This window comes from Talpa occidentalis, unplaced genomic scaffold, assembly GCF_014898055.3.
Source record: "Talpa occidentalis isolate TD23 unplaced genomic scaffold, MPIMG_talOcc4v2.1 talOcc4.9, whole genome shotgun sequence".
Classification (NCBI taxonomy): Eukaryota; Metazoa; Chordata; class Mammalia; order Eulipotyphla; family Talpidae; genus Talpa; species Talpa occidentalis.
Genome location: NW_023605305.1, coordinates 16,334,896 through 16,621,029, shown reverse-complemented (window position 1 = coordinate 16,621,029; position 286,134 = coordinate 16,334,896). Strand labels below are relative to the sequence as shown.

Here is a 286,134-nt window from a genome sequence, read left to right as displayed (position 1 = left end):
AACTCTTTAGTTTTTTATTTTTTTGAGCAAGTGAACAGCCTATGGCCACCAGGTGGGGCCTGAGTAATAGCCTTCTAACCTTCAAGCTAGGCACACGATTGTGCATTTTAAGAGTAAGCCATGCTTGACACTAATGACATCTTTGCCTGCTAGCGTGTAGCGCTAAATCCCACTTCCCAGCCCCTCCAGGGACCTAGCTCACCTATAAAGGTAAGGTTTGGCACAGCGATAGAGGTTTTTGCACAGGGGCAAACACAATGGCAGACACCATATTGAATCCATCGTCTAGCCTAAGAGGTAGCCTCGTCAGGGTCCCAGGAAAGCGTACAAAACAAGAGGATATTAAGAACACCCACAAAGGTTGCTGAGAGCTGGAGTACGCGGGGTCACAGAATGAATTCCAGTTAGCAGGGACAGAGATTTGCCCGACTGCAAGCCAGGTGCAAGCAGTGACCGGGTGGAGCTGGCAGGACCCCCTCCCTAAGCTCCCTGGCTTTGGGAACTAAAGCCAGTCCCAGAAACCTGGAAACCAAATCCTGGGACCTTCAGCGATTCACTTAATGTAACTGTCGATTCCGAGCCATGGCGGCTTTCCATGTGCAAACCCAGCAGCTGTAACAGGTATCAGTTTCAACGAAAAGGTTCTTGGTGGGGAGAGGTAAGGCATTTCACCAGAAACTACTATCTTAAGTAAATGGCATTATTTCCAAAGGGAGTTGGGGAGGAGGTAGGAAAGGGAACAGTAAACAGACCTTAAGGGATCTGAATACTATGGACATTTACTCTTATTTTCAGACGAGTCCTACTTTAATCACACACCATATTTCAAATTTTTCAAATAAAGGTCAAAATAAGTTGCAATATTCAAATGCTATTATTAGATCCATAATGCAAAACACAACACTTTAGTGTATGACCATTTATTTTCTCGCAGGTAGAAAAATTTGAGCCTCTTAGGTAAGTGAGGTAAACACCAGGACCTCCGACATTTGGGGTTTCTAGATACTAGGCATAAAGATAAAATTACAGAAGGGTGCAACCCAGCCCACACTCATTTGGACTCACACTAGGTGAAAGCTTTATGACAGGTGAAAGGATAACTAGAATATTCATATACAGTACTATGGAAAGGAAGAAGAAATGAAGTCATTAGGTGTTTGATGAGACTAAAACACCTACCTTGGTAAGAAACACTCTAACTTGATGCAATTTAAAAACTGCTTAAAAAAAAAAAAAATCAAAGGATGGTGGTTTCAAACATGCTCCCATAAAAGGAATCATCGTTCCTTGGAAATATGAGGTGGGGGCAGGGAAAATACAAACCAGCCTGGAACACCTTGCAGTCCAAGATAGCAAGGAAGAGTGCCAAAAAACATTGAAGGCTGTCAAAAAGACACAAGAGTCTACTGGGAGGAGCTCCCAATAGCCAAAGATGGAACAATATGAGCAACAAAATAAACGATAGCATTGACCCATGGAATAAGATATCCCTACGTCCATAACTGATACAACAAGCAAAATGTGGACAGGGACAACTGCTCCTTACAGATTTCTAATTAGAAGGAAGAGACAGTGAATTAACACTTGGCAAACACCAACCAATAACTTGCTGCAAACGTTAACTCAAAAATGTCAAAATTAGTGAACCCCGAATTGCTAGTTTTAAAGTTTACTCCTCCACCAGGTACTTGTTAACTACAAAGGGAAAATCATTACCTTTATAATGGAGAAATATGGGAAACACTACCTAAATTAACCAAGTGGTCAAAATTAGCATTAACAGTATTCAAGACGTATGGACATGATTATGTCCTGATAAAATAGACTGAGAAGGCCACATCACTTGTGGTCTTCTCGCCAAAAAATAACTTCCATCTGATAGAAAACATCAGACAAATTCAAGGGAGACTCTGTAACTGGCCAGTATAAACAAACTCATAAATGAAGAAGAATGAAACCTGTCACAGACTAGGACTGGAGACCGCTAAATGAAATGTGTACAAACCTGCGCTGGATACTGAGCCAGGAAGGGGAAAAAAAAAAAAACAAGAACTATTCACTGGATAACCTAACACAATCCTGTATGATACTGAGTAGTGATTTACTGGTTTTGGTAAGTGTGCTGTGGTTCTGTGAAGGTTAACATCTGGGAGAAGCGGAGTGAAGGGTGTGTAAGAATGCGCCATACTATTTTCACACCAGTCTAAAATTACCCAAAATAAGTTTTAAAACAGGAGCATGTTGGGGAAATACAGCCAATCAAATAGAACTAAAATTAACTTTGTGAAGTTTATACATTTTGCTTAAAAGTTTAAAATATTTTGAATGAATACTGACAGTGTGTGATAAGATTGTTCACGTTCCCTCATCTTCAACCAAGGAGAAAAGTAAACAAACATGGCTATTTAAAAGTCATTACTTTAACAAAATGACAGAACAAAAGCAGTGAGGGCTAATAGTCAAAGTCAACAACTCCATTGGCAGAGTTGTTATTAGCAAATAAGAGAACTAGTTTAGCTGCATTTTTGAGTCTTCACTAAAGAAACTTTTGGACCAAACTCTTAGGGCAAACATAATCTAATTTTTATACTACAGAAAGTTTCGCTCTCTCTCGCTATATATAACATATATATAATGTATTTTTTAATATATAAATCCAGTACCCTAACCTCAACAGTCAGGGAGAGCTAGGAAGGAAGCAGTCTTGACAGGGGCTCCAAATTCCTCTCAGTTTACCCTCAAAGCCCTTCAGGTATTTTCTGTATGATGTGAAAAGCATTGGCTCCAATGAATGAGGCATTAACATTTCAAACTGCAATAAAAGCATCTTGAATAATCTCATATCCAGAATACAAGGTAGGAAAAAACTAGCTAAAATCGCTTGACAAACAGGGGTATCTAGGGTACTGTACTGCGCCTTGGACAGTTAAGCATTCTCAACTGAAGTGTCTGATATAATGCTAATTATAAATAGGCACTGAATTTCACTGTACCCTTGACTTAGTCATTTGGACTGTGTAGAATAAGAAACAAGCCATTTTAGGGCAAAACACTATTCAACAGATATAGAACGCTTTTTTTTTTTTTTTTGGCGGGACCCTCGCCAGTGGCCGGGGATTGAACTGGAGCTGCAGAGGCTCAACCGCTGCGCCACCAGGGGAGGCCCTAGAACCCTTTTTTATTATAGAAATTTTCACCTTTAATTCAATTTGGGACATCTGAAGGGCTAAAATTCTTTAAGGCAGAGAAGCCCCAAACCTTAGAAAGTAATAGTGAACACCATTATTACGGCTATATGGTTCAAAGATGAAAAGCCCAATAGAATTTCTTATTTTGGATCCTGCATCCATAGTGAACCCTGTCTACATAAGCCACTGTTTCAGGTTATACATTTACATTCTTGATACTGGTCTCTGTATAGAAGAAATATGGTCTGGTTCTAACAGGGCTAGTACAGGGTCTAGCACCTAATAATACTCACAATTAAATACTTGTTGAATGATTTAAGCAGTGGTACTACCTTTTCTGGGAAATACTTGGAAATAAAGTACTATGAATGTTAGACAACCTTGCTTTACAGATTATAGTCATTATTCAGCCTTAGGTACAAAAGCAGCCTGAACTATTTCGTCTCAGCAAATTTTCAGAAAATAGTTGACATCTCAACCTCTTAAAAGCTCCTTATGCTCCAAATATTTAATAAAATATAGCAGATTCAAATAATACTAATAAAATGGTACTAGAAGTGATGCTCAACAGGATCTCACGTTTATTGAGAAGTGATTAATGGTAAAAAGAAAGGCAATGCCCTTTCCTCATTGGCTGAACAAGAAACTGAAGGAACATTCACCACAAGTTTTACAATATTTTTCTCTTCCAAAATGCATTTCTGTAAACAAGCTTTTACCACCATTCTTAACTTTGAAATCAAATTAATCCTGACTTAATCAATATAATGTACAAGAACAGAACATTTCTTAGGCAGGACTCCTAGTACTTTACTTTGAGTAACAAAGGGTCAGAGAAAATGAACCACCCTTAAAGACACAACCTTGGTAACACTGTTAAATTATCCAAGACAAATTCTTCATAAAAATGTTCTTCCAATTCGGAAGGGAAAAACCAAATTCCCACTTTCTGGGGTGGAGGCCCAAAACCTTCGAAACTCAAGTGTTCTCCAAGTGCAAATGTCAAAATGGGGGGAGGAAAGGGTTTAAAAATTAGAGAAAACTGTATGTACTTACGGACTTTAAAATCCGAAAAACATAGTAAAAAGACAAAAAAAACAAAGCATTATGCTCTGAAATCACAACCAAAGCCAAAATAAAAGGGACATTTTTCACCTAAGCTATCTAGAGGGATTTTTTGTTTAGTTTTTTCTTTTTCTTTTTTTTTTTCATTTTCCAGTTAAGTCCTATGTCTTTTGTGAAATTCCAATACTTAAACTGCGAAGTCTGCAATCGTCTCTGAAGTCAATGAAATTAAGAAAAAAGTCCTAATTCTCTCGAAGGTCATTTTTTTTTCCCCCGCTTAGGATATGCAGATAAGCAGATGCAACCGTTGCTGCAGTCTTTGCAGAACTGCCTTATTTCCCACGACCTTGACGTTCCTACAGAGGTTAAAAGAAAAAAAGTTGAAACAGTTAGTTATCTGTACATGCTTCCTTTAGTAAAACTGCATAGACTAACTCAACATAACTCAACAGATATTTAACTATTTGTGCTAGACAGAATGTTCCCCACAAATAAAAACTGATGCTTACTTTTCTTCTTAAACCAAAGTGGGAACACTCAAGCATCCCAATAGTTTTCTTCTGACTTTAAAATTCATTACATGATTCAATAGATTTCTTAATATTTCACTTAAGCTAATACTTGTCAGTTCCCTAAAATATGTGCCTAGTGGAAGTAACTCAAACATGTATCAATGACCTGAAGAAGTGAAGCGGCATATATAGCACACTAGGAAAAACCTACCAGGGCTGGCATCATCCCACACTAGCAGCCCCAAGACCTTACTCAGACACACTCATAAGCTTCAATTTCCTTTTTTGTAAAGTGAGAATGCTATCTCACAGGGCTGTGGGAGAATTAATACACTGATATATACAAAGCTCTTAGTCCACAGCAAGCAAGTAAAACATCCTCCTCTCAGGAGAGTTTAAAATCCATTTAGAGATGGAGTTTAAATATTTGTTTTCCCTGAAATAAATCTAGAAGCTCGTTTCTTATAATCACTCATTCTTTATACATATATATAAATTATATATATATAATTTATGCATATAAGAACTGGGGTACAGGCCAGAGGTGTGGGGGGTGAGAGGACTCACCAGAGACAGAGTGGGGAACAGAACAGGCAGATCTACTGAAATACACTGCTGAGGGGAGCAGCGGGTGAGAAAGGAGAGGTCTGCTATGCCATGTGGGCAGCTCCCTGGCCAGGGATGGAACTCGTGCTGCAGCAGCTGCCAATAGCTTGATAGTGCTGTCTTTAACCCCTGTGCCACCAGGCCCCTAAACACTCATTCTTTATAAGCCTTTCATAAATTTATCCTAAACAGCATTCCATTTCACACACCACATGTATCCGAATTCTTATAAATATGACCCAATCTACACGCCTTTTTTTTTTTTTTAAAGATTTATTTATTTATGCATGCAAGAACTGGGGTACAGGCCAGAGGTGTGGGGAGGTGAGAGGATTCACCAGAGACAAAGTAGGGAACAAAACAGGCAGACTGACTGAAATATACTGCTGAGGGGAGCAGTGGGCAAGTCAGGAGAGGTCTGCCATGCCATGTGGGTAGCTCCCTGGCCGGCCGGGTTGCGTCTTAACCCCTTGCGCCACCAGGAAGGCCCAACATGCCTTTTAAAAGCAGGAGGGTCTTCCTGGTGGCTCAAGAGGTTAAGTCTCAGCACTATGATGCTATCAACAGCCACTGCAACACAAGCTGACCCACATGGTGCAGAACTCTCCTGTCTTGCCCGCTGCTCCCCTCAGCACTATATTTCAGTAGATCTGCCTGTTCTGCTCCCCACTCTGTCTCTGGTGATTCCTCTCACCTCCACACCTCTGGCCTACACCCCAGCTCTTATATAAAAATAAATAAATCTTAAAAAAATAAATAAGAATTTTTTTTAAAAAAAGCATTAAGTAGTAGAAGCACAGATGCCTGAACTTACACTTGATTCAACAATCTAATGGAGCAGTCATTTACCCCTTCTTACCAGTACAGTAACTTCAAAAGCCATTAACTATGGTTCTGAATTGATTCCTACTAAAAAGAAGAGCAACTACCACTTATGGACTTCCATGTTACAGACACTGTACATTACTATAATCTTCATAATCACCCTGCAAAGACTATATTATTCCTGCTTTAGAGATAAGAAAACTAAACCTTGAAAAAAATTATTTGACCAAGATCACCAGCTATTTAAATAAGAACAAAGATTCAAACCTAATACTATAATGCCTTTTTTAAAAAAAAGATTTATTTATTTATGGATACAAGAGCTGGGGTACAGGCCAGAGGTGTGGAGGGTGAGAAGATTCACCAGAGACAAAGTGGGGAGCAGAACAGGCAGAATGACTGAAATACACTGCTGAGGGGAGCAGCGGGTAAGTCAGGAGAGGTCTGCTGCACCATGTGGGTAGCTCTCTGGCCAGGGATCGAACTTGAGCTGCAACAGCTGCAGACAGCTTCATAGGTCGCATCTTAACCCCTTGAGCCACCAGGGAGGCCCTATAATGCCTTTTTTAAAACATGTCATTACAAACTTAAGGTTTTATGATGAACTGTCTCCCCTACCACTAAAATAATCCATGACTATAAAAACAGTACATTATTCAGAAAGACCAGTTATCTTTTTGTGACATTCCACTTCATGTATCTGTAATTCAGGGAAAAACTCACAACCCACCAAGAGCTTGGATGTTATTTTTAAAATAACTCATTTTTGAAGTTTCAAAAGAATATCTCTAAAATTCAAAAGTCAATTCAAAAATAAGAAAAAGAAATCTGCCCAAGGGACCTCAAAAGTTTTGATGTTCCTGGTCTGTGGTACTGAAAACCCACTCCCCTTTTGTCCTTTCTATATATACTATCTCAAAGTTTTGATAATGGATATATCATTTTTAAGGAAAATCAGTTAAAAAATAAATCTCGAGTGAACCAAAGTCAAATTTTCAATAGCACCTTGCTTCTCACATCTATTTTAAATTTAATTACCTGGCTATGTCTTTCATAATGTGTATGGATACCATTTAACTAACCTATCATCTTTACTGATCAAAATTTACCTGTGGCTTCAGGAATTATAAACTCTTTGGTATCTGTCTTGACTGAATCTCATTCCTGTTTATATGATTCTTTAAGCCAAGAGAATGCCTGGTGTTCTGGCTTCAAGGTACAATTCCATATCCTTTCCATCTTAATCACTGCACCTTTCAATGTCCTTCTAAATCTATGTCCACAATTGAAAACTACATTTGTATTGTCTTGTTTCATATAAAATTGGTTCCTACTCAATCAACAGGGCTTAAAAAGGGGCCTCTCTGGTGGCGCAGCAGGTTGAGAGCAGCGCTGTGAAGCTATCCACAGCCTCTGCAGCATGGGTTCGATCCCCGGCCCGCCAGGGAGCAACCTACATGGTGCAGCAGACCTCTCCTTTCTCGCCTGCTGCTCCCCTCAGCAGTGTATTTCAGTCTGTCTGTTCTGTTTCCCACTCTTGTCTCTGCTGAATCCTCTCATACCCTCACCCCACATCTCTGGCCTGTACCCCAGCTGTTTTATGCATAAATAAATAAATCTCTAAAAAAAAGATCCCAAAAAGCAAGTAAAAGTAACAAGTCTCCAACTAATCTCATTCACAAACTATGAGTTTGGCAGTAGTTAGCAGGTTACAACTCACTTTTAAGTAAGATTCTGGTCCTTGTTACAAGGAAAGAAAAAAGGTTTGTGAAGGAGATGGTGTTAATTAAACTTACTGTGATTATCAATTCTCAATATATACATATATAAAGTTATTTCGGGGGCCTCCCCTGGTGGCACAGTGGTTGAGCACTGGGCTACAAAGCTGCCCATGGCCTCTACAGCACTGGTTCGATCCCCGGCCGCCTGCAAGGGTCCCACATGGCGCGCAGACCTCTCCTGCCGCTCCCGCTGCTCCCCTCAGCAGCGTACTTCGTTCCTTCTGCCTACTCTGCTCCCCGCTCTGGCTCTGGTGAATTCTCTCACCCTCCCGTGCTTCTGACTGTACCCAGTGCTCATATAAATAAATAAATTCCTTTAAAAAAAAAAAAAGCTATTTTTGGATTTAATAGTATTATATGTCATATCTCAATAAAACTGGGAAAAATTCCTATTATCTCCTATTTTAACATAACCCTTGTAATATACTTATGATCCCTAAATTATACCACTAAATTACAAAACCTAGATAGTGCCACGTTGATTTTACCCTAAGAAATGCACATATAAAATCATCAGCATGCTTAATAAAAGTTTAAAATGTTTAGTTAGCAAAAATTCACAAAGTATTGTGTAAGGTACATAAACAATTTCATCTCATTTTTAAACACATTTTTATGCAAACCCAAGTTTGTTCCTATTTATAGTAACACCAAGTCACAAATAACTTAAATGTTGCCTAAAACACACAATTATTCCTCAATCTTAACTATATAATGCTATCTATCAAGGCAAATAGAAGCTGTGTTCTAATGTAAAGCTATATGCCACGTTTATTTTAAATTATGCAAATTACATAAACCCACTAGCTGGCTTAATCTAATGAACACCAAAAAAAACCACATCAATATAATTCAGCAAGCTGACATTTCCAAATAGTCTTGGCGTATGCACAAAAAATAAGCTTATATATTTACAAATAAAGATGACATCCATCTTCTCAGGAATTAGATACAATAGCACTCATATCATACTATCTTAGAAAGTAAAATAAGACTAGCACCAATAAAAGATATTGAGTCACAAGATTTTAAATATCAGACTTTAAAATTTTTCATTACTTTAAAAAAAAAAAAGTACAGAGGAGGCCTCCCTGGTGGCGCAAGGGGTTAAGACGCAACCTATGAAGATATCCGCAGCCACTGCTGGACGAGTTCAATTCCCAGCCAGCCAGGAAGCAACCCACATGGCACAGCAGACCTCTCTTGTCTTGCCCACTGCTCCCCTCAGCAGTGTATTTCGTGGATCTGCCTGTTCTGTTTCCCACTCTGTCTCTGGTGAATCCTCTCACCCCCCACACCTCTAGCCTATACTCCAGTTCTTGTATGCATAAATAAATAAATCTTTAAAAAAAAAAAAAGTATGGATTGGAAACAAGCCCTGCTTGAATGGCTTCAAGTGCCCAAATCCGTTACAATTTGAGCATTATATAACATAACAAGTAAATAACTATCATAGTCATGTATCTGAGTTAGGCAAGAATTATCAATGGATGCTAAGGTTAAAGGGTGAAAGTTTGATACTCCTCAGTAATGTCAATGTCACATCATAAACAAAAGGAATAGAATATGGTTATGTATGTATAACCACTGCAGATTAAGAACCACATGAAAACTTCTCAAAGCCATTAAGGCAACTAGTAAATGCATATCTACAGATTAGGTAGTATTCTGTCAATGCTAAATTCCCAAATTTTGATAATTGCCCTGTGGTTTTAAAAACATATTCTTTGGCCTCCCTGGTGGTGCAGGGGGTTGAGTGCTGCACTGTGAAGCTGTGCGTAGCCTCTGCAGTGCGGGTTCGATCCTGGCAGGCCTCAGAGATACCTATATGGTGCAGCAGACCTCTCCTGTCTCGCCCAGCTGCTCCCCTCAGGAGTGTACTTCAGTCAATCTGCCTGTTCTGTTCCCCGCTGTCTCTGGTAAATCCTCTCACCCTCCCTCACATCTGGCCTGTACCCTGGTTCTTGTATGCATGAATAAATCAATCTTTAAAAGAAAAAATTAAAAAATTAAGTTGCTATTAAAGACTTTTCTTACAGCAAGTTTTCTTTCACTCTTGTGACTTTCCTATTTATCACTGAAACAATTCCACAAAAAGCTTTTGACAATTTATGGTCAAAGGGTTTCTTTCACTTTTACTTACAACTAACCAGTCTCACTCTGTATTATTGACACTTGTAATTAAACAGTCTTACTCTGGTAATTCATAAAAAAAAAAAAAAAAAAGCAAGAGGAGGGAACGGAAAACAGAGGAAAGATGGAGGCTATATAATAAAAGGGAAAGAGCAGGAAGAACACATATAAGTAAACTTGAACTTCCAGTGGTTTCAAGTCCCAATCAGAACTGCCATATGAACATTTGGGTCTTGTTGGACATTGCAGCTTTTATACATGAAGACACTCCTGACTCATCATAGCAGGGAAGAGATGTAGCAAGGTGATTTTCCCCATTTTTATCACAGAGAGTCTGCCTATCACTTTTTTAACCTACTGCTCCTAGAGTCATGTGCAGGGCAGCTACAAGATCTGTGGAAAAAGCAGGCTTGAGTGGTCAGTCCAGGTTAAGCTCTGGCTATATGGATCAACTATCCATCACAGGTACAAAGAAGTAAACAAAATCCTCAAAGCCCAAACACAGGACCTTCCTGGTGGCTCAAGGGGTTAAGACACGCAACCTATGAAGCTGTCTGCAGCTACAGCAGCACAAGTTCGATCCCCGGCCAGGGAAGTGACCCACAAGGTGCAGCAGACCTCTCCTGGCTCACCCGCTGCTCCCCTCAGCAGTGTGTTTCAGTCAGTCTGCCTGTTCTGTTCCCCACTCTGACTCTGGTGAATCCTCTCACCACACCCCCAACATCTCTGGCCTGTACGCTAGCTCTTGTAAGAATAAATATTTTAAAAAATTAAAAAAAAAAAAGTCCAAACACAAAACCATAAAATGCCAGTTAACCAGGAAAAAAAGTCCAAATGCTAAAGAGAAGAAAATGCTAAGGTTTGAGAATAGTCTAATGGTAAACAATGAAGAGTAGAGAATAACAGCAGAGCAGGATTTTACTGAATTCGCACTCCAGCCTCAAATTCCCACTAAGACTTTCATCCTGATCTTTAAATCAATGACAATCCCAGAAAATAATGAGAGGAAAGAAACTATCTTAAAAAGACAAACTTTAAAGACATTAACTACAAGGGCCTCCCTGGTCGCACAGGGGTTAAAGGTCTCAGGGCTATCAAGCTATCACCAGCCACTGCAGCATGAGCTTGATCCCCGGCCAGGGAGCTGACCCACATGTTTCAGCAGACCTCTCCTGTCAGACCCTCTGCTCCCTTCAGCAGTGTATTTCAGTAGATCGCCTGTTCTGCTACCCGCTCTGTCTCTGGTGAATTCTCTCACCCACCACACCTCTGACCTACACCTCAGTTCTGGTATGCATAAAAAAAAATAAATAAATCTTTAAAGACATTAACTACAAAAGACGACATTAATTTTCAGTATCTGGTCTGTCATGTACATAACTTGAAGTAATATCCACACACACTACTCATCCCATGCTCCTCTACCCCACTTACAACTTTGTATCTGATTATAAAATACAAAACTTTGTCTATAGAGAAAATATCCTAAAAACCACAAGGTGGCAATGTTACTTAAAAATCTACACTTGAAATCTCGCTGGCTTTTTCCCTCTATTTAGCTAACAGCCTTTCTCATTTCCATCACCACCCTTCTACACTTTTTAAAATTTATTTTTATTTATCTATGAATACAAGAGCTGGGGCATAGGCCAGTGCAGGGGGTGAGAGAAGTCACCAGAGACAGAGTGGGGAGCAAAGCAGGTTGATCTACTGAAATACACCGCTGAGGGGAGCAGCGGGGAAGACAGGAGAGGTCTGCTGCGCCTTATGGGTTAGCTCCCTGGCCAGACAGAACTCATGCCAGGGTGGCTGGCGATAGTATGACAGCACTGAGATGTTAACCCCAGAGCCACCAAAGGAGGGCCCCCTTCTACACTTTCAAGTGAACCATAAAACACAACTTAAGCAAATTCATTATCTCTGTGTTGGATATCGTATTTAACTTCAAAATCTGATATTAATCCACTCCCAAGTTAATTTTACATCTATAGCCCTCAACTAATTTTTCCAATGTCCCCATGGGCCTTGACAGAACATAAATTTCAGTGCTTTGGGCTGAAAGTGACAGAATGCTTAGATAAGCTAAAATGAGAAAAAAATGGAACTATACTAAGAACACTTTCATTGCTCTATATGGTTTATGGAATCAATCTTTATAGTTTGCAATTCTGTGAGTTAAATGAATCTGGGTCCTCCCTGGTGGCGCAAGGGGTTAAGACGCAACCTATGAAACTATCCACAGCCACTGCACTTCAAATCCTGGCCAGGGAGCAACCCACATGGCACAGCAGACCGCTTCCTGACTCGCCCACTGCTCCCCTCAGCAGTGTATTTCAGTCAATCCACCTGTTCTGTTTCCCACTCTGTCTCTGGTGAAGCCTCTTACCCCCCAACACCGCTGACCTGTACCCCGGTTCTTGTATGCATAAATAAACAAACCTTTAAAAAAAAATAGTTAAATGAATCTAATGGCAAAAGAATTCTAATATTCTGCCTTCCATAGGGAAGGGAACAAAAGTATTTTCCAACTTAAAGCAGGATTATAATACTGTATTAAAAATATCTTTGGGGGGGGCCTCCCCGGTGGCGCAGCGGTTGAGCGCTGGGTTGCAAAGCTGCCCGCGGCCTCTGCGGCACCAGTTCCATCCCCGGCTGCTCCCCGGCCACCGGAGGAGGGTCCCACATGGCGCGCAGAACTCTCCTGACACCCGCTGCTCCCCTCAGCAGTGTACTTCGGTCCTGCCTGCTCTGCTCCCTGCTCTGGCTCTGGTGAATTCTCTCACCCTCCCGCGCTTCTGACTGTACCCAGTGCTTGGATAAATAAATAAATAAATAAATAAATAAATAATAAATCTTTAAAAAATATATATATATCTTTGGGGGAAACAGGCAAATAAATAAAAATATCTTCTGTCCCCTTTTAAGAGTTTATCTAGGGTGCAGAATGGAAATTTTGATGAACTAAATTTCTGGGTACTAGGTACCAAAAAATGAAGTACATGCATTAACTAATCATATTTCCTACCATCAAATTCTTTCCAAGACTGCTAATAATTAGTAGCTGAACTCCAATATACATTTCACCAAAAAGGTCAGTCACTTCTGGGTGTCACTTCTTTGACCCAGAATGTATCTGACTAGTAACTTCTCAAGTAAGGACAAAGGGTAAGATAGCTACATTAATTTTTCAATGTAACAAAATAAAATTAGAAAACTACTAACTCTAAACAAAACATTTTTCCAGGCTTTATTATTCTCTGAATTACTCAACTCTCTTGTATAAACTACATTTGAACCAAAACTAATTTCAAAATAAAACCCATTTCTTAAGACATTTCAGAATACAGTGAAGGTTTTAATAGCTTGTCAAATCCCCCTATTCCAAACATAAGCATATCCCACTCTCTGACAAAGTTCAGAAAGAATGAAGCAATCATCAGTATATTCTTTCCAGCAATCTGATGCAAGACATTCTCCTCCAGCTCCACCTTCAAAAATATCAAAACCAGGGCCTCCCCTGGTGGCGCAGCAGTTGAGCACTGGGCTGCGAAGCTGTCGGCAGCCTCTGCAGTTCCGGTTCGATCCCTGGCCACCGGTGAGGGTCCCACATGGCACAACAGACCTCTCCTGATGCACCCGCTGCTCCCCTCAGCAGTGTATTTCATCAGTCTGCCTGTTCTGTTCCCCGCTCTGGCTCTGGTGAATTCTCTCACCCTCCCGCACTTCTGACTGTACCCAGTGCTTGTATAAATAAATAAACCTTTAAAAAAAAAATGAGTTAAGTCTTAAGTTAGGCCACAGCATTGTAAAGTACAGCCAAGCTTCTGAAACTCAGATGAATTCTAACATTGCTTCTAATGATGAATTTGGAGACTAGCTGGTAAAATAGACTTAAGGATTGGGGAGAAACTACAGAACCCATGAAGAAACTGCAGGAAAACCATGAGGAATTTCAGGAGGGAAAATGGGGAGGGGGGAGTATACAAAACATTACTAAGAGGGCCTCTCCGGTGGCGCAGCGGTTGAGCGCTGGGTTGCGAAGCTGCCCGTAGCCTCTGTAGCGCCAGTTTGATACCCGACCACTGGGTGAGGGTCCCACATGGCGCACAGACCTCTCTGCCGCCTGCTGCTCCCCTCAGCAGTGTACTTTGTCAGTCTGCCTGCTCTGCTCCCTGCTCTGGCTCTGGTGAATTCTCTCACCCTCCCGCACTTCTGACTGTAGCCAGTGCTTGTATAAATAAATACATAAAATCTTAAAAAAAAATAACTCTAATTTGGAAAAAAAAACATTACTAAGAGACATAATCCAGTTTTCAAACACTGAAACACAAGAGAATCATATAGAACACTGATAAAATGCAGATTCCAAACACACTCATTAAGAAGATGAGGGAGGACAAGAATCTGCACTGTTAAATACTCCCAGACGGTTAACTTCTACAAACAGAAACTTCTCTTCAGTCATTTTGAATTCTGTTATTCCTAGTGAGTTGACTAAATAAAAATTTCCAGTTTATTATGTGGGGCAGATTGTTTTAAATCATTACCATATATTTTTGAGTTTACATTCTGAACCTCTCACCCAAGTCTACCCTTCTAATCCCCCTTCCCACACCTCTGTAGGAAGACCAATACACTCCAAGTAACATTTGTCATAAATGAATATGAATTAGCCCAGAATATGCCTGGATTCCAGTTTTAGATTTATCAATAAAGTGAGGTAACCTTGCAATTTATAAACATGAGAGGATAGACTAAAACCTCCCCACTCAATTTTATAACCTTTCAGAGTGATTTATACAGAATCACATGCATCCCCTGCCCCCTTATTCCGAATGCCTATAATTAGGAGCAAGTTTCACAAAATATGGTGGAATGGATGCAACTCATCCCCATTTTGATGCTTGTGAAGATTACACCTGAGTACTTAAATTCAGGCGTAAGTTTCAATTAATTATGGTCTCCCAATATAGCCACAAAGAAGTAACTGGCTACAGAGATCAACAGGTAATATACAACATTGTTATTAGCAATTTTAAATGATAAATGTGAAAATGCAGCAAATCATTAAGGAATAAGCTTTGGGGCAGAATAATTCCAGTTCTTCTACTTCCTACCTAGTGATCTTGAGAAAGTTGTTCTTTTTGAATCTCAATTTCCTAACTATAAAATGAAGCTAATCTTCACTATTCTATAGGATAATTACAAGGATCAGAGATAAGAGATGAAAAGGGCTCTACAGATGTCAAAAATAGGACAAAACATGGGTTTATACCATAAGTGTTAAAGGGGAAAAAGATAAAGTAGATACCACATAAATTCTAAAACAAATTTGTAGGTAGGGGCCTCCCTGTTGGCACAAAGGGTTAAGTCTCAGACTATGAAGCTATTTTATTGGCAGCCACTACAGCACCAGTTTGATTCTGGCAAGAGTGCCAGCCCACTTGGGGCACCAGACCATTCGTCTTGCCTGCTGCTCCCCTCAGTAGTGTGTTTCAGTCAATCCTCTTGTTCTGCTTCCCACTCCGTCTCTGGTGAATACTCTCACCCCACCCCCCCCTCCACACAGACACACCTCTGACCTCCACCCCAGCTTTTGCATGCATATATAGATCTTTTAAAAAAAACAAACCAGCAAGCAAATTTGTAGGTAAACAAAAATGCCAAAATGATGACTCTTTTTGTCAGAGTAGCATGGGTAAATTTTCTTTCAATTCTCTAACTTTTTATAATGTGGTTATATTTTACAACAAATACAAAGGCAAAAATGTATAAATACAAATTTTTCACAATAGTGTTTTACATGCAGGCTTTAAAACTTCTTTATAATATGGGCCTCCCCTGGTGGCACAGGTGGTTGAGCGCCATGCTGTGAAGATGTCCGCAGCTTCTGCAGTGCTGGTTCGATCCCGGCCAGCCAGTGAGGGTCCCACATGGTGCAGCAGACCTCTCCTGTCTCGCCGCCTGCTCCCCTCAGCAGTGTATTTCGTCAGTCTACCTGTTCTGTTCCCTGCTCTGTCTCTGGTGAATCATCTCACCCTCCCGCGAATCTGGCCTGTACCCCAGCTCTTGTATAAAATAAATAAATCTTTAAAAAAAAAAATTTCTTTTTAATCTCCAGACCCTGATTACCCAAGAAGCACACAGGAAGTCTACCTTTTCTAAATGGTTTCATGTATTCCACAAATGATATGGACATAGTTTTAACTGTGACACAAGTATCTCCTAAGAGCCACCAAATACTACAAAAGCAGTACAGTGTAAATGCATTGGAAAGAAAATCAACTGCCTCTTCTTTTTCCCCTCCACACCCAACATAGCCATTTTCTTCCTTAATCTTTCCATTTTTTTTTTAAAAGATTTTTTTATTTACACAATAGCTGGGGTACAGGCCAGAGACGCGGGAGGGTGAGAGGATTCACCAGAGACAGCGCAGGGAGCAGAACAGGCAGACAGGCCGAAAGCACTGCTGAGGGGAGGAGTGGGCACAACAGGGGAGGTCTGCTGCACCATGTGGGTGGGAATCTCCCCAGCCAGCCAGGAATCAAAACAGTGCTGCAAAGGCTGTGGATGGCCTCACAGCACAGCACCCAACCAGCTTCGCCACCGGGGAGGCTCCATTATTTCTTTTCTTATCTATATGTCTAGTCCCACCTTGAAATCCAGTCTCCCATAAAACTGTCCTGATGACTTCAGTGCTAACTGTTCTTGCTATTGGCACTCCACAGTATGTATTATCCTATACTGTGTTCTTTGCTATTAGCACTTCACAATATATACTGTCTTATAGTGTGTTCTATATTATCTGATAATTATTTGGTATCTTCTCACTATGGCTAATCAGAGTTAAGTCAGTTCAATGAGGGGTTTAACTACTTATTCAGCAAGGGATGAAAAGCATTAAAGCACTATTTATTGAACTAGTCCCAGCTAGAATTCTTTTTTTTTTTTTTAATAGAGGCATGTTTTATTTATTTATTTGTTTGTTTTGTTTATACATGCACTGGGTACAGTCAGAAGCGCGGGAGGGTGAGAGAATTCACCAGAGCCAGAGCGGGGAGCAGAGCAGGCAGAAGGACCGAAGCACACTGCTGAGGGGAGCAGTGGGCGTGGCAGGAGAGGTCTGCGCGCCATGTGGGACCCTCCTCCGGTGGCCGGGAAGCAGCCGGGGATCGAACCGGCGCCGCAGAGGCCGCGGGCAGCTTTGCAACCCAGCGCTCAACCGCTGCGCCACCGGGGAGGCCCCCAGCTAGAATTCTTAATACCCAATTGTATTTCAGGCATTTTTACATGGTCTAATTTACCAAAACTGACCTACTAACTATAACTAAATAAAAGCTGGTCTTCACTCAATCTCTTCAAGGCTCAGAACAGACAGCTTGTAAAATTGTCTGGGGGTTGGGGAAGGTGAGGTGGGTGGGGAATTAGAACAATGTACAAACACAAATGCAGTCTGCTGGATGTGTGGAAACTAAAACCTTCACACAAACCCATAATAGCAAAGCACTCTCTGGTTATTTTTATTCAACAGATAGAAGTAGGCATTGGTAGTCATCTGTCACCTCTCTCTGCAGTTCCTGAATATGTGAATTATATCCACTGCCTGAAATTCTATTCAAGACATAGGTCTTGGGCCTCCCTGGTGGCGCAAGGGGTTAAGACGCAACCTATGAAGCTATCCACAGCCACTGCAGTTCGAGCCCCGGCCAGGGAGCAACCCACATGGTGCAACAGACCTCTCCTGACTCACCCACTGCTCCCCTCAGCAGTGTTTTCAGTCTGCCTGTTTTGTTCCCCACTCTGTCTCTAGTGAATCCTCTCACCCTCCGCATCTCTGGCCTGTACCCCAGTTCTGGTATGCATAAATAATTAAATCTTTAAAAAAAAAAAAAAAGAAAGAAAGAAAGAAAAAGGACCTAGGTCTTTCCACGTTGGTCCAAAAGTTCAGGCTATTCCCTCCCTCCATCTCTTTCACTTGTTATTTCTTTTCTTTTCTTTTCTTTTTTAAAGATTTATTTATTTATACAAGCACTGGGTACAGTCAGAAGCGCAGGAGGGTGAGAGAATTCACCAGAGCCAGAGTGGGGAACAGAACAAGCAGAGTGACGAAATACACAGCTGAGGGGAGCAGCAGGCGTGGCAGGAGAGGTCTGTCGCGCCATGTGGGACCCTCGCGGGCTGCCGGGGATTGAACCGGCACTGCAGAGGCTGCGGGCAGTTCGCAGCCAGCGCTTAACCGCTGCACCACCAGGAGAGGCCCTCACTTGCTCTTTCTAACCCATCCTTTAAATTTTGTTATTTCTCAATTATGTCTTTGGTCCTCTTCTCACACTATGTTAAGCTCTAAAACCACACTGCCTAAGTAGAACACCAAATCTGCTTTCTTAGCTACGTGACCTTGCAGAAGTTATTTACTCTTTTCTGTGCTTCCGAGTGTTCACATGCAAAACTGAAATAACTGTACCAACTTCACAACGATAGAACTAAATGAAACGACGTAAAAACGTACTCAGGACCACTAAGCACTAGACGCTACAGAGAGCTAAATAACTCAACCATCATTTTTATTGCTGCTATTCTGGAATAATCTTAAACTCTTCCATGCCTTTAACCTATACTGAGGGCTAAAAACCCCTGAATTCTAACAAAGTCAGTGTTCACTAAATATTTCCTTTCCATCCTCCAAACTGTCAATCCGTTTTAACTATCCTTACAATCTATTAACTAAAATGAAAGTACAAAATAAAAATCCAAAATCCCCCAAATACTGAGCACCCAGCCAACCTCTCCAGCTTTTCTTACCATTCCTTCCCACTCTAAAAATGTAAGACCAGGCTTTTGAACATACTGTGTCCTTCCCCCCTCTTTTCTACCTGGCAAACTCCATTTATCACACAGTGGTCCATGGGTTTTACAGGCCTAAGAGATTTACAGTGACTCTTTGGATGTAGTCCCAACATATTTTCATTTATTCACTAAGGCAAAAGTGAAATAACAAAGACATGTCAGGGCCTCCCTGGTGGTACAAGGGGTTAAGAACAGCACTGTGAAGCTACCCACAGCCTCTGTAGCATGAGTTCGATCCCAGGCCAGGGGCCTAATCCACATGGCACAGCAGACCTCTCCTGTCTCGCCCGCTGCTCCCCTCAACAGTGTATTTCAGTGGATCTCTCTGTTCTGCTCCCCCATTCTGTCTCTGGAGAATCTTCTCACCCCTTGCTCCTCTGGCCTACACACCCCAGTTCTTGGATGCATAAATAAATAAATCTTTTTTAAAAAAAAAAGTCAATACAAAGGATTTGGTTCAAAAAGTTCCAAATTCAGTGTCATATTTTCTTCTAGTCCAACATTAAAGAGGCTGCAGAAAGGCTTTTTATCTATGCGCAAAGCATAGAAGGTGATGATTAATACACACAGAATTCCCTCAATCTTTTTGGCAGACACAAGTTAACTTATCAGCAAGAGACACAGAAGGCCTTAGAATTTTACTTGAAGTTCGTCTTTATCATCCTGATTTAAACAGGATACCTACTCACTAGTTCTACAGAGGCAGTTTCAAGCAAATAGAAAAGAACAATACCCAAACAGAAAAGAACAATACCCCACTGGTTATTTCCTAAGGATTTAATAAGAAAACAATACATTTGGCTAAAGTGATGTTTTCTTTCTTTGACTTTTATATTGTAAAACTTGGATATAATTTTTTCTAAAGTTGAAAATGGAACCAAGGTGATTACTTCAAATTATTTCTTAACAAGAAGCTAAATGCCCACATTAAAGGGTTAAAAGAGAAAAGCTGTAAGGAAAATAAAATATTCTTAAAATAATTCTTTGGTATACATTTTAGGTAACCATTTCTCTTTGACATTAAGGCATAATACATATATATTTTTTTAAGATTTATTTATGCATACAAGAACTGGGGTGTAGGCTAGCGGTATAGGAGAGGTGAGAAAATTCACCAGAGACAGAGTTGGGGAGCAGAAAAGGCAGATCTACTGAAATACACTGCTGAGGGCAGCAGCTGGCAAAACAGAAGAGGTCTGCTGCACCATGTGGATTAGGGCCCTGGCCAGCGGGGGGACCATGCTGCAGTGGCTGCTGACAGACTGATAGCGCTGCCTTTTAAACCCTGTGCCACCAGGGAGGCCCCCCCCATATTTTTTAAAAAGCTACACATACACCTCATATGTACTAAGATTCACTGGAAATCCCCTTATTTTATCATTCATGTCCTTCCGCTTCAGTCCCTTTTTTTTTTGTATGTAATAAGCATTTAGATCAGAAATTGTAGAACAAAAGAGTAAAAAGACGTGTATGTAGTATCAATTCCTCTCCATGCACATCTGATGTTATCCTGCGCCAACTAACCCTACCTGATGCTTTGTTTCTCTGGTCTAGACTATCCCATAAGAATCCTCTCTATAATATATAATAAAAGTTCTGTTAGTCTCTTCTTGGAAACTCTCCTGTAACTAAGAACTCCATTTTTAGAAAGTTCTCCCTTTTGTTTACAAAAAATCTTTTCCCTATAACCACTGGCTGTAGTGCTATCTTTTGACAGAGAATAAACCTACTAGAATGATAAAAACACTTGATCATCATAAGTTATCATGTATTCTGCAAAGCCATCTATTCCCTTATCATACATGTCCCTCTGAAATCACCTCTTACAAACTAAATGTTTTACACCAAATATTGCACAGCATAAAATGAGTTTCACCTCTACATCTACAAGCAACCCACTGCTTTCCAAATACATACTACAGCAAGGAACTCCACCACCCTGATTCAAGTAAGACCTTACTCCTTGATCTTCTAAACACACACATTTTTTAAAGTCAACTCTATACCTGTCCCAACACTCCTATATCAAACTAATTGCATAAACATTACATTCAACTTCCTTTTCCTAATCTAATCACCAAATTTTCCTTTGAGGAAATCCAATCCACATATCAATTAGACCTATACAGGAAAATCCCTGTTTCAAGTTATTATCTATAAGGTACCACATTTACTCTTCCCAAAACACCTCTAGCTATCTTCTATGCATCTTTCAAGGTTCAGCTCAGCAATTACTTCTTCCATAGTTCTTCCATGATCAATCCACCCACACTGAAGGCTGGTTTAAGCAATCTTAAAGCTTCCAAATTGGCACCTTGTGCATACCTTGAAAAAACACTTCCTAGTTTGTACTGTTATCTGTCACTAATGTAAGGTTCCCTGAAAATATACTCCTGAGTTTCTTTGTAGGTTCTAGCACACAGTAAAGTTGCACAATGAAAATACAAGCAACTTCATCTTAGTTCTCAAAACAGTAATTCACCATTTTTTGGTTTTTCTTGAAAACAGGAATAATTCTAGAAGTATATAAGAAATTTTTTTTTTTAAAAGATTTTTTTATACAAGAACCAGGGTACAGGCCAGATTTGCGAGAAGGTGAGAGGATTCACCAGAGACAGAGAGGGGAACAGAACAGGCAGACTGATGAAATACACTGCTGAGGGGAGCAGCGGGCGCGACAGGAGAGGTCTGCCGCACCATGTGGAACCCTCACAGGCCGGCAGGGATCGAACCAGCACTGCAGAGGCTGCGGGACAGCTTCACAGCACAGTGCTCAACCACCTGCGCCACCAGGGGAGGCCCAGTATTTAAGAAATCTTGCCATTCTCAATAGCAAGGAAATTCTAAAGGATGTAAGCCTTAACTTAGTATTACTATAATCGTATCTTCTCTACATGCCCCTTACCCCACTCCCCATTAGCTTTCCAGTTACTCAGAAAAATAATTTACCCAAGTGCCTGATTAGAGTCTAACGATAGGCCAGACTCTTAAGAGAATTACACAGTCCTCAGTCCTCGCTACTCTTATTTTTACCTAGAGTTAAAGAACTAAAGATATAAGACAAAACTTAAATCATTTTGTGAGGCTTATTAACAAGTATCTTTCTGGGCCTCCCAGGTGGCGCAGGCAGTTGAGCACAGCGCTATGAAGCTGCCCATAGCCTCTGCAACGGGGGTTCCATCTGGGCCAGCCAGAGAGATACCCACATGGCATGGCAGACCTCTCCTGTCTCGCCTGCTGCTCCCCTCAGCAGTGTTCATGGGCAGTCTGCCTGTTCTGCTCCCCGCTCTGTCTCTGGTGAATCCCCTCACCCTCCCACACATCTGGCCTATACCCCGATTCTTGTATACATGAATAAATAAATCTTAAAAAAAAATTATCTTTCCTTATGCCAGACTACTCCAAAGTTGAGCCCAAAGGAAAAGTTAACTCACTTCTTCAGAATGGCTGACAGCTAAGTAATTTCAATCAAAAATTACTGGGGGGGGGGTGGTCTCCCTGGTGGCACAAGGGGTTGAGCACCACACTATGAAGCAATTCGCAGACTCTGAAGCATGAGTTCAATCCCCGGCCAGCCAGGGAGCAACCGACATGGTGCAGCAGACCTCTCCTGACTTGCCTGCTGCTCCCCTCAGCAGCGTACTTCGGTCAATCTGCCTGTTCTGCTCCCCACTCTGTCTCTGGTGAATTCTCTCACCCCCCACACTTCTGGCCTATACCCCAGCTCTTGTATGCATAAATAAATAAATCTTTAAAAAGAATTTACTAGGAAAAAAAAAAAGGTCATACGCAATTATACAGCATGGCGAAAATCTTATAAAACATGTAAAACATCCTTTGGTCCATTAATAAAGAAGTGAATCAATATATATTAAAAAATGTTCACTACCATATTACTTTACCTGAAAAAAAAAGTATTAAGCTGACATATTCAACAAATAAAGAGAATGGTAAATTATAATCTATGACAACACTATAAAGTCATCAAAAGTGATGTCACAGAAGATTGCATAATGATTAGGGAAAGCTTCTAAAATGCAGAAAGCCAATTACACAATAGTACTTGAGGTATAAAATGAAGTAAACCACACATGGATGATGTCACTAAATATGCTTTACGTTTCACAGGTTGAAGGTTCTAAGATAATAAATTGATCCTGTGGCAAACAAGTCAGTAAGAATACCAAGCAAAAATGGCTTGCGTTCTCCTTCAGTTTATTCTGCCAAGAAATGTACCCAATCACAAAACTTTAGAAGTTTTACAACATCATTTTCAGAATGAAGTTTAAGTATTCCTTCAATTTATTGAGTTACCATGCCAATTTGGCGTGAAGATTTTCTGCAATCTTGTAAATACAAAGCACACACCCAAACACCCCATCTAAGAGAATCTACTGCTCAGTGAGGTATCAGTCCCATTCTTCATGAAACTTGTTTTGTCTTGGAAGACTAATAAAGTCTGGAAAAACAATTTATAGTCAATTGTGTAAGGATGTTCAGAGTTAACAGTTGGCAACAGGAATAAGGCAATATTGACTGAAGCGGTAACTGGATTTAGAAGCAACCACAGGAACGTTCCTATAAACTTTAGCAGGTAAACTAAAAAGTAATGACAAGAATAATCGAAGCTTTTGTTTATTTTTGATGTTTATTTACTAGCCTGAGAATAACTGGGATACTCAACCATCAAGTCATTATGGAATGGTTTTACCAAAGAACCATTCACTAATCAAGACCTTAAAGCTTTATTATTACACTCACACTATGAAAACATCATAAGGGTAGTCAATCCCAACATATGACTCTTCCATCTATTCCAAAAGTTCACCAAGTGACTTGTGAATTTAATAGATACATACTTGATTAGAAGTTTACATAAATTAGCAGTCCTCAAATTCACTACCTCATTTTTAAATCCAAGTTTCCACACTGATTCTAACACATTCAAGTTCATCTTAGCATCTTATACTATACATTCCTAAAAATATTCCTATCTCTGCCTTTCTGCTTTTAATCATGAGATGTAAGAGAGCATTCTGCAGATGGAAGAAAGCAGATTCATAATATAGTGTAGTGATTAAGCATGTTTCAGTGGTTAAACCAAGGTGTCCCTCATGTAAGTTAATAATCTGCTATGCCACCATGTGATGCAAAAAGGTCAGGCTCCTTTTTGTTTCTCTAGAAACAGAAGCCTGTGACGATTTAGTCTTTCCGCTATCTAGCAAAAATAATCAGTAAACTACCTTCTTTCTACAAGATTTATGATAGATTTTTGTTACACTTTGGAGGGGTTTAAAAGACTAAATTTTGCTGTGTTTTGTCTGACAATCAACTTCTCAGTATTCTGGCTCTATATTCCCGATTATTTAACATCACTGGCAAGTATATCACTTTCTCATTCATCTGTACACTCTAGAAGATGGCAATCATTCTGCTTTAAACTGGGCACCTGATTTTGTGTTATGGAGGAAGAATCTACCAAAGAGCCCTCCTCACACCACTAAAAGAATGTTTTTATACTGAAAACCTAACAGGTGTCTCAGGTCCTAGAACAAATATAAAATCCCCATGAATTCATGACAAACTTAAGGAAAAGGCATTTATATAATTTATTTTATTTTATATTTGAGGCTAAGTACTCAGGTTTCTCTCAATCATTAATATGTAGATCTCTTAAAGAACATTTCTCCTTTCACTCTTACTTTTTCCGCCATACTACATTAAATAATGTCTGAGTCCTGGATAATATATGACAATCCACCCCAATTAGCATTTTCTTTCTCTTACAGTCCTAAATATTTACATTCTCTCAATAAGGATTACCAACTCTTTAAAATAAATTCAACTCTTTAGTATGAACCTATCCTCCATTGCTCTTCCCAAGATTCCCAACTGTTACAGAGAAAAGTCACTCCTCACAAATACAAAAATGTTAAAAGAGGTCACCCTTTTTCTGGTTATGTTGGATTTTTTTTTTTTTTTGACATTTTATATAATAAATACTGACTGTTCTACCAAGAAAAAGGTCTTGGAAAAAAGGCAAAACACCATGAAGGATAGGAGCTAGGAAAAAAGTTCTGAAAAACACCCTCTTAACACCACCAATTCTAAGAAGGCAGGCAGAAAACAGTTTCGGTGCTTGGTAACTCACCAGCTCTTGAAAATAACCACAGTACCCGACCTTCTTCTGTGCCCCATTACAGCTTTAACCTTTTCCATGGTTCTATCACTACATTCATCCCCTTTACATTTCTTTCAACTCATTCTTCGCATCTTTCGGCATCATGTAAATCCCCTTTCCTTACATAGTTTCTGCTTTCCTTTAAGCCACATTTCTTTCCTCCATTATCCTTCACACTAAGGTTCAAATAGTAAGACCAACTACACTTCCATAAAGGTTTGAACTAATAAGTGATACTTGAGTTATTCAGAGCTTTTATTTATGGTTCAGTATAATACCTCTCCTGTTCTCCCTAGTTCCTTCTCCTTCCCTGAAAGTCTTAAGAATGGTAATAAACTGGTTACCTTTTTAACACTTTCTTCTTCCTCTTGGCGTTTCTCATAGTGTGAGAAGTCATCAAAAATGGAAGTGGTGTGCTTGTAGCTGGCTATGATTTTCAACACCTGCTTAGCCTTTTCCAGAGGCACTTCCTGAGTGTCCCTGGAGTTGGTCACTGGTTTATTCTCGTTGTTCTCTAGGCGAATGTGTCGCAGTTGGCTATTGGGAACGTCCTTCACAAAAATCCACCTGACATCAAAACGACCCTTCCATTTGTCCTGGGACCACACACCTGCACATGTGTTGTAGTCCACAGCGGATTTCATTTCTGCAACGCCACAGAAGTGTCCACTGCCGTTGACACTGAAAAGTAAGTAAACGGGGCCTTTCCCGTTCATGGAGCGATAAGCAGCATCCAGTCTCTTGTTACCATGCTCTGTGCTGCACCAGATATTATACTTAATGGAACGGTGGATATCGTCCTCAGAGTAGCTCTTAATGATGAAAACCCGGCCATGTTTCAGATTCCAGTCAAAATCCTTGGGGTTATAGTTATTAATGGACCGCAGCTTCTCCAGCACTGGGTGAGGTTCTGAAGGAGTAGATCCAGATCCGGCCTGAGACTGTCCTACTCCATTACCATCCACCCCATTATGACCGAACCCACTGCCACGGTTCCGAGGTGCTACCCAGCGGGTTGGCTGAGCTGCCTGTTGCTGGACTGAGAGCTGGGTAGGCTGTGGAGGAGGTGGGGGCAATGGTTGTGTTTGTTGCCCTACGGATGCCTGAGCCACTGGTGGGCTGTTGTTAGCCTGCTGACCGACAGGCTGGGGAGACCCCTGGGTTGGCTGCTGACCTATATTCTGGACCAAAGCCTGTGAGGGTGCTTTTGCCACAGGACCCTTGTTATCCCAAGTTCCAATATCCATGTTATGCTTTATTGGGGGTGGCGGAAGACTTGACCCTGCAATCCCATTCTTGGTCTTCAACTTAGGTTGCTGTTTTGCAGGCTTGCTAGCAATATCAGCCCAAGATGCTGGTTTCGGAGGAGCAATGGTAGCAGGAGGCAAACTATTGGAAGCGACGATGTTACTAGTAATGGACCCACTACCAACAGCAGAGCCTACAACTTTTGGAACACTGCTTGCAACTTCAGTGCTACCCAACTTCAATGCTGCCATCCCTTGGTCTATAGTATTCATGCCAGGAGCCTTATTGAGAGTCTCACTGGCAAAAGCTGACTGTCCATCAATCATGGCTCCACCTAAGGAGCTAGGTGCATAAGCATAATTGCTACTATATCCAGAGCTCTGAGTAGACTGTCCCTGAGAACTGTTATTTCCCCAAGCAGAGAAGTCAATCCCACTGGGAAAGAAATTAAAACCATGCTGACCAAGAAATGGAGTGCTACCTAGGGCTCCTGGTTGTCCAAACATTGCATCTGGTAGAAAGTGAGGCTCTCCGTTGCTCAGCTGTCCATAAGAAGTTAGATAGGGCATGCCTGTGTCGCCTCCAGTAGACCAAGCAGCTTCACCCAGAGAATAGGAGAAGCCAATGGAGGGACTGTAGTAACTGGGTAAATAGGAATCTGACATGGCAGTATATGCATTATTCTGTGGAAGGAGAAAAAAAGCAAATAAATCAAGATTAAACACAAAAATAAACAAAGCAATCAGGACATTTCCTCTTCCACTTATTCACAACTTAAGTATTTCAGTCATTACCATAAAAAAGGAATGACTATTTCAGATGGTTTCTTCCCATAAACCTGCTGGTATTTTCATAATATAAGTTTTTTTATTTAATCACTGCAATGTTTAAAGTTAAACATATAATGAACGTGGGCCTTAACTTTAGCACTTCAATTCAGCAAAGGGCAAACCCAGTACTTCATCAACAGTTTAAGTCTTGCTCTATAGAAGTGTTCAGATGATATTTTTACTAAAGCCACCAACCATCTCTGTATTAAGGAGTAGGAATTTTGACATAACAGAGTTTCAAAGTGTTCAATAGTTTGAACAGTATTTAAAGGAATTTCCTATTAAAACCGTACTATAACAGAACGGGGGTATTTGAAATTCTATCCCAAAAATCTGTGCAGTCATCCCTCATCCATACACCAAAACATAGAACTCACTACATCTAGTTTACAGCTTTGGCCTCTTAGCAAATCACCTGAGAAGAAATAGATGCTACTATTAAAAAAAAAAAAAATCTAGAAAGTAAAGTGGTTTCCAGAGAATTTAAAACTAGAAAAAGATTGCTACCTGTTTTACTTGACCTATAAAGTGACTGCAAGGGAAACTCACACCTAACCTTTCCATTAAAAGCAGGAGTATGATTTTATATAATGTATACCTTTAAAAAAGGAATCATTGTAAAAAAAGAACCAGGAATATAAATTTAAATGCAAATAGTCTTCACATTAACCACTGCACACATTGAAGATTACAGTGCAAAAACCTCATTCTTGACCAACTTTAGTTTATGCAGAATATCACTTTAATACTTTTTATGAATCCTATCACTCACAAAATAATCCCTTAAATGTGGAGTCAGAAATACACAAATTGATCTCTAACTATAGATACACAGATCAAATGGAAATCAAGAATATTTTGCCCTAGCTCCAAAATAGCTCTGGCCTATACTGGTTAACTGTACAACCAATAAACAGTCAATAAGTAGTTTTGTTCTTAAGACACTTAGAAAACCATAAAGTATATTGTGCTTAAGTCTGTATTATCAAAGCAAATAGAGGTTCTCCCTAGTCACTACAACACATCGAAATTAAATATTTCAGTTAACATGGTTGAAAAAAATGCTGGTATTTTTATTTGCCAATTAAAATTTTTCCTTAGAAAAAAAGCTCAATCTTTTCACACATACCCTCAAGTTAAAGTCTATTTTTTAAAGAGTGTTAAGATATTAACAAACCAAAATCACTATGTGTAAAAATTCAGTCTATACTCAACTCAGAATAAGCCTATTTAAGGCAATACAGAACTGGTTTAAAAGCAAATGAAACAACGCGACTATAAACTACAGAGAACAAAGATTCTCAAGTTATTCCTCTATTCAACCAAGATTTGTTATTTTCCTCAAAATTTCTTAACTAGACATTTAAGCTTGAGCTTATTCAAGAAAGGAAAAAACAAACACATTTAATATCACAGGTTATACCATTATACAGCTGAATGCCTACACCTGAACTGGCAGGTTCCCACATGCCCCCGAGCTCAAAAATCTGAATTACACAATGTTTCACAAGAACTACCTAGAATTATGTTTCCAAATGCTCCCACTCTCCCTGTTATAATGATTATATAAGCAAACTACTTCAATAGCAGGAACCTATTAATAGTTCATTCCTCTACTTCCTTCCCTACTTTTCCTGATTAACTGGTTGTCTTCTGCAAAAACTTTTTTCCAATCACTTGCTTAAGTGGTTTCTATACTTACAATGCATAAAATTTTAAGTAACATAAAAGTTTTATGTGAGAATTAGGTTCAAATATGGGCATGTATTAACATGTCATTATTCAAGACTACAATACAAATAAGATAGCATATATTCATAATTTACATAGATGCCCCTTTCATAAGGTTCTTCCTCTTTTAGGATATCTTAGATGAGTTACTGTCCACTTTCCTTTTGGCTTATTAATCAAGGGAGAAACATTTATTAGTTACAACTCTGTCTTTGGAACCCAAGCTGTCAATACAAAAGAACTGCTGAAACAAGTTTTTACATACACTTATTATTTTATGAACCTTATATACAACTAATCTTCACATTAGAAGACAGGTTACACTGCCAAAACGTCATTCTTGCTCTTAAGCAGTATTTTCACCTCCTTTGAACCATTTTGTAAATCCTACAGCTCCTTTAAGTGAGAAGCCAGAAGTATATAAAGTTGGTCTCTATAGATACAGATCAAGCTCAACTCAAGAAAGATGTACCTAACTCCAATACAGTTCTCAGAATCTAAGAATCCACTAACTAGTGAGTGGAAGAAAGGAAGACACCCAGTTCTACAGCACTGAATAAAGTTCAGATTACTTTCTATTAGTTTTTCCATCACATATGAATCCAATTTCTAAAAGAAAAAATTGGGGGAGGTGAAAATTCAGATATTTAACACTAGAAAGTATTCTTAAACTTTACACCACTATATTTTTGGTAAGGAAGAACAATTATGCAAATAAATGTTATTGTTCCTACACTGTAAAACATCAACACAAGTCTAGAAATATAAGGTTGACAACAGACATGAAAATCTGAGTCCATAAACTTGTAATAACTGTTTTTATAACACATTGACCTGTATTAAGACAGTCGTCTCCTGAAAATGAGATTTATTGATAGGGCAGAGAAAGAATAATGGTATCCTACACCCTTTGATCAGGCATGTAAATGGTTAACTACTCACGGGCCTTGCCTGTGGGCTCAAGTATGGTTCAAAATCATCATCATTTAATCCATCCTTTTGATGCACAGATCCATTTTGTACTAAAGGGGAAAAAAAATATTCAAATTAGGAGTGTCTCAGTCCTACAGTCTCCCCCCACCCCAGCACCAATGAATCAAATAAATGTACCCTCAGCAGAGAAAAATTTTACCGAACAAAGTTTTCATTTCAAAAGAACAAAGCGTGAATGCTGAGCAACATTCGTCAGTGAAAATGTCTCCTTCCACTCAGAGCGAGTTGATCTAAAAAGGTCATTTTATTGGCTCCTCTAGATTTCTATTCCCTCCCGCTTCCCCTCCCCCATCACATGTGAGTACTTCCAGAGTGTGATCCACGAGGATGAAAAACAAAGGCCTTCTAAGACCTACAGGAAACTAAGGACCTGGGACATTTCAAAACCGAATCCACCCCCACCCTTAATGAATTACTCCTTGTTCACGAAAAAGCTGTCCGCCAGCTGCAAGAACACACTGAAAGGGTCAAACGCTTAAAGTGAGCACCACCTGCGAACTTAGCGGCTTCCGAAAGGTCCTCTCCCCGGGGCGCTTCCCGGAGACCCCGCCCCCACCGCTCGGCGCCCCACTCCCGACCCCGGGCCACCGGCGAAGCTGGGCTCACCTTTGTTTCCTTGACCTTTTGGTCTCTGCGGGCGGAGGAAACGTCGCCGGGCAGCAAGCATTCGGAGGAAGAAATGGAAAAGGACAAATTAAAGCCGGGCCCGGAGAGGGAAGAAAGGAGCGGCCTGAGGGGAGGCGTCAGGAATGGTGGTGAGGGGGAGGCTGAAAACGGGAGGCGGGGAAAAGCGCTAGGCCGGCGGGCCCGCGGGGGAAAAGCGGGGGACGCGCCTGAGGCAGCGCGAGGAGCCCAGGGCGTCAAGGAAGAGGAAGGAAACAAGGAAGGAAAACGAGGCAGGCGCGGCGCGGCCGGTGGGCGCCGAGGCCCGGGCAGAGCGGGCTGAGGGCGAGGTGCTGGGCGCGGCCGGCCCGAGAGGCCCGAAACCCGGCCCGCCAGAGGCGCCGCCTCAGCTCGGCCCGACCGGGGGCGGCGGGCCCGGGCCTAGTCGGGCTCCCTCTCGCCTCACACAATGGCCGAGGCATGCGGGCCGGGCCTGTACCTGCTCCAAGAGGCTGCTGGCCGACATGGCTCTCGGATCCTCGCGGGTGGCGGCGGAGGCGGTCTCCCCTCAGGGCGGAGGCGGCGGCGGATGAGCCTCGGCGGCGGGAGCAGGCGGCGCGGCGGCGGCGGCGGCTTTTGTCCCTGACACTCGGGGGCCTCGGCGGACGCAGCGGAGACTCAGCGCGCGGCTCGGGCTCCGGCTCCGACTCAGCGACGCTCTAGCCCCAGAGCTCAACGCCCGTCTCTATGCTTTTACGCGCGCGCCCGCCCCTCGCAGCCGAAATAAGGGAGCCGAGCGGCGGAGGCGAACGGCGCGCGCGGCGCGACGCTGACTCTCACATTCACTCACCCACGCGGAAGGGGCCTGGCGCGAAGCACCCCGGGAAGGAAGAGGCGGGGCCCCAGCGCCCTCTGGCGGGCTGGAGGAGCGGAAGCGGCGCGTGGGGCCTCCCCGCCCCCAACGCCTCGAGATTGGGGCCTAGGAGGGTGGGGGCGGCTAGGGTCGTACCTTTAGGTTTTGGGTGGCAGCTCGGGAGACTAGCCTTAGCTTGAGAAACCCCACCAAAAGCGATTTCTTCGATGAAGAGACCTTTGAAGCAGGAGAGATTAAAATAAACCTAATTTCAGCTGCAAATGGCACCCCACCAGTCTCTGGAAGGAAACCCCAAAGCAGGGTCGCAGGGAAACTTCGTGGGGCCGAGGTGGAGGGAGAGGGGGCTCCTATCTCGAGAACCTCCCGCCCCAGGGGCCTGGCCCTGTTAGCAGACTGCAAAAAAGAGTGCCCTGAGAACAAAAACATACACAAAATATCTGGTGCCCTGCTAAAGATTTATCCTTTAGCTTTTCAGGGAGAATGTGGACGAAAAATAGAGAATCTACAATTCTTTTTTTAGGGACTTCGCTTGTCCCTGTGATAATCCGTTAAACTGTGGACCTCATTTACAAGAAAAACACACCTCACGCCTTCATAAAATTTTACTTGTACCTTCCAGTAATCCAGAGACTCTATAAATCTATAGACCTCAAAAGGGAGTGTCCTTAACTGGAGAACGAAGGAAATTAAGACTATTTGAATACCTGCTGTGGGTTAAGCTTTGTTATTGATGCTTCCAAAAGCTAAAAGATTTTCAACATCTTCAAAATAGCTATCAGTCTCTCTGTTCCACATTAGGGAACACTGGTTAAATTATGTACCCGATGTCACAAAGATTAAATAGCCAGGTGTAGCTGACATTAACAGGAAGGAGCATAATGGTCACCTCCACCTCTAAAAGAGAAATTCTGTATACAGGAACCAGAATCCAGAGATTTAAAGAATGGGTAAAAGCAAACCCATCTCATGTGTTGGTATTTGATCCTAAGACAGCACATTTCCTAGAGCTTTCCTTGTTGTAAAGAGTAGCAAACAGATAAATAATGCACTATTAAGTGTCAACCTGATACTATCCACTCCCTCGATACAGGAGGCATCCGTGAACTCAGTAGTAAAATAAATGGTAACAGGGCATCTTGGATTTTACATCATGATTTTGCTCAAAGTGCTTATTCTTTTCTACCCATAATTACACTTACGGTTGGAAGGAATAAGTTCAGATACCAAAAGTGATGGGCTTCCAGCAGACAGTAAAAAGAAATTCAGTAATACTTTTTAAAAGATACTCAGCCAGACGCCTCTAAGTCATGGTGTGGAATCGTGCAGGTACAGATGGTTTAGAGGAGGATTGTGAGATAACCCTGAACCATCTCTGCATGAGTCAGACCTGCAGGGAGCCTGGAGAAGACTTTTTCTCAGTGCTGTTGTGAACGATGCACATGATGAAGCTCCTAGATGGGACTCAAACCTCTGGTGTCCAGAGCCAAAATTCTGCCTCTGCAACCTGGAGCATTAACCAAGAACCAGAGCAATTGCATGGAACAGCAGCCAATGGCAGCACCACGGTGGAACTAACTGGTAGCCTATAAGTGACTCCAGGAAACCTAAATCAGTGGTAGAGCTGGGGCACTGAGCCAGAGGCCCCAGGCCAAGGACACCTAACCAGTCACACTGTGCCATCTGCCCTTCAGGCTGCCAGCCAGGATGTGGAACAGGACTTCAAAGAAGCAGTCATGGGGACAGCACTCAGACCTCCGGCCCATGTCTTATCCATAGACTTGGCCACTTGACAATAATAAGCATCAAAGACACTATCATTTTATTTCAAAATTGTGAGCATGGAGGTTATGACTTTCAAGGGAGACCAAACAGCATAATATTTTAGAGATCAGAAATTTAACCTCGGGACCTCCCTGGTGACAAAGAGTTAAGCACAGCACTATGAAGGTATCCGCAGCCACTGCAGCACTAGTTTGATCCCCAACTGGCCAAAGAGCTACCCATATGGCATAGCAGACCTCTCCTGTCTCACCCGCTGTTCCTCTCAGCAATGGGATTTCAGTCAATCTGCTTGTTCTGCTCCCCACTCTGTCTCTGGTGAATCCTCTTACCCCTTACACCTCTGTCCTGTACCCCAGTTCTCATATGCATAAATAAATAAATCTTAAAAAAAAAAAAAGAATAGGGGGCCTCCCCGGTGGCCCAGCTGCCCGCGGCCCCTGCGGCACAGGTTCGATCCCCGGCTGCTCCCCGGCCACCAGAAGAGGGACCCACATGGCGCGCAGACCTCTCCTGCCGCCCGCTGCTCCCCTCAGCAGTGTACATCAGTCCTTCTGCCTGTTCTGCTCCCTGGTCTGCCTCTGGTGAATTCTCTCACCCTCCCATGCTTCTGACTGTACCCAGTGCATGTATAAACAAAACAAACAAACAAACAAATAAATAAATAAAACATGCCTCTATAAAAAAAAAATAAAGACATTAAAGCACAGGGTTAAAATCAGCGCTATGAAGCTATCGCCAGCAACTGCAGCATGAGTTCCATCCCCGGCCAGGGAGCTACCCACATGGCACAGCAGACCTCTCCTGCCTCACCCGCTTCTCCCCTCAGCAGTGTATTTCAGTGGATCCACTGTTCTGCTCCCCACTCTATCTCTGCTGAATCCTCTCACACACCCCCCACCCCCAGCACCTCTGGCCTACACCTCAGTTCTTGTATGCATAAATAAATAAAAATAAATCTTAAAAAATAAAGCAGGGCGGGCCTCCCCTGGTGGCGTAGCGGTTGAGCACTGGGCTGCGAAGCTGCCCGCAGCCTCTGCAGCGCTGATTCAATCCCCGGCTGCCGGCGAGGGTCCCACATGGCGTGACAGACCTCTCCTGCCGCCCGCTGCTCCCCTCAGCAGTGTATTTCATCCATCTGCCTATTCTGTCCCCGGCTCTGTCTCTGGTGAATCCTCTCACTCTCCCGCACTTCTGACTGTACCCAGTGCTTGTGTACATAAATAAATAAATCTTTAAAAAAATAAAATAAAAAATAAAGTAGGGCTAGTACATTAGAGGTTCTTTTCCTATAATCCCATTATGGATGATAGTAAAAACTACCTCCTTTCAAAATATCTTCTTAGTGCATGAAATTTTTATTAGTTCCTTTGGGATTATCTTCTGTCCTCCTGGAGATCCTGGTTAATATATAAATATCCGTGTTGGAAGAGTAATCTCTGAACCTGAACTAGCTCACTAGATTGACTTTAACAGGTCACTGAAGAAATAGAACATCCACGATTTATTTATTCACTGGGAAAGGAGAGAAGTCTGGAATGTGAAGTGCCATCTTCTGGGGAGAAACCCCTCACGGTTTGGAGAAAAGAATACTGTACTGGAAATGGTTTGGCTTCTACTTTCAGCTCTGGGTATATGAAAAAGCATTCAATCGCTCTTTGAAGTAGACTTTTTGAGGGCCAAACAGTGTGCTGGGGAAAAAGTCTTAGGAGTTCACCTCCTCCTGAATAGACAAGTCAGGGAAACTGACAATAAGCAACTAGTTATTCAAATAATTATTCAACTACAGCTGTGCAAAATGCAATGAGAAAGCACAGACTTAGTCAGGGGGCCAAGGAAATTTTTCCCTGAACTTCAGCTAAGACCTGAAGGATGGCCAGAAATTGACCAGACAAGAAAGGGAAGCCAGGGGACAATGCCTATAAAGACCCCAAGGGCAAAGGAGCTTGGCACTGGTGAGGAACTGAAAGGCCAGGATAACTGGCACATGAGAGGGTGGCACCAGATACGACCAAATAATTGGGTAGAAAGAAAAGTAGCACTATAAATGACAAGCACCAATAAAGGTTAATAGAAGCATAACATCCTCAGGTTTATGTGTTTTTTTTTTAAAGATTTATTTATTTATTTATTTTATGCAAGAACTGGGGTACAGGCCAGACGCACGGGAGGGTGAGAGGATTCACCAGAGACAGAGCGGGGAACAGAACAGGCAGAGTGACGAAATACACTGCTGAGGGGAGCAGAGGGCAAGACAGGAGAGGTCTGCCAAGACATGTGGGACACTCGCCGGCTGGCCGGGTTCGAACCGGTGCTGCAGAGGCTACAGACAGCTTCACAGCGCAGCGCTCAACCACCTGCGCCACCAGGGGAGGCCCAGGTTTATGTTTTAAGGAGTTTGTTCTGGTTGCAGTCTGGGAAGTAAATTTAGGGAGAAACGTGTATATTAGGAGTTAGAAGAATATGCAGAAAGTTCTGGCAAAAAGTTCTGGTCTAGGGCTGCCCTGGTGGCGCAGGCGTTAAAGACACAGAGCTGTCAAGCTATTGCCAGCCACTGTAGCATGAGTTCTGATCAGGTCGCTAATCCACATGGCACAGCAGACCTCTCCTGTCTCGCCCCCTGCTCCCCTCAAGCAGTGTATTTCAGTAGATCTGCCTGTTCTGGTCCCCACTCTGTTTCTGGTGAATCCTCTCACCCACCACACCTCTGGCTTACACCCCAGTTCTTGTATGCATAAATACATAAATATTTTTCTTTTAAAGATTTATTTATTTATTTATACAAGCACTGGGTACAGTCAGAAGTGTGGGAGGGTGAGAGAATTCACCAGAGCCAGAGTGGAGAGCAGAGCAGGCAAGAGGACTGAAGTACACTGCTGAGGGGAGCAGCGGGCGGCAGGAGAGGTCTGCGCGCCATGTGGGACCCTCGCTGGTGGCCGGGGAGCAGCCGGGGATTGAACCGGTGCTGCAGAGGCTGCGGGCACCTTCGCAACCCAGCGCTCAACCGCTGCGCCACCGGGGAGGCCCGATAAATATATTTTTTAAGATTTATTTATTTATTTATACCAGCACTGGGTACACTCAGAAGCGCAGAGGGGTGAGAGAATTCACCAGAGCCAGAGCGGGGAACGGAACAGGCAGACTGACGAAGAAATACACTGCTGAGGGAAGCAGCGGGCGGCAGGAGAGGTCTTTCTCTCCATGTGGGACCCTCGCCAGTGGCCAGGGATCAAACGAGCACTGCAGAAGCTGCGGGCAGCTTCGCAGCCCAGCGCTCAACCGCTGCGCCACCAGGGGAGGCCCTAAATAGATAAATCTTTAAAAAAATAAAGTAATGGTCTAATACAGTGGCAGTGAAGACAGTGAGAAATGGACAAAATGAGAAGTTTCTGTGATTGTGTAAATTGGGGGAAAGGGGCCTCCCCATTGGCACAACAGGTTGAGCACAGCAATGTGAAGCTGTCCACAGCCTCCACAGCGCCAGTTCGATTCCCGGCCAGCCAAGGAGAATCCCACATGATGAGGCAAACCTCTCCTGTCTCACGCACTGCTTTGGTCCATCTGTCTGTTCTGCTCCCCGCTCTGTCTCTGGTGAATCCTCTCACCCTCCCACGACTGTGGCCCGTACCCCAGCTCTTGTATAAATAAAAATAAATCTTTTTTTTTTTTTTCAAAGATTTTTATTTATTTATTCATACAAACACTGGGTATAGTCAGAAGCGCGGGAGGGTGAGAGAATTCACCAGAGCCAGAGCAGGGAGCAGAACAGGCAGACAGATGAAGTACACTGCTGAGGGGAGCAGCGGGCGGCAGGAGAGGTCTGCGCACCATGTGGGACCCTCCTCTGGTGGCCCAGGAGCAGCTGGGGATCGAACCGGCGCCGCGAAGGCTGCGGGCAGCTTCGCAACCCAGCGCTCAACAGCTGCGTCACCGGGGAGGCCCTAAAAATAAATCTTAAAAAAAAAAAATTGGGGAAAAGGCACTAAAAGACAAAGAGGTATCGGGCCTCCCCGGTGGCGCAGCGGTTGAGCGCTGGGTTGCGAAGCTGCCCGCAGCCTCTGCAGCGCCGGTTCGATTCCCGGCTGCTCCCCAGCCACCAGAGGAGGGTCCCACATGGTGCGCAGACCTCTCCTGCCGCCCGCTGCTCCCCTCAGCAGTGTACTTTGGTCCTTCTGCCTGCTCTGCTCCCTGCTCTGGCTCTGGTGAATTCTCTCACCCTCCCGCGCTTCTGACTGTACCCAGTGCATGTATAAACGAAACAAACGAACAAATAAATAAATAAATAAAAACATGCCTCTATAAAAAAAAAAAAAGTTAAAAAAAAAAAAAAAAAGACAAAGAGGTATCAAGGATGATACTCAATTTGAGCAACTGGGTGGATGAGAAGTTATTTTCTAATACAGATAATACTGGAATATGAGATTTACGGGGGTGGGGAAAAATCATATATATATCTTTGGACATACTGGACTTCAGAACATAAAATATCAGAAGTGTTCTGTAGACAATTAAATGGATGGCAAGAGAGGGGGAAAAAAAAAAGGACAGGGTAATCAGACAAAAGTTCAGATAAAGGGCCTCCCCTGGTGGCGCAGCGGTTGTGCGTTGGGCTGCGAAGCTGCCTGCAGCCTCTGCAGCACCGGTTCCATCCCCAGCCACCGGCGAGGGTTCCACATGGCGCGCAGACCTCTCCTGCCATGCCCGCTGCTCCCCTCAGCAGTGTACTTCGGTCCTTCTGCCTGCTCTGCTCCCTGCTCTGGCTCTGGTGAATTCTCTCACCCTCCCGCGCTTCTGACTGTACCCAGTGCTTGTAGAAATAAATAAATAAATAAATAAATCTTTAAAAAAAAAAAAAAAGTTCAGATAAAGCCAAACTCAAAAACTAGCCCTGGAAAGCAGACTATAAGACTGAGCCATTCAGAGGGGGAGGGAAGGAAGATGGGTGAGCACAAAGTGGAGAGGGAGGGCCTCCCTGGTGGCGCAAGGGGGTTGAGACACAACCTATGAGGCTATCTGCAGCCACTGCAGCATGAGTTCGATCCCCGGCCAGGGAGCTACCCAAATGGTGCAGCAGACCTCTCCTGTCTCACCCGCTGCTCCCCTCAGCAGTGTATTTCAGTCAATCTGCCTGTTCTGGTCCCCACTCTGTCTCTGGTGAATCCTCTCAACCCCCACACCTCTGGCTTGTACCCCAGTTCTTGTATGCATAAATAAATACTTTTTTAAAAATTAAAAAAAAATACAAATTAGCAGTCTCTGGTATAGGGATGTTAGTTAAAGCCAAAGAAGTCTGAAACTTCCTCAGAAGACAGGGAGATTTGCTCAGAAGAGATGTAAACTAATGTTACCTCAATTTTAAAAAATTTAAAAATATTTTAAAGGCTGAGAACACAAATTTTGCAGTCTTTGGTATAAGGATGTTAGATAAAGCCAAAGGAATCTGATTTTTTTCTCAGAAAAGAAGATAGCAAAAGGCCCAGCATCTAACCAGAGGGACTAAAAGAGAGACAAGTAGTAACATCAATGATTTCTTCACTGGGAGTCCATTCCAATACTGCAAAATGAGGAAGTGGGACCAAAATAACCTCTGAAGTCCTTTCTAGTTCCATCATTTCAGCCCTCTGGAAGGTGGAATTCAAAGAGATCCTTCTGGACATACGAAGGAGGGGTGAGAAAAACAGGACCAGAAATAGGAGAGGAAGACACTTGTGCATATTCTTCAGAATTTTGCCATAGGCTGAACTGGGTCCTAGAGCTCTAGTTTCAAGCTACCCAGCCTTCAGGCACAGTAGACCTCATTGCCCAAGTCACCCTCTTAGTAAGGCAGGAATAGAAAAGACCTGCCATGAGAAATGCTTATATACTTCATACAACTGAGAGTAAATATTTTATTTTTAAAGATTTCTGCTTATTTGTTGTAGTCCGCAAGATGTACAAAGTCTGCTTCTCTCTAACCCTTTATGTTTCTTGCCCTGCACTCCATGTTGGAGTCACACCAAACATCTTCCCATGTATACATCTGTTTTTCCGGAACCCATGATTTTGCATATGCATTTCTTTCTGCCTCAAATTCCCTCATCATCTCCCCCACTCAACTCCTGTCTCTCAAGATTCTGATCAACTTATTTCTTCCCCTTAAAAGAAAGAAGCTGCTTTATTCTTGGTTCACCATAATCTCATAATAATTTCTCATACTATTGGGCGTATTACCTTATGGTAACTTATTTCAGTGTAATAAAACTATTTACATCAAAATTTCTTTTGGAAATCTTGGATTTAGTTGAGAATCTAGTGAAGAAAAATGAATCTTCTCAGAAAAATGCCCATACATCCAAGTTTGTACCTACTATCTCATTAAACACCCCTAACCCCAAGCCCATCCCTCCCATGGACCCCAGATTAAGAAAACCAATCACGGGGGTCTCCCTGGTGGCGCAGCGGTTGAGCGCCGGGTTGCAAAGCTGCCTGCAGCCTCTGCAGCGCCGGTTCAATCCCTGGCTGCTCCCCGGCCACCCGAGGAGGGTCCCACATGGCGCGCAGACCTCTCCTGCCGCCCGCTGCTCCCCTCAGCAGTGTACTTCGGTCCTTCTGCCTGCTCTGCTCCCTGCTCTGGCTCTGGTGAATTCTCTCACCCTCCCGCGCTTCTGACTGTACCCAGTGCTTGTATAAATAAATAAATAAAAATAAATCTTTAAAAAAAAAGTAGTTAAAAAAAAAGAAAACCAATCACGGGCCTCCCCGGTGGCGCAGAAGTTGAGCACTGGGTTGCGAAGCTGCCCGCAGCCTCTGCAGTGCCGGTTCGATCTCCGGCTGCTCCCCGGCCACCGGAGGAGGGTCCCACATGGTGCGCAGACCCTTCCTGCTGCCCGCTGCTCCCCTCAGCAGTGTACTTCGGTCCTTCTGCCTGCTCTGCTCCCCGCTCTGGCTCTGGTGAATTCTCTCACCCTCCCGCGCTTCTGACTGTACCCAGTGCTTGTATTAAATAAATAAATAAATCTTTGGGGAAAAAAAAAAGAAGAAAAAAAAAAAGAAAACCAATCACTAGCTTGACTTTTGTCTCTCTAATAAATCTATGACTGTTTATAGGACAGTCTATATTATAATCTTCATAATCCAAAACTAAATTAATATTTGATTAATTTATCCTACTCATTTTCAAAATTCTCTCTTCTAATGTCAACACCCATTTTATTAATGAAACCTTGATAGGGCCAACATTTGTATTAAACTATTAGATGTGCAGACTTAACTAGCTTAATTGAATGATAAAGACATTGAAAATCCCAAGATAAATTGATAACTGGCTTTTAACAGGCAGGTGTGTTTTTTTAAATGGCTGAATGGAGGTATGAAAAGAGCAATGTGAGAAAGAGGTTCAAGGAAGAAAAGAACTTCAGCTGGGCCAGGTGGCTTTAGGACACTAGCAATTCACAGCTGTGTATATTCAAGAGCTGCTGTTAGAGACACAGTGCAGAACAGAACAAGAACCAAGAAGGAGCTGGCAGTAAATGAGCCTTCAAGATTCAACTGAGTTTAGAAGTGAAAGCAGACATTTTCACCAGTTCTCTAGGAAGTGAAAAAGGTAATGATAATGTAATGAGTTTTTCATAAAGCTAAACTTATTCAATATAGGAGATTGGTTATTCTGAGGTTATTTCTCACGTACCTTTTTTTTAAAAAAAAATTGATTTATTTATGCATACAAGAACGGGGTACAGGCCAGAGGTGTGAGGGGCGAGAGGATTCACCAGAGATAGAGTGGGGAGCAGAACAGGCAGATCTGCTGAAATCTACTGCTGAGGGGAGCAGTGGGCAAGTTAGGAGAGGTTTGCTGCACCATGAGGGTATCTCCCTGGCTGGGGATCGAACTCCTGCTGCAGTGGCTGCAGACAGCTTCATAGGTTGTGTCATAACCCCTCACGCCACCAGGGAAGCCCACTCTTGCTTACCTTTTTCATGTAAAAATGCCTTCTTTTCAAATGATTCCAATGAGTTGGCCACTTAAAAAAAAATCCTTATTTGGTAAAATATTATGTGGAGAACCCCAGGTTGTTTCTTTTCTTTCTTTTGATCTTCTTTATTGATACATGTATTCTAAAATTCTGTGAAGCACTGTGCTAGGGAAATGTTTAAGGTCTCAGGCTAAGACAATGGGCTGGAGAGAAAAAAAGAACACACAAAAAAATTTCTGGAAATAGTCTCAAGGGGAAAATGAAGAATATAACTGGAAAGACTAGTTTGATTTTAAATCTGTGCCAAGGAAAAATAGTTAAACCAATAAATGTGTGCCTAGGCTATTTGTGGTCCTTAAGCTGACCTTAGTCAATACAAGTATTAACTTGGCATTTTTCTGAATCATAGAAGTTCCATTTTTGTTTCTGGAGCATGGTGGTGGGGAGGGGGGAGGTGTTAATATTTGCCTTTTACTCAATTGACAAAGGTCTTGCCATACTAGCAATGTTCTCGGAGGAAGCTCCATGTGTAAAACCCTGAACAGTAGGATTCTACATAGTAGGAGCTTAGCAAAGAAATGAAGGAGTTTTAACGAGGGCCCTACATCAGTTTCATCTCAAACAAAAGCACTAGCAAAGGAATAAATCTGTACTTCCTGTGATGAACAGATGAGCTGGGTTAGGTAAGTAGACTTTCATTTCCTCCAGTATCCCCTCACCAGTACTCTGAGTAGTGGTGAACGGTACTCCCTGCCCATCACAGAGAGCAAGACCTATCGGCTACCGCTGCCCCAGATTTCTGAAATTCCAGGTGAGTTGGTTGCATCCCAATCTAGGCCCAGCTACAACTGAAAATTCTAGGGTCTCCCTGGTGGGCAAGGGGTTAAGTCTCAGCACCATGAAGCAATCTGCAGCCACTGCAGCAAGAGTTTGATCCCCAGCCAGGGAGCTGTTCCACATGGCACAGCAGACCTCTCCTGTCTCACCCGCTGCTCCCCTCAGCAAAATATTTCAGTAGATCCATCTGTTCTGCTCCCCACTCTGTCTCTGGTGAATCCTCTCATTCCCACCTTTGCCTCTGGCCTGTACCCTAGTTCTTGTATGCATAAATAAATCTTTAAATATAAATTCTAAAAGTTGAATGTTAAAAAAATAACTTAAGGAGCAACTAAACATATTACCAAATAAAATACCATCATTATAAAATGATTTGTTGAAAGTTTCTCTTAGGTATCAAGTCCCTCTAAGTACATTCAAGACAGTTTAATGAATTCGTTACACTATATGTCAAGTGTAGCTATTATTTGGAGTAGAATTTAACTGTTTCCTCATTGGAAAATGGAGAGATTAATGCCATCTATCACATAGGATTGTTGTGAAGATCAAATGGATTAACACATGCAAAGTGCTTAAAACAATGTTTCATAAATAGTTACTCCTCCATAAGTATAGGCTATTATTATTATCCATGCATCAAGTATCTATAGAGCATCTACTACATGCAGGCACTGTTGCAGGGACTGTAGAAACAGCAGTGGCTAAGAGACTAAAGGCACCTTCTCTCTTGGAGCTTCCCTTCTATTTGGGGGAGAAAATAAATGTATGTCAGTAAAATAGAGAAAATAAAGCAAGGCAAAGGAAAATAGGAAACAGCACAGGGGGAAGTTGACATTTTTTATGAGGTTGATGGTCAAGGAAACCCTCTCTGATAAGGTAATATGTGAACAGACTTGAAGGAAGTGAGGAAATAAGCTTTGTAGTTACTTGGGGGAAGAGTATTCTAAGACGATTGAATAAAGCTACCAAAATAAGTAGGTCTCCATTTGTAATGGGGACTTGCAGAGATTGTGAAGCTGCCTTGCCCCATCTCGGGCAGGCCTCAGTTCCAGTCAGGTGATGCTTTGAGGAAATGTGGGTCCAGTGTTGTCAAATAGATGTTGTTTTTTCTAAGATTTATTTATTTATGCATACAAGAACTGGGGTACAGGCCAGAAGTGTGCGGGGTGAGAGGATTCACCAGAGACAGAGTGGGGAGCAGAACAGGCAGACTGAATACACTGCTGAGGGGAGCAGTGGGCAAGACAGGAGAGGTCTGCTGTGCCATGTGGGTTGCTCCCTGACCACCCACTGGTTATCAAACTCTTGCTGCAGAGGCTGTGCTTAACCCCTGTGCCACCAGGGAGGTCCACAAATAGATGTTTTAAGAAAAAAACGTACCTTGAGTATTTCATGTGAACTGTCCTAAGGTCTGCAACTCTATACGGGCATAAATGTATACAAACGTTCATCAGAAGACATGTGCAAGAATGTTGGGGGCATTATTCATGATAGCCCCATCATTAGAATGAGTGAGCTGCGACAGAGTCAGCTTCTGTACTGCAGTGAGAAGAACCAGCTACAACTTCACAACTATAGGTGAACAGAATGTTGAAGGAAAAACAGCCAGTTGCTAGAGTTCAAAAAGGTAAAGCTGGCTGCTCTCCTGCCTGCCTGTGCCTGTGCAGATGCTTCTCTTCACCAACCTTCTCCCTTTGCAAAGCAGCAGAAGCAGCTTCCTCCCAAGGCTGCCCGCCTGTGACTAAGCAGACCTCTCTTACCAAACCCGTCCCTTTCAGGGGTAGCACTTTCTGCCCACTTGTGACTGTGAAAACATCCTTTATCTTCCTGTTTTATAGTAAACCTGCCCTTTTGGAAAAAAGGCAAAATTAAGCTATGGTAATTAGAGAGGTAGATAGGGGGTACCTTGGCTGGGTGAGCTGCTAGTCTGGTTTTTTCCCCTCGATCTGGGAAGTTGATTTCACAGGTTTATTCAGTCTATTAAATTTATTAAGTGGTACAATTATGATTTGAGTACTTTCCTATATGCTTTTATACCTCAATAAAAAGTTAAAATGAAACAAAAATAAGGATAAATGTCCAAGTGAGTCATGGGTGTGAACTTCCAATTTGCATGATGACACATATTTCTTTTTTTTTTAATTTATTTATGCATACAAGAACCGGGGTACAGGTCAGAGGTACGGGGGGTGGGGTGTGTGTGTGAGAGGATTCACCAGAGAGAGTGGGGAACAGAACAGGCAGACTGAAATACCCTGCTGAGGGGAGCAGCAGACAAGAGAGGAGAGGTCTGCTGCACGTGTGGGTAGTTCCCTGGCCGGCAACCGGCCACCAGGGATCAAACTCCTGCTGCAGAGGCTGCAGATAGCTTCACAGTGTTGCGCTTAACCCCTTGCGCCACGAAGGAGGCCCGACACATATATTTCTTCAGAGAAAAATAGAAAACCATACCTTGGAATGTAGGTAAACGCCTTCTGTATATGCATTCCTTAGAGAAGCTCTGACAAAGGCCAATGACAAGGACTGTCTTTCCCTCTGGGTTTTTTTTTTGTTTTGTTTTGTTTTTTTTGTGGGACCCTCACCTGCGGGCCGGGGAATGAACTGGCACTGCAGAGGCAGCCTCGCAGCCCAGCACTCAACCGCTGCGCCACCAGGGGAGGCCCTCCTTCTGGGTCTTAACCCAGCTTAACATTTACCTTTATATGTGATCCAATACTATTGTTCATTCTTGTTCTCAAACTCGAAAAATGAAACCATATATATACCATATTCCAAGCCATAACTATTGGTAAAGATACTGAATTGGAAACCAAAGATGTAGGAGAACCCGGAGCAATTTCAAAGCACGTGTATCCTGTAAGGTTGAGTGGGCATCAGAAGTCCTTAGGTTAAGAAGCCACCTAAGACTAAAAGAAATTTCAGGTAGTTGTAGGAATCACATCAGGCTGAAATAATTTATCCAGGAAACAGGAATGTCTTAGCCTACACCACTGACCACAGGTAGAGAATCAACTGGGTACAAAAGCTAGATTTTAGGGGCCTCCCTGATGGGTGCAGGGATTAAAGTCTCAGCACTATCAAGCTATTGCCAGCTACTGCCGCATGAATTCACTTGCTGGCCAGGGAGCTGACCCTCATGGCAGATCTCTTCTATCTTGCCCGCTGCTCCCCTCATTAGTGTGTTTCGGTAGATCTGCCTCTTCTGGCCCCTACTCTGTCTCTGGTGAATCCTCTCACCACCACCACACACACAAACCTCTGGCCTACACCCCAGTTCTTCTATGCATAATAAATCTTTAAAAAAAACAAACTAGATTTTAGACTCCATGTGTTTGTGGAGCTTACATATAGTCACGGCCTAAACATATCCCATATGTGCTTCAATTCAGTCTCTAGTGTATGCTAAGGTTTGGGTGTTGGGGTACCTTGACAAGAGATGATTAAAGAGCTTAAAGTTACTGTTAGGGCAGAAAGTAGAGTTACTAAGTGGGTAGTCTTTGGGAACTAAATCTTATTTCTCTAGCAAGGGCTAGAGAAGTAGAAATATGGATAGGAATTTTGAAGAGGGTAGAACTTTCTAAAGAAGTCATTACATAGCTCAGGACTAAGAAAATGTCCCAAGAAGAAAATGTCCTAAGAAGAAATTCCAGAAGCAAAGAATCCAAATCTAGCAGGACCGATCCCTTGTCTCATGTAACCACCTCTTGTTATTATGATACATTACAGAATGCAAGGATTTCCCAGGGAGGAGTTAACCTAGGTGTGAGGGATCAGTGATCAACTGTTAATAGGTTATCTGAAAATGCAGGAGCTAACCAAGTATCTTTTTGTCTCAGGGGACCAACTCCTTAGGAGTGTTGCCCAGAATGAATCACAACTTTAAGTCTATTTTCAGAATCCAGTCTTTCCTTTATCCTTTCTACCTTCTTTATAGTCCTAAAACCTGGACCTGTCATAACTCAACGAACTAGTAATTCTACTATCTCTGCTTGATTTTACTTTCTTTATAATCAAATGTTATCAAAACTAATAATTCCCATCATATAGACTTACCTTTAGTGCCTTTCAGGAAAAGGGACATAAAATACCACTACTGAATGGTATCAGACTACCTGACTGAATATTAATTTCCAAGGTATTTGGATTATCATCGGTCCTCTTTCCCTAAGGTGGATAGAGGTGTGAAAGAAACTTCACATGAAGTGACTGAATAGTCTATTGTCCATTTTTTAATTTAGAATGACTGGGAGTTTTGTTTTGTTTGGGGGTGGGCAGAGAAGGAATCTGGAAACTAAAAAGGGGGAGTAAAAAGGGTGGGGGTAAGGACATGGGCAAGGAGTTGTACAGTGGTTTGAGGCCTTTGAGGAAACCACATGTCAAGAAGCTTTGGAGCATCTATCTTCCACCAGTTAAACTCCACTCCTGCACTGTATTCATCTAACGGAAATTTGGAAAGTGACTTGTGTTTTTTACTGTGATACTCTCAGGGGAGATTGCCAGTACTGTTCTCTGCCTAGCTCTGGGGCAGAAGCAGTGGGAGACTGAGAATCTTTTCCTTCTGATATCAACAAGCCCAATTACTTAAAAATGGAATACCAAAAAAATGGTCTCCAACATCAGCTTAAGTGCTGATGGCACATGCCTTTCTCCACTCAAGCAGAAGCACTCCAGGAAGTACTCTCGTATTTGCTGACCATTTGCTCCCAGCCTGGGTTAACTGCTTCATCCTTTTGTTCTCTCAACTCCCAGACAATAGTACTATCACTGCACTTACCCCAATATGATGACACCTTCCAGTATCTCACCAGAGAAGGGCTAAACCTCTTTGTGCCTTTGGTAGTGTGCTGAAACCTATGGACTAATTCTTGGGATAATGATTTTCAATGAATGGGAAAATATATAGGATTACAACTGAGACCAATTATATTGAAATATAGTTCTTAACTCGAGACAAACTCTACAGTATGAATTCCTTGAGAGCAGGGGCTGTGTTGTCTCTATACTGCCCGTGCCTAGCATAAAGCCTGGCACATAGAGGATACTAATAAATGTTTATTAAATTAATGAACAGAAAGGCATATGGCTATTGCTAAGCCAGTCTGAGGAACGATTCATTGCAACCTCATGTATATATCCAATGGCTTGCATAGGTTTTGCCCCATCTGAGTTCTTCTAAACCAGCGCTGTAAGGGAACCCACATAGAACAACATGTGCCGTAGTATCTAGCAATAATGACAGGCTATTGGAAGACCAGGAAAACAAAGCTCATGTATTTTAACCAACCAGAATAATCAAATAGTGAGAGTAAACAGACTCAGCCTTTAGAAGAACATCTCTTGGTTTTGGAAGCATGATGCTCATGCTACTTGAAAACACTAGCAACAGCTCTGACGGAGGAAAGAAAGGAACCTGAGCTAGCCTGAAGGTGTTCTCTAGGGCTCTCCTGTCCTGAATTGAGCCTTTCGTCTCTGGAAAAGAGTCACTTTTAGAAGTATCCCTAAAAACCACAGTTGAGATGACACATGCCTTTCTACGTTTAAGTAGTAGTTTTAGGCTTAGATAAAATTTTCTCTGTTAATGTACCAACAGAAAACCTAAAGAAAGCAAGAAATAAAAGCCACCTTCCTTACTAGAGATATATAAAGGGCCAAAGGTTTGTTCTAAGATGATTGCCACATCAGATATTTTGAAAAGGGAAACAAACAAACAACCCAGAAATCTTTCAAGGCTGAAAACCACAACTGTGTGGGATTCAGAAATGTCACTCTAAAGTTTTCCAGATTATCCCTCCCAAGTCAGAGGGCTCCTCTAGCGATACACAGCCATCCAGGGATGGCAGCATGGGTTCCACTTGCTTGACAAGAGGCTTTCCAACACCTGTTGGAAGAAATATGGCTTCAGGTGGGTGCCTTTGAAAAAAAAAAAAAAGGGGGAAGCTACAGATCAAAGTTTTGCTTTTAATTAAAAAAAAGAAAAAGAAAAAAGACCTCCCACTTCTAAGGTTTTTTTTTTCTTTTTTTTTTTTTTTTGGACCTAATTATCCTTTAAGTTTCCCTACATTTTTACTAGTGCAATAAACAATACAATCAAAGAAAAAAAAAAAAAAAACCAACAAAACAGATCCACTCTTCCCCCAAGCACTGAAAATGGTCAGAGAGGGAATCACAGCATGAAAAATGGCCCAGCTCTAAATATACAAACAATATTTGAAAAAAAAAAGAAATAAAAGAAAGTCCCCTCCCCCCCAAAGACATTATTATTAACATTCCTGGTACATTTCCTATAATATAATGTTCCAGACAATGCTTCTTTCCCAGGGAGTCCAGCTCACTCAGGAGGAGACATCTACTCGGTGCCTCAGGATAGGCTGGGGGTGTTGAGTCTTCCTGCCAAGCCTAAGGCTTTTTTATGAGCTCAATATTTCACGGAAACATCTGTGGTATAAATGAATCTAAAAGGGGATGAAGGCAGGCAGGCACCTGTCACTGTTCTCCAAATCAGCCAGAAAGCTGAAGAGCGTGGGATCCAGAAGACAGATGCCATTAACAGTTGAGGGGAGGAGGATGAACAAGAGGAAGCACCAAATGAGTGGCTGCTTTTGGTTCCAAAGCCAAAAAAGGGCCCCACCAAAAAAGGCAGCTGATCTGGATGAGGAACTCCACGGCTCCTAGAGTCATGCAACACAGATGATGGCCTTGGAGCCCCACCCCCACGACAGCCACAGTCCAAGAACCAGAGCAATTTATACCACGTAACAGTTTGCAAATGAATGGACTGATCCTAGTTTAGGAGAGTAAGTGCTTTGACAAAGCGGAGGACAAGTTGGGTTACCATCTCAAATCCCAAAGCATAGCTGTGACCTCCTGGATGTCTGCTTCTATAAAGCCACTGGTTTCTGGTGCCACTTGCTCTGTGGAGATGCACCCTTCCACTTATCACTGGCCTCTCCTGGCACCCAGGGTAACATCCCTCAGAGATCTTAAGAGGCATCAGTTGCACTTCTGGAAGATAATTTCCTGCCCCATCCTGGTCAAAGCACTTCCCTTTTTAAGCTGGTATGCCACCTTCCCCTCCAAGCAGAGTTCAATTTCCTTTTGTTTCAGAGTTTTGTACTGGCCTCTGAGGGCCCTTTCCAGGATACAAAATAAAGTATCCTTCTGCATCCACATGTGAATGGGTTGCCTTCCAGTGTCAGATGTGTTCCAGAGTTTGGTCAATGCATCTTTACAAGAATAAAACAACATGCGCACACAGACTAGTCTGAAAACAGCTTTCTGGATGGGATTTCTGGTTATCTTAATGCCTCCCCTAAAAGAAATAACTTTCTTGGTGTAAAAGGGTTAAGACATTGAGTGACCTACTCTCAACTTCCGGTAGGGCAGCTTGTTTTTGTCCATTTTTCAATGATGGGGTGGGAGAGACCCAACATTTCAGTTACAACAATGAGATTTTGCTTCTTTTTTTTTTTTTAAAAAAAGGGGGGGGACCCTATATGGAAATGAGCAGGACAATGATAAAAATAAACAAATAATTAAAATTCCAAACCAAAACATATCTCCTGGCCCCAAGATCCCCAGTTAATCCTCTAAGACCACAATCTCCACATTGTGGACTTGATGCTGGTGTTCTTCCATCTCAGCCACCACTTTCTCCTCAGTCCTCAGCTCTGTCTCCAAAATGACGGCTTTGCCCTCAGTATCCTCAGCCTCTGGGTCTGGGGCTGGATCAATCTCAATGATGGTCTGCCCGTCCTCTGAGGTGCTTTCAACAGCCTGGATTGCTGAGGTCAGGCCAGACTCCATGGTCACCAACTCCATAGGGCTTACCATGGTGGTCATGTTGCCCAGGGTACTCCCATCCGGCACAGCAGGGGAGCTTAGCAGGGCCAGGCTAGACGAAGGGTGAATGGTCACTGTGTCTGGTGAACTGCTCTTGGCAGAGGAGACCACTGTGGCATAGCGGAAGAGCTGAGGCCCAGAAGGCAGTGTGTGGACAGTCACAGGACTGGAGCCCTGGCTGAGGGTGGCCACTGGAATATTGCCCATGGAAAATGATTGACCCACCGGGGTGATGGTGATGGGTGAGATGACCGTGAACTGAGGCTGCTGGACAGGAGGAGAAGGACTCAGGACGGTGGTGGAGGCTGGCCGCTGGAGCCGGGGCCTCTTTGGAGGTTTAGGAGTGCTCACAGGCATCAGTACCACATTTTGAACTGTCTGTGATTTCAGCCTGTGATCCTGAGCTTGCTTCTTCTGCTCTTCTAACTGGCGTTCTAAATCTATGGAAAAAAAACAGACTTTGTGTGGAAGAAAATATAATACTGGGAAGAGTAAACTGGGAATCAGCAGACTTAGGGTCTTGTCCTAGTTTTGCTACTATGTAGCCTCAGGCAAGTCACTTAGTTGTTTCTAAATGAATAACATAGACTAGATGATTTTTAAAATCCCTCCAGCAATTACATTTCTTTCTGAGATAATAGCCATGGCAAAAACACAGGTGCCTTTTTCAGGTTGTGATTCTACTACGTTCAACGTTTTAAAAGCCTCTGTGGTATTCTGTCACCAAAAGTGACTCACACTCTATCACCAAAAGTCTCCAGTTGGTCTAGAAACATTATATGCCCTGCCCGGGTCGACAGATAAAAATAATAGCTGCACAATCTCCCTGGAACTGTCATGAACCTACAATGAAGTTATAGTGGGCACTCTGAAAAGCAGTGATTCTCAAACGGTCCTACAAAGAGGATTACCTTGCTGGTGACCCAAATGGCCCTTGCTAATGTGCCATCAGCAACCAGAGAAGTCTACAGAAAGTTATAGGGGAAATCCCTAAGAATTACAAAAATGAGAGTTCTAATACATCCACTTTACAGGGATCTATCCCAACATTCTCAAGAGGAACAAATAAAAAAGGGCCATTACTAAGAATACGCAGGTATCTAAATTTTAAAATATAAATTTGATATAAAAATAAGTTAAAAACAACCTAAATTGTTCTTACTTCTTGGCTTCATGACTGACTATAATATTTCTCATATCACTCAAAAGCTGACACTCACCACCTTTTTTCTTTTTTTAAAGATTTAATTATTTATTCAAGAACTGGGGTACAGGCCAGATGCGCGGGAGGGTGAAAGGATTCACCAGAGACAGAGTGGGGAACAGAACAGGCAGACTGATGAAATACACTGCTGAGGGGAGCAGCGGGCGCAACAGGAGAGGTCTGCCACGCCATGTGGGACCCTCGCTGGTCGGCTGGGATTGAACCGGCACTGCAGAGGCTGCGGACAGTTTCACAGCGCAGCGTTCAACCGCCTGCGCTCCAGGGGAGGCCCACTTACCACCTTTGATTTATATCTTTCATTGGCCTTACCTCCTCTACAGCTTCTCTCTCTTTTTTTTAAGATTTATTTATTTATGCATATAAGAGCTGGGGTGCAGGCCTGAAATGTGTGGGGTAAGAGGATTCACCAGATAGAGTAGGAGCAGAACAGGCAGATCCACTGAAATGCACTGCTGAGGAGAGCAGTAGGCAAGACAGGAGAGGCTCACTGCACCATGTGGGTCACCTCCGTGGCCAGGGATCAAACTCATGCCACAGTGGCTAAGGATAGCTTCATAGTCCTGCATCTCTACCCCTTGCACCACCAGGGAGGCCCTTTGCACTTATTTCTGTCTGCTTTCCCTTGAGTTCCTTGAAACCTCTGAAAAGACTGGGACTGTCTTATTCAATATCATATTTCGGAAAGTTTCGACAATGGCACAAAAGTAAGTGCTTGATAAAAAGAGTTAAATTATCCGTGTATATCATAATTCTTTATTACTGCAAACAATGGATAAAGTGCTAAATTTATATCTATCAAAAGATGCAGTATCAGTAATGTGAAAGGGATAAAGGGCCCTGCTATTGGCTTCTTTCTGTTTTCCTTTGTTTCTCCTCTGCTTCCCACTACTCTACCTCACCTGGATCTGGATACCAAAAAAAAAAAAAAGCAAAATCTGATTCTACGTGAATTGAAAAAAAGGAAGAAATAGACAGTTCTAACAGAAATCAACAAAGAAATGAAAAGACTCAAGGGTTTTGGTATGATATCACCTAAGAAGAGAGAGAAGTTATGCACACACACCTGTTAGAGTATAGAGAAATTGCTCTTCTCCCTGCTCTACTTGGCTCCTTCTGTTGTCCAAAACCTTCTTGATTGTGTCCATTAGGCCAAATGTATGTGCTACATTGTTGAGAACAGCGGCATCTATTTAAAACAAAACACATGCCTGTCAAATCAAAACAAATATTTACCAGCTACCTGTTATGCTGCTAATAAACCTAGAAATGATAGGACTATTCTCATTGTATTTAAAACAAAATGTTTTTAAGATTTATTTTATTTATTTATGCATACAAGAACTGGGATATAGGCCAGAAGTGCAGGGAGGCGAGAGAATTCACCAGAGACAGAGTAGGGAACAGAACAGGTGGATTGACTGAAATACACTGCTGAGGAAAGCACCAGGTGAGACAGGAGAAGTCTGCTGTGCCATGTGGGTAGCTCCCTGGTAGGGATCAAACTCATGCTGAGAAAGCTTGATAGCACTGAGACTTTAACCCCTACACCACCAGAGAGGGCCCAGCCCACATTTAAAAAAAATTTTTTTTTAAAAGATTTATTTATCTATTCATACAAGAACTGGGGTACAGGCCAGAGGCGTGGGGGGTGGGAGGATCCACCAGAGACAGAGTGAGGAACAGAACAGGCAGATCCACTGAAATACACTGCCCAGGGGAGCAGCGGGCGAGTCAGGAGAGGTCTGCTGTGCCATGTGGGTTGTTCCCTGGCTGGGGATCGAACTCGTGCTGCAGTGGCTGTGGATTGCTTCATAGGTTGCATCTTAACCCCTTGCGCCACCAGGAAGACCCGCATTTAAAAATTTTTAAAATCACTTCTTCCCGGTTCTGCATAACCCGCTTGAATCCACGTAACCACCGTCTCTTGTCTGGACTAATTCCTTCAAGAGTCTCCCAAAAGGTTTTCTTATTTCCACTTTTGCCCCATAGAGTCTACTCTCTACACATTCTTTTAAAAAAAATTTAAATAATTCTTATCACTTTACTTCCCTGCTCGAAATCACTAAGATGGCTTACTACCACCATAAAATAAAATCCAAAGTTCTGACCAACGCTTATCCAAACTGTCCCTTCTTTTCCTCTCCAACCTGATCACCTATCATTCTCCTTATACCTTTCACTGTAGTCATATGAGTGCTTCTGTAATTCTTTGAACTCAACAGGTACATTGCCCCTTCAAGATCTTTATTCCCTCAGTCTGGAATGTTCCTTCTCAGTACATCACATGGATAGCTTCTTCCATTTAGGTCTCTTGTTAAATGACCTCCTTAGAGAGACACTCCTTGACCAATACCAAAACAGTCACCCCTGCTTTCTATATAATTTGCCTTTTTTAAACTCCATGCATGTAAAATGATTTTGTTGTACACTTTAAGTATATTCACATAATGTATAAGTTCTAAGAAGAACTCACTGAACATTAGGTTATGAAATTTGATCATAACCCCATTTGTATCAGATGATTAGAACATCCTTTTACCTTCTGCATAGAAGCAAGCACCCCATAAGTATTCAGAAACAGCTATAAGTGAAGACAACAAACAATGGTTCTAGAAGCTTTCCTAATAGAGTAGATCTTAAAAAAAGAGTTTTCCAAACCCAGGTGTACATGTACTTCTCCAATTTTCAGGTTTTATTCACACACACACACACACACACACACACACACACACACACACACACACACACAGCATTCTTGGGCATAAAGCAAAAATTAGCTGTGGAAAAGAAAGTATGGCCAGGCCTGAGTTCAAAATCCAGTTATGAATTTTGGACTTAACTCTTATAAGCCTACATTTCCTAAACTGTACAATAGAAATAATAATACCTATACTACAGTGTTTTCATGAAGCTAACAGGATCTGGCAATAATTGTTAGTGTTTAATAAATGATGGTTACTGTTAGGGTTTGTGTACTTACCTGTGACCTGGAAGGGAGCCTGAATGAGCCGCTGCTGAACCCCCCTGAGCAGCTCCTCTATTTCCTTCTGTATATTGCAGACAACCTCTTCCATCAGTCCTACATCAGCTATTCCCTTCCAGAACATCAACGTGTCCTCTGGCACAAAAGGAATAAGACAAAAAACTAGGGATGTTATATATACTGAGGCACATCTGTACAATGTGTTAAATTCAAAATAATTTCATTTCAAAAGGATTTCATACTGGGTCATTTCAAGGAAAAGGGAAGAAGTTCTTGGAACACAAACTGACTGCTACAGTTGGTACATAATGCTATGGCTTCTTCAGAAGCATAGAGTCTTGGTTGTTTTAGCATGACCTCAACTTGTCATGGCTTTGGTTATAAGGAACAAGAATATTCCTCTAATAAAGATATTAAATACTCTTTAAATAATTTAACTTAAAATTTAATATTCAATATTTTTTAATAATATAACTATTTTAAAAGTTAAATAATAAATACATTAAATATACAGCCCCCTCCCTCCCCAGTTCTATACTTAAAACCAACAATTGAACAGGTGGTGTTATAAATTCCTTGAGGGCGGAGGCTTTTCATCTGTCTATTTAGCATCTAGGAACCCTGACAACTAAAAACAGGCAGCAATAAATATTTTTTATATAAATTAATGAATGAAGGATGACATGAAGCCTCTCTGTTCTTTCAACATTAATCACCATCCTCTACACCACTTGCTACCTAACTTTTTCTTCTACATCTTGCAGTTTAGTTTATCTCAGAAATGTGCTGAAGTTGAAGGCAGTTTAACAGATGAAAAGCATGGACTATAGAATCAAACAGCTGATTCAGCTCTGACACTTGTTATATTACAGGTTTATGGTGAGATGCTGAACCTTTCTAAATCTCAATTTCTTCACATGTAAAATGTGACTTTGAAGGATTGCCCGCGGATTAAAATAAGATGTGCACATCCATAATTAGTAATTACTAAGCCTAAGAACAGCCAGCAAACATAATTAAGGGGACTTCTATGTCCCTAATCATAATGGTGATAAGAGTCACAAACCCCTGCAAGATATCTGAAACCCACAGAAAAATACCTGAAATTTCCTCTGAGTCTTTCTTTACACCCTCCTCTGTGGCCATGGTGACAGCAGCAGTGAGAGCTGAGTTCCATTCCAGCCCTGCCTCTTCCATGCTCTCTTCAGAGATGGCAATCTGTGTGATGCTACCTGAAATCAGCCCATTAAAGTCAGACCAATGGTTTTATGAAGAAGTCATAGCTATTCTCTATCACATACTCACTGCCAAAGAAACCCTGTTATTTTAGCAATCTAGCCTTTTGCCTTCAGGTTCATATATTAAACACTAGAATCCAAGGTAGGCCAAGATAAATATTGGATTTTCTAAAGAAAACTTGCCTTTCAAAAGACAATGCTTTCATCTTCCTCCAAACAGAAAGTGAGAAATAATTTATAAAATTATAAAAGATCAATCTGCTTCCAGAGTGGGTATGATTTTGAGAGACTGAAGATGTACATGATTGCCAGGCTGTCTGATCTGAAGTAATTTAAGAGAAAAGTATGGTGCTTAGCCAAGAGCTCTACTACCAGTATGTTTGATATTCAGCATCTAGGATATCTGAAGTTGTAGCTTATTTGTCAGCCTATGTAAGAAAAATGAGATTTAAAAAAAAAAAAAATCAGCTTAGAAGAGATCCATGGACAGCAGATTCACAGAAGAAAAAAGCCTTTCCTATCAGTTGTACATTGGGATTATTAAAGAATTGAGAAAAATCAAACCAATAAAGACAGAAATACAGATAACTCTGGGTGCTACATACAGGAAGATATCAATAATCAAATAAAAAAAGAAATATCAATACAGATGATCAAGTACAGGAGTTTGGGCCAAATAAAAGAGATGTAAATAATTCACATTATTTTTTACTTTTCATTATGTGAAAGAGCCACATAATGGAAAATTCAAACTACTAGATATTTTATATTTTCCTGAAAAGGACTTAGGCTTCAAGAAATTTGGCTTCTACTCACCCAGTAGTTACTCACAGAATATTAGGGCTGACCAAAATGAACCTCAAGAAGTCATTTTTAAAGCACAGCACTTCCCTAACCCTTTATTTTCTTTAGCCTTCTTGCGACTCTGTAAGGCATATTTAGACGTCTTCCAGAAGCAACTGACACACATTCTATATAACTGGACTAACTGAATCCATTATAATAATATCATGTGGCTTTATCTTTCCTGCATGGCTAGGATCCTTAGTCCCAAACTCAGCAATACTGCTGTAAGTGTGTGGCCACTCTGTCTCGTTGGTGAGGAAGGCTCAGCTTGGTTATCTGGATCCCTTTCAAGTAAAGCTCTTTGATCCTTACAGCATAGTCTCCAGAGCCTATCCCAGCCAGCAACACTTTGTCTTTGATACATCTCAGTTCAAGGGCTAAAACCATTCATCATTTAATCCACATTCCTGCCTTGATCACTAAGAGAAGAAATGATTTTCAAAACAGTCTAATTTCAGCCTAGAGATTCCAAGAGGCATTAATATGAGACTCTGCATAAGCACTATAACTACTGAACTATCTTCTAATGTTTACCATGCATTTTAAGAAAGAAACAGGAAGGAGGTTTGGTCAATAGGAATCATTTGGGAGAAAACACAGATCACTTTCTAAAGTATAGAAGAACCCCATCAAAGATTACCATAGCTTACAGGACATCAATGCTCATGAATAGTGAAATTAAGAAACACAAATAAGAAGTGAGGGGGAAGTGCTACTGAAAAACACAGTGGGTTGTCAGGTGGTTTCCTACCCCCTACCATCAGCCGAAGTGGGTGTCTGCACCACACTTGTCTGTTGTCCCGGCACTGGTGCTCTTGCACTGCTGATCAGAAGATCAAATTTGGTGCTTCTGCAGGTATTAGAGCAAACCTTGTCATGCTGGTAGAAATCAATCTGTCCGGAGTCCATCATTTTTCTATGCAAAGGGAGACAAGAAGTAGCAGTTTAGACTGTACTCCATCTAGAGAAAACCAGCCTCAGGAACAAATAGAGAAAAAATTGCTTAGTCTTTTCTGTAGATTAGTGAAACCTACTAGCATTAAAAGTCATTAGGTTGGGCCTCCCTGGTGGCGCAGGCAGTTGAGCACCACACTGTGAAGCTGTCCGCAGCCTCTGCAGCGTGGGTTTGATCCCAGCCAGTTGGGAAGAAACCCACATGGCGCAGCAGACCTCTCCTGTCTCGCCCGCTGCTACCCTCAGCAGTGTATTTCAGTCAATCTGCCTGTTCTGTTCCCCACTCTGTCTCTGGTAAATCCTCTCACCCCCCGCATCTCTGACCTGTACCCTAGCTCTTGTATGTATAAATCAATCAATCTCTAAAAATATAAAAATAAAAATAAAAAAATACTTCTCTAGGGCCTCCCCTGGTGGCGCAGGCGGTTGAGTGCCACACTGTGAAGCTGTCCACAGACTCTACAGCATGGGTTCGATCCCGGCCAGCCAGCAAGAATCCCACATGGCGCAGCAGACCTCTTCTGTCTTGCCCACTGCTCCCCTCAGCAGTGTATTTCAGTCAGTCTGCCTGTTCTGTTCCCCAGTCTGTCTCTGGTGAATCCTCTTACCCTCCCATGCATCTGGCCTGTACCCTGTTCTTGTATGCATGAATAAATAAATCTTAAAAAAAAAAAAATGCTCCTCTTTCACCTCTAGTCTACTCATTATGAGCATTTTTCAGTTACCACTGAGCTTTAGGTATATACCCCTGACAAAAAAAATAAGTTTCCCCACAGAGTCTCATTGAAACCAAACCTAAAGGGAGAAAGACTAACTCACAGTCCAGCAAAACTGAGAAATGCTGTAGGGGGTGGGGCCTCCCTGGTGGCATAGGGGGTTAAGTCTCAGCGCTGTCATCTCCATGGCCTGAATTCAATCCCCAGACAGGGGCTAACCCACTTGGCACAGAACACCTCTCCTGTCTCACCCACTGCTCCCCTTAGCAGTGTATTTCAGTGGATCTACCTGTTCTGTTCTTCTGTTCTCCACTCTGACTCTGGTGAAGCACCTCTGGCCTACACCCAGTTCTTCTATGCATAAATAAATAAATCTTTAAAAAAAAAAAAAGCAAAACAGAAATGCTATAGGGGAGTGAGACTATAGAGATGACATTCTGATGTATTAGTACTCCTAGAGCAGCAAGATTTATTGCCACTTTTGAAGACAAAAAAGTCAGCAAATTTTCCCTTAAGAAAAAAAAACTGATAACAACTCTCCTATAAATTCTGAGCAAAGTTGATTATACTACACCTCCACTATAAAATATCCTTATAATGGGATCCACAAGACATTGTTATTATAGCCCATAAGCAAACCAAGGAGTATTGTAATTACAGTAAAGTCTATGTTATAATGTTACTTGACTTTTAGTAAAGATCTTTTAGACATTCTGGTTCCTTTACATATTTGGGAAAAGTTGGCATGTGTTTGTTTTTCCTGGGCAAGTAAAACAGGCCAAAAACAACAAAAAATGAAAGTTAGATGTATTCCCAATTTCAACTACTGATTTCTACAAACAAATCATCTGGAACAAATTTTTTTTAATTATGTGTCTCTGGCTAGAAAAATAGTATGTGCAGAAAAAAAAAATAACATTTTCCATGGAAAATACAGAAAACAACCCTGTAAAAAAATCCCACTACATAGAGATAACATCAACATTTTGGCATATTTTCTTCTACTAAATTATACTAACATATGTATATTTTTAACATGGCTAAAATCACACTACTCAATTAACTTTATATATTTTTTCCTTCACATTTCATTACAAGCATTTTTTCTAGGTAAAAACCCTTCAGAAATATTTTAATGATTGCATAACACCCAGAGTATATACATAGGAATATTTAGAAAAGTCGTAATTCACTTTAGATAGCCCTTGATTGTATATTAACGCAGAGAGCAATTTATAACATAATAAATTATGTTGCAAGGAACAGTTTTATGTTTGATCTCCACAGGCACAAAAGAGTTTTCTTAAGACAGGTTCCTTAAAATAAATTAAAGACAAAGGGTAAGATGTTTTTAAAATATTTTAAGAATATGTCTATAGAAAAAGCTTTAATTCTTTTTTTTGAAAGAATAATTTTATTAGAAGATTTTTATTTATTTTATTTACATAGAACTAGGGTATAGGCCAGAGGTGCAGGGGGTAAGAGGATTCACCAGAGTCAGAATAGGAAACAGAACAGGCAGATCTACTGAAATACACTGTTGAGGGGAGCAGTGGGCTAGACAGGAGAGGTTTGCTGTGCCATATGCGTTAGCTTCCTGGCCAGGGATCAAACTCAGGTCACTTGGACCAACCAATGCAGTGGTAGTACTGAGACTTTAACCACTAGGCCATCAGGGGGCCCAAAAGTTTTAATTCTTGACCAATTTTCAAATTTTCGATCAACAGGTAAGTACTAGGGCCTCCCCGGTGGTGCAGTGGGTTAAGCGCTGCACTGTGAAGCTGTCTGCAGCCTCTGGAGCACAGGTTCGATTCTGGCCAGCCAGGGAGATAACCCACATGGCACAGCAGACCTCTCCTGTCTCACCTGCTGCTTCCCTCAGCAGTGTCTTTGGTCCATCTGCCTGTTCTGCTCCCCGCTCTATCTCTGGCCAATTCTCTCACCCTCCACACTTCTGGTCTTTACTCCAGTTCTTGTATAAATAAATAAATTTTAGGGCCTCCCCTGGTGGCGCAGCAGTTGAGTGCTGGGCTGTGAAGCTGCCTGCAGCCTCTGCAGCGCTGATTCGATCCCCGGCGAGGGTCCCACATGGCGCACAAACCTCTCCTGTTGCGCCCGCTGCTCCCCTCAACAGTGTATTTCATCACTCTGCCTATTCTGTTCCCTGCTGTGGCTCTGGTGAATTATCTCACCCTCCTGCGCTTCTGACTGTACCCAGTGCTTGTATTAAAAAAAAAAAGGTATGTACTCAAGGAATACCAACTAATGTTAATCTTTACCAGATGGGAAAAATATTACAATAGCAAACCAACCTGCAAAGAAGGGATGAGGGATATTGCAAATACTGAAATTTATTTTGTGGCATAATGATGGCAAGGATTGTATTCACTTGTCTAAGTGTTACTTATCATAGCGCACTTCTACTTTACCAGATTACCAGGCTTTGTCAGTCAGCCTACACTATGCTTGCCAGGGTAATCATGCATGGATTGCTCAAGCTAATCCTTCAGACAGAATAAAAACTTAAAATTAAAAAAAAGAAAAAAAAGATTCTCTGGAACCTATCATGATTGAGTATCCCAAAATCTGTTGAAAGGTGCTTACTATTTGAGCTCACCTGAGCATAATTCCACCCAGACGAATGGCTCTCTTCCAGTCCTTTAGGGTGGACTTGCCAGCCAGATGAACAAAATGCTTGGGGCTAATCAATTGATCATTGAACTAAAGTAAAAAGAAAAGTCCAAAATAATGCAATGTAAATTTAGGCAGGCCAAGAAAGAAAGAAAACAGTAACTCGTTATGTACAAAAAGTAGCCACCCAACATCTTGTCACAGTTTTATATGATACAGTCTCCTGCCCTATTGTGCCAAAGAAGATGACCCATCTCTGAACACAGTACCCTGTTCTGGTAAAAACCTACAGAACACATTAGGAGGATCAGTGATTAGTATATTGATTAGCACCTAAAGTCCATGTATGCTCTTAGCCAGGCAATTAGGTGCAACTACCTGTTTAAACTGAAGTAATCTATCCAGCCCTTATGTCAAGATTCAGGCTGTGGCAGAAAGAATAAGTATGGTAGAAACCAAAAGCACTAAAGAGCCCCAAAATTCTATAATCCTGACAGATTCTAGGGTGATGCCACTTCAATGACACAACTATCCATGGGTACAGCTGTGGCTCCCAAAGGAGAGAATATAAATAATTATTTCTTCATTGTGAGATTATTTATTATTATCAGTAATAATTTTCAATAAATTCCACCAGTATAAGGTATCTCATCTTATATTCTAGCAATCTTACAATGTATGTAAATGATTATTTGTATTTTGACATGAGGCTCTGAAATATTAAATAACTTGCATAAGGTGACCCAACTAGTCAGAGATAAAGATGGGACCCCATTCATTCATTCATTCAACAAAGATTTATTGATAAATACACCAAGCATCACTCTACATGCTGGGGATACACTGATGAACAAGACACAAAAGTTCTCAGTTCTCAGAATTTATATTCTGTTGGGACTTGAATCCGGGCCAATTTCACTCCAAAGTTTTTATTTTTTTCTGCTGTGACACAATGAGAGTATAGCCACAAAATTGGAAACATTGATGTGGTGAAAGAGAGAGGAGGCCCAGAAACCACACCCTGTTAAAAACAAGGAGTCCCCAAATAGGCCCTAGCAGAGAGAAGACAATTACCTTAACACATTTTACATTAATTCCTGGACACACAAACTTCTTCCAGAGGAGAATGGCTTTGCTTTCCCCACAAGTTATGGGGTAAGCAATTTCCATATCCTCATTTGCTTCTATAGTGCTTGCATCTGAAAATGGAAAAAAATACCAGTTATTTATTGAAATATCTTCCCCAAGGCTTAAATTCAGTATCTCTAGTGTTCAGAGTCCTCTGAGGGGCTATATAAACTGCTTCATTAAGACTAAGATTGTTCAGAGATCCTTTGGAAGAAGTCTGGCATAACAGCTCTCTTAGCAAGCTCCTACCAGACACTGCTGTATGCTTTTACATATTTAGTCTTACAAGAATCTATCAAAGGAGTGCCTGCTGCCTTTGTATTACATGCATATAAGTAGGACTCAGAAGGTGAACCGACTTTCCTGAGGGCATACAACTATCAATAAAAAGAGATAAAGCAAGATTAAAATTCAAGTTTATCTCATTTCAGAGTTTCTTTTCAATATCTTTCCAGTGACTTCTTTCAGTTAATACCTATCAGTCCTCGTCCTCATCAGCAACTTCCTTGACAACAACAATCAACCTTGAGGTTCCAATTTCTTTGCATGGTTTTTAGAGATGAAAAATCTTTCAGAAACCCTAGCAAACTGATATTAAAGAATTAACTGACAGCCCTAGCATCTTAGTCAGTAGTCATTCTAAATGATGACTGCAGCATTAGTAGAACACACTTGGTAGGGACAAAAAGCAAGAAATCTCAACCAAGGAAGCTAAGGTCAAAGGTACTGGAATAACACAGAAAAACTTACCAATCCCTTCTTCAATTTTGTGTATCGTGTGAGTTTCTACTGCCACAACTGCTGTGTTGTTCTCCGACCCAGCTTCATAAATCCTGTTGTAAAAGTGTCCATCGAAAAACAAACTATATAAATCATGAAAAAATTAATATTCACAGCATGGGGTTAAGAAATTTATTTTAATCTATCTCAAAAGGAATAAAATAAATATCTTTACAAATCTATGTTTGTGCTTTGATTAGTTCCCCATTGTATTTATATTCCAAGCTACCCAAGGCTGTTCAGAGCTACAACCATAAAAATGAATCAACAACTTTCCTCATCTTAAAGGAAAGATCTTCTTGCTACTGTATTTACACCACACTTGTTATTGTTTTACATCAGAATTTTCATAACTTTCAGAACTTCAAAAGTTCATGACATAAAGTGTTCCTTCAAGTATAAGATTAAGTCATATTCTAGAATTATCCTGATGAAACTAAAATACCACTGGCCAATTCAAGGCAGGGAGGACTTGGTCATAGAAACTGATGTCCGGGCCTCCCCGGTGGCGCAGTGGTTGAGCGCTGGGTTGCAAAGCTGCCCGCAGCCTCTGCGGCGCCGGTTCGATCCCCGGCTGCTCCCCGGAGGGTCCCACATGGCGTGCAGACCTCTCCTGCCGCCCGCTGCTCCCCTCAGCAGTGTACTTCAGTCCTTCTGCCTGCTCTGCTCCCCGCTCTGGCTCTGGTGAATTCTCTCACCCTCCCGCGCTTCTAACTGTACCCAGTGCATGTATAAACAAAAAACAAAACAAACAAACAAATAAATAAATAAATAAAACATGCCTCTAAAAAAAAAAAAAAGAAACTGATGTCCCTTGTTGGAATTTAGGCATGATAGCACTTTTTTTTTTAAGCTATATTTATTTAGGCATACAAGAACTGGGGTACAGACCAGAGGTACAGGGGAGGAAAGGATTCACTAGAGACAGAGTGGGGAGCAAAAGAGGCAGATCTATTGAAATACACTGCTGAGGGGAGCAGCGGTGGAGACAGAAGTCTGCTGCGCCATGTGGGTTGCTCCTGGCTGGTGGGGGATTGAACTGGTGCTGCAGTGGCTGGCGATAGCTTGATATTGCTGTCTTTCACCCCTGTGCTACCAGGGAGGCTTAATAGCACTTTTTTTAAAAAAAGATTTATTTTTATTTATTTGTACATACAAGAACTGGGGTGTAGGCCAGAGGTACAGGGATTGAGAGGATTCACCAGAGACAGAGTGGGCAGATCTTACTGTGTAGGGGAGCAGCGGAGAAACAGGAGAGGTCTTCTGTACCATATGTGGGTTAGCTCCCTGGCCAAGGATTGAACTCATGCCATAGTGGCACAGCAGCTTGAGAGCCCTGAGACTTTAACCTCTGGGCAACCAAGGAGGCCCTAAGAAATGATAGCATTTTGAAGGTACTATGATGAAACTACTGACACAAGCATAGTCTCATCAGAAAATGCAAGAGAGAAACTGCACAAAGTAACTAGCAATAACTAGAGGTACTACTTAGGGAAAATGTGTCACTAAAATGTTTCTACCTTCTAAAAATGGGCTCACACAACCTAATAAGATACACTGATATTCTTTAATTTCTATAATAGATCTAATGTTAATTTTTACAATTTGTTGTTTGAAAGCACTGCCTGAATAATCTCCTTTACATAGATGACTACCCATCCCCATGCTGACACCCCTAACACAACTTCCCTTCTGTATTTCACACCGGGACACAGTTAACGGCTAAATTAATAAATACATTTGGATGTCCCTCAGGACTTTGTTGAATTCATTATGTCTAAAATAACCAAGTTGTCTTCTCTCTCCCACCTCCCAAGTTACCCTTCTTCCTATAATCCTCATCCTTGCCAATGGCATCATCCAGCACACTGTAGCCTAAGACAGAAGCCAGGAAATTACACTCAATTTCTCCCTTTTCCTCCTCCTCAACTCCCACACAGTCAGTCACCAAATCTTACCAGATGTACCTCTTTAAAACCAGCCACTCTCCCTGTCTGTATTTCCTCTGCTACCAGCTTAATTCAGACTAAGTCATCTCTAGATCTCTAGTCTGAACTAGCCCTTTTTATCTACCTGATCTTCTGTATTACCCCCAGAGTGTTCATGTCACTCCCTTCTTAAAACCCTTCAAGAATCCTCTCCCTCCTGTTAAAAAAAAAGTGCAAATCCTAAATATGATACTTATCTCTCTGAGACAAGCCCGATTTCAACTCTCCCCGGTATCTTATAATCTAAACATCAGTCACACCAAACTATTTGTGGCTCCCAAAATTGCCATCTTCTTTTACTATTTTCTATCTTGCTCTCTTTTTCTAAAAACATCCCTTCCCACTTCTTTCTTTTTTTTTTTTTAAAGATTTATTTATTTATACAAGCACTGGGTACAGTCAGAAGCGCGGGAGGGTGAGAGAATTCACCAGAGCCAGAGCGGGGAGCAGAGCAGGCAGAAAGACCGAAGTAAACTGCTGAGGGGAGCAGTGGGCGGCAGGAGAGGTCTGCGCGCCATGTGGGACCCTCCGGGGAGCAGCCGGGGATCGAACTGGCACTGCAGAGGCTGCGGGCAGCTTCGCAACCCAGCACTCAACCGCCGTGCCACCGGGGAGGCCCTTTTCCCATTTATTTCTTTTTTAAATAAGTAGCCTCTATGATGGACCTCCTTCCATCTCAATCCCTCTAGTATACTCACCCACTTTCTCCTTTGTGACCTAATTTTACTTGGGGTTTTTGTCACAACACCTATACTGCTTAATACTATATTCTGTTTAACTGTCTCCCTTGGACATAGTCTAAGAGGGCCTGGAATGCAGAGACTGTCTTATTCATTTATTTAATTTCATGACTGTTATGTGTATAGTAACTGGAACACGACAATGTTGAATGAATGAGGACTATGATAAACATGAGAAACCACTACTTCAAGTTAAGATTAGTAAACATTCTAAGGTGACCAAATCTCTTTAAAAAATATATTTTTGTTTGTACATAATTTCAACAACTAGTAAATTACACTTGGGGTATGAAGTAGGGGGCAGAGTCTATATTTTTAATGAGTAAACAAGTTTTTTGTGAAGGAAAAAATTTCTAAAGCAACTCAGAATAGTGAAGGACTAGGCCTAATTCGCTATACCTACAACTATAGTAAAAAATCATAATATAGGTTCAAAATGTTAAAGCACTATAAGATACACGTCTATGAATTATCAAAAGAAAGTAAAATTATTTTTATTAGAACTGTAACATTAAATCTCCATTATTGTATTCTAATTCTCTGCTCTGAAAACTGAAAATTCACAGGTTAAGATATTTTTTAACCAGCATGTTAAGGAAAGAGTCTGATTTACACAAAGTTGCATAAGATTATAACATAAAGCAAGGGGTACCCTAATTATCTGAAAAAGGTTATATACCCCCCCTAAGACTTTAAACTTTCTGCTAAGGAGGGGGAATGAACATAAAAGAAGAAGTAGGGCCACTACTCAAACTCAACTATTCTGTTACATGCGGACTGAATGTCCTCTAAAGAAAAAGCATAAAGTCAGCACAGTGAGAAAATTTATGTGGTAAATAAAATCACCAGTCCCTATCTTGTTATGCTAAAAATGCTTAAGAATACAAAATGAATTGGAAAGTCAAGAATGATGATGGAGGGCTTCCCCGGTGGCGCAGTGGTTGAGCGCGGGGTTGCGAAGCTGCCCGCAGCCTCTGCAGTGCCGGTTCGATCCCCGGCTGCTCCCCGGCCACCAGAGGAGGGTCCCACATGGCGCGCAGACCTCTCCTGCCGCCCGCTGCTCCCCTCAGCAGTGTACTTCGGTCCGTCTGCCTGTTCTGCATCCTGCTCTGACTCTGGTGAATTCTCTCACCCTCCCGCGCTTCTGACTGTACCCAGTGCTTGTATGAATAAATAAATAAATAAATAAATCTTAAAAAAAAAATTTAAAAAAAAAAAGAATGATGATGGAATCCTAGTTCCTTCACTCCCCTTGAGAACTTTCTACAAGCGCCCACTTGAAAAAGTTAATAACTATTTCTTTTTTTCCTTTTTAAGGAAGCACATGCTAAACAAATCTTCTATATTGAGTTCCTAGAATTAATAGCCTTCTAGATACCTTAGTATCTAAGTCTTAAAAAAATTAAATGTGTATATATTTTAAAGTCAATTTAGTGTTATTATGAAAATAGCTGATACAATGTTTCAGGTTTGTTTTTTTAAGATTTATTTATTTATGCATACAAGAACTGGGGTACAGGCCAGAGGTATGGGGGTGTGAAAGGATTCACTAGAGACAGAGTGGAGAACAAAACAGTCAGATCTATGGAAATACACTGCTAAGGGGAGCAGCCGGCGAGATAACAGAGATCTGCTGCGCCATATGGGTAGCTCCCTGGCCAGGGATTGAACTTGTGCTGCAGTGACTATGGATTGCTTCATAGGTTGCATCTTAACCCCTTGTGCCACCAGGGAGGCCCTGTTTCAGGTTCTGTGTGGTCATATGGGGAGACCATTACCAGAGACGACTTTTGCTTCGTAATGTATTTCTGAAAACATGTACATAACACTTAAAAAACTGTAAAATGGGGCCGCCTTGGTGGCCTAGGAGTTAAGTCTCATCCTTATCACTGTTACAGTCCACAGCAGTGGTCTGAATTCGATCCCCAGCCAGGAACTGAACCCACATGACACAGCAGACCTCTCCTGTCTCCCCTGCTACTCCCCTCAGCAGTGTATTTCAGTAGATCCGCCTGTTCTGCTCCCCACTCTGTCTCTGGTGAATCCTCTCACCCGCCCCCGCACCCCCGCACCTCTGGCCTACACCAGAACTCTTGAATGCATAAGTAAATAAAATAAATGTTTTTTAAAAAGTGACCACTGGGCACTTTAGGAAAGATAGAAATGACTCCATGAGGAAATAAAACTGCTGAGAACTAGATTCTTCCTCATGCACCTTGTGGTAACAACTTTCAAGTACATGTATGTATAACAAGTGACATTTCCAAACAAATGAATTTGAATAAGTATGCATAATCTGTAAATACTAAAAAAAAAAAAAAAATTCTATTAATTATATGTGAAGGATTATTTGCAACAACTGTCCCTTATAGGTCTTAGACTATTTCCTTCATACTTAATATTCAGAATATCAGCAAACTATGGGTAATATTTTAACAACTAAAAATTTCTTGTCTTTTACAGATATATACTAATGTCTGAAATTTGCTTCAAAAAACATCAGGAGTGGGAAGATGTAGAAAAGAAACAGGACGAGTCATGCGTTGGTAATTGTTGAAGTTGGTCGATGGGTGCTTTTATGGGGTTCATTATAGTTTTTCTTTATTGTTGCATATATTTGAAACTTTCCATACTAAAAAGGCTTTAAAATTACTGCGGGGCCTCCCTGGTGGTGCTAGGGGTTAAGCACAGCACTGTGAAGCTATCCACAGCCTCTGCAGCATGAGTTCGACCCAGCCTGGGAGCTACCCACATGTCTTGCCCACTGCTCCCCTCAGCAGTGTATTTCAGTAGATCCACCTATTCTGTTCCCCACACTGTCTCTGGTGAATCCTCTCATCCCCACACTTTTGGCCTATACCCTGGTTTCTTGTATACCTAAATAAATAAAAATCTTTTAAAAAAATTACTGAGATGTTAAATGTCTTTCTCCAGAGTATTTAAGACAGGTTACATTATTAGACTAGGATGGAATTATTTTTGTCCAAGAGCATTTCTAAGCCTGTGAAAAATCTTTTATAGATTCCCCAATACAAACAACTACTCCCCATTCTCTCTGTAGCTCTAATCTTACTGAACCTTCAAGACCACTTCTTAAGCCATATCTCTCCTTTTAAACTCATCGTGGTCATTTGAATTCAAAAGTGCTTCCTACCCATACCACACAGCACACCCAGATCGTGCGATATAAGCAATTTCTTATTTACATGTATATATTTTGCGTTTGCACAATTAGACAGCAAGTTCCATAGTGGTGGGACCCATGTGTTATATTTCACTCAACACTTTTATAATACACTGTATAATAGTAGGTGGTTGATATATTTTTTTTGACTAAACTTGATAATTTGCCCATCCATGAGGGTCCAAGGAGTTTCTGGTAGCACTATTTATAGTTACCTTGCCTAATCTCCTCTGACTCTAACTACAATGTCATTTGCTAAACATGTACCAAGCCCTGTGCTAGACAGTGCAGGCAAATAAGATGTGGGAACTATGTAACTTACCCCCAAGGAGCTTACAGCAGAGAATAGGGAGAAGAGGGAAACGGCTAATATAATAATAAAATTATGAATATAGCACACAATACATTACAGAGATAAAAACTACCAGCTGAGATTGATGTCGAATGCTTCATAGTGCTGAGCAACCATAACGTTGTAATTTCTCCACCCTTTAAACCTCCCAAATTTTGTAGAATATCCAAATCTCTAGTCACTTACCCTTGTTGCACAGGCTGTAACTGCAAGATCACTTGGGTTTTAGTGTCTTCAGGGTTCTCCCCTTCATTTCCTTCAGTGGGTACCACAACCACATCCCCCACTGGGACACTCACTTCCGCATTAGCCATCTTTCACATGAAGTCAGATAGCTGGGGCTGCTGTCAGAAATAAAAAACACCAGTAACTTCACTTGTTTGAAAGGATGGCAACCATAAGAAAGGAAGAACTAGATAATGACCACCCATTCCCAAGGCACCCTGGAGGATCACTGCCCTCTGAAAAGGATGGGAAGCGAAAAGGCATTGAGAGAGGCTCTGATCTTTCCAGAAATGCCTTAGTACTCACTTGCTATTGTAGGCTTTCTCAGTATGTATGATTCATCCCATGGTGTGCTGGAGCCAGCTCTACCAGCTCCCAAGAACCCACTGTGCACATCTCTTCCCAACTCCAAGTTTAGTGACATCAAATTCATAGCTTGAAATGAGTGACGGCGAGAGTATTGACAAGCACCACAAGTCGGGGTATTTTTTTTTTTCTAGAAGAGCTGGTTTATAGCACATCACTCACTCCATTCCAAATAGTAAGCGCCTAGAAAGTAGGAGTCAAGTCTATTTGCTTTGTGACCAGTCATTATACCGCACCCACTGCTCTGTCCTTTCTGAGTACTTAATAAGTATCTCCTGGTTAACAGGACTAAACTGTGCAGGAAGAGAAAGGTCACTTTCACTGTGCAGTTTAATAAATCCAATTATGTGACCTCTAGGAATGTCCTAGTAACTCTATCCCGCAGGTTGAATGGAAAAGATGATCTCGCCTGACATCTCCTTGCAGAGCTATTAGGGAAACCAGTATCTAGCACCACATGCTCCCAGACTCTAAAGCCACTAAAGCATTGTCCAAATTTAATGAAAACCCAGGGGGCCCCAGGATATTCTGCTGCTATTAGTCTTCACAGCTGAAAAGGAGAGCCACTTAAGAGAGTATATAGGTGGGCCTCCATGGTGGCGCAAGGGGTTAAGTCTCAGGACTGTGAAGCTATCAGCAGCCATCGCAGCACAAGTTCGATCCCAGGCCAGGGAGCTGACCCACATGGCACAGCAGACCTCTCCTGTCTCACCTGCTACTCCCCTTAGCAGTGTATTTCAGTAGATCTGCCTGTTCTGCTCCTCACTCTGTCTCTGGTGAATCCTCTCACCCCCTGCACCTTTGGCCTACATCCCAGTTCTTCTATGCAAAAATAAATAAAATAAATCTTGGAAAAAAAAAGTATAGGTAAGAACACTATATTTACTTAGACCTATGACTAGACTATGCTGAACAGAGAAGACATGCAAGGATGCATGTTTGAAAATGTAACTGATGTCAGACCACCAAATCCACATCTCAGCTCTGCCACAGCAGTTGTTTGCCTATAACATACATAGCACTGAATGTCTCCTTCATTTGACACCAAAATACTTATCTGCAACTATAATACCTTAAAGCATAACTAGATTGTGCGATATAAGCCACACTCCAGCCACATCAACAACCCACAGTACTCTGAACATATATGTACTTTCAGGTACTGTACCTTTGTTATACCCTAAGCCCCAAATGCCCTTCTCTTTCATCTTCTCGTTTCTTTTTTTTCTTGCATAGAAGAACCAGGGTGTAAGCCAAAGGTGGTGGGTGGGGGTAGGGAGGGTGAGAGGATTCATAAGAGGCAGAGCGGGGAGCAGATCAGGCAGATTTACTGAAATACACTGCCAAGGGGAGCAGCTGCGAGACAGGAGCACCCTGCTTTGTCACGTGAGTTAGCTCCCTGGCTGGGATAGAACTCAGGCCATAGCGGTGATAGCGCTGAGACTTAACTCCCAAGCCACCAGGAAGGCCCATCTTCTCATGTTAAGGCCCAGTTCAAAGCCCACTCCTCCAGGGAGCCACTCACAAATCATTTTCTTTTCTGTGGTTGCCCAGTACTTGGTTTGCAGCGCTCCAGTGTTTATTGCACTGTTCTGCAGTTAACTAAATAGATACCTATCTCCATCACGTTAGGTGCTAATTACCTAAAAAACTTTTTATCTCCCACAGTCCTGCTCACCATGGGCACTGACAAGTATTGGTTCAACTGGTTTGCTTATATTTGACCTAGTTAAAATTCATGTCTAACTTATGTTTTTTGATTCTCAAATTCAAACTTCTTTCCTGAACTTTACACTTTCTATATCCAAAAATCTCTTAAAATATGTTGTGGGCACCTTAGACTGAGCTTATGATCCCTTTCAAACCTATTCCTACTTCCTACTTAGGTAAATGGTACCTTCCTATTTTCTCAACTCAGACACTTGGAAGATATTTTTGACTGCTCTCTTCTCTTTCTAAATCCAATCAACACCAAATCCTATCCATCTGACCAGTTATATATCTCTTGAAAACATCCCCCACCCCAGTCTCCATCTGTACTACCACCACCATATTCTGAGCCACACATGCCACCACCTAGATTTTCCCAGCTGTTTCTCATCAGTAGCCTAATCTCTGGTCCTGCTCTCCAATCCCTTCTCTACAGAGCAAAGTGTCTTATTAAAGGCCATTTCCCCACTTAAAAATCCTCAGTAGATTCTCTTTACAACATGTTCTCTTTACAACATGTAAACCCTTTCCAGGGCTTACAAAATTTTCCAAATCTGTACCTCACCCACCCTATTAATCTCATTTCACACTGTGGGCTCCTGTCACTGATTTATTCCCATTTCTCAAACATGCCATTTTCCTCACCTGGCCTTTCAGAATGGTTTCTTCTACCTGGAATTCTTTTCCTTCTTCTTTGACTAGTCAGTGGTAAAGTTGTGTGACTTAATAAAAACATCACTTCCTTTTGTGACTTCCTTGATGGGTTTTGAGCTTTGTGTTCTTGCTCCTTCATACCTGCAGCACCCCGGTCAGACCATCATCCCACTTTCAATCTATTCCCACCAGGCTACATCCTGGGAGAACAAGGATTGCTTTTCTCTTTCAACAGCTTTCCCGTGTCAGATTAGCATCCGGGACGTGGGAGTGTAATAGAGTTTTCAGATATCAGACTTCTATCTACAAAACTGCTACCTAAAATTTTCTCAGGAAAGCTGGTATATAGCAGGTATGTAACCAACTTTTATGCAATGAGTGACTCACCCTGCCCTAAAAGACTTCTAGAAGTTTATACTTTTCTAATTTAGGGGATATAAATTTGATTGGGCAGCTATGCTCAGCTGCCTTGCTTTATGGTCCATAATTATAATCAGTTCAACAAATATTTACTAGTCTCTACTCCACACAAAGTTGGACACAAAGTTAGGTTCCTTGGAAATAAATAGGGACAGTGTCTGCTTGTAAGGAACTACTAAAGGGAAAGAGATGCCTAGCATTGGCACTCACTAGAAGGGAAAAGTAATTGCAAGCAATCATAGTACATAATACGGACTTCTGTAAATTAAAGGTTTAAAACTAGAAAGAAAAAAAAAAAACAGAACAAATTAGGACCTCTGAAAACCAAAACAAGCAGGACTCCTGAGGTAGAAAAAGTCAAAAAGGGACATGACGAAGCATATAATCACCAATAAATCCTAGAATAAATGAATCAATGGATAGCTTCAAAGCTTGAACCATAAAAATGTAGGGCAAATTAAAATAATTGCAGCCAACATTTGTTGGACACTTATTTACTGTCAAGCACTATTCTCTTACTACAATAATACATATTTAATTTTTAAAAGTAATACTTTAGCACTTAACAAACTTATAGAAATTATTCCCAAAAGACGATTTAATTTTTTTAAAATAGCCTAAATTAGTGGTTAGAGAACCAGAAATAGGAGAATACTTTTATTTCGACCTTCTACTCACAGGTTGAGTACTCTCTACACTTTGAGTAAGTGGTTGACTATCAATTTAAAACTTTCAAAGGGAACTCATATTTTACTCTTTACCCTACTCCTACTCCTTGGAACTCAGGCAGAATGTTCTGGTTTGTTCTTTAACCTTCTAAGAGTTTATCAGAGAAGACAATTATAATCATACACAATATATTCCTCAGTGTCAGATACACAGGTCTGATTCAACATAGTAATTTTTACTTTCTTTAGAAAAGCAAGTTTGGGTCGAGTATCTCTTATTACCCTAAATACCATTTTCCTAGCTGGTAACCAGAAACCAGCTCTACAGACTATACTGGTTAAATGCAAGATCATCTCTTTGAGCTGACTGTAAACTGAAAAGTGACTCTTGTTTATAGCAACAAAAACCCCTGAGGCAAGATGAGTGAGTTGATCCTTTGGGTATTTCATGGAAGGGGCCTTAGAGTATTCCTTGTGGAATCACACAACACTCTGTAATTCTAGAGGAAGACACATAGAGGATAATATATATTAAAATAACTTTGTAGTTCTTTTCAAAGACAGACACCTTGAAAGTAAGCATATGACTGCTCACATAAACTACTGGAAAACTAACAAATGACATCTGACCTACTCGAGATTTGGTCCAGGAAGCTGTTTAAAACATTACAAGATGTAAACATTAGCATCACATGATTGCAAACATATCAGAGTTTGTAGGTGAGAAGGAAATACTAGATGTGCTGAAATTTTCTAACTCCAAATGTATTTTATTCCATTGTAATTTTTGTACACTGTGCACCCTATTAAGCAATTTCCAAGTTAAAATTTTATTATTGAAGCAAAACTCCTTTTTCTTCTTTACTCCTTCTCATGCATTTAGTAAGTGATCTGGAGTATTACCAGATGTAATGAAGTTAACAAGGCTACAAAGGACCACAGTGAGGGAAACAGACAGGGAATGAAGTTGGGAACTGGAGACTATGTAGGTGTTTGGGGCAACAAAGGGAAAAAGAAATTATTTGAAGGATCATCCTACTAGATAGAGTTTAGGGAATTTCATCTCAGGATAAGACCCAGACAGACCCCAAACTAACTTGAACACAAGTTAGCAATTCAATGTGTTTGTGGAAATAAATGATTAAGTGGCTAACAACTAATGAAGAGGTCATCAAGTCAGTAGACTTTAAAACTGATAAAAGGGTGACATCTTTGGGGAGACAGTTCGAATTTTTAAGGAGGAAGTCTCCTCCAAAAGCACTTTGGTAACCATTAGCAGAGGCAAGGGGGGAGGAAAGAGTCCCGCTGTGAGACTAGAAGTACCTGATCATTCCTTTCCCAAATTCTTTCTCTAAGGAGGAAACCCCGTTTCTTGGATCGCCTAAAAGGACACCAATCAAGGCCTGTCAGCTAGGTAATGATGTTGAGGTATCTCACATTTTGAGAAAATTCAGGGCTTCCCGGGACAGTTTGGCAACATCTTAGTTTGGGGGGATCTCTCTCCAGGTCCCTCGGTTAAGATTCTGCCCACATCTCTCCTGCTCCTCAATTATGAGGTACCTGGCCAATTCCCCTGTGATTTCAAAAAAGGAGGGGTACTTAAAGCTTCTCCCCTTCAATTATCTTCTCCAAAGCCCTCAAAAACATGGGTTTCCCCATTCCCTGACATACTAGATTACCCTGTTTTCGGCCTATATATCAGGGAGCACGCAAGTATCTTTCATTCCCTGACAGATTTAGACCCTTCTCACTCCTACCCAAGGAGGCACCTCCCCCCAGCCATCTATGAGAAGGCTGGGGCCTCTTCAGCTCTCCCTGCGCTTTCTTCCTTGTTCCCTGATCTCACTGCCCAGACCTGTCACCACGCCTCGGGAAAAGCACCTGCTTCTTCTCCCCCCCGACTCAATGGCCGAGGCCTCTAATGCGCCTCTCAGGTGTAGCTAGGACCCTCCTTTTCTCGGCAGGGTCCCCCTCTGCTTTTGCTCCCCCTACCCCAGCCCTCCCCAGTCAAGTCTCTGAGGGTCTCCTCCTGGGCGGGCATCCAGGCTTCCCTCACCTTTCACCCCCCTCTGCCCTGAGAGGGACCCAGGCCTCTCCCCAGCTCCTCAGAGAAGGGCCTGGTGCTCCCCCGACCCCGCCTTTGGGGATACCCCAGGATCCCAACATCCCTCCTCGGGGTCCAGGGAGTCCGGGCCTCTCAGTCCAGAGTCGCTCCAGCCCCTCCAGGGCCCTCAGCCGAGGACTTCCGGGCCCCACGGTCCGGGGGCGACGGGGGCCCTCAGTACCGGGCCCGCAGGCCCCCGCCGCCCTCAGCCGCGGACCCAGCCCGGGCAGCGCGGCCGGCCGCGCTGGGGGCGGCCCGGCTGCTCGGGCGGACCCAGCGGCAGCGTCCCCCCACCCCCCCGCGGCGCCGCGACGTCCGCTCGCTCCCCGGCGGCGGCGGCGGCACGCACAGGGCGTGGGGAGGCGCCCGCGGAGGCAGCAGCCCCCCGCCCCCTGCGCGCCCGCCCGCCCTCGCCGGCCGCCTCGCGGCCCCCGCGCCCGCCCCCCCACCCCGCGCCCGCGCCGCGCGCCCACCCCTCCCCCTCCTCACCGTCTCCGTCGGGCGGGCGGGCGGCGAGCGGCCAGGGCGGGCGGGCGACGGAGCATGCGCAGAGGCCGCCACGGCAGCTACCGCCACCGCCGCCGCCTGGCCGGGCTTCAACACTTCCGGCCGCCGCCGCCAGCGAGCTGGCGCCTTAAAGGGGACGCGTCCCTATTGCCGGCCCGCTGGAGGACTAACCTGAACCGCGGGACTTGGGCCTTTACCTTAGCTTGGGTCTGGCGCCCTGGAAAACCAGTGTTGGAAAGGACGCTAAACTCCCAATAACTCCACTTCCTCCGCCTCGTGGATGAGGAAAATGAGGCCCAATATCCTCAATGGGAGGCACAGGCAGGTCTTGTGGCTCCTCAGGAGTCGCTTTTCCCTCTCCAAATCCTGTTTTATGAAACTTACATCTTGTCAGACCTTGCTAAGTTATGACCCAACTGTCCATTTTGAATGAAAAGATCTGGTTGTGTGGAGTCAGTAACTGGTCAAGTCCTTGAGCAAGCTGCTGCCATTCTCTGATCCTCGGTTGTTTGCCAAGCCTTTTGGTAGTGAGGTTCCCAGTTCCAGGGGCAACTTCCCTGGGGGCTATTTGACAGCTCTAAGCCCCTGTTTCCGCCTAAGGCATGATGTTGTGTTAAAAGAAGTGGTACAGGAAAAGTGTTTAGGAAAGTTCCTGAACCATTTTATAATAATCAGCAAAATCTTTCTATGGTCAAGGTGACTCTTCTAAGTAGCTTATTTTCATATCCTTTTATGGATTAAAAAAAACACGAAGAGGGGCCTCCCCTAGTGGCACAGGTGGTTGAGCACAGAGCTGTGAAGCTGTCCACAGCCTCTGCAGCGCCAGTTCGATTCCCAGCAGGCCAGAGAGAGACCCACATGGCGCGGCAAACCGCTCCTGTCTCGCCTGCTGCTCCCCTCAGCAGTGTATTTCGTCAGTCTGCCTGTTCTGTTCCCTGCTCTGTCACTGGTGAATCCTCTCACCCTCCCACGCATCTGGCCTGTACCCCCATTCTTGTATGCATGAATAAAAAATAAATCTTAAAAAAAAGCCAAAAAAAGTTAACTAATCCCTCAACATCACATAACCTGTAACTAGGATTTAAACTGAGGCCTTTCTTTCTCCAGTGTCCATGGTTATAACTAGTAGGATGGTGGGCATTGTTATTAAGAACAAATGACAGCAGTTTTAAGGCGAAGGAGACTGGCTTCCCCATCTTGGCTCCTCCTGTGACTCACATCTCTGCTCTCTACCCACTCTGTGATGAAAAAGGGACAGGAAGTTCTCTTGGTTCAAGGACAGGCCAGAGTAAACAATGAACTGGATGAGGGATGGTGGGGGAGATAATTTGGATTCCAGGCTTGGCATTGGCACTTGAGGATGTTGGCCACGGCACACCTCCCATAAGCCTTGATTTTCTCGTTTTTTTTTTTTTTAAATAGAAATGATTTTCCCATTGTGCCCACCTCTCAGGGATATTTCCAGGATGAAACGAGGAGAGTCAATACTCATGTAGTGTCTGTTCAGATAATTCTGAATATAATGGCGGCAGGTCAGAATTGGACTCGACATGTGAACTATTCTGCAGTGGGGGCATCTGTGTCTTTTAATTACACATCATACACTGAACACTTCCCAAAACCCTGTCCCTGCCTTGAAGAAGCTCTCCATTCATTTCTTCAGAATTATATTCAGGACATACATTGTTTTTTGTTGTTGTTTTTCATTTTTTATTGAAGTAAGATTGCATTACATAAGTTTCATTAATTAGAAATTAATGTTTGTACTACATACAACTTATCACTACATGTCTAATTCTATCCTTTACCATAAAATTTACCCCTTTTACCCAGTTGACCCACACCTCTTCCCCCTTTCATTCTGATAACCACTAATTTGGTCTTACAGTCTAAAGATTTATTTTTGTTTCATTTAGCTCATTTCTTTGTTCTTTTCCTTACGTGCCACATATGAGTGAAATTATACAGTGTTTGTCTTTCTACATCTGTTTTATTTTACTAAGCATAATACCCTCTAGGTCCATCGTTGTCATTGCAAATGAAAGAATTACATCTTCTTTATAGCTAAGTGGTATTCCTTTTTGTGTACGTATACCACATCTTTTTTTTTAAAGATTTATTTATTTATTTATTTATGAATACAAGAACTGGGGTATAGGCCAGGTGTGGGGGGTGAGAGGAGCCACCAGAGACAGAATGGGGAACAGAACAGGCAAATCGACCGAAGTACGCTGCTGAGGGGAACAGCAGTCGAGGCAGGAGAAGTCTGCTGCGCCATGTGGGTTGCTCACTGGCCAGCCAAGGATCGAATTTGTGCTGCAGAGGCTGCGCATTGCTTCACAGTGCTGTGCTTAACCCCTTGCGCCAACAGGGAGGCCCATAACTAGTAATTTTTTAAATAGGTAAAGTCGAACCCTGTGACTTCCTTATTCAAAATCCTTTAATAGGACCTCCCTGGTGGCGCAGCGGGTTGAGTGCAGCTCTGTGAAGCTGTTCATAGACTGCAGAGCGGGTTAGATCCCCCCCGGCCGGCCAGGGAGATTCCCACATGGCTTGGCAGACCTCTCCTGTCTTGCCCATTGCTCCCCTCAGCAATGTATTTCCATCGTCTGCCTGTTCTGCTCCCTGCTCTGTCTCTGGTGATTCCTCTCTCCCTCCCATGCCTCTGGCCTGTACCCCAGCTCTTGTATAAAAATAAATAAATCTTAAAAAAAATAAATCCTGGGCCTCCCTGGTAGTGCAGCAGGTTGAACACAACGCCGTGAAGCTGTCCGCAGCCTCTGCAGCACCGATTCGATTCCGGGCCAGCCAGGGAGAATCCCGCATGGCGAGGCAGACCTCTCCTGTCTCACCCGCTGCTTTGGTCCATCTGTCTGTTCTGCTCCCCACTCTGTCTCTGGTGAATCCTCTCATCCTCCCACAGCTCTGACCTGTACCCCAGCTCTTGTATAAATAAAAATAAATCTTTTTTTAAAAAATCCTTTAATAGGGCCTCCCCAGTGGTGCAGCGGTTGAGCGCTGGGTTTCAAAGCTGCCCGCAGCCTCTGCAGCGCTGGTTCGATCCCCGGCTGCCGGGCGGGCGGGGGTCCCACACGGTGCGCACACCTCTCCAGCCACCCACTGCTCCCCTCAGCAGTGTATTTCGTCACTCTGCCTGTTCTGTTCCCACCTCTGGCTCTGATGAATTTTCTCACCCTCCTATGCTTCTGACTATACCCAGTGCTTGTGTAAATAAATAAATAAATCCTTTAAAAAATAAAAAATCCTTTAATAGCCTCCTTTACTCCTACAATAAAACCCAGACCTCTCATCTGGGCCACCATGCATAATCTCCCTCTGCCCTCCTCTGTCCCTTCCTCATAGTGTTCCACATGCCTGGGGCCAGTTTGTATGACCATAAGGCACCCCCCTCCCCCCAGGGCCTTGCCACTAGTTGTTCTTCCTATATCTGGAAAGTTCCTTCCTTAGGTATTCAGAATTCATTCTCATTCTTCATTCCTCACTGGCCTTTCCTGGCTCCCAACCTAAAATCGGTGCCCAGCCACATTCTTCATATCATTGGTGCTCCTGTGCCATCAGGGCACATGTCAGTTCACTTGGGGAATTATTTCAGAGCAAATGCCACATCTGAGAAAACTCTACTTCTCATGCCCTACTTACTTTTTATGTCCCCCTGTTTACCTTCCTAACAATCCCCACAATTTGAAACCCTTTAAATTATTTATTTAGGACTTCCCTGGTAGCCTAGGGGTTAAGTCTCTGCTCTATCACCACTATGACCCGCGTTGGATCCTGACCAGGGAACTGACCCACATGGCTCAGCAGACCTCTCCTGTCTCGCCTGCTGCTCCCCTCAGTAGTCTATTTCAGTAAAGCCTCCCGCTCGATTCCCCACTCTGTCTCTGGTGAATCCTCTTACCCCTGTACCTCTGGCCTATACCCCAGTTCTTCTATGTAAAAATAAAAAAATATTATTCATTTAGCTATTTTGTGCCGGTCTTTCATTTACATACATAGTACTTGGAGCAGAGTTTCATATGTAGAGCAAATGATTGTTGAATGAATGAATGATCTGAAAAATTATAAAATATGGACTGGAAAGAGAAAGGCCAGAGAAAGAAAACCATGTGGGGGACGTTCTATGATTATCCAGGCAGATGGAGGGCCTCAGGTAGAGCAGAGCCACAGCATGTCGGCAAAGACAGCAAACATAGTTCCAAACTGGAACCTGGGGGCATTAGTGACCAGCTGAATGTGGAGGGTTAGAAAGAAAGAGCTGAGGTTGACCCCAGTGAAGAACAAGCAGAAAGAACTGGCTGGGGGTTGAGGGAAAGTAGAAACAATTTGGTTTGGGCTTATTGAATCTGAGGTGTTTCAGAGTCATCCAAATGAAACATCCAAGTGAAAGGAACTGGATTGACCTGTATCAGACAAGAGGCCAAGGCTGGATTGTGAGCCCTGTCCTGTAGATAGAACCACAGAGGCCAGTCGTAGATGATGTTACCCAAGGAGAGTGTACAAAGGGAAGGAGCTACAGGCCCAGCCCTGGTGAACATGAAGCCTTGAGGAAAATTTAGGGGCCGCTGGAAGTAATCGGAAGGGCTAGGCCCCTAGACAGAGGGGAAAGAGAAAATCCAGATTGCAGGCAGAGAAGTTCTAGGAGGGAATGGTACCAACGATATCAGACACTACAGAGCATGCTCGCAAGGAAAAAGAAGAAGCCACTAGACTTGGCAGCGAAGAGGTCATTGCCAATCCTTCATGAGTGAGAAGGGAGGCCAAATTGTAGTGGATCAAATAGTAAACGGGAAGTGAAGTAGCAGACACAGTGAGACAATTCTTTAAAATGTTTTCATCCAAAAAAAAGGAACTAAGGCATAAGGCAATAAGGTGATTATTTTAGGAGGCGAAAAAGTCACGAAGACTTTTTCTCCACTTAATTATTTTTCCTGTAATTACACGTTTACTGTAGAAAACTGTAACATGTATAAAAGAATGGAGAAGCTGAGGGGGGGAACACTTATATTTAACATCTGGCATATTTCCTCCCAATCTTTTTTCTATGCATTTTTTCTTTCCTTTACCTGGATGAATTATCTTGAATATACAATTCCTTGTTATATTTTTACCCCCACTAAACATTAAAAAGAATTTTTCCTTCTTCCTCTTCTTTTTTTTTTTGTTTAAAGATTTTTTTACTTATGCATACAAGAACTGGGGTCCAGGCAGAGGTGGGGGTGGTGAGAGGATTCACCAGAGACAGAGCGGGGAACAGAACAGGCAGATTGACTGAAAAGCACTGCTAAGGGGAGCAGCGGGCACGTCTGCTGCGCCATGTGGGTAGCTCCCTGGCCGGGGTTTGAACTCTTGCTGCAGCAGCTGTGGACAGCTTCATAGGCTGTGCCTTAACCTCCAGTGCCACCAGGGAGGCCCAATTCATCTTCTTTCTTCCCTTCCTTCCCTTATCTCCCTCTGCCACCAGTCTCCCTTCTCCTTGCTCCTCCACCTCCTCCTTTTTAAATGAGAGTGAAATGGACAGTCTGTTTCTATCCTCCCCTATAGCATTCTTAGGGTCTCTCTGATTCCTGAAGACAATTTTGTTTGGGAGATAATTCTAGTCATTTGGGTGAGTAAAACAGCTGAAGAGCAGAAGGTCCAAAAATAACTTTGGGGGCAGCTGGCAGAGTTAGGCGAGGCCTCAATGTGGGGTGTTCAAGGCATCCAGGCCCCTTGGGGGAGAGTGTGGGTGTGAACAGGACATGGGCTCACGGTGGCTGCACTCGATTTGGAAACTGCGGGGAAATGAGTGGTGATGCCCAGGCCTGCTGATAGCAGGTTACTGTGCAGGATTGTGCTACGCCCTTTGCATCTGTACTGCCTCCCAGGTCCTGTTATTAGCTCCCAAGTCCTCACATCTGCTTAGAGGCTGCTGGATTTGAACATAGGCGGTTGTGTTGCAGGGCCCGTGCTCCTCATTTCTGCTGCACTGTGCAGCTCCTTCTCCTGGCTGCATACAAAAAGACTAGGAGAGATTTTATAAAAATACCCATACCATGGGCCTCCCTGGTGGCACAAGGGGTAAGTCTCAGCACTATGAAGCTGACAGCAGCCACTGTAGCAGGTTTGATCCCCAGCTAGGGAGCTACTCACATGGCACAGCAGACATCTCCTGTCTTGCACACTGCTCCCCTCAGCAGTGTATTTCAGTCAATCTGCCTGTTCTGCTCCCCACTCTGTCTCTGGTGAATCCTCCCACCCCCGCACCTCTGGCCTGCACCCCAGTTCTTGTATGCATAAATAAATCTTTAGGGCCTCCCCGGTGGTGCAGCGGTTGAGCGCTGGGTTGCGAAGCTGCCCGTAGCCTCTGCAGCGCTTGTTCGATCCTCGGCCTCAGGCGAGGGTCCCACATGGTGCACAGATCTCTCCTGCTGCACCCTCTGCTCCCCTCAGCAGTGTACTTCATCGTCTGCCTGTTCTGTTCCCTGCTCTGGCTCTGGTGAATTCTCTCACCTTCCCGCACTTCTGACTGTACCCAGTGCTTATATAAATAAATAAATAAATCATTAAAACAAACAAACAAACAAATAAATAAATCTTTTTTTAAAAAATCCATATCAGCCAGATGAACTCAGGTGGGATCTCAGAAGGGCAGAACCTAGACACGAATCTTTTCTTCACTGCCCTGCGATAACTGTCATGACCAGCCGTGTGAGAACCACATCTCTGCGTGCTCCTGAGTGCATTTACCCCTTGCCAGGTGACAGCAGCAGGGCAGCAGACACAGCTAAGCCTACTGAGGGCCAGACTGTCTCTAAACTTTTTTTATTTTTTAAAGATTTATTTATTTATTTATACAAGCACTGGGTACAGTCAGAAGCGCGGGAGGGTGAGAGAATTCACCAGAGCCAGAGCGGGGAGCAGAGCAGGCAGAAGGACCGAAGTACACTGCTGAGGGGAGCAGCGGGCGGCAGGAGAGGTCTGCGCGCCATGTGGGACCCTCCTCTGGTGGCCGGGGAGCAGCTGGGGATCGAACCGGCGCTGCAGAGGCTGCGGGCAGTTTCGCAACCCAGCGCTCAACCGCTGCGCCACTGGGGAGGCCCATGTCTCTAAACTTTTTAAGTGTTAGCTTTCTTCACTGCCCACATGGTAGGGGCTAGGCGTGGAGGTAAATGCTGGTAAATGCTATCGCCTGACCTCCCCAGTCTCCTGAGACTAGCTGCTTCTCAATCGACAGGAAAAGACACTAAATTTGCTTGGGGCCCTTTTAGGCGTCTGACCCTGGAACTAGATGACATTCCAGGGAGGGAATGGCCTTTCCAGGGCAGCGTTTTCTGGAAGAGACAAGACAGGCTCAGTGAGATTAAGTAGCACGTCTGGGTTACAAAGCTGAGAAGCAGAGTCAACCCTCCCGAGAGATTTGCCCAAAGTCCGGGCTCTGTCCCTCCCAGGCCATCTTTCCCCCTTCTAGGGTGTCACCTCCTGCACATGCCAGAGGTTGAAAGTCCAGCGTCACCTGGACCAGGCCTCAAGTGGGATCCGCAGTAGGCCTGCTGGGGCCCAGGCCAGCTGGGAATTCATGACTCATCTGGAAAGGCAGCCAATCCCCCACCAGCCTGCTGTGACCTACCCAGTGTAGTCAGCCCCTCCAACTTGGAAGAGGAATAGAGAATTATTTGCTCTCTCTGGACTTGTAAATAACCGGTTAAAAGCAACACTTCAAGCATCCTTTGGGCTCCTCCAGTGAGAGGCCTCCTGCCTGACTGTATGCCTAACTGACCAGCAAGAACTCTGAAGAGTGGGCCTCCAGGTGGCAGCCGCTGGTCGCTCCTCCCAGGTATCTACCTCCAGCCTTGCATGGGTATCTCCAGCTGCTTGGGTAGCCACTGACTCTGATGCCCACAGCATCCCCACCTCCCCTTCGGTCTCTCCCATCGCCTGCTTCTCCTTGGCCTCCACCTCAGAGACTGGCACCTGCACTTAATCACCTCCCAGGGATCCCACTAATATCACCTCCCCTCGGAATCCCCACTTGGTCCACATCACCATCATTACCTGCCTGGGTGTCCAGCCAGAGCCTCCAAACTGGACTCACGACTTTCTCTCATGCTGCCTTCCACTCTCTTCTGAACTCCTCCAGTGTCTTCCCTTCCCCCGGGAATTAGCTTTGATCTCCTCATCATGGTCTATGCAACCCAGTGAGGGTGTTTTCTCTTTCTGTCACTATGCTCTAGCCTCAGCGGCCTTCTCCAAGTTCCTCCAATACAAGGACATCATGGCCTTTGCCTGTGCTGTTTCCCCATGAAGTTCTGGAACTAGAGCCCTCTTCCAGATCTTCAGCTGACTCCTCGGCTCAACCTCTAGAGCTCAGCTCCTGAGCCAGGCCTTCCTGGTCCTCAGTCTCCAGTTGCACCCCCTCCCCACACACTCTTTCACATCTCCTTTGTAGCCCTTACTCATGCCGATGCCTCTGCCTCTGGTGTCTCCTCTCCTCCTCTTCCATTTCTGCTCCCTTTCTACTCCTCCATGCTCCTCTCTGCCCCTCACCCTCTACCCATGTACCCCCACGTACACATGGCAGGGACAGTGTCTGCTTTATCACACGGCCAGACTCTCAGCCCCTAGAACATTGCCTGGTACATAGTGAGCACTCAAGCAATTTCTGTTTATTAAGGACTGCCTGCACTTCTGTGTCTCCCTCCCCACCCCCACAGCTTACTCCACCCTCTGCATCCACATTCTCAGAAGCCAGAAGCCACTAACAGATGGGGAGTGAATCAGAAAAGGAGGCAGAGAGAGAAAAGGAGGAAAGTCTGCCAGTGGGTACAAAAAAATAGTTAAGGATGAATCTAGAGACATCCATGTAAATCACCTCTTCCCCTCACTCTGCCCCATCCCCACCTACCGTCCACCATCAGGAACTAGCACGAGGTTGAGTTTCTAGTTTAGAAGTCAGAGAGGACAAGTCTGGTTGGCGCTGCGACATGGATCGGTTCTTTTCTGGGCCTCAGTTTGCTCATCTGTAAAAGGGAGATGGTAGGGGTGCTTCACTCCCAGGGGGCTTGTGAAGAGGTAACCCACACTCACAAAAGCTCTTAGAATAATATCTGGGAGGTAAGAAGCACTCAAGAAATGGGACTCCCTGGTGGCGCAAGGAGTTAAGACGCAGCCTAGGAAGCTATCCACAGCCACTGCACCAAGAGTTCGATCCGTGGCCAGGGAGCTACCCACATGACACGGCAGACCTCTCCTGGCTCACCCGCTGCTCCCCTCAGCAGTGTCAGTCAATCTGCCTTTTCTGTTCCCCACTCTGTCTCTGGTGAATCCTCTCACCCCCCACACCTCTGGCCATGTGAATATGAGGCCTGCAAAGATGACCAGTATGCACAGTTATGTATGTGTTTAGGAAGAAACAATTTCTCTGTGAGGAACTGACAGCACAAAGTAATTTTTGGTTCAAATCCTAATTTAGAGAGGAACTTTGCAGTTTCTTTACAAAGGAGGAGACAGGGGCCTCCAAAATCTCTAGTCACCTCTGTGGTGACTAGATGTCTCTTTCCCTTCTAGTGTAGGGAGGATGCCTATCACAGGGAGATTTAAAAAAACAAAAAAAAAAGAATTTAAAAAAAGATTTATTTCCTGCTTTTAGCATGACAGAGGGTTAATGTATCATTTCTCTGTCATCTGCTGTTTCTCAAGCAACTTCAATTTAAAATAATCAATGCGCCACATTGGCACATCTTGGGTTGGATTGCCCTGAGCCTCAACAAGTCCAACTATGAAGATGGTTGAGGAGTTCACTACCGAGATGGGGCGGGGGAAAGAGACCACAGAGAAGCTGTTAAGAAAGAGTCCCTCTGGGGTTGGGGATGGGGGGATGGAGAGGGATTGTCTTGGTATCCAGAGTTCTTGCTGGTGAGCTGGGCACACAGTCAGGCAGGAGGCCTCTCCCTGGGGACAAAAGTCCTGGTATGAGGCACATACTGAGAAACCAGTATCTGCTGAAAACACCAGGCAGGTATTATGATAAGCTTGGACTAGACTAGCAGGAACAATGGCACCCCCAGGCAATAGCCCTGGTCACTCCACCCTATCTTACATCCCTGATAATGCATCCCCCCCCCCTTACCCTCTCCCACACACACTCCCTAGGTACTTGTCCCACCTTTGCACTTGATTCTAATAAATTCGAGACTGCCCAGGTAGCCCCTCTAGACTTCTCATTGCCCCAACACACTTGGACTTTGAAGGGAAAGGTTTTTTCCCTTGTCTGCCCTATGAGCAGCCCACCTCCAGCTAGAGAGGTAGACGGTCCAGAGGAACAGAAAGAACAGCAAGGGGCCTCCCTGGTGGCGCAAGGGGTTAAGACACAACCTATGAAGCTCGAGGCAGCCACTGCAGCACAAGTTTGATCCCCGGCCAGGGAGCAACCCACATGGTGCCGCAGACCTCTCCTGTCTCGCCCACTGCTCCCCTCAGCAGTGTATTTCAGTAGATCTGCCTGTTCTGCTCCCCACTGTCTCTGGTGAACACTCTCATCCCCCATAACTCTGGCCTGTACCCCAGTTCTTGTATGTATAAACAAATAAATTTAAAAAGAAAGAAAGAAAGAACAGCAGTCTGCTGGCTGGACCCCTGAGAACAGGGTGTGTCATTACAGGGAGACTCATAGCACCAGCACATTGGCTCAAGATATTAGGTGCCATTGAAAGGTTTCTAATGAGGGAGTAAGTCACATGATTGGCCAACACACAGAAACTCAGCATGCAAGAGATCTACTAAGGTCAAGTGTTAAGATTAGAGAATTTATTCCACAAACTGGTTATAAATTCTCAGGCGCCTAGCAGGGTAAACGTTTTTTGGTCTAGCCCCTGATTATTTTTTTTAGCAGGTTTATTAAGATATCATTTACATACCATAAAATTCACTCATATGAAGTGTATAAGTCAATCATTTTTAGTAAATTTATAGAGTTGTGCAGCTCTCACCATAATCCAGTTTTAGGACATTTCCTTTATTCCCAAAGGGCCCTCTTGCCTGTTGGTGGTCAGTCCCTGCTCCCATGTCCAACCCCTGGCAACTGGTAATCTATGTTATGTCTGTAGATTTGCCATTTCTGGATATTTCCTAGAAAAGGAATCACACGATGTGTAGCTTTTGGTGACTGGCTTCCTTGTGAGATTGATTTTATGTTTCATCATTATATTCCAGTGACGATGCACCCTCCTTATTTCTCTAAACTGCTCATGGAAAATGTGGATCAGCAAAAGGAAACAAGTTTCTTTCCAATAAATCTTGCCTCTCTAACAGAACCTACTAGTTGGCATCCCGTTGGGGATACTGCGCAGCAGGGCAACTGGTTCCTGTCTGAAGACCTGGGCTCACCTCTACTACTTTTAGCTCCAGGATCAGGGCCTCTCTGGCCTGGCTTGTCCTCACCTGTGAGTGAGCATACTACTACTTACCTCATTGGCTTATTCAGTGATTAGTCAGTTAGTGCACTCTGAGTGCTTAATACAGAGCCTCACACTTGGTAAGTGCTCCACAGAAGTGAGCCATTATCAAAAATGCTTCTATTTCAACATTTTAATGAGTGCCTAGTATTCCACTGTGTGTCTCTCCCCCAGCTGGCATGAGCGGCCTCACTGTTCTTGCGCAGGTCAGGGACTGGTGAACTATAGCTCCCCGGCTTGCCCGGGTAAACCTAATAATGGTTTTTACTTGTGATTTTATTTTTCTGAGATAGCAATGTTTTGGGGTAAAATTTTTTTTTCATTTATGGAGCTATAATTGACAGATAACATTATGTCCACTTTAGGTGTATAATGTAACAATTTGACACCAGTGATCACCACTACAAATCTAGTTAACATCCACCACCCATCCTACAGAGCCATAAATTGTGTGTAATGAGAGCTTTTAAGATTTACTCTGTTTTTCACCTTTTCAAATAGTTGGCTGAAAAAAGAAATCAAAGACGAATACTATTTCATGACTTGCGAAAATTACATGAAGTTCAAATGTCAACGTCCCTTTAAGTCAAGGTTTATTGGAACACAGGCACGCCTGCCTTTTGTATGTGTGTGTTCCTGCTTTCCAGCAGCAGCGTTGAGTGGCTAGCAAAGAAGGCAAAATCTAAAATCCGTCCTACCTGACTCTTCACAGAGAGTTTGCTGATAGATGGTGCAGGTGACTTTTCTTCTGTTTATAAAAAACTCTGCAAAAAAAGGTCCCAGGCCGGGGAGACCAGGCATCAGGGTTTCTTCAGTTTTCCCTGCGTCTTACCTCGTAGGGGGTCTGATCATTTTGGGCCTTCATTCCCGGGATTGCAGTGGGTTCTCCACCCTCGATATTTTGACTCTGTTTAAAGTCCTTCCCTCCACACTTTGCTGGTTGTTTTCTATTTATTCTTTTTTTTTTTTTTTAAGATTTATTTCCTTATGCATATAAAACCGGGGTACAGGCTAGAGGTGTGGGGGGTGAGAGGATTCACCAGAGACAGAGCGGGGAACAGAACAGGCAAATTACTGAAATACACTGCTGAGGGGAGCAGCAGCGGAGACAGGAGAGGTCTGCTGCGCCATGTGGGATGCTCCCTGGCGAGCAGGATCCAACTCGTGCTGCAAAGGCTGGAAAAGCTTTCCTGGGGCAAAGGTGGTTAAGAGGAACCAAAAGAATAAATAGAAATCATGTGCTGCAGAGGCTGTGTTTTCTATTTATCCTTTAGTTTTCGTCTTCAACGCCCTTGCCCCAGGAAAGCTTTTCCAGCCTTTGCTCTCCCAGCCAAATTCAGGGCCATTTTCTCGTCTCAGCGGTAAATCCTGTAAAGTTAAACGCTGTGTCTCCTGTGTTAGCTGCTTTATTGGAGCACAACACACATTTGTTGTTTGAACGAGGCACTCTTATGGCTAAATCTCCTCTTGAACATTATTTTTACATGAGGACACTTTTTTGTAGATTATTTTTGGGAGGTTTTGGATTTTTTTTTTTTTTGAATACTTATTTATGCATACAAGAACTGGGGTGTAAGTCAGCGGTGGGGGGTATGTGTGAGAGGATTTACCAAAGAGAGTGGGGAGCAGAACAGGCAGATTGACTGAAACACTGCTGAGGGGCGCTGCGGGCGCGGCTGGGGAGGTCTGCTGCGCCGTGTGGGTAGCTCCCTGGCAGGTGGGGGACTCAAACTCGGGGAATCGAACTTGTGCTGCAGTGACTGGCCATAACTTGGTAACGCTGTTTTTTAACCCCTGCGCCACCAGGGAGACCCGGCAGGTTTTGGGGTTTTGTTACCAAATTACTCTCGTAAGGGTGCTGGCTTCAGCAATAAAAAGTGCTACTAGTATTTTAAACTATTGCTTGTATATTTTCAAAGGACGAAGGATACGTAAAAAAAACCTCAACTCCGCTTTAAGCCCGGGTAAGTGTGCATGCAAGCGGGAGGAGCTTCTGCAAGATCGGCTTTGCGTCATGATGACATCGTCTCCGCAGTCGGGAATATCAGAGAGCCGCAAGAAACAGCGGAACACCTCGGTCAAACACAAACTTCCGACCCCACAAACAGGAGCAACCCTGAGTTCCTCAAGCAGCGAGCAATGCTAATTAAACACCTACCCTCGAGGCCGCCACCGCAGACGCCGCACTGTCTCTCCTTGGTTTACTACAAAGGGCGCCAGGACCAACGATCACCAGCTGCCCGGGTATCAAAAAATTATGCTTCCGAAATCTCTTGATGTCGATTCCGCACGCAGAGCAATCGAGCTGCCCTGCGTGTGCCACTCACGACAGAAGCCCTTTTTACTGCGTCCGCGGCAAAACCAGGGTGGCAGTGTTAGCGAATCCCTCTTACGCTACAGGTGAAAACAAAGCCGCTGCAATTTACCACCCCACGTTACTGACATTAAGGGAAAAACTGCAAGACCTTCTGAGCTAGGAGAAAGTCTTTACAGAGCGCCTCTATGATTTGTCCTTTCGATTTTTATTTAGAAGTAAAGGGAAGGACTTGCGTTGCTATGCAAATGCGCGCAGGGCTTGCTGGGAAGGTGCCGGCGGGCGCCCGGCGGGAGGCGGGGCTGTGAAGCCTGTCGGCCGGAGCGGGCAGTCAAGTTCCGCCCAGGCTGCAGTGCGGGCGGCTGTACCTGGAATGCTAATTTTTTGAAAAGTACGGTGAACTGCCTGATTGTATAGTGTTGTTTTTATGTCATTAAAATATTTTTAAAGTATAGTCCTTGTTTCCTATTTTTATCTGTATATTTTATTTTTTAAAGTCAGGTTTATTGAAGTATAATTTACACGGGCCTCCCTGGTGGCACAAGGGATTAAGTCAGCACTATGAAACTATCCGCAGCCACTGCAGCAGGAGTTCGATCCCCAGCCAGGGAGCTGCCCACATGGCGCCGCAGACCTCCTGTCTTGCCCGCTGCTCCCCTGGGCACTGTATTTCAGTGGATCGGCCTGTTCTGTTCCCCACTCTGTGGGGAATTCACAGTGGGTCTGGTGTATTCTCTCACCCCCCACACTTCTGGCCTATACTCCAGTTCTTGTATGTATATAAATAAATAAATAAATAAACAAACAAACAAATAAATAAATAAATCTTTAATAAAAAAGAAGTATAATTTACATAAAGTTCACCTTTTTTATCCTACTGTTCAGTGACTTTTACCAATCTCATACAGACATGTAACAGTCTATCACAATCCAGATAGCAAACATTTCTATCACCCCCAAAAAGTTCCTTTGTGCCCTTTTCTAGTCAATCCTTTCCCCAGTTCCCAGTTGGACAGCCAGTGCTCTGGTCCTGTAGTTTTTCATTTTCTAGGAGGGCATAACAATGGAATCATTCATATATACTTCATTATTTTATTGTATTGTATTTTTTAAAAGATTTATTTATTTATACAAGCACTGGGTACAGTCAGAAGCGGGGGAGGGTGAGAGAATTCACCAGAGCCAGAGCAGAGAGCAGAGCAGGTAGAGTGATGAAATACACTGCTGAGGGGAGCAGCGGGCGGCAGGAGAGGTCTGCGCGCCATGTGGGACCCTCGCCTGGCAGCCGGGGATCGAACCGGCGCTGCAGAGGCTGCGGGCAGCTTCGCAACCCAGCGCTCAACCGCTGCGCCACCGGGGAGGCCCTATTTTATTTTATTTTAATAAGATTTTTATTTATACAAGAACGGGGGTACAGGCCAGATGCGCGGGAGGGTGAGAGGATTCACCAGAGACAGAGCGGGGAGCAGAGCAGGCAGGCACACGGAGGACACTGCTGAGGGGAGTAGCGGGCCGAGAGGTCTGCGCGCCATGTGGGACATTCGCCGGCTGGCCGGGATCGAACCGATGCTGCAGAGGCTGCCGACAGCTTCACAGCGCTGCGCTCAACCGCCTGCGCCACTAGGGGAGGCCCTATACTTCATTCTTAATAAAAAACAATCTGTGCTAATTGTAACTAAATTGAAACAGTACAGAAATGATATAAAATGTGAGAGAACGCTTTCCCAAAGGACTGCTTAGTGTTTATCTTGCCATACTGTTTTCTATGTACATATATATTATGTAATTTTTATTTTTTTTTTTATTTTTTTTTTAATAGAGGCATGCTTTATTTTATTTATTTATTTGTTTGTTTGTTTTGTTTATACATGCACTGGGTACAGTCAGAAGCGCGGGAGGGTGAGAGAATTCACCAGAGCCAGAGCGGGGAGCAGAGCAGGCAGAAGGGCCGAAGTACACCGCTGAGGGGAGCAGCGGGCGGCAGGAGAGGTCTGCGCGCCATGTGGGACCCTCCTCCAGTGGCCGGGGAGCAGCCGGGGATCGAACCGGCGCCACAGAGGCTGCGGGCAGCTTCGCAACCCAGTGCTCAACCGCTGCGCCACCGGGGAGGCCCTATGTAATTTTTAAAACAAAAAAGACTGTTAGGCATTTTACTTTATTTAATATATTTTAATAATATACGGAAGTCCCTGACCTCTGCAAAGTAAAAGCTGCAAGAGAAGGGAGTCACATAAAAAAAACTTTTAACACTAATAGAAAGCAGATGTGTAATACAAAGCTGGTAGTAAGCCTAGGGATCGGCACTCAGTTGTGTCTGCGCTCTTTCTGTAATCCACCAATCATCTCTTAAAAATCATTTCACTCCTCTGCTTAACCCTCTAATGCTCTCCCATATAAAATAAATAAAATCCCAAGTCTTCACCCAAGCCTTTCTGAGCTGACTCCTACCTGGTTCTCCAATCTTCACTGCCTGCCACTCTTCACGTTAAGCTCCTGCCACCCTGGCCATCTTGGTCCTTAAATAAACTCTTTATAAGCTCCAAATCCATTCAGCTAGATAAATCTGGTTTATTCTGGTATTTGCCCCTAACGCTTTCATGTACTTGCTAATGGTGTTTCCCACTCCAGATTGTAAACTCTCTAAAGATATGGTTGGGTGGGGCAGGGAACCTGGAACCTCCCCCTTTCCTGGGGACCACCCTGTTACAGTTTAGCTTACCCTTTGCATGTAGCAAAGGCTTGGCACACAATGAGCACTCTATTTGTTGAATTTAAACTGAGTCTTTTTGAAACAAATGGTCAGGAGTTCAACGAGAAAACGGGCATGCCAGTTCCTCCGGAGAATGAAGAGAGCAGTACAGAGAAATAAGGCTAAAAGAAGGCTTGGAGCCTAAGCTGAAGGGGCCCCGAATGTGACAATTTGAACTGGTGTCAGTGTAGATGGAAACTTAGTGGGATGCGTGTGGGAAGATATAAAGTCAGGGTGGACACCCATTCAGGCAGGAAGCAGCTCTCCCTAACTCCTGGCAGTTACCCGCTCCCTCTGAGCTGTCACAGCTCTTTGTACGTTCCTTTGTGTTTATGGGTTTCTCCTCCATCTTAGTGTGAGCCCTGCAAAGGATGGAACTGGGTCTTGTTTACATGCCTAGCACCTAGCACAGGGTAGAAATTCCAACAGGTCTCACCAAGTATGTGACAGGTCCAATAACAGAAACAATCAGTTGCATCATGACAAGACCGGCTTAGTCTTTAGAGACTTGTGAATTCGAGTTGAGGCGCTGTACTTAATGTCTCAGAGGTTTCCTCTCCATGACTAAGCGGCATAGCAAACGTTAAGGGGCCTGGCAAAAAAACTCATCCTAATTGCCAGTTCACAGGCGCGACCGGTCTCTCTTGTCTCCAGGTTCTTGTGCTGCCAAGTCGCCCGCGCGGGTTCACCAGGCGACCGCTCAGGCGCTGCTGCTCCAGGCAACCCCCGGGTCCCGCCATCCCGACAATCCCGACAAAGGCACCAACCAAAAATGGCGACCTCTAAGCCATCCCAGGGCGTCAATTACCGACCGTGCGAGTGATATCTACAACAGGCGGAGTCGGGAAGAAACAGCTAAGGCAGGCTTCTCAACGCCAGGGTAGCAGGCGTAGACTTCGCCCACGCAGTTAGTCAACCGCAAGCAGGAAAACGCCAAACGGCCGGAGCTGAGTGACAGGCGAGGACCGCGACCACGTGTCGGGGAGCCGTCTGCGCCTGCGCGAGGCAGGCGCGCGCCCGCCGGCCGGAAGAGACGCGCGTTTCCGGGTTGGAGGCGGGGGAGCGGTGCCGGAAGTGCTCGGGGAGGGCCGAGCAGTCGGACCGGCTGCTGAGACGAACGCTTCACTGGGGCAGTCTCCGCATATCATGGGGAGATAGACGCTGCTGCCTGTGAGTCTTGGGCCCTGGCAGTTGAGGAAGAAGAGCGGGAGGAGGGAGTCAGGACCCAGACCCACAGGGGGTCAGTGTTTGCAGAGCCAGGCTGTGGAGGAGACGGGCTGTGAGGAATCAGGCTCTTGGGACGGGACTGAGGGACTCGGGGCTCGGAGAGACGCGTCAGTGGGGACCAGGGCTTCAGACGGGACTTAGGGAGCGGGGACGGATGTGAGTTCTCCGGCACCCGAGGGAGAGCGGGGCGAGGGGGATAGGATCGTGAGGACCCGCGCTCCTAGGAGGAGAGGGTCGGGACGGAACCGGGCTTGAAGTCGCGGACTCCTGAGGTAAAAGCGGAGCTGTGAGGACTTGGGCGCGGAGATGCTGAAGCGGGACAGTGGAGATCCAGGCTCCTAAGCACTCTGAAGCAAGGCAGCACAGACTTAGGTTCCTGAGGGGCAGGAGCAGGCAGAGTACACTTGGGCTTGGGAGAGCAAAGCAGCGGGCAGTGAAGACGGGCTTCTGTGGGGACGGGATCCGGGCTTGGAGACTCCGAAGTACCTGAGGGAACAGGGCTGTGAGCCCCCGAGAACCTAAAAGCGGAGAGTGTAAAGGGCCATGGCCATGAGAACAGCCTCCAGGACAAGGGAAAGAGTTTGGGAAAGAGAGAGAGATCCGTTTTTTCTCCTATTCTCTGAATCCCGAGTGGTGAAGGATCTATTCAGGGGACACGACTCCTCCTTCGCGCTGCCTACTTGACTTTTGGCAGGCTTTTCTTGTGTCAGATACTTAATCTAGGAAGCCCACATGCAAGCATCTTCGTGTTCTGCTACATTCTTGTGAAGCTCTGATGTGAAGTTGAAGCAGTTTGAACTCAGTTATATACTTGATAAGTGCTTTAAGTCTCATGTCACTGGACCCTGATTGAATACAGATCTTTGCATCTCAAATAAAAGAATGTCAGAAATAGAAGGACCCGAAAAGACCATCTTAAAAACTTCTATTTTCATGGGAGGAGGTTAAGGTGTGAAGAAGGCTTCGGATCACTGACGTTAGACCATAATTTTGATGCAGTGCCCTTAGTAGCAGATAGGAGATGCTTGATTAGTAATCCTTGGAAATTGGCTTCTAGAATCTTTGCTCTAACTTCAAAATCAGGAAGGAAATTTTTAGATTCTAGTGCTTGGGCTCTTGTCACTGTATTCACATTGCTACACTGAATGTCACCTGTTAGGAGCCTTTAAAGGAAGCCTCACCTTCTCCTCCCCACCCCCCCACCACATAAATATAGTAAATTATTTAGAAAGTTGCAGATAAGTGAGCTGAATTCTGTATTTTTAGCACAAGCATTTACTGGAGGTGGCTGCTTTTACATAAAGATGGAGGGAAAAGCGGCTAGTGCTTCCCTTCTCCAATAATTCCTACTGAAACCTACTCAGACTAACCAGGCACTATCCTAAGCACTTTCAAGTATTATGTTATTTAATTATCACTTCTACAGCCCCACAAGTTAGATATTGTTATTCCCATTGTACAGATAAGGGATTCAGTTCTGGGAGGTTAAGGTATCTTGCTTGAAATCACATAGTACTAAGTGACTTAGCCCCAGGCAAACCACCTTATTGTTTGACTAAAGCTTTTTGCTACTTTTCTAAGTGGATTCCTTTCCATGTCTCAGTTTTCTCATCAGCAAAAGAGAAATAATAGTTAGACAACATATTGAATGAAAGCACTCTCTCCTCCTTTAGACTCCTCTTTATGTCAAGCCCTGTAACTTATTAAGGTACTTATGTAGTGTGGTATTTGAGGACTAAATTCCTGTGTTTTTAAAGAAGCATAGATGCTCAAGATAGAAAAACAAGACCTGAATAAAACTTTTCCATATTTAATTTTAAATTTAGAAGTCATAGAAAGATCCATTTGAAAAACAAGATCCATTTGAATTGACTTTACAATTAATTGTAACAAAAGCTAGATGGTTGGGGGAAATTGAGCTAATTTAGTTGAAACTACTATTTTTTTCCCAATGGTCTAGCATCTATATTTGCAAGTGTCTATGTATGTATTGAAACATAATATCAAATTTATGAGGTAAGGTATGTCCATGCTGTCACTTTCAAGTACTTATTGTTTAATTAATAATTTATTCCCAAGTTCATCCTCATCTACGTTTATAAAATTACTCTTTCATGCTTTTGTGACTCTAGCATTGACTGAGTTATTATAATAGGATTTGAAAGTACCTGATCAGAAAATGATTATTTGGGGGCAATATATCTTCAGTGTTTATGGTAAAACAGGTGTGTTGGAGGCAGAAGACAAACACTGAAATCTGTACATATGGACTCAATTAAAAACCTTGCTCTGTTTGTTAGAGCTAGAAGGGACTTCAGAATTTGTTTGTTCCTGCTCCTAAATGTAGTTCCACAGACAGCAAATATAGATGTAGAAATTCTACTCAAGGGGAGTTCCCATAACTCAATGGCAGAACTGGGATGGCCCTCAGTGCTCCTGACTTGGGTCTTCCCTGTGCCACAAAACCTCTCATCAACCTCTTGCTGACCATTTGCCACTATTTTTTTTTTTTTCAAATTCACTGTTCCTTGTTTTTGCCTATTCATTTAAGAATGATTGTAGGATGCTACCAACACATAGCACAAGGCGTGAAATCTTCTAGCCTTAATACAATCATTTTTATAACTGGGATTTAGAAGAGGAGAACACATATGTAATCTTAGCAAACATGTTTATTTATGCTTCCTATGTGCCAGACACTCTTCTAAGTGCTTTAGGTACATAAATTCAGTGAATGATCACAATCTCATGTGATCAACTCCATTTTTCAGGTGAGGAAATCAGGGCATATAAAGATTGGATAATTTGCTCAAGGACATAAAGTTGACGAGTGACAGAGTTGGTTCAGTATTTCAACTCAGATACTGCCGTCAGAGTCCATGCCCTTAATCTTATACCTACCTGCCTACATAGGATCAAACTAATCAAAAAACTAGTGGAAAAAAGTCCCATATTTCTATTGCTCTCAAGTCCCATGTAATACAATTAGTTGATTCTTTTTGGTTTCTTTAGTCTGGGAAATCCTCACTCTTTTAGATATATCTAAAAGTCATTGAGGAGAGAAACAGCCAGGGAAACCCAGTTATTAAGTTAAGTTGTGTACCACAGTAGGTAGGGCTTTTATGCCATCAGTCCCCTTAACTCCAGTATTTATTTTTTAATTTATTTTTATTTATTTATGCATACACGAACTGGGATGTAGGCCAGAATGCGGGGATGAGAGAATTCACCAGAGACAAAGTGGGAGCAGAACAGGCAAATCTACTGAAATACACTGCTGAGGGGAGCAGCGGGTGAGGCAGGAGAAGTCTGCTGTGACATGTGGTTTTATCTCCCTGGCCGGGGATTGAACTGGGATTGAACTCTTGCCGCATGGCAGGTGATAGCTTGATAGAGCTGAGACTTAACACTTGAGCCACCAGGGAAGCCCCTATTCTGGTATTTTGTGTAAATAATAAATTTCTAGGCATTTCACAGGCTAAGAGGGTTTTAAAGACAATCTGATCTATTCTCTTCACTCCAAAAAAAAAAAAAAATCAGCTAATGGGACAGATACCCAGAGAAGGCCAGCATCTGCAAGGTCTCCCCTGGTTTCCTATTTTCTGAAAACTCAAATCCTCCCAATACTATAGTAGGGTTGCAACTGGATTTCTGCTTGAGGTACATGGTTTTGTATTTTGTTATCTTTAGCCTGTCAACTACAACTTAAAATGTAATGGATGCGGGGAGGGAGGGTAGACTTGGTTATTTCATTTACCTCCTAGTCACACTATCTTGTTTTGATAGAATTTTTAAATAGTTTCTACTGTAGATCACTAGGACATGAACTTTCTGGACTTACGTTGTGAATCCCATAGCACATGATTTCCACATAGGAGGTGCTGTTCAGGGTTTACTCTTAGACTTGTTTGCTCAAATTGTCCCCTCAGTGCCTTTGTGTTTACATAGTAGTGCATCCCTCTCTCTTCAAATTTTAAAGTAGTGAGAGTTAGAAATTTGAGTAGCTCAAAGGCAACCATGGTATATTACATAATGGAATTCAGGTCATTTGTAGTCACTTCATTCCATTGTGCTTGGTCAGCATCACCCACGTAGGCTTAATGAAACTTGTCTGTAAACAGGTAATTTGGACATGAAGTCCTTGATCAGGTTGTAATGTTTTGTTTTTAAATTATTTTTAAATTCACATAACCCTCAACTTCACTCTTTCAGGAGTAATAATTGTATGAGTTGTGACAGATGCATACAGTCATGTAAGCACCTTTAACACTCAGGTTACCTGACATTTCCACCCCTCCCAAATTTTCTCGTGCTGTGCCTTTGTCCTCAGCCAGGAGAAACCTTTGACCACCCTGATCTGTTCTTTCACATAGCTTTGCCTTTCTCGGACTATCATATAAATGGAATCACATGGTAAATAGAATTTTGAGTCTTACCTTTTTAACTTAAATTAGCCCAACACATTTAAGATTATCCCTATCCATGTTTTTTGCATATATTAGTACTTTCTACTACAGAGTAAAATTCTATGGTTATACCCAATCAGCACTTGAAAGCTATCTGGATTATTTCTAGTTTTGAATTTGATTATGAATAACATTTCTGTAAACCAATTTCTATGAATATAAATTTTCATTTTTTGAAAGATTATTTATGCATACAAGAACTGGGGTGTAAACCAGAGGTACGGATGTGAGAGGATTCACCAGAGACAGAGTGGGGAGCAGAACAGGCAGATGTACTGAAATACACTGCTGAGGGGAGCAGCAGGCGAGACAGGAGAGGTCTGCTTGATATGTGGGTCACCTCCCTGGTCTGGGATCAAACTCATTGATGCAGTGGCTGCTGACAGCTTCCTAAATCTTTAAAAAAAAGAAGATTCAGGGCCTCCCTGGTGGTGCAGGGGTTAAAGTCAGCCCTGTCCAGCTATCACCAGCCACTGTGCCATGAGTTCGATCCCCGGCTGGGGAGCTAACCCACATGACACAGCGGACCTTTCCTGCCTTGCCTGCTGCTCCCCTCAGCAGTGTATTTCAGTACATCTGCCTGTTCCGCGCCCCACTATGTTTCTGGTGAATCCTCTCAACTACCGCATCTCTGGCCTGTACCCCAGCTCTTGAATGCATAAATAAATAAATCTTTAAAAAATATATATATATACACTTTTTTCTGCTTTTGAGACATACTGCCAAATAGCTCTTTATAGAGACCTCTAATTTATCTTCTCATCCCAACAACCTATAAAATAACTCTCCATAAAATTTTCTTTTTTTTTTTCAAAGAGATGCTGGCTTTATTTATTTATTTTAAGATTTATTTATTTATTTATACAAGCACTGGGTACAGTCAGAAGCGCGGAAGGGTGAGAGAATTCATCAGAGCCAGAGCAGGGAGCAGAGCAGGCAGAAGGATCGAAGTACACTGCTGAGGGCAGCAGCAAGTGGCAGGAGAGGTCTGCACGCCATGCGGGACCCTCCTCCGGTAGCCAGGGAGCAGCTGGGGATCGAACTGGCGCTTCAGAGGCTGCGGGCAGCTTTGCAACCCAGTGCTCAACCGCTGCACCACCGGGAAGGCCCTCCATAAAAATTTCAAACACAATATGTATAAAACTTTTTTTTTTTAAAGATTATTTATTTATTTATTTATTTATACAAGCACTGGGTACAGTCAGAAGCGCGGAAGGGTGAGAGAATTCATCAGAGCCAGAGCAGGGAGCAGAGCAGGCAGAAGGATCGAAGTACACTGCTGAGGGCAGCAGCAAGTGGCAGGAGAGGTCTGCACGCCATGCGGGACCCTCCTCCGGTAGCCAGGGAGCAGCTGGGGATCGAACTGGCGCTTCAGAGGCTGCGGGCAGCTTTGCAACCCAGTGCTCAACCGCTGCACCACCGGGAAGGCCCTCCATAAAAATTTCAAACACAATATGTATAAAACTTTTTTTTTTTAAAGATTATTTATTTATTTATTTATTTATACAAGCACTGGGTACAGTCAGAAGCGTGGGAGGGTGAGAGAATTCACCAGAGCCAGAGCGGGGAGCAGAGCAGGCAGACGGACCGAAGTACACTGCTGAGGGGAGCAGCGGGCGGCAGGAGAGGTCTACACGCCATGTGGGACCCTCCTCCTGTGGCCGGGGAGCAGCTGGGGATCGAATCGGCGCTGCAGAGGCTGCGGGCAGCTTCGCAACGCAGCGCTCAACCGCTGCACCACCGGGGAGGCCCTGTATAAAACTTTTCATCATTGCCAAATGGGTAATAAACAGTAGCTTGTAGTCTTAATTTGCATTTTTATTGTGAATGAGAGTAAAGGATCATTTCATTATTTTAAGAGCCATTTGAATTTCTTTTTCTTTTTCTTTTTTTTTAAGATTTATTTGTTTGTTTGTTTATTTATTTATTTATACAAGCACTGGGTACAGTCAGAAGCGCGGGAGGGTGAGAGAATTCACCAGAGCCAGAGCAGGGAACAGAACAGGCAGACTGACGAAGCACACTGCTGAGGGGAGCAGCGGGCGGCAGGAGAGGTCTGCGCGCCATGTGGGACCCTCCTCCAGTAGCCGGGGAGCAACCGGGGATAGAACCAGTGCTGCAGAGGCTGCGGGCAGCTTAGCAACCCAGCGCTCAACCGCTGCGCCACCGGGGAGGCCCCTGAATTTCTTTTTCTTACACTATCATTTTTTTTTCAATTTTTTTTGAGGTGGTTGAGTGCTTATTGATTGATAGATTCTTTTTTTTTAAAGATTTATTTATTTATACAAGAACTGGGGTACAGGCCAGAGGTGTGGGGGGTTAGGATTCACCAGAGACAGAGTGGGAACAGAACAGGTGGATCGACTGAAATGCACTGCTGAGGGGAGCAGCAGGCGAGTCAGGAGATGTCTGCTGTGCCATGTGGGTAGCTCCCTGGCCCAGGATCGAACTCATGCTACAGTGGCTGCAAATAGCCTCATAGGTTGCATCTCAACCCCTTGTGCCACCAGGGAGGCCCTGATTTATAGATTCTTTTTCTACATAAAAGAAATCAGTCCTTTGTCTTTGATGTATATTTCATGGATTTTTCCTCGTTTATCTTTTCTCCTTTAACTTGGTTTATGTTTATTGCTTTGCAAACATTTTAATTTTTATGTAATTGAACATGTCAGTGTTTTGTGACTCTTGAGTTTTGAGTTATCTTTAGAAATACTTTATTTACTCTCTTTTTAAAAAAGGATTTATTTATTTATGCATACAAGAACTGGGGTACAGGCCAGAAGTGCGGGCTAGAGGGTGGGTAAGAGGATTCACTGGAGACAATGGGAAGCAGAATAGGTGGATTGACTGAAATACACTGTTGAGGGGAGCAGCAGGCAAGACAGGAGAGGTCTGCTGCACCATGTGGCTTAGCTCCTTGGCAGGGGATCGAACTCATGCTGCAATTGCTGCTGACACTTGGCACTGAAACTTAACCCCTTGTGCCACCAGGGAGGCCCTTTTAATTGACATTTACATTTCAGTCTATGCTTCATTTTGAGTTAATTTTTGTACAAAGTATGAGCTTTAGGTTTCAGATATTTTTAAAAATCTGTTTTCTAGTATGTGATTTTTTTTAATTTAAATATTTGATCCACCTTGAATGGATGAATGTGTGAAGGGTGGAATGTGTATACCCCTGTCATTCACAATGGATTAAATATTTAAATTTTAAGCATAAAAGCTAGATGTTTGCCAGACATTCGGTGATATACCACTATTTATTCAATAATCAATATCATTTCTCTATTTATATATGCTATGAACATTAACATATGGTTTGTATGAGAACATAAGTTTTCATTTTTCTGGGATAGATGGTTAGGTATACAATCCTTTACCTTTTGGGGAAAGTTGATTTATTGCTCTTGTGGTACGTTACAGATCCTAAATGTTAAGTGTGATGTGTTTGACAGTTGTATAAACCCATCTAAATATGTTATAGTATTTTAAATCCAGCCAAATGAAGAAACAGTCTAGGGAAGTAAGGGTATTGTCAGTCTGGTAAAGGTTATCACCAGTTTTGTTTTAGTGGAAGAGGTAATACAATTACACAGAAATCTTGAGCATTTATAAATGTTTTCCTCTCAAGATCAATGAGTACAATATTATTGAAGTCTAGTTTCTTAGAGACTCCAATTTTTTTCATATTATATTCTATTTATTTCATTAAAGCAACCTATTTCATTAGTAATCTTTAGAGTTACTATTCCATAGATTAATTCCTAATTTGATATGTGTTTATTCATATTTGGTTCAGTTAGGTAAGCTATATATATATATTTGTCTTCCAATTTACTTTAGACATTCCCATTATACAGAAATCTCCATTGTAAAAATTTTTTTTCACTTATTTTAAGCACTACTTAGTGCTATTTGGGAAGTGTGCGGGCATGTTATTTGAGATGTATGATATGGTCAGTGTGATGAACATACTGATAATCTTTGATGAGGCTTTTTCATAGCACTTACCCTGGGAAAAGTTTTTTTTTTTTAAAAACATTAGAACAACTATTACCATGTTAATGATCTTTTCCTATCCTGATTCTTCTGTTGGTAACATTGGATAAGAGAGAAAGCAGCATACGCCACATATGGTTAAACAAACAAGTGGTCCTGATGGTCTGCTGTTGCATACGCCACATATGGTTAAACAAACAAGTGGTCCTGATGGTCTGCTGTCCCCTCAGCCAGCTCTTCATCAGCAAGTCAGCCTGGTCTGTTGGCCATTTTATTTATTTATTTATTTATTTATTTTTTAAAAGATTTATTTTTTATTTATTTATACAAGCACTGGGTACAGTCAGAAGCGCGGAAGGGTGAGAGAATTCACCAGAGCCAGAGCAGGGAGCAGAGCAGGCAGAAGGACCGAAGTACACTGCTGAGGGGAGCAGCGGGCAGCAGGAGAGGTCTGCGCGCCATGTGGGACCCTCCTCCAGTGGCTGGGAGCAGCCGGGGATCGAACCAGTGCTGCAGAGGCTGCGGGCAGCTTTGCAACCCAGCGCTCAACCGCTGAGCCACCAGGGAGGCCCTGGTCTGTTGGCCATTTAACCAGTGCATAGTTGCTTTTGTTTAGTGTAAACCAGAGGAAGTTTTAGTAATTGTGCTGGGGAGGAACTCAGCAACTGAGGCAAGAAGAGAAAAGACATAGATACTCATTTAAGTTTCTAGCTTTTCTGAAAACCATTGCTATGATTCCTGAAGGTTGAAATTTCACAGTTTTGTTTTATGTGCTCCTAGTTTTCTCCAAACAATAGAACATCCATTTTCCAGTAAGATAGTCTATAATATCATCATCAGTGATAAGGAGATATGTTTCTCTGGATGCAGTTTGCCTGGATCCTGGCTGATGAAGATGTGACAGGCCCGGCCATTGAAATTGTTCTATGGCAGGGGTAATGCTTGATGCCAATTGTTCGTTTACAGGTAGCTTTTGAAAATGGCTGCCTCTCGTTTCACCGGGCTCACAGCCGTTGCTGATGTAATTAAAGATCTAGACACTCAGATAGCTGTAAGTAAGCTCCTTGAGACCTCTGCGGGTGGAACCTGGTGAATGTGCTTCTGACCTTGATGACACCAAAGCTGATGTCCAGAGTGCTGTCATGGTTCTGAAAATGAAGAGTCTTGGCTACTTCAGCCTAGGGATGTTGCATGTACTTAAAGGTTGATAACACTGAGAAAAAATGTGCTCTTGATGACAAAGGAGAGCTTACTTTTAACAATTGCTATTATCTAATCATAGTCTTGACATAAACTTAAGCATGTTTTGAAATGCCAGAATAAACTAACTATTTTCTGAAGTTTTATGACTAGATTTCAAGTATGTGATTGTGCCATGATTTATTGAATTTAACATTATTTGATTTTCAAAAACAATGCATGTGGTAAACATGTCTTCTATTTTTACAGCCTTCAAAAATGTCTTGCTCATTCTAGTTTACTTTTTGTATGTAAGAGTCCTGACTGCAGTTACTTTCTTCCTCATATCAATTTTATGGACTATTTCACTTAGTTTTTGGAGAAGAGATGTTTTCTAAATATCAGGTGAGAGAATGAACGTTCTTTTTTCCCTCCATTTTTAATGTGTAGGTATCAGGTGGTCACTATTCCAGATATACTGATGACCCTTCAACATCTGACAGATCTCATAGAATTTTTCAAAATTCATCCTTTATTACAGGTGCTTCTGGAGCTAATTCTCATGTTTTCCTTCTACAGTTGCTTGGCCTTGGTCCTCACAGCTCCAAAAAGAAACAGGATCTTGATAAGCTCTATGAGCTGAAGTCCAAAGCTCGGCAGATTATGAACCAGTTTGGTCCCTCAGCCCTAATCAACCTCTCCAATTTCTCATCCATAAAACCGGAACCAGCCAGCACTCCTCCACAAGGCTCCATGGCCAATAGCACTACAGTGGTAAAGATACCAGGCACTCCTGGGGCTGGAGGGCGCCTCAGCCCTGAAAACAATCAGGTATCATCCTCATACTTCTTTGCTCTCTATAGGCACTTTGTCTTTTATTTGAACCTGTAATGCTTTAAGAGATGTCCATCTCAGATGCTGCCTCTTCCTCTCAGCTGAAAAAGAAGCTTTTTCCCCTCCTTTGGACTTCTAAGGTTCCTTATCAAATTTCCATATAATTCACTTTTATTGTTGTTAAATAAAATAATTAATGGATTCATTGTTCCTGTAATAAAAGCACTCTTGCCTCTAGCCTTTTCTCCTTCTAGTTCATCCAGCTGCTGACATTATTAATTTTTGGCAATAATTCTTAAATCTACCACCCTTTTTCTACCCATGATCCTGATTCCACCCTCTAAAGCCACAAGAAATAAGTATGATCTCTTGACTGGGACCTTATACCATAAGTAGTAGGATGAGGAGACAATATGTCAAGAGAATGGGAGGAGAGCCTAGCACAGATGAATGGGGGTGGGGCAGATGGTCAGGAGACTAACGTATGTTGAGTGTGGACTCTATTGGAGAAGAACAGGAGATAAATTTGTATAGGTAGGATTACATCAGAACATACTGGGCCTGTAGTAGTTTCCATAGGGGCTTTTAGTCAATCGACAGTTTTTGTGAATATTTAATGGAGGAGTTAAGAATAACACTATAAAAGTAGCATGTTTTTAAAGTATTGACTTGGTGGTAAGGAGATGAGAAAGGTAGGAAAAGGGGTGGACAGAGAGGAAAACCAATATTAAGAATTGACATAAATTAAGACATGAAACAAAGTATTGAATAAAGTAGTAATGGTAAAGTGGAGAAGAATGGGTCGATCTAAGATATCATTAATATATTTATTTTGATAGTTATGTCCTTTATGCACGTTTGTCACACTTTAGAAATACAAAAAGTGGGCCTCCCCGGTGGCGCAGGGGTTAAGCACCACACTATGAAGCAATATGCAGCACCTGCAGCATGAGTTCAATCCCCAGCCGGCCAGGGAGCAACCCACATGGCGTAGCAGACCTCTCCTGACTCGCCCGCTGCTCCCCTCAGCAGTGTATTTCAGTTAGTCTGCCTGTTCTGTTCCTCACTCTGTCTCTGTTGAATCCTCTCACCCCCTGCATCTCTGGCCTATACCCCAGCTCTTGTAAGCATAAATAAATAAATCTTTAAAAAAAAAAAAATTTTTTTAAATCTTTAAAAAAATAAACAATATAAAATAATTTGCAATTTTCTGAAACAACACACTGTACCATGATGCTTTTCCACCCTTCTTCCTACCTGCTCAGCTCAAGGTATCTCCTTTTGTGATGCTTTTCCTAGCACACAAGGTGAAAGCTATGATACTCTCTTTTGGCTACTTTTGTACCCTGTGCACCTTTCTATCATTATGTGTGTTTTATAAACTTGCCTGTTCCTGAACAAATATGCTCAAATCTCCCTGAGGGCAGGAAACAACTGTGTATAACTTAAATATCTGTATAAGTATATATAACCATGATCCCTCTTTCATAAAGGAAATGTCATACATGTCACATATCTGCTCCATTAAAAATAATTAAAAGGGGCCTCCCCGGTGGCGCAGCGGTTGAGCGCTGGGTTGCGAAGCTGCCCGCAGCCTCTGCAGCGCCAGTTGGATCCCCGGCTGCTCCCTGGCCACCGGAGGAGGGTCCCACATGGCGCGCAGACCTCTCCTGCCGCCCGCTGCTCCCCTCAGCAGTGTACTCGGTCCTTCTGCCTGCTCTGCTCCCCGCTCTGGTTCTGGTGAATTCTCTCACCCTCCCGCGCTTCTGAGTGTACCCAGTGCTTGTATAATACAAACAAATAAATAAAAAAAAAAAAAAACACTTCAGTCCTTTAAAAAATATATATATAATTAAAAGACAAGCTAAAATACTAACATAGTCATTTTTAGGTGGTGGTAGAATTATGAGGTCTTTACGTTCTGTATTTCTTTTTCTTTTTTTAAGATTTATTTATTTATGCATACAAGAGCTGGGGGTTGGGGCCTCCCTGGTGGCGCAGGCGGTTGAGTGCAGCCCTGTAAAGCTGTCTGCAGCCTCTGCAGTGCCGGTTCGATCCCCACTGGCCTTGGAGCATCCCACATGGCGAGCAGACCTCTCCTGTCTTACCCGCTGCTCCCCTCAGCAGTGTATTTCATCAGTCTGCCTGTTCTGTTCCCCATTCTGTCTCTGGTGAATCCTCTCACCTTCCTGCACATCTGGCCTGTACCCCGGCTCTTGTATAAATAAAATAAAATCTTTTAAAAGAAAAAAAAGAGCCGGGGTACAGGCCAGAGACGTGAAGGGTGAGAGGATTCACCAGAGACAGCAGGGAACAAAACAGGCCACCGGTAGGACAGACTGTTACCTCTTTAGGAAGAGAAACTAAACCCAACAAATTAATAGTCTTTCTTTATTATGGAGTAATGAGTTTGTTTTGTTTCCTTAATACTTTACTGAAAAAATCTTTTCCCTATTAACTTTAGGTATTGACCAAGAAGAAATTACAAGACTTAGTAAGAGAAGTGGACCCTAATGAGCAATTGGATGAAGATGTGGAGGAGGTAAGGTGCAGCTGGGTATCCCTGAGACTAGTAGGAAATAGCAGTTACCATAGACCACAGAGGCACACAAATCTGAATTTAAGTCTTGCCTCTGCAACTTATTTATGTAGCATGAGTCATTTAAACTTTGAGACTCAGTTTCCTCCTGTGTTGGTAGCTATGACATTATCTACAAGTTTATTATGAGAGTTCAATGGAATAACTTATATAAGTTACCTAGGAGAATACCTGGCACTTTATAACTGACAGCTGCTATTACTTTTACTTGTCAAAAAGGGCATTGTTTGCTACTCATGGGCAATTCCTTTCAACAGTTTTAGTTGTTTCTAGAATATTCCTCCATGTTTCTAAGTAATATCCTTAAACAGATATCTTTTGATTCATTAATTTTATAATAATCTATCGGATGCCTATTATGGTAGAAGAAAATTTTGTTAAACCACATACACATGCCAGACACAACTTTTCTTCACTTTTCCAATATTATTTTTGTCACGATATTTTTTGTGAAAATAACTGAAAAGTAAGTATTGACATTATTCTGACTATATGTATAAAAACTGATAGGGCCTCCCTGGTGGCGCAGCGGTTGAGCGCTGGGTTGCAAAGCTGCCCGCAGCCTCTGCAGCACAGGTTCGATCCCCGGCCACCGGGTGAGGGTCCCACATGGCGCACAGACCTCTCCTGCTGCCCGCTGCTCCCCTCAGCAGTGTACTTCGGTCCTTCTGCCTGTTCTGCTCCCCGCTCTGGCTCTGGTGAATTCTCTCACCCTCCCATGCTTCTGACTGTACCCAGTGCTTCTATAAATAAATAAATAAATAAATCTTAAAAAAAAAAAAAAAAAACCTGACATATATATATATATATATATATATATTATATATATATATATATATATATATAGTTCACCACTGAGCCAAGTCATGTCTTAGTTGCCTTTCCTTTCTTGTGCAGCTTATTCTTTTGAAGTTGATAATTGACTCATTTTATTTTTTTAAATATTTATTTATTTATTATGCATACAAGAGCTGGGGTACAGGCCAGAGGTTGGGGTGGGGGGGGGAGGGGTGAGAGGATTCACCAGAGACAGAGCGGGGAGAACAGGCAGATCAACCGAAGTACACTGTTGACGGGAGCAGCTGGCGAGTCAGGTGAGGTCTGCTGCACCATGTGGGTAGCTCCCTGGCCTGCAGGGGATCGAACTCATGCTGCAGTGGCTGTGAACAGCTTCACAGGCTGTGTCTTAACCCTTGTGCCACTAGGGAGGCCCTGACTCACTTTTATTTACTTTACTTTTTTTGGTGCCTTTTTTATTCTGTATCTGCTATCAGCTGTTACACACCTATCTAAATTGTTTTCCAAATGGAAAAATACTTTATTGATTTGGGTTCTCCCCACCTCCCTGGAGATTTCACTCCCAGAAACCTCCATCCACTTCAGATTGATTAATTTTAGGCCACTTGAGCAAACTCTTCATGAGTCTTACATTCTTTCTCTATTTGGGTATTTCATTTTCTAGATCCCACATCCCCTTCTCACTTTTCTCCCTTTTGTTGCCGTAGCACAATTTTTGTTACTTCCTACGAAAGGATAGATGAGAGGTAAATGTCTACATTGTAACCCCACTTTTAATTTTTGGTTTGCCTGGATTTAAAATTCTAGTCTGGAAATTGTTTTTTCCTTTCAATTGTGAAGGCTTTGCTTCATTGTCTTCTAAAATCTATTAAGAAATTTCTTGCTGTTCTCATTTCTTTTTAGAATCTTTTTCCTGTTCTGATTTTTTTTTTTAAGATTTATTTATTTATACAAGCACTGTGTACAGTCAGAAGAGCGGGAGGGTGAGAGAATTCACCAGAGCCAGAGTGGGGGAACAGAACAGGAAGACCAGAGAAATACACTGCTCAGGGGAGCAGTGGATGCAGCAGGAGAGGTCTGTGCAACATGTGGAACCCTCGCCGGTGGCCAGGGATCGAACTGGCGCTGCAGAGGCTGTGGGCAGCTTCGTAGCCCAGCGCTCAACCACTGCGCCACCGGGGAGGCCCTGAATTTTTTTCTTTTAAGATTTATTTATCTAGGGTCTTCCCTAGTGGCGCAGCGGTTGAGCGCTGGGCTGCGAAGCTGTCGGCAGCCTCCGCAGCGCCGGATCGATGCCCGGCCTCTGGCAAGGGTCCCACTTGGCGCGCAGACCTCTCCTGCCATGCAGACCTCTCCTGCCATTCCCACTGCTCCCCTCAGCAGTGTGCTTCCGTCCTTCTGCCTGTTCTGCTCTGGCTCTGGTGAATTCTCTCACCCTCCTGCGCCTCTGACTGTACCCAGTGCTTGATAAATAAATAAATAAATCTTTCAAAAAAAAAAAAAGATTTATTTATCTATATAAGCACTGGGGTACAGGCCAGAGGCGCTGGAGGGCGAGAGAATCCACCAGAGACAGAGCAGGGAACAGAATAGGCAGAAGTACCGAAATACACTGCCGAGGGGAGCAGCAGGCAAAATAGGAAAGGTCTGCTGTGCCATATGGGAATCTCCCTGGCCAACCGAGAATTGAACTGGCAATGCAGAGGCTGCAGTCAGCCTCATAGCACTGCGCTCAACCCGCTGCGCCACCAGGGAGGCCCTGTTCTGAATTTTTTTAAAGATTTATTTATTTATGCATACAAGAACTGGGGTGCAGGCCAGAGGTGCAGCGGGTGAGCAGATTCACCAGAGACAGAGTGGGGAGCAGAATAGGCACATCTGCTGAAATATACAGCTGAGGGCAGCAGCGGGCGAGACAGGAGAGGTCTGCTGTGCCATCTGGGTTACCTCCCTAGCTGGGGATCAAACTTTGTTGCAGTGGTTGCCAATAGCTTGATGGTGCTGTGTCTTTAACCCCTGCAACATGTTCTAAATTTTTATGTGAGCTGTAGTATATGTCCATTTTTATTTGCTGTGCTGAGTTCTTCTAGATATTTGCATGCCTTGATTCTGGGATGATTTTGTTTATTTTGGTTTCTTTTGGTCTTTGCTAAGGAGTGTGTTATGACACAAAAAGGACATGCAAATTACAAAAACAGTGTAACTTCATTGTTATTTTCATTTTTTAACCAGCGGGAAAATATGTGCCTTCTTTGTGTATATGTGTGTAGCAACTTTAATGAGATATAATTTATATACCATAAAATTTACTTATTTGAAATGTACAGCAAGTTGTACAAGTATAAGCTATCAGTTTTAGAACATTTTCATCACCTCCCCAAAAGAAATTGATCTGTATTAGCTGTCACTCCCCTTTTCTTCCCCACCCCCACTGCCCTAGGCAACTACTAATCTGCTTTCTGTTTCTGTAGGTTTACCAATTCTGGTAAACAAGTGGAATTATCTGATATTTGTTTTTTGTGACTGACTTCTTTCATTTAGTATAATGTTCCTAAAATTCATCCACATTTTAGTATGTGTTGATACTTCTTTTTGTGACTCAGTAATAGTCCATTGAATGGATATACCATATTTTGTTTATATGTCAGTCAGTGGACTTTTTGATTGTTTCCACTTTTTGGCCATTATGAATAATGTTGCCATAAACATTCACATATAGATTTTTTTGGTGATTTTTCTTTCTTTTTTTTTCATTTGTGTACAAGTTTTTGTATGGACATGTGTTTTCATTTCTCTTGGATATATACCTAGGAATGGAATTGATGAGTCATTTGAAACTCATGTTTTTCCTTAGAGCAACTACCTGACATTTTCCAAAGCACTTTACCCTTTTACATTTCCATCAGCAGTGTGTGAGGGATCCATTTTCTTTTATTAGATTTTTTTGTAATTTCTCCTCTATTTTTGCCTCTTGTTAGAGTGATGATTAGATATTAGATCTTACACTAATACCCTTAGTTTTTTCTTGGTCTTTTTCCTCATATTTTTCATTTCTTTGTAATTCTAAGTCCTACTTGCTTAGGCAATTTTCCCTCATTTATTTTCTAAACACTTTAATTTTTTTTATGTAAAATCTTAATTTTTCTTGTTGACTGATTGGTCTTTTCTTCCCTCTAGCCACTCTGGTCTTATTTTATGGTTGTAATATCTTTCTGAGGGCATTAACTACATTTTTTGTCATTTTCTTCTTTTTCCTGCATTGTCTTTGTTTCCTTGGCATTCCTTATAGTCCCCTTTTGTTTGTTTGTTTTCCTCTTGGTGTTGAAGACTTCATTCAAATATCTAGTGATTCTGGAATGCTAAAAAACTGATTGGAAGCAGAATTTATTAACTGGTGAACTTCACCCTGTTATGTAAATAGTAAATGTTTAACAACCAGCTCTGTAGAGAAAAACGCCCTGATTTTTAGCATTTCTTGATTTCTGTGCTGTAAATATTCCCACTATGCCCTATTTTAAGCTATCAGCCTGTTGTCACTGAATGCAAAATTGGGGAGAAATGCGAATAATTGACTTTCATGAGCTTGTCTCAGCTGGCTCCGGCATACAACTGGCTTCACTATAGAATAATTTGTCCACAAGTCATTCTTCTTGTTGGGGAATCCCTAAATGTCAATGTCTGTAAGTCTTTTCTTTGGTGTCATTTAATATCTTAAGGGAAAAATCTTCCAGTCTCCTGTCTAGAGGGTTTATCCCTAGCCTCCAACATTCTTGAAGAAAGGCAAAGAGAAAGAGATTTGTGTCTCTCTCCTACTTGTGTTGTGTCTGGTATATTCTGCCCCAGAGCTGTTTCCATTTAGTTTCTGGTGGATAAACCTGCATGTTCTGTGTCAGGGGTGTGTGAAGAGAAATCACTTGGCTGCTCTGGAGAACTATTCTGTATATAGACACGTAATAATTCCTCAGTTTTTGATTCCATGCTTCAGCCCAGTCTTCTGTGATAAATGGCATATCCAAATCACGGATCTCAGGAATAGTGAAGGGTAAGTTAGACAGTTCTCAGTGGTGTCCCTTCTACAGGCACACGTGTTTTAGAGCTAGGTCTGTTCCTATTCTTACTTGGTATCGCTCTCTTTTTTTTTTTTTTTTTCAGAATTTCTTTTTTTTCCTTTTTTTAAACTATTTTTTTTAAGATTTTATTTTATTTTTATACAAGAACTGGGGTACAGGCCAGAGCACAGGCGGGTGAGAGAATTCACCAGAGACAGAGCAGGGAGCAGAACAGGCAGACTGATGAAATACACTGCTGAGGGGGGCAGCAAGAGAGATGGGAGAGGTCTGTCATGCCTGTGGGTATCTCCCTGGCAGGCTGGAAATCGAACCCAAGCTGCAGAGGCTACGGACAGCTTCACAGCACTGCGCTCAACTCGCTGGGCCACCAGAGGCCCTTTACTTAGTATCGCTTTAGCAAATACTTACTTTTTTTTTTTTCAAGATATTTTTTTAAACATATTTATGCACACAAGAGCTGGGGGGTAGGTCAGAGATGCAGAGAGGTGAGAGGATTCACCGGAAACAGAGTAAGCAGCAGATTGGGCGAATTGACTGAAATATCCTGCTGAGGGGAGCAGCAGGCAAGACAGGAGAGGTCTGCTGTGCTATGTGGATTTGCTCCCTGGCTAGGGATCAAACTCAGTGCTGCAGTGACTGCCAATAGCTTCATAGTGCTGAGATTTAACCCCTTGCTCTATCAGGGAGGCCCTTTTAGCAAACATTTACTTTAAAAGTTTATTAGAATCTTTGCTTCTTTAAAGTATCTCCTTGCACTTATTGTCTTTCTAGATTTCAGTGTCCCCTTTATTATTATTTTAATGGGCTTAGGGAAGGAGCGGTCATGTCTAGAGTTTATTTGCATGTTCAATCAGGATCTTTCCTTTAGATGATATTCATTTTGTTCCATACGGAAGGCGACAGTGTGTTGTCTAACAGAATAAGGAATGTCTGTATCTATAGTTGTCATTGTATTTTACTTTATTCTTTGGTTAGCAGAGGAAGTAATGGGGTTAGAGATATTGACTTATCAAATTTTCAGTTTTCTTATGTGCATTTTTAGCTTCAGAATTCTGATTGTGCTTTTTGCAAAGTCCAGGAAAAACTGATAATAAAGCAGAATGAAACCAGGATTTGACTCAGAACCTTGAGGTTGAATCCTGGTTCCACTGCTCAGTAGTTACATGGCTATGAGCAAGTTAGTCTCTTTGGGTCTTAGCATCCTCCTCTGTAGAATGAAGATAAAAGCCATGCCCTTTTTTTCCCCCACTGGGTTATTGTAAGGACTAAGTGAGGTAATGGAAATAAAGTGCTTAAGGAACTTTACATGAGCAATTAAAGGAAACTTTTAATGCCTGCCTGTAACTATGCATTTGTTTCTTTTCACAAACCTTTTCCCTTTGCAAAGCAGCAACAACAGCAGTAGCAGCAGTTATCTGCCTACTTGGATTTATATTATGTCTTTTTTCTTTCTCCTTTTCCTAATAACTCTGTCCTTTGAAAATGTTAAAAAGAGGGCCTCCCTGGTGGTGCAGGCAGTTGAGCACCACACTGTGAAGCTGTCAGTAGCCTCTGCAGCGCATATTAGATTCCCTGCCGGCCAGGGAGATACCCACATGGTGCAGCAGACCTCTCCTGTCTTGCTTGCTGTTCCCCTCAGCAGTGTATTTCATTAGTCTGCCTGTTCTGTTCCCCACTCTGTCTCTGGTGAATTCTCTCACCCTCCTGCGTATCTGGCCTGTACCCTGGTTCTTGTATAAATAAATAAATCTTAAAAAAAAAAAAAGTTAAAAAAGAAAAAGAGGGCCTCCCCTGTGGTGCAGCGGTTGAGCGCTGGGTTGCGAAGCTGCCCGCGGCCTCTGCGGCGCTGGTTCGATCCCTGGCTGCTCCCCGGCCACAGGAGGAGGGTTCCACATGGCGCACAGACCTCTCCTGCCGCCCGCTGCTCCCCTCAGCAGTGTACTTCGGTCCTTCTGCCTGCTCTGCTCCCTGCTCTGGCTCTGGTGAATTCTCTCACCCTCCCGTGTTTCTGTACCCAGTGCATGTATAAACAAAAAACAAACAAGCAAACAAACAAATTAATAAATAAAACATGCCTCTATTAAAAAAAAAAAAAGTGTTCAAAAAGAAAAAGAAAAGAAACTTCAAATGAGGAAGTATAATGAATCATTTTTTGTTTTTCCACCTGATTCAGAAGCAAATATGGGGTTAGGGATTGAGCTAGGTGATCCCTACTATGTAGAAAGCCCATCATCAGAAAGGTGTGAGTTACACTCCGCCTGGTTAATGAGTCAGTGTGTTTCTATTGTCTTCACTCCTCCTCTCTACTTCAGCTTAAAAGCCTGACTAATGTGATTCAGGCAGATACAGTTGTCCCAGCAACAGGAGCCTACCTTGCCAATGTGATGGTTACTCTTCCTTCACTTTTGTCTTGCCCAGATGCTGCTGCAGATTGCTGATGATTTTATCGAGAGTGTGGTAACAGCAGCCTGCCAGCTTGCTCGGCATCGCAAGTCTACCACCCTGGAAGTAAAAGATGTCCAGCTGCATCTAGGTATGTGTCTCCTTTCTTCCTGAGGTCTCCACGCTATTGTTCCTTTAGAACTGCCAAAAAAAAAGTGTAGTCAGAGGACTCTTCATGCCAGAATCAGACTTTTAGGCACTGGGGTTGATATATCCATTAAATAGTGGTGTTACATGGAGAAAAGAGGTGTCCACGATAGGGGGATGAGGCCAGACAGTCGGTTTACTGCTTTCTAATTGTATTCCCTTACCCTTCCTACTTTCTCCTAGACCTGTTTCCATAATTCTAAAGTGGGGATCATAATATTCTACTTAACAGGGTGAGGGGCCTGGCACAAAGTTTGAGCTTAGTAAATACAACTGTTAGGTCTCCACATTCAAAGAATGGTGTTTCCCTTCCAGTTTTTAGCCTATTTATGCATTTTCCCCAAGAAAATTATAATCATGATATACATATAATCTGTGCTCTATTTTTCTACTTAACAAACACTAAATTCAAAATTGTGAAATTTCAAACTATAGGAATCATGGCAATGGTTTTTAGAATTTGGTAAAGTTTAGCAACCTTAACAAGGCTTTCTCCCCTGTGTGTCTCTGCTCCACTTCTCATAAGCCGGTCATATTGGACTAAGGGCCCACCTTGTTCCTACATGACCTCATCTTAGCTAGTTACATCTGCAACAACCCTATTTCTGGTGCTTGCTGAGTTTTCTGGCAGTTTGGACTAAAACATATCTATTTGAGGGCCTCCCCGTTGGCGCAGCGGTTGAGCGCTGGGCTGCGAAGCTGCCCGCAGCCTCTGCAGCGCCGGTTCGATCCCCAGCTGCCCACGAGGGTCCCACATGGCACGCAGACCTCTCCTGCTATGCCCGCTGCTCCCCTCAGCAGTGTATTTCGTCAGTCTGCCTGTTGTGGTCCCCGCTCTGGCTCTGGTGGATTCTCTCACCCTCCTGCTCTTCTGAATGTACCCAGTGCTTGTATAAATAAATTATCAAATCTTTTAAAAAAAAAACAAAAACAACGTATCTTTTTGAGGGCTCCAGTTCAGGCCAAAACCGTTTCATTGTGTCCATGACATGCATGGGCTAGGGTCTCTCAAAAAGCTGGACTCCTCTGGTCACTCTGTGTTCTGTCTACATAAAGTCATTATTTTGCAGTCCCAGGATACCTGAAAGCTCCCAGAACAAGCATCTCATAAACTTCTGGAAGAAACTACATGGCTTTTTCTAGCCTAGTCTCTATAGTCACATAGCACCACTGAATTTTATTCTTTTTTATTTTAAAGATTTATTTATTTATGCATACAAGAACTGGGGTACAGGCCAGAGGTATGGGGGGGGGGTGAGAGGACTCACCAGAGACGGAGTGGGGAACAGAACAGGCAGATCGACTGAAGTACACTGCTAAGGGGAACAGCAGGTTAGTCAGGAGAGGTCTACTGCACCATGTTTGGTTTGCTCCCTGGCCGGGGATTGAACTGGTACTGCAGCGGCTGTGGATTGCTTCATAGGTTGCGTCTTAACCCCTTGTGCCACCAGGGAGGCCCTGAATTCTATTCTTACTGGGAGTGTGAAAGAATTTGCTAACATGTTTTAAAACCCCCACAGCCCAGGTTCATAGAGAAAGTAGAATGCGTGGTTGTTATCAGAAACTGGAAGAAGAAAATGTGGAGTTAGTGTTTAATGTACAGATGATGAAAATGTTTTGCAGATGCACAGTGATAATGGTTACAGAGTAGTGTATCAGTGAATATGCGTAATGCCACTGAATCTCAGTGTATTCATCACCAGTAAGAAGCAATTATCACAGATACCAGAATATTCAAAAGAAAGGAAACTTAATCAGCAGCAGCAGAGTATTTGGAGAGTATGAGATCAGAGCATGGGAATTTAGGTGTCTGGTGTCAAATGGCACTAGACTATGTAGATCTGCTGCACATACCGCACACCCCTCAACAAAGATAGGCTGACCAGTTGGGCTGCAGACTCCTCACAGCTCTCTTCTGTATGAGCTGGGATAGTTCAGGCCAGTGTTAGCTTCTGACTTTGTTTTCTATACTTGGTACTTGAATAACCTCCCTTTCTCATTGAGTCTTTCTTTAGAAATGTTAATGAGATCATGTATAGCAAAAGTTTTGAAGATTTATTTTTATTTATTTATGCATACAAGAACTGGGATGTAGGCCAGAAGTGGGGGTGGGGGGTGGGGTTTGAGAGGATTTACCAGAGATAGAATGGGGAGCAGAAGAGGCAGAACTACTGAAATATATGGCTGAGGGGAGCACTAGGCAACACAGGAGAGGTCTGCTGTGCCATGTGGGTAGCTCCTTGGCCGGGGATCGAACTCATGCTGCAGTGGCTGGTGATAGCTTGATAGTTCTGAGACTTTAACCCCTGCGCCACCAGGGAGGTCATTGATTGTAAATTTAATTCATGGAGAATAATCTTTTTTTAAAAAAATTTATTTATTCATGCATATAAGAACCGGGGTATAGGCCAGATGTGCGGGAGGGTGAGAGGATTCACCAGAGACAGAGCGGGGAACAGAACAGGCAGACTGACTGAAATACACTGCTGAGGGGAGCAGGGGATGAGACAGGAGAGGTCTGCCGCGCCATGTGGGATTCTCTCCAGCCAGCTGGGATTGAACCCGCTGCCGAGGCTGCAGACAGCTTCACAGTGCTGTGCTCAACTGCCTGCACCACCAGAAGAGGCCCCTCATGGAGAATAATCTTAGTGTCACAATATTAGCAGACTTCAGAGATTTTTATTTTCAAGGAAATACTGAAAGAGAGCTGTATTTAAAATTATTCTAGACCCAAACATGAATCCTTCATTCATTGAATATTTACTGTACATTAGACACAAAATATGACTGTGAAACCTCCTGTGCTCAATTTGATTTAAGTATATGCCTGCCTGGAGTAAAACAAATCTGCAAAACAAATGTTTTCAGTGCTTTAGGGGAGTATGATCAAAGAGTCCCCATGTAACTCCTTTTGAGTAAAGACTTACTCCGTTAATCTCTTGTTAGTAGACTTCACACTTTTCTTCATGGGTTTGGGGCACTATGTAAGTACTATGCCTTTTACTGCCAAAGTAGAATAAATAAGTTGCCCCCTGGCAACTTGTAGCAACGATTTGACAGGGAAGAGCATGTCCAGTAGCACAGGGCATGGAGCTGTGTTATGCACATACCTATGTCTTGTCCTTTCTTTGCGTATTAATCCCAGGCTCTGGGATTGCATTATGTCATTAAAGTCTCTCAACCACCCTGCAAGGTGCTTATTGCTGTTGTTACCACCAGGTAAAAGATGAAGAAACTGAGGCAGACTCTCATATAGCTCCACAGTGAAGCCACAGAGCTGGGACTCCACTCTTAACTCCAAGATTCTAGGAATATCGTTCTGTTCTTCCTCTTCCTTTGGGTTTGAGAGAAGTTACTTTGTTTCTTTTTTTTTAAGATTTTATTTATTTATGCATACAAGAGCTGGGGTGTAGGCCAGAGGTGCAAGGGATGAGAGGCTTCACCAGATACAGAGGAGGGAGCAGAACAGGCAGATTGACAGAAATACACTGCTGAGGGAAGCAGCGGGCGAGACAGGAGAGGTCTGCTGCACCATGTGGGTCACCTCCCTGGCCGGGGATCCAACTTTGTGCTTCAGTGGCTGCTGATAGCTTCATAGTGCTGAGACTTACCCCCTTGCGCCACCAGGGAGGCCCCAAGAGAGGAATTACTTTGAACATAAGAGATGAACAACTACAAAAATAAATTGCTTTGCTTTTCCATGAAACCACATGGAGACCTTGTGCTCAGCTCTCACAGTTTTGACTAATCTACCCCTTCTTTCTTTGCATTAAAGTGAAATGGTGTCGGGCCTCCCCGGTGGCGCAGCGGTTGAGCGCTGGGTTGCGAAGCTGCCTGCAGCCTCTGCAGCCGGTTCAATCCCCGGCTGCTCCCCGGCCACCAGAGGAGGGTCCCACATGGTGCGCAGACCTCTCCTGCCGCCCGCTGCTCCCCTCAGCAGTGTCCTTCGGTCCTTCTGCCTGCTCTGCTCCCCGCTCTGGCTCTGGTGAATTCTCTCACCCTCCCGCGCTTCTGACTGTACCCAGTGCATGTATAAACCAAACAAACAAACAAATAATAAATAAATAAATAAGACATGCCTCTAGAAAATTTAAAAAAAAAAAAAAAAAAAAAGTGAAATGGTGTCTTTTTAACATTGAAGGTACCATATTTGATCCCCCACTTTGTGTTCCAGAGAACCCCTCTGTAGGCTTACTGGTTTTGGTTTTTTGTTTTTGTTTTTTTTTTTACATCTTAAAAGGACAGGTTTATTAGGAAAAGAGACACGGGTGTGTAGGAGAGCTGCTGCAGGCTGACCGTTGATAAGTACAGTTGATTTCTCAAATTAGCCCTCCCTGAACTTATCTGTGGGTCACACTGCACACCTGACTCTGCCCTCCCAATCCCCTTATCTCTGCTGTCCCTTCCCTGTAGAGCGCCAGTGGAACATGTGGATTCCAGGATTTGGCTCTGAAGAAATCCGACCCTACAAAAAAGCTTGCACCACAGAAGCTCATAAACAGGTGAGGAGCCATCAGAGACCCAGGGCAGCCACATGGCTCTCAGAGCTGTCTCAGAGGGAGTGCACACATCACCATCACAGTGGTTATCACTTCCCAGCTGGGGAACTTCACTTCCTGGTCAAAGGTCAGAGAAGGCCAGAGGCAGCAGGCCTGGAAGGCAATCTCATTGTTCCTTGGTGCTTTCCTGTTCATGCACAAGGTCTGGGGATTTTTTCTTTCAACTATGATGGGCACCATTTAAAGCTGTTGATTCTGACTTTTTCTAATATGGATGCATCTCATCCCCTGCACATCTCTTAGTACCATCTCCTTTCACTGCAGCTGATTAGATTTTCAGATGGTCTCATGACCAGAGGGCAGGTTATTCACAGCAGTAATCTGCTACAGTTTTGGTGGAGAAGCAGCGGCCCAGCTCTGACCTCTGGCCCTCTTCCCACTGAACTGAGGGTCCATATGAGAACCTAGCGCCCCTCTTCTGCTGTGGAGCAAGTCCTCCTGTGATTGGCCAGGGTAATGGCAGTGTTGCCCTCCCTTTGACAAAGCTTTCTTAATTTAACTGGCTACTCTGACTGAAAAGTGAGCTTTAACTGTAAGCTTGATGGGCACAGTGGGCTGTCCTGAGTGTCCCTTTCTTTTCCATAGCCTGGCATCTCTGCAGTGGGGATGTTTGCAGAGCTCACGGGGCAGCCCTGCAAGAGAGCCGCCAGAACTGAATCAAAGGGCCACATGGGGTTCCCTCCTGACAGTGAATTCACTATGGCTCTGCTCCCAAATTTCCACCATTCAACCGTATCCAAATATTTACCAATAAATGGCAATAATATTGGAACAAACTCTTGGTCAACAAGAGTGAACAAAACAAATCAGTAATTTGTCTGGTGATAGTAAAATGTGATCTGAATGTTCTCCCTGATGACTGTGGTGAAGGTTGTTAGTATCAGTTTTCCTTTATTGTAGGTGAGCAAGTGTGAGGTGTCAGCTGCTTTTAATTGTAGACACAGACATGAAACAGAGGCCCCTCTTCATCATGAGAGAGAGATTGGGGTAGGGGAGATCCTAGAAAACACATACTTTGAAGGCCTGTCCCCTGTGTCTCCGAAAGGCAAGAACTGTTACCTTCTGCTTTTAACTTTTTTGCCATCCTGCTAGCCTAGAGCAGTTTGGCCCTTTTGGTCTACAATGTGGATCCACTGGTCTATCCAGGCATCTCTGGGCAGCAGACTGTCTTCAGGTTAAAAGTAGTCTGCGGCCCTGTCCGGTAGGTTCCTGAGAACTCCACCTTGTGGTGAAGAACATGCTGCCTGCTAGCCACACATGGGTGTTCCAGAAAGCTCCTGACCTTAATCTGTGTAATCGGTTATTCCTCTCTCCTTTCAGAGAATGGCATTGATCCGGAAAACGACCAAGAAATAACACATGGAAAGGTCAGGGAATGGACAACAATGTATTTGGAGATACTTGAGCTGAAACCTCAGCCATCTCATCCTTGGAATTTTTTTTTTAATGCTTGACAGAGAAGCATATATTTTTTATTAACAGTGCAGCAATATAATGACTGAAAGGATCTGCCAAAAGAATAAAGCCTCCTACCCCAACTTCCGGTCCCTTTTCCCTGCCGTCTCAAAGAGGAGCAATGTATCTTCCAGAGAAGATTTTATTTCTGGTTTATTATATAAGTGATTGAATATGGGACAAAGCATTATGGTCTTGTTTGGTGAGACAGTATTAGCAGGATTTGTAGAGTTTTCTGTTTCGTTCTCCCTTCCCCTCTCTCCTGTACTTTGTAATGTCAGTGTTTATATGAATATGACTTTCATTTGCTTTTCCAGAATAAAAAAGTTATTAATCGAAAGTTAGAGGGTACATGGCTCACAGCCTTTGAAATGCCACAGGGAGTTAGGACAAGCAAGACTGGATGTGGCTCTGTAGTCAGCAGGTGGCAGCACCATTGTTAATTTTGTGATTGAGGAAGAAACCCAGGGATTTTCCATTATTTTACTCCAAGGAAGGCCATTCCTTCCATCAGTAGGCGTTTTGAGTCCAGTTTCTCTGCATAAAGATTGGCCAGGGTAACCTTCTAGCATGAACCCCAGACTGAAGAGGGATCCTGGTTTTGGCAAAACCTCTTTTGACCTGTTCTTCTGGAACTCTTGGAGAAAGTTGTATTCATCCTTGACCCTAAGAAAGGATGTCAGTAGCCTTGGGGAAAGGCCTGTCTGTGCAGCTGCCTGTCCTTAGTTGCTGCTGTCCCTGATGGAGGTATTTTTCACCATGGTGCAGAGGAAGCCAGGCCTCTAGAGACCTCAGGGTCATGACCTTCAGTGGCACTTAGCATCATCCTGTCCTGTGCCCAGTATGGCCCTTGTGGATCGTGAAGGGTTTGTGGGCTTCAGGGGATGTGGCTGTTCACCCAGGGGTCGCCAGCACAGGCACATCCACCTTGCCCTGCTTTGCTCCTCTGCTTCTTGAAGCTTGGCCTGAGATGGACTCTGCTTTTCACTCCCTCCCATTCTGAGTGTGGCTCCATGATCCCCCTCTTCACAGCCTCATAGATGTCTTGAATGAGCAGCTCAAAGGCTGTGCTGATGTTGCTGTCACTCTTGGCTGAGGTCTCGACATAGCGAGTACCCAGAGATGCGGCCAACTTCTCCCCTTCCTCTGCCATCACCTGTCGCTCAGCCTCCAGGTCACTCTTGTGACCTACCACCAGGAAGAAGATGTTGAAAGGTTTCACTTTCTCCAGAGCCTCCTGATGCCACCGGGTGATGCTCTCGAAGGATGCTCTGTTGGTGATATCAAACAGCAAAAGGCCTCCAGCTGAGTTCCGATAATAGGAGCGAGTCACTGACCTCGGCAGCCAGGAAGGAATCCAGAGTTAGTTGAATCCTCCATTGAGGACGCAAGGGAAGGGACAAGGGAATCAGGGCAGTTGAAAGGAAAGAACTGGTGCAGAGTTTTAAAAACCTCATTGCTTAATCAGCTGTTACAGGTAAGTGACCTCATCTGTCTGAGTCTTGTCTGCTTATTGAGGGGCTTGTTATTTCTGCTGTGCAGGGCAGTGGGCTCTGCGATGAACAGAAACAGGAACAATCCTGCGATTGGATAAATACAAAATTGCCACTGTGACAGAGATGCAAAAGAGAGGTTCACAGGGCAAGGAAGGAGGTCTGAGTAACCCAGGTGAAGGGGGTGGGGATCCTCTTCAAGTTGGGAGAGCTTATGTCTGCCAGTCCTGAGGTGAGTTGGGCCAGTCTTTGTACAGCCTTATAGGCCCCAGCAAAGAAATGGCTTTATCCAGTAGGAAAGATTGTAAGCAGGAGCAGGATGTAGTCAGATTTACATTTTGAAAAGGTCACTCTGGCAGACTGAGTTCAGCCTATCTGAACAAACCGGAGGGCAGTGGAGGGCGACCATGGACGTAGAGAGACTTGTTAGCGGGCTGCCACCTGGTAAAGTTGGGAGAAGGGTAAATGTGAAAGCTGTGTAAGTGGTGCACACACAGGCCTTCGTGACCAGAGGCGGGGGTACAGGAGAGAGCGGTGTCCCCCAGTGACCTGTCAGGGATCGTCTGACTAGCTGACCATCTTGGGTGCAACTTAGCCCCCATCCTGGGCGTGACACCCTCTACCTTCCCACTTGTATTTGGTCCCCAGAGCCTAACGTCCTGCTGAGCACAGGGCACTGGGCACCGGCTGAGGAGCCGGAGGGCAGCTGGCTGATGAACTTGTGCGCGCCAGCGGAGGTTATAGAGTGTTTCCCAGGTGCCCAGCGGTGCTCAGTCCCTTCCCTGGATAAGCTCATGGTGTGTCCCTAATAAGCCTGAAGAAGAAATACTACACCTATCATGTGTCAAGAACTTTATTTACAGTATCTCATTTAACACTGTTTTCCAGTGAGGAGACTAAGACTTAGAGTGTTTGAGTAATTTACCCAAGAGCACACAGCTACAGGAACAGTGCTGAGGTTTCAGCCAAGCCCATCTGACTCCAGAGCCTGCACACTTCACTGTGCCCCAAACTTCTCCCCAAGTCTTCTGGAGACAGATGGGAGTGACTAAGGGATAAGAACAGCATGTGCAAAGGCCCAGAGGTGTGAAGACACTAACAGGTCAGTGTAGCTAAAGCACAAGGTGCAGCATTAGGAGAGAAGGCCAGAGATGAGCAGAAAGTGAGCTTGGGGGTGGCAGCCCTCAGGCTTAGTGTGGGCCAGTGCCCGTACCTCGAGGCCGCTGCGTGTATGTTCCTGTGTGCGCCCATGTGCGTCTTACAGGGAGTGATAAGGGGTGTGACGTGGGAGCCCAGCATGCTGACTCTGGGCTTCCCAACCCTCTTCATCCTGATCAACACCTCTCTTAATGGTGGACATCTTAGGGCAGTGAGGTAAAGTTCCATCTGACAAGAGAATTCCAATGCTAAAAACCGGCACATGAAAAGTTTGAAAGCTGCTGCACAGGTAATGGGGAGCCAGTGAAGTTTTAGATGGAGGACACAGTCGATTATGGCTGCATGTTAAAAAAAAAAGTCTTCCTCAGGCTGCCAGTGTGGAGAGTGGAATTGGGAGCAGGCAGGAAGGGAACCATCCAGGAAGTTGCTGCAGTTGATTTGAATAAAGGTAAAGGAATAAGGCTTGAAAGACTTTCCTGAGAAAGAATTAACCAAAAAGCAGGTGGTTGAACAGCATAATTGGTTTGTTTGAGAGAAAAAGGACCCATTTGGGACCAGGATGCCCTCCAGGAGAGGGTCCCCTGTGCCAGCATGAGGTGACGCATGGAGGAGGCAGCCAGAGCTTGGATCAAGGTCTTACAGTGACCCGCAGTTAGAAAAGGCCCCTACCTCCCTGGTGGCGCAAGGGGTTAAGACACAACCTATGAAGCTACCCGCGGCCACTGCAGCATGAGTTTGAACCCGGGCCAGGGAGCTACCCACATGGAGCGGCAGACCTCTCCTGTCTCACCCGCTGCTCCCCTCAGCAGTGTATTTCAGTCAGTCTGCCTGTTCTGCTCCCCACTCTGTCTCTGGTGAATCCTTCTCACCTCCCCCTCCCCCTGGCCTGTACCCCAGCTCTTGTATGCATAAATAAAATCTTTAAAAGGAAAAGGCCCTTAGAGGTCCCCATTGTAACCCCTTTATAGGTAAGAGCACCCAGGCCTAGAGAGGTCACGGAGCTGTCCAAAGTCGCTGGGCAGCCAGGACGCAGAACTGTGTTCTTGGTCCGAGTCCTTCCTTCTAAACAAACCTCCAAAGCCTTTTCTCTTGCCCCTTCCCTTCCTAGTGGGTGGGCTCTCCCTCTCAGGGGCCATGATGTAGAAGGCAGGGGGCAGCGCCAAGCCCAGGGGCCTGCTGCTGCAACACTCACCGGAACCTTTCCTGGCCTGCCGTGTCCCAGAACTGGAGCTTCACCTGGACCCCAGGCTCGACCTCCATGAAGTGCACAGAGAAGTCCACACCCACTGTCTGGTTGACACCCTCCAAAAAGATGCCCTCCGTGTAGCGTCTCAGCAAGGACGATTTGCCGACAGTCGAGTCTCCCAGGAGGATGATGCGGAACTGGTAGTGCCAGAGGGTGTCCATGGAGCACGGAAGGCCGTGAGACACTGTGGGCAAGAAGAGGAGCACGGTAGAGCCAGAGCCCAAAGGTGATCAGGGGCCTCTGGGTCTCGGCTCCCAGGACACGCCCAGACGTGGGCTTAGCAAAGCCGCCGTGGCACCTCTGCAAGGACACGTCAGGTGCCATTTGAAACCACCTTGCAGAGCGGGTCCCAAGACAGAAGCAGGGCTTCCCCTCAATAGAGGGCCTGGTCCTGTATCCCCTGTGTGTGGTCCCAGGGTGGTAGCTTAAAAAATGATGGGCCACAGCCCCCACAGGCGAGGATGTCCCCTCTTCCTCGATGCTGGCCTCAGTCCCAGCCCCACGCCCATAGCTGCAGGAATGAGGGTGATGCAATGTGAAACCTGCCTTTCCCAACCACGCCTGAGCCTTCCGCAGGGGGTGTCCTGGCCAGGGGCCCTGGAAAGATCCTCCCACACCGGTCGACAGCACCCGTTCCCTGCCAGGCGAGGATCCCAAGAACAGCACCCGTAAAACCAGGGGGACAGTAAAATGGCATTGGGCCTTCCTGGTGATACTTGCTGAAGCTGCGGTACGTGGACAAGGAATTCCTTATATTATTTTATACTTTATCTCAGCTTATTTACACTTGGATGTTTGAAAATTCGATAGTAATTTTTAAAAGCCCAGTGTCCTCCTCCCCAAAAGAATCAGCCTGGGCCTCGGAAAGCTACAGTCTTCAGTGGGGTGATAAAATGCAGGCAGGAGGGTCTGAAATCTCCAAAAATGAGCCACTTGTGCTCTGAAGGCTCCGAGAAGGAATTGGTGTCTTAGGTAAGGCGGCATTTGGGTTAAACTGTGAAGGAAAAAGCAAGTGTTGACAGAATGGAGGACGGACCCTCCAGGTAAGGAACAAGACATGAAAGACAAAGGGGCCTTGTTAGCAGAAAGAAATCTGTTGGGCACTTAACGCACGTTGTTACCTTCAATCCTCCAGCAGACCTGTGCGGTAGGAGACCTTCCCCCCACCACGAAGAGACTGAGGCTCAGAGGTGGGGAACAGAGCTGGGTGCGGCCCCGTCTTCTGTCCCAGCCTGTGCACGGAGGGCAGGCTGCGTCCTCCCTCTTCATTCACTAGGTTCCCAAGGCTCCCTCCGCAGGCAGGGGCCCACCGCACTAGCAAAAGATTAGGGGTCTCTGCTTCCAGCTTGCCTCTTTGCATAGTTTTCTGTTAATTAAAAAACTTTTACAAAAGACTATACTTTCGGGAATCATTTCTATAGTTCATTACTAGAGAAGTTTAGCAGAAATTTAGAAAACCTAAATAAGGGACCAGGAAAAAACATAGTTATAATAAAGTAAAAATCAAAATCAACAAGCAAGGGCCTCCCCTGGCGGCACAGCGGTTGAGCGCTGGGCTGCAAAGCTGCCCGCAGCCTCTGCAGCGCCGGTTCCATCCCCAGCCACTGCTCCCCTCAGCAGTGTATTTTGTCCGTCTGCCTGTTCTGTTCCCCGCTCTGGCTCTGGTGAACTCTCTCACCCTCCCGTACTTCTGACTGTACCCAGTGCTTGTATAAATAAATAATCTTTAAAAAAAAATCAACAAGCAACTATAAACCAGAGACACACTACTGGCGGGGGTGGGGAGTAGGATCAAAAACAAAGGGGGTGGGAATTGTATGGGGACTAGAACCAAGATGAAAATGCATACATTGTGCGGAAATGAAAAATGATGTAAAAAATGTATAAAATAGGGCCTCCCTGGTGGCCCAACATGTTAAGCACCGCACTATGAAGCAATCCACAGCCTCTGCAGCACAAGTTCGATCCCCGGCCAGCCAGGGAGAAACCCACATGGCGCAGCAGACCTCTCCTGTCTTGCCAGCTGCTCCTGTCAGCAGTGTATTTCAATCAGTCTGCCTGTTCTGTTCCCCACTCTGTCTCTGGTGGATCCTCTTCACCCCCCGCATCTCTGGCCTGTGCCCCAGATCTTGTATGCATAAATAAATAACTTTGTTTAAAAAATGTATAAAATAAAAAATAATAAAATTAAAAGAACAAAACACTTTTACAGAAGGGCCTCCCTGGTGGCACAAGGAGCTAAGACGCAACCTATGAAGCTATCCACAGCCACTGCAGCATGAATTCACTCCCGCCTGCCAGGGAGCTACCCACAAGGCGCAGCAGACCTCTCCTGTCTCACCTGCTGCTCCCCTCAGCAGTGTATCTCAGCAGATCCGCCTGTTCTGCTTCCCACTCTGTCTCTGGTGAATCCTCTCACCTCCTGCACCTCTGGCCTACACCCTAGTTCTACACACACACACACACACACACACACACACACCCCACACACACCCCTTGAGGCAGTGTGGATGTTAAATCAGAGAAACCCTAGAGGCCGGAGACTCAAGAGGAGACAGACCAGAGAAGCTGGACTGTGATGGTGATGGCTTGCTCCCAGTGGAGAGCATCAGCTTCTGAATTGTTGTGGGAGGTGCTGTTCCAGTTTTTGGGGTCACCTGCTCCTCTGAGCCTCCTGCCCTTCTCCGCTGCTGAGCCCTGCCTTTCTCTAGCCAGCAGGCTGGGCTTTACCACAGGAAGGGGGCCTGGGAGGTTGGGGCCAGAGCCCTGAGGTGGATGAGACATTCAGCCACATCACCTTCGCTGACAATCTTGCTGCCTTCCCAAGATTTTTTTTTTTTTTAATATTTATTTATTTATTTATGCAAGCACTGGGTACAGTCAGAAGCGCGGGAGGGTGAGAGAATTCACCAGAGTCAGAGCAGGGAGCAGAGCAGGCAGGAGGACCGAAGTACACTGCTGAGGGGAGCAGCGGGCGGCAGGAGAGGTCTGCGCGCCATGTGGGACCCTCCTCCTGTGGCCGGGGAGCAGCCGGGGATCGAACTGGCGCTGCAGAGGCTGCGGGCAGCCTCGCAACCCAGTGCTCAACCGCTGCACCACCGGGGGGGCCCCCAAGATTGTTTTAAAAAGGGGCAGTGGGCCTCCCTGGTGGCGCAAGGAGTTAAGATGCAACCTATGAAGCTGTCCACAGCCACTGCAGCACCAGTTCGATCCCCAGCCAGGGAGCTGCCCACATGGCACAGCAGACCTCTCCTGTCTCGCCCACTGCTCCCCTCAGCAGGGTGTTTCAGTCAGTCTGCCTGTTCTGCTCCCCACTCTGTCTCTGGTGAATCCTCTCAGCCCCCCCACACCTCTGGCCTATACCACAATTCTTGTATGCATAAATAAAAATCTTTGGGAAAAAAAAGACACCTAGAAGGAGGAATTGTCAGTGGTCACAGATTCCTGAGGAAGAAACAAGCTGGGTTTGACCTTCAGTTTTGAGTTGGGGTGAGGACAGGGTCTTAGAACACCTTCCCCCATTAGATCAGCCTTGCTGTAGGCTGCCCCTGGGGGGTGGGCTGGTCTGGGGAGCTATGCAAACTGAGCTCGGCATCCCACAGCACTCCCGGCAACTGGTGGGGGTGGGGGGGCTGGGGGTGAGCAGAGGGACAAAGTGGAGAGCAGGCTGTGGGTTCTTCAGCCCTACAAGTGGATGTTGAGGCTTATCAGTGTCCCCTGTGTCCCCAACCAAACTGCTCCTTCGGTTCCAGCCTCCAGGGTCCAGACCCAGCCTCCAGCCTGGGGGTGGGGCACTGAGCAGTCATGCGGGTCTGAGGCCACACCTTTAATCCCATCTCTGACACCAAGTTTAAGGACCTCAGGAGGCTCCGGGTCAGGCTTCCCTTGACATTCCCTGCGCCCCTCCTCGGCTGGGCTGTGGCGTCCAGACGCTGAGCATCTCAGCATCCATACCCAGGAATAAAGCCAGAAACAGCCTCGTCCAGCCAAGAGGAGACGGTGCTGCTGACAGTTCTCAGCATTCCGCTCTCACCAGGCTGCAGAGCACAGCACACGCGCCCCCTCACCACACCCCCACCCGCCGGGAGAGCTGGGGTCTCATGGGCCCCATTGACAATAAGGACATGGGCCCAAGGACAGGAAACTGCACAGCTGTCCTCTTAGATCTTTCCAGCGGGGGAGGAGGCTGAGCTGATACCCCAGAATCCAAGAGGTGTGGCTGTGTCAGGATACTGTTTATGTTAAGCCTCTGGAGACATTCTGCCTTTTGCCCTCCAGAGAGGTGGCAACTCTCCCCGCCCCTCCAGCTCTTCAGGGGTTGCCCCTGCTTTACTCTTCCCCTCCCAGAGTCAGCACTGGCACGGGCCTGGCTGCTGCTTCCTGGGGGGTGGCCTCGGGATTTGGATGAGGCGGACACCCCCCAGTCCTCCTCCAGCTTGATGTCGCCTTGCTGCAGGGCCAGCTGGATGGCCTCCGCCAGCGTGTCGAAAGCCAGGTCCACATTGCGCTTGTTTTGGGCTGAGGTCTCCACGAAGGCCATGCCCAGGGAAGCAGCCAGCTCCTCCGCCTCCTGGACCGAGACACAGCGGGTGCTCTGCAGGTCACTCTTGTGGCCGACCAGCAGGAAGATCGCCTTGTTCGGGCCCTGAGTGGCCGTCACCTCCCGGTGCCAGTCTCGGATGTGTTCAAAGGACTTCCTATTTGTCACATCAAAGACCAGCAGGACACCCACCAAGTTCCGGTAAAAAGACCTGGTGATGCACCTGATGGGGTGGGAAGCAAGTTGGGAGACGTTGATTACGCCTTTGAGTTATGCCGCTGACTGCCTCTCAGCCCAGCCTGGCTTTATTTCTCCCTGGGCGCCTCCGTCCCCCATCCGCGTCTCTCCCAAGAGAGTGCGCGCTCCAGGGCGGGGACTCTTGGTTCTGTTAGCTCGCTGACTGCAGATCCTTGCTCCCCATTCTCTGGGGGTCTCCTTCGCATCCCTCAGGGCCAACACCAAATCTCTCTTCCTCGACGCCTCTCCCTCTGCTGCGGGGGACTCTCAGCAGCCAGGCCGCTCCTCCCCCAGCTTTCACCGTTGGGGGCTGTGGGAAAACCAAAGTGATTCCATCCTGCGCGGACCCCATCTCAGGTCGGTGACCGGAGCTGCCCCACCCCGGGGAGACAGCCGGTTTCCTCATGGTTTCTCCCAGCTCTGTGAACCGCACCGCTCAGGGTGACCCAGAGGCCTGCTACTCTCCTTAGCAAACAAAGGTGCGCGTGACATGGCCCCTGACGTCCGGGGTCCCTGGTCTCACCCAAGAAGACCCGTGAACTAAACGGTATGAAAGAGCTTAGTGAGGCGCATGGCGCAGAGGCCTCCGCCAGAAGCCCCGGCCCCAGCTCCAGGGGCACCCTGCGTGCGAGCTGCCCTCAAACTCTCATTGTGACTAACAGACACGTCTGCTTCCTCCTTCAACTTCACATTCCCTTCTCAATTTGGGGGAACTTGCTGGCCCCCAGCGGACAGGGCCGCGCGTCCCTTCCCCCCAAGGTCCGAGCGCCCCTCCAGGGCGCACCCGGGTCTCAGGCGCGCCCCAGGGGCTTCCCTGGGCGGAAGGAGTGACTGGGAGGGAAGGACCCGAGGCCCGGCGCGCGGGGCCTCAGCCCCTGGAGGGAAGTCGGGGCGGGCGCAGAGCGCCCCCCGCGGGTCCCCGGCCCAGCCCCCCGCCCCGCCCCGCGCACCTGAAGCGCTCCTGGCCCGCGGTGTCCCAGAGCTGCAGCTTGACCCGCGGCCCGGCGCGCAGCTGCAGCGGGCGGCTGTGGACCTCCACGTCCAGCGTGGGCGCCGGCGCCGGCTCCGCGGGGCGCTCGGGGGTGCCCGGGGCGCCCGCCACGTAGCGCCGCAGCAGCGACGTCTTGCCCACGGCCGCGTCCCCCAGCAGCGCGATCCGAAACTGGTGGCGGCAGCCCCCCGCGTCCATGGCTCGGCCTCCCGGGCGGCCGCCCTCGCCCGGCCCCCAGCGCCCCCAGCGCCCCGCCCCCCGAGACGTCCCGGGGCGCCTGACTGGAGGGCCGAGGGGACCGGGCTGTGCGCAGGGCCCGGCGGGCAGGCCCGGGGGAGGGTCGAGGCCGAGGAACGGGCCTGGCCGGCTGCACGGGGCCGTCGCTGCCTCTCGGCCTGTTTTCTCCTGCAAGTGGGCAGCGAGTGCTCCCGGCCCCACAGGACAAGGAGATTAAACCAGATCTGGTGGGAGCAGCGGCCTCTCCACGCCTTCCTCCCTGGGCCAGGCTCTCGCAGCACCCCCCCCCCGTCGCTCCCCAGGGGGGCCCCGGCCGTCACCTCACAAGGGCCCCTTCATAGGGCCCCGCTCCCGGCTCCTGCTCAGCGCGCAGGGTCAATGTTCAAGTCTCCACTCCTCCTGCGGCACCGTCCTGGGGCCCCGGGGCCCAGTGAAGGATTGGGGGGCAGTGGCACAGGCAGCTGCGGGTGCAGAGGGAAGGCGGCTGCCCGCGGACCCACAGCTGACATGCACGAGGCCAGACGGTCTGCTCCGTGCGCTTTGCCGGCAACGACCTTTGGGGCCTTCACGCGTCTGCTGTAAGTGGAGGTTCAGACGTGCGGATTGTCTCCGGCCCACAGAAGGGCAGGGACTCGCATGCAGGTTCCTGTGATTCTTCATTACCCCCTTGATGCCTAAAAGGGGACTGGAAAGCAAGTCCCCACAGGGGACGTGCGCCCTCAGGTCCCACTTGGGTTAGGGGCAAAGGGCAAGGCAGGCACTTCTGCTTCCAAGTCTAGTTCGCCCCACCCTGTCCATTCCCTCCCGGAGCCCAGGACCCTGAGGCTGGAGTTCTGCCTGGCTGCAGGCTGCCCATCGGCGCAATCCCATCGTCCTGCTGATGGTGTTACCTGCTGCGCTCGGGCCCGTGGTAGTCCTCACTGTTGCAGAGCATCCTGTCATCTCATCTCCTCCACAGCCGATGGGTGGGGGCCGTTATTCCATCCATTTTTACAGATAAGGAAACTGAGGCCCAGAGACCACTCACTGAGGAAGACCTCATGACTCGCCCTTCTCTCTGGGCTCTCTCTGGCGTTCTCTCGCCTCTTCCGTAGTCACTGGTCCTTTCGTAGCGGCCTTTTGATTGATGGTGCCGGTGCAGCCCCGCCCCTAGGCACAGGTGTGCTCACTCACGCACGCCCACGCTCATGCTCCAGGTGTCCACAATCAGGCACGCGTGCTCCGCGCCCACGCTCCCAAGCGCCTTCCACAGCAACACAGTCAGGGGCCCAGGTGATAACCATAGAGGACAGTGGCGTAAAAAGCCCAATGAGGGCCTCCCCGGTGGCGCAGCGGTTGAGCGCTGGGTTGCGAAGCTGCCTGCAGCCTCAGCAAAGCCGGTTCGATCCGGGGCCACCGGGTGAGGGTCTCACATGGCGCGCAGACCTCTCCTGCCGCCCGCTGCTCCCCTCAGCAGTGTACTTCGTCAGTCTGCCTGTTCTGCTCCCCGCTCTGGTTCTGGCAAACTCTCTCACCCTCTTGTGAATCTGACTGTACCCAGTGCTTGTATAAATAAATAAATCTTTTAAAAAAGAGAGAAAAAGGGCCTCCCCAGTGGCGCAGTGGTTGAGCGCTGGGTTGCGAAGCCGCCCGCGGCCTCTGCGGCGCTGGTTCGATCCCCGGCTGCTCCCCGGCCACCGGAGGAGGGTCCCACATGGCGCGCAGACCTCTCCTGCCGCCCGCTGCTCCCCTCTGCAGTGTACTTCGGTCCTTCTGCCTGCTCTGCTCCCCGCTCTGGCTCTGGTGGATTCTCTCACCCTCCCGCGCTTCTGACTGTACCCAGTGCATGTATAAACAAAACAAACAAACAAACAAACAAACAAACAAACAAACAAATAAATAAATAAATAAATAAAACATGCCTCTATTAAAAAAAAAAAGAGAGAAAAAAAAAAAAGAGAGAGAAAAAAAAAAAAGCCCAATGAATTCACTTACCCTTCAGGACCCATGAGGTGTGTGTTGGGGAAGGAATCCTTCCTGCCAGCTCTGCCCGAACCAAGAGAGTTGGCCCCATCCCTTTCTCCATCCAAATGTTCTCATCTTGCTCTTGTTCCACTGAAAAAATATGTTTTGTGTCAGGCTCCTGTGGATGTCCCCAGGCCCTTCTTTTCCCTCTATTTTCCTGGTCATGCTTGTTTAATGCCATGGTCATACTGTTATAGGACAGGGAGAGGGGCAGCCCAAACCCCCGCAAACCTGCCTATTCTAAATGGGTTCTGCCATCCGCCGCATCAACACAAAACATAGGAGACTTTAATGGGAAGGAACTTTAATAAAACTAGGAAACAATACAGGTAAGGCAAAGAGTCTAGTTTCTAAATGAAGCACCCAAAGTTACCCGTCCCCTCGTGGGTAAAATTCCATCCATATGGGATCGGCCCAGAACAAGGCCCCAAAGCCTGCTACAAGTCTAAAGCATCTTCCAGTGGGGACCCACAGAAAAGGGTCAGAAACAACCAGACAAGCCCGGAAGGAAAAGAGCAAAATCAACATCAAGATAAAAGCTGCCATTGTCACCTCCCCACGGGTCTCACCCACATCTGTGTCACCCAGTCCACGACCAAAAGACAAGCGCAGTTTCTTTACGTGTCTCTAGGCTCCATGCGCCTCCTCCAGGTCTCCTTCTGGCTCCATCCTGCTCCTTCTTCCTTCTCTTCTGCAGCTTCTCCTCTTCCTGCTCAGCTCCACCCTTCCTTGGGTGGGGCAGGGAACCTGGAACCTCCCCCTTTCCTGGGGACCACCCTGTTACAATACCAGCAGGCAATGAGCAGGTGGCACAGGATTAGGAAAACTGAGATAATAGAGTACAGTTTACTTAGTAAGCCCGTCCTCGAGTTATGTATTAGGGGAAGAGAGCAGCCTTGAAGAAAATGCATTCACGTAATGAGTTGCCAATGGTCTCTTCCTAAGCAGCCCTCGCGAGGTCCCCTCTCTGATTACCTGACCGAGCGCTCTCCCCAAATCCACTCAGTCACTGCTCCCCATCCACCCACCACAATTGGAATGCAGTCCTTTTCCGCCCACATGGTTAATTTCCCGACTTTGAAAGTCTCTCCAGGGCCTTCCTGGTGGCACAAGGGGTTAAGACACAGCCTCTCTAGCCTGAATTCGATTCCCCGCCAGGGAGCTACCCACATGGCGTCTTAGAACTCTTCTGGCTTGCCCGCTGCTCTCCTCAGCAGTGTATTTCAGTCAATCTGCCTGTTCTGCTCCCCACTCTGTCTCTGGTGAATCCTCTCACCCCCTGCACCTCTGGTCTGCACCCCAGCTCTTGTATGCATAAATAAATCTTTAATAAAAAGAAAGTCTTGGGGCCACCCCGGTGGCGCAGCTGTTGAGCGCTGGGTTGCAAAGCTGCCCTCAGCCTCTGCAGCGCCGGTTCGATCCCCGGCTGCTCCCCGGCCACTGGAGGAGGGTCCCACATGGTGCGCAGACCCTTCCTGCTGCCCGCTGCTCCCCTCAGCAGTGTACTTCGGTCCTTCTGCCTGTTCTGCTCCCCGCTCTGGCTCTGGTGAATTCTCTCACCCTCCCGCGCTTCTGACTGTACCCAGTGCTTGTATAAATAAATAAATAAATCTTTAAAAAAAAAAAAAAAAAAAAAGAAAGAAAGAAAGTCTTTCCAGGGCCTCCTTGGTGGTGCAAGGGGTTAATACGCATCCTGAGAAGCTGTCCGCAGCCTCTGCAGTACGAGTTCGATCCCCTGGCCAGCCAGGGAGTTACCCACACGGTGCAGCAGACCTCTCCTGACTCGTGTGCTGCTCCCCTCAGCAGTGTATTTCAGTCAGTCTGCCTGTTCTGTTCCCCGCTCTGTCTCTGGTGAATCCTCTCACCGCCCCCACACCTCTGGCTTGTACCCCAGCTCTTGTATGCAAAAATAAATAAATCTTTAAAAACAAAACAAACAAACAAAAAAAAAACCAAGAAAGTCTTTCCAGAGACTGATCTGCGGGGAGCAGGGCGCGTCTGATTAGCGAGCCCAGTGCCTTCAACAGGACAGGACGTTTGGCGAGTGCAGACTGAAGGCAGATGAGCCTTTTCAGATCCTGAAGAAATCAATCACGGGGTCCCCCCCACCCCCAGCGGCAAGGACGCAGCCCGCAGCGGCGCGGGGATGGGAGCGGGCGGAGCCAGGGCGCCAACCCGGGCGTGGACTACAACTCCCAGGAGCCTGCGCGGCGCGCGGCTCCCAATGTCCGGCGCCGCCGCAGGGCGGGGCCCATATAAGCGCCGTCCCGGCGCGTCGCGTCCTTTCTCCCGCGCCGCGTCCCCTCGGGAGGAGCTGGCGATGCTGCGGTCCGCGTGCCCTGTCCTCCAGGCCCTCCTTCCCCGGCCCCATGCTCGCCGCTGGCGGCCCGACACGCCGCGGCTGCCTGCGGGGCTGCCGGATGCCGAGCGCGGCGCAGAGGAGCCGGGCGACCGGCTCGCCGGGGCCGAGGGGCCGGCGCCCGCCCGGGCCGCGCCCTTCCCCCGCCTGGGCCGCGCCCTTCCCCCGCCCGGGCCGCGCGGCCCTGCGCTCGGGTGAGTAGCGCGGCCGGGGCCCGGCGCGTGGCTGTCCTGGGTCTGAAACGGCTTGACGAGGGGGAGGCCGCGTGGGGTGCACCGAATCCGCGCGTCACGACTGCCTGCGGTGTGGCCTTGGGCACACGACTGAATTAGATTTGGCTGCACGACACATGTTGAGAGGTTACCTTGGTGGATACGAGATTTTCCGGGGAACGGGTTTTTTTTGGGGGGGGGGGGAACGGGTTTTACAGTCATTCTGAAACCTAGTTCTCCCGCTGCCGATAGGCTGCCTTAAGCAACTAATTTAGTCTTAACCTTGTGTGTAAAATGAAGATAGAATGGCCCTGTGAAGATGCAGTGAGACAAACGCAAAGCATTGGCACATGATGAAATAGAAAAGCGGGACCTGTAGGATTTTATGCTCTTTGTGTTTCCGTGATGTTGGGGTACATTAGTTTCAGGGGACAGAAATGCACATAGATTGAGAGGCGTCTGCGGGGCTGTCCTGTGGTCCTGATAGCCTTGGGGCCCTTATCGAAGCTGCAGCTGCTTCCACGTAGCCGCTGTGGTCAAAAAGGAGCCCAGAGTGACAGTTTTCCTTGACGGTCGCCGTTCTGTTTGCTGTAACTGATCTGCAACATTTCGGGAAAAGACAGTTCTACCTGCAGTTTTTTTGCTTAGACCTTTCCAAAGGCCAGCAGTTATGTTCTGTTGCTGGAGTCTGAATTAACTTGAGAAGTAGTGTGGTGGGGCACTTGGGGTGGGATGGATTTCCGTAATGGATAGTCCAGTAGCAGGTGGCACAGATCTTGGTGTTTCGGGGCATTACCCTGAAAAGCCTCATGCATCAGTACCAGAACCAAAGGCCTGTCACACCTTTGATGCTGAAGACCAAATAAAGGGAACTGGAAGGTCACTCAACAGCTGTTTCATTTTAGCTACGCCAGGTGAAGATTTCGGCATGTCTGAAGTGAACTTTCTGATAAGTGAGGGACCACGAAGTCAAAATCCTGGAACTCAACAGCCTCAGACCTGGTAGGTGTTCGTGGTGTAACTTGAGAATTACGTGGTTTTGGCTACAGCATGTTTCCAAGGGCTGTGGCCGGTTGTGGCCATGGGATCTCCAACTGCATGCGAGAGCAACATGGAGAGACTTTGACAGCACAGGTCAGCATAATACCTGCAGCTGCCACTCACCTTCCTATAATATTCCCATGCTGGGGCTGGAAACCTTCCACCCGAGTCCTGGGCTTTCCATCAACTAAATGTAAATAGGAATATTGGATCTACTTTAGAGCTTTTATGTTTTTTTCTAGATTACCCCTGGGTTTTCTGGCAGTATCTGATACTGAAGAATTTGAAGCGGCCCCCTTGCTGGAGCGGCTTTATAAGGTAATGTTTGATGCTTAAGATAGTTTGCCCCTCCGGTTCCCTTTCCCATCGGATCTGAACACTGGTCTTGGTGGTCGTATACGGAGGAACAGTGATACTGAAGCTGGTTCACAGGGCTTTTCGTCAGCCGTGTAGTGTGTGGATTAGTTTCGAACAAGTTGAATTCTCCCTGAAATGGGATAGTCTTGTCTGCTCTGAGTTGCTGATTGCTAATTTTTGTATTTGGGAAGGAGTTAATGGCTTTCTTGCCTCAAGTCACTGTTTACCCCCTTCTTTTTTTAGATGTTACCAGTAAAGCTGTCTACATCTTGAGTTTGGTAAGTGGGGTGGCTGGAACTTATCACAGCTTCCTTGGGGCTAATGGTGGCTAGTGTTTCACTCTGCTTAAGCAGCACAGCAGAAAGGTACATCTGGCCTTTCTTGTGTGCTGTATTTGTTAGCTAGTCATAACTAGCAGACAAAAATGTTTGCATTGTGACTTGGTCTGTTAGATTTGCCCACCCTAAAGGCCAAGAGCAGAATGTAGCCCTGAGCATTTGAGAGTTCAGTAGTTTAAGTCCATTACCCTGCTCCCCATCATGTGTCATGGATTGGGTAAAAACAAATAGCTCCACCAGGCTCCTTGGTATTTTAGACTGGTCCAGGATGAAACCTATCTGATTAGACATGCATGGATGACAGATGCGGATATGGGACTGAGACCAGCTCTTAAGAGAATGCTTGGGAGGCCATTGATTGTGGCAAGTACTAACACACCGGCTTAAACTTCCTTTACAGAATACTGTGCGAAGAGGCAAGCTGGAAACAGACTTACACTTTTTGCTAGTGCTGGCACCTGGCATAAGAAGTCAACAGATTGGGTAGTGGTGGTCTAGGGGTTAGCAGCGGACCTCTCCTGTCTCCCCCACTGTTCCCCTCAGCAGTGTATTTCAGTAGGTTTACCTGTTCTGCTCCCCACGCTCTCTGTCTGTTGAATCCTCTTAACTCTGCACCTCTGGCCTACGCCCCAGTTCTACTCAAATAAATTTTTATTTTTTTTTTTAAAGATTTATTTATTTATTTATACAAGATTGGCTAGGGTCTCCCCAGTGGCGCAGCGGTTGAGCGCTGGGTTGCGAAGCTACCTGCAGCCTCTGCAGCTCCAGTTCGATCCCCGGCTGCTCCCCGGCCACCGGAGGAGGGTCCCACATGGCACGCAGACCTCTCCTGCTGCCCGCTGCTCCCCTCAGCAGTGTACTTCGGTCCTTCTGGCTGCTCTGCTCCCTGCTCTGGCTCTGGTGAATTCTCTCACCCTCCCGCGCTTCTGACTGTACCCAGTGCTTAAATAAATAAATAAGTAAATAAATAAATAAATCTTTAAAAAAAAAATAAGATTGGCTAAAGTTTGCTTGTGAGTTTTTTGTATCCCTTGAGTTGATTAGACCCAGAATGAATAAAAGGTTCACCTCTAGACACCATGACTAGCCACACAGTCTACTGTGCTGAGTGAGAATTCATGCTGAACTATTTCCTATATACTCCATTTAGATGACAGTCAAGAGGTGATGGGCACGGCCCCTACATGGCTTGGTAATGCCCTTTAATATGGACTTTTAAAAAAATCTAAGCTGGGCCTCAGCAGGCTACAAGCTTTGTGTCTTATGTAGAATTAGCTGCACTACCTCTTCTTTGCCACTCATTGGCCTGCTTTAGTGCCCAGTCTAGTCACAACTACAAATATTTACAAGCCTGTTACCTGAAAGCTGAGTCAAGTATATCCCACCCTAGCTGGGCTCTCCTGTCCAAAGGCAGATGGGAACCATGTCCAGTCTTGAATAGCTGGCTCCTTAGCTTTCAAATTCAAAGGGCAGAAACACTCAGAAAACGGTTGTCTTAATAGTAATATAAAACATTTTAAAAAAAAAGGTCTGGTTTTTGATTTCATTTCCTTCAGTCCATTCTGGCTTGTTTGTCTTGGCTACATCATGGCAGGGATCTCTGAAGACACTGTGTCCAGGGGTTGCCAGTGACAGTCCATCAATGCATCATACAGCTCCTCACTCTGTTCCATGAACTCCTTGTTGGCTTCTGTCACATCCAATTGAGGCGTGGGGTCTGGAAGAGAAGCAAAGGTGGGCTAAGGAGAAGCACTCAACAGCCCAAGAGACCTACATCCAGTGCCCTAGAGCCAGGATTTCTATTGGATTTGTTTCCTAGGGCTAGTCCCTGTCCCGTCGGTTCTCTGCACTTACAGGGGCTGACAGCAAGCACTGCCCTGGTTCCAGTGAGGATGAAAGTAAGCTACATGCCTCAAGAATGAAGCATATATACTGAATACAATCTAGCCATCACATGCCCTGGGTTTTCAAATTTGAGTTTAAAAAGTCACGGCAAATTACTGAAAAACAAAACACCAAAAAAACCTGTAATTTCTTACAAGAGAAATTTTGTGATTTTCCACATACATTTCACAGTAAAGTTTAAAAATTCTTTTTCACTGACTGATTATGTAATTTTCCTTTAGTCTTCTGTTGGTTTGACATGCATATAAATACACTCATGCATTTAAAAACAAAAACGTGTACTCCCCAAGTTGATCCAAAGTCAATGCATTCACTATCAAAATCACCTGACAATAAAACAGACATTCAAGGAACTTAGAATAGTCAAAGATGATCTTGAAAAAAAATGCAAAGACTCATGCTTCCCTGCTTTCAGTATTATGGCAGAGTATAGTAACGGTGGGAGTAGCCTAGTGACAGCCTCAGCAGGATTAAGGTACCCACCAAGCCTACATATTCAGTTAACCAATTTCTGACAAGGGTATCTGAACTCACTGTGTAGAGAACAGTCTTCGATGCATGGTGCTGGCACAACTGAATAAGCACATGAAAAACGATGCTAGACTCTTCTTTCACACTATACAAAATTCAATGAAAAATGGATCAAAGACCTAAATGTAAGAACTAAAGCAATAAAACCCTTGGAAGAAAACAGGTCGTGGTATCTTAGAATGAAACTATAAGCACTAACAAAAGAAAAAAATAAACTGAGCTTCATACAAATTAAAAACTTGTGTACTTCAAAGGAGATTACCAAGAAGTGAAAAGATAACTCACAAAATGAAATAACTTAGAAATAACTTAAATAACTTAAAAATAACTTAGAAATCAGGACTCGAGTTAGAAGCAAAGTAGCATACCACATAAGGAAAGCATGTCTTGAGTTGGCCAGGATTGTTTTTTCAGATCAATGTCATAATGAAAGGACATCTGTGTATTTTACAGATGCGTTAAGGACATGGATGCAATGAAAGGACATTGCTATTTGAGGACCTGTGGTATAATACCTCATTTGAAGAGATTTGTCTGAAAGTTAGCAATTTCTTCAATTTCAGTATTACTGCAGAGCTATAACATGCTTACTATGGTAACAGATGCTTACCAATAAATGCTTCTAATTTAAAAACTGATGATAGCTACTACTACAAAAGGTGATTTCCATAATACCTCAGTATATTTTCAATCATAACTACTAGAAAATGAAAAATACATGTAATTTAAAATACAGAAAAAATTAAAACACAGGGCAAAAAATTTCATAAACTGCCAAATACAAGGCAATAGCATTTTTGCTAGAGGCCTCCATCCTGGGGAGACCATCATTCCATAGAGGGGTGCCTCGCTCCCCATCAGGCTGCTTTCCCTGGGCTCGCTGAGACCAGCACTCGCAGCTCAGGTGACACCCCTTACTGTAGTTCTGTAGGTGATGGCTCTGTCACTAGAATGTAAGTTCCTCTAGAGTAGAATTCACCTCACATTCTTTCAGCATGTAGCTAACAAAGCACAGTGCCAGCAGCACAGCAGTCACTTAGTCACTGTCACACAAGTGAAGGAGTGAATGGACTCCTTTCTTACCTTCTAATGCGTCATCTCCAACTTCTTCGTATGTCTGTCAAGAGACCGGAGAGGAGAGTGAGAAGGATGGTGAACTCTGGACCCACGACAAGGACAGCTTATTTTTTTTTTTTAAAGATTTATTTATTTATGCATACAAGAGCTGGGGTATAGGCGAGTTGTGGAGGGGGGGTGAGAGGATTCACCAGAGACAGAGTGGGGAACAGACAGGCAGACTGACTGAAATACACTGCTGAGGGGAGCAGTGGGCGAGTCAGGAGAGGTCTGCTGTGCCATGTGGGTAGCCTCCTGGCCAAGCGTGGATTGAACTCATGCTGCAGTGGCTGTGAACAGCTTCATAGGTTGTGTCCTAACCTGTTGCGCCACCAGGGAGGCCCGGATGGCTTATTTTTAATAAGAGGAACTGGGATGCTTCATCCTTTGCCATTTTCTTTTGAAGCCCAAGCTCCCATCTTTAACCATCCCGTCCCGGAAACGACCCACATTTTCAGAGGCTGTCAAGAGAGCCAGACCTGTCAAATCACGGTTACCTGCATGGTGCTCTGGGTATAGCCATACTGGGGGTAGCTGTAACTGTAGCTGCCTGTGTTCTGGTCATAGCCCCACTGGGCATAATAGTTCTGGTACTGCTGATAATACTGGTTGTAGCTGTAACTGTACATCTGACTATATTCCATGGGCTTCACACGACTCCTTGATGAAGAAAATACCAAAAATAAATAAGCAAGTATAAGCAAACATTTCCACAGCATTTACTGGAGGTTAGTGACTGTTCTACGTGCTTTACATAGGTGAACTCTTTAATAGCAGCCCTATGCAATAAGTATAAGTTATCCCTACTTTATAGATGAAGAAACAGAGGGACAGAGGGGTTATGTAATGTGTCCAAGTCACAGCTCATAAGAGATTCAAACCCAGGCAAGCTGGTTCCAGAGCTCATACTTTAGAATTAGGAGCTTTTGCTTCCTTTTGGGGCCATCGCTGAAGCACTAGCTACTAAAAGGAAGTTCAATTCCTTTGTGACTTCTGACCAGAGCAAGAACCATAAAAGACACTTCAATGCACCCTCCCACATTCACAGGAAGATCCTCTTGTCCCCTCTTCCCAAAAAGCTAAAACAGAAGTACCATGTCCAATCCATGCCCACCCGGAACGATGATGGCAAAGTATCTGGGTTTACAGGAAGAAATGCGCCATCTACACTGAGAGCAAGAGACAAAGGCGAGTGGCACAGCTGCTCATGGGGGCCTTCACCCCAGCAAAGTGGGGATCACTAGACTAAAATTGGACAAAGGAAGAACCAGAGCAAAAACAAAGAAACAACTGAGAAGATGCAAGAATAAAGTAGTCTTATAAAACGACTTTCATTAAAAACTGTGAAGATGAAAACATAATAAAAATAAATTAGGAGCTTTTAATGGCTAGGTTTGCTTTTCTTATCAAACCTCAAGTACTGACATCTTCAAGAGGGCGGGGGGCGGGGACCTGCTTTTCAGATAGCCACAAAGGCTCAGGTAAAAATGGTCTGAAGAATCTGGATTTAGGGTGATCCAAGAAGCATTTCAAACTATCAAATACTTAATCATCTTAAAAAATTAAGAATATTCCGGGAGCTTTGCTGTCATCGCCATGATCCAGTTACAGTTTATGGAGCAGGTACTCATACCTGTGCCAATTATATTTCATATGTGGCCCCCTATTTTAAGTCTCAAGCCTATGATAGAGCTATTATTTTTATTCCAGTTATAAAGATGAGAATACTGACAGCCTCTAAACAATTAAATGTATTACCAAGGACCAGAGTCAGATCTACCTGCCAAGTTCATACTCCTAACCCTATGCCATTACATATGGCCTACAAAGGATCCACTGTTTTCAAAAACATGAAAAATCATGCATGAATAGTCTTATGAAACAGGCCTGGAGTCTGACCAGCAGTTCTGGCTGAGAGGATTCAAAATATAACCCAAGCACAGGCCATGATAATGCGTTTCGAGAATCACTGCCCTGCAAAGAGCCAGTCTCTCTTAGGTGCACACACCCCTACTCCCTGCCCACCCCCCCACCCCGCCTTCACATGCATGCACATGAGGCTGAGGCTGACACAGGCCAGCTATCTATAAGGAGTCATTACTGTCACACAGTGAGAAACACAGTATATCCTCTTGATGGGGGCAGGGAGCATTCCATCTCCACAATGAAGCCAGAGAGGAAACCAAATCATAAGCAGGAGTTGAATTACCACAGAAATCTCCATCACTGGAACCACAAAGTGGGTACTCAAAAGTCTGAATAAGCTAGTCCCATGTTCCTTCTAAGCTCCACATCTGCTTGGGGAGCAGAACTCAGCCAGAGCAGCTGGGCAGACTGCACGGCTGGGTGCTCAGCACCACCTGCTGCTGGAGTGGCTAGATGACGTCCAGCAGCAGCCTCCCTGTCCCTACCCAGTACCAGGCTGGAATCTGCCAATGTTCGATTCCTTTCTCCCCTTCCATGTTTCAAGGATGTCTACCATGTTCAATTACCTGATTATGTCAGGTACCGTCTTTCTGGCCTCAGGCTGCATATTTCAGTTGCTTCTCCACAATTGGCTTTAAGAGTCTAACTCTCAAAGGGGACCTTTATTTCCCTCAATTCCTAGTGCTTAAGAATACCTCCTCAAGATTTCTGGACCTACTAAACATCGAGCTTCCATATGATCCAGCAATTCCACTCCTAGGTCTTTACCCAAAGGACACAGAAACATCCATTCCAAAGAACACCTGCACCCCTATGTTTATAGCAGCACTGTTTACAATAGCTAAGCTTTGGAAACAGCCCAAATGCCCAAAAATAGATGACTGGATCAAGAAGATGTGGTACATATACACCATGGAATATTACTCAGCATTCAAAAAAGATAAACACATGCAATTTGCAGCAACATGGATGGCGCTGGAAGGGATCATGCTCAGCGAAATAAGCCAGAGAGAAAAAGAAAAATACCGGATGGTCTCACTCATAGCAGGAATCTAGAAAACTTAAATAAGGGACCAGGAAAATGAATAACTATAAGAAAGTGAAAATCAAAATCAACAAAAAACTATGAACCAGAGACACTTTTTGGGGGGTGAGGGGCGGGAGGGGAGGGATTGGGGTCAGAATGGGGGGGTTGCAATTGTATGGGGAATATATAAATAAAATTTATTATTTAAAAAAATAAAGAAAAAAAAAAAAAAAAAAAAAACTCCTCAGAGGCAGGCACCAAATACTGATGAAAATAACAAAACCACCAAAAACCCCAAATGCTGACAACAGTGTTCAATGAAGAGATAAAGCTGACAAACTATAACCTCCTTGCAGAAGGAACTTTGTTTCTCCCCTTTACAGCTACAGCTCTAAAGTCCAGGACAGGCCCACAGAGTTGTAGGGACTCAGTTACTGCTGACTGAATACTAGGTAACATGTCAAAAACAACCAAAATAATCAACAAAATAACTGCTACATGGAAAAGATACTCAAAAGAATATACTGCAGCTGTTCACTGATATAAATGAGGCTAAAATTGGGTTATATAATTTTTTTTTGAATTTTTTAAAGATTTATTTATTTATTTATACAAGCACTGGGGTACAGTCAGAGGCACGGGAGGGTGAGAGAATTCACCAGAGCCAGAGCAGAGAGCAGAAAGAGGCAGACTGACGAAGTACACTGCTGAGGGGAGCAGCGGGCGGCAGGAGAGGTCTGCGCGCCATGTGGGACCCTCGCCCAGCAGCCAGGGATCGAACCGACGCTGCAGAGGCTGCGGGCAGCTTCGCAACCCAGCACTCTACCGCTGCGCCACTGGGGAAGCCCTAATTTTCTTTTTTTTTAAAGATTTATTTATTTATACAAGCACTGGGGTACAGGTCAGAGGTGCAGGAGGGTGAGAGAATTCACCAGAGACAGAGCAGGGAGCAGAACAGGCAGAAGGACCGAAGTGCACTGCTGAGGGGAGCAGTGGGCAAGACAGGAGAGGTCTGCCATGACATGTGGAAATCTCCCTGGCAGGCTGGGAATCGAACCGTGCTGCAGAGTCTGCAGACAGCCTCACAGCACTGCTTTCAATTCGCTGCGCCACCGGGTAGGCCCGGGTTATATAATTTTCTCCCTCCTAGGTTGTTACTAATTACATGTGTAAATCTCTAGCAGTAGTACTACCCAGCACTGCTACCTGCAATGTCTGAGTCTGCCTCCCGCAATCTTAGCTCTCTCCCCAACTATAAGCTGCTGGAGGGTCAGGGTCACACTCATTCATCTCTAACGCTTGGCACACAACCTGGAAAATAAGAGGATTATCTGTGATTTGAATGGACTCTCCCTCCAGCCTCCCATCTAGCATGGGGATGCCCTGATTATCAAATGGGTAGGGGGGTGTCCTGGTGGGAGTCAGTCCAGAGCCAGTGCATGACTCACGCTTTAGGGATTGCCACGCTCAGTCGCACTGGTTTAGACCCCAATCCCACTGCTCCCTGGCACTCTGTCAGGGCTCGCTTCTGTTCTAGTTCATCTGTGAATTTCACAAAACCATAGCCCCTGTAGGAAAAAAAAAAGCACTATTTAGATAATAAATAGAGGAAAGTAAAGTCTAAGAATGAAAAAGGGCTGAGAAGGGAGACAGCCTATCAGACCATGGGAAGGGAGGAGAGCCCCATTAGTGGAGTTGTACACAGAGCAACTGGAGGGCCAAGCCCTGGAGATCCCAAGTTCTGTAGGGATTCCCACGTCTAGCTCACCATGCTCCACACTTTCACTGATGGGGCTCCTTCCCAAACAGTTGCTTCCCTTCCAATCTACTGGAAAGTATTTTTTTCTTTTGGAAAGCAGTATTATTAGCAATAGTAGTAACAGTGGTAGAAAGTTCATTCAGCAAGTATTTTCTGAGACTGCATGACAGCCATTACACAAGCAGGCTAGCAGACAGACACAACGCTCCTACTCCCCTGAACTCATATTCTGCTTGGGGGATAAAAAATTACATTTAATGAGCACTTACAATTTCTCAGGCTGAGCGTTTTCCCAGAGATAGCTCATCAGTCTATGCAACAATTTGATAAAGTATGCCATGTTTTACTGGAGAGGGCACCAAGTTCAGAGGGATTGATATCTTGTCCAAAGTCATACTAGAAGGACTCACATTCAGGTGTGCCAGATTCCCAAAGCCCGAGATTACAATTACTACTTTGATCAAGAATGGCCCCTGCCTGAGGTATTTCTACTTTTGTAGTAACAATAAACAGAACAGTAAAAATTACAAAGCATTTCCTACTGCTTTATTTATCATCATTTAATTCAAACACACCCCCAACAGTAGATTCCCCCTTAACTACGGGGTATACATTTCAAGACCCCCAGTAAGTACCTGAAACTGTGGGCAGTACCAACTCCTATAAAGCTGACCCTGAGCAACGTGGGCCAACCAAACCTGGGCAGCTGAAAATTTATGTGAGCTTATAGTTTGGAGCCCTGTATACCCGGATTTCAATTACTCAGATTCAACCAACCAACATTTATGCTTGGCTGAGTCTGTAAAACTGGAACCCAAAGACAGGAAAAAAAAAAAAAATCCATATATAAGTGGACCAGTACAGTTCAAACCTGTGCTCTTTAAAGGTTAATTGTAAATTGTTTTTTCCTATACAAACATATCTATGATAAATTTATAAATTAGACACTGTAAGAGAATACAACACTAATGATAAAATAGAACATACTGTAGTAAAACTTATGTTTTAATAACTCTCAAAATAACTTATTACAGAATATGTAATATTTTTGGACCTCAAATGACCACAGGCAACTGAAAGCACAGAAATTGTGGCTAAATGGGGATTACTTGTACTATTCACCAGTCTAGTTTTACAGATGAGAAAATAGGGTCAGCGGTTCAGTAACTTGTCTAGTGCATCTTCCCTGGTTGGTATAGGAGCTGGGATTCCAATTAGCCAGTTTGGCTCCAGAGCCTGTGTTCTTAACTAGCATGCTTACACGGCCTCTCTACTGGCTCCGTCTGTAAGAAATATGCTGAAACTGAGAGTGTGGGCATCAATAACAGGTAAGGCCTTACTTAGACACGCCTGTCTGGTCCAAAACCACCTTGCCTCCCCGACAGGAGGGATAGACTTTGACGAAGAATTCATACAGCATGCCATCATCCACATCTGGGGTCAGGTCCCCCACAAAGAGGGAGTACTCAGGGCTGAGAGGAGAAACCAAGATTCAGAGACAAAGACCAAAACTTCTGTTCTGACAAGCTCTTTTGGCCCATTCTTGGTAAACCCTTCCTGGACCTCCTTACAGAAAAACTCATCTGCTGGGTCCTTAAGCAGGTCGTGGTTTGTTTCCATGGGCAGTCCTGGCAGAGGGTACAGAAGTGGTCTCCCACTGCCAAGTCCTTCACCAACTGCACAGAGCCTGTCTGGCTTTGAGTATTACAAAGTGCAGATGGAGGAAGAGTCAGAGGTGCTCAAAAGAGAAAACCAGACATTCTCTATTCATTACATATTTTTAATTCAAATGGTGAATGACAGAGAGAACACGACTTAGATCTTACCTCCTAAAGACCTAACACCGAGCTAAAATGAACACCCCCAACTTTTGGAACAGGCACGCAAACTTTTCCTGTCATGGGCCAGATAGTGTTTTAGGTTTTGTGGGGCCCCTATGATCTGTTACTTTTTCAATCCAAAATGTAAAAACTGTTTCGTGTGTGTTCACAGGTGATTCAAATCAAGCCACAGATGGCCAATCTTTGTTCTAGATCAGTTATTTAAAAAAAGAAAAAAAACCACCACACACTTTCATTATTATTTCACATACTCCTTGTATGAAAAATAAAATTACCAATGACTCTGACATAAACTTATGTCATTTTCTATAGCTTTTCTTTTGAGTTTATAAAAATCACATAGGATCATTTGTTTCTAGCATTCCCCCCCCACTTTTACCAAATGGCCAACACCTTGACATGTGCTCTTCGGCTATATAACTTGCTAATGGATACACAGCATGCCAGCTAATGAACATATTGTAAATTAAACCAGTTTCCTATTACTCGATTATTTGGATATCCCCCATTATTGTAATGGGGGATATTTTCAATATTTCAATGAAGTCATCTTTGCACACATCCATGAATAAAGTCCAAGAAGCAGAGTAATAGGTCAATGGGTACAAATCCTTCTAAAACTTTTCATGTTTTCAAGCTTTCAAATAGCAACCCACAGTGCTCAATTTGTTTCGATAACAGATCAATCCCTACTGAATAAAACCTCAATGATACGGGGAATAATAGAGTAGAAGGTCATACAGAGAAAAAATGGGCTCCTACAGAAGATTCCAGGATCATCCACCAGGAGGGAAGAGGAATGGGGCTGTCCTTTAAGGAGGGGAAGCAAAGGGAGACAAACTGGCTCCCCTTCCTCCTCTTTGTTAGAGAGAAGATGCATCATCGCTGCTCACTATCTAGACATTTTCTGGGGGATGAAATCACCCAGGGACTGCTCAGCACTCACCTGTTATCTGGTTGTTTTCCATAAGTGGCATAGTTCAATTTAAAACGCTTTGCCTGGAAATTTAAAAATAAACAAACTAAAACAGAGAAAGGTGTTTCAAGAGTCAAACAATATTTGAAAAAAACTGAAATAAATTACCTTGGCCAAAACATCTCCCCCTCTCTAAGCCTCAGACTTTTCTCCTGTATAAAATGAGGGGGTTGCACGGATGACCGCTAAGGGCACTGCCAGCTCCATGGTTCTATGAGCCCAGGGGTGCCAGTTTGGTGCAGCTGTAAGCTAAGTAACTGTAGGAAGAGCAGAATGTAACTCTCTTGAAATGTGTCCTCACTGCTGCCAGCCTGTTCTAGTTTTTCAGTCAGGAAAGAGGCCTAAGTGTTTCAAGTCTTCCATTAAAGGAGGCAACAGTGCAGAGAGGAGAGGGCATGGATTTTAGAGGCAACCCATGTTCAGTTTGTATCCTGACTCTGCAACTTGCTACTTTGTTGCCTTGTTATAAGTGCAAGTTATTTCACTTTCCTGAGCTTTAGTTTCCTGGTTGGTCAAAGATAACAATGCCTACTGTTTTGGGTTGTTACAGGATTAATTAACATCAATATACAGTAGGGATTAAAGAAAAGATGGTTATCAATGATAAAGTGGCAACAACATGATTATCTAAGGGTCCTTACAGGTGTGGCTCCTGGAAGGGGTTTCCCATTAATTTTATGCAAACACTTCTCTGCTGTGGCCAAATCTGCAAATTCTACAAAGCAGTAGCCAGCTGGGATCCTGGAGAGAAAACAAACAGAAAGAGCATGGTTAAAGATGCCCTTTCCAGATGAGATCCTGAAGGGAGAAAAGAATTTTTCTTTTAATAGAAAGTCCATGCAGTTTTTTGTTTTTTGGTTTTTTTTTTTAAAGATTTATTTATTTATTTATACAAGCACTGGGTACAGTCAGAAGCGCGGGAGGGTGCGAGAATTCACCAGAGCCAGAGCAGGGAACAGAATAGGCAGACAGACGAAATACACTGCTGAGGGGAGCAGTGGGCGGCAGGAGAGGTCTGTGTGCCATGTGGCACCCGGGGATCAAACCAGTGCTGCAGAAGCTGCGGGCAGCTTCCCAGCCCAGCACTCAACCACTGTGCTACCAGGGGAGGTCCTCCATGCAGTTTTGTTCCTTGCCATATTCCATTTCAGACCTAACTTACAAAATTGGGCCAGCCCCAGAACCATTTAACATTTATTTATGTTCTATTACCACCTTTGAGGTGCTTGGTGCCAAAATGTTTAATACAATTCAAACTTTTAGCTCTTAATGCCCTGTTTACAGGAAATACTAGGGACAGAACAAGTAAAACACTACCACAAGGAAATAAACTCAAAATGTAGAAACAAAATCTAGACCATAAGATCTTATATATGACAATAGTGTTAACTCTTTAAAAAGTCTCTGGCCATGTGTTTTGCAACCATCCCAGATGGCAGGTTCACAATCAGTTTAGGCAGCTTTTAAAAGAGAACCTTGGAGGGTCTCCCTGGTGTCGCAAGGAGTTAAGCACAGCACTGTGAATATATCTGCAGCCTCTGCAGCACAAGTTCCATCCCTGGCTAGCCAGGGAGCTACCCACATGGCCCAGCAGACCTCTCCTGCCTCGCCCGCTGCTCCCCTCAGCAGTGTATTTCTGGTTTTTAAAAAAATTTATTTTCATTTTTTTAAAAAAGATTTATTTATTTATGCATACAAGAGCTGGGGTATAGGCCAGAGGTGGAGGGGAGGGTGAGAGGATTCACCAAAAACAGAGTGGGGAGCAGAACAGGCCGATCTCCTGAAATACACTGCTGAGTGGAGCAGCAGGCGAGACAGGAGAGGTTTGCTGCGCCATGTGGGTCAGATCGCTGGCCAGGGATAGAACTCAAGAACTTATGCCGCAGTGGCTGGTGATAGCTTGATAGCACTAAGCCTTTAACCCCTGTGCCACCAGGGAGGTCCCAAGAGGTGGGCTCTTCTACATTAAAGAGACTTTATAGAAGAACTATTGATAAATGCATTCAGGATCTGTTCTCTGACTGGATCCTAATTCATTAAAAACCGAAAAGATGCTATAGAAAATATTCTGGGGACAATTATAAAAATTTGAATGTAGACTTGTCATTATGTTTCTAGGGAATTAATGTCAATACCACCAGCATGATATGAGCACTTTGGTTATGAAAGAAGAATGTCCATTTTGGACATATATGCTTATAGATATTCAGCAGCAGTGTCCAAAACTGTAATTCATTTTCACATGAATTACAGTAAATTCATTTACAGTCCAGTAAATTCATTTACAGTCAGTCCATTTACAGAATTACAGTTCAGTAAAATGAAATTATCCATCCACCTAACTAAAGATATTTTTTCTTTAAAACTTAATTTTTCGGGGCCTCCCTGGTGATGCAAGGGGTTAAGCACAGAACTGTGAAGCTATCCACACCCTCTGCAGCATGAGTTTTGTCCCCGACCAGCAGGGAGCTATCCACATGGTGTAGCAGACCTCTCCTGTCTCGCCAGCTGCTCCTCTCAGAAGTGTATTTCAGTCAGTCGGTCTGCCTGTTCTGTTTCCCACTCTGTCTCTGGTGAATCTTCTCACTCCCCGCACCTCTGGCCGGGACCCTAGTTCTTGTATGCATAAATAAAAAATTAAAAAAAAAAAAAAAACAGGTAATTTTTCTTTGAAAATGTGTCACAACTTTTCCGACAACCCAATAATTGAACGAACTAATTGAGTAAACTCATGGATGAACCTTACCTAATTTGGGGGATGTCTGAGACACCCATTATTCTATTTATGAAAACATCACTAAGAGACAAAAGTAGGATGTTGTGGGAATACCCTCTGTTATCCCTACCCACTAAGAGACTGATACTGAAAACAGTTAATTATCCTTAAGAATCACCCTTAGGGCCTCCCTGATGGTGCAAAGGGTTAAGTTGCAACCTATGAAGCTATACAAAGCCTCTGCAGCACAAGTTCGATCCCCGGCCAGGGAGCAACACACATGGCGCAGCAGACCTCCCCTGACTCGCCAGCTGCTCCCCTCAGCAGTGTATTTCAGTCAATCTGCCTGTTCTGTTCCCCACTCTGTCTCTGGTGAATCCTCTCACCACCATCCCCCACCCATACCTCTGGCCTGTATCCCAGTTCTTGTATGCATAAATAAGTAAATAAATAAGTGGCGCAGCGGTTGATCTCTGGGTTGCGAAGCTGCCCGCAGCCTCTGCGGCGCCGGTTCGATCCCCGGCTGCTCCCCGGCCACCAGAAGAGGGTCCCACATGGCGCGCAGACCTCTCCTGCCGCCCGCTGCTCCCCTCAGCAGTGTACTTCGGTCCTTCTGCCTGCTCTGCTCCCTGCTCTGGCTCTGGTGAATTCTCTTACCCTCCCGCGCTTCTGACTGTATCCAGTGCTTGTATAAATAAATAAATAAATCTTTAAAAAAAAAAAAAGGATCACCCTTAAATAGGGCCTTCCTGGTAGCGCAGCAGGTTGAACACAGCACTGCGAAGCTGTCCACAACCTCTGCAGTGCGGGTTAAATTCCCAGCCTGCCAGGGAGACACTCACATGGTGCAGCAGACCTCTCCTGTCTCGCCTGCTGTGCCCCTCAGCAGTGTTTTACATCAGTCTGCCTTTTCTGCTCCCTGCTCTGTCTCTTGTAAATTCCCTCACCCTTCTGCGCCTCTGGCCTTATATAAATAAATAAAATCTTTTTAAATAAAAATCACCCTAAAAGCTATCACCAGTGAAACAATCCAATCTTTTCTGGAAATACTACTTTAGTTCGTCAGTTCAAATAACCTTATAGACACAAAGTCAAGAAAGAAGGAATGACAGGGATAATACCAGAGTCCAAGGATCACAGAGCAAAATCTTGAGCTAAGTCTGATTGGCCAACTCTGTGCCTTCTGTCTTGTGTATCCAGAATTTTTTTTTTAAGATTTACTTTTTAAAAATTTATTTATTTATGCATAAAAGAACTGAGGTACAGGCCAGAGGTGTGGGGGGTAAGAGGATTCACCAGAGACAGAGTGCGGAACAGAGAACAGGCAGAATGACCAAAATACACTGCTGAGGCGAGCAGAGGGCAAGACAGGAGAGGTCTGCAGTGCCATGTGGGTTGCTCTGCGGCTGGAGGCAGGGACTGAACCGGCACTGCAGAGGCTACAGACTGCTTCACAGCACTGTGTTCAACCACCTGCACCACCAGGGAGGCCCAAAGATTTATCTATTTATGCATACAAGAACTGGGGTACAGGCCAGAGGTGCGGGAGGTGAGAGGATTCACCAGAGACAGAGTGGGAAACAGAACCGACAGACTGACTGAAATACACTGCTGAAGGGAGCAGCTGGCGAGACAGGAGAGGTAGCTCCCTGCCGGCCGGGGATGGAACTCGTGCTGCAGAGGCTGTGGACAGCTTCATAGCACTGCGTTCACCCCTTTGTGCCACCAGGAAGGCCCAAAATTTATCATTTTAACAAATTTTTTTAGAAGATTTATTGATTTATGCATATAAGATCTGGGGTACAGGCTAGAGGTGTGGGGGGTGAGAGGATTTACCAGAGATAGAGTGGGGAGCAGAACACGCAGAATGACTTAAATATACTGCTGAGGGGAGCAGTGGGCAAGTCAGGAGAGGTCTACTGCGCCATGTGGGTAGCTCCCTGGCTGGGGATGGAACTCCTGCTGCAGTGGCTGTGGATAGTTCACAGGTTGTGTCTTAGCCCCTTGAGCCACCAGGGAGGCCCATTTTAACAATTTTTAAGTGTACAGTTCTGTAGGATTAAGTACGTTCACATGACTGTACAACTAACTGCATCCTTGAGCCCTATGCTTTACTGAATTATTAATTTTCCCTGGGTCTTAAACTTCCTTATTTTCTTCGGTCTTTGTTTTTTATTTTGCATTAGCTTTCTCTTCACAGTACTCTTACAAGCCACTTCAAAGTCTTTCTAAATGAGGACGAATGTAAATGTAGTGTTAAGACCACCATAAGAAACACCTTGAGTTTAGTAATCGTGGGTAGGCAGGTAAATACAGCCCAAATTTTATTTCAATGAAGATTAAAATGTGAGACTTCCCTGGTGGTGAAGGGGTTAAATCTCCGTGTTATCAATGGTAGTGACCTGAGTTAGATCCCTAGCCAGGGAGCTGACCCACATGGTGCAGCAGATCTCTCCTGTCTTGACCACTGCTCTCCTCAGCAGTGTATTTCAGTAAATCTACCTGTTCTGCTCCCCACTCTGGCTTTAGTGAATCCTCTCACACTCCCGCACCTCTGGCCTACATCCCAGTTCTTCCACGCAAAAATAAAATAAAAGCTGATTATCTGTAACTTTCTGTCTACAAAAGCAAGAAGAAAAATTTTTAGGTCAGGATGATCTAGCAGTCAGAAAATCCATCCCTGAGTACTGGGGTTCTAAATACACAAAGCAACTGTACACCCAACAGTCAGAGTTGGACGTACTTCCTCTCATATGTACTTTTACCCATTTGATATTTTAGCAAGCTAAATTAGTAGAGTACCTGGCAGAGTAGATACCCAACAAACACTGTCAGATAGATTAAAAAAAAAAAAAAATCCTGTCATTTGGGCCCAGGGACTATGTCTGGCTTGTTTCAGTCATGTATCCCAGCAATCTCGAACAGGAACACATAGCAGTGTCTTTAAATAAATCTTCACATGAATAGTCTACCAGGTAAGGGCAGTCATGAGCTCTGAAGAAAGATTTGAATTCGAGTTGGCTTGTCATTTAATAGCCATATAAACTTAAGACAGTTATTAAGCTTCTCGAATATTATTATTTAGCTCAGACATTTGTGAGATTGAAAAAGTGACTTTTAATGCTAACCTAGCAGATCATGACCTGTTTACATTTACTGAGCATATACACATGCCAGACACTAAACAAGGATGATGAATCAGCTCATTTAACCCTCACCATAATTCTATGAGGTAGGTGCTATTATTATCTCCTTCACTTTTACAGTGAAGGTGAAACGAGAGGGGGAAGTCGGGTCACCTGCCCAAAAGTCACACAGCAGATATATTCTGGTTCCATGGTGCAGTCCTTAAACATTACCTGTATCTCCTCTCAATAGCCCCCAAAAGTTAGCTTCTGTAATGTTATGGCAACAATTACCAGGGCTGAGGAGTCCTGGCCCTGCGATGTTTACTTCCCCTGAAGGGCAGGGTGATCTATTAAGGGAGAACTGAGGAGATGGAAGAAGAGAACTTACCCAGTGAGGCGGTTTCGGATAATTTTGACGCTCATCACGGTCTCCCCCATGGTGGCAAAGGCTCTGGAGATGAAGTTCTCATCCATGTAGGGCTCTAGCTGCGTAAATAAAAGGGCAGGGCGTCTCAGGCCAGCATCCTGGGTCCCTTTCCCGGTTCCAGAGCCCCTCGCTCTCAGGCCCGGGTTGGCCGCCCGGAGCCGGTAGGGATGGAAGCGGACAGGGACGGGGTCGAGGCGGGGAGGTTTTCATCTGCAGAGTGATCTGAACCCCAACTTCCGCGCCCCCCACCAATCCTTCGCGTCCCTTCCTTCACACTTGCTCTCTTTAGAAAGCCTCCCCCCACCCTGGTCTTTGGAACCCCACCCCGCCAGTCTTACCACCACAGCGCCCTCCACCCCTAAGAATGTCTCCATTCTGTCCCCTCTGAGAACCCCCCTTTCTCTTCAGCAACCCGGATGGGGCCCTCAGACCCCTCAGACTCAGCGCCTTCACCCCCACGCCGGGACTCCCGCTTCTGTGTCCCCCAAAAGAACACCCCTCCACATTCCTAGGGCTCCTCCCCCTCAGGCCCGTCCTCTCTCGCGACACTAAGATTCCACCTCAGACCCGGGCGTCGCCCCAACTCACGTCGCCCATCCACAGGCTGGCCGCCATGCCCGCAGCGGGGCCGGGACTGCGCGGCGGCGAGGGCCGGCGCGGACGCCAGCCACTGGGCCGCGGCCGCAGGGAGCATGCGCCGCCGCGCCTTCTGCGCACGCTCGGAAGCTCGGCGCCTGGCCCGCTCCCTCTCTTTCCACTCCGGGTTTTCCCGGGACCCGGCTAGAGCTTCCGGATCCCGGAGTGCGGAATCCGGACTGGAGTGGGAGAGGAAGGTGAGACCTCTGCGGGCCTAAGACCTCTGTGGGTGGGGGCGACTTGCTTCGGAACCGACTTTCTCGAGTTTTTCCTGACTTACATTTCTATCTAAACATTCATACAGATATACATGTAAATTCTCAAAAGTGATGAATGTAAAAAGGTGCAAATATAAATGCTTAAGAAAAAAGTGATTGGGCCCTCCGTGGTGGCGCAAGGGGTTAAGCACCTCACTAAGAGGCAATCCACAGCCTCTGCAGACCGAGTTCGAGCCCTGGCCGGCCAGGGAGCTACCCACATGGAGCAGCAGACCTCTCCTGAGTCACCCCCTCAGCAGCGTACTTCTGTCAGTCTGCCTGTTCTGTTCCCCACTCTGTCTCTGGTGAATCCTCTCACTCCCTGCATCTCTGGCCTGTATCCCAGCTCTTGTATGCATAAAGAAATAAACCTTTTATTTATTTATATATATATATATATTTTTTTTTTTAAAGGTTTATTTATTTATTTGTTTGTTAGGGACTTATTTATTTATACAAGCACTGAGTACAGTGAGAAGCGCGGGAGGGTGAGAGAATTCACCAGAGCCAGAGCGGGGAGCAGAGCAGGCAGAAGGACCAAGGTACACTGCTGAGGGGAGCAGCGGGCGGCAGGAGAGGTCTGCGCGCCATGTGGGACCCCTCCTCAGGTGATGCAGCCGGGGATCGAACCAGCGCTGCGAGGCTGCGGGCAGCTTCGCAACCCGGCGCTCAACTGCTGCGCCACCAGGGAGGCCCTATATATATATTTTTTGTGGGACCCTCACCGGTGGCCGGGGATCGAACTGGTGCTGCAGAGGCTGCGGGCAGCCTCCCAACCCAGGGCTCAACCGCTGCACCACCAGGGGAGGCCCAATAAATAAATCTTTTTAAAAAAGAAAGAAAAAAGTGAATAGCTCTCGGGCCTCCCCGGTGGCGCAGCGGTTGAGCGCTGGGTTGTGAAGCTGCCCGCGACCTCTGCGGCGCCGGTTCGATCCCCGGCTGCTACCCGGCCACAGGAGGAGGGTCCCACATGGCGCGCAGACCTCTCCTGCCGCCCGCTGCTCCCCTCAGCAGTGTACTTCGGTCCTTCTGCCTGTTCTGCTCCCTGCTCTGGCTCTGGTGAATTCTCTCACCCTCCCGTGCTTCTGACTATACCCAGTGCATGTATAAAAAAAAAAAAAAGTGAATAGCTCCCTGTGGGAGTCTAGACCAACATCGTGGCACAAACCCTACATGACCTTGGGCATGCCACTGACCCACCAGTCCCCCTCTCACTCCATGATTCCTAGTTTGCAAGACAAGAGGTTTCTGTGGAAGCTTAGAATAGGGTCCTCCCCTTTCCCACGAATAACCTAGGGGTGGGAGAAGGGAAAGGTTAAAGGGAGTGTAAGTTAGGACAAACCTGTCATCTCAACAACCACTCAACCCCAAATCTTGTTACTCATCTTTCCTGAGCTTCACACCCATTGATTGCCCTAATCCAAACCACCAGGAGTTCCATCAGATCCCACAATTTCACTCGCCTAGCTGGAGTGTAGGAGAGAAGAGATTTGCCACCCCAAAATAGGTCTTTAGCAAGAGGTTTATTTCAAGCAAGAGCTTCTAAAGGCTGAGTGGAGGTTACTTTTGACGTATTTTATATATAAACGTGTCTCTGAAAGGCCCTCTCCCTAGACCTAATCTCTTTCTTTTCTGTGGAGAACACAGAATTAATTTTGTATTTCTTTTTTTCTTGGTAAACATCTGTAGGGTAAGGTAAAAGGTATCAGGTTTTGGGGCCTCCCCGGTGGCGCAGCGGTTGAGCGCTGGGTTGCGAAGCTGCCCGCAGCCTCTGCAGCGCCGGTTCAATCCCCGGCTGCTCCCCGGCCACCGGAGGAGGGTCCCACATGGCGCGCAGACCTCTCCTGCCGCCCGCTGCTCCCCTCAGCAGTGTACTTCAGTCCTTCTGCCTGCTCTGCTCCCCGCTCTGGCTCTGGTGAATTCTCTCACCCTCCCACGCTTCTGACTGTACCCAGTGCATGTATAAACAAAACAAACAAACAAATAATAAATAAATAAAACATGCCTCTATAAAAAAAAAAAAAAATTAAAAAAAAAAAAAAAAAAAGGTATCAGGTTTTTCTGCCCTCCCACCATTAGGATAGACGGAACCCTGTGGTCCTGAATACATGCCTGATGGCAGGCACCTGGAATAGGGTGTGGGCATAGGTAGATGGGATTCACCTGGGCTGAGACTGGGCTTTTAAGGGTGGTGTCAGGGGGACGCCAGCAGAAGCCGAAAGAGAAGCAGAGAGAGAAGCAAGAGAAGCAGAAGCTGGGAGAAGGCCAGAGAGCCCAGGGTGAAGATCTGCTGGGGGCTGGGAGGCCTGCCAGCCCACTGGCCCCCCAGTGCCCCTGCCTGCCATGTACCTGGTAATCCCAATAAAGACCTGCAAAAAGCCACTGAGGACTCTGACTCCTCCTTTACCTGGTCTGCTGGATCAGAAAACCTGCACCGGCCTACTCCTGACCTTACAACATCCTGAACTGCCTTTCTTCTCCCAACCTGCTTCCATCTGGGGTCATTATCAGTCATGCTAGTTTTCTCCCAGGTACATGTTATTAAATTTCTGTGTGTTTTACTCTCTTCAATGCTTGTTTACTTGCCAGCCTAGAACCCGGAAATACACAGGATTTCCTTTGCACCCCAACAGTGATCTGGACCTCAGCCTCACTTTGGTACTCATTTCTTAGAATGAGAAGTTTCTGTAGGTGTTGTCGTCTCTAAAAGTGAACTCACACCAAGTGTGAGTCCCTTTCTAGCACTCCTGGAATGGGTGTCGCTTCCCTACCAGTTTATATATCCTAAGCTTGGGGTATTGTATCAAGCACTCAGCAGTCTGAAAACCTCAGGGTTGCCAACTTTCTAGCTTTAGATAACTCACCGCAATGTATTGTTTAGTTGCTTTGGCTAGATTTGAACAAATTCTAACTTCCCCTAATTATTCTGTAAGTTATTTAACTTGAGAGTAATGTGCATAATAGCAATGCTTACCTCCTAGGGTGTTGTGAGGAAACAAGTTGGGAAAGCACTTGGCCCAATGCCTGACATCCAATATGGCAGATAACTGATAGCTCAGTTGTTTACTTAGCACTCCTCAGTCCCAACGCTGTGCTATTGACTATCTTAAAATTTATTTTACATGTGGTATTTTTTTTTAAAGATTTATTTATTTATTTATACAAGCTCTGGGTAGTCAGAAGCGCGGGAGGGTGAGAGAATTCACCAGAGCTAGAGCAGGGAGCAGAGCAGGCAGAAGGACCGAAGTACACTGCCAAGGGGCGCAGTGGGCAGCAGGAGAGGTCTGCGCGCCATGTGGGACCCTCCTCTGGTGGCCGGGGAGCAGCCGGGGATCGAACTGGTGCTGCAGAGGCTGCGGGCAGCTTCGCAACCCAGTGCTCAACCGCTGTGCCACCGGGGAGGCCCTTAAATATTTACTTTTTAGAGTGTAAATTTCACGAAACAGATTTTGTCAGTCTCGTCATACTCATACAGTATCTAGGATATGGCAGGCACTGAAAAAAAATTAGTGAGTTTATGACATGATAAACAGCTTTCCCTTATGCCCTCTATATATCCCTACCTTCAATCCTCACTCCCTTGAGGCAGTCACTTCCTAATATTTTCCCTAAATTATCTGCATATTTCTAATGAACATTTCTCATTTGTAGTTTCAGATACTTTAGTGACCACCTTTCTTACACATTTCATCTTGTAATTATAATTTTTGTCAAAGTTAATATCAGGCATTTACATGATTACCTTGTAAATATTTATAGCTCAGTTATATGGGATACAAGAATTACTTTTTTTGTTGCAACCACTCCAGGTTGGAGAATGAAAGAAAAGTAAAAGTATTGGATGTGTCTGAACACACAAAAGATTTCTATGGGCTAGATATTCGCGTTGAACTGGTACTTACACCAAAAGGCTAAGCACATTAAAAACAAGGTAATTATTAACTACAGGGAATAATGTACAATATTCCTAATATCAAAAACTTAAAGAGCATTTATTATATGTTTGACACTGTTCTTCATAACTTATAACATGCAGTATAAGGAAAAGGAATTGAGTTTCTGGGCTCAGGTGGAGACTGATTTAGATTCCAGCCTTGACTGTGTATTTGGTAGTTTCTTGACTTCTAGCAAGTCACTTGACCTATCAGAAACTGTTTTCCTGAGGGACAGCAAACCCTAATTTGAGGGCTGATATGAGGATTGAAGAAGCTATTATTGCATGTAAAGTATTCAGAGCAATGACTGGCCCATTTTAAGTCCATAAGAGCTGTTATTAAGACTAGGATACTTTCAACGTGCAATTATAATCAAAAGGGAAAACTCCAGTAAATCTAATCCAAATTAATTTTTAATTTTTTTTGGTGGGGGGGAGGAGGAGCGCAGACACAAGTTTCTTTACAAAGAAAACATTAAAACCAAAAGCATGATTTTTCCAAGAAATCAATTTCTAATTGAAATAGTGACTGCATCAAAACTAAAAGTTCATATATATTAGGGAAATGCCAATTAAGAGTTATTTAAAAATAAGTTTACAATTACATGAATGGCTAAAATGAAAATGACAAGCAAACTCAAGTTTGGTGATTTTGTGGATCAACCAGAGATCTTGTACATTCATGGTTTATGTAGAAGTACTTTGGCACAGTATCTTGCAGTATCTAATAAAAACATGAGCATTCTCTGTGATCCAGCAATTTCATTTGTGCAAACACACCTAGAAGAAACGCACAACTCCAGTCACCATAAAATTATGTACGTGCACGGCAGATTTGTAATAGCTCCAAGCTGAAACCAACTCACATTAGTAGAATATGTAAATAATGGTATCTTCCTACAGCAGCAGTAAAGCAATGCTATATGCAACAATGCAGATTTTCACAAATACAACACCAAACAAAAGAAACTAGTGTATACCATATTATCCTAAAAAAAACAATGATCAGAGTGGTGATCCTTGGGACAGTAATGTCTGCTTAGGAGTAATGTTTTTATTTCTTGATTTGGGTGCTGGCTACATGGCATGTTCATTTGTTAAAAAAAAAAATCATTAAGATGAACACTTGTGTTACACCTTAATAAAACGTGTACTTTAAGGGGAAAAAGTCACAGAATACATTTTACGTTTTTACATTGTATTAATTTCTTCAAGAGTCACCAACACCTAAGAATCCTCCTGGTGCTAATAAAACTTTGTTATACATATACAGACAGTATTATCAGCATTGTATATTATAACTTTCTTCAGTTCTATATATTCCTATAATTGTATAGCCCTATATGAACTGAAGAAGTCAATCTCAAATTTTTACATTTTGATTTAATTGTAAAAGTCACATGTAGCGAATGAGCACCATATTGGTCAGCTCAATGGTTTCATCGCTCAAATGCCTGTGAGAAAATCTACATTAATATGCATAAGTGGTCTGAAAAGCTATTGTGCAATTAATCATGTTTAATCAATTACATCAGCTGTTGACAATGATACAACAGCAAGCTTAATAGAAGCATTTCTAGAGAGGTACTGTGCAAAATCTTGGTTTGAGTTTAGAATATTAAGATTCATTCCAAGTATCTCATATTATACAGCATAATTTAAAACCCAGTGATTTGTGATACATAAATAAGTAGGAAAAAAAATCAATCTAATCTCTTCTCTTTGATTTGTATGGAGCAGTCACTATCAACAGCTGATTGGCACACACCGACACATCTCGACATCACTTAGGTCCTAGCTTTGACTAGGTCCACAGGAAGGGTTTATTCTGTCCTTCCCAACATAGCAGATGCTCCCTTAAAAAAAGCAGGGAGCATGTAGAAAACAAGTGGCCTGTTTTATAAAACTCTAAATTTATTAAAAGTGTTAAAAGGTTCCATTCTCCCCATCCTTTTTCTTACATTAAAAAAGAAAATCAAAACTGTTTTCTATTTTCTCAGCCACTGTACAAGCTACCACTTCCTTTTCTGGGGACCAGCCTCTCCCAAACTCTAGTCTTCCCCCTTTCACTCTCAATATTGCTATAAATTTGTTTATAAAGCCCTCCACCCTCGCCCCCCCCCCCCACGTCCTGCCCTGCAGGCAAAGCTTCTTTTCCAGATCCGGGGTCCTTGAAGTTGAGCAGGTTGCAAGGGTGGAAGAACAGGCAATGCCTGAAAGGCAGAATGCTTTGTGCTTCTGGGAAAAAGGCAGATTGGCTTCTTTCTTGATTAAGTGGACTTTGTTTTGTTTTTGCCCCATGCACACCTGTTGAGGGTCAACTATTTGGCTTGGGGTGGCCACAGCTGAGTAGCCTTGCCCCTTCTCCAGTTCCTCCAGGCATCGGTCCATGACAGCTGGGTCTGACTGATGACTACCCTTTGCCTGTGGACTCTGAAGGACAGGAAGAGTGGCACATGACTACAGTACTGAGCTTGATGGAGCTCCAACTTCGCAGTGTGGGCACCTAACCCCCAGGGGAGGAAGTTTTGGTTTTTGGTAGGTAAAACCAGGGTCAGCCAGGACCATGGGTGATGGATAAGGGAGAAAGGGGTAATCACATAGCTCTGAGCTGAGCAATGTTCCTTCAGGCAAAGCCCCCTATCCTTATATTGTGTCAATGCCCCTGGCCCCCGCCCCACCTTCATCCTGCAGGTCCCAGGATGACTCCAGAAAGGAGGAAGAAAAAGAGGAAAAGGATTCTGTTCTGCTGATGGGAAAAAGGCAGGAGATGACAGAGTACTCAGGGTTTGGGGAAGCCTGCTGGAATCTGTAGTCCTCATGGCTTTCCTGTTTCGGGAGGGAGGATGGGCGGGCCAGGCCCTCAGAGGCTTCATCAGCTCAGTTCCTTGTCCTTGACTAACAAGACTGTATGCTGGCCCCCACTGGACACAGATAAGACCACGCGGTTCTCCAGTTGCTTGCCAGTCATCTCTACTGGGCTCCAGGCATCCTCTTCCTGCCCGGTGCCCAGCTGATAGTTGGTGCCCATTCCCCAGGCAAAAACACGACCTGCAAGGGAGAGAAACGGGTGCAACTGTCTCCAGGATCCCAAGCCCCACCTTCCAGACTATTAAGAAGCCTCTGGGGCCTCCCTGGTGGAGCCAGGGGTTAAGATGCAGCACTATGAAGCTATCCGCAGCCACTACAGCATGAGTTCCATCCTTCACCAGGGAGGTGACCCACATGGCACAGCAGACCTCTCCGTCTAGCCTGCTAGTCCCCTCAGCAGTGTATTTCAGTCAGTGTGCCTATTCTGCTCCCCACTCTGTCTCTGGTGAATCCTCTCACCTCCCCGCATCTCCGGCCTGCACCCCAGCTCTTGTATGCATAAATAAACCTTAAAAAAAAAAAAAAAAAAAAAGCCGGGGACACAGAGATTTGTAAATTTTCATCATGGCCTGTAGCAGCCTGGTAATGTCCCAGGTTCTGGGAGTTCAGGGAAGCTAATTCAAGGAGATGATGGGGAAAAAAGAGCTTCGTCAACCAGAAACCACAGTCCTTACACACTGCCAAACACCTCTCGCTGCTTGTAAGCAAGGCATTCAAAGCCCTATGTGACTACCATTCCCCAGGCCCCTACACCACCCTCCATTACTAAGACAAGTCGCCTTTGAGACAACTCTAGATGCTTCTATGCCTGGAAAGCTCTTTGCTTATAAAGGACCACCTTCAAGGTTTGTGCAAGCCCCACTATCTCAGGAGATCACCTGAGATCAAGCATATCCACCAGGTCCAGACTTCTCATGCTACTGAGTCTTTTTTTTTTTTCCCTAAAAATTCTAAGTACAGCTTCCTGGGAAGCTGGTACATAGCAGATTGTAAATAAAGAGGTCACCATGGTGGAAAGCAAAGAACTAGAGTCTGGAGATAAGACTTCAAGTTGTATTGCCTGACTGAACCTCAATAACATACCCTCCCCTTTCCACAGAACCACCTTTATTAAAATCATTTGTTTACTCATTTTATTTATTTATTTTTTTTTTATAGCTTAGGTTTTATTTATTTATTTATTTTATTAGAGGCATGTTTTTTTTTTTTTTTTATTTTATTTATTTATTTGTTTGTACATGCACTGGGTACAGTCAGAAGCGCGGGAGGGCGAGAGAATTCACCAGAGCCAGAGCGGGGAGCATAGCAGGCAGACGGACCTAAGTACACTGCTGAGGGGAGCAGCGGGCGGCAGGATAGGTCTGCGTGCCATGTGGGACCCTCCTCTGGTGGCCGGGGAGCAGCCGGGGATCGAACCAGCGCCGCAGAGGCTGTGGGCAGCTTCGCAACCCAGCGCTCAACGACTGCGCCACCGGGGAGGCCCTGTTTACTCATTTTAAGTCCATCAAAGTTAGAACCTCTGAGAGTCAGGAAAAGCAACGTCATCAGAATCACTGCTCTCTGCCTCTCAGCTCCATCTGATGACACCAGAGGCTGCTAGGGAGTTTGGTGAGAATCACGACCCCTGGGCCTCCCTGGTGGCGCAAGGGGTTAAGTCTCAGCACTATGAAGCTATCCATAGCCACTGCAGCATGAGTTCGATCCCTGGCCAGGGAGCTACCCATATAGTGTAGCAGACCTTTCCTGACTTGCCCGCTGCTCCCCTCAGCAGTGCATTTCAGTAGATCCACCTGACCTGCTCCCCACTCTGTCTCAGGTGAATTCTCTCACCGCCCCCCACCCCTGCACCTCTGGCCTACACCCCAGTTCTTGTATGCATAAATAAATCTTTAGAAAAAAAATTCACAGCTTCCCCAAGCCCCCCATTAGAAAGACTGGGCAGCCCCACTCACCATCCTTGGTCACTGCATACCCCACAGAGGCCCCGCAAGCCACTGAGGAGACGGCAGGTAGCCTGGAGATGAGGGTTGGTATGCTCTTCTCCTCAGCACCCTCCCCGAGGCCTAGCCGACCATACTCAGCCCGGCCCAGGCTGTATGCTTTTCCTGTGAGAAGAGGGAGAAAGATGGGGAGATGCAGAGTGTGCTCCAGGTAGGCCAGGTGAGTCCCCGTAACTCTGAGAGTTTGTTCCCATGTCCTGGTGGTAAGGAGGCCTGTAGTGTCTCTTCCCAGTTTGGGGGGAGGCCTGGGAAAACAGTTCCATAGAACTCATATTTGGAAAATGCCAGGACTGTGGAGTACTGGGTTGATTAAGGCCCATCCTTGGAGCAGGGCCAGATTCCAAGGACCATGGTCTCACTACTAGTCTGGCTAGGCTTGTGTGCAAGGAACATTCCATCCCCCATCCAGAGGAGGACCTAGAGGTCCTACCTTCTGAATCCATGCAGACGGTGTGGTGCTGGCCACCAGAGAAGCCCACCCAAGATTTGGTGGAGTTCTTGAAGGACGTCAGGTTCTGGGGTACAAAGCAAGGTTCTGTGCCTGAGGTTCCTGGAGGGAAGGGCAAGATAGAGCTGTCATGGGTACAGTTGTCCAAGGACCTGCCCTCCTTCATGCCCTCCCACAGTGAGGCCCAGCCAGGGTATTTATATTCTCACTTTACAGATGACAAACTGGCTCTGAGGGGTTAGGTGGTCCCACCAAGGGTGCAAAACAAGTGAAGGGTAAAGCCAGGCTTGGAACCCAGGTGTTACTGGGCTATGCCTGATGCTGGGCTCGGGACTCACCAAGCTGATGGTAGTTGGAGAGGCCAAAGCCATAGACGTGGCCTTCACGAGAGATGGCAAAGGTCAAGTAGGCACCACAGAAGGCATCCTGGAATCTCACGTGACCCCCACTTCCCCTGGATTTCAGAATCACACATTTGGGAACCAGGAGTCGTTCTGCAGGCAGAGAAGAGGTCAGGGTCAGCGGCAAACACACATGGCCTCTCTCTGCCCTGAATCTGGTTCTCCTTCACTATTAAAGGCCTCAAAGGAAGGCTAAGCAGGAACTCCTCTCCCTATTTTACATGAGAGGAAACTGACGCCAAGAAACAAGTGCCTCAAATTCCAAAGCCGTAAGAGGTAACATTTACCTGGAACTTACCAGGTGCCACACATTCTCCTATTATTAACACCTTCTATGTTAACTTCACAACAACCCAGTGAGGTAGGTTTGGAGACGAAGAAACTATGTCCACAGCTAGTAGGGGTAGAACCAAGATGCAAAACCAGAGTAGCGTGGCTCTAGAGTGAATTCTTAACCACCGCAGGTCCCTCTGACACAAGCCTGAACAGACAACTCCTCCTGCTTTTCTTTGACTTTTACATGGGGGGTGGCTTGCCAAGTTGCCTGCCGGAAGGACCTAAGCCACCTACCAAGGCCCTGCCGGCCACCACGATTGGCAAATAACGCAGGCACACGGCCCAGCTGGCCCTGCTCCCCGCAGCCCAAAGTGTAGAGGTCGCCATCAGCTGTCAGCATCACCAAGTGGTCGTTGCCTGAGGGTGAGAGGAAGGCAGGGGATGCAGGGCTTGTAGGTAAGGCCCAGGCTGGGTTGGCCCCAGAACAAGGTTCCCTTAATTCCTGCCCAGAGTACCCCCAGTCTCACCTGAGGCCACTTTCACCACAGGCATACCCAGCTGCACCTGGACGGGCACCATGCTCTTCTTCATGGGCTCCAAGAGCCCAATCACACCATTATTGTCCTGGAAGGGAGGGGTAGAGAACCTATCAGCCAAGTGCAGGCTTACAGACAACCACAGAGCTGGAAAAGGGCACTGGTGCCAGATGGAGATATGGCCAATAGCCAGGCCACATACTGAAATACTTATAAACACAGTCATACATGCCTTTTATTTGTTTTAAAATAACAGGAGGGGGAGTGGATGGTAGGTAGGAGAGTGCAAACAAGTTGGCTACAAGCTGATAATTGCTGGGTTGAATAAATGGGGGTTCATTACTTTTATGTATTTGAAATGCTCCGTAAAAATATTTTATGGCCTCCCTGTTGGCACAAGGGGTTAAATTTCAGCACTGTGAAGCTATCCACAGCCACTGCAGCAGTCAGGGAGGTGACCCACATGACACAGCAGACCTTCCTGTCTTGCCCACTGCTTCCCTTGGCAGTGTATTTCAATAGATCCTCCCCACTCTGTCTGTGGTGAATCCTTTCAACCCCACACCTCTGGTCTAGACCCCAGTTCTTGTATGAATAAATAAATATTAAAAAAAAAATTCGGGCTTCCCTGGTGGTGCAGGGGGTTAAGACGCAATCTATGAACCTAGGTGCATACTGCAGCACGAGTTCGATCCCCAGCCAGAGAGCTACCCACATGTCACGGCAGACCTCTCCTGACTCGCCCGCTGCTCCCCTCAGCAGTGTATTTCAGTCAATCTGCCTGTTCTGCTCCCCACTCTGTCTCTGGTGAATCCTCTTACCACCCCCACACCTCTGGCCTGTACCTCAGCTCTTGTATGAATAAATCTTTAAAAAAAAATTCATTTCCCTCATGGAATTTCTGATGTGACAGTTCCCCTTCCTGCCCTTTCCTGCCATCCCCCAAAAAAAGTACAGATGAAGGTGGGAAAGGGGGGGTATGTTGAAGGTAGGGAGATAGGGAGATGGGTAAGGACAGCAAGTGAGTCTCCTGCATCAGCCTCAACCCAAAAGCATATTGGCTTACCCCCTTGCCAAGACACACACTCCATAACATCAGATTTGAGGAAACAGATGGTGGTGTTGACAGGCTTGGAAGAAGCAGCCAGAGACCTAGATTTGGGCCTGATCTCTGCCTCTGGGCCTTGATTTCCACTGGAAATCAAGACCATGGGGGCTCAGAGATGGGTTATCTTTGGGGCCCCAGCAATTAATTCTGCCTGCTAAGTCTCATGCACTTTCCAAAGAGAGGAGCCCCAGTCTTACCCGAAAGGAACCCCAGAGGAAGACACGACCATCCTCAGTGAGGGCTGCTGTGTGACTGTCTCCTGCTGACACCTGTATCACCTTCTCTTGCAGTTCCACTTTTCCAGGGACCATCTCTGAGCCCTCCACTGATGTGTCCCTTCCCAGGGCACCATCATCATTGCAGCCGAAGGAGTAGACCTGTGCCCAGGATATCCCCATCAGTGCAAGGTCTCGCCTCACAGTCCATTCATATCTAGGCCACACCCTGCTTGGTTAGCCAGCTCCATCTCCACAGAGATATGTGTGTGGCTCAAAAGTCCCATCCCAACCCCCCCAGCCCAGGGCTTGTCCAATCCTATGCCACCCACCCAACCTACCTGGCCACTTTTGCTTAGACACACAGTGTGCATGCCCCCAGCCTCGGCCTGCACAACGTCCTCCGGAATGGGGACCAGGGCTGGCTTCTTCCTCTCCATCACATTCTCGCCCAGCCCCAGCTGGCCCACGTCGCCCTGGCCCAGTGTCAGCACCAAGCCTGGTTCTGTGCTGTGGGACCTATGTGAGACTGAGGGGTGAAGAAGACAGTCCCTGAGTGTGTAGGATGATGGGAGAGTGGAGAGTCACTGCATCGGCTCTGGGATCACATGACCCGGGTTCAAGTCCCGGCTCTGCCACAGACCATTAGTATAACCTTTTGGAGCCTAAGTTTCCTGATATGTGAAATGAGGATCATGAAAGATTTAAAAGTGAGCACGTGATTAATGTGAGAAAGGAAATGGGAACAAGGAGACACTCTACATTGTGAGGTGAATCTGGGTGGGAGGGGAATATAGTGAGGACACAAGATGGTTTCCTGATGAAGTTCTGTCAGGAGCTTGGTCAACGCTGTGGGCTCAGATAGTGTCTACCATTCCTGATTGCTCATTCTACTAAAGTTAAATTGCTTTGTAGTGCCCAAATTAGGCACTATTTGGATCTTGTTTTATAGGAAAGGGAGTCTCAGGGACATTAAGTAACCTTTCCAGGGCCACAGAGCAAATAAGCCGCAGAGTCTGCACTGAAACCAAAGAACTACATGAGTCAGAGCAGAGCCCCTGGCTCTTATCCTCAGACTGTGATTTAACTTCTGGACACGTTCATAGAGGAAAACGGCCCCTTCTGCTCCTGTCTGGGGACAGGCAACTGAAAAAGTGGCGGCAGAGCTGTAATTGGCATGGAGGTACTGGGTATGCGGCACAGGGGCATCTGCTGGCCAGTGGCAGCTGCCGGTGCTCTGGGACAGTCAGTGGCATCCAGCCCCTCCACTGGGGGTGGTGGCATGGCTGCCAGGGCCTCTGCAGCTGCACAGAGGGTACACTGGGCAGGGAGCCACCTGGTCAGGTTTTCTGGTGAGGAGGGCTAGGCCTGCAGGCACCTTGGCAGGAGCTGGCGCCTGGAACGTGGCGGGAGACAACGGCCCTTGCTGCCTGGTTACGAGGGTCTGCAAAAGACAGACACTGTCTGAGTGTGGATCCACACTCCATGCTCTCAAATTAAGGGTGGATCACTGTCTTCCTTATGCCCCTCCAGAGTCCCAGGAGAGAGGAAACCACAGCCACCTCCCTCAGATGCTGCCAGGACACTATCTCATTTAATCCTCATAATAGCTCAGGAAGGCTGGTGCTACTCTCAAATCCATTTTATGAATAGAGTAGTCCAAGCTCAGTGAGGTTAAGTGACTTGCCCAAAGCTACACAGCTAGAAAGTGGCAGAGCCAGGACTGGAACCCAAGCCTAGAAGTCAAAGGTCCTAATCATAATGCATTACTGCCTGGGGCAAAGCCCTAGGTCTAGTGCTGTCTGAGTGCCTTTAGACAAGTCTCTGTCCCTTTGAGATCCTCAGAGGGTGGGGTTAAATGAGCTATATGGGAGACCCTCCAGTTAGGATGGTTCCCTGGAATTCCAGGCTCCTCAGCTTAAATGCCAGGGAGGAAGAAACCCAGCCCCAGATTCTGGGGGCTCCTACAAACCACCCATACCCAGTATAAAGGCCAAGGCCAACTTACTCTTCACCTTCTTGCTTTTGGGGAGAGCATCTTCTGGGGGTGACCTTTTCTTAGCTATGCGCTTGGGTGGCATCTTTCTATCCTGAAAAACCCAGACAAAATATTCCAAGTCACAAGTGGCAATCATTTTCCTGTTCTAATTAGACAATATTTACCAAAAACTGTATTTTAAAAAAAGGTGAGAGGAATTTTTCAGAATTTATCCCAAGAACAGAGTGGATATATGCAAAGATTATATATTCTTTACTGTAATCTTCATAACATTAAAAAAAACAACCAAAAGTGAAGCAACCCGTGAGCTCAACAGGAGGAGATTGGTATAGGCATGACAGGAATATGAAGCCCTTAAAAATGATACTTTCAGGGCCTCCCTCGTGGCGCAGGTGATTGAGCGCAGCGCTGTGAAGCTGTCTGCAGCCTCTGGCCGGCCCTGGAGCAACCCACATGGTGAGCAGACCTCTCCTGTCTCGCCCGCTGCTCCCCTCAGCAGTGTATTTCAGTCAGTCTGCCTGTTCTGTTCCCCGCTCTGTCTCTGGTGAATCCTCTCACCCTCCCAAGCATCTGGACTATTTCCGGGCTCTTGTATAAATAAATTAGATCTTTAAAAAAAAAATTGATAGGGCCTCCCCGGTGGCTCAGCGGTTGAGCGCTGGGTTGCAAAGCTGCCGTTAAGCCTCCGCGGCGCTGGTTCGATCCCCAGCTGCTCCCCGGCCACCGGAGGAGGGTCCCGCATGGCGCCAGACCTCTCCTGCCGCCCGCTGCTCCCCTCAGCAGTGTACTTCGATCCTTCTGCCTGCTCTGCTCCCCGCTCTGGCTCTGGTAAATTCTCTCACCCTCCCGTGCTTCTGACTGTACCCAGTGCTTGTATAAATAAATAAATTTAAAAAAAAAAGAAAAAAAAAATTGATACTTTCAGAGATTTATTGAATGGGAAGATGTTCACCATTACCAAGTGAAAAACAGCTCACCTTCTTATTTCCAACACACACATACATGTAGAAAAATGTGTGGAAGAAGGCCTCCTTGGAGGCTCAAGGGGTTAAGTCTCAGCACTATCAAGCTATGGGTAGCCACTGCAGCCCTGGCCAGGGAGGTGACCCACACGTCACAGCAGATCTCTCCTGACTTGCCTGCTGCTCCCCTCAGCAGTGTATTTCCCACTGTCTCCTCAATCCTCTCACTGCCCTGCACCCCAGTTCTTCTATGCATCAACAAATCTTTAAAAAAAAAAAAAAAGGCTGTCAAAGCCTGGGGTGCCCAAACTCTGGAGTTTACACTAGAATGGATGACTGCGGTCAGGGCTCTGGAACTACTCGGATGCAGAATTAGTATAGCATGCAGCACAGCCTGGAAGCTAGAATCTGGGCTCAGCTACTTTTTAACTGTCTGACCCTGGGCACATTTCTTTAATCTCTTCAGGATTCATTTTCCTCCTCAGTAAAACAAGAGTAATAGAACCTAGACCTTTTGATGTGTAATATTAAGAGCTAATACTGTATAGTAGTTGCATAGTTAGTGATCAACAAATCAATACTGCACTGATGTTATAAAGGCTAGGCCCTGCCCCAGGTGATGTTCAGCACGGCCCTGCAATCTAATCTAACCATCTTTCCTTCAGTTTACAGATGAGGGAGACTTTACCCAACCTACAAACAACACAAGAACTCCAAGAGCCCTTTTTTGGCTCAGGTGTGTGCCTAACCAGCACTGCCTCCCCACATTCTGCTGACTATCCAGAGGGAGGAGAACAAAGCACTAAAGATGGGAAAGTGGCCAAGGGACAGCCATGTAGGCTGAGCCTCTGCTGTCTGAGATGCTATAGGTTGTGACTGACCAAGGTGATTCTGATGAGGGGACAGTTCTGGGCTAAACTTTTATCTTCCTAGGGTGGGACTCCTCCCTTCCAACCTGCCTCTTGGAGATCCCTCTTCCCACACTATAATACACTCTTTGGGGTTAAAGGGAATTGGATTCACCTGCCAGAGCAGTGGCTTATTAGCCCCTGCTGCTGCTGCTGCTTCTTTTTTTTTAAGATTTATTTATTTGTAGAACTGCAGTGTAGGCCAGAGGTACAGGGGTGGGGTGAGAGGATTCACCAGAGACAGAGTAGGGAGCAGAACATGCAGTTCGACTGAAATACACTGCTGAGAGGAGCAGTGGGCAAGACAGGAGAGGTCTGCTGTGCCATGCAGCGGTGATAGCTCTGAGACTAAATCTCTAGGCCACTAGAGAGGCCCTATCTCCTGCTTTGTGACCACGGGTGGCCAGCAGCCCTCACTTCCCTGAGCGGTATCCACATCTGTCAGGGGGGATGCCAAGACTACTTCTCAGGGTTGCCACAGAGACTGAAGGAAATGTCTGTAAAGCACTTTGTAGTGCCAAACACACTCTAAGTACTCAACACAGGGCAGACTATTCATTCATTCCACAAATATATTTGTGTACTGAGTGCCTGTTACCTTCGTTTGGCTTTGGACCAGGTATAGCAACAGATACTGTTCTCACGGGGCTTACAATCTAGTGGGAAAGAAAAAAAAAAAGAGGCAGAAATATTACAGATGGTGCTGTGAGAGGGTTAAGGCAGTGTCGTGGTAAGAGAACAACTTTGGTTGCATGACAATTAGAATGTTTTAACACAATTAAGGTTAAAATGTTAACACTTATGTTATGACTATTTTACCACCATCACCACCACCACAACCAAAAGAAAACAATTGGGATGGGGAAGAGACTGGTCATAGAGGTGACAGTTCAGCTAAGACCTTAAGTGTGAGCAGGGGATGACCAGGATAAAAGCACTCCAGCAAACAGTGGGAAGTGTTTGGGGAGGAACCTGGAGAGGCCAGCATGCTGCAGCTGGAGAGCAAAGGGCCTAACGGGCTAGATCAGACGAGGCCCTGTAGAAAAAAGGCAGAAAAGTCTTAAGAAGAATGTCTCTACCATTTGCACTTTTTTTTTTTTTTTAAACAAATCTGTTTATTGAAAGAATCTGAATACCATTTGCACTTTTAAGTGCTTGTTCTGCCTACTGATAGAAAATGGAGTGGATTAGAAGGATGCTACAGCAGGCATCCAAATGAGATGATACTGACTTGCCTTGGCCTGAAGTAACAGAGAAAAGTAGACAAAATAGATCAATTTAATTTGCCAGTGGAGTAGATGTGGGGAGTAAGGGAGAGGGAGGACTCCAGAATGACTTTTGCATCCTAAAAAATCCAGGAGATTCTGGGGAGGCTTGGCCAAACACAAGAACTCCTAGGCTTTGGCTTAAGTGACTAGATGAATGAAATAGTTCTGTTAGTAAGATGGAGAACACCATGGGACAGATAGGACAGGCCTCAAGCTCCATTTTACCAGGTGTATTCATTAAGTCTGAGGTGCTTGGGCCTCATCAGGGAAGGGATGTTTCAGAGGAAGACCTGGATGGGCTAAGGGGTGTGGGATATAACATGTGTCCCTGGTAGACAGCTAGCATGCCTGACCAGGCTGGCAATCATTTCACTGTGTTCAGGGCCCTATCCTGCTAAAGACTAATCTCCCTACAGACCATCAGAGTGATCTGCAGTAGTCTGCTGTGCTGTGGAGGGAAAACATAGAAAAGAACTCACAAAAAGTTAAATGAAAAACAATTACATAGGCACATGAGGGCTGATGCAGGGTTGGCCCTGGGGAAGGCCTGGGGTGGACACAAAAATAAATATGAGGTGACTGGTATCATGGGGCACTAAAAACAATGAAAGTGTGTTGTTATAGACTGGAACCAGTGCCTCAACCACCTGCATTTTGGATGACATCTTGGGGTTTCTCACTGCAAGCTAGCCACACTGATCCCACTACGAGGAGAGAAACAGGCTAGAAAGGTGACCTATCTTACCCAGGACCAGAACAGGAAATCAAGACAAGTGGTCAGACACCAGAGCTGGTACCACACCCTTTAGGTACCTTTACCAAAAGGTAACGGTACTTTTGGCCTCACCCCTCCCCTCATCTGTCATACCCTGCCATGTCTTATACAGCCCTTGACTGCTTACAGTTTTCTCTACACCACTGTGCATTTCTATACTTTCCCACCCCTACCCACACCTCTACTCACATTTCAGAGCCACCCCCACTCATACATTTTCTTTGATCTCTTCCCCCATCCTAAATGAACCGTTCTCTTCCAGAGGAACTAGCACAGAGTTTTGGATGGTAATGAATTTACATGTCAATCCGCCACACCAATCTACTCTGTAAAATATGAACCTTTTTGGGGCACTGGTCACTCCTTGTGACTTTTTCTTCTAACAAGCTGAAGGTGGCACTGTCACTCCTATTTCCCAGCGGAGGGAACTGAGGTATAAGAAGTCAAAGTACTCGTCCAGGTTGACACAGGCAGTAGAGTCAGGAAAAGAATCCAGGTATAGCTGATTGATTAAAAAAAGAGAAAAAGGCCAGGTTGCTTACTGGGAGTCACGGCAGCCTTGGCAGGACTCCCCAAGGGGCTTGGGCAAACACAAGAGGCAGAGGGCAGCAGCCAGCTGAGGGAAAAGATGGTGAGACCCAGAGAGGGAAGACTAAGGTAACAGGGCCTGAGGGCCAGGAGGTAGAGCCACTGAAAGATAACGGGAAGGATGATGCTTACACACAACACAGGGCCATGGTGGAGAAAGCTCTGCCTTCAGAGGCCCGAGTTCTCTCTGAGTCTTAGAACCTTTCTCAAATGGAAGACTCTGGCGTTACAACATGCTGTCTGAGCAATCCTGGAGGTGGGGCAGTGAATGGATGACAGGGCACCTTTGCAAAGGTGGAGCCCTGCACCCTCTATTCACCTGTATGTCCTCTAGTGTACAAACCAGTCTTCTGTAGCTGCTCTGGGTGTGACTGCTCAACCACACAGTGCATGTCCAGGCTATTGTTCCTGCCCCCTCACCCTCAGACAGATAAACACAGCTCCCACCTCAAAGAACTGAGGTGAGACAAAGGGACACAGTCACAAATAATTCAGTTGGATAGTTAACTTTCACTGACAGGCACCAATGGTGCCCCAGCCTCTCCTAAAATGCTCATGCCTGCCCACTGAGGTGTCATCATCCTATTTTACAGAAAAGAAAGTTGAGGCTCAGAGGAAGTCCCCTCAGGTCACACAAGGTGACATGAAATCCTGTTTCCTAACCACTCCCCACCAGGGTCAGAGTTTCTCCCTTCTCCTTCAGCCTGGGCCTCAGTTTCCTGAAGGCAGACCAGACAGCCAGCCAGGGGCCATGTGTTCCTGCTGTGACCTCACCAGTCTCATTTCTGCAAAGGGAGATAGAGCCTCTCTGACTACAGCAGCTGTCTCAGCAACAACCCCCCCCCTCCAGCCTCCACCATGTCAGGAGGCAGAAGCTTGTCTGCCAGACTCATAGGTTGAATGATCTCTTTGTGAAAAGGGCTCCCAAGAGGGAAGGGAGAGGGGACCCTCTGTCAACAAACCTCTGCTAAACTCCTGTGCTGTGCCTGGCGGGGCTGGTATACTTCCTCCCAGGGCCCCTGGCTGGGTGTCCCCCTGGGGTACAGGGTTGTGCCTGGGCCTATGTGTATTTACTCTCTCTGTGGGGTAGGGAGGGGCGGGAGCTTCCAGCAGATTTCAGAACCACTGAGTCATGGAAATCACGGGATATTGGTACTTCTCACCTCTTGCCTCTTACCTTCATTTTACAGGTAAGGAAACTAAGGCTCAAAGAGATTTGGTGGCAGGCCCAAGGGTACCCAACTAGGAAAGTGCAAAACTGAACAGGATCTCCGCTCTTGAGATGTCAACTAATGCATCTTTCCAAATTCCACTCTGGAGGCCCTTTTTGGGTGAAGCCTCCCCGCCACCTCCATCCCACGCAGTGTTCTCACTGCAAGATCCAGCCCCGGCTCTACCACGTCGCCTTTTGTATCACAACACCTGTGCCCCCCTGCCTGGATCAGCCAAGCCCCCAACCCCTCCCCAGTCGGCCTCAGTAACTCTAGTCTTTCTTCAGAAAGCGCTTGTTCAAGAGTCACCTCACCTGCAAAGCCATTCCTGACCCTCCCGGGCAGGACTGGGTGGCCTCCCCAGAGTCACAGTAAAGCTCCACGCACTCAACTGAAGTGACTACACACTTGGTTCCAACACCTCAACTATGTGACGCCCGACGCGGGGGGCATCCCCGGGCTCCCTGGGCGCCTGGGCGCACTCAGTGGCCTTCCGCTGTGGCGCGCCCGGGTCTGCCCGAGGCGATCGGGAGCCACGCGGGCCCCTCTCCTCACAGGGCCCTGGAGGCGCAGCTCGGAGCCGCCGGCCCGGGAATCAGCCGTTGACAGATGCGTCTGCGGAGTTCGCGGGGCGCCTCTGCCGGGGGTCGGCAGCCCGGGCGCCTGCTGCCGCGGCGACTTCCTCCCCCGCGGTCGACCCCCAGCCGCTGCCCCGGAGCCGCGGAAGGCAGCCTCCGCCGGCCCGGGCTCTCCCCGGCCTGGCCAACCTTTCCCCAGACGCCTGCTGGACAAAACCACCTTCCCCGCTCCGGAAGCGCAGCCCCGCCTGGGCGGCCGGCCCCTGCCGGCGGGGCGCGCGGTGGCGCCCCCCGGGCCGGCGAGGTCGCTGCGGCCGCGCCCCCCGGCCGGCCGCGCTCAGGCCGTTTGAATCTCCCGCCCGCCGGCGCCGCGGGCCCGGCGTGAGCGGCGCGGCGGCGGCGGAGGGGCCGCGCGGCCCTCGCTCCGGCGAGGCGGGGCCGGGCCGGCGCCGGGCGCCCCGCGGGGCCCGGGACACGCGCGCCCGCACGCGCGCCTCAGGCGCCGGCTTCACGTGGGGCCGCGCCGCGCGGGGCGCGCGCAGTTAACCGCCCCCGCTCGCCACGGCCCGGCCCCGCGCCCGCCGCGGCCGCCCCGCGCGCCTCCCTCCGCCGGGACCCGCCGCCGGGAACCGCCGCGACCTACCTCCGTGCGGGTCGGCGACGAGGAACTCCTCCTCCCGCCCGCCGGCCGCGAACTGGCCCAGAGCATGCGCTCTGCGGGCCTCCGGCCTCGACCCCGGCCCGAAAGGAAAACAAAGAGCCCGGCGACCCCTGGCGACGTCCCCGGGAAGTGCAAGTGACGCTTCAGACCCGGGAGCTCCGGGCGCGCTCTCCACCCTGAGCGAGGTCCGCCAGGTGTGTGTGTCAGAGACCCCCAGATCCGGACAAGCGGGTTGACAACCAGGAAGACCACCTGAAGCCAGGGTCTGTTGGGGGAAAATCTGTTGTGGGAGGGGCTGTACGATGAAAATATACTTATCTTCCCTGCCCTCAAGAAAGCTTCCGACAGGGAAAGATGAGAAAACAGACTATGGAAAACACACAGGGCTGTGGTAAGGTTAGCCACAGAGGCATCTGGCTCAGCCTGGAACTTGAGAAAGGCTCTCCAAATTAAATCTAAGAGTGCAGGGCATGCTAGGAGATGCAGTCCTTGAGCGATGTGAGTCGGCCAAGGTCTGGCGGGAGCAGAGGCTGGAGGGGAGAGTCAGACCATAGACGCAGGGTCTTGTGTGTCTGTCCTGAGGCCACAGGATACTATGAAGGGTTGTGAACAGGGGGAATGAAAGGATCAGATTTTGTTTCTAGAGCAAACTGGAAGATGGACTTGAGGGGAAGGGAAGCCAGAGTAGGAGGGAGCAAGAAGGTGTGACAGAGGGTTGGAAGCTGGAGATTGGAAGAAGGTACCAGCAGACTACCCTCTGTCGTTCACACACTCATTTTTCAGGATGGATCCAAACAGATGTTTAGGATTCCAGGGGTTTCCTCAGGTGACCTCTCAGGCCATTTGATTGTGTCTGGGGGGTTCCCCAATCAGGTCTGTGACCTCTGCGGAAGGGTATTTTCTCCATTTCATATTGATTCTGAGACTTTGTTATACCTGAACTGTAGATGGACACTTTTAAGGATTATTTGCCAAATCATTTTCTTCTACTAGCAGGACTCACTCCAAACACTCCCCATTTTCAGGATTTCTTACCTGTCCAAATTTACCTCCGCCTCCATCACTGACTCCTTTTTTGGATGATATTCTGTGACATTTCTCCAAGTTTTAATTCTGGTATCTCTGATCTCTCTCTGCTGTCTTCCTCCAAGATCTTAGTCATTCACATGGCTTGATATAATTATAAAAATGATTATTATCACCGATTTTGTAAAAACCCTTGCTTAGTTAAGTATAGAAACATGTCCATCCATGTCAACTAATTCTATTCCTCACAGAAACCTCATGACAATTGAAAAAAAGAGAAAAATTGGATTCAAAGAGATTAAGCCAGTTTTTTAGGGTCAGCATACAGATGGTGGAAGGGGACTAGACCTTTGCTTGTTCAGGCTGAGCCATCATCCTTTAACTGAGAGGGCAGCCCATAGGGTCTGGGTCTGCCCTCTGACCAAAGTTCTAGCTTCTCTCTAAATCAAAGTGAAGCCCTGACATAGAAAATAAAACTCATTTCCCGTGGACCTAGACTCTCCCCCAGCTTTATTCTTCCAGCCAGGGTTAAAATTCTCAGATAAGTACAGGTTCAAACCCTAACTTCTTTTGATTGTTTCTTCTCTCCTCTTCATGTTGCTATTTCTTCCCTCGGGACTAAAGCACCACTCTCCTGGCTTCTGTTCTTGTTCCTTAACCCTTCACCTGCATTTCACTCCACTTACCCCAGCTAGTTTCCCTCAATCATGGCTGTGAGACTTTGCTTAGAAATTTTTTAAGATTCAGATATTTCGTTAGTGCTATGCTTGGACTTGAGACTGCAAGCCCCAAGCCGTTGATTTCCCATTTCCCTCTCAGTCTCTGCACTGTTGTCTGAAGGTACCTATGTTCATTCCTACCTTCTCACTTTCATTTGGACTGTTCTTCCTACCAGGTGCCTTCTATCCTAACTGCACTGAATTTGTTTTTTAAAGATTTATTTATGCATACAAGAACTGGGGTACAGGCCAGAGGTGCGAGTGGTGAGAGGATTCACCAGAGACAAAATGGGGAACAGAACAGGCAGACTGACCGAAGTACTCTGCTGAGGGGAGCAGCAGGCAAGGCAGGAGAGGTCTGCTGCATCACATGGGTAGCTCCCTGGCTGGCCAGGATTGAACTCATGCTGCAGAGGCTTTGGATAGCTTCACAGTGCTGTGCTTAACCCCTGGTGCCACCAGGGAAGCCCTGCACTGAAATCTTGATATATTTAAAGCCCAATTCAGGGGCCTCCCTGGTGGCGCAAGGGGCTAAGACACAGCACTATGAAGCAATCCGCAGCCACTGCAGCACAAGTTTGATCCCGGCCAGGGAGGTGACCCAAATGGCACAGCAGACCTCTCCTGTCTTGGCCGCTGCTCCCTTCAGCAGTGTATTTCCATCAGTCTGCATGTTCTGTTCCCTACTCTGTCTCTGGTAAACCCTCTTACCCCCTCATCTCTGGCTGTACCCCAGCTCTTACATGCATGAATAAATAAAATCTTTAAAAACAAATAAAGCCCAATTCAGTCACCAAAACTATGACACCTCCCTTGGTCCCACTTAATCTTTTTCTTCTCAGAATCCAATTATTGATTTTAATTTTTTCACTCTATCATTATTTTATCTTATTTATTGGACATGAGCCATAGTAAGTAGAGCAATCAGTTAAATCTGATCCAGAATGTACAGATGATAAAAGTGAAGGACATTAAAAATTATGCATGTAGGGCCTCCCCGGTGGCGCAGCGGTTGAGCGCTGGGTTGCGAAGCTGCCCGCGGCCTCTGCGGCGCCGGTTCGATCCCCGGCTGCTCCCCGGCCGCCGGAGGAGGGTCCCACATGGCGAGCAGACATCTCCTGCCGCCCGCTGCTCCCCTCAGCAGTATACTTCGGTCCTTCTGCCTGCTCTGCTCCCCGCTCTGGCTCTGGTGAATTCTCTCACCCTCCCGTGCTTCTGACTGTACCCAGTGCATGTATAAACAAAAACAAACAAACAAATAAATAATAAATAAATAAAAACATGCCTCTATAAAAAAAATTTAAAAAAAAAGTTAAAAAAAAAAAAGTTATGCATGGGGCCTCCCCGGTGGCGCAGCGGTTGAGCGCTGGCTTGCGAAGCTGCCCGCAGCCTCTGTGGCGCCGGTTCGATCCCCGGCTGCTCCCAGGCCACCGGAGGAGGGTCCCACATGGCGCGCAGACCTCTCCTGCCGCCCGCTGCTCCCCTCAGCAGTGTACTTCGGTCCTTCTGCCTGCTCTGCTCCCCGCTCTGGCTCTGGTGAATTCTCTCACCCTCCCGCGCTTCTGACTGTACCCAGTGCATGTATAAACGAAAACAAAGAAAGAAAGAAAGAAAGAAAGAAAGAAAAACATGCCTCTATAAAAAAAAAAAAAAAAAAAGTTATGCATGTAGTACATAAAATCAAAAGTTTAAGTAGACAGGAAAAATGTAAAATGACTCACTGAACTTCTCAACAATATCTAAGATGACAAATACACTGGCTGTGATTAACAGTAGATTGGATATTGCAGAAGAAATGGTGAAATTGATGGCAACACTTGAACTTGATAGCAATAGAATCTATCAAAATGACAGAAAAAGAAATTTAAAAAAAATGTAAAGAGCATAATTGAGCTATGAAATAACTGTAAGTGGCCTAATGCATTGGTAATTGGAGATCCTGAAAAAGAGGAGGAGGTGGGGACAGAAAATATATGTAGAAATAATGGTTAAAAAGTGTCCAAACTATAAACCTACACGCCTGCAATGGTTAATTTTATGTGTCAACATGACTAGGCTATGGAACCAGTTATTTGGCCTAACACCAGTCTACATGTTGCTGGAAAGCTGTTTTGTTTTGTTTTGCTTTTTAAAGATATTATAACCTTTTAATCTGTACACTGTGAGAAAACAGATTACCCTCTAGGATGGATGGGCTTTATCCAATCAGTTGAAGTCCTCAAGAGAAGGATTTGGGCTTCAAGACTGCAATGTCAATTTCTGCTAGAATTACCAGCCTGCTTACCTGCCCTACAGATTTCATACTCACCAGCTCTTCAACTACCTGAATCAGCAGTTTCTTAAACTATCTATCTCTTTCTGTCCTTCCATCTACCTTCCATCCTTCCATCCAGCCATCTATCCACATTTATCCTATTGGGTTTGTTTTCCCGGAGAAACCTAATACAAACTCCATTAAGCTCAAGCACAAGAAATGCAGCACATTAAAATCAAATCACTTAAAACCAATGACAGGCAATCTTAAAAAGCAGGGCCTCCCAGGTAGCGCAGCGGTTGAGCGCTGGGTTGCGAAGCTGCCCGCGGCCTCTGCGGCGCCAGTTCGGTCCCCGGCTGCTCCCCGGCCACCGAAGGAGGGTCCCACATGGCGCGCAGACCTCTCCTGCCGCCCGCTGCTCCCCTCAGCAGTGTACTTCGGTCCTTCTGCCTGCTCTACTCCCGGCTCTGGCTCTGGTGAATTCTCTCGCCCTCCCGGCTTCTGACTGTACCCAGTGCATGTATAAACCAAACAAACAAACAAACAAATAGATAAATAAGACATGCCTCTAGAAAATTAAAAAAAAAAAAAAAAAAAAACCAATGACAGGCAATCTTAAAAAGCAGTCATAAAAAGTCATTTTCATGTAGACAAGAATAAGACGAAGATACAATGCAACATGTTATCCACAGTGGAACAAAACAAGGATACAGTGCAAACAAGAAGAGAATGAAGTAATAATATCTCTAAAGGACTCCAATGAAATTATAACCAGTAAAGGGACTCCCTGGTGGCACAGAGCTGTCTGCAGGGCAGGTTCGATTCCCACCCATCCAGGGAGAAACCCACTTGGCGTGGCTGACCTCTCCTGCCTCACCTGCTGCTCCCCTCAGCAGTGTCTTTGTTCCGTCTGCCTGTTCTGCTCTCTGCTCTGTCTCTGGTGAATTCTCTCACCCTCCTGCACCTCTGACCTATACCACAGTTCTTGTATAAATAAATAAATCTTAAAAAAAAAATGTAACTAGTAAGGTATAGCCAGCAAAAGTATCCTTCAAAAAATGTTGGAAAAAAAAATGGTGAAACTAAGATTCTTTCTGAACACACACAAGCTGAAAGAATTCATTACCAGTAGGCCTACAATAAAAGAAATTTTTTTAAAAAGATTTATTTTTATTTCTACAAGAGCTGGGGTACAGTCCAGTGTCGCGGGAGGGTGAGAGGATTCGGCGCGCAGACCTCTCCTGCTGCCCGCTGCTCCCCTCAGCAGTGTACTTCGGTCCTTCTGCCTGCTCTGCTCCCCGCTCTGACTCTGGTGAATTCTCTCACCCTCCTGCGCTTCTGACTGTACCCAGTGCTTGTATAAATAAATAAATAAATAAATAAATAAATAAATAAATAAATAAATATTTAAAAAAAAAAAAAAAAAGAACAGGCAGACTGATGGAATACACTGCTGAGGAGAGCAGTGGGCGAGACAGGAGAGGTCTGCTGCGCCATGTGGGACTCTCCCTGGCCGGCCAGGAATCGAACCTGCACCGCAGAGGCTGCGGACGCATCCCAGTGCTGCGCTCAACCCTCTGCGCCACCATGGAGGCCCAATAAAGGTAATGTTAAAGGAAGACCTTTGGGCAGAATGAAAATGGTACCAGATAAAAATATGGTTCTACATAAAGGGATGAAGAGGTCTGGAAATGTAACTATATGAGTAAATATCTATGTTTTTTTTCTTTTTAAACCCTTCAAAAATGACAACTGCCTATTTAAGCAAAAATAATGTATTGTGGATGTTATAATGTATATAGATATTGTATGACAACTATAACAAAGAATATGGGGTTCTCATAAGTGAGATGACAAAATATCAGTTAAATATAGACTCTGATAAGGTATAAATTCTAAAGCAATCACAAAATAGTTATGGCTAGTAAGCCAACAAGGAAAATAGATTGAATAAAAAAGACTAAATTTTTAAAAAGCACAGAAAAGAGAGGGCAAAAGGAACAAAGAACAGATGAAACAAAACCCAAGAAGATGCAAAGCTAAGCACATTAATTAAAAATAAATATGGTCTAAACATTCTAAAAGGCAGATGTTGTCATAATAAAAAAAAAGCAAAACCAACTACACACTGCCTACAAGAAACACACAAATAGGTTAAAAGTAAAAAGGTAGAAAAAGACATTCTGTGTTAGGGCCTCCCTGGTGGTGCAAGGGGTTAAGCACCGCACTATGAAGCAATCCACAGCCTCTGCAGCTGGCCAGGGAGAAACCACATGGTGAGACAGACCTCTCCTGGCTCGCCCACTGCTCCCCTCAGCAGTGTATTTCAGTCAGTCTGCGTGTTCCACTCCCCACTCTGTCTCTGGTGAATCCTCTCACCTCCCCCCACCCCCGCCCCCGCATCTCTAGCCTGTACCCCAGCTCTTATATGCGTAAATAAATAAATCTTAAAAAAAAAAAAAAGACATTCTGTGTTAACAGTCAAAAGAAAGTTGCACTGGCTAATTTAATAGCAAAGTAGATTTTATTTTATTTATTTTTTTTTTTTAAAGATTTATTTATTTATTTATTTATACAAGCACTGGGTACAGTCAGAAGCGCGGGAGGGCGAGAGAATTCACCAGAGCCAGAGCAGGGAGCAGAGCAGGCAGAAGGACCGAAGTACACTGCTGAGGGGAGCAGCGGGCGGCAGGAGAGGTCTATGCGCCATGCGGGACCCTCGCCCTGTGGCCGGGGATCGAACCGGCGCTGCATAGGCCGCAGGCAGCTTCGCAACCCAGCGCTCAACCGCTGCGCCACCGGGGAGGCCCCAAAGTAGATTTTAGAGTGTCATTGAAATGATGGTAATTTTATGACAAAGGAATCATCAAAATGCACTATCCTAAACATATATGCTATGAACAGAGCTTCAAAATACATAGCAAAAACTGACAGAACTTTTAATAGACAAATGGAAGATATCAATATCCTACTTTTTTTTTTTTAAAGATTTATTTATTTATACAAGCACTGGGTAAAGTCAGAAGCGCGGGAGGGTGAGAGAATTCACCAGAGCCAGAGCTGGGAGCAGAGCAGGCAGAAGGACCAAAGTACACTGCTGAGGGGGAGCAGCGGGCGCAGGAGAGGTCTGTGCACCATGTGGGACCCTCCTCTGGTGGCTGGGGAGCGGCTGGGGATCCAACCCGCGCTAAAGAGGCTGCAGGCAGCTTCGCAACCCAGCGCTCAACTGCCGTGCCACCGGGGAGGCCCTCAATATCCTACTCTTAATCGTTGATGGAACAAGCAGGCAGAAACCAGCAAGTAGATAGTATAACACATTCAACTAATTTGTTGATTGACATTTATGGAATACCCTTCTTCACATTCACCTTGCTTTCTTTAAAATACACGTCCTTTCCAAGTGCACATGAAACATGTACCAAGATAGACCATATTCTGGGATATAGAAAAATCTCAACAAATTTAAAAGCTCTAGCCAGCTCAGCTTTCTCTCAGCCTGGGCCCTTGGGCAGCTCACAGTGGGGAGGCTGAATGGAAGGGTACCCTAAGGGAGGGGACGGAAGGTGCTGTGACTGGGGAAAGTGACAAGCTGCTTTTCATTGCCAATCAGGGACAAGGACACGGCCACCCTCCCACTTGCTGCCCACGAACTGTCATTTGTGAAGATGTCAACTGCTGGTGGCTCCCGAGGCCTGAGGGCCACCTACCACCAAGTCCTGGATAAAGTGGAGCTCTTGCTACCAGAGAAATTGAGACCATTTTACAACCACCCAGCAGGTCCCAGAACCGTTTTTTTCTGGGCTCCAGTTATGAAATGGGGATTAGTGTGCGCTGGATTGGCTGACTTGGCCAGACCTGCAGAAAAACTTAGCACGGCTCAATCTGCTGTTTTGATGGCTACAGGGTTTATTTGGTCAAGATACTCTCTTGTAATTACTCCAAAAAATTGGAATCTGTTTGCTGTTAATTTCTTTGTTGGGTCAGCAGGAGCCTCTCAGCTCTTTCGTATTTGGAGATATAAACAAGAACTAAAAACTAAAGCACACAAAAAATAAAAGTTCCTGACCACTCAAGCAATGAAGATGTGAATTTAGTCACTGGGACCCAATTTGATTAACTAGTTATTTGATGAAGTTATGCTAACTGTGCCAACACTTGTAAGGTATTGAAAAAACATGTAACTGTAATTGGTAGCTACTACTTGATTAAGTAAATAGAAAAATAAAGCAAACTTTTCAGACTCTATAGAGATGCAGATCTTCAAAATCCACCCTGTGACCCTGGATAGGTAAGAGAATCTTTGTCTTCCTTTTCTAGAATGGATTTAATCAAAGACCCTACACTGTATTGGGCTGTTGTAAGGATTAAAGAATGCATAATGCATGGTAAATTCTTATCAAATGTCAAGTACTATCATAAAGATGTGGGTTCCATCCACTGGAAAGGGGTGAGAGGAAATCAATGCCAGGGGCTCTTGCACCCCAGGAAACTACTCATCCCTGCTTCAGTATTTCCCAATCAAATAAAGCCACACGTTTATAATTCATTACAACTGTTTTATGGAGTAGTGGTTACATTAGCTTCATAAAAAAGTTCTGTAGCTTAAACCTGGCAGAAATGGTATTGCTATCACCTCAATTTGAGGTGACAGGAAGTAGGTGAAGCAGAGATTCTGTAGTCCATTGTCTTGCTCAGACCCATGCTCAACCACTTTTATGTAACTTGGACACATTGAACTCCAACTTGTTTACTCATGTGCAAACTGGGCAGAGAATCTCCTTCACAGAGGGGTGTGGAATAATGAAATACGCATCTAGTAATCTTACCACTTTCTAATTCAATTAGTATTTCACATGATTTTGGAATAAAGTTCAAATCCTAGTTCTGCTATTTAAGAGTCATTTTGGACAAGTTACTAATCCTTCAAAATCCCTTTTTTCCCCCCAGAGAGTTAGGGTGGTTGAATGAGAAAACCCTGCTTTAGTAGTAGAGATAGCTTCAAACTATTCATCCGACAAAAAAATTTATTGGAAACCAATCCCGTTTGAAAAGCCAGATAAACTCAATATACTTATGAGACTATAACTTTCCACAAATATTCTCATTACAACCCCACCATAGCTAATTTTTTCTAACTCATTTCTCTGGCTGAGGAATTTAAATACAAAGTGGCTTGCCAAGATCACATCAACAGCAAGTTAGTACTATCAAGATTCAAACCCAGGGCCTCTCTGGTGGCACAGCCGTTGAGTGCTGGGCTGCGGCCCGCTGCTCCCCTCAGCAATGTACTTCATCTTGTCTGCCTGTTCTGCTCTCTGCTCAGGTGAATTCCCTCACCCTCCCGCGCTTCTGACTGTACCCAGTGCTTGTATAAATAAATCTTTAAAAAAAAATTCAAACCCAGTCAGTCTCACTCCAAGTTTGGCAATGGGTATGTTGGCACACATAGGGTTAAAAAAAAAAAAGGATCCTGGGCCTCCCCGGTGGCACAGAGGTTGAGCGCTGGGTTGCAAAGCTGCCAGCGACCTCTGCGGCGCCGGTTCGATCCGGCAAAACAAACAAAACAAAATAAATAAAAAAAAAATGCCAAAAAAAAAAAAAAAAAAGGATCCTAAGAGCCTGTTCAGAAAAATGTCTATAGGCAAGTTCCTTGCAAGCTTATTTAGCAAAGGGGTCATGACAGAGCACCTGCTGAGAGCTTTGTTTCAGCTAATTTAGATAATTGGGAAGACAAATGCATGTTCCTTTCTGCCCAGCTTTAGATAACCAGCTCAATCCTTAAGATTTCCTTGGAAATTATAAACTTTCTGATCATAGGGAAAAAGCCAACACTACTCATTTTACTTGAGCTCCTCTCCAAAGACATGTGGAAATGACACCAAGAGAAAGAAAACACTGATCATAGGAATAGAAAGGTCAACAGGACCTGGCAGCAGTTTCCATTCTTTGGAGATAGCTTTGGGCCATTTGCCTTTTCTGTTCTTGGGTTTTCCCAAAGTAGGCTAGACCAACAACCTGAAGTGTGATTAACATGCCAAATGCATATAGTATTAATAATTTCAACACTACTCCTTGGAACCCAATCCTCTCCCAGGTGCTGCTTCACATTTGTGGCTAGAGTAGAACTAGCCCATTCTCATACTGTGGCCCCAATATACATCACCCCAAAACCCACGCCCAGACAGAAATTTGTCCCTGATGGCTTAATTGGACTGCTCCACCTCCCCCTCGTCCATTTAGTCCCACTAGGGATATAAGAGTACCTTCTAGATGGTTTCCCGCTAACTCCCATCCTTCAGGGTCTTAAGACCTCCTTTTAATGTTAGCACCCTGCACAGGGGGGAATGACAACACTTCCATTGTGACTCTATCTCACATCACTTGTAGGTTGGTCCGGCTTTTTACCAGGCTAAAGCACCACTTGGACACAGAAATAGATCTAACATTTATAATGGAAATCTACCTGTTCCCAATTTAATGAACTAGGAATCAACATACTGTTTATCCAGGAAATAGAAACCAATCAGAATCTTGAAAAGCAGTTCAACACTTTGACTTATGCCATACATCTCCACACACAAAGAAACCACAAAACTGTACACAGTAATCTTTATTGTAATTCATATACATAAGAAACTGGCAGATGTTCTTAATACAAGGCAGCTAAGAATTTCATGGACACATTTTCTATTAATGCAGCTTAAAAAAACCACTGAGAAAGGCAAAAACTAACATATGTCGTCATGCACAACTTTTTACCCCATCAGTACTCTGAAAGTGTCTCTGGGCCTCTCAGGTGGAAGTACTATAAATAGACTCTACTTACCAAGGGTCTTCTTGAAGTCCTTAAACATTTCAAGGGGCACAGGAGGAATAGAACGTTCTACTAATCTAGAGGGAAAGGTGTGGTTCTGTGGCTAATGCAGTTCTAACCCATTCCACTCTGATATAGTCTTAGGAGTCTAATGTTGCTGATCTTTTAATCTCCCAAGTCAATTCTACCTGCCAAATAAAGCAGCATCCACAAGCATTAAGAGCAAACTGAAACGTGAGGTTCCTCTTCTCTCCTAAATGGAAACAAAAACCAAAAAAACCCCAGGAAGATTAGGATTCTATTTACAATCTTTCTTAAACGTAAAAATTTTAGTACATTAGATGTTTCCTGCATGGTTTGTCTCCTCAGTCATAGTCCAGCGGACTCTGAGAAGCTGTAGGAATATGCAGGCGCAGACTAGAGCCCAGCTTTATCTCCAACGTCGTGGAAAGGGACTATACATCATGGGGCAGTGCCCTGTGCTCCCGTTCGCCACCTGGACAGAGCCCCGGAGAGCGACCTCCCGGGGTATCCACGTTGGAACACCCAGCTAAAGTGCATTAACAAACATCAAACATCCCTGATCACCATCACATTTGCCATCCCCCACCACGGGCAATTAAGATTTATATAACCCATATCACTGCAGCCAGGCAATTAGCAAAGAGTTATTGTTATGGTACTTAACAGACTATTTAAGAATAATTTCTCCCCATATGGTCATACTAGTAAAAGCTCTATTTTAGCAGTGTTACTCTATAAAACCCAGCCTCCTCAAACTCGAGCATAAATCTAACTACAGACATGCCCACAGAATAGCAGCCAAATCCATATCTGGGTGTATTTAACAATATAAGTGTTTTCATAAGACTGAACTCACAATGAAATCTTATTCAAAATACCGACAAACAATCCTAAAGCATTTACTTACCTCCAAGTCAGGGTATTTGGTATCTTGCACAGCCCTGCAAAAACAAGATAAGGACTTAAACCCAGCTATCCAAAACCGATGAATCCCAAATTTTGTTTGCATCAACCTAAATCCAGACTGTGCTGAAGTTGTTTCCTGCATGGTTTGTCTCCTCAGTCATGGTCCAGAGGACTCTGAGAAGCTGTAGGAATATGCAGGCGCGGACTCAGGGCCCAGCTTTATCTCCAACGTCGTGGAAAGGGACTATACATCATGGGGCAGTGCCCTGTGCTCCCGTTCGCCACCTGGACAGAGCCCGGGAGAGCGACCTCCCGGGGTATCCACGTTGGTTACAGTACACGGTACATTGCACGAGAAAGCAGTTTAATTCAGCTGGTAGCTGAATGACACCCTATGTAGGAAATTATTCTGGATTCCCATTAATTATCAGCGAAGTTACAGGTCCAAGATCTATCAGCAATCAGGTGCCAGTGAAGAACGCAGGTAACCGGAACTTATCCAGAAACCTCCCCAGGTGAGAAACACACTGCCCAAGACACGTTAAGTCGACACGGACAGTAAGCTTTATCTGCAGTCCTAAGGCAAGTGGCAGCGTAATAGAGCAGCCATTTTCAGAAAAAATCGAATCCTGCATGAATAAAACGTCCTGCACCCAGCTGCGGCCGACGAGTCACCTTGAAGGCAGAGAACACGGGCTTCAGGGGCAGCAGCGGAGGGTGGGCAGGGGCCGGCGCACTCGGCGTCCAGGCGCGCGCGGCAGCAGCCCCCGGGTCTCGGCACGCGCCGGCCGGTTATGGTCCAGGCCCGGGGCGCGCTCGGCCTCCGGGGCCACGTCCCGCCAACCGCACGTGCAAGTGCAGCCAGCACGAACGCTGCTGCTGAAAACGGCTTTTTCAAACAGTAACGATCCCCAAAATCAGGACTGTTATAAGACCCGGTTCGCTAAACCCAAACCCAGAGAACTACAGAGGTGCCTAACACTCACCGCACAGCAGCCCAGCCCAGCGCAGTGCTCTCCGCAAAAGACTGAGCTGCGCCCGAGCATCCGTATTTATACCTTCCGAAGCGCCAGGAAGTCAAGGAATGTCTATTGCGCCTGCGCTGCCCCGTGCACGGAGGCATGCGCAGTAACGAAACCAGGAATTCGCTAAGGGTGCTGGGAAGCTACTATAGGTTAAGCCCCACCCCTACGTGGGCTCAGAGAAATCTCGCGACACTAGATCCTTCCCGCGAGACCTTGCAAAGGCAGTAAATGACAGAGGCTTTTTGAAGTGTGCGGTGTGACAGGCACCCGGCGCCTTGCACGTTTACTTTTCTTTGGTTCCTTCTCCCTGTGTGGGGGATATGCTGTTAAATAAACTCGCCATAAAAGAGCTTTGCAAAATAGAAAAAGACCTCTAATAGATTTTCTTTGCCTTTTTCACTGTGTTGACTGCACTGATGTTGTAAGATGAAATGATGGTGGCGCCTCCCTGGTGGTACAAGGGGTTAAGCACCGCACTATGAAGCAATCCACAGCCTCTGCAGCACGAGTTCGAGCCCTGGCCGGCCAGGGAGCTACCCACATGGCGCGGCAGACCTCTTCTGACTCGCTCGCTGCTCCTGTTCTGTTCCCCACTCTGTCCCTGGTGAATCCTCTCACCAACTCGCGTCTCTGGCCTGTACCCAGCTTTTGTATGCATAAATAAATCAATCTTTTTTTTTTTTTTTTTTTTTTTTTTGCGAGTCAGGGTCTCGCTATGTTGCCCAGGCTGGAGTGCAGTGGCTATTCACAGGCGCGATCCCACTACTGATCAGCACGGGAGTTTTGACCTGCTCCGTTTCCGACCTGGGCCGGTTCACCCCTCCTTAGGCAACCTGGTGGTCCCCCGCTCCCGGGAGGTCACCATATTGATGCCGAACTTAGTGCGGACACCCGATCGGCATAGCGCACTGCAGCCCAGAACTCCTGGACTCAAGCGATCCTCCTGCCTCTGCCTCCCGAGTAGCTGGGACTACAGGCGCGCGCCACCACGCCCGGCATAAATAAATCAATCTTTAGAGGAAAAAAAAAAGATGAAATGGTGGATAACGCTGCTTTAGAGTGATTCAAGGCCCTGTCTCCAGGCACTATTGGTGGTCATCGTATTCTTCATTGTCACATATTTAGTAAAAAAACAAAACAAACCAGTTGCCCCTAAAGGGCAACCGGCTATAGGGTTGGATTCCAACGAGGAATCTGAGTTGTAGATCAAGGTTTAGAAGTTGTTAGAATAAGTGGTGACTCAAGTTACCTTGGGAGAGCAGGGTGAGTGAGGAGGACATGAAAATCTACATTTTGATGGTCAGAGAAGTAGCCAGCAGAAACGGGAAAGCTTGGTCAGAGAAACAGCCCACCGTGTCTGAGCAGCCAAGGAAGTCTTGAGGACTAGAATTTGACCCAAAAGCATCAACAGCTGCGTAGTGGTCAAATATACTAAGAGCTGAAAACAGAATATAGATATGAGTCTGAGAAGTCATTGTTGACCTCAGGGAAAGCCATTTTAGTTTGGAATCAGTTCAGATTTTAATGAATTGAGTGAATATGAGTTTAGAAATGGAAATAGGAGTGCAAGTGCAGACCAAAGATCATAAACCAAACTTAAGGCATGTGTTGGGTTGATAGCTCCCTCACCTCTTCCTCTGTTTATCACTCACGTAGCTCAACTGCTTGTACTATACAGGAATTTAAGTTGTTAGAATAGATTGTGTAGTGTTGGAAAAGCAGGAGGTAAGGCAATTAATAGGTTGGAGAGAAAAATGGGGTCCAGAGGATTTCTTTTGGGGGTGGGGAATGAAATCAACATTAAGACAATGGGTAGTTGTAGGGTCAGGAATGGACACAGTGCAGGTTTTCTGATCCCATGCAGACCAGGTAAAGGAGGAGTCAGAGTCCTCAGTGGTTTTTTGCAGGTCTTTTATTTGGGTTCACCAGGCATATGGCTGGCAGGCCTGCCAGCCTCCCAGCCCCCAGAAAGTCTTTTTTTTTTTTTTTTTTAAAGAGGCAAGTATTTTATTCATTTATTTGTTTGTTTGTTTATACATGCACTGGGTACAGTCAGAAGCGCAGGAGGGTGAGAGAATTCACCAGAGCCAGGGGTGGGAGGGATGGGGGGTGGGGCAGAGCAGGCAGAAGGACCGAAGTACACTGCTGAGGGGAGCAGTGGCAGGAGAGGTCTGCGCACCATGCGGGACCCTCCTCCGGTGGCCGGGGATCAGCCGGGGATCGAACAGGCGCCGCAGAGGCTGCGGGCAGCTTCGCAACCCAGCGCTCAACCACTGCGCCACCAGGGAGGCCCCCCCAGAAAGTCTTTACTCTATCTGGGCTCTCTGGCGTTCGTTCTGCTGCTTCCCGGCTTCTCTTTCGGCTTCTGCTGCTGCTCCTGGCGTCCCCGTGACGCCGCCCTTAAAAACCCAGTCTCAGCCCAGGTGAATCACATCTACCTATGCCCACACCCTATACCAGGTGCCCGCCATCGGGCATGCATTCGGGACCTCAAGGATCCATCATCTACCCTGATGGCGGGAGGGCAGAAAGGCCTGACATTTTTCCTCACCCTACAGTAGTTTTTGTCTCTTTAGTACCAGATAGAAGGAAATTGAGGTTATTTATTCCTGTCAGGTAACCTTTTTGCTTTATGAAGGAGGTGAAATTCTTGGGGGAAGAAATTCATAATAGTCACACGAAAGACAGATGGAGCAGGTGGCCCAGATTACTGGTGGTTCCTGGTTTTCCCTTCATGCTTCCTAGAGCTGGAATTTAAACTGGTTTACACTGTTTGATTTCAGAACTTGGCTTTTGTTTGCTCATTCTCATCTTTTATGAGCATACTTCCTATCGCATCTCATCCCAGTCAATATCCACTGAACTTGGCCTTTCTGATAGTGGTTTTCCAAACCACTCACTCTCCAATTGCAGTCCTCCCTTTCCTGGGTATTTGAAATCTAAATCCTGAAGAACCATAAACCCATCCGCTGTTTCAGTAAACAGTGGGCAATGTGTACCTTCAAATACCCTTCTGCAGACAATGCTTAACCTTGAAAGTGTAGTGGTAATTTGAGGCCTAGTTGGAGAACTAGTAAAAGGAAATCCCGAGCAGGTGGAAGCCTATGACACTAGTGGTTCTGATTCAAGTTTTCTTTTTAATCTTTGGTAAAAGGTGATGCATTAATCAAGGTCAGTTTCTGAAGTGACAAGTAGAAAGTGAGTCACTGGTGAGGCTGCCACAATTAAAACCAGGTTGCTGGCTAGAGAACAGTACATGAGTAAGAACTGTCCTACAGTAACGTCAGCCTGAGGTCTAATTATATGAGGCTTACAGTAAATCCTTGTTCGGACAATTGATTAAGATTCAATTGCTTGTTCTCTCTCTCTTTTTAAAAGATTTATTTATTTATACCAGCACTGGGTACAGTCAGAAGCATGGGAGTGTGAGAGAATTCACCAAAGCCAGAGCGGGGAGCAGAACAGCCAGAAGGATTGAGGTACACTGCTGAGGGGAGCAGCGGGCACGGCAGGAGAGTTCTGTGTACCATGTGGGACTCTTGCCGGTGGCCAGGGATCAAACCAGCGCTGTAGAGGCTGAGGGCAGCTTCGCAGCCCAGCGCTCAACTGCTGCGCCACCAGGGAGGCCCTCTTTTTTTTTCTTTTTTCTTTTTTTTTTAAAGATTTATTCATTCATGCATACAAGACCCAGGGCACAGGCAAGATGTGTGGGAGGGTGAGAGGATCCACCAGAGACAGTGGGGAACAGAACAGGCAGAGTGACTGAAACACTGCTGAGGGGAGCAGAGGGTGAGACAGGAGGTCTGCTGTGCCATGTGGGTAGCTCCCTGGCAGACCAGGATCGAACCCATGCTATGGAGGCTGTGGAGAGCCTCACAGCGCTGCACTCAACTGCCTGTGCCACTATAAGGCCCCAATTGCTTTTTTTTTTTTTTTAAGATTTATTTATTTATGCATACAAGAGCTGGGGTACAGGCCAGAAGTGTGTGAGGTGAGAGGATTTACCAGAGACAGAGTGGGGAACAGAACAGTCAGATCGACCAAAGTACACTGCTGAGGGGAGCAGCAGGTGAGTCAGGAGAGGTCTGCTGTACCATGTGGGTTGCTCCCCGGCCGGCCAGGAATCGAACTCTTGTTTTGCTGTAGAGGCTGCGGACAGCTTCATAGGTTGTCTTAACCTTTGTGCCACCAGGGAGGCCCCAAATTGCTTGTTCTTAAACATACACAAAAGTGATTACATAATTTGCTTTGACCTTGGGGAAGCAACTTCACCTCTCAGATTCTTCATTGGTAAGTAAGTGTGTTTCTGTTTACCTTCCAGGCAACGGGTAGAATAAATAGGATAATAGGTCTAGTATGGTAGATGGACTATAACATGAGATTTGCAGTTGTTTTTCTCTCTGCAGTCCATTCTTTTCTTATACTTGGGCACAAATAGACACAAACTTGGGCCTCCCCGGTGGCGCAGCGGTTGAGCGCTGGGTTGCGAAGCTGCCCGCAGCCTCTGCAGTGCCGGTTCGATCCCCGGCTGCTTCCCGGCCACCAGAGGAGGGTCCCACATGGCGTGCAGACCTCTCCTGCCGCCCGCTGCTCCCCTCAGCAGTGTACTTCGGTCCTTCTGCCTGCTCTGCTCCCCACCCTCTCTCTGGTGAATTCTCTCACCCTCCCGCGCTTCTGACTGTACCCAGTGCTTGTATAAATAAATAAATAAATCTTAAAAAAAAAAATAGACACAAACTTGACTGACCTTCATTGCTGCCTATATTTAAGGTTCTTACTATTATTTCCCCTCCTCCCTAGATAAATATACTTGTTTATCTAGCAATATTCTAGTTATTATTTTTATGCGGATTGAAAATTTTTTGGAATCTGGTAAAACAAACACTTCACCCAGGATAGTTTTAATTCTAAAATACTTTAATAATTAATATTGATAGGAAGACTGATATACAATGCAATTATTTATTTTACAGGAAGATTCTGTACATCAGGGAAAAACATCTTGAAGTACAATACATCAGGGTTTTATTTCTTCTTTACATTATGATGGTGAATTGTTACGTACATGGAAAAGGAACACAAAATCCATTATATATATATATATATATATATGTTAAAAAAAAGACAAAATCCACCTGAAAAGACCTGACTCCCAAAGCATCTCATTTCAAAAGAATAGGAATGAGATGAAGGATGAACCAGATTCCTTGGTGGCACATAGAAAGCAGACAAGTAGCTCAGGAAATTAAATCCTGTTTCACTCTTGGCACATTAAGGGAAAAGACAGACAGTGGAAGAAAGGCCTGAAAATGTCATCTCAAGCTACAGAGGGTGCTTGTTTAAACCAAGCAGTCTCCAAACCAACAAGACTGGAAAGGTTAGAAGTTAGCAGTGAATGTGCGGCCACCTTACCTACAGACCTCTAATAACTTTTAGAATCACTTACTTTCCCCTCAGTTGCCCAAATGTTAAGGAGCTTCAAGGAGATGTGAACCCGGTATATCTCAAGAACCATAACGAATCAATGGTACTGAGAAATTTGAATACTCCCCGACTCCCCATACAGAGAGATGAAACTACTTTTTTTTTTTTTAAAAAAAAAAAAAAGATCCATTCATCCATGCATAAAAGAACTGGGGTATAGGCCAGAGGCATGGGGGGTAAGAGGATTCACCAGAGACAGAGTGGGGAACAGAATAAGAGGACTGACCGAAATACACTGCTGAGGGGAGCAGTGGGTGAGACAGAAGAGGTCTGCTGTGCCATATGGGTCACTTCCCTGGCTGGGGATGGGACCCGTGCTGCAGCGGCTGCAGACAGCTTCACAGTGCTGTGTCTTAACTCCTTGTGCTATCAGGGAGGCCCAAAAAGTTTTAAGGTCATTTTAGCTTTTTTGTTTTGACCTGATATTCTTGATTCTTCAGCAAATCTTACATGAACATGATAGGAAAAATTGAGAAATACCTACTGAACAATCACATATAGAACAGGGATTGCAGAAGCAGTTTATACTACAGCCACAATTTTCTGAACAATTAAAGAGAAAGCCATTCACCAGTTAAATAGAAACGTTCTTCTACTTAATGTGGATAGGAATTAAAAGAGTGAGGCTGTATGGTTTTTCAATAAAAATTCAAGGAAAGCAACTGTATCTCCCATTTTAGGAAATCACATTTATATTACAAATATAAAAGAGTCAGGATTGAGCCAAAGCCCCCAGGCACCAAGTACACCGGCTACTTGGAAGAGAAGGGGTGAGTGAGGTGGCAGCTGTCAGGGAGGGGCAGCAGGAGTTCAGACAAGAGCACAGCAGGAGAGAGCTAACAGCACTGAGAAGGGAGGTGCAGTGGGTCAGGAGCACACCCTTCTGTTTCTTCAAAAACCTTTTCCAATGTAGTGCTCCACGTTCCTAGGACCTTGCTGTGATTCTGTCTTGAAGTTTGGGGACTGGGAGGTGGAAGTGCTCAAACAGAGTTGCTATAACTTACAAAGAATATGTCTATTGGTCAGAATGATTTTAAGTATCATTGTACAAAAGAGAGACAACAGCCTATAATCTATGAATCAGTTTTTCCCCAAGTTGTTATTAATATAAAGGCATTTCTGGCTTTTCTTTTGTATAAAGAAAACATATTACTTTCTTATTTTACCAACTTAGAATCTGGATGTAGCTCAGACTGTTTAATAGAGAGGATTGCCATTGTTTCTTCAAGATCATTCTTCTTTGGGGGAAAAAAAATCAGTAAGACCTGTGCCACAGGTCACGGCAGATCCTGAGCTTCTCTCAGACTGGAATGCCCAAGGAGGGTTACTGCTGTGACAAGATGTACAGTGCAGTACTTTCAGCCAACAGGCCAACGTGGTGTGAAGGCAAAGGGCCTGATTCCTCTGCAGGCCCTTTGTCAGAAGGCCAGGGCATCCAGGTTTTCCCCATCACCATTGGATATGAGGGCAGCAATTCAGTGCCTATGTGGTGGGTCCCACAAGCAGGACAGGGCAGGTAAGGCTCATGGTGGAAGTGTGCCTGAGAGCAGGCAATCATCTTGTGGCGGGGATGTGGTGCAGCCAATCAAACTTGGAACCTGCAAGTGATACAGAAATATGGTGGCTGGTGAGGAAAGACCCCTCAAATACGCTGCAACGTGATAAGGTTCAAAAGCACTGACGAAGTGTGTTTGGTTTTGCCCAAGGCAGCACGTGAAAATTTGTTCCAGTGAAAAAAGATACATTCATAGAAGTGCTGTTCACTCCAGAACTCTATCCCAGAGAACTCAATCTGGCTGTGCTCAGAAGTACAGATATTCCATCATGACACTCTGGAGACTGGAGCAGCCAAAGCAGCGCAGTTTTGGGGGTTGTTGAGTTCCTTTCTGACTTCAGCCTCATGGACGATGGTAGCTGAAATAGACAATCAAAAATAGCCAAGTTACAAGATATTGTAGATTGTTTTGCTATTCTTAAAGTAATAGAAATGTCATGTACTAATAAAAAAAAAAAATTAGTGGCAATGGATACTCCTAACCTCCTTTCTTCTTGAAGTTCCCTTCTCTTGGCTTCTTTTTTTTTTTGTGTGTGTGTGACCCTCGCCAGCGGCCGGGGAACAAACCGGCGCCGCAGAGGCTGCGGGCAGCCTCGCAGCCCAGTGCTCAACCGCTGTGCCACCAGAGGCCCTCTTAGCTTCTTTAATACTATCTTTTCCCTAGTTTTCTTTCTTCCCCAATTGCTTTCCTCAACATGCCTTCCTGTTTCATTTTCCTCTGTCCACCCTTCAAATGCAAATCAATTTTCCCCTTAAGAAACACTACTTTTCTCCTGTCTCTTTAGACCCTGCTTTCTCCCTGGACTCCAGGCTGAAATCCAACTATTTTTCAGTCATCTCCACCTCAATGTGTCCTATGCTCGTCAACTCAACATAAATACTTTCAGTGTGTTTACTGTCTGCTTTCCTCTCAGAGTAAAAGCTACTGAGGGCAGGGACTTTATCCTGTTTGTTGCTGTATCCAAAGCACTTAACCCCCTATTATGGTGTCTGATTTTTTTTGGTCTTACCGTGTAAAATGCTTGCTCTCTTCATGAACCTCCATCTCTGAGCTTTTAAATTCATTTAATTCTTTTCTTATGGCAGCCTGCGGATTAGAAACAAAAGTGCTTCAGTCTACTACAGTATAGCAGTGTGATTTGCCATGTATTCTCTACAGTGCTTAACTCTGGGAGTGGATGCAATCTGTGCTGGGCACCGGAAGGGAAGAAGCCAGTCAACACACTGAGCCGAGCTCTGAGCTCAACGCAGAGCCCCTTCCCTGACATCAGTCACCTCATGGTAAAATTTCCAGTTAAATCAAAAACAGCTGAGGAGCTGAAGAGATGCACTGTAGCTTTTATAGTCAGATACGAGTAATTACTAAAATATACCAACCAAACTCTGCCCAACCAAACATAACCACTGTTAAGAATGTATTTTAGGACCTCCCTGATGGCACAAGGGGTTAAGATGCCACCTATGAAGCAGTTTGCAGCCTCTGCAGCATGAGTTCGATCGCCGGCTGGCCAGGGAGCAACCCACATGGCGTAGCAGACCTCTCCTGCCTCGCCTACTGCAGTGTACTTTGGTTGATCTGCCTGTTCTGTTTCCCACTCTGTCTCTGGTGAATCCTCTTACCCTCCTGTACCCCAGCTCTTGTATGCATAAATAAATCTTTAAAAAAAATTGTGTTTTATTTACTTGTGTGACGAGAAGCAGGGAATTTCCTTTTTTTTTTTGGCTTTGTGGTGGTGGAGTCATTTGTATATAGTTTTGGTTTTTATTTTACTTATTTTTTAAAAGATTTTTTATTTATACAAGCACTGGGATACAGGCCAGAGGCACAGGAGGGTGAGAGAATTCACCAGAGACGGAGCAGAACAGGCAGAAGGACCGAAATACACTGCTGAGGGGAGCAGCGGATGAGGCAGGAGAGGTCTGCCCCGCCATGTGGGGATCTCCCTGGCCAGCCGGGAATTGAACTGGCACTGCAGAGGCTGTGGACAGCTTCACAGTGCTGCGCCCAACCCGCTGCGCCACCAGGGAGCACCAGTTTTGGTTTTTAATCTTAGCATTTTGTGTCTTGATTGAAAATTAAATATATCCAAAGTAAAAAATTTATTTATGGTTTCTGCTTTTGGTGTCTTCTTAAAAATAGAGAAAGAGAGAGAGAATTGAGAAAGTGAGAGATACCTTGTCAGCAGGGGTCAGTTTGGTCCAGGGTTTGTCAGCTCGCCGATCATAATCTTGAGCATCTGTTACCTCCACATATTCATTAAACCTCAGAATCTTCCTAGCAAGTAGTTCAGCCACAGTCGGCCTTTGACTGAGCTGAAAGACAGGAGCCTCTCAGTTCACTCTTCCACAATTTAGGCATGAATCACATTCAAATTGCTTCTAGCTGTGCCTCAACCATTGCTGCCCATCACAGTCACCTGGGGGCCTTTCATACACTACTGATTGCTGGTTTCATCCCCCAGTTAAACTTCTCAAAGCTTAACTATGCATACAAGTCATCTGGGGATCTGGCTAAAATGTGGATTCTGATTAAACAGGTCGGGGGTGGGGCTGAAGCTCTTACAAACTCCCAAGTGATGCCAATGCTGCTGGCGAATGGGCCACATTTTGGGTAGTGAAAGGACTAGGGTTATAAATGCATATATAAAAATACATCAGAAAGTGAATGTATTTAATATGAAGGCAGTATCTATTAGTGGGTAATATTAAGGGGGAACTTTATTTGAACATTGTAGGGTAAGGTAAAAGTATCAGGCTTTTCTGCCCTCCCATCATTAGGATAGATGACGGAACCCTGTGGTCCCGAATGCATGCCTGATGGCGGGCACCTGGAGTAGGGTGTGGGCATATGTAGATGGGATTCACCTGGGCTAAGACTGGGCTTTTAAGGGCGGCGTCACCGGGACGCCAGTAGAAGCCGAGAGAACGCCAGAGAACGCTAGAGAGCTCAGAAAGAGTGAAGACATGCTGGGGGCTGGGAGGCCTCCCCACCCCCCAGCACCCCTGCCTGCTGTGTACCTGGTAAATTCCAATAAAAGCCTGCAAAACCCACTGAGGGTTTCAGGATTCCTCCTTTACCCGGTCTGCTGGATCAGAAAACCTGCACTGTGTCCATTTCTGCCCTTACAAACATGAATAATGTCCAGAACACCAGATTCTGTAGCAAATTATGATTTAAGGTGACACAATTGGTAACCTGCTCAATCTGAGGGTAATCAAATCCAGCCATGACCTCTAGATACCCTCACTCTATCAAGGATACTTCCTTTGCTCCTGGGGAAGGAGAGAAGTAGAAGATATCAGGAAGAAAATGTCTATATCCTTTGCTCTGGGAATACTTGTAAATCTTAAGAAATATCTAGAGAACTCAGGCTAAATTAGCATTTACGTGGGGTAATTATTATTATGGTGGGAAGGAAAGGGAAAAGGGATGAATACAAAGTTTAACTGTTAACACAGGTTTGGTACAGAAGATTCTATGCTGACTGACCCTGTCACCCAGAAGCCTCGTTACTCGTTCATACTTTTCAAGTATTTCTTAGGGTCCATTCAATTCACTCACTGATTAGAAAACAACCTGTCTGCACCACAAAATTGAATGCTACATCCTCTTCCTGTTACCATCCTTATTTTTTAACAGGTTTTATTACGTACATCAAAATCCCAAGTCTACCAAAGAAAAGGTCAAAATCTATCCGGTTGAATATTTATTGAGCACCTACTTGTGCCAGGTTTTTAAAATAGTAAATATGAAAAAGAAACCAACACCCTTGTTATGCTGTACTATTTTCCATAAGGTACTATATTTTCATAGCAATCAAAGGCAACTCAAATTCATTTTTTTCCAATCAAAATAGGTCAAACACAAGACACACAGTCAGTCTGAAACCAAACACTGGGCAGCGTACCTTTCTAGTGAGCCGGCGTTTAATCTCTCGTTTTTCTGCCTGACGATCAGCTTCGTTTTTAGCTATAGTTGACAAAAACAAGAATGTTACTTCAAAACAGCAATTTACATATCCAACTTTTCATAAAGTACAACACCTCTACTTTTTTAGAGGCTCTAAGCGAGGATAAAATACAGACTTGGGGCCTGTATCAGGTGATGGCTCATCAAGACAATTTTCTTGTCAACTGGCGAAATCAAATACTTAAGAGCAAGGATCAGCAAGTCATGGTACTAAATCTAGTCAGCCACTTGTATTTTTACTGCACATGAGCTATGAGTGTTCTTTACATTTTTAAATGTAAATGTTATTTACATTTTAAATTCAAAAACCATTATGAATGGTTTCATAAGTTTTCTCTAAGAATAACCTAGCAGGATCCTTGCTCTAGAGTAACCACTAAGAATAGAGAATGGAGAGCACACTAAACTTTTGTGTGATACTCTATGGAGGCTCCCACAGTAAAATTCACTAAGAGACTGTCAAAGTTTATATAATGATCCCTTAGTATCCACAAGGGATTGGTCCCAACTGCACCTCATACAAAATTCAAGAATGCTCAAGTTCCCTATATAAAATGGTACATTTGCATATGATCCACATATATCCTCTTGTATAACTTTAAATAATCTCTGGATTAATTATGCTATCTATACAGTATAAATGTTACATAAATAGTTGTTATACTACGTTTTTTAGGGAATGACATAAAAAAAATATGTACATGTTCAGTACAGATGCAACTACTGTGGGTCTACCTATATAAGTACTTGTCTTTGATCTGTGTTGGTTGAACTGGTGAATGCAAAACTTGTGGGGGGCTTTCTCTACTCCAAATGGTAATGAAGGAATAGGGGAGGACTGTTCAAACTTAGCATGTTCACAAGTAACCCAATAAAGCCTAATCTGCTTCAATGTGGAGGTTTTAAGGCCAAATTTCACCCTATAATCTAGCAAAGTAAATCAAATCTGTACTAGATTAGAATGTGATTTCGGGAAGTTAGTTACAAAAACAGAGAGCAAATTAAACACAGGGTCTTATTTTGTGATTGTACTGAGATGAAAGTTTTAAGAGATCAAACAGGCAGGAAGACACTGCACCGGGACTTGCATTTGTTCCACCAGGAACAGGAAGGTCCTCTCCAAATACAGGCACCATCTTATTTCCCTGAAGACAGAGAAAAGTTGGGCAGCAACTTTTATAGCACTGTCAAATCTCCCCAAATGCCCAAGGTGGCCTCAAGATACTATGAGAACCTTAAAACACAAATTTCTGGAGTATCCCAGCACACTAAATAATACCATAGGGACAGTTTGAACACGAAGCTGGAGGAACACTGTTCCCTCTGGGGTAGAAATATGCAAATTGTTTCCTCACTAGAACACCCTTTCCTCAACCCCTGTAGAAAATGCATCTCTTCTCTGTTGTGTACATTAAAGCCAAAAATACATAAAGAAAATCTGTACAACTTTATCAGTGGCTATGAGCATTCACATTTTTGGTGACTTCTGCAAGTTTGCTTTAAAAAAAGCAAACTTTTTGCCATAGAGGGACTTACGTTGCAGTATGTTTCTTTGTTCTAGTTCCTCTGGGGTTGGTCTTTGACTTAGTCGTCTAGAAAGGAAATAAACAAGGTATTGCTTACATTAAACCTCCAATTCTAAACTGTTTATGAAGATTTTTTTGGACTATATGTTAATCCCCACACTAGCAAGAAATCAATAAATTTTCAAGCTATTTTGATATCTCATTATTTTATCTGATTGTTTATGAAACAATTTTCAGGTTTTAAGCATTAATACAGCTATTACAGCATAAGAAGGAATTGTACAAGCAAGTAGGAGGCCAGTATTCTAGTTCTAGCTCTGAAGCCAATAAGCGCTATTACCACAAACAGAGAATGTACTCATCTTTAAAGTGAAGATCTGAACTGAACCGGTAGCTCCCAAACAAATTTGCTCCTTCAGCAAATCTGATAAAAACAGATCCTTAAGGCATATTAACAGAAATTCTGATTTAGGAAACCAAGATGAGGACTGAGATTTTACATATACATGTTTTTTTCCATTTTCTAAAGTTTCATTTTGTGATGCTTCCCATGTGACTCTAGTGTCCCTCTTTAGTTTATAAATTGATAGTTTAGGAACCATGGGAATTTAAAGTCTCTTTTTAGAGTGATGTTCTGTAACTGTGATTTTTTTTAAAGATTTATTTATTTATACAAGAACCGGGGTACAGTCAGAGGTGCGGGAGGGTGAGAGAACTCGCCAGAGACAGAGTGGGGAGCAGGACAGGCAGACAGACTGAAGACACTGCTGAGGGGAGCAGCGGGCGTGACAGGAGAGGTCTGCCGCACCATGTGGGATTCTCACTGGCCGGCCAGGAGCGAACCCACTCTGCAGAGGCTGCGGACAGCTTCATAGCGCAGCGCTCAATCTGCTGCGCCACCGGGGAGGCCCTGTAACTGTGATCTTAATTTCAGTCCTCTCTGAAATATCTGATGAAGCTTCTCGTTTCATCAACAGTTCTGATGTCACTAACCAATGACAACTTGCCACTTCTGAAATCAGCAAGTTACTCGTTTCGTATTTTTAATTTATACTTCTTAGATAGTATCTGAACTGTATAGCTAGTATCTTAACAAATCCATCACACTTGTATTTGTTTCCTAGGGCTGCTGTAACAAATTACCACAAACTGGGTGGCTTGAAATAACAGAAATTTATTCTCTCACTGTTCTAGAGATCACGAGTCCAAAATCAAGGTAATGGCAAGGTTGGTTCCTTCTAGAGGGCCTGAGGGAGAATCTGTTCCAGGCCACTGTCCTAGCTTCAAGTGGTTGTGAAGCAATCATTGGTGTTTCTTTGGCTTTTAGCTGCATTACTCCACTCTCTACCTCCACAGACACATAGCATTCTCTCTGTCAGTGTTTCGTATCTGTGTCCAATTTTCCATCATTTTATAAGAACACCTGTCATTGTATCAGAGTCTAGCCTAATCCAGTAGGATTTTATCTTAACTTGATTTTATCTTCATACACTCTCCTTCAAAATAGGGTCAGATTTCATAGATACCAGAGGTTAGAATTTTTTTTTTTAAGATTTATTTTCACTTATTTATGCATCCAAGAACTGGGGACTAAGCCAGAGGTGCGGGGGGTGAGAGGATTTATCAGAGACAGAGTGGGGAACAGGTGGATCTACTGAAATACACAACTGAGGGGAGCAGCAGGAGAGACAGCAGAGTCTGCTGTGCCATGTGGGTCAGTTCCCTGACTGGGGATAGAACTTGTGCTGCAGTGGCTGCCGATGGCTTCATAGTGCTGAGACTTAACCACCTGTGCCCCCAGGGAGGCCATAAATAAAATAAATCTTAAAAAAAAAAATTTAATACTGAGACTTCTGATCTATGAATATGGTATTTTTCTGTTTAGTTAATGTCTTTCTTTTCTTTTTCTTTTTTTAAAAAGATTTATTTATTTATGCATACAGGAACTGGGGTATAGGCCAGAGGTGTGGGGGGTGAGAGGACTCACCAGAGATAGAGTGGGGAACAGAACAGGCAGACTGACTGAAACACACTGCTGAGGGGAGCAGCAGGGGAGAGAGAAGAGGTCTGCTGCGCCATGTGGGTAGCTCCCTGACCAGGGATCGAACTTGTGCTGCAGTGGCTGCGGACAGCCCCACAGGTTGCATCCCAACCCCCTGCACCACCAAGGAGGCCCTGTCTTTATTTTCTTAAGCAGTTATTTTATAGTTTTTAGTGTACAGGCCTTACACAGTATTTTGTCAGATTTATCCATGTATATTTAAAGATTTATATTGCTACTGTAATTTTTTTTTAAATTTTTTAATAATTTTTCTTGATGTTTCTTTCTTTCTTTAAAGATTTGTTTTTATTTATTTATACAAGCACTGGGTACCATCAAGAAGCACGGGAGGGTGAGAGAATTCCCCAGAGCCAGAGCGGGGAGCAGTGCAGGCAGAAGGGCTGAAACACACTGCTGAGGGGAGCAGCGGGCAGCAGGAAAGGTCTGCGTGCCGTGTGGGACCCTCCTCCGGTGGCCGGGGAGCAGCCGGGGATCGAACTGGTGCTGCAGAGGCTGCGGGCAGCTTCGCAACCCAGTGCTAAACCGCTTTGCCACCGGGGAGGCCCTGCTACTGTAAATTGTTATTGAAAATTAGTCTCGGGCCTCCCCTGGTGGCACAGTGGTTGAGCACTGGGCTGCAAAGCTGCCCGCAGCCTCTGCAGCGCTGGTTCAATTCCTGGCCCCTGGAGAGGGTCCCACATGGCGCGACAGACCTCTCCTGCCACACCCGCTGCTCCCTTCAGCAGTGTATTTTGTCAGTCTGCCTGTTCTGTTCCCCACTCTGGCTCTGGTGAATTCTCTCACCCTCCTATGCTTCTGACTGTACCCAGTGCTTGTATAAATAAAGAAATCTTAAAAAAAAAAAGAGAGAGAAATGCTTTAGAAAAAAAAGAAAAGAAAAAAAAAAGAACAAAGAAAAAAAATTAGTCTCTTATATTTTTAGATTTCAATTTCAGATTGTTCACTGCTTATGTCCAATGAGCTTGTCAAAGAATACTATGACATATGAAACACTCAAAAGGTAAATAACTAGTTCTGCCACAAAAGAAAAAAGAATCTTTTCCAAGGTTCCTATTCTGAACTAATTCCTAATCCTGATGGTCTAATCATGTTGCTGAGAGATGCCCACAGTTGTGCACTAAAGCTGCCATCCTGACCAACAGGAAAGCCAGATGTGTGAGTAGGGGAAAATACGTCTTTTTTTTTTTTTTAAGATTTATTTATTTATACAATCACTGGGTACAGTCAGAAGCGCGGGAGGGTGAGAGAATTCACCAGAGCCAGAGCAGGGAGCAGAGCAGGCAGAAGGACCGAAGTACACTGCTGAGGGGAGCAGCGGGCGGCAGGAGAGGTCTGCGCGCCATTTGGGACCCTCCTCCGGTGGCCGGGGAGCAGCCGGGGATCGAACCGGCGCTGCAGAGGCCGCGGGCAGCTTCGCAACCCAGCGCTCAACCGCTGCGCCACCAGGGAGGCCCGGAAAATACGTCTTAATTAATGGACACTCTCAGTTATTAAGAGAAACATCTGAGTTGGGCATACACTTGTCTACATCCCTGGACTTCAGGAGTATTACCTGTCTGTAGGAAGCTGGCCTGAATTTAGTTTCTCTATGGTTGGACTCCAGCTGACTTGACTAACACTGAAAAGTAGTGGTTACATGGGACAGGTGAAAAAGATATAATGAAAAATAGGGGTGAGATGTTTAACTGGGTTGGCACCTCATCGTTGAGGGGTCTTGCTCCTGGGAACCACCTAACTTTTCTAGAAACTTAAAAAAATTCCTGTCTACTTAATGGTTTATAGATGTGAAATATACCTATATCCTAGTTTAAAGGTATGAAAGCAATCTAGTTCTTTAATATAAAAATTTCTTAGTGAATACCCACTTGTGTATTATCCTATGCACTTAAAAAAATTTTAATGTTTTTAGTGGAGTTAAATCTAGGTGGTTTGTTGCCTTTTCCCTTTAATCCTGGGCATTTTGTTTCTCTTTCTGAGAATATAAATTGAAAAAACAGAAAGCCAATAATCATTTAAAGTATACCCATAAATGTAGTTTTAAACATGTTCACAACGTATTTTTGCTGCCTTCTAGGTATTTATTTTGGAACATTTAAAAAATAAAAGTTACGCTATCCCTTAAAAAAAGAGAGAATGTTCCACGATGCAGTAGGTCTCCTATCCATACTGGCATAATCAAATCCAATCAATAGATTCTAAGCAAAATCCTACCTGATCAGTGTGTTCCCAATCTGGTGCCGTATTTCATTCCACTCTTCTTTGCTTTTTCGTGGCCAAGAATTCATGTCCGGCTCTGGTTCACTGGGTGGTCTGTGGTTCAACTTCATTGCAAGTGTATCCTTCCTCTTGACTTTGTTGGCAAGAGCACCTTTGCAGCAAGAAAAGGAAAAAACGTAGAGGCTTAAGGCTTGAAGTCAAAGGCTCAACCTCAACTGGAGCGAGACAAGAATCTGAACAAATAAGTCCCAGCTTCCTACTTTGCTTCCAATGACCCACCTAACACAGAGGTGGAGGTAAAGCTGAAGACTTCTGAAATCTTTTTAGCCAGATGGGCTCAGATGGCTGAAAGATATTTCTCCCTTCTATCAGTCCTCTACATTTTCCTCCTTAGTAAGAATAGACAGAGGGTGGGAAAAAGGCATTCACACCAACACACTTCCCAAGATACTCATTATTTTATATACAAGAACATGTTTCTATTCCTTATTAGTCCGGAGGACATTATCATTTTTATCTTTTCAACAGCTCAAATACCAACTTTCTTCTACTCTTGTCTTTTTTAATATCAAGATAAATAATATTTTAGCCAAGAATAAACTCAATCGACAGGGTCCCTTTTCACTGGTTTGTTAGAACAGTAAGAAGAGCAGGGACAAGAGTTCTTCACAGTGGCTCCCACCATCAGTTTGTTAGATAGAAGACTTGATGGGGAGATGGTTCCTTTATCCATTCATACTTGCTAAGACCAGCAAGTAGCTTTATTTATTTATTTTTAAAGATTAATTTTATTTATTTATGCATACAAGAGCTGGGGTGTAGGCCGGAGGTGCAGGGGGTGGGAGGGTGAGAGGATTCACCAGAGACAGAGTAGGGAACAGAAAAGACAGACTAATTGAAATACACTGCTGAGGGGAGCAGTGGGCGAGACAGGAGAGGTCTGCAGTGCCATGTGGGTAGCTCCCTAGCCGAGGATCGAACTCACACTGCAGTAGCTGCTGATAGCTTCATAGTGCTGAGACTTAACCCCTTGCACCTGTAGGGAGGCCCCCGGAAAGTAGCTTTATCTGCAAAAGATTTTTCTCTTTTGTCTTTCACTCCCTTTCTTACTATTATGGCTATCATCTTCCTCCTCTTCATCTCGGTATTGAATCGGACCTTCTGAATCAGAATCACTCTCCTTCTCCCCCTCTTCTTCCTGTAGACACCGTGGTAGTTTAGGAACAGCTGAGGTAGATGTCACAACTTCATCGAATGCAAATATCTGAGTTTGCTCCTCTTCTTCATCGTCTGGACTAACAAATTAAAATAACTTTATTTCCCTTTCAGAAACATAAAGGATAACTGACTTGCAAAGTAAAATACTGAATAACTATAGAAAACTATATGAAAAAAATTGATAATTCCTTCCCTCAACTTTAAACAATCTTGCTAAGAAATTTATTAGTACCTATTAATCTAAATGGCACCGTGTTCAAATCCCAGCTCTACTTTTATTCACAAGCTTGTAGTAGTGTCACTTAACTTTTGTGTAAATGGGAATGATACCTACCCTGCAGGCTTGTTGTAAGAATGAAACAGACAAGTTCTAGAAAGCACTAGTATCTGACACTTAGGTCCTTGACGATCTACATGTGAAATGCAAGTTTGCTTTAGTTTAGTTAAATGAGAGGACCACACAGCATCTAACTTTGTACCTGGATCACTGAAGATACACAATACAAATATTTAATCCAGTTCCCTTTGGTTTATCAATGGAGTAGTTAAAAAATGATAATCTAATCTAAGGGAGCAGAGAGAAGTAAAAAAAACTAAGTTCCCCCACCCATCTCCATTCTGGAGGCATAGTACTATGACTTAGTCTACTTCAAACTCCGAAACTGTCTCTCTAGCTTATAAAATAAATAATATCAGCAAGTACAAAGATTGAGGCAAAACAAGTAACAATTAGGATGATGATATAACAGTTCTATGATAATACATTCAGTTGGAAAGACAAACCTTCAACTTGCCAAAAAGCGTTAATGTTCTGTCCCAATTTGTCTGAATTTTAAAAAGTCAAAAAAAGGTATACATAGAAAGACTGCTGTGAATTTTTAGGGACAGATGAAGAACAAGATAAGCAGCTTTAGTTTATGGAATATTGAGCTATCTTTTAGCTCCGTTCTTTTTCTTCTAGACTGCTCTCTGTTCTTTTCTACCAAGTATATGTGCCAGGTACTGATGCTTTCAGATTTGTCTAATTTCATTCTTACAGAAAGCCTATGAGTCAGGCATTATAGCAGTTCACACATTACACAATTAAGGAGCAGAAAGGTTAAATAATGTATATTGCTGTGAGCTAATAAGAGGTAAAGCTGATTTGAACTGAGAGCTATATTTCTCCAAGGTTAATGCTCTTAAGCAGCCTGTTATACTGTCTTTCTTGTATCATCTAAAACCAGTGGCTTCAATTTTCACATACAAAAGTTCGTAAAGTTTTTGTATTATCATAAAAATTTCTTCCATGGAAAAAATGCTACAAAAATCAGCAGAGTAAATAAATTCTACAAATTTTGCTATTAAGTATTCTTTCTTTAAATTTACTCACATTTTCTTTTTAAGTAACTTTTTCAAAGTAGGGTCACATAAGTCAAGAAGAGGAAACAAGAGGCAAGCTTTAAAAGCACTCACACTTTCAGCATTTCAATAGTGATGGGAAGTGATCTGGTCCTTTCCAGGGTACTGCTCTCCTCAGAGAAGTGTTCACTGTTCTCGAAGAGCAACGAATGAGCTCTGTGAGAGCCTTCCAAGGGAGGAGTCACGGGAAGTGGGCTGGTCAGGGCCTGTTGGATTCGGATATGCAGTGGGAGAGGGGGCAGCCTAGAGGGTGTGTGGGGCTCTCCAGAGCTCTGGTCCGGTATCCTCCTGGGTACTTCCTTTTTCTGATCTTCTTGTTGGGGAACCTCTGGGGGTAAATCTAAGGAAGGTGGAAACTCACTTCCTGGCACAACCTGAAAAGTCTTAGCAGGGAATGGAGGGGACCGTGGTGGTTCTGGAGGTATATGAGTAGGTAGTGGGGGGGACGGAGAGGGAGGTGGGATCATCAGCAGTGACTCAGAGCCCACACAGCATGTGTTCTTTTCTCTTTGATCACTTGGTGCTTTTGTGGTGACAGCAGTAGACTCTGAGGCGGGTGCCGAGGTTGATGGAATGCCTCTTTTAGGTGGTAAGGGTGGGGATGGTTTTGATAACAACGTACCACTGCTGATTGCTTGGGACAGTTCAGCTGGAAAAGAGAGAACACTTCTGTTCAAGGTCACTTTACAATGCTTTGAGGAGCCAGCCCACGGTCTAGAATTAGAACTGAGCTCAGTCATTCTTTCACGCAAATTATACTATCTTGAGGCTTTGCCATTCTCTAGATATCTCATCCTGAAGCAAAATTTATATTTAAATAACTAGAAGGTCTAACAAATGTATAAAGATGAAGGAAGACCGCTGCCTTAGTATCTGATAAGAAATTTCTCACTTTTCTGCTATAATAATAACAGCAGTTTTTATGACTGATTCTTGGTGTAGATCGTTAACATGAATACAGAAAAAATGCAGATATAAAGTTCTTTTAGTTTTAACTGCTTACCATTTTAAAAATGAAATGTGTAGAAAGCAATAAAACACACACACACACACACAACTGCCTATTGTTACCATATCCTCAGAATATCTAGATAATTCTGTATCATAAAACTATCAATAATAATATCCTGGATTTTTATAGCAAATGGAAAGGCCCCTGAAAACACTGAAGTATTTTTCTATTTGACTTCATGTTTCTCTTATAAAAGAAATAATTTTTACCATTTTACAGCAGGAAAACCAAAGGCTACAGAGGTTGACTTGCCCACTATCATCCAAATGTTTGGATTTTATAGGCCAACACAATTAACAAAAAATTCTTGACCAACTTCAGGTTGTTAGTTTTTGTTTCCAAGTAAGGTTTGATATTCAGTAACCACTTATAAACATAATCCTTTCATGAAAGAGATGGCATTTTAAAGACCAAAGATTTAGGAAGGACATAGTTTCAGAATAAACAATAATCCTTTTAGTTAAATCTAATTAACCTTAATAAAAACTGTGTGAACTGTGCTATTTTTCTCCTTCTGGTAACAACCACTCACGGACTGGCACTGATTTCTCAGTTGTGGGCCTACTGCTTTGGGCTACTCACTGTAGTCAAGAGTGGCCTCTGTGGCTTGGCCCAGGTTACAGTACCACTGACTTAGCAATTTATCCCAATGCATCAGCGTTACCTGGGAACTTAGAAATACAAATTCTTAAGCTTTACTCCAGACTTACTTAATCAGAAATTGTAAAGTCATGGTTCAACAATCTGTGTGTGTGTGTGTGTGTGTGTGTGTGTGGTGGTGGTGGTGGTGTTTATTTTTAAAACATTTTATTGAAGTAAATACTGGTTTGCAACTATATACATGTTTTAGATGTAAAGCATATAGTTTGACAACTATACGTGCTACGGTAAAATCTCCACCAGCTCTCGAGTTTCTATCTCCCACGATATAACTGACCCCCTTTATCTGATTTGTCCTCCCAGCAATCTGTGTTTTAACAAGCTCTCCTGATCGGGATGCAAACATGTGTCTTCTAGATAACAGTTTGAGACCACAGGTGAATAGGACGGAGGTCTAGACTTGAGAGGGGAAAAGCCTTTGCTTGGGCTCTCTCTAACAGCAACCCTGAATGAGTCACAACTTCTTCATGTTGCAACTGCTCTAATTATATAATAGATAAAATAATTTTCCTACTTCACAAGGAGGTTTTGAAAATAAGTATATGAAAGTTCCTCAAGTTCCTCAGAGATAAAGCAACACACTATCCATCCAAGATAGTGATAATAGTAATAATGATCTTCATCCTGTTTTTATCAAGCTGAGTATGCCTCCAACCTGTCAAGCAATAAATTCTGAGCCTGTTTTTCAAGGTTCTAGTCACCCCACACAAAGGGGTGGTATTAGCCATTGAATAAGCACATTTTTTAATTCCTCCAATCATTAACAAGAACTCTAAGCAGTATATTAAGTTTAGTAGTTTTCCTGATAAACACCTTCTCCCATCCTCCCTAACTTGAAAAGTCCTTTAAGAAAATATACATTTATGTGAAGAAGGCAGACCTAAATGGGTTCAGGTAAAACTAACAAATTTACCAAGACTATAAAAACCTCACTGGTTATCTTTTTTGCTTTCTCTCTTCCACCACTCATTTCAGTAAGAGTAGAATTCTTGACTCTCCCAAGAGAAAACATGATTTTATCAGGACAATTTAAATAATATCTTTTGCAGTTCCCCAGGAAGGTATTATGTCATAGCCTGAATCACAAGGTGCACTGGCATCTATACAATCATTTTATCTACTCAGCTTATGATGAAGGAAGGCACTGGCAATTTAAAGTGGGTTTAAAAAAAAACTTTTCTCAATGCAGGTCAAACCTGTTGTGGTCTTCACATACCCAGTCCCTTAACTATAAACAGTATTTCAGAAACACTGTTTAGGAAAATAGGTATCAATGTCTCTAAACTTGAACCTAATTTTAGTGCTACTTTGATTTCAGCTTGTTCCCATGCATAGCTATCTGCCTCATTTTCCTCATTTTCCAGACTTTTCTCTTTATCAAGGGCATTCAAAGGGACATTATATGGAGAACTCTCTCACAAATCAAATATTGTACCAGTTATTCAATAAAACAATCATTCCAAACCAAACTAAACTGAAAACAAGGGAAACCTAAAAATTTACTTACCAATGACAGGGTTGCTATTTCTGTGAGCTGGTTTAGGGGGAGGGACAGGGGGCTGCTTGGCAGGGATGGTATGAGTGATGCTTGGGGCAGCAGTAGTGTTAGTGCTGGTGGGAGCAGTGAGCAGAGTCCTGGGTGCTGGGGAGGGGGGCACGGAGGAATTAACAGTTTTTGCTAGGCTGGTGGCAGCAGGTGTTGTGGTGGTGGCAGCAGTGGAGATGGAGGAGATGGACCTTGCTGAGCTGCCAGAGGAAGTGGCATCCTTTGCTTGTCCTTCATTTGCTTCGTGAGAAGAGGATAGAGGTCTTTTAGGGGGAAGTAAAGGCTGTCTGGGTGCATTCTCAGGAACAGACTCTGATTCAGAAGTAGGCTGGCTTCCAGTTGAGCCTGTGTAAATAACAATATGATTTAAAAGGGAAGACAGAGTACCAAGACAGACTAAAAATGTTAACATATCTATGGACTTATGGTCAACTTCATCAATTACTTAATTTATGGGTTAGTTTATAGAAAAAATTTCCTAAGCTCAATATTCTTAACATATGTGACACCTCATTCAGTAAGAGGGTCATTATGGTAAATATTCTTCATACAAAAGCCAGGCAACTGGAGGAGACACGTCAGCAGCCTTCCAGTGAAGGAGGAGGAAAGTGCAGCTTAAAAAGATCTGCAGTTATCTGATATTTAACATCCTCGTCCATCTCTGAGAATCACAAAATCAGGTATTTTATGAATGAAAGAAGGACGGGGGAAAACTCCACTTATAGCTAAAGTTAGTTGAGAAATTTCTAGAGGAGAACATAATTCTCTCTGGATTCCATTTTCCCTCCTGCTCTCTTGCAAACCCTTCAGGTAAGTAAGATGCCTGATCTATGGCTCTTAAACAAAAATACCCAGTTTCTCACCAAGTCGCTTCTTTGGGTCCTCTTCTGGAACAGGTTTCCTAAGACTTGGTAGTCTTCCTGGCTCGTCTTCTACTTGGATTGGACTAGAAGATCTGGCACTCCCTATAGGAGTGGTGTGACCATTTTTTAACATGGTGTGGCCCAATTTCCCTGGATCCTCACCACCTGCCAGGTTCAAAAAAGAAGAACAAACTGATGGAACTGGCATGGCCAGACAGGGAGAAGAGCTGGTGATTTCTCACCATTCAGCCCCCTGTTCCCCTCCTTCCTGATTTAGATTATTATTTATATCTACAGTATCTTGAGTTTTACAGAGGTAATGGAAATAAGTAATTCCTTTTTCCAATAAACATGTGATTGCCTATTATGTGCCAAGTGGCTTCTCCATGAAATCAGATTTATTATACGTAAGTAATTATAATGCTCAATGTTAAAAGTTAAAATGAAAGAAATGCTGTGGTAGCAATGAGGAAGAAACTAATCTCTTGGGGTATGAATGGAGTTGGGAAGACTTCACAGGAAGTGGAAGATAAACTGGGTCAGAAAGGAGGAGCAGAAGCCTCCACACTGGCGACAAGATGAAGACAGACAGTGTATTTAGGAAGCAGGAAAAACATGTACAAAGGTGTGTGACTGTTCAACATGTTTGAGAACTGGCACTAGTTTGGTTTGGCAGAGGATAGATATCTGCACACAAGAAACAGTTATGGACAGGGCTAAAAAGACAAGTTTAAGAGCCAGGCTACGAAGGATACCAGATAGCACATAAAGGAGCCTGGACTGAATACTGTAAGCAATAGGAAGTCAAAGAATTAAAGGAAGAGAGAGATTTGATCTCATCTTTTAGAAGGTTAACTCTAAGAGCTGTGAGGAAGATTATATAGATGGGCAGAGATTGGAAAAGGAAAATTAACATTAAGACCTACTTTCAAATATAAGAGAGAAATAAAAGAGGAAGTCTGGAGAGTACGGGAAGAACCAATTGGTAGATTAAGAGTAAAATTGCTATAAATTGCAGGAATGATTACTAGGTTAGAGGCTCTGGGATGACCACTCACTGCTATGAAAAATGTAGGAAAGATGCCTTCATGGAATAATTAAGACAAACTTTCCCAATTATTGCTGACTCTCTTTTGGAGGAAAGCTGAAAAAATTGAGCTTAGAGACTCAAAATGGTCTCACCTGCATAGTGTCAGGGGGACAGGAAGACTAGAATTAGTTGCTGTCCTTTTTTGTTTTACACAGTGAGAGACTTTGGAAAGTATCATTTTAGTTATACTTCTATTGATAATCAAGTTATTTTCTTTAGCTTCCATAGAGCAAACCACAACCTTTATGGTTTGCTTATCCCAAACCACAACCTCTGATTAGGGAATTAGGCACTATCAGCCTTCATGCAGTATGCAGTCTCAGTAAGCTTGGGCTAAAAGTAGTGAAGAGTTTAAGGCAAATAAGCACTAAGTAAAAATGTATTTCTAAAGCTAAAGCATTCTGATGCTAAGATGCTGGACATGTACAGAAGAAGGGGCAAGAAGATAATATTGATACAAACATAGTAAGTTATTGCTTTTAAGGTAATATAGCTCGACTTTAACAAAAACAGGACTTTATTGAATATAAAGCAATTAATCATTTCAAAACCAACAAAGACTGCTACTTTGGAAAAACATATAGTGAAAGGTTAAGACACGTTATCATTAATTGGTTTCTACTCAGTACACACTAAAAAAATACATGCAAAAATGATCAGTTTTCTCTACTTGAGGAATTATTTCTTATACTTAATGTAAAGGTTTTTGCGAAGCTAGCAGAATGGAGCAGAAGTGGCCTCTGGCTTTAACATCTATGAATGCCCCACTGCCCCTCAGGTCCAGGAAATCTATTAAATATCTTGCAATACAGTCAAGTTAGAAACATAATTAAGCCAAGAGCCATCTTCAAGTAGGAAAAGAACTTTAAAAAGCTCAAGCATCGCTTTTGGCCTAAATAGATAATATAAGCCAGGTTGAGAGAAACTCTTGAGTTTCTTCTTACACAATAAAGCTTACGTCAGTTCTCTGGTTGGCAGAGTGGCATCCTGACCAATAACTGCATGTCATCATCAATTGGCCGTTGGAGCTTGCAGTTTAGCTTGGATCAAGAACCAATATGAACATAGGGCAAAAGAGAATGAGCAAAGGTGAAAAGAAGTAATGTAGTAATGTATGGAGTTTGTGCTGAGTGAGCAAGAAAGATGAATGGCAGGAGAGGGTATGGGGTGAGGAACAGCCATATCAAAAAAGCAAGGGCTAAAGGTGCCACAATGGAGACATTCTAACTGAAGTTATGTCACCGTTGTAACTACAAAGGTACCTAGAAGAGTTTCCCCATACTGCTGAGAAAAAACAGACTCATGAAAAAACAAAAGTTATACCTGCTCATAACTTAATTGTGTAGAAAATCCAGAATACACCCTTCCCATCCAATTCCCATCTCAACATTCAGAGGTAAGCATTGTTAATAACATTTTACTATTTTTCTTTCAAGCTTATTTTCTCTGCCAAGTTTTTACATATTCCAGATATCAAGTCTTCAATATATATACAAATCAAATTTTGATTTATCTATGATGAAAGGTGATGGATTTGCATGGTTATATTTTTCAGATTTTGTCTCATGCAGAGTAACTCTAATGAAAAGCAACCAATGTCCTATAGTCCTACTGTTCCCCAAAGCTGCTTCATACCAGCCATGTGTTGGAGAAAGTCCTGACATTATTAAACCATTAATGAGTGTTGAAATATCAAAATAGGATTTTTATGACAAAACTGTGTTTGTGTGAGGATTAAAAAATAAAATGTCTCCAAAACCATGAAGGCTCATCTCCTCCCACAAAAGCACACCTTTTCCTCTCATAAAACAATCACTCTCCTTCCTAACTCTTGTGGTAAAATCCCCCTTTTTAAAATAAATTATAGTCTAACCATTTAAGTATGCATCTCCAAACACTAGTTTAACATTACCTGTTTGTTCCTTAAATTCATAGAAATGATATAATACATACTCTTTCACAACTGAATTCAATTGTTCAATAGTACTTATTTTCTTTATATTACTGTAACATGTAGATGTAGTTTGCTTTCAATGTCATATACTATTTTCATTTATTTATTTCTATTATTAATAAATACCTACTATGAGCATTTTGTACATGTCTCTTGATTCAGATGTATTCGTCTTTTTGTTGGGTATCTATCCAGGACTGGATATACTAGCACACAAGTTTTACACATCTCCAGCTTCATAAATTCTGCTCAACTATTTTCCAAGGTGGTTATTTCACCGTAATACTTTCATCAACAGCTGTTTATGAATTGCATCTATTTCATACTCTTGTTTTTGGTAGATTTATTTTGGGTTTTTTAGTACATATTTAATTTTGGTTTTAATTTGAATTCCTTAATTACCAATGCAGTAAAAAAACCCACAAAACCTTTTTATTTATTTGTTGGGCATTTTCATGTATTCTGAGTGAAGTGTTTGTTTAAAGCTTTTGTAGATTTTTCTACTGAGTTGTATTTTTCTCTTTTATACATAAAAGTATAAAAAATATATGTAAAAAATAAAAAAATATATATTTATATATAGAAGTTGGTTTTAAAATATATTCTAGATGTGTGAACAGTGTTGCTGTTTTTTTTCCCTTAAAGTTCCAACAGAAGCAATAACAAAGGAAAGGGAAAAAATTCAAACATTTAGTCAGAAACAAAGACCAAGTACACAGAGATAGGCAACAGCAGTAATTTGAAAACTCACCCTGCTCAGAGTCTTCCAACAGAACCCCTCTCTTAACCAGCTCTTCTCTCGGTTTTCGCATAGATATTTTTCTCTCTAAAACTAGTATTAAATTAGAAAACAGAACTCAGAAATGTGGCAGTTAAAGTTCAACTTTAAGTACTATAACCCTACAAGTAAGAGAATAAAGTGGCTCAATTCTCTATTAAGAACAGGAAAACTGGGCCTCCCCGGTGGCACAGCGGTTGAGCGCTGGGTTGCGAAGCTGCCCGCAGTCTCTGCAGCGCCGGTTCGATCCCCGGCTGCTCCCCGGCCACCACAGGAGGGTCCCACATGGCGCGCAGACCTCTCCTGCCACCCGCTGCTCCCCTCAGCAGTGTCCTTCGGTCCTTCTGCCTGCTCTGCTCCCCGCTCTGGTGAATTCTCTCACCCTCCCGTGGCTCTGGTGAATTCTCTCACCCTCCTGCGCTTCTGACTGTACCCAGTGCTTGTATAAATACATAAACAAATAAATCTTTAAAAAAAAAAAAAACAGGAAAACTTTCAAATAAAAAAACTTAATTTCCTTCATATCCTATGCTATTGGAAAAGTATTTCCAAAAGGAATTATCCTTAATTTTAGCTTTTCCTTTTTTTTTAAAGATTTATTTATTTATTTATACAAGCACTGGGTACAGTCAGAAGTGCGGGAGGGTAAGAGAAGTCACCAGAGCCAGAGCAGGGAGCAGAACAGACAGACTGACGAAATACACTGCTGCGGGGAGCAGCAGGCGGCAGGAGAGGTCTGTGCACCATGTGGGACCCTCGCCTGGTGGCTGGGGATTGAGGCGGCGCTGCAGAGGCTGCGGGCAGCTTTGCAGCCCAGCGTTCAACTGCTGCGCCACCGGGGAGGCCCCATTAGCTTTTTCTTTTTCAGTTAAAATTTCAATAACAAGGTATTTAGATTTATCACAGTTCAGGAACTACATTTACCACTCAATAGATAAACTTTAATCCGATCAAAATACCAACCTGGTAATGAGGCTATAGTAAATAAGATTTAGAGGGTGATCATTTGGTTTTTTAATTCTAAAAGATTCAACTCCCTCTTCAAATAAGGGGTTATAGAAGCTTGGGAAGAGAAAGGAAAAGCTGGGTACTTCTAAATGGGAACTCTAACTCAGAACTCTTTTTTTTAAAATTTATTTATTTATTGAAAAAAGGAGATTAATTTATTTATGCATACAAGAGCGGGTATACAGACCAGAGGCATGGGGGGTGAGAGGATTCACCAGAGACAGAGTGGGGAACAGAACTGGCAGGTTGACTGAAGTACATTGCTAAGGGGAGCACCAGGCGAGTCAGGAGAGGTCTGCTGCACCATGTGGGTTGCTCCCTGGCTGGCTGGGGATCAAATTTGTGCTGCAGAGGCTGTGGACAGCTTCACAGGTTGCATCTTAACCCCCTGCACTACCAGGGAGGGCTCCCTAACTCAGAACTCTTTTTTTTAAGGGCCCCCCAAAAGCTTTTTTTTAAAATAAATTTTATTTTTATATTCCCCATATAATTGCAACCCCCTTATTTTGACCCCAATCCCTCCCCTCCCCGCCCCCCACCCCCCATAGAGTGTCTCTGGTTCATAGTTTTTTGTTGATTTTGATTTTCACTTTCTTATAGTTATTCATTTTCCTGGTCCCTTGTTTAAGTTTTCTAGATTCCTGCTATGAGTGAGACCATTCGGTATTTTTCTTTTTTTTTTCTGGCTTATTTCGCTGAGCATGATCCCTTCCAGCGCCATCCATGTTGCTGCAAACTGCATGTGTTTATCTTTTTTGAATGCTGAGTAATCTTCCATGGTGTATATGTACCACATCTTCTTGATCCAGTCATCTGTTTTTGGGCATTTGGGTTGTTTCCAAAGCTTAGCTATTGTAAACAGTGCTGCTATAAACATAGGGGTGCAGGTGCTCTTTGGAATTGATGTTTCTGTGTCCTTTGGGTAAATACCTAGGAGTGGAATTGCTGGATCATATGGAAGCTCTATCTAACTCAGAACTCTTAATCAAATCTTAAATCTTACCTTCCGATGTCTCTTTGAATTTATCGCTACTTTTTTTCTTCCGCCACTTCCACGGCTTGAAGATCTTGCCAAAGCCTGAGAACTTGCTCTTCCTTTTGATGGGAGGCGTTGTCTCTCCTGCTTCCACACTGTCCATGACCATGCCTGGGTCTGCAATGGGCTGGCCTGCTTCTTCTGTTGCATGGTGAGAGGGAGAGGAAAGAGAACAGCCAATTTATTATTTCAGCATAATCTTGAAAATGTCCCTTCCCTTCTCTTCCTGTAGCAGTTGGAAAGGATCAGGGCAATAATAAACAATCATGCAGACAGTCAGACTCCTTGACATCACAGAGACACCAAACATCAAAATCCATGACAGATAAATTAATTACTAAGGAGGAAAAGAAATCAAATCAAGCTGACATCATTTTAGTACAAAAATACAATGAGATGATCATAACCAGTTCAAAATTTCTTAAAGGTGCACACACAAATGTGGATGTCTTCCCTATACGCATGAGTTCTTGCTCCAGTGTAGCCCATTGCTGTTGGCCACTCTCATCCTGTTGGTATGAGGGGAGGTCTTTCCCATCTAACACTACAATCTCCTGTACCACTGAAGCAGGGAATCCCATCAGCAGTGAACAAACCATTCTTCTCTGTTAAACACTGCCCTCTCCCTGCTCTCCTCTTAAGGGCATAAATAGTTCAGGGAGGAGATAACACATTAAGTATTCACACATTACTAATATCTGCTTGTCATATTATTTTCCACATTCACACATAAAAGCCTAGGTAGTTCTTGAGAACTGGGAGGGAACTAGGATGGGCAGAAGCATTACAGAGTGCTTTAAAATGGAGGTAAAATTTTTTGGAAAGTAGAGGTAAGATTCTACTTTGCCTATCATAATATTGCTTTAGGGACAGTCCTGATTTTAAGGATTTAAAAGAAACATAACTGACATGATAAATGTGCAGGGATTGAAGTGAAAGGTCATGAGTCCCTCATAATGACCACACATGCAGATCTAGTTAGTTAGCTTTAGTAGTAGAGAAAGGTGCAGCCAAAACTGGGCCAAGAATAACAAAAAAAAAAAAAGCAGGAAGGCAACAACAACAAAAAAAAAGCAGGAAGGCAACACAATACAGTTTTGCACTCCACCTACTGTCCCAGGGTTCGCTGAAGAAGTCTAGAGGAGAAGAAAAAAAGAGTCATGTGGAACCACCCTGGCATTAAAGTGGAACCTTTATAGAAATACATCAAGGACCACATACTGTTTTATCTCATGTAATAAGTTAGCCTGTTTATTACAAACAATTTCGTGTCAAAGGTTAACACTTTGGGTAGGGATACAAGGGTAATTAATACATCCACGAAAAGTTTTTTAAAACAGATATTTTTAAATAAGAAAACACACAACAAAGCATTATTATTTTTTTTAGTTGATAGATGTGAATCAAAGGAAGTCAATGATAAAGGTCATATTCACATAATTGTAATTATTGGAGCAACCAAAGCAATGACTGTGGATGCATTCTTTTTTCTTTTTAAAAGATTTTTTAAAAATTTATTTATGCATACAAGAACTGGGGTGTAGGCCAGAAGTGTGGAGAGGTGAGAGGTTTTACCAGAGACAGAGTGGGGAGCAGAACAGGCAGATCTACTGAAATATGCTGCTAAGGGAAACAGCAGGCGAGACAGGAGAGGTCTGCTGCACCATGTGGGTTAGCTGCCTTGCCAGGGATGGCTGCCATTAGCTTTATAGTGCTGAGACTTAACCTCTTGTGCCACGAGGGAGGCCGCCCCTCCTCTTTCTTTATGTAAAGAATGTTACTGAATACAGTCTCTAGACACAAAAAGCAAGGAAAACAGCAGTTTTTTTTTTCCTCTGATGACATTTTACTATTTATTTTCTATTTGTCTCATTTGTTCTATGTATCTTTATTATAGCCCATGTAAGCTAGTACTTTTACTACTTCCTGAAAATACAAGAATCTTACAATGTTTTAATTTCAGTTACTCTTTGATTTACTATCATTTTTACTTCTACATATATAACAATAAACCACAGAAAATATTGTTATTTAATAAACAATATTCTTTTATATTTCCTACATATTTGCTTTTGCAAGTACTCTTCATTTCTTTCCACAATGTTGTACTTCCATCCAGATAATTTCATTTCATCATTTTTTTTATATCCAAAAGGGCAGGTTTATTATAAAAGAAGGAAAGAAAAGGACGCTTGCATAGACACAGGCAGGGAGGAGAGCTACCTTCATCACTTTGAAGATTTTCACTAGGGTTAGCATTTCAGTTGGGAGTTAAACAGTTTTATTTAATTTCAGCACTTTATAAATGTCATTTCATTGACTTTTCCTTCTCCCATATTGAATTGCTTTTCTTTGTATGTTTTATTCTTTTTTTAAAGATTTATTTATTTATGCATATAAGAACTGGGGCACAGGCCAGAGGTGTGGTAGGTAAGAGATAGAGTGGGGAGATATCTCTATAGAGTGGGGAGATATCTCTATCTCTGCTCACCAGAGATAGAGTGGGGAGCAGAACAGACAGATCTAGTGAAATACACTGCTGAGGGGAGCAGCGGGTGAGTCAGGAGAGGTCTGCTGAGCCATGTGGGTAGCTCCCTGGCTGGGGATCGAACTTGTGCTACAGTGGCTGAGGATAGTTTCACAGGTTGTGTCTTAACCCCTTATGCCACCAGGGAGGCCCCTGTATGTTTTATTCTTTGAGAATTTGTCAATAGCATAAGTGATATAGTTGGGATTCAAAAGTAAGTCTTGACATCAAAATCTGTGATCCTCTTGACAATGCTGCCTTCAAAATAAAGATTAAGTTTAAATCTTACAAGCTCTTCTAACATCTGGCTTCATTCACTAGCAAAGGCTTCTAGAATATAATTTAAAAAACTGGCACATTATATGATTTAATTCTTACCACCACCTAGATGATTGACATTAGCCTCTGACTTTATATAATTTGCTTTAACAGTTTGGTATTCATCTCAAATAAGGCTCAATACCAAAAATCTATAAAGGGTACAAATTCTAAAGTTCAATGTCTTATTAGGGCCTCCTAAAAATCTAATTTGCCACTCAGTTATAATTACTTCTAATTTCAATATTGTTTTATTAATCCTTTGTTCACTTCTATTAGAAGTTATTACTTTGTACTTAAATTGGATATAACAATCAAATTTTAAATTTAGTTCATTATATTATTTTTACATCAGATTACTGGTCTCTTTTATTCATAAATCACATCCTTTACTTGGAAGTTTTTTTTCATTGACTGATTTGCACTATTACTTCTTCAGATCTTGCTTCAAGTCCAGACAGATTCTTCACGTTGTTGATAAGATATAAAGACAGAGATAGGATTCCAAAGTCAAACTTTTAAGTATGTCTGGTGGGAGTAGTCTAGGAGTGCTCTGGAAACTCACCTTTTAGTTATTATTCAAGTACAACACCCACTATTAATTATTAAAGTGCTGATAAAATTCTTCCCACAAACTAAGGTGCCAACTGAAAGAAACAAATTCTGAATCAAGGAAGTGTTCTCATGGATGGAAAACAGCAGAAAAAGAAGAAAGAGAAAGCAGGTTAATTATTTCTAATGAAAAGGGATAAAAGATAAATCATCTCCCTTTCCCCCAAAATCTATTATGTTGACAATGCCAGAGGGAAATCACAAAAGTCAAACTGATACTCATTAAAGTTTCTTGTTAAGAATTTTTGTCTGGGCCTCCCCTGGTGGCGCAGCGGTTGAGCGCTGGGCTGCAAAGCTGCCCGCAGCCTCTGCAGCACCAGTTCAACCCCTGGCCGCTGGGCGAGGGTCCCACATGGCGCGCAGACCTCTCCTGCTGCGCCCTCTGCTCCCCTCAGCAGTGTACTTCAGTCTGCCTGCTCTGCTCCCTGCTCTGGCTCTGGTGAATCCTCTCACCCTCCCACACTTCTGACTGTACCCAGTGCTTGTATAAATAAATAAATCTTTAAAAAAAAAAAAAATTTTTGTCTGACAGAAAGAAAATTCAAATGCATCTTTTAGAAGACCAATAAAAAGTGAAACTGAGAGATGAATAAATTATATTGAAAAAGTGTATCTAGGTATCAATGATATAATTACATCCCAAATTCGTTCTACATTCAAACATAAAGAGCAGAGAGGGTTGAGATTGAAAATGTTCATTAAAAATTTGCACATCTTTCAAGTCATTCTCAATAACTGATTCTATCATTATTTTGGTCCCATTTCCAATTTGACAAGAAATACAGGCTAAGAGTCACATTTGGGTATCTTATTCTGTTTAAACAACTGATGGAATCTAAGCTGGCCTTAAATTAAGTGCCATTCTATCTTCCATTAGTGCCCAAACAAGGCACCTTCCCAGAATACAGAGTGCAGCATGCAGACTACAGTTTCATGATTGTGTGTTGTGAAGAAAACACTCTTTTGAGTCACGCCACTCCTGGCAACTAGGAAAGCATGTCAGAGTTGGAGGTCTTGGTGGTTTTGGAAGAGGTGGAGGTTGGGAGAGGAAGATAACTAACCAAATTATAGTTTGGAGTACCTGGTTTAAGTAGTACCCTAAAGCCTTGCCCCCATATTTAAACACTTACTCCCTCATTCAGGCCATAGCCCCTCACATTTCAGTGGCCTGTTGTTCTATATGTATTATGCAGCGCTCTAGTGCTTTCTTTCTTCAACCCCCAGATTTTTCCTGGTCAACTTTTCATTCATGTTTTTAAATTCAAGCTTAATTGTTCCAAATGAATTTCTGGGGTGATTTTAAAATAAACGTTATGTACTATTTAAAAAATCATTTAGCAGGCCTCCCCAGTGGTGCAGCAGTTGAGCGCTGGGCTGTGAAGCTGCCCGCAGCCAGTGCAGCGCCGGTTCTATCCCAGGCCACCAGGTGAGGGTCCCACATGGCGTGCAGACCTCTCCTGCCGCCTGCTGTTCCCCTCAGCAGTGTACTTCCTCAGTCTGCCTGCTCTGCTCCCCGCTCTGACTCTGGTGAATTCTCTCGCCCTCCCGCGCTTCTGTCTGTACCCAGTGCTTGTATAAATAAATAAATAAATAAATAAATAAATAAATAAATCTTAAAAAAAAAAAAAAAAAAAACCTAAAAAATCATTTAGCACTTTTGATCTTTAAACAGTGTATCCACTGTTAAAAGAAATAGAAGAAGACACAAAGAAATGGAAAGACATCCCCTGCTCATGGATTGGAAGAATAAACATTATTAAAATGGCCATCCTACCAAAAGCAATACAGATTCAATGCTATTCCAATCAAAATTTCAATGTCATTCTTCAAAGAAATAGAACAATTATTGATGAAATTCATATGGAATCACAAAAAACCCTGAATTGCCAAAGCTCTCCTGAAAAAGAAAGAAGGGAATGGAGGCATCACACTCCCAGACTTCAAACTATACTACAAAGCCATAATCATCAAAACTGCATGGTATTGGAACAAGAACAGACATACAGACCAATGGAATCGAATCGAAAATCCAGAAATAAACCCACAGATTTATGGTCAACTAATCTTTGACAAAGGAGCAAAGACTATGCATTGGAGCAAAGAAAGTTTGTTCAATAAATGGTGCTGGGAAAACTGGGTTGCTACATGCAAAAGAATGAAGCTTGACCACTACCTCACACCATACACAAAAATCAACTCAAAATGGATTAAAGAACTAGATATAAGACCTGAAACCATAAAATATATAGAAGGAAATATAGGCGAAACACTACGTGATTTGCACATCAAAGACGTCTTTACAGACACATCACCCAAAGCAGTGATAGTGAAGGCAAAGATAAACAGCTGGGACTACATCAAATTAAAGAGCTTCTGCACAGCAAAAGAGACAATAACAAAAACAAAGGGAAACCCTACCAACTGGGAGAACATTTTTGCACCCAACACTAATGATAAAGGACTGATCACAAAAATCTGCAAAGAGCTGATGAGACTCAACAAAAACAAAGAAAATAATCCAGTCCAAAAATGGGCAGAAGAGCTAAAAAGAAACTTCTCTGAAGAGGAAATGCAAATGGCCAACAGGCATATGAAAAAATGTTCAACATCACTTGTAATCAGGGAAATGCAAATCAAAACTACCATGAGATACCATCTTACACCAGTGAGAATGGCACATATTAAAAAAACTAGCAACAACAAATGTTGGCGAGGGTGTGGAGAAAAAGGAACTCTTCTGCACTGTTGGTGGGAGTGCAAACTGGTCCAACCACTATGGAGAGCTGTGTGGAGATTTCTGGACCTACTAAACATAGAGCTTCCATAGGATCCAGCAATTCCACTCCTAGGTATTTACCCAAAGGACACAGAAACATCAATTCCAAAGAACACCTGCACCCCTATGTTTATAGCAGCACTGTTTACAATAGCTAAGCTTTGGAAACAGCCCAAATGCCCAAAAATAGATGACTGGATCAAGAAGATGTGGTACATATATACCATGGAATATTACTCAGCATTCAAAAAAGATAAACACATGCAATTTGCAGCAATATGGATGGCGCTGGAAGGGATCATGCTCAGCGAAATAAGCCAAAAAGAAAAAGAAAAATACCGAATGGTCTCACTCATAGCAGGAATCTAGAAAACTTAAATAAGGGACCAGGAAAATGAATAACTATAAGAAAGTGAAAATCAAAATGAACAAAAAACTATGAACTAGAGACACTTTTTGGGGGGTGGGGGGCGGGAGGGGAGGGATTGGGGTCAGAATGGAGGGGTTGCAATTGTATGGGGAATATAAAAATAAAATTTATTATTTAAAAAAAAATAAAGAGTGTATCCATTTAATGATTTGTTGTAGATATATATCATACTTTTAATACCTGGTAGAAGTAGGGATAACAGTGTTAAACAATATCTTAGGTCAAAGATAGTGTTCATTTTAGAATCCCATTTACAAATTCTTAATCATCCATGTCAGAAGGCAAGGTATAGACAATTTCGGTCCGGTCCACAGAAAACTTAGTTTTTAACATAGTCTTTTTACTACCTTCTTCCCTTCAGATTAAGTAGTGTCAAAATTATAAGTTTTCCTATTTAATCCACCAAACTTTCATGTAAGCAGTTACATGACCTAATTTAAAAATCTAAAGTTTTTTTTTAAAAAAAAAAAAAAAAACTCTTATTTTTTTTTCCCAAGTCTTTTTTTTTTTTTTGTTTAAGATTTATTTATTTGGGGCCTCCCCGGTGGCGCAGCGGTTGAGCGCTGGGTTGCGAAGCTGCCCGCGGCCTCTGCGGCGCCGGTTCGATCCCCGGCTGCTCCCCGGCCACCGGAGGAGGATCCCACATGGTGCGCAGACCTCTCCTACCACCCGCTGCTCCCCTCAGCAGTGTACTTCGGTCCTTCTGCCTGCTCTGCTCCCCGCTCTGGCTCTGGTGAATTCTCTCACCCTCCCGCGCTTCTGACTGTACCCAGTGCATGTATAAACAAAACAAACAAATATAATAAATAAATAAATAAAAACATGCCTCTATAAAAAAAAAAAAAAAAAAAAAGATTTATTTATTTATACAAGAACTGGGGTACAGGCCAGAGGCGTGGGAGGTTGAAAGGATTCACCCGAAACAGAGTATGGAGCAGAACAGGCAAGGCAGGAGAGGTCTGCTGCGCCATGTGGGCCTCTCCCTGGCCGGCCGGGGAATCGAACCCGCGCTGCAGAGGCTGCGGACAGTTTTGCAGTGCTGCGCTCAACCTGCTGTGCCACCAGCGCTCAGCCTAAAGTTTTGTGTAACAAGATACACATGCCATTATCAAAAGATGCCAATTACATTTTTAAATTTAAGGTGTACAGCATTATTTGACTTACACATACTGTGACCAATTATCTTTATAATTTAATGATTCGAATTATTTTATTCCCATCTCGCTTAAAACAAATCTTGTTTTGTACAGCATTTTGACAGGATCATAACCTTATAAGTGGAGAACATTCATTTATGGTATTTGTGCTATTATAGTTACTAATTTTTGCATTCTATTTTTTTATTAAAGATTTTTATTTATATATTTATTTATTTATACAAGCACTGGGTACAGTCAGAAGCGCGGGAGGGTGAGAGAATTCACCAGAGCCAGAGCGGGGAGCAGAGCAGGCAGAAGGACCGAAGTACACTGCTGAGGGGAGCAGTGGGCGAGGCAGGAGAGGTCTGCGCGCCATGTGGGACCCTCCTCCGGTGGTGGCCAGGGAGCAGCCAGGGATTGAACCAGCGCTGCAGAGGCTGCGGGCAACTTCGCAACCCGGCGCTCAACGGCTGCGCCACTGGGGAGGCCCGCATTCTATTTTTTTTTTAAGATGTATTTATTTATGCATAGAAGAACTGGGGTATAGGCCAGAGGTGCAGAGGGTGAGAGGATTCACCAGATGAGTGGGGAGAATAGGCAGCGATCTACTGAAATACACTGCTGAGGGGAGCAGCGGGCGAGGTAGGAGAGGTCTGCTGTACCATGTAAGTTACCTCCCCAGCCAGGACTGAACTCAGGCTGCAGCAATGATAGCACTGAGACTTAACCCTAGGCCACCAGGGAGGCCCCAGTTTCGCCATCTAAAAGAGCATTATTGGATTTAAAGAACTGTTTTAGAAAACTACAACAAAATCACAGAAAGCAAAACCTGCTACTAATGAACAAAGCAGGCTTTGTTGAGAGCAGGTCTGTAACTTCCCTTGGAAGTATACTGCATAGTTCTTACCTTTGGGAAGTAGTAAGAATTTGTGAAAGCATGCAAGAAGATAGCGAGAAGGCTTCTCTCTGAATTTGCAAGTACAGTGAAGTCTGAGATTCCAGCTCTGGGAAAAGACAGTCTTCTCACTGTGAGGGCATTTAGAAGCAATGCTGCTGGACCTTGGCAGCTGGATGTGCAAGGCTTTTCGACAAAAATTCCAACTTGAGAGTAAGTTTTCATAGTGAGGTGCCAAAATAGAACACTCTCTCATGGGAAAAACTGTAACTTTCCCAAGTTTAACTCCAAGTGGAAAGAAGGAACCATCATTTTTAGTTGGTGTTCTATATTTGATGACAAGAGAAAATCCTTTAAGTTCAGGAAAGATGCCTATATTGTCACTTCCTCCTGATTTCTGGATTACATGCCTAGAATATGCCTAGTTTCTCAGAAGAAAGCATTTATTGATCAGCCTATATAAGAAATGTCCCTGATAATTCTGATGACCAAATAATGCTAAGTGTTTTTCTTCAAAGTCCTATAAAATTGTTTATTTTTAAATGACCTATCATTTATTCCTGTTAATATTGCCTGATAGCTACACAAAACTTTATTAATTCAGCAACCTCCTTACCATTTTGCCTTTCAGTGACAATATATATTTTTAAAGGTTTTTTAAAAAATTTATTTAAGCATACAGAGCTGGGGTCCAGGCCAGAGGTGCAGGGGATGAGAGGATTCACCAGAGACAAAGTGGGGAGCAGAACAGGTAGATCTACTGAAATATACTGCAGCGGGCAAGCCAGGAGAGGTTGGCTGTGCCATGTGGGTCACCTCCCTGGCTGGGGATCAAAATCCTGCTGCATTGGCTGTGGATAGCTTCATAGTGCTGAGACTTGACCCCTTGTGTGACCAGGGAGGCCATGACAATATATTTTTTATCATCTTTCCCTATTTCCATTATCATAAGCATGAGAACCAATAAATACAACTTTCAGAATAAAGTGAGTCAAATGGTGATGAAAAAGGAATGTAGGGAAGAGAAACATTACAAGACATTATCTTTAAAAGCAACATATTCCTATGCAAAAGAAAAATGGGAAAAAAAGGCTAATAAATGAAATGTATATGAAGGAAAAAAAAAAAAAAAAAGCTAGCATGGAGGAGTGGAAGGCAGAGAGAAGCAAAGTGCCAGACTAAATGATTGGGTAGAGCTTCTTAAAATTCTTTGGTCTTGTGCTTAATTTAAGGACATGTGCTAATTAGCTGGTTGTTTTAATATGATACATATTAAAGAACTCTAGTGAACATAGAAACAATGTCTAATGTTGATTAAAAACTAGGAAGATTCATTTAAACATTTTATATGGTTAAGTATCTAAGCTTTTCCTATGGACATATTTCATTCAAGGATAATTTTTTTGTATGTGAACCTGCTGAGGATAACCCCTTATTTCCTTGACTGGACAGATAGCACAGCATAAATTTCTAGTCTGTATTCAAATAGTTCATCAGTTGTGAGAAAGAGCCTATGATAAAAAACTTTAGTTGGAAACTGACTTCTCAAGAACTGAATGAGTCTTCATACAAAGGTTATTTATTTGAAAGCAGACTATTGGTTAATAGCCTCCGGTCATAAGTCAAGGAGTCAACTAATTTAAAGAAAGGGAGATGTTTTAATTTATAAACTTTGGATTTCTTCTTTTAATATTTTAAATTCTCAACTAGGAAGTAAACTTCCTAAGGGCACAGACATGAGTTATTTTATACAGGGTCCACTACTACAATCAGTACCTTGAAAATAACAAGAAATCAATTTAAATATATTCAGTCACTTATTTTACAACACTTGGCTTGCCAAACCTAGCACCCTCAATTTTAAAGTTCAAAGCTAATTCTTGTATCATAAATCTGAGCTGTAAACAAATGATTTGGGTTTTAATATACTCGGTACATTTATCCTTCCAAAGAATCTGATAAGACTTTCCACTGAAATGCTTTTCAAATTCCATTAGGATATTGTTGTTTGGCAAAAATCTTTAAGGCAATGGTATAGTCCTCAAAGTTGTCAATGTTAGCCTTCATGACTTGGCCCTGACTTGTGCAAACAGAATACATCCTGAATTATAAATAAAATAATGAGGTCTGTCCATTAAAATAGCTTACAGTCATCTAAAAATGATTTAGGTAATTGAAAATAAAATCCAAAAATTAAATCCAGAGAATAAAAAATAGTTAGGTACTGGAGTGATTTCTACTTCACCACAGGTCTTTTACTAGGCTACTGTTAGGCAGAAAAATAGAGTCTCATTTTTTATAGGAGCATAATAATATCAAATTTTACTCAGAAGAAATTTTTGTATAGTATATGCTAGATGAGCATTCTCTATAAGGACTACCACCCATCAGTAAGTTGTACCTGCTTACTCACTTTGTGCTTTTCCATCTCATAGATAAGAACCTAACATAATCCAGTTCCTTATAGTATCTGTTAACAAAGAACTAAACCTTGGAGTGGAAATCACAGGAGAATTTAGTGTTCCAAATGTGAATTTATCAGATTCAGGAGAGTCATTACCACTGGGAACAAGGAACAAAATGTCAATATAAGGGAATCACGCATTGAGAAATGGGGTGGGATATGTATCTGCTGTCAATTTTATTTCTTAAGCTGTACAGAAACCCCAGAGATTGAAATTTTTTTTTCTATGTAACTTCTTGTACTTATGAAACATTCTACTTATGAAACATCTTTAGAAAAAAGTGAGCTACTGAGTTGACATGAACCCAGTCCTGGTATGCAAGGAAAAGTGAGTCAAATCCTGGCTTCAGTACTAAAAATCTATTGCTGAATGATTTCACTATGTGATCCATGTATTTCCATTACAGTAAAACATAAAAATTACTTCACAGGAATTTCAATTGGCAAGTTGTAAGGAGAAAACATGCCTTTAGAAACAAAATTACGTTAAGTCATGAGACACATTTGGGAGTATTACCTGTGTCTCCACACAGTTTTCTATTTTTTAAAAGTCACCAACATTTTTCTTTTCTGGGGGAAAAAAAGCAGTCTAGGACTAAACATGTTTTTTCTTGCTTCATAAATCAAAGAGAAAGTGTAGTTTTTAAAAAATAGCACAGTGTCAAGAAATGATTCACAGGCTTTCTTCCTTTTTGCTTATATTTAGCAACCCTTTAATGGACATCCACTTAAAACTATTTGTTACAACTTTGATGTCCCCATATGGCTGGGAAAATGAGTCTTTAGTGACAATGGACTTCCATTTCACTTACAAGTTTTGAAACTCTGAGCTTCATCTTATAATATCAGCTTGGTTTCTAGCTATCTTTCAATAACACTTCAAATGTGAAGTACTGCCTTCAGAAATGTTTATACCGAAGTGTTGTTTAATGAGAAATGGAAACACAGCACAATGGAAAAAGCCTCAGACTTATTTGGAAAATGTATAACTGTCTAAAAAATTAAGTCAATTCTTAAAAATGGTCCTGTTTATAAAAGCCTTCTAGTTCTACATCACATATATGAAATGCCCAAATTCTAGAAAAAATAAGTAAATCACTACTGAATTCTAAATAAGGGTTCCTTATTCTCTGTAGCACTTATCTTTTATAAGGCTAAGAAAATAACAGATGGTTTCTTAGCAGTATTACATTTAAAAACCCCAAAGGGATTAAGTAAACAAAACTATGAGTACAAAATTAATATAACTGAATGAAAAAAACGTGTTTTCATTTACTTTTTACAAAGTTATAAACATCCCAGAGCTATAAACATCAAAATCCTCACATTTGAATTCCTATAAAACATTCAACTTCACCTGTAGGCTTGCCTTGTTTCTGTCAAGATTCTGATTCTCTGCCTTCTATTACTCACCAAATGCATCTGGATTTACCGGTCTGGAGACGTCAGCTTGCCCCATGATTATATTATATGGTGCCTCACGACAACAAACTATCCCGGACTAAAGCAAACTTTTCTCAAAAGATAAATCCACATAAGGAGGGGATAGGCAGTCCTCTTTCAGTGTCACCGCCAAGCTTCAAGAAACGGCATGAGACCAGTTAATCTGCTGGAGTTTCTGTCTTCGTTTACCCTGGTCTGGGCACTTGTGACTCTTACAAATATGTCCTCACACTGGCTCTCTTCACGCAGGAATGCCTGTCATTCCAGAGTGCAACAGTGAAGAGCTGAAGTGCAGGAAGGGGAGGAGACTGCCAACCACATTCTAGCTGCTGAGCAGCACAGCCCTACAAGTCCACACCTACTTTTCCTGATACTGGGCTTGGTTAGAACTCTCCAGCCACAGAGCCACAGGAGTAATGGAGTTTGCTCAAGAGCCTACCGAAGACGAATCTAAATTTAATGACACAAAAACATCAGGGTTATGATAGCAGACTAACAGGGAGAAGTCCATTCAAAGGTATGTTTCTGATATAAGGTTGCCTCAAAAATATCAGGCTAATCTGACATTTACTGCTTGCTATCTAAACTGCGTTCCTACCTGTGAGTGGTGTACCCAAAGAAGGGTACACCACAAGAAATCTATATACTGGGAATTAATAACATTAGGGACAATATTTTAGTTTTGAATATATCTTTTCTTAAAGTAAAAATAAGTATTTCTGGAAAATTTGCTTACTAAAATAGTATACTTAAAGTAAATATTTAGAAGACATTATACATTATTTCTCTTTCTGCTAAAGTTTAATAACTAACATAATCTTAAGGAATACAAACTTACAGGCAGTAGCTCTCCATGCAGGGTATAATAAGTGAGAAATACCAGCTAACCATATGCAGCAGCTGAAGGTTCAGTCTGTATACTGAGTTTCCTTTTTTTATGAGACATAACTAATTTATATCCAGCCAAATACATAAATATTAAGGGTACAGTTTGACAAGGTTTTACTTACAGACATTCGAAATTTTCTAAATCTAAAAAAGTCACACCACAGTAATTAGTCACACACTCTGGATTATTTGACTAACTACCTAAAGATAAAATAGCAAACTAATATTTTGAACACTACACTAACAATTTTGATTTTTACCTTGGCTATTTCATTTAATCACAGCAACTAACCACGGACTGTGATAAATATACTAATACTCTACTATCAGACAAGAAAATTTAGGTTGGTGAGGTCAAATTCTATGTTTTGCTTATCAAGCATTCCTTCAACAAATGACAACTACCAAATAAATGGGGTTTTTAGTTTAAAATCTTTGTTCTCCAGACTTAGATTTTCCAGAGATTTCTAGCATGTGGACTTTCCCTTTGTCTTTCCTTAGTACCTTTTCTCCTTTCCCCTTGTTATCTTATCCCTATTATCTACTTTTGATAGAGAAAAAAAAAGCAATGATATCAAATAAAGAATATGACAGTGCTAACTTACCCAAAAGAAAAAAAAGTGAACACTTAATTGACATTCAGTTGTTAATACTCGTAGCAGTCAGAAAAAAATTATGATGTTGACCATGAAAATAGAAAAGAGGGCCACCCTCATGGCACAGGGGCTAAAGTCTCAGAGCTATCAAGCTATTGCCAGCCACTGCAGCATGAGTTTGATCCCAGGCCAGGGAGCAACACACATGGCGCAGCAGACCTCTCTTGTCTTGCCCACTGTACCCCTCAGCAGTGTATTTCAGATCTGCCGGTTCTGCTCTCCACTGTGTCTCTGGTGAATCTTCTCACCCCCCTGCACCTCTGGCCTGTACCCCAGTTCTTATATGCATAAATAAATAAAAATAAAATCTTAAAAAAAAATTTTTTTAAGGAGAGCAAAAGGAAAAACACATTGAAAGAATGTTCAAGAGTGTCCAAATCCTGTGAACCCTGACCCTTTATATTTATTAACCTAAAAGCAGATCGTGTACAACAGCAGTTTCTACTACTATAATATGGGAAGACAAAGGTGGCACATGCACTGCTCAGCACCCAGAAGTGCTCCACACACTGTTGGTATCATCATCATGGAGACACCCTATTGTTTAACAGGGTGAATTCTGGAGGCAGACAAAATATCAACTCCATATCTATCACTATGTTAACATTGGGCGATTTTTCACCTCTCAGAACCTTCATTTTCTAATTTGTAAAATGGTCCTAACAGTGATCTATGTGTACTGGCCAGCTGTAAGGGTTACATGACATGAAATAAATAAAGCACTTTGTAAAGTGGCGGGCACATGGAAAACTCTTAATAAATGACAGCGTTAATGATCACAGCAGTTCTAGAAAAATACAAGTCAGAACGGAGAGGCCAGGTCAGGAACAGCCAGACAATAGTACATGGCAAAAAACTTAGTCATTACAAAGAGGTTAGTCAGAAAAGGAAGAGAATGACATTTCTGTACCATGAATCCAGAGAGAAAATTAAAAGAAGCAGGCCAAGAAGGAAGTGTGAACACAATCAGAGTAGATACACAGAAACATCAAGCAGATGGAAACATACACACATGGTCCAAAAACAGTACCACAGAATCTAGTGTATGTTGATAGGACATGTAAGAGTGGAATAGACAGATTTAAGGATCCTAGTATAAATGCTGTTGATCACCTACCAAATTTTTTTTTTTTAAGATTTATTTATTTTATGCATACAAGAGCTGGGGTACAGGCCAGAGATGCAGGAGGTGAGAGGATTCACCAGAGACAGAGTGGGGAACAGAACAGGCAGATTGACCGAAATACACTGCTGTGGGGAGCAGCAGGTGAGTCAGGAGAGGGCTACTGTGCCATGTGGGTTGCTCCCTGGCTGGCCAAGGATTGAACTGGTGCTGCAGAGGCTGCGGATTGCTTCATAGTGCGGTGGTTAACCCCTTGTGCCAAAAGGGAGGGTATCACCTACCAAACTGTAATGCTGATCTTGGCTTAGCTCACTGCTCATTCTAGGGTATTGTGAATGCAGCAATAAAATTTAAAATATAAAAAAATGACAAGATTCTTATTGATCTTCAGACACAATCTGCTACTCTTTATAGAAGATGGAAACTAGGGTCAAAGAGGTTAGAATGTCTTGCTCAGAGCCAGGGCTATAATCCAGGAGTCCTGATTCTAATTCTAGGGCTTATTTTAGCACGTGTATAAAATGACCAAGGAGATATTTACCTCCTAAAGATATATTTCTCAAGGAATTCCATATTCTACAATGACAGCATCGCTCTCAGAAATGCTAATTCACTATCTGTACACCAAGCTACCATATAGCTTGTTTCAGTTTCATTCTAACATGGATCTTTATTTTGGGTCAACTGGTAAGCAGACAAGCAGAGAGAAGACACTGGCTCCACTGAAGGCATTCAATTTTAACAATCAAGCCGTGGGTTCATTCCAGTTTTCCATGCAATATATTTTAGAAAAGAGCAGGGAAGGCTCACTTTAACTTTTTAAGAAGTAGGCAACTATCTTGTCTTTGTTGTCACCTAATAAAAGATACCATCTTTTTGGAGTACTTTTCCTTCAGAGGTTATTTCCAAGGAAAGGGGGAAGCAGTAGGTTAAAATTTATGAATCTATTTCTACTTTATTTAGGTAAAGAACAAGGAAGGTTTTGTAAAAACAAAGTTTAATAGGCAAAAGAATCTAAATACAGCTTAGTTTTAGACAACCCTTGAGGTCTTTAACCAGAGCCTTATTTTATGGAAGAACTGCTTCTTAACACTGCAAGTAGCATAAAAAAGGCTGAGCATCTGAAATTTTTGGTATCATTCACAGTTCTAAAACTTCTTGCTGGCAAGCACATCATCTCATACACTAACATGAGAACACACTTTATATTTTCAAACAGCTTACAAGATCAATCCCAAGAGTATAATGCTTTCATTTGAATGTACTTTTATGCTGAAATACCAATATAAATTAGATTACCTAGGAGAGTAAGCTCTTAGCTATTTTAATTACATCTCCAGCTTTATTCACCATACTATCCTTGAGCTATCTCAAGGAGGTGAGATCTAGTGAGAGATGAGGAAGCACTTTCTTCTAGAAAAGACTGATCAACACAGACGTATATTCAAGTGGAAGACTAATCTTCAATTTCTGATTATATATAGCTGGGGGAGGGAGCCAAGTGCTCACATCCTACAACTAATTGCCTGTGCCTCAAACGCCAAGTGGAAATTGGAAAGCCTTGCCAGTCACCTATAAACTCTTCATTGTTTTATCTATTTGTACAAATTGCTCCCTTCATCTAGAATTTCTTCCGCAGATCCATTTAGGGAACATTACTCATTCTTTAAGTACTGGTTCAAATGTTGCTTCTACTATAATGAGCCTTTCCTTAGTCACTTTAGCAGAAAAGAGTTATTGATCGCTGATTACATGCTCAGTAATATGATGGTAATAAAAACAACAAGTTCAAATAAATAGAATATATAAGCGAATGATGAGTATTTAGGTACTATGCAAAAATGAATTAGTGCAGGTAGAAGTGTCCAGCTTTGTCCCAAGAGGTCACAGAAAATAGCTTATCTGACTCAGTCTTAGAAGGGATGACAATGGCACATATTCAGCTTGGAGGGTCTAGGCCATGAATTTCAAGTCCAAGAACTTCCAGCAGCTTCCTGCTGGACCATTGTGGTGAATGTAAAAGCTTTAAAGAGAAATCATGAAGAGTTTCCATGACAATAATTCTGAAAACGTTTTGTGCAGAAATCAATCAGAGGAATGAGAAACAACTTGTTGCACAAGAATCACTGGGAAAACTGGGATTTGGAGATTTGATAGATGGAAAGCCAGAGACAAAAACTAAATTTTGAGGAAAGATCCTGGGTGGTGTTGGGGACGTCAGGACAGAGCATTTGCACTAACTGCTACCCTGAGGATAAGCTTAGGCAGTGTGACGGAGAAAAGCCTTTGACAGACTCAAGCAAAGTCAAAATAGAGAAACTCTGCTTCACTCTATCTCACAGTTAAGGAGATGGCTCATCTAAAGCTTCCTAAATTATTTTAAAAATTTATTGTTCCTTTTAGATTGTCATTTTCTCCTAAGAGTGAGTCATTGTCCTTAAATCTGCATGTGTGACAGTTCCTGGGGAGGCCCCTGACAAAGGAGGTAAGAATGTCAGAGTGACCTCTCCACTGGTAAGTAGGCACCTTGGGTCTTCTGTAAAACAGTCCTTTTATAGTGGCAGACTCTGGGGCAGTGGCGCAGACTCTGGGGTTGAGCGCTGGGTTGCAAAGCTGCCCGCAGCCTCTGCAGCGCCGGTTTGATCCCCGGCTGCTCCCCAGACACCTGAGGAGGGTCCCACATGGCGCGCCGACCTCTCCTGCTGCCTGCTGCTCCCCTCAGCAGTGTACTTTGTCAGTATGCCTGTTCTGCTCCCCGCTCTGGCTCTGGTGAATTCTCTCACCCTCCCGCGCTTCTGACTGTACCCAGTGCTTGTATAAATAAACAAATAAATAAATAAATCTTAAAAAAAAAAAAAAATAGTAGCAGACTCTGTGTGTCTTCTCAATACTAACTGCTCAATGTTCATAAATTTCAGTGAGTGATATACCCAGATACTGTCTGAAAAGCATTCCCTAGCAAAATGATTTCCTTTTTGTACTCATAAATATACATACAATTTGAAAAAAATAAGGGAGGATTGAAGATGAGAAAATATACAAGCATTAAGAGACAGTAAGATTGATTGTGTTGGACATACAACCCTAAATTGCAATGATCTTCAGACTTCTCTACAAGGCTAGAAACTTCCTGTGGGCAGGCACCACAATGAACTTAACTCTTAAAACCTAAATGACTGGCACAACTTAGTGTACAGTGGACATGCAACAAGTATTTATTAACCTTGAGTACAAGGATAGAATAACATTCTTCAACTTTAAGCTTTGCTCATAGAATCAAGCAGCAAAAACCAATTAAGGTGAAAAGTGCCACTGAAGGAGGCTGGAAGAAATGTAGAAACCATGGAGACTATTGTGCCATTCCAAACAATCCTGAGAATTTCTGTGAAACTCTTGCTTTTGTGGGAAAGAACGGCACATTCATGAGGTTTACAAGAATTTGTAGTTGTTACTTTGAAAGTAGCAACTTTCAAAGGAGACACAGATGTGCTGCCCAAACTGTGGACACCAGTCACACATGATTGTTTACATTTATACTAATTAATATTAAATACAATTTGCAATTCTGCTTCTTAGTTGAATTAGCCACAATTCAGATGCTTAACAGTCACAGTAGGCTCCCACACCACACAGTGTAGATAGACTTCTATTAATGCTGAACCTGAAAGATTTTTAAAGCACATCAAGAAGCATGCCAGTAATAACAAGAGTATTTCAAAGGACCACATTTAAATCAGCATGTGGTATCCATTTTCCATGGCACCAAGTACTAAGTACCAGCTACTAAGGAAACTTAGGCTGAAGGAAACTAGACAGTTAAAAAAAAGTTTCCTTTTATTCAGTTATAAACTACTGAGCTATTTATAGCCACGAATTTTGATACTTTCTTCACCAACTGAATTACTGCTTATTTTTCTTGTTATACTCTAGCTAAAGTCTTTGACTATTAATAACTTTCAAAACCAAAGGAATAAATAATGGTTTTATGTCAATCTAAACCTCTATTGAGAATTATATCCATTTGTCATCAGTTGAAAATTAACACCCTCAATCTTACTGGCTGTTCATTATTCTTTCTACTCCAAAGATTAATTTTTCCTGAGCTGAAGGCAGATTTTACATAGTTACAGTGAAAATGAATGAGGATTCCATCTCAAAGAAAAAAGTACTTACAAAACAAAAAGGAAAAAAAAAAACTCTTCATAAAACCACATGATTAAACTAAGACCCAGTTGGCCTCCATTTAGAAGCCAGGAAGTATCAATGATGTGCAGACATTAACCAGTCAGAAATCAAGGCACTTCCCATCACAGGGTTTTGAAACAAGTTCAATGCTCCTCAGCGAAAAGCCATTCATTGCCGGTGACTCAGTGAGATGACTATTAGCTCTGCCACTCATCCTTCCTTTTCTTCCTTTCATAGCTCTTTCTAGCTTGCTGGTCCTCAGTTACACTTCACGTGATAATGAAATCTAAATCTAAATTACCAATATTCAGACATATATCAACTGGGAATACAATAATGTCTGATGATAGCTATACTATTTATAAAAATTACTCAGAAATTTCTAATAAGGGATGTTCTTAAACAACCTTCTGTTCTAGTACAGGGGACTATAGCCTTCATCTACTAAAGAAAAGTTCTGAGTAATGAACACCTGGTTATGCGATGAGTCAACAGCACTTCCTACAAAAGAACTAAGGATGACTACAAGGAAACCAAGGTGTTTCTACCAAACTTGCTCTAGCCAGTAATTCAAATACACTTTATTTTTTTTTCTATGTATGAAATATTCAACTCTTTTATACCATTCCCATTCCTTAAAACTCTCAATATTCTACAACCACAAAAACTAGACAGGTAATACACAGAAACAAGCAAAAGGAGTTATATATATATAATTTCTAAATTAAAAGTGAAATTATGTTTTGATTTATACAAATCTTAGCTTGTAAATCTCATTAAAAAATTAACATTACACATAAAGAAAACAGTATGGTAAGGTCAGAGAAAATGTGGACAGCTTGTGTCTTCCCTCATCTGCCTATGCTAGAGCAACAAGTCTGGATTTTAGTTTAACTGTTCAGAAGAACTAATTTTTTTAAAAAGATTTATTTATTTTTATTATTTATTTATACAAGCACTGGGTACAGTCAGAAGCGCGGAAAGGTGAGAGAATTCACCAGAGCCAGAGCAGGGAACAGAACAGGCAGACCGATGAAGTACACTGCTGAGGGGAGCAGAGGACGCGGCAGGAGAGGTCTGCAAGCCATGTGGGACCCTCGCCTGCGGACGAGGATTGAACCGGCACTGCAGAGGCTGTGGGCAGCTTTGCAGCCCAGCGCTCAACCACTGCACCACCAGGGGAGGCCCCAGAAGAACTAATTTTCATTTTTTTTTTAATTTTTAAAAAAGATTTATTTTACTTATTATTTATGCATACAAGAGATCAGGTGTAGGCTAGAGGTGCTGGGGTGGAGTGGGGTAGGGTGAGAGGATTCACCAGAGACAGAATGGGGAGCAGAAAAGGCAGACTGACTAAAATACACTACTGAGAGGAATAGTGGGCGAGACAGGAGAGGTCTGCTGTGTCATGTGGGTTAGCTCCCTTGCAGAGGATTGAACTCCTTCCCATAGCTTCATTTTTTTTTTTTTTTTTTTAAGATTTATCTATTTATGTATACAAGAACTGGGGCAGAGGCCAGAGGTGTGGGGGGCGAGAGGACTCACCAGAGACAGAGTGGGGAACAGAACAGGCAGATTGACCGAAACACACTGCTGAGGGGAGCAGTGGGGAGGCGAGTCAGGAGAGGTCTACTGCACCATATGGGTAGCTCCCTGACCGGGGATCGAACTCGTGCTGCAGTGGCTGTGGATAGCTTCATAGGTTGTGTCCCAACCCTTGCACCACCAGGGAGGCCCTGCCCATAGCTTCATAGTGCTGAGACTTAACCTCTTGTGCCACCAGAGAGACCCCAAGAACTAATTTTTATATTGAGTCTGTAAAAGTGTAATAATCAAAGATGTAAATTTGATTAGGTTTTTTTTTTTTCGGTTTAAAAAACATACAATGGGAAAGAAGAATTTAACAAGGGAAATAAAAAGCAAAAATAAACAATTGAAATGATCTCAGATCAAAAAGTTTTTATACAGCAAAAGAAAATACAAGGGGGTTAAAAAAGACATCCTACCAAATGAGAGAAAATTATCTACACATTAAACAACTGACAAGAGATTAATGTCGGGCCTCCCTGGTGGCGCAGCGGTTGAGCGCTGGGTTGCGAAGCTGCCCGCGGCCTCTGCAGCGCCGGTTCGATCCCCAGCTGCTCCCCAGCCACCAGAGGAGGGTCCCACATGGTGTGCAGACCTCTCCTGCCGCCCACTGCTCCCCTCAGCAGTGTACCTCGGTCCTTCTGCCTGTTCTGCTCCCCACTCTGGCTCTGGTGAGTTCTCTCACCCTCCCGCGCTTCTGACTGTGCCCAGTGCTTGTATAAATAAACAAATAAATCTTTAAAAAACAAATTAAAAAAAAACATATTAATTCATAAATGAGTATAAATTAAAAAAAAAAAGAGGTTAATGTCCAAGATATATTAAAAAAAAAAACTTAACTATTCAACAATAAGAAACCGAACAACCTAATTAATAAATGGGCAATACATCTGAACAAATAATCCACCAAAGAGGATGTCCAGAAAGCCAGCAGTCATTATCACTTTTAATAAGAGTTACAGGTCAAAACCACAGTGATTTATCATCTCACACCCATGAAAAGTGGCAAATATTAAAGACTCCAACAACAAATGCTGGAGAAGATGTAGAGAAAGAGAAATCCTATTACATGTTGGTAGGAATGTTAACTGGTATAATCATTCTAGAAAGTAATCTGGATTTACCCTAAAATGGTACAAATGGAAATACCACATGACCTAGCAACCCTGTTATTCGGCATCTCTCCAATAGCATGAAACCATCAACTACAAAAGTTATATGCTCTACAGTGTTTATTGCAGCATTATTTATTATAGCTAGGACATGGAAACAACCTAAGTGCCAATGATAGAGGACTAGATCAAGAAGATATGGTATATTCACACAAGGGAATAATAATCAGCCATAAGGAAAGACAAAATGTTGCCATTTACAGCAAAATGGAGGTGTTAAAGGAATTATGTATAATAAAAGCAAGGTACAATGGCAAATGGTGCGTATTTATATAGCAGACAACAGACAAAGCAAAATACTTATAAAAACTATTTGACACTAATAAATGAAGGGGACTTCTGAGGTTAACAGACAGGGGTGAGAGAGAAAGGGTCAAAGGGGTATTAAAGGATGGTATTGAGGGGCCTCCCCGGTGGCGCAGCGGTTGAGCGCTGGGTTGTGAAGCTGCCCGCGGCCTCTGCGGCGCGGGTTCGATCCCCGGCTGCTCCCCGGCCACCAGAGGAGGGTCCCACATGGCGCGAAGACCTCTCCTGCCGCCCGCTGCTCCCCTCAGCAGTGTACTTCGGTCCTTCTGCCTGCTCTGCTCCCCGCTCTGGCTCTGGTGAATTCTCTCACCCTCCCGTGCTTCTGACTGTACCCAGTGCTTGTATAAACAAAACAAACAAAAAATAAAACATGCCTCTATAAAAAATAAATAAATAAATAAAGGATGGTATTGAAAAAAAATTCCTGAAAAAGTTTCATTTCATTTCTTAAAAATGTACAATAATAAACACAATGTAGTATGGGTGTAAAAACTGTAAGATGGTTCAAAAGAACACAACATCTAGTCCAAAAATACACTCAAGAACTTACAAACTTGGCTTGACCAAAATGGCATCATAAATCAACAAAAAGGGCAGTTTGCTAACTATTTAGCTTTAAGTATTCTTCTTTTAAGATTTATTTTATTCATTCATGCATGGAAGAACTGGGATGTAGGCCAGAGGTGTGGGAAGGCGGGGGTGAGAGGATATAGCAAAGACAGAGTGGGGAGCAGAACAGGCAGATCTACTGAAATACACTGCGGAGGGGAGCAGCGGGTGAGACAGGAGAGGTCTGCTGCGCCATGTGGGTCAGCTCCCTGGCTGGGGATCAAACTCAATGCTGCAGTGGCTGGCAATAGCTTCAGAGTGTTCATTAACCCCTGCTCTACCAGGGAGGCCCCAGAAATCCTCGATAATGTTCTTTGAACACACTGAAAAATTTGGCATATCAAATGTGAAAAAAAGCAGTTCTAAATCAGCATATTGAAAATGTGTAACAGGGCCTCCCCGGTGGCGCAGTGGTTGAGCGCTGGGTTGCGAAGCTGCCCGCAGCCTCTGCAGCGCCGGTTTGATCCCGGCTGCCAGGTGAGGGTCCCACATGGCGCAGCAGACCTCTCCTGCCACACCCACTGCTCCCCTCAGCAGTGTATTTCGTCACTCTGCCTGTTCTGTTCCCTGCTCTGACTCTGGTGAATTCTCTCACCCTCCTGCGCTTCTCACTGTACCCAGTGCTTGTATAAATAAATAAATAAATCTTAAAAAATAAAATAAAATAATACTTAAAAAAAAGAAAAAATTACAACATCTGTGTTATCAAGTTCTGAGAAAGTGGTATTTTGTGGACTTTTTTTTTTTAGATTGGTAATTCTATTTATGCATAAAATTTAAAACCACTCTAAGAAGTACACACAAATATGTATTGTGCGCTTACTAGACAGTGCGGTATAAAAGATCTTGCCCTCCATAAGCTTATACTTTTAGCAGGAAATAAGATGACAGAAAGTACTGAACATACATTTATGACAGTGCTCTATTAAATTTCTACTCAAAACCAAAGCGGGGGTGGGAACAGAACTAACACCATTTTTGGCATTGTTTAATTCCAAAGGAATTTATCTCCTACACTCTAAGGATCTAAAAACTAATTAAGTTCATATTTTTGTCCTTCATTCTTAGCAAGGAAGGAGGGAAGGACTGTGTTATTAGCACATTTTGAGCTTTAGCAGTAACAATATAACATCTCAAAAATTTCCCTCATGAATCTTGAAGTGAAACATATTTTAGCCTTGAGCATGGCTCCTTAAATGTTGATGAACAGTTAAGAGAAACCCTTTATAACATAATAACGTTTTGTAAATAGACACAGAACAGGAAGAAAATAACGACCATTTGGACACAGCTTATTTTCTAGGTCAATAAACTGCTTCTCATATTTCCTATATGATATAAATTCTAATCTAAAGGAAATATTACCTTGTAAATCTATTCCCAGAATGCCATGTATATGAATAAATCCTTTGTAACTAGCTTTAAAATGAGGGTTCAGGGCATCCCTGGTGGCACAAGGGGTTAAGCACCACACTATGAAGCAATCCGCAGCCTCTGCAGCACGAGTTTGATCCCCGGCAGGCCAGGCAGCAACCCACATAGCGCAGCAGACCTCTCCTGACGCCCCCGCTGCTCCCCTCAGCAGTGTACTTCAGTCAATCTGCCTGTTCTGTTCCCCACTCTGTCTCTGGTGAATCCTCTCACCCCCCGCCTCTCTGGCCTGTACCCCAGCTCTTGTATGCATAAATAAATAAATCTTAAAAAAATTGAGGGTTCAGACTAATAAACTATCTCATCAAATAATTATCTTATTAAACAATCCAAAATTTTCTTTTTTTCCTTTTTTTTTTGAAAGTGAAGTGGTGATAAGGGTATCTCTGATGGCACAGGGGTTGAAGACACAGTGCCATCAAGTTATGACCAGTCACTGCAGCAAGAGTTCGATCCCTGGCCTGCCAGGTGTGCTATCTCATTATGGTTCTGATTTGCATTTCCCTAATAATAAGTGATGATGAGCATTTTTTCATGTTCCTGTCTGCGGTATATATTTCTTCTTTGGAGAAGTGTCTATTCAAATCTTTTACCCACCTTTTGTTATTGAGCTACATGAGTTCTTTATACACTTTGGATATTAACCCCCTATTTGATGAATGATGTGCAAATATTTTCTCCCATTCAGTAGGCTATCTTTTCATTTTTATGACAGTTTCTTTCTCTATGCAGATTTTTTTTAGTATGACGTAGTCCTGTTTGTTTATTTTTGGTTTTGTTTTCTTTGCTGCTGGAGTTGAATACCCAAACACATCTCTGAGGCCAATTATCATGGAGTGTGTTGCCTATGTTTTACTCTATATATTTTGTGGTTCCAGGTCTAGTATCCAAGATTTTACAATCTGTTTTGAATTAATTTTTGTATATGGTGTAGGAGAGTGGTCTAGTTTCATTCTTTTGCATGTGACTGTCCAGTTTTCCCCATATCATTTGCTGAAGAGATTTTTCTTTCTCTATTGTATACTCCTGGCTCCTCTGTTGTAAAATAATAGTAAGCTTTTCTTTTTTTAACTGGAAGCATATATCAGAAGACTAACAATTAATACTCTCATATCTAACAATGTCTTTGACACTTGGGATGAAAGGGAATGGAGTAGAGTAAGGAGAATCAGGGTAAAAGCTGTTTGATTCTTGAGTGTCTATCTAACACTAACCCTGGCAGAATTTTGGAGATCTGTTTTACTGGAAAGGATTAAAAAAAAAAAGTGCTTTCTGTACTGGGGGACACAAAACACAGTTGAATATGGGGACAGAGTGCTAAAAGTTGAGGTAAATTATGTGAACACATGCATAACCAGTACTGAATGCAGCAATCATCCACTATCCCAGCCCTCTTTACCCTTTATCATCCAGTGACAAGACACTGATAGTGCTATGGGGATGTTTCTCAACAACAGGTACAAGCAGCTCGCCCTATAGAAAGGCCTAAAGGCAGCCAGCCTATGCATTCAAAGCTTCTAATTTAAAGCTTCCAACTCTTAATGACAAGCAGGCAGCTAATTATTACTAGACATCAGAAGAAAATGCTAAGATAAAAGAGATGAAAATGAACAAAGAAAAGCAACTTTAGGGGAAAAGAGATTATGCAGGGCAAAGAAAATGTGTTGAAAAAAATAAAAGCATATTATTAAAGAAACAAACTGAGAAAAGACTTATAAATTTTATACTAATTGTTAGAAAAGAAAAACTCAGTAAAGATGAAAATAAATCTTCCAGGAGGATATAAAATTAGGGACTAATCCAGGAGGTCCAACATCAAGTAAGTGCTAGCAATCAAGAAGGAGGATGCCCCAGATTTAGGAAACTAAAGCCGTGTTCCCAGGTGAAAAGGGCTATCCCAAGGTAACAGATGTGTACCACACACAAAGGGACACTATCTCCATGGGAACAGTGTGACTCAAGAGACATATTGCAGCAAACCAAGATCTTTATTGTCACTTATCCTCTTTTTATTTTTTACTTTGTTGTTTTTAAGATTTATTTATTTATTTAAATGTATAGTTCTAACACTTTGCTATAAAGCTATTGTCTTTTTTTTAATTAATTAATTTATTTATACAAGCACTGGGTACAGTCAGAAGCGTGGGAGGGTGACAGAATTCACCAGAGCCAGAGTGGGGAACTGAACAGGCAGAGTGATGAAATACACTGCTGAGGGGAGCAGCGGGCAAGACAGGAGAGGTCTGTCGCGCCATGTGGGACCCTCGCCAGGGACCGGGGATTGAACCAGTGCTGCAGAGGCTGTGGGCAGCTTCGTAGCCCAGCGCTCAACTGCTGCGCCACCAGGGGAGGCCCTAAGATTTATTTATTTATGCATACAAGAGTGCTGGGGTGCAGGCCAAAGGTGCGACCTGCACCAGAGACAGAGTGGAGAGTAGAACAGGCAGATCTACTGAAATAAACTGCTGAGGGGAGCAGAAGAAAAGACAGGAGAGGTCTGCTGCAACATGTGGGTCACCTCCCTGGCCGGGGATCCAATTCATGCTGTAGTGGCTGCAGATAGTTTCAATAGTGCTGTGACTTAACCCCTTGCACTATCAGGGAGGCCCATTATCCTCTTTTTGAAGACAGGAACATGGTGCCCAGGTGAGCCTACCCCTCAGCTTGTTTTGACTAAATGTTGATAATTATCTCTCAAAATACTCAGTTGCTTAAATGAGCTTAAAACATTCATTTTTACCCCAAGGAAGTGTTATTTAACTTATTCCTGAAAAATGTAGTTAGGCCATAATCAACTTAGTATAAAGCACATAATTGCTGAGTCCCTTTGACCATATTTTTGTCAAATGTCCACAGCAAAGCCCTGTCCAATACAATATCCAGCACTAAGTTTTGACTTTGCCCATAACTTCCAAAGAAGAGACTGTGAGCCTCAGGAAACTGAAACAGATATGGTCCATCAATCCCTGGGACCCCCTAAGAGGTACAGCTATTACTTAGTAACATAAAGAATGATTTGACTTTTTCTCTGTGTTGAGATCTGCACTGACTGCAAAAAAGCGACAATGAGTATAACTGCTAGTAACTTAACACAAACCAAGGTGCTATATCAAAGTATAGTAGGACTCATGTTCCTCACCACTTAAAACTGCAGTTAAAAGTAATCTCAGTTATAATTTAAGAAAGTCTTTGATAAGGCAGTAAGAAGAATTTTAATAAACCTTAGTCCTTCAGTACATGTCTTTTTAAAGTTCTGTGTGATGAAAGGGTAAGTATGCATAAACTATGTACTTAAGTACAATGGTTACCTCTAGGAAAGGAACTTGGGTGATTCAGTTGCAAGTTGAACTAACCACTTTTTTAATGAAGAACCATTTTTACTTGAAAGACTAAATGACAAACTATGCTATTCAAGTACAGTTATTTCACAGATGTTTTCTCAAAACTGAATAAAGTGAGTCTTTAATAGTACTGTAAAGCGGCAATACTTGTTGCCAATAATATAAGTCAAGCAGGTAAGAGGAAATTAGAATTTTAGGAACAAAACTGACAGCTTCTTAATATTTAAATAAATCTTTTCCGATGAGACCATGGGAAGTATTAAAAAATATGATTTTTAAATATTCCATCATAAAATGTGCACAAATTTTCCATGTAGCAAAGGCTCTAGAGGTCTATATTACTGGTATTTGATGTGTAAGTATCATGCACTTTTATTTTAAGAATAAATAATTTCTTTTCAATATATCTTGATAACAGTTGATCTAATTATAACAAAATTCTCACCCCATCTTTTAAGAATTCCATCTTCTTAAAAACAAGTTCATTTTACATTCAGAATTCTTTTCATTGTCAAATGGCACTGAGTGGGCCAATAAGTGTGTAAATCAAATTCTTACCATATGTATGTTTTATAAGCAATAAGAAATGTCAGTGTAATGTTCAGAAGGAAGATAAGAGACAGAGGATGTTGGTTCTTAAATATAACTTATGAGTCATTTCTGTTTTTGTCTAAAATCCACATTATGAATATAAATGTTAATTAATTTACAAATACCAACATTAAAAGTATAAGATTAAAATATCTCACTAGCATAAAACATAAACTTTCATATTAGTGATCAAAAGCATATTCCAATTTATGTTTCAGCGGACTACTGGCCAGCTATAACTTTCACAGCAACTCTTCCCTTGGTACTCCCTACTAAATTCAGGTTATAGTTGGCAGCACTTCCACTGCCCACCTGTGACTATGCAGGTGCCTCTTTTCATCATGTCTCTCCCTCCGCAGTGCAGCAGCCTCCTGCCTGCCCGTGACCTGTACATGCCGGGGCTTCTCTTCTTAACTGACCTCCCTCAGTGGAGGCAGCTGTCCTAAAGGCTGCCTGCCTGCAACCACACAGGCCTCTCTTAGCAAACCTCTTTCCAGGCAGCTCTTCCTGCCCGCTTGTGTCTATGCAAGTGTCTTTTATTATCCTATCCCTTTTCTAATAAACTTGCTCTTTAAATATAAAAGAAAATTCAGGTTGTAGTTAATCAGTTTAATAATACATTAATTAAATTTAAGTAATAAGTTGGGTAAGGTGAAGAGGTTAGAGAGGAAAAATAAGTTTCCAGCAAAAAACTTTAGAGCTGTCATAGATTATTCAGGTTTGTCACATGGACATGTTCTTTAGCTAATGTTACCAGGCAACTAAAATTAACTTGATTTAGCATATTGCTCATAGATAATCCCCTCAAGAATTAACTTCGTAGTGAAACTACAAATTAATAAACTACTGAATGCCCTCTAGTGTTCAAATTAAGAATTTCACCGATGAATTGGTGTATATAGTACCTTTCACAGGGGGAAAAAAGCCAATTATTAAAATGCTGTTCTTGTAAGGTTTTCACAACAGCAGTTTTCTCAAAAGCAAGGCAACAGCTATTAATCTAATATGTTTACTACTACCAGTAGCCCAAGGAACCTAAGCTCAGTCATCTCTGGTAATTAGGCACTGGCAGAATATAAATCACACAAGGAAAATTCTGATTCCTTGTTTTTGTTTATTTTTACCTATTTATTTATTCTTGCTGATGCAAATTTTATTTATTTATTTAAAAGATTTATTTATTTATTTATACAAGCACTGGGTACAGTCAGAAGCATGGGAGGGTGAGAGAATTCACCAGAGCCAGAGCGGGGAACCGAACAGGCAGAGTGATGAAATACACTGCTGAGGGGAGCAGCGGGTGCGGCAGGAGAGGTCTGCGCGCCAAGTGGAACCCTCGCGTGTGGCCAGGATCCAACTGGTGCTGCAGAGACTGCGGGCAGCTTCGCAGCCCAGCGCTCAACCACTGCGCCACCAGGGGAGGCCCTGATACAAATTTTAAGTGGAAGTACTTCCTAACTAATCTTCCTAGTTTAAAAAAATTGGACATCCTGGACAATCGCTCTCTTTGAAATTTGTCAAATAGGAAAACAGGGTTTAACACACAGTAACTGTTGTTTTTAGCAAAAAAAGGTAGCTAATCAATCTGTGTGTGTCTAGATCTATATTCCCTTAACCATGCTGGATAAAATTTGACATGCAATAAAACAACTGTAAGTAGAATATATTCCTGCTATCATGATTACTTCCACGCTTTCATTGGTCACATACTAATGAAGCACTACAAGCACACTTGTTAAGAACTATTAGCCAAACTAAATTTCAAACCAATAGAAGTAAATATAAGTTGCTAAATTTTTATTTTAACTTGCTAAATGGTTCCTAGTTTTACTTGAAGTAACTTTCTAAAGTATCTAGCGACCACCGGAGATAAGAGCAAGGTTAGAATTATTTTTTATAAAATACTAAGATGTTGGGGCCTCCCTGTTGGCGCAGGGGCTAAAGTCTCAGTGCTATCAAGCTATCGCCAGCCATCGCCTACAGCAGCATGAGTTCTGGGCAGCATGAGTTTGATCCCCAAGCTGCTGATCCACATGGCGCAGCAGATTTCTCCTGTCTCTCACCCGCTGCTCCCCGCAGCAGTGTATTTCATTGGATCAACCTGTTCTGCTCCCCACTGTCCGGTAAATCTTTTCTCTCTCCTGCACCTCTGGCCTACACCCCAGCTCTTGTATGCATAAATAAATAAATCTTTAAAAAAAAAAAAACACTAAGAGGTTATTTGTCCTTTCATTCTTTTTTTTTTTTATTTTTTATTATTTATTTATTTATTTATTTATTTTTTTATAGAAGTGTTCTTTTTTTTATTTTTAAGATTTATTTGTTTATTTATACAAGCACTGGGTACAGTCAGAAGCGTGGGAGGGTGAGAGAATTCACCAGAGCCAGAGCAGGGAGCAGAGCAGGCAGAAGGACCAAAGTACACTGCTGAGGGGAGCAGCGGGCGGCAGGAGAGGTCTGCGTGCCATGTGGGACCCTCCTCCGGTGGCCAGGGAGCAGCCGGGGATCGAACCGGTGCTGCAGAAGCTGCGCGCAACTTCGCAACCCAGCGCTCAACTGCTGCGCCACCGGGGAGGCCCTGTCCTTTCATTCTTGTTATCTCCCAACTGTACAAATTTTCAGAGGCTTACAGTGATGTAACAACAGATTGAACACAGAAGCAGGTATGTGAATACAACAGTCTTCTGTTTAAACAGACATTAAAGTGATTTGCAAAAATGTAAAACAATTGTACTCTCCTTGCTTTTTTTTTTTTTTTTGGCTTATACTGAGAGTTGTTTTTCATTAAAATGTTATTTATGAGACATATATTGAATTTGTTATTGTTAATTTTACACAAATTAGTATTTTTTTAACTGACTGGTTTAATTTGTAATATAGTAAATTTCAATAGGTACAAGTAATAACAAAGTTCTAGTAAATATCAATAGATATGTCATGTAAATAATGTTCTTTGAATTCTCTCAATTATATTTAAGAGTATAAAGGGATCCTGAGACCAAAATGTTGAGAACCATTTTAGAGAATAGCATACTGAACATGAAAAAAATTTCATTTCTCCTTAAAGCCTTAGTGGAAGTGATGATAAAATGTAAGTATCATTTATTAAGAAAAATGAATGTGATACTCACCAAATCGATCTTCCATGCCACTATGAACCAGTTTAGGGAGGTGGGTTACAATTTCTAAAAAGAGAAAAAGGTAAATATACTTAAATGTAAATCCATCACTTTTCATGATTTAAAAACATAAACACAATTTAATAATAGTGATTATAGACACGTACTACCTATTAAATGAGAACACTGCCAAGTGGGATTGATTTTAAGGGGATTGAGATATAGGTGCTGGCCTAATTCTTTTTTTTTTTTTTTTTAAAGATTTATTTATTTATGCATACAAGAACAGGGATACAGGCCAGAGATGTGGAGTTGAGAGGATTCACCAAAGACAGAATGGGGAGCAGAACAGGCAGACTGAAATACACTGCTGAGGGGAGCAGCGGGCTAGTCAGAAGAGGTCTGCTGCGCCATGTGGGTCTCCTCCCTGGCTGGGGATCAAACTCGTGCTGCAGTGGCTGCTGATAGCTTCATAGGTTGTGTCTTAACCCCTTGTGCCACCAGGGAGGCCCCCTAGCCTAATTCTTAACACTTTCACCAGTGGTGAATAGTGATGGTCTATCCATGAAAGGGAATGTTCTAGCTGATTAGAATATCAGGCACTTGAAGAGTAAGGGGAAAAACAATATAACAACAAAGGAATTGAATGGCTATTGCTAAACTCAATTAATGCTTGAGAAAAAGATAACAAAAAGGCAAAGGTGATGAACAGCAGATTGAGAGTCAAATATAAAAACCACTGGGCCATCCTGGTAACATACAAAGACGCTCTTTCCAGCAGAAGTAGCAGCAACACAGAAAAAGTTAAAGACCAGGTCCAGGAATTAATCAGAGTAGCCCATCGCCCAAAAATGTGAATGCTCAGCCAAGGAAGGGATGCTATGTGAGAACACTAACCTGGAAAGAATGAGACCTTAATATATGAGATGGAGACAACTGAGTAAATGGCCCTCCAAAATCTCAAATGCCCAAAATCCTCTTTACCCCTTGAGATTACAAAGTGGCCCACTCTCCCTATAAGAACTAGCACTTCCTCTCACTTGAAGACAAAGTAGAGGCTTCCCCAGCTCAGTAATACAACAATGCCCTCTGAGGACCTCCACCTCCATGCTGCTTGGCTAGCAAGCCTTTCACTTGTGGTAGGTTACAGCACAATCCAGTCACAGATGTGCTATTCTGGATAAGGAATTCCTCAATTCCTCAAGAAACCTGTGGCCTGTATCACTGACTATGATTAAGTTCCAAAAGAAACTATAACCTAAGAGAGCTCCAAGACCTAGTCAACATGTACTGGTTGGGACCAGGGGGATACACATGTGGTTAAATTCTGAAGGTGCTGGAATGTGAGGACCAGAGCAAAAAATTGAAAAATGAGAGGTTGTGGATCACTCTCTGGAGACAGAGGACTTAACACTCAGGTAAAAACCTCCAGACATGGTGTAAACTTATCACTAGGACAGTTCCCAAGCCCTGGAAAACTGATGGCCCATGTTAAGTAAGGTAGCAATGCCAAAATTGCAGTGGCAGCCAGCAGAGGAAGGATTAAAAGGCTCAGTGGAAGTACGTCTGCCAAAGTGATGAGAAAATTCATCAAATTATCATTTTTCTTTGGAATGACCGGGAGAATGCTATAAAGTGTATGCTGGTGAGAGGGGCACCAACATCATTAAGAGGTTTAACAGTTATTCTTTTTAAGTGGCTGTTACAAAACTAACCTCACTGACAGCAATGATGATGAAAGGACTCTGAAACCAAGGAGACCAGGCAGTGGTATTGATCTGTTAGAAATGAGTTGGACACAATTACCATAAAGAACAACAAAGTCACAGTGGCAGCTAAAGGAACTGACTTACAGATTTATAGATATAGTCAATAGAACATGATGTCACTAGGAAAAAGAGATTCGCAATGAATGAAAGCACTTCTGTATCTGAAACATCAAAAGAAACCATGATGGGGCAATTCTCCTGCCCACCTGTGACTATGCAGATGCCTCTTTTTTTTCCTTTCTCCTATTCCTAATAAACTTTAAAGTATAACGATAATAATAATAATAATAATAATAATAATAATAATAATAAAGAAACCAGGATGGAAGTTCAGTAAACTAAGGGAAATCACCTCAATAAAAAGTCAGAATTCCAGGTCCAATTTTGGGAACTGACTCAGTTTTAGATCCTGAACCTATGGGCAGAAGGAGGTGGGTATCCAGGACAAAGGAAACTCTAACACCAAAGCAAGCATAACAATTCCTTGAGAAGTCCATGGCCCTAAGAGACCTACATTTATGGACTCCACACTCAGAAGTTTAATGTTCTGCAGTTGTTGCCTTGAAATTCTTAATTTTTCTATGGATCTGTGTTCTGTAAGTGAAGTCTGGGAAAATGGAGCATGTACTGAGGCTTAGAGCCTCAATTCACACAGGGTCCATTTACTCCTGTCTTCCCAGGAAGGGGCTCTTGACCCCACCCTCTGGCCCCACCTGGTCACCCCTTCCCTGCCTGGACTGGCAGTTGCCACAGTGCTTTTGGAGGGCAACTCTTCTCACCCACTGTCAATCCAGGTATACTAGGCACACCATTATGCAGTCAGCCCTCCTTATGACCATTCACTCAGGTAATTGTAAACCGAGGCAATGGAAACACTAATGTGTTAAAGAGAGTTTACACTGATACCTGGAGTCTGGAAGTATCACATCACAGACTTACAATGACCAGGAAAGCAACCCAATCCTCGACAAGCTCTATCTCACAATGGGATTCACTGGGTCTGCGGACTTCCTCTAGTTATAATTTCCCTGTTCCCTGGGTATATAATTGAAATAAATATACTTGAAAATTAGTGCAGACCCCATTTTGAATTCCTGGCCTGTGAGATAAGAGCTCTCAGACTGGGAAGGTCAAGTGGTACAAAGCCGCTAAAGCTGCCTCACCCTACAGGCCGAGATAATAAATACAAATAAAACAATATTATATCTGGGGACAAGGCAGGGCTGATAACAGAAATTAGTGCTATATCTCTGAAGGATGCAGTATTCACCAGTGGTCCCTGCAAAAATGAAACAAATCTAGAAAGATGGCAGAATATCAAAAATTCAATCTAACATTAGCCACAACTGCAACTGCCACACCAGATGAGGTATCTCTGCCAGAGTAGATTAACACAGCTCTAGAAACACAGCATACAGCCAAATTTCTGTCCCCAACTCCCTTCTTCTCCCTTCTTCCTTCTCCTGCTGTAAGAAAACAGGGTTAGAAATAACTGGACTGAGGATCCCTGATGGTGCAGGGGCAAAGTCTCAGCACTATACTGCCAGCACCTGAGGCATGAGTTCGATCCCACATGGCACAGCAGACCTCTCCAGTCTCACCCACTGCTCCCCTCAGCAGTATATTTCAGTAGATCCTCCTGTTCTGCCCCAACTCTGTTTCTGGTGAATCCTCTCACCCCACCACACCTCTGCCTGGACCCAGTTCTCAAATGCATAAATAAATAAAATAAATCTTTAAAAAAAGAGAAATAATTGGGACCTTCCTCACATAAAATATTCCTCTAATATTATGGATCATGTGCACTTTCCTGCAGAACACACACTGACCCACTATATGAAGAACATCATGCTAATTGGGCCACATGACCAAAAGGTGAACAGCTCAAAGAAGGTCTTGAGGGGAATTTACCTGTGAGTTCACATACATTCACATCTCAAACCATTTTTGCTCACACAAGTAGACAGGACATATGCGGCCCAAATGGTGAGAGACAAATGTTTCTCAAAGATTCAGGCACACATTATATCAGTAAAATTTTTTTTAAAGATTTATTTATTTATTTATACAAGCACGGGGTACAGTCAAAAGCGTGGGAGGGTGAGAGAATTCACCAGAGCCAGAGTGGGGAACAGAACAGGCAGACCGATGAAATACACTGCTGAGGGGAGCAGCAGGCATGGCAGGAGAGATCTGAGCACCATGTAGGACCCTCGCCTGGTGGCCAGGGATAGAACCGGCACTGCAGAGGCTGCGGGCAGCTTTTCAGCCCAGCGCTCAACAGCTGTGCCACCAGGGGAGGCCCTATATCAGTAAAATTTTTAATGGAACTAGTAGTAGAGGCATGACAAGACATGCCATTCAAATAAAGGCAATCATGGAAATAACTGCATCGTGCATCTCCCACTATTAAGGTGGAAGCAGAACATACGAGAATACTGCTCTGGCTTTTATGCCAGGTGATACAAAAAGTTGCCAGTTTTGAGAGTAGGCCAGAAGAAGAGAGAACTCTGCTGGTCTGCATGGTGGTGCAAACTACCTGGCAAGATCCTATGGTATTATGGTCTGTCCCAGTGGGAGAATCACTACACAGACCCTGGGGTTCATGCCATTTTTAGTGGAAAACTGTATGACTTTTACAGAACTCCTTACATACTATTCCTAGTAGATATGGAACATCTGATCATGGGGCACCAAATAACCATTTATTCACCCAAATCTGAAAGAAACATCAAATCATAAGGTTGAGAGGACCCAGCAACAATGCAGCATAAAAGGGGTACAATGTGAATGTACTTAAAGTCACTAACTGGTAATCTTTAAAATTGTCAAAATGGTAAGCTGTATATTAGTATGTTTATTTAACTACAATTTAAAAAAAGTTGCTGAATCTTGGTAAGAACCAGTGAATTTTATGACTTTTTTTATTTTTAAAAGATTTATTTATTTATGCATATAAGAACTGGGATACAGGTCAGAGGTGAGGGGGGGTGAGAGGATTCACCAGAGACAGAGTGGGGAACAGAACAGGCAGAATGACTGACACTGCTGAGGGGAGCAGCGAGCGATTCAGAAGAGGTCTGCTGTGCCATGTGGGTAGCTCCCTGGCTGGGAATCGAACCCATTTTCTGCAGTGGCTGTGGACAGCCTCATAGGTTGCTGTCCTAACCCCCTGCACCTGAATTTTACGACATTTTAACTTGCCTGATTCCCATTTCCACCTCCCCAGCTTTGAGTAGCCTTAAAAACCAAGAGAGTCACGAATACATTTAGCTGTGAAAACTATTAATAGCTTTCCAGCAGCCACTAGAGGGGGCAAAATAAATGAGGAGAACCTAAGTCCCAATGTTACCATTTGATCTGACTCAGCAACAAGAAGCTCCACTCTCAAAGTTATCTTCATTTGCTGACTCAGCACTTACTCTGTGTAAACTGCCCTATCCTTAGCGCATTTTTCAAAAACAGTCAGTGGCAATTTGCTTAGCCTCCCAATTCTCTAAGGCAGTGATACCAGCTGGGTGCTAATAGGCCAAAATGCTTAAGTGTTCAGGAATGGAGAAATCTAGTAACAGGCTTTGGGAATCTGACATATTCCTAAAAAGCCAAAAGGACACATGCATTTACAGGCTGTGCACATACACAGCGGTCTGAGGAAGTGCTATTGTCCCACCTCTGGCTGACCTTGACCAATGCAGGCAGAAGGGATGGCTGGGCAATGCTTTAAATCACCTGTAGGAACAATGAAAGTAGATACCAACAAGTGTACTTAGCAATTTCAGCAAAGACAGAAAAATTTACTGGTTCAAAGGATTTAAGAAAAATCTGTCTATGGGCCTCCTTGGTGGCACAAAGGGTTAAATCTCAACACTAGGAAGCTATCCTGCAGCCACTGCAGTGCGAGTTCAATCCCCAGCCAGGGAGCTGACCCACACGGTGCAGCAATGTGTCTTGCCTACTGCTCCCCTCAGCAGTGTATTTCAGTCACTATGCCTGTTCTGCTCCCCACTCTGTCTCTGGTGAATCATCTCACCACCCCTGCACCTTTGGCCTACACCGAAGCTCTTGCATGCATATATAAACATTTTTTTAAAAAAGGAAAATTATAAAAAAAGAATAACAGGTTTTCTGGAGATGAAAATATAATATTTGAAATGAAAATTTCACTAGGTAGCCTTATTTATTATTTATCACTTTTGAAATACTTTGCATTTTTAAATTCTGATATGAATGTCAAATACAACAGTAAATGAACTGCAGATACCCTTATCAACATGAATAAATGTACCAATATTATGCTGAATAAATTTAATAGCAGAAGAATTAATGTAGCAAGAGATCATTTAGATGACATGCCAAACAAGATACAGTGTTTAGGGACAAGTACATATGTAACACAAAGCTATAAAGACACACTTATCTTTTTTCCTTATGGACTAATGAAGATCGGTCCATTACTCAATAATTTATACTTTCTCCAAACTATAAAGAATGATGAACATCAATTTCAGCAGAGTGATTTAAACTGAGCAAGAGGGGCCTCCCTGGTGGCGCAGCGGGTTGAACACAGCGCTGTGAAGCTGTCCACAGCCTCTGCAGCACAGGTTCCATCCGGGCCAGCTGGGGAGCAACCCACATGGCGCAGCAGACCTCGCCTATCTCGACCACTGCTCCCCTCAGCAGTGTATTTCAGCAGATCTGCCTGTTCTGTTCCCTGCTCTGTCTCTGGTGAATCCTCTCACCCTCCTGCGCGTCTGGCCTGTACCCTGGTTCTTGTATGCATGAATAAATAAATCTTTAAAAAAATAAATACATAAATAAACTGAGCAAGAGAAAGGAAATGCAATCATCAGGGGTAAGTGTGGATGGAACCTAAACTCTACTGGTAATATTTTTATTCTTAATCTGTGCTTGGTACACAAGTATGTGTCTTCATATTCTTTTAAGTAGATATCAGAAATTTAACAAAAACATAAAAAATATGGGTACAATCTAAAAAATCAATAATCATCTTAAAGAGAATATAACAAAATAACAAAATTTCCAATCTTTTCCTTTATAGGCTAGATTTTTTGATTTAGCAAATTTTTTTAAAAGATTTATTTATGCATGCAAGACAGGGCTGTAAGCCAGAGGTGTGTATGTGTGTATGTATGAGAGAGGATTCACCAGATAGAGTGGGGAGCAGAACAGGCAGATCTACTGAAATACACTGCTGAGGGGAGCAGCGGGTGAGACAGGAGAGGTCTGTTGCACCTTATGGGTCAGCTCCCTGCCTGGGGATTAAATTTGTGCTGCAATGGCTGGTGATAGCTTGATGGTGCTGTGTCTTTAACCCCTGCTCCACCAGGGAGCCCCCGTTTTTTTGATTTAAAAACTCTTAACCAACCTGAGATATTACAGTTTCTTATAATTTCTTCTAAACATAATGAAGTTTTCACATTTGGGTCATCAATGGAACTGGAGTTGATTTTTGTATATCGTGGTATCAGATGGGTCTCTTTTTTTTTTCCTTATGACTAATGATGATCTGTCCATTACTGAATAATTTATCCTTTCTCCACTAATCTACAGTGCCACTTTTACAACATAACCAGGTTTCCCTGTATTCACAGGTCTGTTTCCCAGCACTCTATTCTATAGTTCTGCTTTGGATCCCAGGGCCAAAACCACAGACTCATAATTACAGCTTTATTTTAAGTCTTGTATAATCAGGTAAGACAAGTTCCCCCATCTCGTGTTCAGAAGTGTCTTGCCTGCTACCTACACATTTTTAATTTTTTTTTTATTTTTTAAAGATTTATTTTATTTATACAAGAGCCAGGGTACAGGCCAGATGCGCGGGAGGGTGAGAAGATTTTCCAGACAGAGTGGGAGCAGAACAGGCCGACTGATGAAATACACTGCTGAGGTGAGCAGCGGGCGAGACAAGAGAGATCTGCTCGTCATGTGGTTGTTCGGAGGCCGGCTGGGATTGACCCGGCACTGCAAAGGCTGCGGACAGCTTTACAGCGCTGCGCTCAACTGCCTGCGCCACCAGGGAGGTCCTTATTATTTTTTTTTTTAAAGATTTATTTATCTATGCAAACAAGAACTGGGATACAGGCCAGAGGTGTGGGGGGTGAGAGGATTCACTAGAGACAGAGTGGGGAACAGAACAGGTAGATGTACTGAAATACACTGCTGAGGGGAGCAGCGGGCAAGACAGGAGAGATCTGCTGCACCACGAAGGCAGCTCCCTGGCCAGGGATAGAACCCGTGAGGCAGAGGCTGCGGATAGATTCATAGGTTGCATCTTAACCCCTTGCACCACCAGGGAGGCCCATGCTACCTATACATTTTAGAATCAACCTGTCAAATCCCATGAATTTAAAAAAAAAAAGGGTTGGAATTTTTATTAGAATTACATTCATTCTAAAATTCAGCTGAGGAAAACTGTATTTTACAGTAAATGAATACTATGTCTCTCCCATTTATTCAGGTCTTGTTCATTCTCTACTTGGATCATCTGTGTCTTTTAGAACGCTTTTTGGGGAACTAGCTTGATCTAGTTTATTTTTATCGTGCATAAGAGATATTTAGATTCCTTTCTACCATCTTATTTTCCAGTTCCCTTTGTTCTACTTTTGTTTTTTTTTCCTCCTTTCTTGCCTTCTGTTAAATTTTTTTTCTCATTCCGTTTTCTACTAATTTCTATTTACTTAATTTTTATCCTTTTATTGTTACTCCTGAAAGACTAAACATTTAACCTGAAGTCTAAAGTTAATATTTTTACTTCTCTTTTCCTCCCCTCCCCCCACCCCTTATTTCCCTCCTTACTTACACAAGAATTTTTGGTATGCTTTTGCTTCAAAAGTCTTCCCCATTATATTTGAGTAATTTCCATCTTTACATGTACAAACAAGACACTGTTATTGTTTTATTAAGTCAATCCTTAAAACTTTCACAAATATACACTATGTTCCTTGCTCAGCATTCCTCTTTGCGTCTCAGATCTCCATTCCAAGAAGCATTTTTTTCCTTCTTCCTGAAGTAAATCCTTTAGAACCCAGGCTCTTTGGTGAGGATCAGTGAGAACATATCCTCTCAGTTTCTTTGTTTGAAATGTTCTTTCCTTTAGGGGCCTCCCTGGTGGTGCAGGGGTTAAGACGCAACCTATGAAATTATCCACAGCCACTGCAGCATGAGTTTGATTCCTGGCCAGGGAGCAACCCACGTGGCACAGCAGACCTCTCCTGTCTCACCCGCTACTCCCCTCAGCAGTGTATTTCGTCAGTCTGTTTTGCTCTGTTCCCCACTGTCTCTGGTGAATCCGCTCACCCTCCTGCACATCTGGCCTGTACCCCTGGTTCTTGTATAAATAAATAAATCTTTAAAAAAATAAATAAAAAATAAGTGTGTTTCCGAAAAGCACACATAACCAACATCAAACATAATACTTAATGGTAAAGACCTAAAAATGAGTCTGTGACCTTCTGCCAGTTAAACATGATTCTGCTGATCCCTAAGAGGTATGATTCAGCTCTTTAAAATAGAGGTGTGGCTGACTGATAAGCAAAAATACTCTCAAGAAATATCATTAGTGAGTTATAAAGAACATTCTTTCAGGAAAAATACAGATCTCATTAGTGGTATTCAATAAATGAATAAATGATACTAATATAAATGATGCTATATAATAAATGATACAGAAAAGTACATACATTGAATCAAAAGGCAATGAGGGTATCTTTTTGAAGGTGTTTTGGACACAAAATTTGTAAACTTTTTACTCAGCAATTTCACTAATAAAATATAGAAATACTAGCTCTACTCACAAAGATACTGAAGCAGCATTATTTATAATGGAAAAAACTGGAGATGCCTGAAATGTCTGTCAACAGGAAAATAATTGAAATATGGACTTTTCCACACATAGAATACTATGTGGGCATTAAAAAGAATGAAGGTTATATACTGTGTTCTGAAATAGTGGGTATACATTTAACATATTGCTGAATGAAGAAAAAGAATTAAGTTGGCGTAATGAAAGGTAAGAATAGGATATCCACCAACTGTGCTAGTCAGAGGTAACTCTTGGTGGAAGTTTGGAAGGTATAGGAATGGGAATAAGAGAGACAGCCCAAAGATGGTAAGGACTTTTGCTTATTTTATGTACTTCTATACTACCTGAATTTTTTTCTAAAGATTTATTTATTTATACAAGAATTGGGGTACAGGTCAGAGGTGCAGGAGGGTTAGAGAATTCACCAGAGACAGAGTGGGGAGCAGAACAGGCAGACGGACCAAAGACACTGCTGAGGGGAGCAGCAGGCGAGGCAGGAGAGGTCTGCTGCACCATGTGGGAATCTCCCTGGCTGGCTGGGTATCAAACCCGCGCTGCAGAGGCTGCGGACAGCTTCACAGAGTGGCGCTCAACCCCCTATACCACCTGAATTTTTAATTCTACATTCTTTTTTAAAGGATGCTTCTTTTCACCAGTCTTTTCCTTTTGTAGCACCACCAACTCCCCCTCCTGTTACCATGCCAGTGCTTTTCTTCACTGACCTCCCTCAGCAGAGGCCGCGTTCCTCAAGGATGGCTGCCTGCAACCATGCAAACCCGTCCCTTTCGGGGCAGCTCTTTCTGCCCACTTGTGTCTATGCAAGTGTCCTTTTCCTTCTTTCCCTTTTATAATAGAGCTCAGTATAAATGATCAAAAGACTGAGTTAAATGGGTTTATTTTTTAAAAGCAGTCTTGTGTATCCCTGGATCATAGTGATTTAAAATATGAATATTGGGCCTCCCTGACGGCGCAAGGGGTTAAGCACAGCACTATGAAGCTTCTGCAGCATGAGTTCAATCCCCAGCCAGCCAGAGAGCAACTCACATGGCACAGCAGACCCCTCCTGTCTCGCCCACTGCTCCCCTCAGCAGTGTATTTCACTGTCTGCCTGTTCTGTTCCCTGCTCTGTCTCTGGTGAATCCTCTCACCCCCCACACTTCTGGCCTGTACCCCAGCTCTTGTATGCATAAATAAATCTTAAAAAAAAAAAAAAGAATATTTTTTCATGAAACACTTAGGTTCACTATTTACAGGAATTTAATATGATATATATTTAACATAATTAATGTTTAGGAGGTTAACCCTTTAATCTTTTATAGTTAAAAGGAAGAAGTTGCTCAACGACTGCTCTTTAATATATTTTTTTCTGTTCTATCCTCCAAAAGCACTAACACAAGCTAAAATATTTACCAAACCCTCTAAATCTTTTGTTATTAATTCCTTAACATAATCACCCTGAAGACAGTTTAAAGCCACTTAAAAAAGGTTAAAATGGTACATTTACTACAATAAAAAAAAGTGAAAGGAACATGATTAATGTAGTTGTAAAGTGACAGATTTATCTTATGTTACAGTATGAAAAGGTATAGTCATTTAACAGAATATTCTTTAGTGGTTGGTGGTTACAGGAGAAGGATGAAGTCCCTTTTCCAATTATATAAAGATGTTACCCCAGAAGACATTTCTCTTTTACCTAATGTCATGTAAGTCATAAAATATATGAAAACTGTTGCTAAAATCCTCAGTCTTAGAGCTATCACCTCTTTGTAAGATATGCTGTGTCATCTTTCAATACATAAGGCAAGGGTGCACTAATATCCTAATCGATAATGTGGTACCTCATATTCAATAATCAACTCACCAAGAAAACAACTGTTTCTCTATGAATGCTATCATAAGGTAAATGATGAAATAATATCAACACCAATGTGAGAAAGATACTTTATTATATTTTATAGCCTTGATATCCTTATAAAAGGTATGGTCTTTAATTACTAATGACAGGTGGATATTAGTATCAAAATTAATAAGCACATTTTGAATTTAGAGTCTCCCAGAGCTCAAAATGTGCTCACAAAACAAATGCTACCAGGAAAAACTGAATAGCACTGTGAAAAAACTTAATTTTGAATAAGAAAAATCAACTTTTCTGAAAGTTAAAAAAAAGAAAACTAGGGGCCTCCCCGGTGGCTCAGCGGTTGAGCCCTGGGTTGCGAGGCTGCCGGCAGCCTCTGCAGCGCCTGTTCGATTCCCGGCCACTGGGCGAGGGTCCCACATGGCGCGCAGACCTCTCCTGCCGCCCGCTGCTCCCCTTAGCAGTGTACTTCGGTCCTTCTGCCTGCTCTGCTCCCCGCTCTGGCTCTGGTGAATTCTCACACCCTCCCGTGCTTCTGACTGTACCCAGTGCTTGCATAAATAAATAAATAAATCTTTAAAAAAAAAAAAAAGAAAACTAAAAGTAATAGAAGTTGAGATGAAGTATTTTCTCCATAACTTACTAATAACCAGAAGAAATGTAAGATATTACAAAGGGAACAGTAATGGGCTATGGCATGAAATACATAGGTTTCTGGACAAAACAAAACAAAAAATAAGAACAATACAGACTGGGGGCAATAAACTTGAAAATAAATTAATATTCATAATAAAGGGCTTACAAAAGTGTCTAAGACCATAAAGACCTATATAAGTGAGCAAAAAGCAAGAAGAGAATTTAGTTATATAAAAAAATGACTTTCCTAATAATTAGAATGTAAAAGTAATTATGTACTATTTATTACTATTAAGCTGAAATATGGGCCTCCCTGGCAGCCCAAGGGGTTATGTCTCAGCACCATGTAGCTATCCCACAGCCACTGCTGCATGAGTTCGATCCCCAGCCAGGAAGGTGACACACATGGCGCAGCAGACCTCTCCTGTCTTGCACACTGCCCCCCTCAGCTGTGTATTTCTGTAGATTCACCTGTTCTGCTCTCAACACTGTCTCTGGTGAATCTTCTCCTGCACATCTGGCCTACACCCAGCTCTTGCATGCATGCATAAATAAAATGAATCTTTTAAAAAACAAACTGAAATGGGCCTTCCTGGTGGTGTTGTCTGCAGCCTCTACAGTGCCGGTTCGATCCCCACCAGCCACGAAGCAAACCACATGGCACAGCAGACCTCTTCTGCCTCACCCACTGCTCCCCTCAGCAGTGTCTTCGGTCTGTCTGCATGTTATGCTCCCCACTCTGTCTCTGGTGAATCCTCTCACCCTCCCGCGCATCTGGCCAGTACCCCAGTTCTTGTATAAATAAATCTTTAAAAAAATAAAATAAACTGAAATGTTTATTATAAAATATTAAAATCCATTATTAGTAAGATTGGTTGTGAATAAACAAAATACCGTATACTGTTAGTAGCAATGCAAATTAGAATACTGATGTTGGCAAACAATTTGATAAATGTTCATATACCCATTGATCCAAAAATTTCATTAGAAAGAGTGACATGTAGGGGCCTCCCTGGTGTTGCAAGGGGTTAACATGCAAATTATGAAGCTGTCCACAGCCACTGCAGCACGAGTTCTATCCCCAGCCAGGAAGCTACCCACATGGCTCAGCAGACCTCTCCTGACTCGCTGCTCCCCTCAACAGTGTATTTCAGTCAATCTGCCTGTTCTGTTCCCCACTCTTGTCTCTGGTAAATCCTCTCACCCCACCCCCCACATCTCTGGCCTGTACCCCAATTCTTGTATGCATAAATAAATCTTAAAAAAAAAAGTTACATGTACATAGATCTATGTGGCAGCATTATTTGTAGTAGTTAAATAAGCTGAACCAAGAACACAGGAATCCTTAACTCCGTTTTATATATTTTCATAAACAGGTACAATGTAGTGGGAAAACAAAGAGGTAACACCATCACACAAGGAAAAGCACTCAGCAAGTGATGTGGAAAGGGTGCTTTGGGGATCACTACTGTTAAGGAAGAATCTTTAATCTTTTACATCAATTTTTTTTTAAACTTTTTTTTTTAAAGATTTATTTTTATTTATTTATACAAACACTGGGCACAGTCAGAAGCGTGGGAGGGTGAGAGAATTCATTAGAGCCAGAGCGGAGAGCAGAACAGGCAGACTGACGAAGCACACTGCTGAGGGGAGCAGCAGGCGGCAGGAGAGGTCTGCGCGCCATGTGAGACCCTCCTCCGGTGGCCGGGGAGCAGCCGGGGATTGAACCGGCGCCGTGGAGGCTGCGGGCAGCTTTGCAACCCAGCACTCAATTGCTGCGCCACTGGGGAGGCCCTACATCAATTTTTGACATGCAAAGAGAGTAAGCAAGCTGGGTAGGGAGAATGGAATACACTGGTCATTAACTACAGAATAGATGGCAAGTGCAAGATATAGGCAGGATAGGGGAGTTCTCTGAAAAAGATTAAGTATCTTGAGTTCCATCAGAATCAGCCGTTCATAGAGGCAACAAACCAAGCAATACACTCAGTTCTATCAGACAATCATAAAAATGTTACCTACTTTTTTTTTTAAAGATTTATTTATTTATGCATACAAAAACTAGGATACAGGCCGGAGGTGTGGGAGGTGAGAGGATTCACCAGAGACACAGTGGGGAGCAGAACAGGCGGATTGACTGAAATACACTGCTGAGGGGAGCAGTAGGAGAGACAGGAGAGGTCTGCTGCACCATGTGGGTCACCTCCCTGGCTGGGGATCGAACTTGAACTCGTGCTGCAGTGGCTGCGAATAGCTTCATAGTGCTGTATCTTAACCCCCTGCACCACAAGGGAGGCCCCTACTTTCAAATAAAAATATTATCAACATCTATTTAAAAATATTCCTGGTGGGCCTCCCTGGTGGCACAGCGGTTGAGCGCTGGGTTGCGAAGCTGCCTGCAGCCTCTGCAGCACTGGTTCAATCCCCGGCTGCTCCCCGGCCACCGGAGGAGGGTCCTGCATGGCGCGCAGACCTCTCCTGCCGCCCGCTGCTCCCCTCAGCAGTGTACTTTGGTCCTTCTGCCTGCTCTGCTCCCCGCTCTGGCTCGGTGAATTCTCTCACCCTGCCGCGCTTCTGACTGTACCCAGTGCTTGTATAAATAAATAAAAATAAATCTTTAAAAAAAATAAAAATAAAAATACTCCTGGGAATACGGCTAGTAAATTCACATTTGAGAGATGAAGACAAATAATGGAGTTTTTTTTAAGTCACACATATTAGTCAAGATTATGCTTATCTTAAATGAACACCTGAAAAACATCCAGCAACATCATCTACTACAAATATAAATTTCTAAATTCAACGCACTGAGAGGTTTCTGAAATCGATGGATGTACTTTAAACCAGTGCTTCCCCCATATAGCACTGATCCCTTTCCTTTGGCAGGCATAATAATGTCTTTTCTCATGTTAAACACTATAGTTTATGATGACTTCACACATACATCATCTTATCTGACACCTTTGAGTAAATGGTTGCATCCCCATTTTATAAATGAGAAAACTAGTATTAAATGAGATTTGCTGACTTGGATATTCATAGGAAGCAATAGAGTTAGAACTAGAATGCCAGTGATCAGACTCTAAAGGTAGTAAATGCATTATGAGTAAATATGTCAGAAGTTTCAGATCAAGACAAACAACTGGTGCTTTAACATCATAATAGAGAAGTTAAACTGAAAACCAAGATCGAATCTGAAAGCTGTATAGTTTCAACCATCTCATCCCTAAAAATCAAAAAGCCAGGAAAAATACTTACTTCCTATCTCCTAAAGCCCCTTGGAATCTCCCCTCCCTAGGGAATATTTCTGATTATAAATCGTAAAATCCTAGAATTTGAGAGAGCAACTAATCCGATAGACCCCTTCAGAGATGAGAAAACTGAACCACAAGACTTGAGACTTGCTGAAAGCAGTGGCACCAGAGCTTTCCATTATAAGATACTGCAAGGAGTCTTCTAAGGCCCACATCAGGACTGTCCCAGAAATGCTGTGCACAGAGAATAGGAGACAGAAGAGGTACACTACTGGCCCTCAGCTGGGTCCTAACTGCTGTTCAGCAGCATTTTTACTCATCTCTGGTTGCTCTCTTACCTTTTCCAAGGCTGCTATTCCAAACCTTCAACATTCTCTGAAGTCATCTAGCCCATTTTAACCTTTTAGCATTCTGCAGCTAACTCAGTACTTTGTTCAGAAAAGATTTAAAAAAAAAAAAGAGGGCAACAGACATTAACAAACCATCTAATGCAGAAGTCATAATCTTAGACTTTGGAATTGAAATATATATTACATGACTTATACGGTGTCTTTAAGTTGTATTAATTTCCAAGTTATAATTTTTTCAACTGTCAAATGGGAATGCCCATCCACTCTACAGAATTTTTGTAAAATAAAATGAAATGTCTAGATACAGAATAAGCTTTTAGTAACTGCTCCAATCTCCATGACTTCCAAAAATAATTTATCCCATTTTCTAATGTTTCGCTTTCAAGGCTCACCTCTTCATGTGCTTTAAGGTTTTATTTCTTCCCAAGGCTTCTTTATTATCTCCCCTTTCTCTTGTGTAGATCTTCAACATCTATCTCTCCACTGGCTCCTTTTCCTTTACCTTCAAATACGTCAAATCTCTCTCATCCTTTAAAATCAAAACAAAACAAAACAAAGGTCCTCGATCTGCCTCTTTTTAGCACTTATTCTCTAAACATCTCTCCTAAACCCTATCATCTATCCTGAAGTTATAAGGAATTACCCTTCAAAACAGAATCATTTTGGCATTGCATTTGTATTCTGGTATTCACCTCAACTGCCCCTGCCCAATTTTGTATTCATTCATGCATTCAACAAACATTTATAAAGTACCAGTGCTGACCAGGAGCTATGTGTCAAGTGGTAAGCATGCAGAGTGGGACAAAGTCCCTACCACTTAGAGTTAACTATGACAATACAGAACAAAGATGACTGGTCTTATTTGAGAAGTGCTGTAAAAAAGGTTTACAGTAGTCCATGTGAAGATGTGACCAACAGTCACAGAATCTTCTGCCATGGGACATCAGAATCTCTCAGATGAAAGAATCCATCTATTCTATCTGTTCACTTTTTGTCTCTTTCTTTACAACTTTACCCCAACGCCTTTTTCTTCTCTAATAGTGTATTAATAACTTGCTATGGGAAAATGAAGAATATAATACAACTAAATGCTTATCTTACTCACCTCTGGAAACAATTCCACATGCTAGGAAGAGTGTTAAAGAAGAAAAAACTAAAGTTCAAAGAGGCTAGTGCTCAAGGCTGCATAGTAAAGAAGAGGGGATTTTATTTATTTAGTACTTATTTACTGTCTAACTCCTCCCTCTTCCCACTCCACCCTTAAGAGTTTGTAAGACATAACAGGGAATTTTGTTTCTACTGCTTTGTTCTCAGGGTCACTACAGTGCTTAGACCATAATAGGCTTTCAACAAATATTTACTGGTTAAATGGATGGATGAGCTGATTTGGAAATAAAGCAGACCAACAGCAAAAAACACAAGAGCAAAAAAGTTTCTTCCCATTACGATGGCTTATTAAAAGAAAGATTTAAAACAGGCTTCTACTAGTTAGAAAGGTTGGACTAATTTTATTGACTCAATTCCATTGACATGTTATGCATTTTACCTAAGATGAATTTAAGTGCTTACCTAAGATGAGTTTAAGTGCGGAGAAGTAGGTTTCTATTTCTGATGTCACATTCATGGCATGTACTGACATAAACCCAAAAAAGTGCAGGTTTTGCTTTTTTTAACTAAAAGCACAAACTAAAGAAAGCAATTCTTGAGTCTGGATTCTCTGCCTAGAAAAATGTCTGAACTTCAGTTGTTTCTTCGATGTTTCAGCATCCAAAGCTACTGTATATACATATTCTACAAAAGATTTCTTAATAAACCTTTAAGCAAAGATTAGTCAAAACCACAGCCCAGTTACTAACTCACCACCCTTCCCCCAGGGCTCATTAAATTGCCATTTTGCCTAGGCACATCATACAAGGTGATCGACCAATGTTTGGCATGCCCTATGGTTCCGTAAAACATTGTTTACGGTTCTAGAAACTCCAGGACCTTATAAGTTTACTCTGAATGGAAAATAATTCCCCCGTTCCCCATATTTAAATTTCAGCAAATCACACTGTTGGTGATGGTAAAGATGAGTAACTACAACAAGTGTAAAGTAATGGCAAGAGCACTGAATTCACAGCATGGTTTACGTGCCTATTTTCTATGGATACTGTGTGATCTTGGGCAAGTATGTCAACATGTTTTAGAATGTAACATTAGAAGTTTTAAAGTTAGCCTTACAATGAAAGAACAACTATCTCACAGATTGCAGGGAGAATTAAATTGCATAATGTATCTGAGCTGTTTTCAGAAAATAAGTGTAGCATTGTAATGCCTAAACAAATAAGCAACAGCCACTCATTAGCCACTGCTGTTCTGTTTTTAAAAACGTCTACAGCATTTAGTGGATGTTTCTTTACAGCACTGCCAGAAAAACAAACAACCCTCACTGACTCCTGGATTAAAAATTGAAGAACAACTGCATGAGAGAGCTCCATCCCTATACAATAATTTCAATTTCAGACTTGAAATACTCATTTTTTTTTTTACAAAAGGCGTTTTTGCAATGGCCTTTAGAAAACTTTAAGCTGATTTAACAATACAGTCCTCCAACGGGACACAAAGTTATCACTCTCTAAACAATTACCATCAATTCCAAACAACTCACAGGTTGCAGTAAGAATGCACTACCTCTCCTCCCTTAAACTGGCTTCTTTTCTACCACTTGACGAACTAGCCCCTGCTGCTGTTTTCTAGAAGTCACTGGGTTTCTAGTTTCTATATAAAGCAGACCCTTATATTAATAGAAGTTTTCTTTCGATGTTTGTTTGTTTGTTTGTTTTGTTTTAAGCAGCTGATCTGTAGGGGACGGGAGACGAGGAACGGGGCGGCCGGTTTAAGTTCTGGAGTCTTTTTCTGCATTCAATGAATGAAAAGGCAGCTCGCCGTCCTATAAATCACTTTCTCTCCTCGGAGTTTCCAGAGGCGCATGAACTACCTTTCAGCCCATCCGCATATGTACCTTGGTCCCCGACCACAGATGCGACCCGTCCAGACAACCGCAGCAAACTCGATCCCTTCCCGAGGAGGGGACTCACTTCTTTTCCAGAGGCCCATCCACCTACCGAGAAAAACGCCTGCAGATTAGTGACCCGTCAGACAATAACCGCGAGGTTTTCTACACAGCTCCCTCCTGCCTCAGCCAGGTTCCGAAGCCTCGGGCTGGGATGCGGAGGTTTGAGGCAGGAAAGATTTGAAAAACTGGACTTTGACCCGATCCGATTACCGCAACCGGATCCCCAGGGACCGGCCCGGCGGGCTCCCTCGAGGAGGCGCCTCCACACGCCCGCACAAAGGGGCGCAAAGCAGCCCGACAGAAAGGCCCCGCCAGCTCTCGGGGGCGGGGAGGGGGCGCCCGCGCGGGGCGCGCAGCAGCCGCGACCCGACCGTTGCGGGGGGCGGAGGAGAAGGCGGCGGCCCCGGCCCGCCCCGCCCCGCCCCGGCTCGACGCGACCGCGGCCCCGGCCGCACCCCCAGACCGGACCGCGACCCCCTCGTTGAGCCAGGAGCGCGGCCCGAGCCCAAGAGGCGCCCGCAGTGGGACCCCGCGCACTTCCCGCCCACTTTCCCTCGCTCGCCGAACTCACCGGGTCGCCGCCGCCGACTCAGCCTCCGCCGCGGCTTCCCCCGGAAATCCTACCTGGCCGGAGGCCTCCTGGCTGCAGCCGGAGCCCTTCGGCCCCGGGAGGGGGGAAAGGAGCCGGCCGGACAGTGGGGGGGAGGAAGTGGCGCCGCGGGGGCTCACGGGACTTGTAGTCTTCAGCAGGGGCCAGCTGTGCCCCGGCCGGACAAAATGGAGGGAACTTCTCGCCCTTTGCTCTCCGGGCCCGAGGTCCCACACGACCTCTCTGGGCATGCGCCTCCTGCTGCCCATGTCCTGCACGTAAAAGCGCTGGGGCACCTTTCCTGGTACCGAGATGGGCAAAGGCCTTTGGACTTGGGAAGAAAGTTCAGTCTTGGGTTCAAGCAATGTGTACAGATTCAGGAGCGGTGTTGAGCAAATGCGTCCAGTTCTTGTCTGGCCAAATTTCAACTCTAATCTCTCTAAAGAATTAAAAAATACAGAGAGAGACAGAGAGAAGGTTAGAAGTGCAAAAAAACTTAGAAGCAAGTTGCCCTTGATTTGTGCATGAGGAAGAAACTCAGGTATTGTAACAGGGTGGTCCCCAGGAAAGAGGGAGGTATCCCTCTTGAGATTTTCAGTCCATTAAGTCATCCTACATCCCAAACATCTCAGTTCCTTGCCGTTTCCTCCATCACCATCACCCAGAGGGAGCCACCATCATCTCTCTCCTAGTCTCAGTTACCCAGGCTCTTCCCAACTCCTTCTTTGCTGCTGCCAGAGGATCTTCCTAAGTGCCAAACCCATTGTGGTTACGATGTAAATTAAACCTAAGGCTACAAATCTTATGGAGGAAAACAAAGGAGAAAAATCTATGTGATCTTCAAACACACAACCCATCAGAAAAATGATAAATTGCACGTCACCAAAATTAAAATTTTTGCTCTTTCATATACTTATGAAAGTGAAGAGGCAAACCACAGACTGGGATGAAATAGCAAAAACTGTATCTAACAAAGGGCTAGTATATAGAGTACATATATAACTCTTTCAACTCAATGAGACAAACAATCATAAAGAAATTACTTGGACACTTTACCAAGAAGATAAATGGTTCACTAGTGGCAAATAAACACAGGTGAGATCTTAGGGAAATGCAAATGCACAGTGAGATAACACTACACACCCACAGGTAATGGTTAGTATTAAGAAGATTGGTAATATCAAATGTTAGCAAGAATGTTGAAAAACGAGAATTTGCATTCACTGCTGGTGGGATTGTAAGATGATAGAACTACTTTGGAAAAACAGTCTGGTGTTTTATTTTTTAAGATTGATGTACTTTATGCACTTTGCATAGGTATATTGTCCCTCTACTTTTTGGAGGTTTCTTTAAAAATTAAATATACACCTACCATATGGTCCAAACATTTCACTATAGATATATTTACCCAAGACAAATGAAAATATATATCTACACCGAGACTTGAATATTCATAGCAGCTGTATTTGTACTAGCCAAAGACTAGAAACAAATGTCCTTCAAAGGGTGAATAGATATTTACACAATGTAATATTCTTCAGGAATAAAAAGGAACGAACTGCTGATACATGCAACATCATGATGAGTCTCAAACTGGTTGTGCTGACTGAAATAAGCCAGGCATAAAGGAGTTTATTTGTATGATGCCACTAATACAAAATTCTAGGAACTATGGTGACAGAAAGCAGACCAGAGGTTGCCTGGTGACCAAGGAAGCAGTGGTATGACAGGGAGATATTATACAGGGGTAGAGGAACTTAGGAGAATAATGGGTGTGTTAATTATCTTGATGGTGTTTATAGTTTCAAGGGCATATGATGAGTTTTAAATATATAAAAGCTCATCAATTGGACACTAATGTGTGCTGTTATTATTTACCAATTACACTTCTAAAACTGAAAAACAGTTTAGTTAAAAAACTCTTTTCAAGAAAACAGAACTGCTGCTGTGACCAAGATGACCACAACTATAATTCTGTCCCTCTTCGGCTCCTGTATCACATACACCATCATCAACTCCATCACACCCTGCAACTACCCAGTGCTCCTCCAAGAAGATAGGAATTGCCATGTGCCTAATCACCTCCAGGACCCTTAGGGTATCATCTTGGAGTGGCTGAAGAAACTGAGTATCTCCATTGACAAGGAGAACCCCCTACCTGGGGCTGCAATAAAAATATGTAGAGTGAAAAGGAAGTTAGGAAGGAGGGAGGGAAAATAAAGAACCGAGAAAAATTCTTTAATGGCTTCCCAGTACACTGAGGTGAAAAACTAACAGCCATTGCCACAGAGCTCTGGTTGTGGAACTTGAGTGTCATCCCTGGGGAAGAAGAGTAATAGGGACAACAGTCATGAAACCTTAGGTGATAATAATGGCGGTAACAGTAGTCATGGTAATAATGAAACTGCTGCTTTTTTTTAATAGCTATCATATACCCTCCTCTGGTGGCCGGGGAGCAGCCGGGGATCGAACCGGCGCTGCAGAGGCCGCGGGCAGCTTCGCAACCCCGCGCTCAACTGCTGTGCCACCAGGGAGGCCCATAGTGTCCTACATCTTGATTTAGGATAAGCTCCAGGACAGAAGACAGAAAGATGCAAGGAGAGTTGAGGTCGTCACAAAACTTTTCTGCAGCATCAGCTAAAATCTAAGGTAAGGCAAAGAGGTAAGTGAGGTGAGACAAAAAGGTCCCAGACCATCCCTTGCAGTGCTTAGATTTGCCCCTGCTGTAGTTAGGTCTAGCCACCGAGCTCTGATAGTACCAATGGCTGGTGACAATTCCCATGAGAGTCTCAGTGCCACTCAAAATTCTTTGCAGAATGAATGTTCCCTTATTTTTTTCATAGAACACCTATATTCAACCTTATGTATGTTTCTTAGAAATAATTTTAAGTGAAATAAACCAGACCAAAGGAATATATACTGTTATGATCTCACATATATTAACTACAAAGGAGGCAAAATTATTTTGTCCAAAGTCAGGAGAGTAGCTACCCTTCAGAGTGGAGAAAGATGTCTGGAAGAAAGACACTGGTAATTTATTTTTTGATCTGGGTGCTGGTTACGTGGGTATATTCAATTTGTTAAAATTTATCAATTGGGATAGGTATAATTTGCTGCATATATATTATACTCCCAACATAACTTTTTAAAAGGTAGGTGGCCTGGGCCAGGCCCCTCTTTCTCTCTCTCTCTTTTTTTTTTTTTTTTTAAAGATTTATTTATTTATGCATACAAGAGCTGGGGTATAGGCCAGAGATGTGGTGGGGGAGGGGTGAGTGTGTGTATGTGAGAGGATTCACCAGAGACAGAGTGGGGAGCAGAACAGGTGGACTGACTGAAATGCATTGCTGAGGGGACCAGTAGGCGAGACAGGAGAGGTCTGCTTTGCCATGTGGGTTGCTCCCTGGCGGGCTGCAGAGGCTGCAGATTGCTTCATAGTGTGGTGCTTAACCCCTTGCACCACCAGGGAGGCCCCAGGCCTCTCTTTTTTTTTTTTTTTTTTTATAGAGGCATGTTTTTTAATTTATTTATTTGTTTGTTTTGTCTGTTTGTTTGTTTATACATGCACTGGTACAGTCAGAAGTGCGGGAGGGTGAGAGAATTCAGCAGAGCCAGAGCAGGGAGCAGAGCAGGCAGAAGGACCGAAGTTCACTGCTGAGGGGAGCAGCGGGCGCAGGAGAGGTCCGCGCGCCATATGGGACCCTCCTCCGGTGGCCGGGGAGCAGCTGGGGATTGAACCGGCGCCGCAGAGGCCGCGGGCAGCTTCGCAACCCCGCGCTCAACCGCTGCGCCACCGGGGAGGCCCCCAGGCCTCTCTTGAGACCAGTTAACATTAAAGATGATTTCTAACCATTAATCTTTCTGGATTTAGGGCTTTGGGGCACTATTGGAGTACAGTGTTAAGAGCATAGACTTTGGCAATGGAAAGCTATTCTGCCATTTCCTCTCTGTGTACCCTTGGCTAAGTTATTTAAACTTGTTAAGATTCAATTTCCTCTATATTTCAGTAAAACTGAAAGAAAAAATTCAGTTTTCTCATTGTACAATGGTACAGTAACAGTACCTAATAGATAAATTGATGTGAGAAGAGATTCATGTATACGTAATAAAAATATAAAATCACCTGTGGAAATAAAATAATTCAGGCAAACAATCCTAAGAAAAGAGAAAAGGGAGAAAGGAGGAGTACACCAGGGCTTAAAACATCTCTGAGATCTTATTTCTTGAACAAAAAGTAGATAAATATGACAAAAACAATAAATTTGATAAAGTTTATGTTTGTTATATAAACCTCTCTATTTTTCTATATGCTTGAAATAGTTCTCAGTTTAAAAGAAAGCAGGAAGGAAAGCAGCGTGCAAAATATGTTACCTTATTTTGAAGGAAAAAAAGTTTGGATGAACAACTGCTGTTATGCTAACTAGAAATCAATGGCTTGGGTGGTGAAGGGGAGTATTGAGTTTTGTTTTGTTGCTTAAGGTTTTTTTTTCTACATACAAACAGTTTTCAATCTTGTGCTATTCAGTTTCTTTTCATTGCAGTAACTGGTTTACAACACTGTATATATTTTAGGACTACACACCCACATTTCTTCAACTGTATGTTACCACCCCACACCCACCACCAAAGTACTAAGAACTTTCCACCACAGTCCATTGGCCCCCTTCTGTGCTTTGTTCCACTCATGGCCTCAAATTTTCTTAAATGTATATGTTACTGTACCTTAACAACAACAACAAAATAGAGATTTTTTTTTAAGCTAAAAATTCAAAATGTATTGGGATCACTTAAAACAACTAACAGTTTAAAATCAAGGCGGTGGCTGTTGAGCTGGAAAACTTTCAAATTCTGAGGACTCGCTCTTCTTTCACAGCTGTGAATGGCTCCACAAAGGAGGTAGTTCTCACTGGGCTGAGAACCAAGTCCAATTAACCCACAAAGAATTAATTGGGCCAGTCAGAGAACATTATGCAAATAAGTGAATCTGTGCAAAGCTTCAGCTTTGAACACTGCACATTTAGAGACTGTTGATGTTGCTGCCACCTGCAGGCCACGTCTCTCCATTGCAGCTTCATGGAAATAACCCGGGGGTGTTTCTCAGTTGGATCCTCTGTGGGACACTGGGCTGGAGAAGGAATGACTTATAAAATGTTCCTTTTCCCCCTTCAGTCCATTGCTCTGCCACAAACACAAATTGTTGATAAAGGTTCCTAAGAGTGGGAACTATGACATCACATTGTCTGGGTTTGAATCCCCTTTTTGACTTGGTTAAATCAAATACCTATACTTAATACCTCAATGTCCTCTTCTATAAAATGGGGATGGTGATAGTAGTGCCTTTGTATAGAATGTCGTGAAGATTAAATCAGATCGTGCGAAGCATTTAGCACCATGACTGACTCATGGGGAGCACATAACAAATATGAGTAGCTGTTGTTGTTAGTGTTTCAGAAGCCTCTCCCATTCTAAATTGACAATTGTACCTTGACACATAGTTAAGTGCTCCAGCGGAAGCATAGTAAGTGCTCCACCTTTAGCACCTGGCTCCACCACTTATGGCTTGTGACCTTGGGCAAATGTTTTAACCTCTCTGAACCTTACCTGACCTCCCAGGTGGTTTTGGGTAGTACATGAAGTCATCTATACAAAGCACCAAGCACAGTGCCTGGCATGGAGTGGACAGTTAATAGATGGAGTGATGATTAATACAGGAATAGTTGCCAAGTAAAGATAAAGTTTGCACAGCTCAGGTTGCAAACAGGCCGGCCACAGATGGTCACTAACCTATAGATACTTTAGTTGAGTCGTCAGTGTTATATAATTTTTCAATGACTTGCTATCATTAATAACAGAAATTTCACTTTAAGTCCACTTTTTTCTTTTTCTTTTAAAATGTGACAATATGACAACTATCACACCATATCTGAAAGAACGATAGCATATAACAGGGAAACTTAGTTTCTGCCAAGGAAGCCAAGTACTGCTCCATGAAGAAATAACATGAAACTAAGATAAGGTTGAATAGGGGTGAGCACAATATGGAGAGTGCGGCAATGTTCCAAGCAGAGAGACTGGCAGTTCCGAGGCCTTGAATCAGGGAAGTTAGTGCCTCAAGGAAACTTCAGGAAAACCTGGTAGCTGGAGCACAGTGAACAAAGAGGTGGCGGGAAGAAGATGAGGCTGCATTAAGGACTTGAGAATTGTCATGAGAACTAGTGTAGTTCAAGGCTGGCTGCTGGGTGGGAGCCAACTGGTATTATAAACTGAGGTGTTAGGCGGTATTGGGTTGGAGGAGGGTCGGGGGAACAATTGGCAGCTAAGAAATAGAGGAGCAGGGCCTTCCTGGTGGCACAAGGGTTAAAGTGTCAGGGCTATCAAGCTATTGCCAGCCACTGAGGCATGAGTTTAATCCCCGGCCAGGGAGATGACCCACATGGCACGGCAGACATCTCCTGTCTTGCCCGCTGCTCCCCTCAGCAGTGTATTTCAGTCAGTCTGCCTGTTCTGCTCCACACTCTGTCTCTGGTGAATCCTCTCACCCCACCCCCATCCCGCACCTCTGGCCTACACCCCAGTTCTTGTAGGAATAAATAAATAAAATAAATATTTTTAAAAAAAGAAAGGAGAGGAGCACAAGGACAGAAGAGAGTCTATGTCTAGAAAATCCGGGCATACACAGGACAGCCTGTGAGATTTGGTCTGGGAAAGACACATTTTACAAGAACCAAGTTAAGTTAGACACCAGGGTGATATATTATATTCACTTTAATAGTGGGAAAATGAAAAGACAGCTTTGGCCAAAACTACATAACAAACAAGATACAAAGATAGATTCACAATACCTATCTCTGTTGTTCCTCGCATGATACTCATTTTCTCAAGGTGAATAAACTCAGCACCCAACTATATATTTTTTAAATATTTTTAAAAAGATTTATTTATTTATACATACAACACCTGGGATACAGGCCAGAGATGTGGGGGTGGGGGGGTGAGAGGATTCACCAGAGACAGAGTGGGGAACAGAACAGACAGACTGACTGAAACTTACTAATGAGGGAAGTAGCAGGAGTAATAAGAGAGGTCTGCTGTGCCACGTGGGAATCTCCCTGGCCAGCTGGGGATCGAAGTCATGCTGCAGAGGCTGCAGATTGCTTCACGGTGCGGTGCTTAACCCCTCGCGCCACCAGGGAGGCCCCCAACTATATATTTTTATTATTTTTTTTAATTTAAATTTCATTTTTATATTCCCCATACAATTACAACCCCCTTATTTTGACCCCAATCCCTCATTTCCCTGTCCCCCAGCCCCCATAGTGTGTCTCTGGTTCATAGTTGTTTGTTGATTTTGATATTTCTTTCTTATAGTTATTCTTTTTCCTGGTCCCTTATTTAGGTTTTCTAGATTCCTGCTATGAGTGAGACTATCCGGTACTTTTCTTTTTCCGGAAGAAGGGTTTTAAACAGACTTTCAGTCAGTGTTTTGCATGCTTTGTAAAGAGAACAGCCTTAAGACGCACCCAGTGGCTCACTTTGGAGAAGTCTCAGGGAATTAGTTGAGGAAAACAGCTGGACAAATTGACAGCCATTCAGGAAAGGCTTCACTTGTTCTAGGCTGTCTTGGAAGAAGAGTTTTGAGTTTGAGGGGTTCCAACTATATTTTTTAATAATACATTATGTTTATTGAGATCTTGTAAATGTTAGGCTCTGTGTTTATATGCATTATTATCTCATTATTTCAGTTAACAAATACAGTCCACCCAACATATTACGTATCAAGGGACTGTTAGATGCTAGGGCACACAGGAACAAATGAGACAGACATCCCCTATTCTGTGGGAGTTCACCAGCCAGAAAGGAAGTGAGTAGTTGAAGAAGTCATTACAGAGGATAATTGGCAGATAATACAGGCAGAATATAACAGCGGACCAACCATGGGTAGCAGGGAAGGATTTCTGGAAGAGGTGACAGGCAAACTGAAAAAACAGGAGTGAAAAGACAGTTTCAACAAAGAGAACAGTGCATAAAAAGCAGAATTCTTACACTCGCTGAATGAGATCGGTCCTGTGATTCTCTCCTCCTCCCTTAAACGAGAAAATTGAGGTTCAGAGAGATTTGTGATGCTTACCCATTGCAGCCAGGATGTATACCTGAATCTAAGTAGACCAAAAGTTCCTTCTCTCAGCTAATAAACTAGTATTGTCCTTTCTTTCTAAGGATCACGTGAATGGAATGGAATATTAACTGAGACGTCTGCAATGCAGGAAGTTGAAATCATGGCTTACAAACTGTGTAAGCATGTCTGTGTCAGGGTTAGCTGTCAATTTTGGAATGACAGCTATTTCGTGACACAGATCTTGTGCGAACGTCTGAATGGATTATGTTGAATGTGATTCAACAGCTATGTACCCAGTGCCTACTATGTGCCAGGAAGGGTACCAGGTACCTGTCAGAATTACAGAGATAATGAGACAAGTACCTTGGTACTAGGCTAAAGATTGTGTTAATTGCTAACAAATTAAATAACAAAGCCATAATCCTGGCAGTTAGAAACTGCAGGTAACTTGTCATAGCCACCAGATTTTGAGCATCCATCATGTGCCAAGCACTACATGGAGGTACCTGAAAACAATCATGATCATATCGAAAACCTAAAATCAGGTATGGAGCAGTTTACATGTATTATGTCTTTTAACATTCATGTTCATTCTGTAAGGCTAATATAGTATTAATGATACTAATATCACCCATTTTACAGATGAGGAAACTGAATTTCAGAGATTTTTACCCAAGATCCTAGAGCTACTAAATAGAAGAATTAGATTCAAACCCTGATCTGCCTGACTCCAAAACTTGAGCTTTAGGCTTTTGCATCACTAGCTCTGCAAGGAGAATCAGCATGTAAAAAACCCAGTGGAGTGTGATATGGACTGCATAGCTGGGCACATATCCAGAGAGGAAAAAGAAGTATCAGAGCTTTTAAAACCCTGCAGGGAAATAAAGAAACCTGGGCGGGGAGGGAGGACGACTAGTGATTAGATACTAGTCAGTTTCTAAAAGAAATCCCACCCAAAATATTTATACTATTCTTTTCTCATTTAATTCTGCCTAAATTTTTCTCTAGAATTACCTTTAAATTGACATAGCAAGGGCCTCCCCGGTGGCGCAGCGGTTGAGCGCTGGGTTGCGAAGCTGCCCGCAGCCTCTGCAGCGCGGGTTCAATCCCCAGCTGCTCCCCGGCCACCGGAGGAGGGTCCCACATGGTACGTAGACCTCTCCTGCCCCCGCTGCTCCCCTCAGCAGTGTACTTCGGTCCTTCTGCCAGCTCTGCTCCCCACTCTGGCTCTGGTGAATTCTCTCACCCTCCCGTGCTTCTGACTATACCCAGTGCTTGTATAAATAAATAAATAAATCTTTGAAAAAAAAATAAATTGACGTAGTAAGTTTTGCTTAGTTCAAAAATTTTGGCATCGGCCTCCCTGGTCGTGCAAGGGGTTAAGATGCAACCTATGAAGTTATCCACAGCCACTGCAGCATGAGTTCAATCCCCAGCCAGGGAGCTATCCACATGGTGCAGCAGATTTCTCCTGAATCACCCGCTGCTCCCCTCAGCAGTGTATTTCAGTCGATCTGCCAGTTCTGTTCCCCACTGTATCTCTGTGAATCCTTTCACCACCCCCCCACACCTCTGGCCCATTTCTTGTAAGCAAAAATAAATAAATCTTTTTAAAAATTTTTGGCATCAAGAGACACTTCCTTTAATTCCCATTTTATATCTATGTGGGAAAGAAAAGAAGCGATTTCATGAAAGTAAGTGTCAAGCAAACAAGTCATCCCACTAAGGGATGCAAACTGTGCTGTGCATAGTAAACTGGGAGAAAAAATCCCCTGGGCCACGTGAACATCCTCTATCCATGATTTATTTCTTTTTATTTATTTATTTATTTTTCTTTTGTTAATCTGCATTTCTTTTTATTATAAATTGTATTTTTATATTCCCCATACAATTACAACCCCCTTATTTTGACCCCAATCCCTCCCCTCCCCGCCCCCTACCCCCCATGAGTGTCTCAGGTTCATAGTTGTTTGTTGATTTTGATTTTTACTTTCTTATAGTTATTCATTTTCCTGGTCCCTTATTTAAGTTTTCTAGATTCCTGCTATGAGTGAGACCATCCGGTATTTTTCTTTTTCTCTCTGGCTTATTTCGCTGAGCATGATCCCTTCCAGTGCCATTCATGTTGCTGCAAATTGCATGTGTTTATCTTTTTTGATTGCTGAGTAATATTCCATGGTATATATGTACCACATCTTCTTGATCCAGTCATCTATTTTTGGGCATTGGGGTTGTTTCCAAAGCTTAGCTATTGTAAACAGTGCTGTTATAAACATAGGGGTGCAGGTGCTCTTTGGAATGGATGTTTCTGTGTCCCTTGGGTAAATACCTAAGAGTGGAATTGCTGGATCATATGGAATCTCTATGTTTAGTAGGTCCAGAAATCTCCACACAGCTCTCCATAGTGGTTGGACCAGTTTGCACTCCCACCAACAGTGCAGGAGAGTTCCTTTTTCTCCACAACCTCGCCAACATTTGTTGTTGCTAGTTTTTTTAATATGTGCCATTCTCACTGGTGTAAGATGGTATCTCATGGTATCCATGATTTCTTGTAGCTGTGGGCAGGGAGGTATGCAGCCACACTCCAGATGTTTCGATATTGCCAGAGGTGAAATCTGTGTAGTTAAAGAAGTGTCTGTGACACATAGACCGGGACTCACTGTCACGTTCAAATATATGATGTTTGCACTGTTGTGTTCATAGGAATGTTTGGGTTTCCAGCTGCTATTTACCCTTGGTCTCAACATAAAAATGCAAGGAAAAAACCCAATAGTGATCAAGTACCATTTTGTATGTACTATATTAATATCTCAACAATTCATTTAATACTGTAGAGATAAGTTCAGAGGGGTAGAAATATCACTGCAACTATAACAAATTACTTGTTATAATTACCCTATAGCTGAAAGAATAATGACAGCTATCATTTATTGAGTACATATGTGCCAGGCACTGTGCAGGGCACTTCTCATCCATTGATTTAATCATCGTGACGACCCTATTATAAGGGCAATGACCCACTTCACAGAGAAAGAAACAATTTCCCAAGGTCACATTTTGAGCAAGTGGCATCTATTTATGGATGTGTCTCTCCATCAATCACTGTAAATTCCTTGAGGTGTGGACTATAACTCACTCATCTCTGTACACCTAGTCTCTAACTAACATCATGTCCAGCATAGAGTATGCAGAATTCAGTATGCAATTTTGAATAGATGAAAGGACAAACAGTATTTCCCAAGATAATCAGATTTGGGTCTTCTCTCTTCAAGTCTGGTATACTTTCCATAATTACATATTGCCTGCCCTAATTCAGCATCCTGGGTAACCACTCACATAGCTCTTTCACTCTGGAAATTCCTTTAGGTGCTTTACCTACAAGTGTGATACAGTAATTCCACTTCTTTGTCTTTATCTTACAGAAATACTAACACAAGTATATAAGGATGTATTGCTAGGGCATCCACTATTGGTATTTCAGGAAAAGAATCTAGTCTTTTGCCTCACTGCACCTGAGTGAGCAAGATGAGTCATCAATAGCTCTACTGGAGCCATCTGAGAAAATTCAGCAGCGTATTTCGGTCTTCTGCCTGTTCTGCTGCCCCCTCTGTCTCTGGTGAATCCTCTCACCCTCTTGCACCTCTGGCCTGTACCCCAGCTCTTGTATAAAAGTAAATAAATCTTTTTTTTTAAGATTTTATTTATTTATACAAGCACTGGGGTATAGGCCAGAGGCGCGGGAGGCTGAGAGAATTCACCAGAGACAGAACAGGGAGCAGAACAGGCAGAAGGACTGAAGTACACTGCTGATGGGAGCAGCGGGCGAGACAGGAGAGGTCTGCCCCGCCATGTGGGAATCTCCCTGCCAGGCGGGAATCGAACCGGCACTGCAGAGGCTGCAGACAGCTTCACAATGCTGTGCTCAAACCGCTGCGCCACTGGGGAGGCCAAAAAATAAATAAATCTTTAAAAATAAATAAATAAAAATAAAATACTTCATAGGTAAAAAGCATGGGGTGACTCAGGGACAAAACAACATTGGTAAATACTGGTAATTTTTGAAGTTGGATGATGGGTACATGGGGGTTGCTGTACACACCCTTCTACTTTTGGGTGTGTTTGAAATTTTCCATAATACAGTGTTTGAAAAAGGGAAACAAATACAATTATCCTGCATACAAATGAAAAAACACTAATCCTTTCCCCAGGAGAGGCGGTAAAATCCTTGAGTGATGTTTACTCTTCTAATATCCAATAAATTAAATATCATGATGTGCAATTAATCATACTTAAATACTGATAAAAGTCAATACACCTTATGTTAAATGATAAGGAGAATGGGGCCTCTCCAGTGGCGCAGGGGTTAAAGACAGCGCTATCAAGCTATCGCCAGCCACTGCAGCACCAGTTCAATCCCCAGCCAGCCAGGAAGCAACCCACATGGCATAGCAGACCTCTCTTGTCACACCCTCTGCGCCCCTCAGCAGTGTATTTCAGTAGATCTGTTCTGCTCCCCATTCTCTCTGGTGAATCCTCTTACCTCTCCAACAACTCTGGCCTGTACCCCAGTTCTTGCATGCATAAATAAATAAATCTTTAAAAAAATGATAAGGAGAATGGAAAAAGAACAAAGATTTATACATATTTTCCTAACAAAAGTTTTTATTTATTTTATTTTTTATAGTCTAAAGGTCTTTTCTCCCCCACACCTATCATACCATGAATTCATAGGGAGTGGATTCCAGCAGCTCAGGATCCTTACGACTTGTTTCCAAAGTGAGCTTCTGTGGGTAAAGCAGGCTGGCACATTAGTTGAATCCAAGTAACTTTCTCTTTGGCTTCCTTTTTTCCCCAGTCATTTTCTTTCACACAATTCAGGAAGCTGTCTCAGATTTTAGCTTAATATGCCCAATACAAACATTAATTCTCTTGGCAGTAATCTTGCCCTGCACTTGTTTGTTTATAACAATGCCAACTGCATGCTGGGCAACATTATAGTCTCTTCCAGGTTTACCATGGTAACATTTGTCGGGCATTCTTTTGTGAACAGTGCCCTCCCCTTGATGTCCACAGTATCACTACTCTTGTAGATTCATATGTCTGTGGCCAGGGGAACAGCTCCATGTTTTCTAAAAGGCCTGGAGAATACATAGCAGGTGCCTCTCCTACTTCCTTTGTTTTGGTCATTTTGGTGATAAGAAGATGGCGGTTCTCAAATAAAATAGTATTCATAACAAAATAAATGTTTGGACTAAGTGTATTCCATACTAAAAATGCATTCATAGCAAAAATGGGGGGACACATCAGTACAAAAGTTCATAAATACAGAAAAGCAAAGTGGAAATATTTTTTTATCTCTTTCTAGTACATGCACACACACACATACATGTTTTTTCCTTTTTTTTTTTTAAAGATTTGTTTTATTTATACAAGAACTGGGGTACAGGCCAGAGGTGTGGGAGGGTGAGAGAATTCACCAGAGACCTAGCGGGGAGCAGAACAGGCAGATGTACTGAAATATACTGCTGAGGGGAGCCGCGGGCAAGACAGGAGAGGTCTGCCACGCCATGTGGGTATCTCCCTGGCCAGCCAGGAATGGAACCCATGCTGCAGAGGCTGTGGACAGCCTTACAGCACTGCGCTCAACCTGCTGCACCACCGGGGAGACCCCACATACATATTTTAAAACTGAGATCATATCAGGTATATTGTTTTATGTCCTCTTCTCACTTTAAATACTGTGAACTTTTTCCATGCATTTAAAATTTTCTGTGACACCATATGTACTTGCAAGGGGTTTCACTGTATAAATTGTTTCCTATCACTACTACAGAATATGTTGCTTCTTTCTAGGGTTTGTTTATTTATTTGTAATTGTGGATAATACAGCAAAGGTACCAATCTTTTTTTTTTTTAAAGATTTATTTATTTATGCATCCAAGAGCTGGGGTACAGGCCAGAGATGTGGGGTGTGAGAGGATTCACCAGAGACAGTGAGGAACAGAACAGGCATACTGACAGAAGTACACTGCTAAGGGGAGCAGTGGGCGAGTCAGGAGAGATCTGCTGTGCCATGTGGGTTGCTTCCTGGCCTGCCAGGGATTGAACTCTTGCTGCAGAGGCTGTGGATTGCTTCATAGTGCGGTGCTTAACCCCTTGCACCACCAGGGAGGCCCCAAAGGTACCAATCTTAACACTTTTCCTGGAATAAGCTCCTAAAAAAGGGAATTGTGGGGTCAAATCTTAGCTTCTTTGTAAAAATTAAAGGTAATGGATTCACAGTTCTCAGCTATCTTGTGCTTTTATTTATCCATATTCTTGTCCTCCTCCATTTTTTTTAAAGATTTATTTATTTATTATTTTTTATTTATACAAGCACTGGGTACAGTCAGAAGCACGGGAGGGTGAGAGAATTCAGAGCCAGAGTGGAGAACAGAACAGGCAGACCAATGAAGTACACTGCGGAGGGGAGCAGCGGGCAGCAGGAGAGGTCTGAGCGCCATGTTGGACTCTCCCCGGCGGCTGGGGATCGAACAGGTGCTGCAGAGGCTGTGGACAGCTTTGCAGCCCAGCGCTCAACCGCTGCACCACCAGGGGAGGCCCGTCCTTCTTTATTTTGATATTGAACTCATCCTTCAAGATCCTCTTCCAAACCTGAAGTCCTCAGGAGATCTGGTCTCACTTTTATAATAAGAGTGCCAGCTCCTAGAAGGCAGTGAACAGAAGTCTAATTTTGCTCTCAACCATGAGATCTAATTTCTGAATGCCTGAAAATAATTATCAGTTGTAGTAATCAGAGTTGTCTGGATCAGTGGTTCCTAAACTAAAGTTCTTCACATTTCCCTAGAGAGATTAATATGTGGAAAATACAGGTTCCTGGGATTACACCCCAAAGATTCTAAGTGGGTTGGTTGGGGAGATTCTGATGATCAACAGGTTTGACCAATTCTATTTTAGAAACACTTTCCCCACTTACTGTTACTTCTACATCCTCTTCATTGAATTACTATTTCCTCCCATTCTTCAAGTGCCATTTCTAGAGTTCCTTGAGACTGTGTATTTCAGGTGACACATGTCCACAAGGCTTTGCAATTGCTGCCCAAACTCCTTTTTCTATTTTTTTTTTGTGACCCAATGTTACTTTATTTTAAAAAAATTATGAAGATAACGAGGTAAACCCTATGTAGCATTTGAACATTATACATATATGAGATCATACATATTAGAATATTATTCATGAATATAAACACACACATATATGAAACCTCTACGCCAACAATGCCCACATTCAATTTAGACTTATTTTCCGATCTCTACTCTCAAAATTCTAGTTACCTTTATGAACCTTTATTATGAGTATGATTGTAATGGACAGATCTCTCTTATTCAACATGCTGCAACTCAGCTCTTTAACTTTCCATCCACAACAGAGCCTCTCCACCTTTCCTATGTCACACTCAATGATACTCCATCCACACCTACTAAAGTCCCAAACCCAGACGTTACCTTGATATTTCTATTTCTTCCACCCTCATCTAACTTATCACCAGATATCACTTTCAGCATCTGCATCACACATAATAACTTCTCTCCAGCTCCATTGCTCTTATTCTCATGTCTGAGCTCCATGTCTTTTCCTTGGCTACCAAGCAGACTTCTAAACTTCGACTCCTGCCCTGGCTCACTATAATCCAATCTACTCATTCTCCAGCAACCATGATCTACTGAAAACAATACTCAGCCCTGAGTATGTCTTTATAGGTCCTCTACACAACGACAGTGAAATACGGATGTTTACTGTGGCTGGCAAGGCCCTAAGATATGGCACTGCCTAAACTTCCCCTTTAATCTCTATACATAGAATCACGGGATCTTCTTTCAGGGATCTCAATGCATCAAATTCTTATCTCCTTCACTGGGAACAGCCCCTCACAACCTTCCCAAAAGATATTCCCTCTCTCTGAAATCTCCTTCACTGCATTTCTTTGTCCTCTCGCTCATGGAATTTATTATAATTTTTAATTGTGTATTTTTGAAGTGTTTATGTTTCCATTATCAGGCTCCTCACATCAGACTCAAAATTTTTATGAGGGCAGAGAACACATGTGTTCCTCTTACTTAAGAAATTCAGCAAATTCAGCAACAATCACACAGTAGGTGTTCAATAATAATTTCGAAATGAGCATTATTTTAATCATTTAAGTCATCCATTATGATTCTTAAACACTGTTGTATTCTGCCCTACTACTATATATGACTTACTGAAAGTTTCTTCTCATTTCAATAAAAGTCATCTTTACCTAGCCCTCATTAGATTCAAAATTAGGAGGATGGAATGCACTGGCTAACTTAGAAACTGAGAATGGAAAAATGACTGGAATGGAGCTGGTTGAAATACAACTTGCATAGATTTAAGGAATTTCTAATGTGTCTGAAGAGCTCTATGACACAAAGTATTATGGATCACAGAGGATTCAAAGTAAAATAAACATGTTTCAATCATTAGGAAGCTTACAATATTCTAATAAAGATTTCTCCCTAACGAAGAAAATAATACACAAATATTATGGAAGAAAATATGAAATGACAATTACACTGTGCGTGAGAAGCAGAAAGTTCATACTGGGTATTTGAGCTAGGTTGTAGGAGAGCTAGAATTTCAGTAAGCAAAAGGAAGGGAGGTAAAGACTGTGTGCACAAAGTACATTCACAAAAGAGAAAAGACAGACTCACTGAAGTATTGGGCACATAGAGTAATAACAGAGGCAAGAAAAATGGGTTGGAACACAGGACAAAATGGTCACTCCTACAATTTCTACTATGTAGCTCATGAGACTATGAGCTCCTTGAGGCCAAAGATTTCTATTCATGTGAACTCCCCAGTCCACTGCACTACTAGTCAGTGTAGAGTACATTCTCACAATGGTCTGTTAAACATCTATCTGTCCTGCTCACTTAGGGAACTATTCCAATGGATGCTTTCCCCTTGGGGAAACAGTGATCTGTCAGCAAAGTACACTGACCTATGTATGCATGCCTTACAATTTACAACCTAAAGAAATAATGGAATATAGTTATTATGTATATTTTCTCTCTTCCATGTTTATGATGTTTTACTTTGTTAGCTTCTTCAGGGTAAGAAATACCTATATTGAACTCAATATGTTAAGTGTATAGATTGTGTTTCAATGACTAAAAAAGCTTATCATATTTGCATAATTAAAGAGAGCTCCTTCATCAGGTGAAAGTTCTTCCCTAGTATTGTAACTCATGCCAGATTTACCCTCACCTACCCCGATAAATGAGTAAGTCTGCATTAGACAACGAGGATCAACGTTGAGGTTCACCCCAAGTTCTAGCCTATTCCTTTATTCTCCTCTGCAGGGTTCAACAAAGTACTAAAGAAGTATCTACATATTACTGCTTCTCTGACTCAGGACACCTTTCTTATGAAAGTCAACATTAGAGCAAAACATAGAATAAAAGGCTGCTCTGGTGAGAAAACATAAGGATTATAGATTTTTTTCAGCACTGCATGAAATACAAAATATAACTGACTTTGTAAGTAACAGGGATTGAAAATGTCATAAATTATATAAAAATAAAGTAAATTCATACTGCTAAATTATTAGGATCATCATGAAAGTCACTTTGACATGATGCATTTACATAACTGTGTACCTTACTCTGCACATACCAAGGTGAAGACTGACTTATTTTTGTTCTCTTTGGCTACTGAAATGCAGCTCTGATGACTCTGTCACTAAGTGGCTGAGTGGGTCTAAAATTGTCTCCCAATATTCCATCACAGCCTTCCACCAGTTCTGCTCCCTTAACATGCGTCCTCAGCCTCCGAAATTCTTCAATCTGTAGCTGGGATATGGTTAAAGGATATCGGAATAATATCCAGGTAACGCCTTCACTGCAAGGTGGAATGGTAAGAGAGCCTTCATACACCCAATAATCCCGCAGCAAAGGATCTGGTAATAAAGTGTTAGGATTAAAGCAAGGTATTGTTTTGGACTTCCCCTTATACTGTATATCCCGGAGAATTTCAGTCACAGCCTTTAGGCCCACATGCTCTTTTCCTATCTGAACAAACAAAGCGATGATGGCGATTCCATGTGGCTTCCCCACAGCCTCATCAATGCTTCCAAACAGGGTGGAGTTCCAGTGTATCAGATGGAGCCAATCCGC

At 43.6% G+C, this 286,134-nt stretch overlaps 9 protein-coding genes, 2 long non-coding RNA genes, 7 other non-coding genes and 1 pseudogene across 49 annotated transcripts; 9 read left to right on the top strand and 10 right to left on the bottom strand.

Moving 5' to 3' along the window:
- Positions 1-3,746: 3,746 nt before the first annotated feature.
- Positions 3,747-31,442, bottom strand: YTHDF2 (YTH N6-methyladenosine RNA binding protein F2). Of its 2 annotated transcripts, XM_037498721.1 has the most exons (5): positions 31,043-31,442; positions 30,547-30,571; positions 29,890-29,969; positions 25,483-27,069; positions 3,747-4,609 (listed from the first exon to the last, which is right to left on the bottom strand). In XM_037498721.1, the coding sequence occupies exons 1-5, from the start codon at positions 31,067-31,069 to the stop codon at positions 4,586-4,588; spliced, it is 1,743 nt and encodes a 580-aa protein (XP_037354618.1). In that variant the 5' UTR covers positions 31,070-31,442; the 3' UTR covers positions 3,747-4,585. The 2 variants fall into 2 exon arrangements, with proteins under 2 accessions (XP_037354618.1, XP_037354617.1); XM_037498720.2 differs by lacking the exon at positions 31,043-31,442 and having other exon boundaries at positions 30,547-30,731.
- Positions 31,443-49,457: 18,015 nt separating this feature from the next.
- On the bottom strand, positions 49,458-89,113 carry GMEB1 (glucocorticoid modulatory element binding protein 1). Of its 7 annotated transcripts, XM_037499146.2 has the most exons (11): positions 88,852-89,113; positions 84,146-84,260; positions 68,776-68,933; positions 62,296-62,408; positions 61,492-61,616; positions 60,404-60,507; positions 56,875-57,032; positions 55,133-55,264; positions 54,030-54,167; positions 52,113-52,235; positions 49,458-50,264 (listed from the first exon to the last, which is right to left on the bottom strand). In XM_037499146.2, exons 3-11 carry the CDS (start codon positions 68,901-68,903, stop codon positions 49,564-49,566), a joined length of 1,722 nt encoding a protein of 573 aa, XP_037355043.1. In that variant the 5' UTR covers positions 68,904-68,933; positions 84,146-84,260; positions 88,852-89,113; the 3' UTR covers positions 49,458-49,563. The 7 variants fall into 7 exon arrangements, with proteins under 7 accessions (XP_037355043.1, XP_037355045.1, XP_037355047.1 ...); XM_037499148.2 differs by lacking the exons at positions 84,146-84,260; positions 88,852-89,113 and adding an exon at positions 75,441-75,459; XM_037499150.2 differs by lacking the exons at positions 84,146-84,260; positions 88,852-89,113 and adding an exon at positions 75,226-75,333 and having other exon boundaries at positions 62,296-62,378.
- On the bottom strand, positions 88,903-89,036 carry LOC119237363 (U11 spliceosomal RNA). Its single transcript, XR_005123299.1, has one exon. It is a non-coding gene; the product is annotated as a U11 spliceosomal RNA (small nuclear RNA).
- A 3,689-nt stretch (positions 89,114-92,802) lies between the features above and the next one.
- On the top strand, positions 92,803-119,866 carry TAF12 (TATA-box binding protein associated factor 12). Of its 2 annotated transcripts, none has more exons than XM_037498747.1 (6): positions 92,803-92,926; positions 103,207-103,458; positions 105,926-106,003; positions 113,347-113,461; positions 117,931-118,019; positions 119,397-119,866. In XM_037498747.1, the coding sequence occupies exons 2-6, from the start codon at positions 103,291-103,293 to the stop codon at positions 119,430-119,432; spliced, it is 486 nt and encodes a 161-aa protein (XP_037354644.1). In that variant the 5' UTR covers positions 92,803-92,926; positions 103,207-103,290; the 3' UTR covers positions 119,433-119,866. The 2 variants fall into 2 exon arrangements, with proteins under 2 accessions (XP_037354644.1, XP_054546987.1); XM_054691012.1 differs by lacking the exon at positions 92,803-92,926 and adding an exon at positions 102,413-102,499.
- LOC119235401 (ras-related protein Rab-39B-like) lies at positions 119,180-131,482 on the bottom strand. Of its 4 annotated transcripts, none has more exons than XM_037498745.2 (3): positions 131,408-131,482; positions 123,375-123,612; positions 119,180-120,868 (listed from the first exon to the last, which is right to left on the bottom strand). In XM_037498745.2, the coding sequence occupies exons 2-3, from the start codon at positions 123,587-123,589 to the stop codon at positions 120,409-120,411; spliced, it is 675 nt and encodes a 224-aa protein (XP_037354642.1). In that variant the 5' UTR covers positions 123,590-123,612; positions 131,408-131,482; the 3' UTR covers positions 119,180-120,408. The 4 variants fall into 4 exon arrangements, with proteins under 4 accessions (XP_037354642.1, XP_037354641.1, XP_054546986.1 ...); XM_037498744.2 differs by lacking the exon at positions 131,408-131,482 and adding an exon at positions 130,324-130,530; XM_054691011.1 differs by lacking the exon at positions 131,408-131,482 and adding an exon at positions 127,627-127,644.
- LOC119237388 (small nucleolar RNA U3) lies at positions 124,819-124,893 on the top strand (annotated as a pseudogene).
- RAB42 (RAB42, member RAS oncogene family) lies at positions 127,748-129,394 on the bottom strand. The gene is given in 3 exon segments (XM_037498746.2): positions 127,748-127,848; positions 127,851-128,191; positions 129,156-129,394. Coding segments are annotated over 3 exon segments (651 nt in total). The 3' UTR covers positions 127,748-127,777.
- Positions 131,483-133,949: 2,467 nt separating the features above from the next.
- LOC119235345 (uncharacterized) lies at positions 133,950-138,607 on the top strand. Of its 2 annotated transcripts, none has more exons than XR_005122822.2 (5): positions 133,950-133,990; positions 134,914-135,010; positions 135,292-135,367; positions 135,650-135,684; positions 136,145-138,607. It is a non-coding gene; the product is annotated as an uncharacterized LOC119235345 (long non-coding RNA). The 2 variants fall into 2 exon arrangements; XR_005122823.2 differs by lacking the exon at positions 133,950-133,990 and adding an exon at positions 134,021-134,155.
- On the top strand, positions 134,499-134,633 carry LOC119237341 (small nucleolar RNA SNORA16B/SNORA16A family). The gene has a single exon (XR_005123279.1). It is a non-coding gene; the product is annotated as a small nucleolar RNA SNORA16B/SNORA16A family (small nucleolar RNA).
- On the top strand, positions 135,055-135,184 carry LOC119237353 (small nucleolar RNA SNORA44). The gene has a single exon (XR_005123290.1). It is a non-coding gene; the product is annotated as a small nucleolar RNA SNORA44 (small nucleolar RNA).
- Positions 135,395-135,526, top strand: LOC119237358 (small nucleolar RNA SNORA61). Its single transcript, XR_005123295.1, has one exon. It is a non-coding gene; the product is annotated as a small nucleolar RNA SNORA61 (small nucleolar RNA).
- On the top strand, positions 136,002-136,074 carry LOC119237370 (small nucleolar RNA SNORD99). The gene has a single exon (XR_005123306.1). It is a non-coding gene; the product is annotated as a small nucleolar RNA SNORD99 (small nucleolar RNA).
- On the bottom strand, positions 136,417-153,749 carry TRNAU1AP (tRNA selenocysteine 1 associated protein 1). 4 transcript variants are annotated; one of them, XM_037499244.2, is made up of 9 exons: positions 153,685-153,749; positions 153,058-153,155; positions 147,467-147,566; positions 146,796-146,848; positions 145,349-145,480; positions 143,698-143,817; positions 139,794-139,956; positions 139,264-139,297; positions 136,417-137,461 (listed from the first exon to the last, which is right to left on the bottom strand). In XM_037499244.2, exons 1-9 carry the CDS (start codon positions 153,709-153,711, stop codon positions 137,325-137,327), a joined length of 864 nt encoding a protein of 287 aa, XP_037355141.1. In that variant the 5' UTR covers positions 153,712-153,749; the 3' UTR covers positions 136,417-137,324. The 4 variants fall into 4 exon arrangements, with proteins under 4 accessions (XP_037355141.1, XP_054547042.1, XP_037355140.1 ...); XM_054691067.1 differs by lacking the exon at positions 153,685-153,749 and adding an exon at positions 153,657-153,668 and having other exon boundaries at positions 153,058-153,151; XM_037499243.2 differs by lacking the exon at positions 153,685-153,749 and adding an exon at positions 153,435-153,490.
- Positions 153,750-160,039: 6,290 nt separating this feature from the next.
- Positions 160,040-187,498, bottom strand: RCC1 (regulator of chromosome condensation 1). Of its 7 annotated transcripts, none has more exons than XM_054690993.1 (15): positions 187,458-187,498; positions 184,991-186,506; positions 175,764-175,898; positions 172,032-172,192; positions 170,246-170,303; positions 167,787-167,868; positions 167,157-167,222; positions 166,120-166,307; positions 165,761-165,940; positions 164,447-164,543; positions 164,214-164,336; positions 163,581-163,736; positions 163,225-163,344; positions 162,747-162,899; positions 160,040-160,974 (listed from the first exon to the last, which is right to left on the bottom strand). In XM_054690993.1, exons 6-15 carry the CDS (start codon positions 167,857-167,859, stop codon positions 160,799-160,801), a joined length of 1,332 nt encoding a protein of 443 aa, XP_054546968.1. In that variant the 5' UTR covers positions 167,860-167,868; positions 170,246-170,303; positions 172,032-172,192; positions 175,764-175,898; positions 184,991-186,506; positions 187,458-187,498; the 3' UTR covers positions 160,040-160,798. The 7 variants fall into 7 exon arrangements, with proteins under 7 accessions (XP_054546968.1, XP_037354426.1, XP_037354430.1 ...); XM_037498529.2 differs by lacking the exon at positions 172,032-172,192 and having other exon boundaries at positions 184,991-185,794; positions 186,473-186,506; XM_037498533.2 differs by lacking the exons at positions 175,764-175,898; positions 184,991-186,506; positions 187,458-187,498 and adding an exon at positions 173,804-173,977.
- On the top strand, positions 174,700-183,580 carry LOC119235292 (mitochondrial pyruvate carrier 2-like). Of its 2 annotated transcripts, none has more exons than XM_037498536.2 (2): positions 174,700-174,922; positions 182,338-183,580. In XM_037498536.2, the coding sequence occupies exon 2, from the start codon at positions 182,393-182,395 to the stop codon at positions 182,780-182,782; it is 390 nt and encodes a 129-aa protein (XP_037354433.1). In that variant the 5' UTR covers positions 174,700-174,922; positions 182,338-182,392; the 3' UTR covers positions 182,783-183,580. The 2 variants fall into 2 exon arrangements, with proteins under 2 accessions (XP_037354433.1, XP_037354432.1); XM_037498535.2 differs by having other exon boundaries at positions 174,700-174,991; positions 182,338-183,579.
- On the bottom strand, positions 185,881-186,082 carry LOC119237328 (small nucleolar RNA SNORA73 family). Its single transcript, XR_005123267.1, has one exon. It is a non-coding gene; the product is annotated as a small nucleolar RNA SNORA73 family (small nucleolar RNA).
- Positions 186,599-186,801, bottom strand: LOC119237327 (small nucleolar RNA SNORA73 family). Its single transcript, XR_005123266.1, has one exon. It is a non-coding gene; the product is annotated as a small nucleolar RNA SNORA73 family (small nucleolar RNA).
- A 4,939-nt stretch (positions 187,499-192,437) lies between the features above and the next one.
- Positions 192,438-267,910, bottom strand: PHACTR4 (phosphatase and actin regulator 4). Of its 10 annotated transcripts, none has more exons than XM_054691869.1 (18): positions 267,804-267,910; positions 267,179-267,277; positions 264,567-264,703; positions 250,204-250,266; positions 248,501-248,554; positions 229,451-229,930; positions 216,844-217,017; positions 214,806-214,886; positions 211,011-211,175; positions 210,109-210,492; positions 206,984-207,578; positions 205,421-205,605; positions 204,305-204,461; positions 200,042-200,097; positions 198,444-198,505; positions 196,711-196,848; positions 195,546-195,622; positions 192,438-194,894 (listed from the first exon to the last, which is right to left on the bottom strand). In XM_054691869.1, exons 6-18 carry the CDS (start codon positions 229,494-229,496, stop codon positions 194,879-194,881), a joined length of 2,136 nt encoding a protein of 711 aa, XP_054547844.1. In that variant the 5' UTR covers positions 229,497-229,930; positions 248,501-248,554; positions 250,204-250,266; positions 264,567-264,703; positions 267,179-267,277; positions 267,804-267,910; the 3' UTR covers positions 192,438-194,878. The 10 variants fall into 10 exon arrangements, with proteins under 10 accessions (XP_054547844.1, XP_037357338.1, XP_037357339.1 ...); XM_037501441.2 differs by lacking the exon at positions 229,451-229,930 and adding an exon at positions 217,989-218,012; XM_037501442.2 differs by lacking the exon at positions 229,451-229,930.
- Positions 267,911-270,326: 2,416 nt separating this feature from the next.
- LOC129145139 (uncharacterized) lies at positions 270,327-286,091 on the top strand. The gene is made up of 3 exons (XR_008550260.1): positions 270,327-270,470; positions 285,322-285,432; positions 285,749-286,091. It is a non-coding gene; the product is annotated as an uncharacterized LOC129145139 (long non-coding RNA).
- The last annotated feature ends 43 nt before the right edge of the window (positions 286,092-286,134 follow it).

Coding starts and splice junctions, on each gene's coding strand:
- TRNAU1AP (XM_037499243.2), bottom strand. CDS start 153,470: ATGGAGACATTCTTAGGGGTGGAGGGCGCTGTGGTG. Junction 139,298..139,793: donor ATACCCAGAGCACCATGCAG/GTAACCGTGATT, acceptor GTCTCTTGACAG/ACATACGAAGAAGTTGGAGA. Junction 137,462..139,263: donor TGGAGATGACGCATTAGAAG/GTAAGAAAGGAG, acceptor CTTCTCTTCCAG/ACCCCACGCCTCAATTGGAT.
- LOC119235292 (XM_037498536.2), top strand. CDS start 182,393: ATGTCAACTGCTGGTGGCTCCCGAGGCCTGAGGGCCACCTACCACCAA.
- TAF12 (XM_054691012.1), top strand. CDS start 102,428: ATGGCTGCCTCTCGTTTCACCGGGCTCACAGCCGTTGCTGATGTAATT. Junction 106,004..113,346: donor TGGATGAAGATGTGGAGGAG/GTAAGGTGCAGC, acceptor TGTCTTGCCCAG/ATGCTGCTGCAGATTGCTGA. Junction 118,020..119,396: donor CCACAGAAGCTCATAAACAG/GTGAGGAGCCAT, acceptor CTCTCCTTTCAG/AGAATGGCATTGATCCGGAA.
- PHACTR4 (XM_054691869.1), bottom strand. CDS start 229,496: ATGGGGCAAGCTGACGTCTCCAGACCGGTAAATCCAGATGCATTTG. Junction 217,018..229,450: donor GGTAAATCCAGATGCATTTG/GTGAGTAATAGA, acceptor ACCATGCAACAG/AAGAAGCAGGCCAGCCCATT. Junction 214,887..216,843: donor ATTCAAAGAGACATCGGAAG/GTAAGATTTAAG, acceptor ATTTAATACTAG/TTTTAGAGAGAAAAATATCT.
- LOC119235401 (XM_037498743.2), bottom strand. CDS start 124,697: ATGAAGAGGGAGGACGCAGCCTGCCCTCCGTGCACAGGCTGGGACAGA. Junction 123,613..124,549: donor GGTCTGCTGGAGGATTGAAG/GTAACAACGTGC, acceptor TCTTGCCCACAG/TGTCTCACGGCCTTCCGTGC. Junction 120,869..123,374: donor GCAGGCCAGGAAAGGTTCCG/GTGAGTGTTGCA, acceptor CTGGCTGCCGAG/GTCAGTGACTCGCTCCTATT.
- YTHDF2 (XM_037498720.2), bottom strand. CDS start 30,607: ATGCTTGCTGCCCGGCGACGTTTCCTCCGCCCGCAGAGACCAAAAGGT. Junction 29,970..30,546: donor AAAAGGTCAAGGAAACAAAG/GTGAGCCCAGCT, acceptor TTTCCCCTTTAG/TACAAAATGGATCTGTGCAT. Junction 27,070..29,889: donor TGAGCCCACAGGCAAGGCCC/GTGAGTAGTTAA, acceptor CTCCTTCCACAG/AATAATGCATATACTGCCAT.
- RCC1 (XM_037498527.2), bottom strand. CDS start 174,776: ATGCTCTGGGCCAGTTCGCGGCCGGCGGGCGGGAGGAGGAGTTCCTCG. Junction 166,308..167,786: donor CAAAAGCAAGAAGGTGAAGA/GTAAGTTGGCCT, acceptor TTCACCCCTCAG/TCTCACATAGGTCCCACAGC. Junction 164,337..164,446: donor TGTGGTGAAAGTGGCCTCAG/GTGAGACTGGGG, acceptor TCTCACCCTCAG/GCAACGACCACTTGGTGATG.
- GMEB1 (XM_037499146.2), bottom strand. CDS start 68,903: ATGGCTAATGCGGAAGTGAGTGTCCCAGTGGGGGATGTGGTTGTGGTA. Junction 61,617..62,295: donor CAAAATTGAAGAAGGGATTG/GTAAGTTTTTCT, acceptor TTCCATTTTCAG/ATGCAAGCACTATAGAAGCA. Junction 55,265..56,874: donor GACACCCACTTCGGCTGATG/GTAGGGGGTAGG, acceptor GGCTGATTTCAG/GTAGCATCACACAGATTGCC.